Source organism: Pseudonaja textilis, chromosome 2 (genome assembly GCF_049901715.1).
Source record: "Pseudonaja textilis isolate UNSWEBS1 chromosome 2, rPseTex1.2, whole genome shotgun sequence".
Taxonomy (NCBI): domain Eukaryota; kingdom Metazoa; phylum Chordata; class Lepidosauria; order Squamata; family Elapidae; genus Pseudonaja; species Pseudonaja textilis.
The window spans coordinates 219,578,084-219,845,354 of record NC_141991.1 but is presented as its reverse complement, the minus strand read 5'-3'; the positions used below and the strand labels follow the sequence as shown (position 1 = coordinate 219,845,354).

Below are 267,271 nucleotides of genomic sequence, written 5' to 3'. Positions count from 1 at the left end.
AACGAGCGAGCGAGAGCACCCCCTTCCCAGCCTCCCCGCCCTTCTTCGGTACCAGCACCGGAGAAGAGCTCCACGCCGCCGGTTCATAAGCCCCAAAGTTAAAGTCTTAGGAAACTGTACCTTAGTCACTCAGACGCTCGGGTCCCGTTTTGTGAATGATGAAGGATTTTTGTTTTGGATGGAATTTGAAAATTAGACAGGAATGAGTGTTTTTCTTTGTTCTACCCAAACCTTGCGTTTGCCCTGGGCTGAGAAACGTCGATTGATAGAGACTACGGCGTTAATTAATACAGTGCTAATTTGAGTATGTGTACACACACACGCACACACACACACACGGGGGAGGAGATGGAACTCGGCACAGGGAGACGGTGGTGGGACAGTGACCTCTAGTGGCACAATCTGGCCATGCAGGCCGGACTGGTCTCCAAGATCGGAGAAGCGTTCGAGGCTTTTTTCCAGCAGTAAAGAAACTTGCAGACTCGGAAGGCTCGAGGAAACTACACAGCTCTAAAGAGTATCGAGCTTCGCCTTTTTACTTGTCACTTTTAAGGGATCTAGGCGAGAATCGAAGGCTCTGCCGTAGGGCAAACCGGCCCAGAACCCTTGGGACCCGCAGAGTCCAGCGACCTCAGAGAGAGCTGCCCTTGCCGACAGGACTCGTCGGTCCTGTTCCTTGGCCAGCGGCGGGCCCGATCGGTCACTTTTCTGGTCCAGACGGGCCAAGTTCGGCTCCTGCCAACAGGACCTTGGCTTGGACCTGGAGGGGCGCTCCTTCACCTTTCTGCTTAGATTAGAGACTCCCTAGCTGGGAGTTCTTTTTCTCAGCCTAAGTGAGGCTGGGCTTGTGTGAACTCCCGAGGAGGGACTTGATCTGCGCAAGGTTTTAAATTTTAAATTGCCCTTGAAATCGAGTGGATTCCTAAACGTTGAAGTTTCGGGTAGCCAGTGTAATATTTTAATTTAAACATATATGCAAGGATATAGTTTTAATGAAAGCTTGGGGCCCTCAAAATGGTATTTAATTCCCAGTTGTTTTAAAATGAGAACAATACAACACGAAATTGATCAGGCGCTGGGGTTTTTTTTTAGTATTTCCGATAGAAGTTCACGGAGTTTCCTTCGGACATCCGCCGGGTGTTCCTTTCTCCCGAGATGAAATCTCTGGGGAAGAAGGATTAGTCTCAGGTAGGAACTCTCATAGAGCTTCGTCTTGAAAAGAGCTGGATCCTGTCCTAAAAAAACAAAACAAAACCAGGGCTCTTTCCGTTCTTAGTAGACAGCATCTTACGACATAACTATGTGGACTGTTTCCATTTGGGTCAAACCAGGAGAGGTTGCAGCACTTTGAGGTCCCCTTTTAATCCAGCAATTTACTGACAGCCATTTTAACAGGGATGATTTGGATTGTCATAATCCGTTCTGGCAGATAGGAGATTGTTGACTCGGAGGAGAGCGAAATAAGTTTTGGAAGACCCATGTGGCGGTACAGGTTACTGTACCATTTATATTCCCCCACCACTACCATTCCTCGTGCATTACATGTTTATTTTTTACTTATATCTCCATCTACGTGCACACGTTCCTTGTGGAGTGCTTGGGCGTGCGTATAGAAAAATAATGTCCAGCCACTTGTAATGAAACGATTCTTTTACGAAAGACTTTTTCAGCCTAAAGTCGCTTATTCCTCCAAGCCCTGTCCAGTCCTGCCTTCTCTTCTCTACTCAAGGAAACTCCTCACCGGTCCTTTTTGGGTCAAGGGGAACCTAGTTTAGCCAAGTCAAAATAAAGATAAAGGGTAGGAAATGGGACGCAGAGAAAGAAGGGTCCTGATTAAAAGTAAGCAGGAAGAAACATTTCAATAGTTCAACACAATTTTATGTTTAGTGAAGAAATCCTCAGTGCCTACATTTCAAGATCTAATTTGCTGGACTTCAGATCAATGGCATCTTTAATGGACATCATCCACCAAGACATTCTACATCTAAAAATGAAGGATCTGAAATCTCTGGCAGTTTTCCAAACAATTCAAGTCAACGCCCAAAGATTCGAATTGCTTTCCCAAGTATTTCCAGCTTTAAGGATTAGATCAATTATATAACTATTTGTTCCTAAAGCATATCCACGCCCATGATTTCTTTACAAATAGCCACAACAGCAGCAGCCATAAATTCTGATATACTAAGGTCGTTCTTAATACAATAGTTCAATTCAGAAGTATTCGGTAGAAGCTCAGAAATTACACACAGTTGTCATACTATAACAGCATTGATATCGAAGTATCTACATTAGACTAACACTGGATTTAAAAAAAGAAAAAGTTGTGAGTGATATTGATCTGCTTGTTCCTTAATGGTTTGAAATAGCTGGTCACGGAAGAAGTCACGCTAAATTTGGCCAGGCTTACTTTTGAGCGGGTGTATCGTATAGTGGAGAAATAGAACGGTGCCTTTTCAGGAGCAATGCATCGCACCTGAACGCACAAAGTGTCTTTCTTCTAAAATATTTACAGACCTCTGGAAAGAAAAAGAGGGACGCGTAGGGTTATAGGGGGTAAAAATCGGCGTGTGTGGACTGCAAGAAAGTTTCTAGAAGAAAGAGCTAAAGCCTTTCGCAAATTAATGAGCGGCGCTAAAGGAGAGGCGGCCGTGGACCTAAATCCCTGGAAGGTGGGGGTAAAAGGCCAACGGAAGCCACTCGAGTCCAAACGCTGGGATCGATCGCCATCCCTTCACTGACCGCGCCTATGCCGGAGAACTAGGGCTTCCTTAGGCTTCCTGCATTCCCACGACACGGGAACGGCGAAGACTCGTCTCCTTGATCAAGGGAAGTGAAAGTGAGCCTGGCTGCTTTGGCTGGTCAAGTCCCTTTTGCCAAACCCCCATTTAGTAGTGAGCGGTGAGGTTGCATCAGGCGGCAGAGAGCCCGAAGACCCAGGTGCGGAAGCTCCCATCAGCAAAGGCAGGGAAAAACTAGGGCCCCAATGACATTTTCTGGGGAAAAGTGAAATCCCTCCAGAGGTTTCCACCTTCTGCCCTTCCCTGACCCACTCCAAGAAGACGAAATTGGGGGTGCTCTGCCCCAGCCTAACACCTCTCAGATGACTTCTTTTACCTGTAGAACAAGCAGTGTCCTTGGCAGGCATCAGGTTGACGGTGGGAAGGGTGTTTAGGACCATAATAGTGTACTGATTGAGTAGGGCAATTCTTTTTGGAGGGTTTTGGGTTTTATCAAGGCCCACTAAAGATTTCAAGAAAATATTCCCTGTCCCCCCCTCTCCCTCCCTCCCTCCCTCCTTTCTCTTAGAGAAGTAGAGATATTTAGCCATCCTATTGGTGACCAGCCAGATGAGTTTGTTGACCAGAGATGCAAAGTCAAAAGAGAAGTATGTAACTACACAGGTTCTCCAGAAACCACTGTGGTGTGTGGGGATTCATTTTTCTCATTCATCTGAAACGAAGAGCCAACAAACATAGTGGAACTAACTTTTCAGTGATGGAGATCGAACTTCTAAATAAAAACTCCAAACTTTGGAGTGGGAGAGGGGATTGAGTTTTGCTCTACTTGGTCTTGGGACCAATGGAAAGATGCTGGCAGTCCCAGCCTGTGCACATTTACTCAGAGGTAAGCTCACAAGGTTCACAAGTGTGACAGTTCAGTCAGTTTTAAAATCCAGGATCAGTTAGAGCAGGGGTTTCCAACCTTGGCAACTTTAAGCCTGGTGGACTTCAACTCCCACAATTCCCCAGCCAGCAAAGCCAGACTTAAGCCAGACTTAAAGTTGCCAAGAGTTAGAGACCCGAGTTAGACTTTGAGTTGGTCAATTCAAAGTGACAGGACACTGTGAAAATTTGCCAAATCCACAGAAACAAAGGCAGAGGGTGGAGGAATCAGAATGGCTTCTTAGCCATTGGTGTCCAAAAAAGTCAACATGGCAGCTGTGATGATACAGTCAAGCCTCCACTTTTTTAATGTGTTTGAATTCACCATTATGGCCACAATTTTGACTTAAAAAAAAATCATCCCTTGTACGCACTCCTGTTATTAACCAAAAATGGTCTTTTCATTGTATTCTTCAGGTGGAATGGGAAAACGAATGACAGGCATTTAAGTTTGCTGAGGTCAGCGACTTTTAGGTTGCACCATTTTTTCTCCCAAGGGCTGTTCAACTAAGATCTAAAGGATAGACATTTCCCCTTTTGACATAACTGAATGGTTTCTTAGAACTATCTCCAACCCTAGATTAAAATTCTCAGGTAGGTGGAACATAGAGGTAAAAATAAACCTCTGTGAAGGACCAGATTTTCAGTCTTGTTAAAATAATTGTTAAGAACAGACAACACACATTTTTCCTTGCAGGCACAAGTTGGAGTTGATTTGATCAAATTTCCACTTTATATTAATGCCATTTCTGACTTTCTCTTCAATAAAACAAGATATGGAGTTGCTTTTTTGTTTTGACTTCCAAAAAACAGAGTTGCAAAGTAATTCCAAAAATACAACAACAACCAAATGAAATAAAAATTCCAGCACTCTGAGAATAAAGTAGAAAAATTGAATCTTGTGTCAAGAGGAATAATATTTTTGGAAAAAAATGGCAAAGTAGATGTTGTCATAAGTTTTCATAATTATCATTTATAACCATTGAAACTGATAACTGCTGCCCAGAGAATACAAATACGTTACAATGGATGAGAACTTTATGATTATTATTATTTTTTACCATGGTTTATTTTATCATGGTTTATTTTATTGGTTTTTTTTTCCCACTCTGCTCTCTCAGTTTGCTTTTTATTATTTTCCAAAGCTGGTGCCTATGACATATATGGGACTTCACTTCCCAGAACAATATAACATTCTACATCCTGTACTGCAATTTAAATTAAACGAAATATAAAACAGAAACAGAAAAAGACATGCCCCCCACCCCCATATCAGACATCTGAATTTTCCACTAAGGCAGGTTAGATGTGACCAGTATAAATTAAGCAAATTTAGTATTTTGAAGAAAGGCATAGAATGTGTCCGGTCCCTACATTCCTGTTCTACATCCAGACAATATTCTCATAAGTCACTGTCTAATTATCTCAGTATGGTTTCTGGTATTATCTTTATGTGATCATCTATCAAGTTCATATATTAACTTAGCATTCATAAAATGCATACTTTTTAAAAACTAAAGCTGTGATTTCAGATAATATGCTTATTCTTTTATTCCAACAACACTTTCTTCAACAGAGTATAACTACGCCTATTTCTTAGTGAAAGAGACACTTGGTATAGTGGTTCAGGCATCAGGCTAGAAACCAGGAGACTGTGAGTTCTAGTCCAACCTTAGATCCAAAATCAGCTGGATTACCTTGGGCTAGTCTTTCAACCCTGTCTTCCTCACTCATCATAACTTCCAGGTGAGTATATTTCAATTCCCAGAATTCTCCATTAAAAAAAAAAACCTAAGTTTTTTTAAATAGAACATAACGATAAAAAGTAGCATAGTCAGAAAGATGGATAGATAGAAAGAAAGTATAGAGAGAAGGATAGAGGATAGGAGTGTGGGGGGGGGGAACAAAAGCATAAAAAGTAACTTCCAATTCCTTATACAAAATATGAAAATAAAGCTTAAATTCAAACATTCATTTGGGATATCAATAGTATCCATTTTTAAAACAGTTGATAGTTTTTACCCATCATTAACTCCATATGTCATAATTTATTTTTTCCCTATTTCTTTCAAAAAGTCCATAAAAGGCTTCCATTTAAAATTACATTTTGCCAATGTCTTTTCTCCAGTAAGAGTGTTTAGTAAAATGCATAGAATCTCCACCAAGGGTCTTAATGGCTGGAGAATTCTAAAGTTAAAAATCACAGAACTTCCCATTTGGAAGTTTCCAAGACTGAGAACTTCAATCATAACATTTTTTCTTAAATCTACTTTAAGCAATTCATGGTATTTCAGTTCAGTTAGAGAAAAATACTTCAATTTTATTGCAAATGTAGGCAATCTTTTTCAGTTGGGATTGCATTATATTTTATTTCCATTATTGTGCACAACAATGAAATCACAGTTGCTAAGTCTTTAGCTGATGTTAACCTTCATATGCATTGAGATCATGTATTATTGCTGTATACTGCCTTGTTAGGATCACACTTAAAAAACTGTATCCAGTTCTGGTTTCCATGATACAAAAAAGATGTTGAGACTCCAGAATGTGCAGAAAAGAGCAACAAATATGATTAGGGGCCTAGAGGCTAAAACATATGATGAATGGTTTCAGGAACTGGTTATGTCTAGTCTAACAAAGAGAAACACCAGGGGTGATGTGATAGTGGTCTTCCAGTATTTGAGAGCTTTCATAATGAAGATGGGGACAACCCAGTCTCCAGAGCACTTCAGGGCAAGACAAGAAGTATTGGTTGGAAACTCATCAAAGAACAATCCAACTTAGAACTAATAAGAAATTTCCTGATGATGAGAGCAATTGATCACTAGAATGGCTTGCCTTCAGAAGTTGTGGGTGCTCCATCACTGGTGGTTTTTGAGATTGGACAACCATTGGTCTAGAATAGGGTTCCTGCTTGGACAAGGGTAGGTTTAGAAGATCTCCAAAATCCCTTCCAACTCTGTTTTTCTATATTCTGTATTTTTCCTAAGATCCAAGAGTGTTGTAATGTATCAGTATATGTGTGGACTGAAGCAGTGTGGCTGTTTGTAATTGATAGTTGGAATTTTGGTGAATGCTCAGATTTTCTAAGTACCGTCCAAGGTATTCTGAACACCCAGTATGCTATACACCAAGACTGCCTCGGCTAGTTTATGCCATAATTTGTCAAGTTTGATTTTTAGATCTGACACAATTCCTTTTCTTCCAGTCTACTATCCCTCATTATGGATTGCCACACCAATTAGACACACTTCCTTTTTTAAAATCACATATCTGGTATATTATGTGCCAAGACTTTGCCAGTTTGTACTTGGAATTCCCACAATATTTATTATTCTGGTTAGTCTAATAGTTACCCAGATAGTTAGACTGGATAGGGCATTTTTATCCACCTATTATTATATTAATATATACATTCCATATCTATACTTATATAATTATGTATGTATGTATGTATATATATAATTCTTTATTGGCCAAGTGTGATTGGACACACAAGGAATTTATCAAGTTCTTCTCAAGGTTACCTTAATCATTGCAGGATGTAAGCTGTTCCAAGTAAGGCTGCTTTTTGCAATTAACTTGATAATTTTGTCAGTGTTGAGTGATGCTCCATAATTTTAAATCCCAAGAACCACTAATATGAATTTTGACTGAATTTTGGATTGTACCCAAGGTACCATAAGGTACCTATAGGTACGACCTTTGCTTTCTTTTGCCTCAGTTGTGTTACTTCTATTTATAGGATTTCGTATTCTGTGATTTTCTCTAGTTCCTCCTGCTGTCTGCAGGGACTGCTACATCCACTACTCAGACTTTTTCTGGCTTTCTTATCAACAATTGTTAAGTCCTGAGTGTTATGCAGAGTCTGTTTGAATTCTAAAATCCCAGAGCACTTTGGATTTTTCTTTTTTTTATCATTGTTTATTTGTGGATTCACAGATTCTTACTTGCAAATAGAATTTCTTGCAGATCTTCCAATGCAACATTTTTGCTATTTTGTGTTGTTTATAATTAGTCTGTACAATCTTCTTGCACAGGGGTGGGATTCAATTTTCTTAACAACCGGTACTGTGGGCATGGCCTAATTTGTGGGTGTGGCCTGGTGGTCATGTGATTGGCTGGGCGGGGCTTGGTGGTCACGTGACAGAAGTGTAACAAAAACAAATTCATTTATGTATTTATTTATGTTTTTAGTATCTGTTCTGTTTTTATGATTAATAAAAACAAAACCGATACGAAAAATTATTTAAAATAATTTTAATATTTCTTTAGTATCTGTTCTGTTTTTATGATTAATAAAAACAAAATAGATACTAAAAAAATAAATAAATATATAAAGAAATAAAAAAAAGCAACTTACCAAAAATTAGGCAGGCAAGTTGGCTGGCCAGCTAGGCTGGGGTCCTCAGTCAGGACTAGTCTTTGGAATTTGCTGTTGCGAGGATGGCTGGGCAGCCTGGAGTCGGCACTCAACTGGAGTTAGTGGCAGCGGCAGCAGCAGGAGGAGGTAGGTGACTGGCGGGGCTTGCTGCTTGCCTCCTCATTCACAATTGGTGGTGGAAGGCCAGGCAGCAACAATAGTGTGACACACCTCAGGTGCGAGAAGATGGCAGCCGAGTAAAGATGACGACTGGCCAAAGATGGTGGCTGGGCAAGGCAGGTAGTGAGGGCGGCCAGGCGGCTCAGGAGTCAGTACTTGACTGAGGCTAGCGGTAGTGATGGCAGGAGGAAGTAGGTGACCAGAGGGACTTGCTTGCCTCCTGACTCACCAATTGGTGGTGGAAGGCCAGGCAGCAACAACAGTGTGACAGACCTCAGGTGCGAGAAGATGGCAGCCAAGTAAAGATGACGACTGGCCAAAGATGGTGGCTGGGCAAGGCAGGTAGTGAGGGCGGCCAGGCAGCCCAGGAGTCAGTACTCGACTGAGGCTAGCGGTGGTGATGGCAGGAGGAAGTAGGTGACCAGAGGGGCTTGCTTGCCTCCTGACTCACCAATTGGTGATGGAAGGCCAGGCAGCAACTGTGCGGTATGCTGCGGGCAGAAGATGGTGGCTGGGTGAGGCAGGCAGCACTGGCAAAGTAGGCTTGGCAGTCCAGGAGTCATCTGTACTCAACCGGGGCTGGCGGTGTTAGCAGGTAGACCAGGGCTTGCATGGATATCTCACTTACCAATCCGTGTCTTCAGCAACGGTGGCTGGGGGAGGCCGGACGGCCTGGGAAGGCAGGCTGGGAGAGGCTGGGCAGGTGAGGCAGGGCAGGCGAGGGTGGCTGGTGGTGGCAGTGACTGGGGCTTGTAGACCCAGATCAGGCAGGGTGGCAGAAGGCAGGCAACAATGATTGGCTGGCTGGCTGTTTCTACTGCTGCTGCTGCAAGCCAGGGATGGCGGTGGGCAGTGGGAGAATGCCATCAGTGATTGTTAATAATGCACGTGATGTCATGTATGTGTGATAAGGACTGACTGGGCAGGGAACAAAGGAGCAGGCAGAGAAGGAAGGGCCAGACAAGGGCCTATTTTACCGGTTCTCTGAACTACCGGGAATTGTAACAACCAGTTCTACTGAACCAGTGTGAACCAGTAGAATCCCACCCCTGTTCTTGCAGCAGCTGACTAGGTGGTCCACTGTTTGTTCAGCTTCTTTGTAAAGATGGCATTTGCTGTCCTTTGCTGTCTTCTCAATTCTGATTTATATCATGTTTTGTTTTTTACATCTTGGTCTTGATAGCCAGAATTAGTCCCTCTGTCTACTTCTTCAATTTTCCTGCTCTTGATTATTGCCAGAAAAGCAGCTCCTTTTTGTTCAGGTGGAAAGAGCTTATTTTCACCCAGGTGCTGTTGGACTTCCTTAGTTCCCACACCTGTTGACAATTTAAAAGTTGTTGGTAAGCAGGTGATTGACTGTAGTTACCTATTTCTGTTCCTTTTATTGGATGTTTCATTATTAGGTAGCTTTTGTCAGCCAGATGTTAACTAATCTTCAATTTCAACTCCCTATAGTATGTTTTTAAAATGCTTGGCAATGAGTAAGTGTAGATTAGATATTTCAACAAAAATCTAAACAGTTTATCTTCATCTGGTATTGACCAATTCTTTGTCTTTCTTGCTCTTCCTTTCACCTTTTTGCTATTATTACAAGTTCTTTCTTTTTTATTCTTATTTAAGTCCTTTCTCTAAGCTGTATTTTTGTTGTATTTCTTTAGTTTGTCCCTTAGCTGCACCCAGAACTGTATTGTTTCTTTGTCAGGTATTGGCTGGTTCACTGAAGTCTTTTCATTGATGGATTCATATAAAAGTTTCTGATTGGATTGAAATTGGAAATTCTGCATATAGAGTGCAATTTGATCTACATATTTGTTGATCTTGTTGGCTATAGCTGTTATTTACAGCTTTATTCTTTCCAGTGCCTCCTTAATATTCATTGTTTACAGATGCTATTTCTTGATCAAGTATTCTTTGGTTTTCTTCTTCAGCTCTTTTTTTCCCTATCTGTTTTGATTGCTTGCGTCTGATCTTATTTTCATCTGATCTTGCTGATCTTATTTTCCATCCAGATTTTACATTTTGATAATGTAAATGATGGTACTGTTTAGATTTTTTTTCTTTATTAATTTAGCACACCATGTATTCTATTATAATTGCAGATATGCTGTATGTCAGTTGGTTTGTTTGTTGCAGTGAATTGATGCTTATGTTTGACATTATAGCATTAGCATCTTTTAATACTTGTGTTTCTTTGGCAGAAGCTTTAGTGCAAGCAACCTTATTCTGTTGTTTTTGTGCTAGATGCTCAGTTATTCTTTTTTCCCATTTCTTTTTTTAATCAGAGGGCTTGGTTCTTTCTGAGGAAAAAGCAGAGGAGAGGATACCTGGTTCAGAAATTAAAAACTTTAAATAGTTATTGCCCTTGGTTTGCTTTTACAGTCTAATTCTGGCAAAGTTCCATTTTCTTGGCCCGGAATAGACCTTTGCAGTTCTTCCAGGTCTGCTTCTGTGAATACTTTATTTTGTATTAATATTATTAGGCTAATCTCTGAAGGCCATAGGGCCGTGATGGCAAACCTATGGCATGCGTGCCGTAAATGGCATTCAGAACCATCTCTGCGAGCATGCGAGCCATCGCCCCAGCTCAGTTCCACTGCAAATGTGCGTGTGCCTCCTGCAAGCCAGCTGATTTTCAGGTATCTGCCGCACATGCGTGGGGGGCAGGGGGCATGTGCAGGGGGCAGGGGCAGCACCGGGAGTCACAAGTGCATTGCATTATGAGTGCAGGCATGTATGTGTGCGCATGCGATGACAAAAAGGTTGGCTATCACTGCCATAGGATATTGCAACGACACAGAGTTGGTAAGATGTTGGTCTTCTAAGCAGCCAAGAGTCACTGCACAGTGATATGTGAGGCATATACATTTAATAAATAAATGAAATATACTTTCTTTGGCTACTTTGGAATTTGTGATATATATGATAATTTTAACAATATAAAAAACTTACTATTTCTTGGAAAGCCCTTTCTGAACCCCACAATTTGAGCAACTACATTTCTTCATGCATCCTCTGAAATTCAGCAATAGCATTGTTGCTTGGAGTTATGGCTCTCTTTTTTTTACTGAAAATTTATTCATAGAGCATTTATTTTAGTTGGCCAACCTTTGTCATATGGATTCCTTTCTGTGACACAGATGCACTAATCCGTTAGCAAGAGATCTACTTGCTCATGGCAGAATATATGGACATGCTGTACTTCATATGATTCAGAGCTTTCGGCTTAGTGAGAATTAATTTTGGAGGATTGCAGGCCCGAGTCTTTCTACCCAGCTGTTCTTCTCAGAACCATAAGCGTCTGCGAAAATCCTTTACTGCTGAAATACAGAACTCCCTACTTACCAAGATATGCCTATACCGTAGATCTAGGCACAGATCCTGTAATGCTCAGACCAGAAGTGTGGATCCAGGGGCCATCCTGCCAATTTATTTTGAAAGTGTGAACCAAAATGCATGACACATTGTGGGTGTTCCTTTTGAAATACTTGGGGGTGGGTGGGTGGGATTTGTGACCCTCTAGAAATAAAAATCTGGATCTGTAATTACAGGCTCTGCTTGCTGGCATGTTGGGAGCTATATTTAGTAAGATCTGAAAGGCCAGGTGAAATCTTTGTTCATATTATAGACTGGCTGTGAACTGCAGGATCCAAATGTTTAAAACATACTGAATTGCAAATATTTCATCTTTATTCTTGAAGAACCATTTCATTTTATTGTACTCTGGTATGCTAGTATTTCAGCTTTTGTCAGGTTTGATCTTCATATTTTCACAAGGCTGATAGAAAAATGTTCTGACAATACTCCCCTTTTTCATATACTATCCAACGGGGGGCAAAATCACACACTATATATTTTCCACCTTAAGGCTATGACAACAAAAAGAATACAAAATCAGAAGAACTTCCAATGGTAAGAACACTTTCACAGTTGTCCAGCTAACTGGTGAGTTCCCTAACTGGCTGTGCTCACAACCATCCACTCTTTAATTTGGATTCCTAACTGAACAGAGAGTTGAATCTAATGCCTAAATGGGCACTTCCAACTTAATATTTCTATAAAAACTGATTTTCACATAGTTTAATACATTCAGAATGTATTGAACTATTTATGTAGGTCACATGGCTCCTAAAAGACTACATGACTTCTAAATCCTCTGGCTTGAGAGAGTTGAAGAATTTGTGGCATTTCAGATGTTGCTGAACTATAATTTGCAACAGCCCAGGCCAGCATGGCCAATGTGTAATGCTGACAGTTGAAATACATCAGCATCTTGGTGGGCCAATGGTTCCTCACCCAAGGATATAGGTGGCAGGAGAAAATCTAATCTGACTCTTTCAGAGAATCTGTCATGGAAACACGCTGATAATGATGCCCTAGTTAATAAAACACTCAGTCTAAAGACCAAGCTAACAAGAAATTTCTAATGGGTGGATTTTTTTCCCCACCAGTCTTTTTAAACCTGCAGTTTCTGAACCACAGATTCAAGAATTCCCAACTAACATGGCAAAAGAAATTCTGGAAATTGCCAGTCCCAATGTATTTGTAAGGTAGGAAGTAGGGAAATGTTACTGTTCAAGAAAGTATAAATGAAAGCATGTAACTGAGCTGCAGTGGGGTTCCTTTGAAAATGGAAATATACTGCTGCAGTCCACATAAGTTCTCCCAGAAAACATTAAGACTAATTGTGAGTTTCTGCTTGTATTATTTATTTGTTACTAAAGGTACCAATATGCAGATTCTGTTTTAATATAGTTAATTACTACAATAAAATATCTCATTTATTTACCTTGAGAGCTGGGTCAGGAACAATTGTGTTAATTCCATGAGAAGAAGCCCCTTCTTTACACACACACACACACACACACACACACACAGCCCTACCTCTTTATCTTCCCAGTAGTATAAAATATGGATTCAGTGGTCAGGCATCAAAATACATGCCCTGTTAACCATGACATCCATTTAACTTTTGATCATTGGAGGACTGCAAGTCTCAATTCCAGGGCTGTTATTACATAGAACCAAGCTCAGATGCCACATATTTAAAACCATGAAACAGTAATTCTGAGAAGGACCTAATTTCTCCAAGAGAGGCAGGGACATTGTACACTTAGAGGCAGATGGGACAAGCTATGGTGGGCTTTTGATGTCCTAGGCATGGATAACAGTGGGGTTTCAAGTAGTCGAATTGGGCAGAAATGACCTTTTGAACTGTTGGGAGCAGAGCCATTGGGAAGAAGAATTTCTCAGCTATTTGTCAAAGAAAAATTCCTGCTGAGTGATAGTAGCACAATGACACTAGTGCTGTTGCTGATAAATCTCAGTGGGAAGAGCTCCCTAATATGTCTTCTTTGAGATTTAATTGAAGCATAGGAAGAGAATTTGCAGACTGTGCAGACTTGATTGTACAACGATATTACATTCATCTGTTGGTCTCCTTACAAAGAAGGCTGCAATACAGTAATCCACCCTGAGGATTCCTCCTAAATTATCTTCTTAGGAAAGAAAGAAAAAACTAAAGCAAACTTCTTTCATTACATTCAATGCAAACTGATGGGTAAAAATGCTGTAAAATGTATCTTCCTGGCAGTAGAAGGGATAGGATTATCTAGAGATGAGGCAGTCAGTCCATGGGGAAAAGCCATGTGTTGAAGGGGAGCAGATGTCAATAGAGACAGCTTGTCTGGCTGTTTGGATGCCAAATGTGTGGCATGAATCACTGGGGCGAGCTTGTCAACCAGTCTGTGAAGTTCAGTTGCATCTGGTTTGACTGTTTGTTAGGGAGAGGTGACATTTTGCTGTCGGCTGTGTTTACTGAAGAAAAAAGAAATACTGCCAAGAATAGCGATTGAAGCCCAGCTTTGCTTCCCACTTCCTGTAAAAACTGGTTGCTAAGAAAAGATTCCTGTAAAATTGAAAATCCCATTTTTCTTTAGAGACAAGTGGGGAACGCAAGCATGACAAAAGAAACTAACATGATTCTGTTATGTAAGAGAATCATGTTTCTCTTTAAAGGAAGTGCCCGTTGCTAGCTGACAGAACAAGGCACAATACAATGTAATCAGGATAGAATGGCCTGAAAAGGTTTAATTTCACTGACACCCCTGAAAAGTAACTTGAATGCAAATGGTTAAAATTCATTGGGTTATTTTATATGCTGCTATAAATTTCCCTAATATGATGCCCTTCAGAGGTGTTGGACCATACCTTCTATTAAACTTCAAATGAATCAGTGTGAATCACCCTATGTGGATGAATGAATTCAAGATGAGTGAATTCAAGATGGAGACTGGAGTTTTTAAGATAGTGTGCTTTGCTTCAAGATTGTAATTCAAGATTTAGTGCTAATTCAAGCCAGTTCAAGATTGGAACTGAAGTAAGATTAATCTAGGCTTACAATGGGAAAACTTCAAAACACAAACAGCATAAGCTACTTGATTTTGGGGCAGAAGGGGATGAAAAGATCAGACATAGTAGAATTTTTATGGGATACATAGTTTCAAAGCTTAACAAAAATATCATTTTTAAAATATTCCTCCAGCCTTTCTTTTAAAGCTGAGAGAGTGAGCCTGAGAAAGGAAAAATGCACTAAGCCAGAGTATCCTGAGAGTGATCCAAAAAGTCAAGATGCCAGTTATAGCCATATGATTGAAGTCCTGCCTATTTGTAAAGTGCATCACATGTACACCAGACATTAAAAGTAGGCAGGGTTTTGGTCACCTGATCATGGCTGCCATCTTTTATTTATGTACTCGCTCAATACCCATGCTTCGCTATAAAACTATGTGGTTGGACTTGGTTTGTGGGGAGGAAAATAAAGGGGAAAAAATCTGCTTCTAGCTACCAGCATCCATTGGTATTCATCTGGCTAGTGCCCTGTCAGTATGTGAGAGAGTTGAGGGCTGTTTGGAAACTGAAACAGTATTTGCTGTGTGTGAGCAAGGAGGAGACAGCAAGGAACCTGGGCGTGGCTTAGCTCAACTGTACTAAAGCTGGTTGCTGCTGTGAAACTAAAACTGAAACTCCTCTCTGCTTGTGTTTTGCATTTGGACCAGATTTCTTTTCAGATGGGGAGGAGGAATAGAACTCCTTAGCATCAGAGTGTGTTAATAATAATATATGAAATACTAATGCCCTGATGGCCCAAATACGTGCCAAATTTCAAGTTTGTAGACTTTATGGTTCTTGAGATTTTATGATGATGCGTGAGTGATATTGCACTTTTATATATATATAAATAGATTATTACATTTATATGCCAAAATATTGACTATATCTTTCTGAAGATGCTTCTTCAGCAAGCCTAGCTAGCTGTCTAGCAAACTACTTCTGGAGATGTTGGCTGAACTTGTGTGCTAAAATTCACACCTACCTATCTATTTGAACAACACTTACATGTTTACTTTTGTTCTGGAGTACCATAGATGTGTCCTTCGGAGCTTTGAGTTTTCTGGAGCAGGGGTCTCCAATCTTGGCAACTTTAAGACTTGTGGACTTCAACTCCCAGAATTCTTGGAGTTGAAGTCCACAAGTCTTAAAGTTGCCAAGGTTGGAGAACCCTGATCTGGAGTACCATAAGGGCTGATATAGCAGCTTGGCAAGCTTGGCCTCTCATGAAAAAGACTTCTTCAACATTGGCTTTATGTTGCTTAATGTCACCCTGAATAAGTCAGGTTGGCAAAGTTTGGCTTCATAGGCTTGTAATCTGGAAGATTAAAAGCTGATTTGATCTTACAGGTTTTGTTGCCTCTGATACAGATTTTTTTCTGGGATGCAAGGAGTTGTTTCAAAGATTGGTCCCTTTTTGGAAAGACTGTATCACAATTCACTGTATGAAATTGTGGTTTGTTGGTTACACTCTATGTCAATTTATTAGCAAGGGTGAAGAAGCAATCGGAAAAATAGGCAGTTTGTGGAGAAAAATATTACATCAAACAAGTGCCATTCATAGACTTGTGCTCACTCCATTCTTAAAAGTAGCAACTGTTCACACCAGTACCTATCAGTGTAACCTTGGGACTCATTCATTCACTGTAATGTGAAAAGGATTCAATTTGCTCCAGTCATATAGAATGCAAAAGTAAGCTTCAACTCAGGAGTGATGACCTTACATCCCATATCTGGAGTGCTGGTAGACGAATTATGTGCCCAATTCTGTTGGCAGGACCAACATAGAACAAATGTAGTTGTCAAGACTGAACCACTTTGCTTCTGCCAAACCTTATCACTATTCAACTGGCCAATGAACTGGGGGGAGGGAAGTGTGGAATGGAGTGCTGAGAATTTGTGCATGAACCATGAGAGCCTGGAAATCATCAAGGTCATCACTGCAGGTGCTTGAGATGGAGGTAGACTGTTCCCTTAACAAAAAGACATCTCCTAATTAGACAATGTGATTACCCAGCGGTGGGGAGAAAGGGACGCCATTGTTTAATAGGAAAGCATTTTTGCGGGAAAACCAGAGCTGGTTTTGATTCTTCGGTACCAAAATGGTGCATCTAATAAAGTCTTACTTTGGGAATTTAAAGCTCTTGACAGTGTTTACTTATTTTGGGTTCACTAGTCAAACAGTTGACAGTAGTAGTCAAACAGTTGACAGTAGTAGTCAAGCAGCACAAGACTGAGCAAAGCTGAAAGTTGAGAATGTGAATGAACCCAAATTATATTAGGCCTGCCACCTTGAAAGAAATCTGATAAGCTGAGAATTCAGCAAAGTGAGACATCTCATTTTCTGTGTTTTCATATCAGTGTCAGACTGCCACATCATTCCATCCTGCCCACAACCGTCCAGACACATGGGCTGCAAGATTGTGTGATATATTAGAATCTGAAAGATATGGTAGTAGAAAATCCACAAAATCTCCCAAATGCTTTGGAGTCCTCCAGATGCAATTTCTCACTTTGAGGCAGGTCCCCATTTTGATGTGTGAATCTGCTTTCAAAAGGTAATTGATTAAAGTTTCTTAAAATAGAGTTACCAGTGCTGTATAAAGTACACAGCTGCAATTCTTAACCAGTCGGGTCAGAGATAATGGGAAATGCAATCCTTCTTGAGACCACAATACTGGAAAGAGGAAGTTGTATGTCTGTTAAAGTTGATTGTAATGTAAACTTTGAATAGTGCTGTGGTGGGTACAATTTGTCTTTTTTATTGTAGATACAAGAAGTAGGTATAGATTTACCTGATTGGGGAGAAGTCCTAGTTCGTCAAGCATGAAAGTATACTATAGCCAAAATACATTTGTCTAATTCTGGATAATAGATCGAGTGGATAACTAGTGGAATGGGTGAAAGCTGCATGTCTCTCATGTTTTCTTCACTGATGCTTCTATTAATCTGGTGAGCTGTAGACCATTATGACATTTATCTTAGTCGTTTTTAAAAACTGACTATAGTGATTCTGCTGCTGCTGCATATGTTAAAGCCAATATTGTTTCTTGTTACACATCTTTTCATTATTACTGCTTGCCTGATCAGCTCGTTGTCCACTTTCCTAGTAGAAAGTTCATATGGAGCTAACTCTTGATTCTTTTTCATTTCTTCTGTGCTGTATAAGATAGTGTTCTCTTCTCTTCCTGTTCACCATTTAAGGTTACATTGCAGGATTTTGATTTTGGATAAGCAGTTCTGTTTTATGTCAGAAGTGGCTGTCTATTTGTTTCAGTTCCTAAGATCCTAGAAAGTGATCACACACACACACACACACACACACGTTGTTCAAGGTTTTATGTATCAGAGATCTTTCTTTAGACATCTTCCAAAAGCTTGCAGAACTATGTGACAAATCCATCTACATTTCTTAAGTACTACCAGATCTAGAGTGCAAAAATCTAAATGATGCCAGATGGCAGTAAGCTTTCCTTGCACCCATCCAACACGTGTTGAGATTTTTGCTGCCCAAATCTGGAAGCTTTACTAATCTCATGTACTGTAGCAATTACATGGAAAAGTAAGTACTGGCTTCCAGGACAAGTAAGTACTGGAATCTGAAATGATGTTGAAAATTGCATTTGTATTTCACTTATATCTCAGCCCGTGACCCTTCCTGTTGTTAACTAAATGACACATATCAAATATCCTGTGGCATCTGGAACAAATCACACTAATGCCCAAATATGACAGGCATAGAGACACATCAACATATAAAAGCCACTGATGCAATTACGTGAGTCATGACATTTGTGTGAGGACATCCCACACAGCATCATTTTCGCCCCATATGCCTCTGTCAATGTTCACTTTAGGTTTTGGTTAAACAGTAGAAATCACACCTTGTGCCTATATTAATGACTGTCAAATTCCAAAAGGCCTGATCACCATTAGAAGGCAGCAAAAATAATTTTGTGACTCTTGCATCTAGTGGCTATATAGATTTTTGCAGCCCAGATGCCCCTAAGAAAGATTGGACATGTTCATGGTATTCAGGATATAAAGGCTATAAATATTGATGAGTATGAATCATAGACAATAAGCCATATTATATACTTACTGGAAGCAATGATGGAAGTGCCCTTCAATCTAGGTTTGTGAATTTCCAAATGCATTCAATGGCACCATCATGTCAATATTATACTGTCTGATCCTGTGGCCTAAATCAATCAAACTCTTCTTATAGTTTTATCTGGATAATCCTGAAACTTCAAGGGAATTATCGGATGAGAACTAAGGTTGATTTTTAATCATGGTGTTTTTTTTTTAAGGCAACAACTGGTAATTGTTTACTTTGACTATCATTATTTAATTCCATCACTGTTAATTTTCTGTTTTATTAGCCGTAATATTTTGGGCAATTTTTGTTTAAGGATTCTGTATACATTTAACAGCTTGGAAACTCAATAATGAAGGGCAAATGAAAACTATCTTTTTCTTTACCTATGCAATATGTGTGATATGATAATACTGTATCAGCCCATTAAAAGGGCAAAAGGTTAAGATTTCACTGCTATAAATATCTTTTTAACTATTGGTTGGTTCCTTTGCATAGGTGTATACTTCTTTAACTGAGCTTCTGAAAATCCCAGGGCATTTCTTTGCATCTTACAGCAGAATCCATTTTTTGATCCTTATTGTTCCCATCAATTGTGTTTGGATTTTTATTTCCTGATTAGATAACATAGCCTCAAAAATGGTAGTCAGGGGAAACTGGGAAGCCAAGAAATGAACAGCTACTGTGAAATGACAACCACCACCACTGCAGCAGCAACAGCATAAGGAATGGCCATTGAAGCCCAGCTGAGTTCAGTATGGAAAACAATGTCATGTCAGATGCAACCTAATGTGATGGTAGGATGCAAATCAAAGAGTTATGGCAGGGCCATGTGTTCCAACTATAAAGAACTAGCAGCAGCATTCAAGTATTAAAGAATTGGACAACTTCATAGATGAACAGCAAGGCTGAATACATAGAAGCAGCCGTATAAGCAGTTCATATGCTCAGAGCTATAGAGGCTGCTATAAATTTTCAAGAACATAATGTACTAAGAATAAAAGCATCTTTTTTAATGTCACACTGTTCATTCTGCAGCAGGCATTAGCCTCTTTCTCTAATAGAAAGCTTGTATGGGGGTGATGTGCCTTATTTATTTTAAAATGTAATGTGGGCTTCTAATGTTACACTGTCCTGTGATTATCACCTTTGGCAGGCTGGCAATTGTTTCCACATTTTAAGCTGTATTAAATCAATATAGACCTCACAAGAGATATAGCACCATTCTTGGCCTAAGCTGAACTTTGAGATAAGGGAATGTGCAAGCATAGATGCTGATGGTGGGTAAATGGGAAACTTGGGGTTTGTGCGTGTTTCTAAAGTAGTGTCTCTCCATTTGAGGAGAGAACAGGGCCCTTACAGCTGTAACTGGGATGGTGGAAGGAAAAACAGGGAATTCCTTATGAAGCACAATTATAATTATCCTCAAACATGGGAGACAATTTAGCTGTGTACCGTAAAAAATGGCCTGTAAATTTTTTTGCTACTGTTTACACATAAGGATATCAATTCTGGCTCTGTTTAGGTATCATTTCTACACCACCACCCCATCACATCAGTTTTCAGGTAGTTTGATAGAGAATAGAAACCATGATGTCTGTAAGGAAGGTCAACATGGTAGCCAGAGTCCACAATTGCAGCTCTACCCCATTTATATATGCATTATCACCTTTACATTCTTGACTACCCTATGGATGCTTTTAGAATACAATAGACCCATAGGGCTGGAAGGGACCTTGGATATCTTCTAGTCCAAACTCCTGTCCAAGACAGGAGATGTTATACCATCTTGGACAAATAGTGGTCCAAACTTTCCTTGAAAATCTCTAGCAATGGAGCACCCACAACTCCAGGAGCTAAGTTGTTTCATTGATTAATTGTTCTCACTGTCAAGAAATTTCTCCTTAGTTCCAAATTGGATCTCTCTTTGACATGTTTCAACCCACTGCTTCTTGTCATACCTCAGATGCTTTGAAGAATAGACCTCCTCTTCTCTTTGACAGCCTCTCAAGTAGCAGAAGACAGCTATTATGTTACCCCTAAACATTCTCTTCACACACCTAGTCTCCTTAGCTGTTAATAGTATGATTTGTTCATTATATACTAATTTACAATTAGTACATTCATTGCAAAATTCTGGTAGGATTCTATCTGCCTGACTCATTCTGGTTATTACATTTACATTGGTAGCACTTCCAGTTGTCTGTGTATTTGAAGAAAAAATGTGTTCATAAACTCCTTTGTTCTTTTAGATTCCTAAGTCATGGGCAGAGCATGGCAAAGTTAAATCCAGAAGTGATAGCTTACTCATTGTTACAATGCAATGTTGAATCTACCCTTTTATGCCATTAGATAGTACACATTAAGTCAAGACAGATAAACTCTTTTCAATTTGGCTTTATTCTTTTCCTTCTGAGTTTATTCCAGGAAGTCAGTGTAAGTGAAAACACCCCTTTAAGTAGAATCAAATGTTCTGAAAAACCAATCATTTATCCTCCTTAATAATGCTACAGAATGTGAAAATTCTCAGGCCTCAGACTGTTTCTGGTTTTATAGAAGTTTCTCAGCTTTTTGATGCATTTCTTTCCTTGACTGAATTTTTTTAGTGATTCATTCCTGTAGAACATTTAATGCAGAATGGGGGGGCTTTGAGGTCTATGAGAAACAGGAGGGGTGACATTGTACTTGAAAAGACTAATGTAATTCAGATAGAAATCAGGAGATGTATGTGACAGTTGTTGATGAGCAAATTTAAGGAGTCTTTCTTTCTTTCTTTCTTTCTTTCTTTCTTTCTTTCTTTCTTTCTTTCTTTCTTTCTTTCTTTCTTTCTTTCTTTCTTTCTTTCTTTCTTTCTGTTTCTTTCCTTCCTTCTTTTTTCCCCTCCCTCCCTCCCTCTCTTTCATTCAATTCTTTATATTTAAGACAGATTTAGCAAGGATAGTCTTTCAAGCAAAACACTGTCCTTGGTGAAAATAAGAGACAAAACCTTTCAGGTGTCAGTTGTGGCCTGCTGCAGAACTATATGCAGCTTATTTTTTGAGAAAGCCATTAAACTCAAAATTTGTATAGGAAGTTGCATTAGCACTTAAACAGACAACCATTTTTATATCCCTCTCAGTGAAGGCTGGTAGTGATAGGGAAAGCCATCTGCTGGGGTTGCAGTTCTGACCATAGGATTCTGTTAAGCATGGTATAACATAAAAACAGATTTCTGAATTTAAATGATACCTCAAATCATAAATTAACTTGAAGTCTAGGTCTGTAAAAAATAGTAAATTAAAACACAACAGCCTGGTTTGGGGTTCTGTGTGTCATAGAAATAGAGCCTGCGTGACTAACTTCTGATCAAGAAAGGAAACAATGTGTTGGTTGTCTTGTTAAGAGCCAAAGCATTTGGCTGCCTAAGGCAGATCAACAAATATAAAGCTGTCGTCTGTGAGCTGCAAAAATCTGGCAGCAAAGGATTTACAAGAGTCTTCTGTAGCTCTTTGCTGTCATGCAGTGGTTATATGGATTTCTGCATCTGAACTATGGGAAAAGTTGTAAAAAAGTAGCACTTTTCAAATTTGCTGCTTTTCAACAACAAGAGTATTTTATGTGGTTTGATTGGTTCATTATGATGAAAAATTAACACATTAAAAAAAGGGAGGAGGTTACTCTTCTCTGCCTAATATCAAAGTTGCAATTTTATACTTGTTTAGCAATTAAATTCCAGCAGTTTCTATGGAAGGTTTCAGCAGATCTGAACAGAAATAACTCTCCTATTATTTTCTAGTAAAAATGTTTAATATCACAGCATTTGAGATTATTAAATAAAAACCTATGTTTGCCTGACACACAAGAAAAAGGGGCAAAGTGTTGATTATGTAACTAGTTGCACCTACCATCTTACTTTTTAAGCCCTCTCCCTCCCTCTACAGATGATCTATTGCTTGTCCTGAGTTTAAAAAGTTCAGAATGGAGTTAACATCACAGAAGTCGATAAACCTGTTTAAGAATACACATTAATCCTGTTACACTAATGTGACATAGAACTGTAGATTGTAGTTGTTGCAGCTGTTTGCTCAATTACCATGTACATTGGGGATCCAGAGATTCTGTTTGCCGTTTGGTTATGATGCTTCATTATTTTTTATTTGATAAAGAGTATATTTCCTATATAGGTGTGGCAATGAATGCTGAGATCAATAGGTACTCCCAGATACTTACATTTTATAAATTATAATCTCACAATAAGATTATAATTATTTGGTAACATTGTAATGGTTCTGGCCACTAAGAATGTCTCAGGAATATGAAACAACTAGGTGGACAACTCGCCATGGCCTATTCACCACAGCCAACTCACTGTGGGACAATTCGCCATAGGACAATTCAATAAATACAAGTTAAATTAATTTCAGTGCAATCATGGCCAATAATAATAAAATAAAGTCAATCCAGAAATACAAGAATTACAATAATTTTGATGAAACAGGGTCACCTATAATAAAAGGAAATGGATGAAATGATTAATAGTGTTGAACTGTCCTGTGGCAAGATGTCCCACAGTGAGTTGGCTGCAGCGAGTTGTCCTAAACCCACAATTAGGACATTTGGCTGAAAATTGTCAGCCAGTAGAAACCAGTAGCTTTTACCATTGCTGTAACAGTCCCACTGAAGATGGTGACAATTCAAGCCAAATAAAATAGCTTGAATGAAATAATTGAGAAAATGTGTATTTAATGTAATTGACCAATTCATAATTTCAGTAACTAAAGAAATAAAACTGAGCAAAAAGAGCAACAAATTCTTGAACATCAGATCTTGGCTATATGTGGAAAAAGATCACAAAAGATATGGGAGGGAGAAGATATAAGGGAAAAAGGAAGTGGAAGAAGCTAAGAAAGGGTTGTACCATACAAGGATCTGGTGAGTTTTTAGGTGCTGAAATATTTGACTTCTTATTGTCTCACTAACTTCTGGGCTTGGCTTGGCTACTTAACAAAGAATAGATCTCCAGAAAAAAATGGTCCCCTGCTATTTGCTGCCAGCCAGTTTGTTGAGACACTACAGTATGAAATGGGATGTGTTTCAAAAATGCTCGTTTTAGCAAGTTAATTACACAGCAGCCCCAGAATTATCTGCATATTGCCAATAACTTCCTATGACTTTATAAAAGGGAAGCAAAATAAGAGGCTTATTGGCCACCTTGTTCAATCCCTTGCTTCATCCAGCAAAAATCAAGGATTTGAAATTCCTCAATAGTAAGTGACTCTGTAGTATTTACTTGCATAATGAAATCTCTCAATAACAGCTTCCAATCCATTTATAGACTCTGCTGAAAGTTCTGATTTTGATCTTTAAAATATTAAATAGCTAAAACCTGAGAATTCCAAGGATTGCTTTTCCTCAGATATACTAGATGCCGACATCACCTTTCCTATGTCAGATGCTGTTCAAAAGTCAATTTTGACAGACTGTTTTGAAGAAACAATACACCTACCTTGCTGCCAAAGATCTTAAAAAAAAAAAATCCCAAGACACTTACAGCTTTTTTAATATTTTAAACATTCTGTTTATACTTTTTGATGTAATTTCAGAAGCAGTTTTAATAGAACTTGATTGCAAGAGCAGTTTACCTGTTGACTTATTTTAATATTTAGATATTGTAATGTGCTGAAAATGTAATACATGGCAGGCTATTAATATTGGCATTAATATTACATATTCCAAATGAAAAATGTTGTTGCTACTACTTTTTTTGGGAAAGTAAATAGCAGATTATCTCTGATAAAGTATTCCATCCACCTGCAGATCAGTTTTCCTGTAGCTTCACCACTGCATACAGTAACTTAGCTCACCTTATTAAGAAGATACTAATGCTTGCATATTTTTGAAACAAATCAAATTTTGTATTTTAATATTTCTGTATTGCTATCACTTTTAAGATAGCATATTACCAGAATAGATACTGCTGCCCATTAAGATCCTGTCAGCAGTGAGTTAATATGACAATGGAAAAAAATACAGGAGAAGAGTTGCTGTTAGAATTACAACGTGTCTTCTTGTCTGTATATTTTAAACTCTTGATTTGATATGTCACGGATGTCTAACTGAGGCAAAGACTGTTTAATTTTTTAAACAAAAAAATGCACCACAGACACTGTATCACTAAGAAAGCCAGTAATTTTACTGATTTGGCTGCAAAATACAAATTATACCTTATGTCCAGCAGGAAGAACTTCTGATTTTTTTTGCCCATTAATTTATTTATTGTTCACTACAGACAGCTGATTAAATCTCTTGAGATACACAGGTGTGATTTTTAAATTTGTTATAATATCTTGTCATCTAGTGGCGACAAAGTCCAGCTTATGCCGCTGTGAGCCTCTAATATTTCTTGCAAAACGTTTTTATGTGCCCATCAGCAGGAGAATATCACTGATTTAATTAAAGCAACTTCCCAGGATTAAAATAAAATAAAGCAAATTATCTGAAGCAATCCAAGTCAAATATTTTTAGGTTAAGTGAGTTTCTTTTACCACTGAGCTGACATTTTTGAATAAAACTGAACTACGGGCCAGTTTGAGGTACAAGCAGGGACAGCAAAACTAAACATGATTATACCCATTGTGATGTAGAAAATTTGATACAAAGGGTGCAATTCTACACTTGGATTGCTCCACATCTTTGGTTAGAATATGTTCACAAAGCGCCTGTTAATAGTTTGGGAGTGAGGTCTTCTCAACCGACACCAGTGCTTCACCAGCCATTTGAGGGACACAGGGTATCAAGAAATGGAGGCCACAGATGTTAAGATGTCACTGCAGGTGGCATAAAATGGGAGCAGAGGAATATTCTGGGTTTAGGCAATAGCATTTATTGAGGTTTCAAGTGGCTTTTGGGGACATAAAGGCAAAGTATTTGCCTTCTAGAGACAGCAGGAAAGAAAGAAAACCAAACCAAACCAAACCACACTGTTGCATCTATGAGGAAGATGGGTAAAAGCTAAGACAAATCAAACAATACAAAAAGGGGTTCTTGACATTCTTGAAAATAGCATAGCAGTTGTTTTATTCTTGCATTTTAGCTTTGTTTGGGGAAAAAGCCCTCTGAGAAACAGCAAATATCACTGTATTATTTAAAATGTTAAATTCCACTCCTGGGAAAAATAGAAATCATTTGGTTACCAAAAAAAAAAAAAGAAGAAGAAGAAGAAAAATAATACCATTGATAAAGCACTAAAATGATTTTAAAAACTCCTTTTCTGAGAAAGTCATCAATGCATACAATATATAAATGTGTACTCTATTAGCTTTCCTCAACCTAGTGTTCTTCATATATGGATTACAAATCCCATCTTGCCCAGCTAAGATATGGCCAATCCCTATTTCCTTTTTGGATAGGAATTTTACTGTGACACTACATTAAAAAGGCACTAGATTTGGAAAGGGTGGTGTATATCATATACTGTGATCAGAAAACAGGCTTTATCCCTTCATTAATAAGCTATTTCCAAAATTAAGATCAGCTTAAGGGAAGAAGACATCCTTTTGGCTATTGCATGTTGCCTTTAATTTTGTTCTGCCCAGGTTGAAGAAAATCTCAATCCTTTTATGGGGCACTGCCCCCAAACTGCTTAAATACAAAAGAATCACACCGTAAGTCCTCCATTGTAGTTTTACCAAAAATTGTTAAGATATAGATAAAAAGAACAGTTAAGTATTGACTGCCAAAGCTTTTAGAAAGTAACATCACCATTAAACATTGTGCTTCTTTATTAATTAAATCCATTTACAATGTTCAGTTAACCCTAGGATTGTGCCTCTATATTTTAGTTTAACTCAATAGTGGAAAAAGGAAGAAATACTAATACCCATTCTTGCACAATTCAGTTCTGTGACTGTGTTTCAAGGTTGAAATTGCCTGGCTGAGCGGGACGAACTTATCTCCATGCACAGAACCCCACAATTCTATAGGCTCGAGAGTAATCTTACATGTAGATGTGCATGGCTGTCACTATCACCCACTTTGGCAAAGGATTTACAACCATACTGGTAAGCCAAATATTATTTCTTTCTTTTTCCTTTTTTTTAAATGGCCACATACACATTGCATATTTAATTTCTGTTGAAGATGAATGTTCTCAAGTGGTGGTAAATGTTAAAGTGAAGAAAATAATTTGGAACCCTGACTGAAGCTAGGATAATCAAACATTGGCCCCATTCTCACTTCCTTTGATGCATGTGTATATATTAAAGTCATTGGTGGAATTAATGCATTATCAAAGCGTTTTTTTTTCCTGTTATCTAGAACATACTTGCAAATGATATGGCTTCAGCATACTCCCAAGACTTTCTGGGCTGGTCAAGAAATGCTTAGGATAAGAAAAAACAACTGCTGAGCCAGCATGGAATCATAAGCGATGACACTACGGCTGTGGTATAGGTATCATTAGTATTGATTTTGTTAAAAGTGAACAAAGCCTTACATCTATATTTGGTTGGTATCCTTAATCAAACAGAATTTTTACAACTTGTATTCTTATATAGACCTCTATGTCTCCGTTAACATTTGCCAAAGTCAGCTGATTTGCTAATGCTTGTTCATGACTCTGGAAAGGTATCACAGATTAATCAGCAACTGGGATTAAGTGGTAAAAAGTGAATAGCCTTCTAGACTGCTACAGTATATATTAATACTGTATGAAAATGAGCAGTTCAGAGAACTGCATCATGAGCTGTGCTTTGACTCTAACATGCTAGAAATTACTCATATTTCTTCCATCTTACATTTCTACCCTGCCCTCCTGTCCTAAGAAAGAAAATAAGCTACATCTCTTGTAGCATTTACTCACTTGCTTGCTCAGCCCAGTAGGGTGGACCACCTCTACCTAATTTGCATGACAGATCTTAAAGCTCCAAGAAATATAAAACAATTATAAAGAATAAAATAAACTAAGTCATATACAAAGGGATTCTCCTACAGCACTAGGAATCCAGATATACCTTTCACACATTATTTAGTATGGGGGAGGGAAACCCTTTTCTTTCAAGAATCAGTCCCAGGATGTGTGAAGGAAGTATTTAAAGCAAATGACATAGCTTTCATGAATTTTTATGCCTGCTAAATTATAAATAATATGTGCTAATGTCAAAGATAAATTAGATATCCTGTTCAGGCATAATTTTATTTTGATATTCTTAATTAAAAATATGGGTAGGAATTATGGGTAATGTTCGCTTTCTCTAATAAGAGGAAAGTAGAACAGAATGGATGTTGTTCTATGGTGACCGAATTATTTAAGTTAAAAAAATTATAATAGTCAATTTTTATAGCAGGGCTGTTTGCTCAAAAAAAAAATAAAAAAATACAGCAGCCACTACATTTGAATGGAACTGTGAAATTTAGCTCTAGTTGCTCAACATGATGCATATGCTTCACGTTTTAACCATGACACCAACTAAATACAGATGTCAAAATAAGCCCAACACTTTTCAGTGATCCATACATTCAGCCATAAGTCATCAAGTGTTGCATAGCAAAATTCTGAGTAAACCTATATTCAGTCATCTGGAAACAAATCCTATTAACCTTACTGGATTTATTTTGCAGCATACCTGTACATGATGGTATTATAAGTAATGCACGTATAAATTCATTCTTGGACATAAACAACTCAACATTTATAGCCAGATTGAAGTTAGAATGGTGACCTTTTGCTGCTATTCCTGTCCTCAATTACTCTGTATGAAGGAGAACAAAAAATAAAGAATTACGTTGGAAGGACTAGCTAGGCCATCAAAGCCACTTTTCCATGATCACATTTGAACCTGAATCTGCCTGTAGTTCTGAGATAACCTACTGAATGTTGGGCATAAAATATGCAGTCCGGGTACCAAATTAGGGGTAATTGTTATGGATTTTTAAATTATGTTCACTTTGATACTACCCCAGATTTTGATTTTGTTTGAGATTGTGCAAGCTTTCTGAGTTACCTCTTACAGCCAAAAGGTTGCTAGTTTTATTGAATGTATAGAAACAAGACAAAGTTGAGCCACATTGTGATCTAAGGGGCAAAAAGCCTCAAGATATGCAAAACATAAATAAGGTAAGAAGAACACGTTCAAAAATATGATGGAACTATCCAAAATGCAAAATTGACTGCAGATATATTAGAATGATATGGAAAGGAAAATCCTAATTGTTTGCAGATTAGCCTCCAACAGCTGACTGATACTCTAAAATGTATTCTGATTTGAAGAAAAACTAAAAGGAAAAAATAGTTACTTAAATTGTGCAACTGCACAAATATAATTCCCCCACTATTAAGATAACAAAAACTTCTGCTATTACCATAATTATTATATATATTAGAAAGCTATACACAAGCATGTTAATTTCACAGATTTTTAAAAGATTCTTAATATTTTATATAATTAGAAATACACATTTCAAAAACAAAATTTCTGCAAAGAGAAAACAATTACCTTGGTTAGCAAAGCATGGAGTTCTTCATGGCTTAGGGTAGTGCTTTCTATACAAAAAAGATCCCCTTTGTTTCCTTCAGGGCTGTTTAAAATATTGGCAAAGCTATAAAGGGGGAAAACACATTTTGGCTTATGTAAACTACAAAAAGCCACAATGCTTTGCAAATTCTGTCTTACTTTTTAATATGAAAATAAGGAAAATGTAATTTACATATTTTTTAATATTTTTATTTAATAAATGATCCAGACCCAGAATTTTAAAAAATTAAATAGGTTAGCCCTCACACTAAAAAAAAAAAGAACTCCAAAACATTTTTTTTCACAAGTATGGTCCTCTTTTAAATGATTTTGATCCGTTTAACTGAGTGCCATACTATACAATATGCCTACACATTTGTGAGCATTTTCAGATATACTAAGCGACCTAAAATTTTCCTTCTTTTCTTTTTTTTCCCCCTTAATCACCCGATTTCTGGGTCTCCCAAAACATCTGTACAATTTCTATTTGTTGCATAACAGCCACTTTTTCTCTCAGTAATGATCTGCCCAGGATTGAGCAAATGCCTCCTCTTTTTTCTGTTTTTGGCTATTTACATGTAAATAACGTTGAACCTGCAACATGACACTATCTATTGTAACATACATTTTGCAAGGGAGCACAACAGTAAAAAGAAGTTAACCTTAAAACCTATTTTGTACAAGTGATCTGTTGTACAACTCAAGTGCGAAGCATCTCTTCAGCATTGCTGTTTATCTTTTAATATGGTATCACTGAGGCAATTTAAAAGTACTTTTACAAAACAGAGTACCTGACTTCCCCCCCCCCAACACACAGCACATATAATGCATATTGACCCCCCTCCCTCTTTCCCCTTAAGGTATAGCACACACACGCACTGCAAGGAAAAAAAAACCTCTAATAGCTAGTAAAGTTATCATGTTGCCCATCCTTCAGAGAGCCGCATGCGCTTCACGGAGGGACTTTCCCTTTCGTCCGGCGAAGGTCTGGTGAGTCCAATGGGAGAGTGGAATTCATTTCGGTGATCTTCCCTGTCGCTTCCATCGTAGGAACTACTACAGCTGCTCAAGCTGTCAACAGGAGATCTTCCCGCCTCGTGGCGCGTGTGCTGTGGATATCTCGATGGCGTGGTCGTACGGTCTCTAGGAGGAGAAACAGGTTCGGACTTGATGTTGAGGCTTTGAGTAGAAGGCAGGGAGAGATTTGTATTCTGAGATAAATGAGTGCTAGTGCAAGCTCTGTAAGAGGAAAGGAAACCCAGTTACAGACGGAGGAGGCAGAGCCCCCTGAAATGTACACTTATACAAAATATCAGCTAAGAGATGGAAAAACTTATCCCTGCACAAAGCCAAGGACCGTGTGTATGAAAGATTGTCTTTGCAGCTGTGGGACACATCTGAAAAGATGACTCTCCTAAGATGGTCCTTGCAGTTTGTTCTATGGATTGCTCAGAACTGCAGCCAGGATGATTTTGATCTCAAATGGAAATAGTGTCAGCCACACCCTGCTGTTTTTGAAACTATGACTGATTACTTAAAGTATGACTGCATGTGTGCATATACAGAAAAGTAATTTTAAAAAATGGTAGGTTGTAGGGCAGACTGATGTAGATTGCCTACAACTCAACTACAAGAGCAGTTGGGGTTGTTCTATTCAGCATCTTTTGGTTTTTCACATGGCCTTCAAGAAATCCGGGGTTCATTCTTCTGGATTCTGGTGAGTGTCCTGAGGTGTTAGGGCAACTCGTACTAAAAAGAGGTTTGAGCAAAGGTTCAGGAAGTTCCCTATGGAAGTCTATGTCACACTAAAGGTACATAGAAACTATCCTTCATTATTAGTATAAGCAAAGAGTTGATGCAAGATTGGATACAGAAGGTTCTGATTTATTCTAAAGCTATTATATTCGAAAAAGTCACCAAACCAAACCATGATTTTCAGTTAAACACCACCAAGTTATCTGTTTGCTTACTGCCTCCTGTATTTTTCCCCTTCTCTTTTGGCAATGAGGAAATTGGAATCAAGAGGGTATTTTTATTTTCAATATAATTATTTAAATCAGTGCTTCTCAGTCTTAGCAATGTTGAGATGTGGAGATTTCATCTCCCAAAATTCCCCAGCCACATGTGGATAAATCCTGAACCAATGTGTTCAAAATGTGCTAATAGCTATACTAATGGCAATGACATGAAATGTTCTCAGTATGACATTTCAACTTCATTACAGCCAAACATAAACTTATTACATATTTATGACAATGTTTGAAATTTCTATCATAAACTACTAAAATGTCTAAAATAGACTTGTTTTCTAGATCCAGAAGAATGGTGATGGGAAAGGAAAATGTTATGTACATAATTTCTATACTTTGCGAATACTTGTCGATTGTGCATGGAAGTTGTCTATCACTCAGAGCTGACATGGCAGATTGCATGTTCCTCCGAGGGATGAAAGGTTACGGCATGAAGGAGATATGTCACTTGAGCACTGGAGCTGCACATTTTTAAAGACTGGAAAGCCCACATGCTCAGTCCTAACCTTCTAAAATCTTTGTGGCTGATCACAAAATGAAGGACTATAGTCAACTCTTTTCTAAAGTCTGCAGAAATGCAAAACAATGCTAGATATCTATCCTTGGAATGATGTGGCAATGCTTTTATCATTAATTGTCACAATGTTTAATAATGAATGGCCATTGTTAGTCAACAAAGAGGAAGAGAAATGCTGCAATCCGTAATTGCTTTCATCTGCCCTGTATTCAGCTGATTTTGTCAAAATTGGTGCAGTTGTTTAATGGACAAGCATGTTGGCCCTACAGTTGCAGTTGTGTGAAAAGCAAGCCTAAGGGCAGAATTCTCTTGATTTTACATTCTTGGCTATACCTGAAATTAACACACTGTCTATTGTTGGGATCTGTTAACTATTAGAAATTAGTTCAGTTTGCTGTGTAATGAATATAATGACTATCTTTATTCACTGTGGAAAATAGAGGCACTAACTATCAATAAGTTAAGGTCTCATACATAGTTTTCTTGATTTCTAAAAAAGTAAAAATGCACACTCCTAAGATCCATCTTATATACTAAATTGGATAGAGCAGAATTAAAAGAAGTATTCTCTTTTCTTGCGGCTTAACAAACTGCTATTTAATTTCAGATTAAACCTGATTTACAAGATTTGCAGAAGGAATTGCCAAGTGAAATTTTCTTATTGTTTTCAGTTAGAGTTCCAACTTTTGACAAATGTAAAATAAATATTCATAGAATAATGTACATGTAAAATTAGGGCAGATTTTTTATGTCTGCACTAGAAATAGATGATAGTGTGTGCCAAATCTATGAAAGTTTGCTGTTGGTTTAGCATGTAATTATAAACCTCACTTTCTTTGTGAAACAGTCTGTTTATGTTATGGAATTCAACTGAAAACAATTTGTTCACTTTAAATGCTTAGGTGGAACATTTTCTATTTTGTAATGTATTTTTTTAAAATACTAAGATTAATACAAAAGAATATTATTATGGGAGATATATAATAAACCTTTCATGGTAATACAGTTTTCACTTTTTACATACAAAATAATTGGTATAATCCACTTCTTACTGAAGTGAATGGCAGCATGTTTAATTTAAATAGGACTGAGCTACTACTTTCAATGTATCCTGAAAGAAGGGCATCTCATTAAATAGGCACACAATAGCCTATTATTACAAATAGTCCTTGACTTATATTGTTCATTTAATAATATATTCAAAGTTATGATGGCTGTGGAAAAAAACGAGTTATGGTCCTTGGTCATGTGATCGCAATTGTGGTGCATGGCCACCTACCCACAATTATTACCAATTGAAATGTCCTGCAGTCTTGTGATCAAAATTTGCAACATTTTTTGACCTTTCCCTCCGGCAGAAAATACCTATTGGGGAAGTTGGTTTTGCTTAACAACCATGGTCATTCACTTAATGACTGATGTAAAAATTGTTCTAAAATCAGGTCTAATTCTCCTTCCAATTAGACTACTGTATGGTGGAAATTCCAATTGCGGTCATAAGTTGAGAAATATATGTAATGCACTCATGTCTTCAGTCACTGAAAAGATATTCAACCTTGACTATGTGCAATTCAGATCATAGGATAAGTGAACATTATGGCTTGCTAGTTTCCTTGTTCCACTGGATTTGTTTATATTTAATCTTTTATAAAGAGTTTCTGGCTTTTACAAAGCATAATATACATTAGTATAGAAATTTCCCTCCTGAATTTGCCACTAGAGGGCAGGAATGCATGCCTTTCACTGTGAAAATGAACATTAGGTTTGCTTGCTAGCAACCTTTTGAACATACAATTTATCATAGTATAAGGGAAATAAGTGAAATGTTTCTGCCTCTTCTAAAATGCATGATGCTCAGGCAAATGTGGATTATGTATGGGTCAAGTTGGTAGGTCAGTTGGTAATACTAAGTAGACAGGTTATGATACAATCAGCGAAGAGATTGGGGAAAATTTATGTTAATAGATTGGGGAAAACAGATGAGTTCCTAATGAATTGCTTATCTGATTTCAAGGTTCGATTTTTTGGCATGTAATTTCTAGATTCAGCTCAAGTAAGTGGTAGGGTAGCATTTATGTGAGGTTTTGATGGAAGTATGCCTTCTGTCAAATAATCTACAGGATTTTAGATATTCCAGTAAGCTGATATCACCTGGGATGTTAGCTATTAAAACATCTGCATGCGAAGTACAGGTAGTCCTCAACTTATAATTATAAGGGGGCTCTAAAATTTGTTATTAAGCAGTGCAATCATGTGACAGCATCCAATTTCATGACATTTTTTTGCTGCCAAGCGAATCACTGTGGTCATTAAGTGAGATATCACATGACCACAGCTTCTCCATTGACTTTGCTCATCGGAAGCTGGCTGGGAAGGTTGCAAATGGCAGCCATGTGACCAACAGTCCTAAATGCACAACAGTTGCCAAGCACGCAAATCATGATCAGGTGACCATGAGGCTTCTGCTACGATTGTTAGAGCAAGAACGGGTCATAAGTCACCTTTTTACAGTAGTGTTGTAACATCAGTTGATAAATGAATGGTGGTTATGTGAGGACTCCTTGTAGGGGATTTACTATAGTCCTTTTTTCACCCTTTACAACTCTCCATGTTAGGATGATATCCTAGTTGGCTTGTCTTTCATTTGGGACACCCCTCCAGATTGAGATAGTGGGACTCTATGGGAGGAATAGGGATTTCCCCTCCCTACCTCTTGCTGTTTTGAGGCAGGTCAAGAAAGAAAGAGGAAGAAGGAAGCCATTTTCAAGGGAGCAAATAGATTCTGACCACTGTGTCTTTGGGGCAGTGGAATTTGGGCTGGAAGTCAGCTGCTTGTAGCCTAATGTAACATAGCTGAATACATAACAGTCAAACTCAGAGAGCACCAAGACTTCACGGTTCCACTCTGAGCTTCGTATGTTCTTCTCTATTGGTGACATGAAAGCCAGTCGGGTGACACTGGACCAGTCATTAGCTTTCAGCCCAACTTATCCCACAGGATTGTTGTTGTGGAAAAAATAGAAGGGAAGTGGATCTGTTCGCCACCTTGAGTTATTTGTAAAAATAATAAAGTTGGGATACAAATAAATAAAATAAAACATGGCCTAGTACAGCTAATGTTGAAACTCTACTACTAAGAAAATTTAATCTCATAGCCTGCCTGCTGCCTGATTTTACTAAACTGCTCTCCTCCTCCATGTGAGCTAATGACAAAAAAAGCTGCATTGCAATCTGTCCATATGCATGATGTATCTATTACTGACATAACACAGGGCTGCCATTTATTATATGTTATACCTGCCTCTCATATCACTTTCTACTGACAACAGCAGAATGTTATCTACAGAGGGAGGGGCACAGGAGAGAACTAGATGGAGGCCACTCTTTTGGATTTCTTTTAGGACAAAGATAATTCAGTTATTCTGCCAAGACTATAACTTTGGTTCCTTTCAAGGTGCCTCATCTCCAGGATACTAGAAACCCTGAGCTCTCTTCTCCAAACACTGGACAGGCTGTTAACTTCTGTTCCTCCAACAGTGAGGGAAAAACTTTATAACAAAAAACAGGTTATTTGTGTGTGTGTGTGTGCGTGTGTGTGTGTGTGTGTGTGCGTGTGGAAGAGATATCACGGGTATTTTAAAAATAATACGATGGTTTGAATTCTGACTTACCCCAATTGACTGAGGGCAGATGGTGGCATGTTGTGTAGATGTTGCTGCTGCCAGCCAGTTACTGAACCCAAGTGGAGAGCACTGGCTGTGTTAAAGCCAGACAATGATGACAAGTCTGCACTACTCAGTGAATACTCTGAATGCAAGAATGAAAAAAAAACACAATTTCAAAATTAAAATGAAAGAGTTCAATAACTATGGACAAATTCTGTCATATTCCATTAATAAGGCATTTTAAATCTAATGCAGTTGTGGTATTAAGGCATTCCCTTCTCTTCCTCACTCACTGTGAGCACAATAGGCAGATACATGCATAAATACACAAGTGCATAAACTCAGCTTACTATCTTAAGCACACAATCGTGCCTACCGCCCCTGTCCTGTTGTCCCCAATTATTCATACCTGTTTTATGTATTTATACTTATGTTCATTCTTAAATCTATTATACTGTAAGCAATTGACAAATTAAATAAAAATAAGTAATACTAGGATATAAATGCTAAATATATGATTTTCTGTTTCCTGGTGAACTTTCAGCTTGTGAAGTTTTGTAGTATTTTTAGCACACATTTATCAACACCCAAAAATGCAGCCTACAGAGTCAGCTTACTTGCAAGGAAAGGGATACCTATGACTCTTCAGATACTGCTGGGCAGCAACTCCCAGTTATGTGGCCCTGCATGGTAATGGATGCGGAGCACTCTAGATTAGTACCTACTGGAGGACCACGGTTCCTCACCTTGATACTGAGTATGGGCCAAATATATGAGCTTTAAGGGAGATTACTGTAAAGTGCAATCAAAATTAGATTAGCCTAGAATTCTTGGAAATAGTAACCTTAGGCCCCGGGGTTAGTTAGTTATGTGTTCTCATGGACTGTGACCTTGAATACACATTCAAGCCTATAAGTACAAGTGAAAAAAGGTGCACAAATCAGTTTTTGCATTGTGTATCCTCCAGACCAGCCAGGCTTGTATTGAGTTTTAGAGCCCTAGTCAATGGAGGATGGACATACTTTGGGCTTCAACTTTTGGGGGGACCCTGAACCGGAAAATGCCCCCCCCTTCCAGATATGGATCAGGTGCAGCCATTCTTATTACACCTGCAGTCCCTGCCAGATAGTTCTGGAGTGATATGCCCAAATGCCACACAAGTGTGCAAAATAAGACACTATCGGACACTCTACTATGGAGTTTGCAGTTCAAGTAGACATGGAAACATTTCTGCTCTTTCAAAAAAGTATATGATGCAGGGTAAGTTATACCTACAACATGCCAGCAGGCATCAATTAATTATGAGAGTGGGAATGTCAAAGCACTTTTTGATAAGGGAAATTTAAGTGGCTCTTCAACTGTCAAGTGTGAATGAGTGATTCTTAAGCCACTTAAAAGCAATTCTTATGATGCACAACAAAAACGAGACAGGATTCTACATATTGTTTCATTTTATATTACCACAAGCATCACATTTGTAACTTGGGCTATCTTGTATGTGAGTATCTGCTTTTTTCTCATTTAATCTATAAGGCTCAGAATTACGTGAAAACTTACCGGTACCATATGTTGTTGAAATGGCTGATGGGTATCCTCCCATCCCTTGCCCTGGTAAAGTAGGAGTTGCCACGGAAACCACCGGAGTAGCCAATGACTGAGCAGACTGAGAGTTATTTATCCTTTGATTCTTTTAAATGAGTAAAATAAACATATTAATGGAAGGATGGAAAACATTTGAAACAAATTATATTTAGAGATTGGATTTGTTCCTATGGTACAAAATAGCATACAGATTTCACTACATTAATCATTTATCATGTCACTTTTATGAACTCTGCCAATCCCATGATTTATCATTTTTTCAAGCGACCAGTTGTCACCATAGTAACTCATTAAATCAGAATCTCCTAGGTTACCAAACATATAAGATTTTTCTCCTCCCCCCCCCCGACACATATACATTAGTAGCAGTCAGACTAGGAGGATAAAAATATTTAACATGTATTCATTTAGGTTTGAAAAAAAATGCCTGAAAATATAACTATTTAGTTCCAAGGATGTTTTTAAAAAGTGACTATGTAGGATGAGTTATGCCAGATGGTAGTAGAGGATTAACTCTTGAAAGCAACGTAATGATGTGCCCATGCATGTTCAATTTTTTCTATGGTTTCTGTTACAATTTGGGACAGATGCAGAAGCCTGCTTACATCCACAGACCTCCTTATGCTTAAAATAGGCAAGCTAGATGATGAATATGCAATACTGCATATTCTATATTCTCCAGCAGATGGTGCTATGGTCACTTCATTCTTAAAAATGCTGAAACTTATATGAAAGATACTATTAAATATACCTTTACCCTGTATTTTCTTACTGTGGGACTCTTAATGCGTACAAATCAAGATTAGAAATTTAAAGGCATAGGGCATTTGATGGAAACTTTTAAAAAGTTTGGGCATTCAAAGATGACATTACTAAAAAAACACTAAATTGTTAAAATTGTTGCTTTACAGCAGTTAAACACAAGACTTTTAAACAACTTTCAAGCCTTAGAAGATAGATGGGATAGACTTCTATTTGTTTTTGAAGAAAAGGTTCCATTATATTTCAGCTGCCAACCCAGTAGGGAAATGAATTGTTTCTGCATGTTTTCAATAACATTATTCCCACTTACCAAAAGCAGATCAACATCCTCAGACTGATAGCATGAGAGAGGAGGATGAATAATTAGAAAAAGCAAATATTCCAAAGTCTTCTGCTTCCAGTGCAAGAAGGCATAGTTTCACAACAATGGACAGTAGAATTGGCTATCAAGCTAGTTATGTATTCTAGTATAATCTCATTAAACATTATTTAAATCCCTATGTTTAGGACATAAAAGTCCTGGTTGGTTAACTTCTTCCTTTTCCCCTTAGAGATGAAGATTAATCTAAGGATATCACACACCCATGTTTTTGCTTTCCTAATAATGACTTCATCTGCAACTCATACTCAGTGACATCATTGTTGCAAAATATCTTGCCAATCAGATGACCTCTTGGAAAGTATTATTAGTTTAGATGTTCCTAGAAATAAAACATTTGATGGAATGTTTTCTGACCGTCAGCCACACAAGCAATTTAGCTTATCCTATTCCTTCAAGAAGAGATAGTTGCACTGATGGGTTTTATCCAAATGGAAACCACAAAGTGGATGTATAAATGCATCAGGCTGGTAGTTTTAACACAGAACTGTTTAAAATAGTTGTCAATTTGATTTAAATAGAACATTAGCTTGGCATTACCTAGTATTTCTTATCAGATTTGTTTTTGAAATAGTCCTACTTTTAAGGATTACATGGAAAATTAACCTCCTATATGCTTCCTTAGAACATAATGAAAGATACGGGTTTAATGCACAAAGATGCTGTAGCTGTTTAATGTGTGTGGACAGGGCATGATAAACATTACTAATGAAGAAAGGTTTTAATTAAAGTGCTGTTTATAATGGTAAGATGTAACTTTTAGGCTTCAGAGTTGCAGAAGTAAAGATGCACTTCTTCAGGTTATTAATTTGTGTTTCAATTAAAACGCAAAGTACTGTTTTCAAATGATGTCAAAGCATAGCTTCAAAAAGCTATATATGGTAATTAAAAAAACTATAAAATCACAGAGAACATCAATCTTTTAAAAATACAATTGAAAAAAACTGGCTATAGTGGTGGCAGTCACAAATCAAAATGGTATTAAAGTATCATCATTTGAACATAAATTCCAGATTCAGATTAGTGGATTATTTTGATTTTTGTCAAGATACAATTCTAGTAAAATTCATTTCTGTCTTATCTGTACCAAGCCTTTTTGAATTCAAAGAGATAAATCCTAATTAAGTTTACAAAGAATTGAAGCTTTGGTTTGTTCCCTGATTCAGAGTATTATAAATGGTTGCCTTTCTCCTACGAACAAGCTGAAATTTTATATAAAATGGGCAGCTCTTGAGAACATGAGGAGCAACCAGAAAAGTAATAACGTTACAAAATATTAAATACTGTGTTTGAAAATACTTAACAATATTTTTTATGAATTTAATTCATTTATTGCATATGATTTTAAGTTGCCTCTATCTATATGGCAGATATCACTTATATCAGATCCTCTCCGCCACATACTTCCAATAAAAATACGTAAAAAATTCTGGCCAAAATGTCCCTCCCTCCAAACCTTAATGGTTAAGGAAGTGTGCCTAGTACAGTCACAGCACAGAAACAGTGAAATACTGTGAAAGCTCATGCAGAAGTATAGATTTTCCTAGCAAGGGGCAAGACTGCACAGAGAAGCTAACTACTTCCTCTTTTGAAGAGCTCTAGAAATAGAAGGAATTGTGAATCCTCTCTTGCGACTTATACAGAAGCTACAGTGAGACACCAGGGTTTACTGCAATCATTCTGAGCGTGCAAAATAGTGCACTTTGCCTTGGTTCTTCTTCTGAACTCTGTCTGAACCCACTACAAACTCCATTAAGTACATTAAGGGCAACTCTTTCTCATTTTTTGCCTAAATGTTGAAGATGTGAATCTCACTTCCTTGAACTGTCACTATGGAAAAAAAGTATACCTACACAATTTTGAGGTTGATTAAAAGGGTAATAAAGACTGTGGAAGCCATTCCCTATCTGACAAATGGGCTAAAATAAATTAACCCTATTAAAAGCCTTTTCTTTTAAAATCATGACATTGTTGTTTTCAAGTAACTTCTTTAAATTTTTAAATAAATAAGTATAATATTAGACCTTTGTAGCAAGTTTTGGTTGAAGAAAGGATGAATCTGGGTAGAACTCTGATTGTTGCTAGTATTCATTCTGCCATGAATTTATCTGGAACACCACCCCCAAATCTCATCCCAGTGAATCTACCAGAGAATTGCTTTCAATTGCATTATTAAGATTATTGCCAAACTATCCTGCTAACTGTTTGAAAATAATTATAATTTAATAATCCTCAGCCACACCTAACAAGTGCTGTCAAACTATATTTGGATTGCAAATCCAGAATCCTCAGTCTTTGAAGCATGTTGGCTGGAAATACTTGGAAATGCAATGTCGACTTATGTCTGGAGAGTGACAATTGGCAAAAGCTGCTTGATAAATTTTTAGAGAGCTCATTAAATTGATTAACAAACCAATCTGTTTTTTCATCAGTGCAAACCTAATACATCAAACTATTCATTTTTGAACTTAAGTTGGCTGAAAACTTTTTCAGTTTAAGAACTAGAGCCTTGAATAATATTCTTATGCAAATAATTTCCTGTCATTAGGTTAATCTAAATCCTACTGGAACCTTTGGATCTATGAAGGAAAAGGAAGAAAATAATGTATTACCACAGATGGCATTGTGTTCTTGCTTCCTGGTGGGATCAGCACTCGGAGGTCTGGTTTACGATTATTCAATCCCAAATTCATGGGTGGAGGAGACTTTGCTTGCATATTCTTGTTCAAGTTGCCAGGTGAGACCAGCAGACCTGGAGAGTTTCGTGGGTTGCCATACCCATTCCCTGTTCATTTTGCAAAGAAAGACAAACAAATGCAGGTTTAACCATGGATTCAGGTAACAGATCATCAGAGTTGGAAGGGACCTTGTAGGTCATTTAGTCCAACCCCCCGCCCAAGCGGGAGACCCTACACCATTTCTGACAAATGGCAGTCCAATCTCTTCTCATAAATTATGGGCACTCCCATAACTTCTGAGGGCAAGCTGTTCCATTGGTTGATTGTTCTCATTATCAGAAAGTTTCTCCTTATTTCCAGGTTAAATCTCTCCTTGTTCCTAGGTATGTAGATTAACCCTGAAATATCTTCAGGAAATATTGTTCTTCTTTTCAACAAGGTCAATATATGTGTACCAATTGTTCTAAAGAATTACACCAGCATCCCCCAAGTTGGCTAAGATTTTTTGGGAGTTACAAACTCAACACATATGGAAGGTGCCTAGAAAAAGAAGGTAGTGTCTGATGAACCAGTGGGATGGAATCTTTTTTAAAAAAAACAATAAAAGTAGCAAGATAGAAGATAATTGGTTATGGTAGTTGCTTCAATAACCTGTCTTCATCATCCTAAGTGACATGTATTGCATGAATTGCAATATTTTAAAATCAACTTGCAAAGTTATTAACACACCATTACAGAAGTGTATGTTAATTTTTATTTGCTATTTTATCTTTGTTATGCTAGGATTTTATTTCTTTGTATTTTTTCCCCCAAATTTTGTTGGTCATTGTTTGAATAAACAGTATTTCATTTCATTTCATTATTTTATTTTGTTTCATTTCATTTCATGTGGTATGCATAGGTAAGCATCCTAGAGAATGTTTCACAGCTGATTAGTAGCAGGAGACAACAATTGTTTAGACTGAACACTGGAAATTTTGGAATTAAAAAGTATAAATTACATCTGGACCATCAGGCAATGGTGATCAGGCTATTCTTCTGTGAAACTTTAGACTAGGTAACATGTAGAACAACAGGTCTCTGCATGATTATTCATTTTCAAATTTGTATTTTGATAATCTTCTGACTAAGCTGTACAAGAGGAGAGGGCTGCCTTTTTATGGCTTGGAGCCACATACACACTTTACTATATTTTGCATGGCGAGCTCTGAAGAGGGTAGAATGATATGTAAACTGAGCACAACTGTATCATGCACATGGGCAGATAAAAAAAAACATTCTGGTTTTGCTGAATTGCGAGGACTATTGTGAGAGTTTCAGAACTAAAATTACAGGTAGTCCTTGACTTATAAACATTTGTTTACTGACTGTTTGAAATTACAACACACTGAAAAAAGTGACTTATAATCATTTTCAAACTTACAACTGTTGCAGCATTCCCATGGTGGTGACGTGATCAAAATTTGGACGCTTGGCAACTGGCATGTATCTATGATAGTCAGAGTGTCCTGGGATCATGGGATCACCTTTTGTGACCTTCTGACAAGCAAAGTCAAAGGGGATGTGTTCCTAACTTAACAAGTACAGTGATTCACTTAACTGTGGCAAGGAAGGTCATAAAATGGGATAAAGTTACTTAACTGTCTTGCTTAGCAACATAAATTTTGGGCTCAATTGTGATCATAAGTTGAGGACTAACTGTGTGCCTATTTTACATTAAAGCATTCATTCCTCCCATTTTCAGTCACTGTGGTAAGAGGAAAGCTGGAATCCAAAGAAAAAGTCTAAGGGTTGCACTCCTTTCTAGAGTCTCTTGTTGCCTATCGCTGCTTCATGGGAAGCATCCAAATAGGAACAAAAGCAATTGCAATTAAAATACAAAATTTTGTATAAGTTGCACACTACATTCTATGACAATAAAAAAAAAACCATAGTATTCTAACCAAATCAACTTTCAAATAGATTCCAATCCATTCCCCCTGCCTCCAGTTTACTCTTCTTCCTCCAATCCTTGGTCCATTTTCAGTATTCAATTTAATGGGTTGCCTTGGTTTCCTCACACCCAGGAACTTTTGTATACTTTCAAAACTTGGATTTTCTTTACCTGCCACTGTCTACCCCTAATTCTTAGATGGTGTAACTTTGGCTACATAGATATAAGGACTTGGAAAAGGAGCTGTGATTGTATTCCTTTTTATAAATACATCCTGATTTTTTTAAAAAAATCAAGCAATATTCTGAGTTAAGCCAGCACCATTTATTTTGTTTATGGTGAGGCACAATTTTCCCTTCATATACTATGTCTCAAAAAAAAAGATCTATTGTTCTTGTATCTCTCTATACACAACAGACAAAGTGAATTATGTGTCTCTCTGTATGTGAGTGAAGGATGTGCAGGAAAACCAAAGTATCTCAGTCCAAATCACCATTCAGCTATGCAGTTCACTCTCGGAATCTAACCTGTGCCACAAGTCTGCTGTGCAGATGAGTAAGAAACGGCACACTTAAAAAAGAACAGGATGATAATATAAACAATAAGACTCCTTGACTTTGCTCTTTTAATATTTTAGGCTCCTAACAGAAAATCTGGTGACCTTGAAAAAAATCTGAGCTACCTGAGGCAAGCAGTTGATTGGATTCTGTATGCTGGTTGTACAGTATTGAATATTTAACTGAATATTACCAAATGCTTGTTACACAGAAGAAAGAAACCAATGTCAGATGATATTGCTGGGGAGGTGGGGTGGGGGGGTGGGGAGGGAAATAGAACAAGAAAGAACAAAGCAAACCATGATAAAAGGGACTGCTTTATGGACAAATGCAATAGAATTCTGCTTAGCTTGACTCACTTTATTCCCCCACTTTAGGCTTTTTTGTTTTGAAACAAAAGAAAGTGCAGCAAGGCTATAATTTCCAGAAAAGAAAGAAGAAGGAGAAAACAAACCGGAGGAGGACTCAGAAGCTTCTGAAATGCTTCATCCTCAATCCCTTCCTCCCCTTTCGGAGCCTAATCCTGAATGCTGAGTTCAGCAGGAGTTGGTTCTGATTTTGAACACACCCCTTCATGTCATCTCTGCACTTGTAGCTTTACATCCTGACATACAGGCATCTTCACATCGTGCTAATTTGGTGCTTTCAGAAGCAGTGCTGCTTCCCATTTGAAACTGCAATAATCACAATGATAATGCTGGCACAGCACTGCAATTAACAGCCTTTCTCAGCACCAGGAGGAGGAGGAGGGGGAGGAGGAGGACAAGAGGAAGAGGAAGAGGATACAGGGGAGCAACTGAACTTATTCACTGGGGCAGTGGCTTTTCAACTCTCTTTATTTGAGAGAGTTTCATTCTCTTGCAATGTCAGTAACCAAAAAGGGCACCTGATATATTAACATTGCAATAACTCTGGCCACTGAAAATAGTTAACCTTTAGGGACATGGTTTAAACATGCCATATCAATAGTATTACTGAAAACAAAATAAATATAAAAAGGGGCACCACAGCATGAAATCAGCAACATGAGGAAATAAAATTACCTTCACTTGCTCACAGACTCAGTGGTATACACAAAACTTGTAAATAAATATAATGCATAGCACAATAGCATAGTTTTCTTTTTAACTTTATTATAAAGTTAAAAACAAACCTGTGCTATTGTACTTCTCATTATATTTGTGTACCAGTTATTAGAATCAGCTATTTAATTTTCTTAGGCTACAATAGGAAGCAATTCAATTCATCAGGACTTATTTCTGAATACTGTAAAAATAATGGAGATTACACTACTGTTAATGCTTTTAGAGTTGCACAGAGCATAATCTCTGTGTCCAGTGGCAGTAAACTGCAACAAGAATATTTAGCAATTTCTTAAAGATAAAGGAGGTTCAGGGCTCCCAGAGATTCTACACTTATATAACATATATTGTACATAATACATAAAGTATCATGTCCATTAACATTTGCAATGGATTTCTTGTTTTACTATAGGAAATTAAAAACTGTTTTATTATATCATATAATGTGCTTGTGAGGAAAGTAGGATATAAATCTAATCAATACGTTCAAAAATGACAATCAATTGTTCAGTATATTGTTCAGTACAGGATTCTTTTTACATGCATATAAATATGCTTGCAAATATAGTTTATTTGTATTAAAAATGCTTGTCCGTATAATTTAACAGTCTCACTTTGATGTGTTTCTTTTTAAGAAAAGGAAATAAAGGTATGATGGAGAGATACTTGTTTTCCCTTAAAATCCACCAATATATTAAATTAAAGCAGTTCATATAATACAACCTAACATTGGTAATGCCTTCCCATCATTTTTAGACTGTGCTACTTACAGATACCAGTCATGTAATTCTTTACATTATGTATTTATCCATGATCATAAAATATTTTGAAACGTCATGACATTTCCTGCATTTATATTTTTAGAGAATCAAATTATTTTAAAGAGCAATTGCAATCTTTTTTTTACCAGTGGATTTCTGCTGTTCTTGGCATATTATGCCAGCTGGCAATTTGGAGCCATATAATGACTGTTTCTCCTTCCAGCCACCAAATCGTTACGCTTTTGGCAGAGGATGGATCCTGGAATGTAAGACTGTAGACTCAAAACCAATGATATATAAACCCATCATTTGAAAATCCATGATGAATACATGCATGTGGCCTGTAGCAGAGGGGAGTCTGCATTTAATCTGGATGCTTAAACCGCATCCTCTGTTAAAGGCTCTGGCCTCAACTGAGGCACCTTAAAAGTTAAATGCCCTGAAAGTCTCTGTTAAGTTTGGAGGCAAAGGACAAACCCAGCAGCAACAAAATCAACTCAGCCCTTCTAATATAGAGATTAAATCTTTCTTTAGCCCTGTCCTTTAAAATTACACTTTGCCTGGACGATTATCAATTTAAATGCAACTGTGTGCACAATCCCACAAGCCACTAGAAAGAGGGAAAATTATATGCCATGTATGGATGGATTTCCTGATTATAAATTAGGAGAAAATAAAGACCAGATGAAATGGAGAACTAGTTTGTATTATATTTTATTTGATTAAAAGCCATGTATTTGTTGAAATGTAATACAGTCAATGTTATGGATATAACTTGCAATACATAATAACAATGCTGCTGCTAATGGAGAAGTAAAAGTTTGAGAAGGACGTATACTTCTCAGCCAAGAGGCTCTAAAAACACCAGCGATCATTGGGAATTTCTTTCCCCAGACCATTACAAGAACTTATTTTTTGTTTTATTGATTTTATTGAGTGAATGATGTTTTAAAAACAAGAAGCAAGTCTATTTCTTGCTAAGTGTTGTATTGGATCAAGTAGCCACTTTTTCATCCAATGTCCTAGGAGTCCTTTGTAGAAACCAATAACACTGATAAGGACAAATGAAATGGAATGCAGTCTAACACCTCCCCCCTCCCACTGAATCCTCCCTGCCTATCTTATTTATTTAAAAGGAGTTTTTGTTAAGTAAGGGAACAATATGTAGTCCTCCAGAGAAGCCCAACCTGACCTATTTCCTGAGCAAGAGGCACGAAGCTCTGATGTTGGAAGCCTAAGTAATAATGTACAAAAGATAAAGTAGGGCTATATTTATATAGAATACACACAGAGATGCATGAGCATGCATACACACACACACACACACACACACACCCCAAAAGACTCTCCATTTTTTATGGAAGAGAGTTCTTAAGGTTAAATCATTTAAAGGACATTTAAAAGTATATGGTATGTTTAGCCTTAAAAAGAGAATGCCATGGATAACAACCTTCCTCATAGGAATAGATGTTACCCCAAAAAGGTCTGGATTTATTCTCTACAGCAGTTGAGGGTAAGACAAGAACCAATGGATAGAAGCTTGACCCAGAGATACATACTTTAAATATGGACAAATTTTCTGATTGTAATAGCTATTTAGCAGTGGTGCAGTCTAAACATGCTTCATAGGTGCTCCATCATGGGAGGTTTTCAAGAAATGATTGGACAATCATTTGTTATGGATGGTATGAGAATTCCTGCATTGGCAGGCGCTTGGATTAGTTGACTAGTTGACCTCCAAACAGCCATACAAGGATGGTCTATATTAAAATATTTCCGCGTGGTACATTCATGTTCAGGATTCTGAAGAATCTAACTTGTCCTTTTCCCCTATCCCAGCTCCCTCTCTAGCTCCCTCTCTATCCATATTAAGTCATCATTCCAAAACAATGGGCTATTTGCAGTTTAAAAAATCATTTAGGTATTTTTTTTTCCTTCAAGACTGCTTTGTAAATCTTAGGATTCCCCAAAGCTCTAGAGAACTGTATATTCTGTTTGGGTAGTGCTGTTTTGTTTTGTATTTTAATTTAATTTATGACACTTCTAGATTTAACATAATAATGAACAGAAAGAGTGAGCCACTGTATCAAACCAACCAGAAGCATAAAAGGCAACTGCATGCATATCCTTGTGAATTCCTGGGAGAACAACTGGTATCAAATGTTTGATGCCTATTGTTTTTGCCACAATGTTCTTTTATTTAAAAAAAAACCCAGAATAAAATAGAACAATATTTCGAATTACAGAGTAAAACAGCAACTACAACCTAGGGCAATCCAGAAAACCATATAATTTCTTCATCTTTAATGCAATTTTCTGCTAAACTAACTGAAGCTTTCTACTATGTATTACATCTTTAAGTCTATTGCAGTACATTAACTTGGCTGAGTGGAAATTGCAGAGGAAGGCCCAAGTGGAAGCAAAAAGAAAAAATCTTTAAAAAGTCATTTCTGATCCCCACATTATTGCACTAATGGCCTTTCAGTACTGCATTTCTAGGAGCAGACTAAGCCAGGTATGGCATAAAATATATATTGACGGAGTAAAAATAATTTTGTGGGACTTGCATTCAATCACAACCTTTGCATTATTGAGCAATGCTTAAGGATGTATTTATCTATTTGCTGTTTGTATGCTAAGTTTTCTGCAGTCCTTTATGAGAAGAGGATCAGGAATGCATTAGATCCATTTTGCTAGGGAATTACCTCAGATCTCTATCTTCTATTTAACACAGAGTTTTGGTATTTTTTTATTCAAAGAGTCTGTTACTGTCCTGCTATAGTCTTCTATGAGCTTTGATGTTGGGACATCTTCAGTCATGGAACAACTGGCTAAACAAAACTTTGGAAAAAAATTATAGAGATGACAGAGCAATTTATCAGCTTTAAGTAAGATTCTCACTACATCATGTGAGGACATTTAAACTGCATAGCTAAAGCACAATCATCCTCAATTAACCTCATCTGTAACATTTGAAGAATAGATATGGTAAATTTGCCCTTGGAAACGGATACTAACTGGGCATCCTAAATTTATCATGGTTTTAGAGATGCAAGCAATGGCTCTCTGATTTAACTTTTCTGGCTTGTGGAAATGATGAACAGAACATTATAAAAAATGTGGCTGAAGATTTACCAAAATGTTTATTAAAATAGTTTGGCTTGTAACAAATGCTGGCCAGGCATGTAATCAGTCAGCTGACCTGAGTTGAGTCCACCCACCTCTCCACATGTTCTGCCGACTTTGATGTGGCACTCTATATTCAATTCATTTCACCATGTTTTGGTGGTTTTCTTTCCCAATGAAATGAGTGACACTGTTCTGGTTTTATAAAGATTAACATTCAGCAAATGAAAATGTTAGTCATTTGCTGAGTGCCAATCCTTGTATGTACGATCATTTAAATATACAGGAACATTACCCAAACAGCAATAGCACTTAGACTTATATACTCCTTCACAGTGCTTTACAGCCCTCTCTATGCAGTTTACAGAGGCAGCATATTGCTCGCAATAATCTAGGTCCTCATTTTACTGACTTTGGAAGTATGGAAGGCTGAATTAACCTTGAGCTGGTGAGAATAGAACTGCCGAACTGCTGGCAGTTGGTAGTCAACAAAATAAGCCTGCAATATTGCATTCTAACTACTGTGCCACCACAGCCCTACATCTGATTTCCAAATAGGTATGAAGGAACAAGGAACATATCTGATACTACTTTTAAGTATTAGATATAACAATTCACATATAGGCTATGTGAATTATACTGAACCTACTTTTTATTTGTCTATGTCACTAACCTATCTGTACAATGGACAGGGAAATGCTGGTGCGGTAACAGCATGGAACAGGACTTTGTAGAGACTGCTAATATTAGAAGCATTCAAAAGCAAATATATTCATATCTTAATTGTACAATCAGGATTCTGTCATTTTTAAGGTTTTTTATTCCTAGAATGGAGGCTACATGAAGTCAATATTAACTCTGTAATCCCTTCACATAGATTATGAAATTTATATTTGATAGTTTTTTAATGGTTTCTGAATTGGAGAAATATATTGCTGTGGTACAAGAAAACCTGTTATTTCCTATATCTTGAGCACAAATTGTATTGATTTATTTGTTCCACTCAGCAAAAAAGTTTTTTTTTAACCATATCTATCGTATTATCTTGCTTATCCTTGGCTCCTCATTTCCTCTTAACCAGTCAACTCAGTAATTAAATTTAACTAATTAAACAAGGTACTTAGACGTGTTAGATTCTGATGCATGGATTTGATTTTTGTTTAATGGTTATAGTTTTAAACATCTTGAGTATCAAGGTCAAGGGATTAAATGCTGGTATGCTTCTGTAAGGGATGCAGCTTTATTGCATGGTTAGGCTTTTCTGTTAAGTGTAAGCCAATCGAAACATAGTGCAGGTCATTTTTAATTTACAATAGTTCATTTAATGACTGTTCAAAGTTATAACTGAAAAAAGTGCCTTATGAACATTTTTCACATGACCACTGCAGCATCCCCATAATTTCTGTGCCAATGAATAAGATTAATTAATGTTAGTGAAATGTTAAAAAAAAGCTGACTGGAATAAAAAGAAACATTACAGTTTTGGGTGGACATTTACTTTGGCAAAGGAGGGAAATGAGCGGTATAAAATTATGAATTGTGTGAAGTTAAACTTACTTTTTTTCACCTGGCCCTCTACACGGGCACTTGCACTATAGAACTGAGTTTCCACACTGTCTTTTTCAATTGAATTGCCAACTTATTTCAAAAGTGGTTGTGGTACAGTTCAAACAATAAAACTTGTTTTGTAATTGGTAATGTTGTAACTTTGCAGAAATTCTAGCTTCACCCACCTTCAGTTGTTGTAGATTTTGCAGGTCACTTAAGAAAAACCTATTTAATTCTTCTAATCAGTTTCACTATCTCGGTAAAAAGCAGCCAAGCTTGATTTCTTTGCTTATTTAAGCAGTGTGAAGACTCAGCTCTTCCCTCACCTTGTTTTGCAACCTCTGGGACCAACAGAGCCATTATTCTAACCTCCTCCCACACAGAAGCTTCATAGTGCAATTTATAACTAGTTGCAGCTGCTAAGAAAATCATGCTACTATCACAGTTCTCAATGGGATTAAAAAAATAAGTTAAAAAAGAAAAGCTGGCCGGTCAACATTTTGTAAAATGATAAAATAAAAATGCACTCATAATTTATATAGAAAACATGGAGAGAGATTTTAGCTGTTTAATTTTTTTGCCTTATGTTAGGGAATGGGGCATTGAAGGAATCTTTTTTGCAATCTCAAATACTTTCAATGTTTTGAGGTTAATAGGCATCATCAGAAGAAGCTGAATAATGGGACACTATTGACAGATAAAGTTATCCTTCATAGCAGCCATACCATAGAGCAGATCACAACTGAGGTGGCTTCAAAGGAGATCAGGTCATAAAAGATAAAGCAAGCATGCATGCAGAAGAGACAGAAAGATAGAGTGTATTAGCAGCAGCTAAGGAATATGAATATCAGGCTCATAATGTGGTCATGATTTACTGTGAACTTCCACTTTCATCTAGCTGGTCATGGTAGAATCATTGTTGGACTAGATGTAAATTTCCCCTTATGTTGTTGCATTATGAAGAATAAATAACATTAGGATACACTGTTATTCCACACTGGATAAAAGTTCCAGATAGTTATTTTATAGAAATATGTAAACTATTCATTTATTTCAGTGGTGGCTTTATATCAATTGTTTCTCTAATATAAAGCCTTAGGGTTTTTCTTCCCTTTTAAAACAGAAAGCCAGCCTAAAATTAATCACCTAAATAAACCCTGATTAGATGTGGTCATAAAACTGCCAAATTTCTATCTTTTTAATCTGTAAGTTTTAACAAGCAGCAAGAAGAAGGTTACTTGCAAGACATATGGCATTTAGAAGCCAGGTAGCTATTTTTAAGGTAGCACATGTTTTAACTTTTAACTTATTTTTAAATGAATTGAATTGCATGCTCTTTGGAGATTTTAGAATAAAAGCTGGACTCCTCACTCCAAAGAGTGAAAAGTCATGGCTTGTTTTATATTCTGAAGCTAACACTTTGTTCTATTCCAAATCCAGAAGTTTCAACTATTTCTTTCAATACTGGAGGGTATGTTGAAATCCAGATGTTTGCTGATTTGCAATACTTCCTAATACTTTTTCCCAGAATAAAAGGACAAATTGTCACATGTAAAATGAACGCATAACCACAGTCACCTCAACAATAGCATAGGGAAAGAACTAATTGCAGCAACTGAAAAGTTCTTATTTGAGTGTGGGTTTCCTATAAGAAGGTACTTAATTGCTTGTTATTTAAGAAGGGAAAAGTCAATCATTCTTTTTTTTTTCCATCTTCCCCCAAAAATCACCTTGGAAAGACTATGACTCATTTAACAAAACAGATTCTCATTACTGGCTCTGTGATTTAGTCTTTCAATCCATCATTGTATAAAGATAAATATTGAGACATTATAAATTAGAGAGGATAAGACTGGGAACATTTTTTGTAGAAAAGAATGGCAAACAAAGTAGGAACCATGGAAAGAGGCACATTTTCCCAAAGCAGGAGTTAATCTTCCCAAAAGGTGTTATAAATCTTTACATATGCAGGCAATAAAAAAAAATATTCTGTTGTTTATCATGCTCACATGAGGGCTCAAATTAAATAATGCACTTAAAGAAAATGTAATTTACACCAAACATTTCAACAATCGACTTACTAAGGACCTATTTATAACTGCATGTATATATACATTTTGACATGGTTTTACTTATCTAGGTGTATCACTTTCACATATCAATTCAACAAACATGCAAATATATGTATCATTGGGGGTGGGTAGTTTGAGTAGATCTGTAGAAGTAGTTGGCTAGGCAACACCAAACTTTGTTTTGTATAATATGCTGGCTTTGGCACCATCCAATCCTAGCAGATTTCTTCTAAGCCTGAGGCTGAGTGGGTGTTGCATCTTCTTAAGATAATGTGTTTATATGATCCTCCATAATAAAAAGTAATGTTCCCAGACTTTGGACTATGTTTCTGTTACTTAATGGATTGCTTCACTATTTGCAACAACATATCTTGCTTCTGGTGTATCCACTAAACTTTATGAATACACAAGAACTTATTTTGTATTGTGTATTACATGTCCCTGGAGCTAAAGAAGTGTTAATTGGCAGCAAAAAGATGTTAAGTCACCTAAGGTGTTTTTTTAAGTGGAAATTTGTTTTGTTTGGCCATTGCCAATGTACAGAGATGTACATTCCATTGATATTTATGAGTTTGGGCTGCCTGTATTATTTTAGGATTTGTTCAAAGACTTACTACTGATTGCTTCATACTCTGGTTGTTTGGGATAGGCTTATTTGGGCATGCTGCCTTCTTTTTTCTTTGCAAATTTTTCCTTTGGCTGTATTATTTTGAAAGCATGCCCAGAATTCCTTTGACCAAGAGACCCATAAATTATAAATAGCTATTACCTACATTTCTATTTAGTTTGAAAAGCTAGAAGAATATGTATAATAAATTAACATGCAGTCCACATGTGACCAAAAGCAGCAGAACAAATGGTGTAATGTAAGCATGATATAATCTTGCAGAAAGACTCAAAGTTCAAGTTGGCCAAATTTGAAAATTATCGTCACAATGAACTGCACATTCCAAAAGACTTCAGGTCTTTCTATCCATTGACACATTCCAGATGATGTTGCAATGGAAGAACATTTCCTTACCTGGCAGCAGTGCTTATACAAGAGACATATATTTCACGTAGCAATGCTTGCTTTCATCAGAAGCTGTTATCCTTCCCTCCTTTTAAATTTGAATTCTAAACTCTGTAATCTTCACTTCTGTAACACCGGAAAACATGTTTTACAGTAACATATTTTTAACCCTGCCTTTAAGCCTAGCAACATGCCTTGTCTTTAGCCAAAACACGACTTTGTCCAATGGTGCCTTAATGCTGCTTGGCAGAAAAGGCCTTCCAAGAATCAAGACAAGTGACATTGTGAATGTTACCTGAAGTTCCCAGGAAACTGAACCTGGGATTCTCTGCATATAAAGTATTTAATTCTGCCACTGAACATAGATTTTCATAATTCTGTAGAAACAGAGTAGTGTACCACTGGCATGGGATATGATTACTGTGGGGTAATTTTTTTTTTTGCTTCTAGGAAAACCCAAACCCAAAACATGACAGCTGTAGTCAGGCTCTCCATTACATGTATTTTGCATATTTACTTGGTAACTTTAATTTTGAGATGGGTGGCAAAATAATTTTAAAAGGATGATTTGAAAACATCTATATCTATATATAAAATAATGTGTGTGTGTTTGTGTGTGTGTGTGTGTGTGTGTGTGTTCCAGCATAACTCTAGAATGCCTCAAACAATTTAATTTCATTCCCTGTAATTTAATTTCATTCCCTATAGTTACCTTGAGATAAAATGGGCAGCCTATAAATTTTATAAATAAATAATTTTGTGTAGTGGTTAAGACATTAGCTAGAAACTGGGAGACTGTGAGTTCTAATCCCACAAAGCCAGCTAGGGAATCTTGGCCAGTCACTCTGTCTCAGCCCTAGGAAGAAGGCAATGGCAAGCATCTTCTGAAATCTTGCCCCAAAATTTGAAGGGACTTGTCCAGAAGTCAAGACTAACTTGAAGGCAAACACACAAACATAATTGGGGAAAAATGGATTAAACCAGCAGTAATGAAGAAAATCCTGCAGTTAAACATTATACCAAACCTCTGTTTTTTTATACCAAAAGTTATACCAAAAGTTTTTTTTCTGAAACAATAAAAAATTGATCTAGAATGCCTCCTGACTAAAATATAGTAAAACATAGCTGGCCCAGGGTAGACAAATTGTAGCGGTCAACATTTATGCTATCACTTGATACAGGTATACACATATATCTACAACCAAATTGGAAATTGCAATCCTATTGAATAGGAAATTGCAATCCTATTCATTCTCATGTTGGCAGTTAGCCCCACATTAGTTATCAACATCATTTCCAGTGTTATCCTTCCCAAACTGCTTTACAAGCGCAATTCTCAGATGGAGAGAACACAACAGATCAAGTCTCCAAACAGGTATAAAATAGTTATTTGGAAATTTACAAGAAAGTTCAGGGCATTTATTTAAAAAAGCCACAAGAAGAAAAATGAATGAAATGCAAAGATAAATAATAGTCAGCACTCTGAAAATATTCATAAGATATTTTAATATTTTCTCTGACTTCCAATACTAATATCTGCTATGATCATGATTACAATCTGAATTCAAAACATACTGCAAACTTATTTGCTTTTTATTTTATTGCCTTATTTAAAATATATTTACTTTCAATGTTTGAGGTTTTTAAAAAAACAGGCCTGTATCTTCTACAGGTTAGATGCCTAATATATTTATCTGCGTGCAAGGATGAAGGATGTAACTGTAAGTCTGTTTGGCTCAAGGGCATATTGGCTTAAGGTCAAGAGTATCTTATTCTTTCCCTTCACACAAGCTTTTGGTTTAAAAGAAAGTTGCCAAACCCATGACTATATTTATAACTTAGCAACTCCACACTAAATAGGAAGTTCTCTTTCATTCTGTTGGCAACTCTGACTGTCACATGGCATAAGCAATCCAATTGGAGAGTACCTTTGAACAAATTTAGTCTAGCAAACCCAAGATAGCCTTGGTTTTAGTTAAAAATACCTCTTCTGGTATTTAATTGTGTGGGATAATAAAAAGTAGTCAGTATTCCCAAGTTCTATTTTTGCCTTGGGTAGACACTCAAAGATGGATGATTTTAGAATTATCATTCAAAATGATCCAAACTGGCCAATAAGAAATGTATGTATCTGACCTAAGAAGAAATCCTTCCTCTCTTATTCCCAACTTCTTGCTATACAGTAATCTGTTAAAGTAATGAATAAATTTATGGCTTCACAATTAGCAATTAAAAGTATGTTCACTTTATAATTACTACAGCAAATCTCCAAAATCTACAATTTCTGGTCCTTTGTTGCAAGCTGACTATTTTTAGATGCAACAGGAAAATGCAAGTGCATTAAAATTCTAATTCGACAAAGAATGTGTACCCTCACAACTTCAACAGCAGTATCATCGTATTAGTCTCGAACATGGCAACAGGAAAAGACACATGGGCCTCTGTTCCTCATGAAAATGTGTTAAACAAAGAACTTTTGATATTTAAGATGGAGAAAGACGATTCTCCAAAATAGAAGTACTGTTAAATTATGGCACTCTGGCAGACATCTCAACCTTATAATGACCTCTCATCTTGTTCTGCCCTACAGCAAAACTCTTATTACTCCACATTTAAGACAGAAGGAATGCACATCTGCAGTGAGGTCTAAACTCTAATTTGACACCAAAGGAACCAGAGTTCTGTACACAATTATATTTTTTATTTAACCAATACTCATCTACAGCAAATTTTTAAAAATCTTTTATTATACTTCCAAGCAATATGTTACAATATATATTTTCAAAAAGAAAGCAGTCACATTTTCAAACCATTTAATCCTATCAAGTTACCAAGTTTCTTTCTGGTAAAATGAGTGATATTTGTGGGGGCTTTGCATTTAAGAAGCACTCATTTCTCAGGCATTGAAATTTACACTGTTCTAAAACTTTGTGTGGGTGGGGAAATGGGAATAGCTTTGCTTTAAGAAGCCAGAAGAGGGCACTCATTAGCAGTCAATCAAATTCCATTCAAAATGGAAAAAAAAGTCAAGAATCTTGAACAGATATTCCCAAAATAAAACAGGCTTGGAATAACTAGAATTCTAGAATCAAGATAAGTAACATTTTCCAAGTTTTATAACAGTGGGAGACACTAATAAGGACGATTGTAAATTGCGGTAATGCACATGTTATGGCCACAGAAATAAACCCATTTTAAAGCAGCATGCTAAAGTCTATAAGATATAAAATATTTTACATTGTCAAGCCCAAAACAACAGTCGCAGTACTTAAGATTTTCCTTTCAAAAAGTCAAATATGGGAGCAATTATATCAGTAGACAGAGAAGATTTTCTTTCACTTGAATGAGAGTGTTAATCTTGGTAATAAACTAAAACATTTTTAAAAACATATTTTAGTCAGTGGTTATTGTGACAAATCACTACTGAGCTAAAATCCTTTTCCTTAGTAGGAAGGGAAGATAAGAAACATTTGGAACTGTTTGTATCATATGAAAAATGGCACTAAAACAAAAATTGGCAGTAGTATGTAATTTAGATCTACCTTTTTTTGTTTAGGCAGATGACTTAGGAAATTTTTTTTGTTAACTGTGCATGCTTTGTTCTCTAAGGTTATATTTTCCCAAAGAATCATTTATGTACATTAAATACTGTTTTTGTACCCTTGACTTAAGTCACCAGAAAGCCAAGATAGGATAAAAGTATAAAGTAGAACCATTATGCTCTTATATATAAAATGGAAAGAAAATGATCCACTTGTTAAAAATTTCTGAAGCATTTTCTGCTATAACACCCAAAACTTCTTCACATTGATATGCATGGTGTACTTCCTTATAAGAATCTGCATAACCACACATAAAAAGATTTCCCTTAAAATAGACTACTTAAATGTAAGGAAATTGGGAAATCTCAACATTGAGAAGGTGCTTGTGGATAGGATTTTCAAGGAATAACCTAATTCTGGTCTTAATAACACTATATAGAGTTATTTTAGGACTGGCCTCATGCTAACTCTCTGTTGTGGAGTCTGTAACCATTTTATTAAGGTACATAAAACATCCTTCTGTTTACCTGCACTGGTGCCTGCACCGGTTGTGAGGTCCCCACCCATCAGGCCACCTAGGAGAGGACAAATAAAATAGTCAAACTGAGTGAGGAGCTGAAGAAACCACAAAGGTCAAGCAGCAATTACAGTTTATTCCTCAAAGTAATGTGAGCCCTAGAGGAGTTTGCACCACAGAATTTTCATAAAGATCAGGCTGTTTGAGCCACCCTGACTCCCGTCTATGTACAAAACGATCTAATTCCTCCTTCAAAGCATAAGCATTATTTAGTAACTTCAGTGGCTAATAGCTCAGGACAATACTGAATGAATGTATAGTGAATAAACTATTATAATACATTGTCAACTAATGAAGTATTATAATAATTGTCCACTTCTGCGATGACATTATATACAGCCATTAATATTTCACAGACTTTTTTTCCATTCCATTTTCAAACTTCGTGACCCTCAAACGCAGGGGTGGGATACAACAGGGTTAACTACCGGTTCGGGATTTACAAGCTTCTCTGCAGGCTGCGAGCCGCACCCCTGTAAATCGTCATCAGCAGCTGCCTGCAGAGAAGCAGCCTTTGAAACAGCCCTCTTTTCCTGCTTTTCTAACTGCAGCTGTGCCTCATTCGGCAGCTGAAGTTGAAAAATCAGGAAATAAAGATCAGGTAAGAACCTGGGTAGGTGGGTGGGCAAAAACATCAGCAGGCATAGAACCGCTTCTTTGTCTGCTGCTCTTCAGAGCTACTGGTTCTACAGAGGTGGACAGAACTGGTAGAAACCCACCCCTGCTAAAACATGTTGGAAAGACTTGTCCCTTCCACCCTGATTGGAAATTCTGAGAATTGCAGACACATGGGTAAGTGGTTGGAGGAACAGTAGCTTAATTTCTGCTTAAAATGAATTTCTCGCCCCAGCCACTGTGTTAAGTGAACACAGCATTTGACCAGTGAAGTTATTTAGATTCTTTTGAATCTTGATGCCACGTGGGCAAGCTCTATAAAAGCCTTCTATGATTTGGCACCAAGCTACTGTCAGGACCATGTTCATCTATTAGAATCAGTTTGTCCTGTTCAATCTTTCTGGAGAAAGCACCAGGTGATTCCCTGCTTTGGGGAATTGAGGGGAGATGAAGTGCACGAATGCTGCCTTTTTGTATCGACACCAGCCTCTGAAGTCACCTCCCACTGGAACATAGATGGAGTTCCTCCAGAGGACATTTGGTACTGTTTTGGGGATTTTCTCGCTGTTAGGTTTCAGGGTTTATATAATGTTAATTGGACCACAAATGCTTTAATGATTTTTGCTTTCTGCAAAGCTGTCAAGAGTTCTGTGGGATTGAGGTGGGGTATAAATGCAACACATAAATAAATACAGCCTTGAGATGGAAATGTGTGTGTGTCTGAGTGTATAATGATAAAGCACATTATTTCAGAAGCTGCATTGGGCCCCTTGCCTCCAGATTCAAATGACCTATATTATCTCTTTAGTTCTGTTCCCAACTTCCTTCCCTAGCTTTTAATATTATTAAAGTAGGTTGTTTGCATTTTATGACTAGAGTAAAAACGTACAAGCTCACTTTCTAAGACAGTTTTAACTGAGATTTAACAAAAGAGAAAATGGATTAAGACCAGAAATCTGAAGATGTGGCCTGCTGGAAATTTTTCTGCTACTTTACTCCTGAACATATATGCTTTTCATCTGGGCTTGCATAATAGTGTCCAGGAGATTAAATCCATTAACTTTATATTTCAAATATAGTCTTCTTGTGTTACCTACTTCTGGTTTCTACAGTATTTGGAGCCTTTTAAAACTTATCTTATTTAGTTGTAAATACTAAGGCTGGATTACCTTTGGAAAGCCCAGCATTTTAGGGTAAGGGGCTATTATCACTTTAAAGGCAATGAGAGAGAAGAGTTGGAATCTTAAAAGAATTCTGCCAACATTACTCTGGATATGGATTGTGGGGTCAATCTTTCCACAACTGAAGAACCCATGGCAGGATACATCTTAGCCACCAATAAAATCCACATACATATACATTCAGAGAATAAACATATGCCGCACAAAGAAATCCTACTCTACAAAAGTGATCAAAAGATATGTGTCTACCAAGAACTTGGTGTTCCTATAAGTATACTAGGCTTGCTAAATTTTTGAAAAGGCTGGACAAGATTCTATGGTAGATTTGATTTTTTGTTTTTCAAAAAATGTGTGTCTTTCATATTGTCAAGTAGTCAGTAGACTTGAAGAACCCTGATATACTCTTGCTTTGCAAGTAACGATCTGTAGCTATAGAAATAGACTTGAAGAACCCTAACATACTCTTGCTTTGCAAGTAACAATCTGTAGCTATAGAAATATATTTGAAGCAAAGAGAGGGAACTCTTTGATGCAAAACTTACCTGTGTTACCTGCACTTGGTGGTCTATGTGTCACCCCAGGAGACATGCTATTCCGCTGTAAGGAAGGGTGGGCCAGAGGCAAAAGGTTGGGGTTACCCAACGAGCTAACTGGGTTGCTGTATACCAAGCTGTTGTGGTTGGACACTGGGATAGAAACTGGCATCTCAAAGTTAGGTGGTGGTACAGCCTATAGTAGCAATAATAAAAAAGGGAAACAAAAGACGAGAGTAATATAGAGGTACAAGATATTCATACAAGATACTATTCTGTATTTAAATCAAATGTTTTATAAATTGTGGTTAGAAAAAACAACAACATTATTACACTGTTTGATCTGGAACGAAGCCTAAGAAAAGCATCATGTGGAAACTACTTGACACAGTCTCTTCAGTACATGCTAACATGATAATATTGTGGAGAAAACAACTTCTTCTGTAAGCAGCTACGATGTTCCAATGATAGTAAGTTCAAAATAGCCTATCATAGGAACTTGTGATCACATGGCACTTCCATTCTTTGGTACATTCTGAAGAACCTGTTAGGCTTTTGGCTGATGAATGCACTTTTGCAAGTTGTAGTACAATACAGAAAATAGGCATTCACTGTAACTAGTTGCAGGTATAGCTTTTACTCTCTATACATATCCCCCATTTGTAATAAACACTACTTAGTTCTTGAGCAGTATACTTTCATGATCAGGATACTACTAAGCAGTGACTCTGAGTCTTATTCACCAGAAATGATTTTTGTTTTAGTTTTACGGATTGATTTTACTGTGATTTGCCTATTTTAAAGTATTATCTACTTTATATTGATCATTATTGATATTGTATATTATTATTATTGTTTCTGAGCTATACTTTTTCTGGGATTAGATGAATAAAAAAAGATATCTGTAATTATCATCACCACTATCAAATCAGACTCTGCTAGGCTTAACCATTTTATCTGAAAAATGGTTCAGGAAGCACAGTTGGTTCAAAATGAACTGATTAGAATAGGGGTATCAAACTCAATTTCATTGAGGGCCACATAAGGGTTGTCTTTGACCTCAGAGGGGGCTGTGGGGACATGGCCAAGGTGGGCATGGCCATCTTGATGTCACTCATCGAGACTCCATTCTATTTTTTGCTGTGACAGGCTCCTGCAACTCTCTGCCAGTGAAAAAAAGAGAGTTTGGGGAGGTCATGTATGGCCAAAAATGGCAGAGGGCTGCAGGAGGCCATCACAGCCAAAAATGGAGCCCGGGAGGGCTGTGCGCAGCCCTCCTGAGCTTCCTTTTCACTGGCAGAGGCACCATGGGCTAGTCCTTTATAGTTTCCAGGGCAGGCCCGTGGGCCAGATGTAACTACCCCACAGGCCAGATCTGGCCTCCAGGCCTTGGGTTGGAAAAACCCTGGACTAGAATATGCCTTTATTTGTTAGTACATGTATATTTTTTCCATTTCTTTTGGAATCTCAAGGCAGCTTACATTGAAAATGTCCTAGGTTAGTCCAACACACTAATGTTTACATTATCTTAGTTCTCCTATGGAAGCTGGGTAGTCACTACCTATATCAGTTACTGTATAATGGGTGCTAAGAGATAGGGTTTTTTTCAATGTTACATCCTAATTTTGGAACAGAGAGATAAGTCCTTATTCAGTGTTGAATCTTTTTTGAAAATTATAAAAAGCAAGCCAGATAACAAAAATGTCTATAGGAGTTTTATTCTAATTGGTACTTAGCTGAACTCTTGTACATTTGCAAAAAAAAAAACCCCGTTTCAATATTTTTGAATTTTAGGTTTTTTTATTAAAACTAATTATAGTATTTTATGAGTTTTAAAGTTTTGTAATCTCTGCAAAATAAAACACAAACTTGTAAAGACTATTCCATAGATATGAAAGTGAAAACAGTGCATACAAAAAGTCATAAACCTGTTAAAAACCATCTCTAAATCTGAAGGAAGGTTTGAGAAAGTTCAAGGGTCCTGCACATTCTTTGCTGTAGCTCTTTTTAGAACGTCTGAAGATAATTTAAATATATTAAGAATCATTGTGATGTAGCAAATGACTTTCCTTTAGCTCAAATTGGAAAACAAATTTTAAAAACACTTCTGCATTCTTGCTATATGTCTGCTTGAGGATGTTTTTCAACAGATATACTACAACAAAGGAAGAAGCATGAATTATGATGAAGGCTTAGTTTCTTAGGAAACATGTGCACCATATAATTTGAAATATCATACAATTATGTATCCAAGTATAGAAACACAATGAGTGAAATTCACTTTTTAAAGCTCAGAACCCAAATGTTGAGGTTATGCAACAGGAACTTTTGGGAACTTGTGAGCTAGGAATAGAATCTATTATGCAGGGAGTTTCAAGAACTCCTCTTTCCAACACAACTCTCTGGCACTCTTTGGGACGTCCTGAAGTAACACAAAATCTTAAAAAACTTTCAGCCATATCCTTCATCTAGAAAACTTTAGCATATGAAGGGGTACAAATCCAAGCAATCAAATGGTGGAGAAATGCCCATCCAGAGACTCAGAAATAAGGAGCTATGTGTGGTTAACAGCACACAATGCAACTTTCTGAAGTCCAACTACAGCTATACTTTGGGCTGGGTTCCAGGCTATCATAGAACCATAAGGTTGAAAGAGATTTTTAGATATTAATTTTCTAGCTAGTGGAAGTCTACTAAAACATCTCTGATAGATTACCATTAAACCTCTTTTTGAAGACTTCTAACAAAGGAGAAGTCACCAGGTGGTAGCCTGTTTCACTATAAAACTTTCCAGGTTTATATTTATATTATACTTTTCAGTATCAGCTGTTCATAATATTGCTTTCTGATTTCACCGTGATGCCTAGTTAATTTAATCTTGGATCCACCTAGCTACAATTGCAATAGGGATTGTGTGATTTTGAACAGAAAAGGCTAATGCCATTAGAAGGATTTTTTCCTTACAAGAATTAGGGTAAGTAGGGTTGGACTGTACTTCTAGGTAGATTTGTGTATACATAGAATGATGCCTTGTTGTTATTGCTATTGTTTTTTGAAGTAGACTCAGCAAGCTTACAAATAAATTGTATTTTGAAAAAAGCTAAAGTTTATGTCACATAAAATGTTGACAGCTGTTTCCACATGGATTTCTACTAAAGTGTCTGAAACAATTCAATTTCCAACTTGTTTCAAGGAAATTTTGAAGTAAATTGTTTTGGCAGAAAGCCTAAAAGTTTCAAGAGACATCTATAGGGCTATCTGCTCTCATTCTCTCTCTCCTTTAGGATCAGCATAGCATGTAATAGTTTCATAACTATTTAATCTACTGTGTATACAGGGAAATTATCAAACTACTTTTCTGAAATGCTAATAAATTTACTTATTAGTAATAAATGAGTTGCACAAGATATTGTGAATTATTCCTTACATTTTAAAACATTCTGCATTGAATGCTATGTGCCTTTGCAAGCTAAAATGACTAACACTGGAAGAATATAAATACTACTTCTGGATCTGGCAAGGTATCTCTACAGATTGGTTGCAAATAGCATATAGCAGATAATTTAATCCCAGAAAACTGTTATAGTACTATTATAGTAAATAACTGCAATTTGTTGTGCCATATCAGAATTGTGGCAATTCTGAATCCTACTTTTCATGTTAAACAAACATATAAACAAGCGGATATTAAAAAGTAAACAGTTTCCTGAAAGAGTTCCAGGCAGCTCTCTAGTAAATTTCATATTGAGAAGCTCATTTGCACCATTTTTGAGGCTAATTATATCAGTGGAAAACTCTTGTTTTAATAATGTTATGCTCTATAAAAACAGATATGGTCCTTTAGCCAATGTAGTACTTGAAGTAACTATCAGTTAATTGTACATATTCTTTCACCTCAGTAGTGTTTTTGAGATGTTCCAAATGGAATCTGTCCATTATTCCATTGTCTATTTTCTTCTCTGTCAAACTGCCAGAGAAAATAGCATATTCAATTTGCAGCAATCACAGAACCACATAAGAGATCAACTGTGAATTTTTAGAAAAATTATGTTTTTTAAAAAAATATTCAAATATTGATAATTTTGGGAAATACACTTCCAAAATATATTCAAATAATTTATTCCAAAATTGTATGCACTAGTGAACTTACTATCTAATTTTGACTTACTGTGATGTTGAAAATGCTTTTCGACAAAGTGACTTCTATACGTGCTTATAGTTTCTAGCACAAACAGAATTGCCATAAGATGTTTCTATTAAGACACATTTAAGTATGAAAGTGAGTGAGAACGAGTGAAAAAGAGTAAGAGTCTGCTAATAAATAAGAAAGCAAATGAAAGTAAATGTGGAAAGAAAATATATATTTCATGACATATAAGGTACTAAGCAAAATGCACAGTAACATTCTTAACAAATTTTAATTCCAAGAATTGGAAGTTAGAGTAGACAATCTTGAAAGCTGACTTTGGAATTTCCCAGGCCTTTTTTATTTTAGTCTTTATTAAGGTCTTTGAAGTTTTTCATTTTCTTTTTCCGAAGCTGTTTGCATTTATTCCACTTAAAAGTCAATAATAACTCTCCCATCTCCAGATACTCCATCTTTCTCAGTGTTAGCACAAACTCTCAAATTTCATGTTTCATGTGTTTCAAAAATACTGGCCAGGCATTAAAAGGGAGGCTGCCTCTGTGGAAACCTGGTCTTCCAAGCAGCCAAAATGGACCTAGACGGCAGTGCCCAGTAATTAGTGGGGAGAGGGCAGGTCCACAAAAGATTGGAGTGGCCAGTATGAGAAGGTCATATTTCCTCTTTAGCCATGTTATCAAGAAATTCAACAGTGAAACATACAAAATTCTGTCCAAGGCAAGGATTGAGTTTAGCAAGGAGGGAAAATGCTTCTACAAAACTGGAATAACTAAAGCCAAATCTAGGTGGTTTCAGTTATGGTCTGAAGACAGAGGCAACATTGTGAGGATTAGAGTTTCAAAATGGTTTCTGAGAATTTACATTCTATGTTTGGTAAAGCCTCGGCACTGCAATTATACATGATTTTTCTAGGGTATCGGAAATCTAAAGTTATTCCATTTTAAAAAGGACACATCCCTAGTTCTCTAGAGCAGAAAGGTAAATGTTACCCCTGTTCAGTCATGTCTAACTTTAGTGTTGCTTAGCCAAGGGAGTCAGTGTTATCCAAAGACATTTACTTGATCGTGTGGCCAGCATGACTATATGCTGAGATACACGGAATGCTGTAACCTTCCCCCCAAAGTGGTACCTATTATTCTACTCACATTTGAATGGTTTCAAACAGCAAACATACTGTAACCGCAAATGGCATTTGGGAATCTACCATAGCTGACCTAAGACTTCACTGTGTCATATGCTCCAACTGCCTTCAGAAATGTAATTAAGTGACAAGCCCTTGCAAGGCAGATTGCCCCCTAAATGGGCTTTTATGAGACATTATAATGGGGCAACAATTACTAAACCTTGTATTATTGTATGGCTCCTGGGCAGAAGAATGATTTACTGATTTATATGCCTGATATTTTGAAAAGGCACTCTTAAAAATATGTCTCCTTGAGAAGATGCTACTCACTTTCCAAGAGAAAAATTTCCAAGAGTTTTTCTTAGTAAAGCTGCTTAGTAAAGCTGGAAACTAGGTTTACGCATGAAGGTTCAATTAATTGATGTATTGCTAAAAGCCAATGTACAGGAATCTTCTCTAATGGTTAGGGTTAGGATTAGGCACCCTCTTTTTACCCCTCCCCCGGTTCTGGCAGTCCTTCTTCTACAACTGCTCTCCTAACCAATCAACTTGCATTTGTTTGTTTATATAGAAAGAAATAGGTATTTTCCAGAAAAGCACTGGGTGGCAGCCTCCCATTATTTTTATTCATTAAAGAAGACCTGGGAAGTTCTACGTGGGGTCCAAAAGAAATTATATTAGTACTAAAAATAGTGTAAACATAAGTTTAATTGCAGGCTTCCTAGTTATGAGACTGGGAGCCCAGCAAGAATCAAGAGAGATGGCTCTCAGCTCATTGGTGCCCAAGAGTGCTTTGTTGCTTATGCATGAATTCATGAACACTAACTTCTTTGGAAGGTTATTAAACAAAGAATGTAAGTTTTACAAATTTTATAATTTGTAGAAGTCAGCAATGTCCTATTTGAGTTTCCATAGACAAAAGGGCCTATGAAAGCGTTGGGTGTGCTCCAATGTTCCTCCAAAAGTTCATTTTGAATTGCAATTTGAAATGTAGCATCAGAGGAAAATGCATGGTGTGTCATCAGGTTAATCAGAATTAATGTAAATATAAATAAAAATTCAATTAAATGTTAAGTTTTCCTTTGGTCTACATTTTGGTATGGCTTATACCACATCATACAAACTTCAAATACATCTTTTAGCTTGAAAAGTTATACATCTCTGCTATGAATAATAAAATAAAACTATAAACTGTTTTTGGTGAGAAGAGATTGAAAATCCTTCTTATCCAGTGAAGTGTTTAGTCTAAGTCTAGTACAGATCCTTTACATTAGTTCGGTGGCCTCACAATTGTTTCAGTTCTGCATTTTAACATGCAGATAGGACAATATCAAATGTAGTTTCCTTCACTGGGCTTAATTCTTACATCTTTTTCATTAGATTTTAAAACTATTTTCCTCTCATGCTTTTATGTTAATGGAACATAGGCATTTATAAACACAAAAACTCCCACGCAGAGCTCTGTATCGGCATGCTGAATGTCTCATTTCTATCTCTTCTTACTATAACCTCTGCATGATTGTACTTTCTTTAACACAGGGAAAACATACATGCATACGGTCACACACAAACCATTTTTGCACATAACTGCTCTGCGTGTAACAAACAAAATTTCAGCTACTATTCTAAGAAGGAGAGGAAGGTAGTTATCTGCAATGACAATTTACCATGACCTTCAGAACAAGGGAGAGAAATTTCAGAGAGTAGGATGATCACATGTGCCAACATAATCCATTACCTAGTGTTTTTTCATTGATCAGTACTGATCAGTATTTAACAAATACCATGGAGTAAAAATGGACAGGTCTTTTTTGTATCTATCTGTCTATCTATCTATCAATCATATATAAATGTGTGTGTGTGTGTGTGTGTGTGTGTGTGTGTGTGCATGCATACATACATACATACAGTGATAATTAGACTTTATTTCTAGTCTGAAGCATTGCTAAGAATGCCAGCAATGTATTCTATATGCATAAAAGAAGTTTTGCAAGCCCTGTGTTCCTATCATTTCACTATTATCAATAATTAACAGCCAATTCAAGAAAGGTGAAAGGAAATTCTTCCTTGAAAGTTGTTTGCACCATTGACAGGATATGTTTCTGTATGATGCAATGCATTAATATAGATGGGTTAAAAACTAACACTGGAGAGCATCATAATAGCAGAACTTCTATAGTAATAACTACCCTTCTACCAAATGCTAGGTATAAGAAGTTCACAGCTGCGAACAGGCTTCCGGCTGGTTACTACAGGAAACAGGTTGCTAGGCTAGCCTTATCTCTTATAGGTCTTCCAACATTATTATAGGAGGAGCTCCATATGTTTTTCTTTCCATCTTTCATTACATCTGGTTCCTTAATACTGCAATTCCATTTGAGTAGAGGTCTGAGTTTCCTATCACAAGCCTAAGTGAAAGGATTTGAAAAGAAGCAAATCTAAAAGAGTAAGATTTAAGGATAGGAGATTTCATAAGGCCATTTAGTCAGTAAATCCTAATCGAGCAACAGTGTCAGGTTGAAGCTTAGCCAAAATAAAATCACACTGGAAACTTCAAAGCTCTCTTTTCAGCATATGGAATTAGGCAAGTGAGAAGACCATGAGTGGGAGAGGAAATATGAGTGTGCATGCATTCAATTAAAAATTGCATGCACATGTTAAGCATTTCAGAAAATACTGTAGTACTCTTAACATTGGTCCCATTTGAAGATTTTTTGGCTTCTTGATTAAGTATTAAATTCTCCAAAAGTTTGCTGAAATATGACTTTTGTTATAAAGGCCAGATCAGGTCTGTCAAGTGTTCTTTAACACACCTAAAAATACCATATACCACCTTATGAATGCTTTTTAAACAATCTAAGAAAAAAGGACAATAATTCTTAATAGCAAATGTCTCCCATCTGGAAAATAAATCTTGCACATAAATGCAGCTTTACCTATGTCAGGTATATTTTGTTGTTACTGTTTTGAGACCTAAAGGTGCTTTTTTCCCCCCAAAAGGCAACTGGTCTTTCTAGTTTTTTTCCTTTGAAAACATTTCACTTCTTATGCAAGAAGCTTCTTCAGTTATGAATTAAAGAACTGAAAAAGCTTTTTGGATAAAAAGCAAAATAATTTCAAAGAAAAAAATAACTCCAGAAAGTCAAGTTGCCTTTTGGAAAAAAGCACCTTTGGGACAACCATAACCTGGATGATTAAGAATCTCCATCTACATACTGTACTGTGTGGAGAGCAGTTTTATTTTGTAAATAGTCACATTCTGCAAAACAGCAGAAGAATGAACTAATTTCTCTGATCATTGCAGATAATAAGAGTTTTGTTTGAATTTAGAAAAAATATACCCATGACTATCTCTTGACAAACAATTATTTCTGTAATAGAAAGGTATCTTATTGCCTTAATTTCTATTAACTTTATTATTTAAAGTGACTGTAAATATGATCCACTTTTTCTTATGTAAAGAATGTATGCCTAAGAGCTTGCTCAAATTATTGAGCATTTCTGCTGAATGGTGTATTTTGACTAGATAATCCTCTTAAAGATTAAGATTCCTTGAGACTCCCACCAAAATTAAAATGCCATAACCATAGTTGCTATGGATTATTAAACTTATTCATAACAAAGATGAAAAAAAATCCAAATATCTTTTACATGGATGTTAAGTAGCTAGAGAAAGAGCAAAGTAATGGAGGATAAGTGGTCAAAGTGGTAATGTCTACCTCAGATGTGCATGCCATATGGCTTCAGTGCCTCATGTAGCCAGTCAAACAACCTTGTACAGCCTATCCAGATTTTTTTTTAAAAGTAATGAATTTACAGTACCACTGCCACCAACCCAAAAGAAACGTTGCCAAGCATCTCCAAGTTTTACTGCCAGCTCCTGTTCTTCTGCTTCTCTTTTAGCTGTGGAACAGCTGATTAGCACTGCAAATATTTACTATTACTAATCTGAAATAATAGTGATAATACAACATATGCCCAAAGTCTAAAAATCATTCCATTTTCAAACAGTGTGGATCAGACATGATTTAACTTCCAGGCCCAAATGCCTAGGAAACCATTTCAGAAACGATTTCAGGATTTATGCTCCCGGTCTTCAGGACAATGCTTCTCCATAGATGCTGCAACAGAAAAGGCACCATTTCTAGGTCCTACATGATGACATTTCCTAACAAAAGGGACCATGAATACGCCAATCCTGCTTCTATCAAAGTGAGCAGAAGCAATCAGATACAGACTGTCCTGAAATTACCGTGGGTCTCTACTATTGAGGGTTGTAATTGTGACAATCAACACCCGATACACACCCATGAAGGACCTATGAAGATTTCAGAGCACAGATTTCACATGGTCGTATCACAAAATATCCACAACTGCCTGTGCTGCTAAATTCTGAAACATTGCAGCTTCCAAATACTATTCAAGAGCATGTAAAACATATTACAGTATGGGTAGTGCCATGTATTTATGGCATTGCACATTTTAGATCATGGGATCACCATCTGTAACCTTTTCTGCCAGCTTCTGACAAGAAAAATCAATGCTGGTAGCCAGAATTATTTAATGACCACATGCTTCATTTGACAACTGTAGTGATTCACTTAACAACTGGGACAAAGGGGCATAAAACTGGGCAAAACTCACTTAACAATTGTCTTGCTCAGCAATGCAAATTTTGGGCTCAATGGTGGTCACAAGTCAACAACTGCCTGTAATGTAGTTGGGAAATAATGAAGGCATGACAAGGAAAACAGTGTAAATATCTACTTAGTCACAGTTGCTATTTGCTCTTTTAACAGGAACTGTGAGTCTAGGAAATCTCCCAACTGCACACCAGCTTGGTATATAGAGTGCTAACATTTTCGGAAATGAAGATTGAAAGTCTTTGAATTCAAGTGTGTCATAAAATCTACAGCCACATATTCACACATTAGGACTTCCATAGGATCAAAGTATAAGAAGTTTAATACAGCTCCTCTTACTGTGACAGCAACTTGAAGATTATGGTACACTATTTTTAGGAAATAGTACTTTATGTTTTTTTCTATCCTAAACTGATGCTATGGAATAATCTAGACCTCAAAACTAATTAAAATTTACATAACTTGATAAATAAAATTGGGGTTTTTTTTTAATAAAGTGATGAAGGGGAAATTCTTTATGTATTTCTTTTATTTTTCTTTACTATATTCATGTGTCAATTTCTTTTTTATTTTTATTTTGTCTTTTCTGTGCTTCCTATTTTTTTCTTTTTAGTCTTTTCTAGTTTATATGTTTTTTTCTGCTGTAATTGTAATCTTTAATAAAATTACTCTAAAATATGTGTAAAACTTGTATGGAAGATGGGTTTTAGACTTTTTATCAGTTATGTGAAAATGATGACTGTTAAAATAATAGTGTTTTTTTTTTTACTTTAAAGGATAATTACTAAATCCCTAAAACATCCCAGAGACAGTATTTACAATTACATTTATTGACATCCCAATTAGGGTGGGCAGCATTTTAAGTCTTGGAAACAACTGGATTATTATTAAATTCAATGAGACAAAAACCCCTCTACAATTATTTTTTATATAAATTCTGTTAGCATGGATCATCTTGATATCCAATTGTAATAGTGAAATGGAATAAAGAATAAGAGATTACTTTACCTAGACAATGGAAAGAGGTGTTAAGATCAATCCCAGAAATTTCAATAGATCTTAGGTTACATTTTATTTAATAATAATATGAACAGCAATATTTTAGACTTACTGAACTCCATTGTGTTTATTTAGAAAAAGCAGAATAAACCGTCATGTTGTTAAGAAAGATGCAGTCAATTAATGCTTCATTCAAACATATGTTTGTACAGTATTTTATAATTGTTTTGCTTTGGGAAAAAATCATTACGTGTAGTAACAAGAAGTCTAGTGTCATCACATGTTCATTTTTTTAAATAGAAACTAGATTCCTATTGCTTGGAAACTGACATTTGGACAAAGAAAGTTAAAAAAAACCCTGCAGTATTCTACAATTTCGGAAATAGTAACCAACAATGCTAAACTTAACAACTGCCTCGATCTCATCTTCTGCAATAGTTTGAATTCAATTTACAGAATACGAATTAAAGAACTCTTTTCCAACAGTAACCACAACATGACTGACTTTTGTCTCAACATATGTTCACACCAAAATCATCACAACAACAGAATTCCCAATTATAAGTTCAAAAAAGGAAACTATGATCTATAAACAATGATCTCTCATCCCCCATGATTGGCAATTTCTATTCACTGGATGCAATACTGTAGAAGACCATTACAACATATTTTTACTTGAAGTTAAAAGAGTCATCAAATTATATGTACCAATAACAACTCCCAAAACCAGAAAAAACCCATAACAATAAGGAAGCTTCAATCCAAAAAGAAATCACTTTGGTGGAAAAATAAATCTGATCACATTGCCAGCTTCAAAAGCCGATACAAAAATTTATGCCACCAGTAAAGACTGAATGCACTAATTATCACGTTAAACAAGAGGAAAACCTTCTACGCACCAATTCCACCTGCGCTTTCCACAATTTTGTAAACAACAAACTAAAAGAAGGTCCATCCCACCCTTGAAAGGACCTAATGGTAAAGACTGCAACAACGACACTATTAAAGCCAACCTCTTTAACACATTCTTTGGCTCAGTATTTGTAAACAGCAATGGATCATGCCCAGTATTTCCTAGTTGAACCACAGACAACTACAATGATCTAATACATATCAATTTTACAATAGACAATGTTGAAAAAGCACTATGCAATCTAAAACCATCTCTATCTATTGGACCGGATGGAATATGTGCCTGCTTCTTAAAAAAGCTATCCACTGCCATAGCCGAACCACTCAGCATAATCTTTGAAAAATCTTTCAGGACCAGCTTCTTATCAAAACTATGGTCACAAGCCACAGTCATCCCCATCTTCAAAAAGGGAAACCCCAGCCTAGTTGAAAATTACAGACCAATCTCTTTATGCTGCGTCACCTGTAAAGTCATGGAATCAATTATTAACCAATCCATCATCCTCCACTTAGAAACAAACAACCTACTCTCTAATAAACAATTTGATTTCAGGAAAAAACTATCCTGTAATCTGCAACTCTTACACTGCAAAAACATATGGACTACACAACTCAATCAGGGCAAAGCAATAGACGCAATCTACATAGACTTCTGTAAAGCCTTTGATTCTGTGGTACACGACAAACTTCTCCTAAAACTAAAATCTTATGGTATCTCTGGACACCTGCATAACTGGATAGAAGCATTCCTGTCAAACAGACAACAAATGGTCAAAATTGGGAGTGTCCTAACAAATTCTGTACCTGTCAACAGTGGTGCCCCCCAAGGCAGCGTTCTAGGACCAACTCTTTTCATACTCTACATAAATGACCTCTGTGATCATATTTAGAGCAACTGCGTTCTCTTTGCTGATGATGTAAAGTTATTCAACACCAGAGACAATACTGCTACCTTTCAAAAAGACCTCGACTATGTATCAGAATGGTCAAACAAATGGCAACTTCAAATCTCAACAAATAAATGCTCTGTCCTACATATTGGCAAAAAAATATATCAGAAAATAAAATACAGGCTGAATAGTCAAGACCTTGTTGATGATCCAAACTCTGTAAAGGACCTTGGAGTACTCATCTCTAATGATCTAAGTGCTAGAGCCCACTGTAACTACATAGCCAAAAAGGCGTTAAGATTTGTTAACTTAATCCTACATAGCTTTTTCTCTGGTAATATTACACTAATAACTAGAGCATACAAAACATTTGCTAGACCAATACTTGAATACAGCTCATCAGTCTGGAACCCACATTACGTATCTGATATTAACACAGTTGAGAAAGTCCAGAAATATTTCACAAGAAGAGTTCTCCACTTCTCTACTCGTTACAGAATACCTTATGTCACCAGACTTGAAATTCTAGACCTAGAAAACTTAGAACTATGCCGCCTTCGATCCGATATAAGTATACTATATAAAATCATACATTGAAATGTCCTACCTGTCAATGAATACTTCAGCTTCAACCATAACAACACAAGAGCAAACAATAGATACAAACTCAAGGTAAACTGCACCAAACTGGATTGCAGGAAATACGACTTCAGCAACAGAGTGGTCAATGTCTGGAATACTCTACCTGACTGTGGTTTCTTCCCCAAACCCCAAAAACCTTAGATTTTAACCTTAGACTGTCTACCATTGACCTCACCCCTTTCCTAAGAGGTCTGTAGGGGGCGTGCATAAGCGCACCAATGTGCCTACCCTCCCCATCCTATTGTTTCTTTTTATTTTTCTTATATGTATCCATGTATTCATAACTATCTTTTTAACCTATAACTATTATCTTGTAAGCAATTGACAAAAATAAATAAATAAAATAAAATAAAAATAAATAAAATGTAAGATCCCTGCTTCTCTATGGACTTCTGGGTTGATACTATTGCCAAGATATAAATGAATTAGTTATCAATATAGATTCATTTTGGATAATTGTAATAAAATATGAAATACATCTAACATTAATTGAAATGCTTATGTAAACATTTTATACTTTTATACTTTCCTAAATGTGTCTTGTATAGATCATTTTTTACTATTTTTTTGTTTCATTTTCTCTTTCTTTATAACTTTTCTGTTATAAGAGATGTAATGGGCTGTGAGAATAACCTTAAGATGAAGGAGGAAGCTAGACTGTGGTCTGATACGACAAAACTGAGGCCAACATAGATCTGGGGATGAAAGCATCTCAGAAATGACCATATCTAGTTCTCTGGACAATAAAGGCAGGGGAGGGGAGAAGCTTTCAGACCTGCAAGATTCTATTACTATGATCATACAATAAAGATATATTAGTATTCTTGGTTTTGGTTTCCTGGTCTGGACTCTTTTTTTAAGGATTGACTACTGTTTATTTTTCTTTGCTTTTTATGTTCATCTGATAATCTACAAATATAAAGATCAATTTATATTTATATAGATAAATGACAGTTATGGTAAATGATAATCAAGGTATGTCTCACTACTTGGTTCCCATTACTAGGTTTTACCATAACATGAAAAAGGGGTTTTCAGGTTTATAGGACTTCACACGACTTATTACAAGTGAATTTATCCTGGCTTTATCCTGAAAACCATTGTCACTTTATCAACATGATATGTTAAGGAACTTTGCAAGATTAAATGTCAATATTGTAATTAAATAACAAACTGTCTGACAGTTTCTAAAAGATTCCCATGTAGAGGAATACAAAATTTGAATGCATAAGTGTTTATGAGAAATATTTTTGATATATGTTTAAGTGCTAAAGGACTGTTTTTTTTTTAGTCTAGAATGGATGAAAACAAATCTCCACTTGAAAACATGTAATAATACTAATCATATTATGTACTTGTCATATTCACACCAATCCCCCCCTTTATGTCTATGCAAACAAAATAGCTACATGCAGAGTTATTTCTCTTAATTATCTGGCAAGGCATATGACTGTTAGAAATTTGGCTGTGGTTAAAACAAAATTTAGCGCTTGTTAAAGCATTAAGAGAAATGCTGGTGGAATCAAAGCACATTGTCTGATAAAGCTGTAAAGTTATCCTCAACACACATAAATGATTGAATGCTACCATTAGATTCTCATGCAGACTCCTTTCCTGCAACTAGCAAATAGCTATATAACCCTTCAGTGTGGTAACTGAATTAAGAACACAGTGAATTCCAGAAGTAGCAGGATTCACTATCTTGAATATATTACATTAAGAGATTTTTCATTTTATACTGTTGCTTCTTCTTCCTCCAGACCCACAAAAAATTGTGAGAATGTCAGCTTCTCCACAGCATGTTTTACCAATGTTCTCTAAATATACTGTGCTTGGTGTGGTAAACCAGAATTCTGTAAATTTACTATACATAACGTCCACTTTCAAAAACTTCCTTCTTTAGGTTTTGTCAAACACATGTCATGAAGGAACTTTCCACACTTCAAGAGTGAAAAAAAAAAGAATGAAAAAAGATAATTGTGTCCTATTTCCTCTCTGCAAGTTGTTTTTAATGGGTGCTGTCAAAATACGTCCCTCACTGAATATGCTTTTTTTGGAAGAAACCAGAACTGAAAGGGTTAGGGTGTGTTACTGCAGTGGTTATCAGCAGACAGCCATCTAACCTTTGGTACTTACAGGAATTTTATGGCTCTTGATCATATTATCAAACTCTTCATTAATTTTTTTATATTTTTCTTCAGTGCGTGGGGTGAGGGCATAAGAGGAGTCTGGATCAGGGCTTTCACAGCCTTTGTTTTCTTTCTTGTTCAATGCCTGCCAGGTTCAGAGAAATATCAGAAAGTAAAAAAAATGAAAGGAATTCAGAGTACTTACACATAATCTTTGCCTGCTGATCATTAGATCAATATCTTCATTAATTTTCCTGTACTTGTCCTCAGACTCAGGGCTGTGACCTACTGAATCATCTGCATCGGGATCTGGACTGTCACAGCCATTAAGTCCTTTCTTTCTCAACGTCTGAAATACATAATTTAGAAAGTTGAAGCCTTGAGAGAGGCTGCAAGAGCGATAGAGGGCCTTTACAGACTGGTTGAAGGCTGTCACATTATACATTAGGAAGAGACAGTGAATTGAGATGTTTAGGTCAATAAACGGCAGCTTTTTATTTTATTTTACCAAAGACAGTTCTTCTGAAACTAAAATTAGTAAATGAAGAGAGCATAGCTTCTCATAAAATATCTGTATTACCATCACAGCTTTTCTCTGGAATGGAAACATCAACAGTTTAAACACACACAAGGCAATGAATTCAATCAAAAAAAGAATAGAATAGAATGGCATACAGTATCAAGCCTACAATTGTTCTTATATTAATCTACAGATCAATCTGTCCTGATACAGCTATATAACAGCACTAAATGAAACAGTTAAAGCAGGGGTGGGATTTTACCATTTTTCACCTATTCGCTAGAACCGGTTGTTAACATTCTAAGCAGTTCAGAGAACTGGTTGTTAGAAGAGATTACTGGCCTAATCCTGTAAGGAAGGCAGAAAGGAAACATTCTGGTGTTGCTTACAGAAACTGCCTTTCTGTTAAACCTTATTACATTCTTGGCAGGACTAGACTTCCTGTCTCAGGAACTTCTCTGGAGTTTTTTCCCCCTCCTTTGCTGGTACTTTGCTTATGTGGAGTGATCATTTAAAGTTACAATGGCACTGAAAAAAGTGACTTATGACCATTTTTCACACTTACGACTGTTGCAGCATCCCCACAGTCATGAGAGACCAGACAAGGAGATGCATGCCATGTGATATTGAGTTGGCCACACCCAGTCAATAACATGACCACCAAGCCATGTCCACCACCTAAGCCACGCCCACAGAACCGGTTGTTAAAATTTTTGAATCCCACCCCTGATAATACCTAATATAACCAGTTATCTACAGTAGTATGATCTTCAACATTAATAAAATGCTTTGATCAAAATTTTTCCTTTGGCACAGAAACTTATAAAAAACAGAAGGGAAACTGAAATAAGTACTTATAAATCACTTTGGAGCAAAGAATCAGGTTAAATGTACAATTTTACCTTGCTTTCATCTTACTAGAAGTTTTATCAGGATTTTGAGACAGGCCTTGCTGTACATCAAGTTCTGAATTTTGGATTTGACATATTGAAAACTAATACATTTTTAGGAGCTTGTGGTATTTATTTTTTAGAAAATGATCAACTTTTTAAAAATTCTATAGAGAAATTACCAATCAAAGAACATGGCCATTGAGATTTCTGGAGTGCCAACAGTCTGCACAAAGAAGTCAGAGATTTGAAATATAAAGAGGAACAAATCTTTCTTTTTTATTTTTGCAGTGCATCTCAAATGTCTTTCTCTGTCATTGAAGGCCAGCCAGGTCTTATGCTCCTTGCTCCCATTAGGAAGATTTATGTCTTCAGTAACACAAGGAGGCAGGAATTTGTGCGGTATATTCCCAATCCAACCCTATTGCCACTCTTATTTGGCAGTGCAGAAAGTTCAGTAAAAATGCTTGGTAAAAATGCCAGCTCTTATTCTCATTTTAAAAATTAGGGAATAAATTAGAAAATATATCCATATAACTTTTTATTTTTACAATCTATAGCTGAAAACCCAGTAATAGGTGAAAAGGTTGAACAACTTTAGGGATGCTGACATTTATTTATTAGGAACAAGATGCTGACAAGATGGAAAAGGAACAGATGATGTTAAGGGCAATTCCCAAAGGATATGTAGGAGAAAGTCCCCCCCCCCCCAATAAAACATATGAAATGGCAATGGCAAAAAAAGTCTGTATGATAGAAACAAATTGTATGGGCATCACAACATTTATATGAGTTTGAGCACCAAATGCAGGACAAAAGCCACTTATCCATTTATTGGGGAAGACTATTGAACTTTTAAAAGTAGATCTTGAGAAAATGACAGAGCCAGAAAAAAAACTACAAGAAGTCTGATCACTGATGGCACTTGTACGTCTTAGAACATAAGAAGAACACAAGAATGCATGCAACTGGAATATGGAATGTGAGAAGCATGTACCAAGTAAAACATGAAACTGTCTAAGTACAGACAAAAAAAAACTATGACAGTTTGTGGAAGGTGTCAGATTGGAAAAAGATGTATTTCAGACAATCCAGTCTATACACCACTTAATTAAGTAAAATCCAGGTGGAAAGAATGGTAGATATACAACTCTTCTACAAATTTACTCAGGCTTCAGTGTCCTGAGGCCCTAGTAGAGATTAAGTTTAGTCATCTACGGTAGGCGTTTACCAAGAGCCCAGGAAGAGAGGAGAGAAAGGGGTGAATGAGTACACTTCAACTGATCTGAAAAACATGCAAGTTGGATTCTTGTTCCATGAGAGCTCAGCACTTCACAATCTGACATAAGGCTACATCACTAAGCATCAGCAATCTTACGTATTCTAGACATTCACACCTGTCAGCAACTCTGCACCTGTTGTCTACTCTGGCAAAAACCGAGTGACAGCAGCCAATCATAGCAGCTCCTGCTGCAACATGGCCATACATGGCTTTTCTCAATCATGTTTCTGTGCACTAAGGCTGCTAATCTCTGTGGATTTCAGCAGTCTGCTTTTTGTCCTTGTAATGGTGTCACAGTTTTCAGTTCTTCACTGAGTTAAGTGTTTAAGAATGACACATGCTGTTTCTTATACAAGTTTCCTTCTCACAATAGCCCACATATGCAAATGGATTTGAAACTTGTTTATACACAAGTCCAGATTAGTTCCTCAGTACCATTTAAAAAAAATGTTTTCTCATTTGAAGAAGAAAATCTTTTTGCTTTATAACAGCTTGTCAATTCAAGTTTCTGTAGATGGGCACCATGGACAAAATCTTATAGTAATATGATCATTGTAAAAATTAAAATAAAGACGAATTGTTATTCAGCCAGTATTTTAAGATTGGCTTAAATATTTTCCAAATATTATCCAAATATTAAATATTTTCTAAATATTATCCAAATATTTTTTTCAGGATAAATAAGGCTTCTCTGTTCAGATGTCAGTTTACACACCTCATTACTTAGTGAAGTTAAATTCAACCGTGTTCAGTTTTTGTCATTTTTTATATATATGGAAGTAGGCCATGGAATGAATATATCACTGTACAAGTGCCTGTGCTAAAAATCTTTTTTCCTTTATCCTCTATGTTGGATCTAACCTTTTGCATTTTCTTTATAAGAACAATATCAAGTGAAAAAATAATTTCTTCTAAGTTTTATTATTTGATCAGATCATTCCCTAATATCAATAAAACAATTTCACTAATGCAGTTATCTAATACCTTCTCCAATACCTATTTCATGCTTATCTGCATGTTTTTTGTTAAAAAAAACCCAAAATAAAACATTTCATATATTATTAACATTTACTTATTTAAAGTTAGTAAAATTCAGATAAAAGCACAACAATCTAACACGAATTTGTATCTGGTGATATGAAAGCTGTACCTTCAATGACTAACATGATTTCTCACAGATACATGGTCAAGACCTTAGTCAGAAACAGATGTCTTCACTTCCCACTTCTGAAGTTATACAAACCCCTAAGTGACTTAGCATCTCCATCTCAATCTTTGAGGGAGCAGGAAGGATTATATAAGATAAAATATCAGAAAAGGAAACTGGAGGACATCTGAGGAGCTGACAAAGCTGAATTTAAGGTTTAGAAGACATACACACCGCATGACTGCCTGATATGAATCTCCTGCATCAACTTTCCAATTTTTTCAACTATGCCATCACCATCCTATGTTAATATTGTTTCCTTCAAAGCTCAGCTAAATGCCTGCTCTCATTTAGCAGCCTGTGGAAATCCTCACTGGAGTAAGACTGATGTTCTGTCTATCAGTGTTGGTGTTACAAATAAGGTACTCTTGCTCCCAAAGCCTGGGATTAATCCTGATCAAAGCAGCAATAAATATTTTTCATTTACCATCAAATTTGGCTTAATTTTTAAAAGAAGAGTAAATACAATATCATCTAAACAATAGATGAAAAACACTAAAAACAGAACTTTAATCTTTTTTTCAATTTTAAAAATATGTTTGCCATACTATGAAAGGAAAATGTAGACATTGGGACTAGCTGCTGTGAGAAAGAGAAGACTACCAGGGACAAGTGAAGCTCAATACAGAACCGAACCCAAGGGCCTTTCAGTCCAGCATTTGTTTCCATTATGTACAAATGGGAAATAAACCATTATGTCAATTCCAGTGGTGTTACTCTAATAAGAATATTTATTTCAGTTATGCATAGTTTAAAAGCTGAAAGCAGGTGACTTTTTTTTCCCAAAGACAACACATCGTTTTTCCACATATATATCCATATATGACTTCTATGACTTTTAAGACATTTTCTAAGAAGTTATTCCATGTGCTACACACAGGGAAAATTATATTGCCCAGTGAAGGCCAGACTAACTCCGAAGAGACCACTATTGATTAAGGTGTCCTTTCCATTCATACATAAAGTCCTTGGAAAGGACAGAATTTGCTGAATTCTTCCTTTGTCCCATGTTTAATCTCCCAGAACTTGATTGCTCCAGACACTGTCTTAAGTTAAAAGGGCTACTGCAAAGTTCAATATTCCTAGCTGAGCCTTATTTTTAAATGAGGAAGTAGTAAATATGTGAAATTAACAAAAAAAGTATATCTGTCTCTTCTTACCTACTTTGGCCCTGATTACAGAGCCAATCTGGCTCCAAGATGAATGATGCCAGAATGATACACATGCTTGCAAACACATGAAGACATCCCTTCTATAAGAAACAACAGAAGTATACAAACCCTTGAAAAATTTAATATGTATAACCCTATGCCTTAAGCTTCACAAATAAAGACTCTAATCTTTACCATTAATTTTCTTTACTACTTTTATGTCCTATAGATGTAAAAATGTTAATTAAAGCACTCTAAAATTACAAAAAGAAACTGATAAATTATACTACACGGCTGCATCTAACAAATCATACCATGTTTTGGAGCTTTTTTGTTCTCTTAAAGTAGCCATCCCTAGGGTAGAAACATCAAAATTATCCTTTTAGCAATAACTATTTTTAGGGCAGGAAATGATGTGTGATGCAGCCAGCAGAAACTGAATGATAGAATATATAATTACTAGAGGCTAACTTTTTCCCCTGGACTTTAAAATCAGCATAGGCGTTCTTGTATAATAGGCCAAGAACTGTAAGCAACCAATCTTTTGGTTTGCATTTCATCTAAAAGGCTACACTTACAGAGGTGGCATGAAAGCAGAGGCTTTGCAATGATGACTCAACTGAAAACACACCATCAACATGCGAGCAATCCCATATTTGGCAACACATACCAAAGACACTTAATAAGCCTTCCCACAACAACTGGGTAACTAGATAATAGGATTTTTTCAGATTATATTTTCAGATTATATTTCAGTATTATTTTCAAGCAATGTTGCGACTGCTCTTTCTCAGTGCCTGTAGGCTGTAGGGATGTGAACGGGGAACAACAGGGTTCAACTGAACCCTGAAAAAATGGAATAGCTGTGGATGCAAAAGACCTCAGTTGTTTATCAGCTTTAGTTCTGGATGAGGTTTCACTACCCCAAACAAACCGCAAGTTGGAATTTATCCTGGATTCACAACTCCTACTCAAAGAGCAAGTGGTAGAAGTGGCTAGGAGGGCCTTTGTACAATTTCATATTGTGTGCCAGTTGCGCCCTGTCCTGGATTGTGACTCTTGCACATGGTCACTCATGCTCTAGTCATCTGTTGGTTGGATTACTGCAATAAGCTCTACATGGGACTACCCTTCAAGAGTATTCAAGAAGCTGCAGCTGGAGCAGAAGGCAGCAGAATGCACACTTCTGGGTCCTCTAGGGTGACACATATAATACCTCTGTTGTGTGAGATACCAGAGCTGCTTTATAGGAGAGATGGGTGACATAAACATTTAATACATACATACACACTGATACATACATAATGCATACATAACATAAAATACATACATTAAAAAATCAAATAAACTGACAATTATCAAGCAGGCTCTCTTTAGTGACATCATTATCTCACAGCCATCGTCCAATGGCCTTGAGGCAGAGACAGATAAAGCTCCCCCATCCCCTCCCCCCAGTTCTCCAAGTTGCCTGCTTCTGGTTTAAATTTTCTACTAAATTATAAATGGCATACAAGTAATAGATTAGGAAACATAACATGTTTGGGATGTGTACTCTTTGAAAATGATTTAGAAGTGTTTCAGAGTTTGCACAAGCAATTTCTTTCCTGCTATTGGTTGAAGTAGACAAGCCAGAAAAAAATATGAAACTGCTTTTGATTCTTAAATCACACTGTGGAAGTCTGGAGAAAGACAAGCTGTAGAGAAGTGTTGTGCCTGCAAAAGGTTGAAAAATTTGTTCTGGGGCGGACCAGTGTTATTGATATTTTCAAGCATGAAATATTTATTAAGGAGTCCCATCACAATTTTATTTGTTTATTATGTCACAAGCAATGTATATATTCTGAGACTAAACCTATCTAAACATTCCAAGTAAGTGATGGTAATTCTGCTACAATGGTACACCTAATGAGGGCTATATGCTTATTAAAAACAAACTATTCACAATTCATATTGACTTCATCAAAAGTCCAAGGAAGGAAAATAACTCAGAATCCAAATGACCCAAATGGAATTATAAGATTTCTGAATTATTTTCAAAATCACCAAAACAAAAAAAGGAAGTGGAAAATCACCAAATATATGTCCTGTCTTAACATATTCTTTTAACATATAACATAACATATAACATACAACACTTAACATATTCTTTTACTATATTGCCATAGTTCAGACTCAGCTCAAACCCAGAGTCACATGTTGTGAGATAGGCACTATATAGACATGAGAAATAAATAAACTCTCTGATTACACGCAAGTCTTGAAAACTTTGGATATGCTCCTCAAAGATCCAAATTGTTATGAGAAAAAGGGAATATTATTACACTCCTGACTTGAGACTATTTGTATTAACTACTAATTTTAATTAAGGGCACATATATATCACTATACATTTTACTAGGACATATATAAAAAAGTGTAAAAAAAAAAGTGGATATCACCATTATATTATTACATACATACACAACTTTTCCCAAAGTCTTACCATTTTTCAGAGGTTTATGGTAGTTTTATTTATCAGAATGGCATATTCAGTCCACTTTCCTTGTGCCCATGTTTTGGGTTTTACATGATTTCTACCTCTCCTCTTTTTACCCACATTATATCCTGTGTAGTATTTTCAGTTACAGTGACCACTGTAGCTAATGTAATTGTAATGGTTACAAGAAAGCCTTTTTTACTCTAATTGTGGCAAAGTTGTGTAATACTTTATTTTAAAAGATCAACACCATTCACCTTGTGGTAGCAATTAGATTTTCTGTAGCTGTTTCTCTGTGTGTACATATATAGCTACATTTTTGTCTCTATTTGTGAAGCTGAATTCTTTTCAAAGTAGAAGAAAAAATATCCAAAGAGTTAAAATCAGAGAAGCCAAGATTGAATAACAACAATGGGGAAAAAAATAAGCAGTCATTGCTATAGGCACAAAGGAAAAGGGAGCAGTTTTCTGGCCAAAGTTGCATAGGATTGGGTGTATCCCAATTTATATGGTGCTGCTCATACAGATCAAGGCTTCAGGGCACAATGCTATCAGATTTAGCACATTCCATCACAAGGAAAATAACTTTTCAGCAATAATGTCTTATAACAATGTCCTGTCACATTTTAAGAATAATGAAGACTCTAATTCTAATTCTAATAGGGTATATACCAACATTCTAATCTGGAGTAATACATGTTTTCTGAGAAAATATGGTTAAAAAACAGAAGTGAAAATGATTTGGAAGACTTCGTTGTCAGATAAACATTTCTGTTGTGAAACATAAACATGCGCTTAAAAATCTGAAGTGTTTTCACTTTTAATGTGTGTGTGTGTGTGTATGTACACACACACACACACACACACACACACACACACATATGGTATTCAGCTTTGTTCAGGTATTTTCCCATGTCATTATAGTTGTGCTTTTAAAGTTGTAGCAATGTTTCGGCAGAATCTCATCTGCCATCATCAGGCTTCTGTATGGTGTTCGTTTCGGCAGATGAGATTCTGCCGAAACGTTGCTACAACTTTAAAAGCACAACTATAATGACGTGGAAAAATACCCAAACAAAGCTGAAATATATATATGTATATATATAAGTACCTGCGAAAACTTAAGAAAACACACACACACACATATATAATATCTTGGTTATGAAAAAGATAAGAGTTTGGATCCTGATTTGTTCCCTATGTCTTTTAAAATAGAAGTGGCAATTTCCACCAACTCCTACTCCATTTTCACCCTCCTTTCTGCATTTTATAGAGCTTTAAAAGCCATTGAAAAACGTGCTTTGCAAAAATTGCAGGTCATTTATTTATCAATCAAATTTATATGGCTGCACATCTCACAAAAAGATCTGGGTAGCGCACAATGCAGATAAAACCACATGTCAAAAATATAAACATCACTTTAAAAAGTAAAAACAGACATAAGAACTCTAGGCAAAGAGACTGTGACAATAGCCACCTCAGCTACAGAGCCATGTAAGTGTTTCAAAGACAAGTAGTTTTTTAATGCTCAGAGGGGTGTCAAAGTGGCAATCCATGGGCTGGATGCATCACGCACAGCCATGCCCATCCAAGCTCCATGCATGGGGAAAATGTTGTGAAGCACCATGTGATGGCAACATGATGTGACAAGTTTGGCACCTTTGCTCTAGCAGATTGTGAAGTATCTCTCTAAAAGCCCTTAAATCAGGGGTGTCTTTAAGACTGGTGGATTTCAGCTCCCAGAGTTCCATGGTGGACTGGCTAGAAGTTGCAGTCCACAAGTCTTAAAGTTGTCAAGACTGAACACTTCTGTCTTCAAACAATCCTAATGTTTCATTTCCAAATTGTCCCTAATCTAAGAGAAATTTTTAGAAACAGAGGCAAAAAGGAAAAAGAATAATTCCATACCATGCATGAACACAGCAATTCTGTTCACGGAAGACAACCTAGCCAAGGTCTTGAGCAAATTATATATGTTATAGCACTGCTGGTTATCGAATCCTATAGGAATAGGGTTTCCATACCGCCTGCTGTCTCTCTCAGCTTTGATAAGCAATTGGTGAAAGACATTAACAGGATTTTGGCCAATTACACTGTAGTTATTCAACTGGGATAGCTGTGAAACAGTCAAGAACCAGGTTAATTGTCTTGTATTTGCAGTTATAGAAAAGAAGATCAGCAAGAGAAAAATGAACTAAATTAATTGAGAATAAAGGAAAATGAAGTGATTCCAAGCTGCTTAAAGGAGAAGGAAAACAATCCATATGAAATAAGTATGATACAAAGCTGTATACTTATGATGCAAAATGCTTAAATTAAAATGGGATAATTAATCACACAATGTGCTGTAACTGCATGTAAGGGCTTAAAACAAGAATACTTCAATAGTCCTATTTATATTGGATTTGATATACTAGATTGAGTTCATAAAGGTATTCATGCTTCAGCACACCCTGTTTAATAGGTAGCCTCTGCCAATGATGTCATGTACTCATAATATACATTCCTTGATGTCATCGGTCTCCTAGCATCATCTTTAGTTTTACAGTGGCTCTTATTCTCAAATCTCAGAAGAATAGTAACAGTAGACAGATGCAACTCAGAGTTCTCTTTAGAAATGTGCCAATGTTACTAAACAAAGGTCAGCTAAGGCAGTCTTTCTGTTGTTTTGTTGTTCTAAGATAATGGATCTCTAAAACACACCATAATTGTTTATTCCTTCACTTTCCATTGTTCCTTTATTGACTCAGGCAGTAATGCTTGAAATCTAATATAGTCAATATAATTGTGTGAAAAATTGAGCGTCCAGTTTATCCTTCAGAATCAGCAGTTAGCCAATTCAAGTGAAGGACACACCCCAACAGACTCAACTTCTAATACTTTTTAAGACTAAATTTGGGCTTTTCTTTTAAGGATACATAGGATGGTTCAGACTGCAGACTCACAATTATATCATGTGCTGAAAATCTGTATACAACTTGTAGCAGCTATTTCAGGAATTTACCTGTGGACAAATAAAGTAAACAAAGTGCACAGAGAACTCATTATAACTTGCCTAAATGTGGCTTTCCATCATAATGGAATACACTCGCAAAACCCTATAGTACATAATTTGAACAAATAGCTATGTCAGTTTAGGCACTTACTAAGTACAGAAGTGTAAAACTCCATAACTACCAATGGCAAGAAAAGGGCCAGGTAACTGACTCCACTGGACATTACTGTCAAGAAGATTCTTGATCATGGTTCAAATCCAACTGATAGAAGTCTTTATCTGGTCCTTTCCACTTTTCTCAACATACCACCCCAACCAGAAAAATTGTCATCTCCAGTCAGCAGCTGGCCCATGATAACAGTCTTCACCACCAAGCCAGCTTTAAATAACTTCTGACAGCCCATCTCAAAAAATATATCACAGCATAGGAAAAGTTTATAAAAATGATAATCAAAAGTCAAAACATGAAAATAAGACATATAATGGCTAAAATATAGAAGCATCTTCTGTAGAACTTTCTCATTTTAGATGGTAGGAAGAAAGGGTTTTTTCTCCCTCATATCCTATAGCAGGGGTCTTCAAACTTGACAGCTTTAAGACTTGTGGACTTCAACTCCCAGAATTCCTCTTCCAGCTATGTTAGCACAGGAATTCTGGGAGTTGAAGTCCACAAGTCTTAAACTTGCCAAGTTTGTAGACCCTTGTCCTATAGTATTAGAATTCAAGTGCTAGAATTCCATTGTTCACTAGAAGATTCTGAAAATGTAGCAATCCTCTAGAGATCTAGAGGATAAATAGCCGGCACTCAGTTTATGGGATTTAAATGGCTGATTCATGAACTTCTCATCTTTATACTGCATTAATATAATGCATGTACATGTATTATACTATATACATAGTATGTATATAGCATGTATTATGTACATAGTATGTATATAGCATGTATTATAGTATGATATACTATGTATATCAGATCAGGGAAAAAACACTGCAAAAACTCCTTTATAGCCTGCTTTTAGGCTAGGAATGGTGGTTAGTATACTGTATGAGGACAGAAAAGATACAAGTTCTCAATTATGAAAACTCATGGGGTTATCCCAGAATCACAAGTTTTGGAGACACCAATTAGGCTGCTGAGTCCAATCCTTTGCTCAGTGAATGGATCCAAATTGTAGTTTCCCTAGCAGATGAGATTCCAAATTCTGGTTAATCATATCAGATAAAAGACATCCCACCGGATCACTCTGTAATTCGTTCTCCTAGTAAACTGTTTTACTGTTAGGAAGATCTTCTTAACATTCAGTTGGAACTTGACTTATTATAACTTATATCCATTATTTCACATTCTGCGCTCTGGAATGATGTAGATCAGGTCTTGACCTACTTTTCTATGACAGAGTGCTATCATATCTTCTTTTTAGTTTTTTTTTGTTTCAAAGTAAACACTCCCAGTTTCTTTAACATTTTTTTCATAAGATTTTGTTGTATAGATCTTTGACCATCTTTAGTTACTATTTGATTTATATCATTCCTTTCATCTTTTCTAGTTTATCTGACTTCTTAAAAAGTGGTGACCATCACTGGGTACAATACTAAAGGTGGAGTCTGACTATGCAGAGTAGAGTGAAAACTTTCTCACTGTGATTAAGACCTTTTAGTTAAATTTAATTTAGCTTGCTTGTAACTACAACACTTTGCTGACTAATTGTCAGTTTGTGAAAAACTAGTGCTTCCATTTTCTCCTACACATATCACATATCTGAGGCACTATAATCCCCTAGAACTTGCACATCTGTTTTCTGATCCAAAAAGTATAATTGATTTTCCAATTGTCATAAGGAACCATCTTGTCCAAAATGATTCTGCCCATTATGTGTGATCACTGAGAGGAGGTCTGCCATATTGTGGAAGAAAGTGTCTGGAGATACACCAAGTTCCTAACTCATGACCCTGGCTCTTACATTTTCAAAATCTTAATAGGTAGTAGTGAAGGAGAATGGCCATCTTACTGTTGTTGATTAGTTTGTATGTTTCCTATATTTTGACATTGCTCAGCTGTCTTTATACCAGTCAAGTTGTTCAGTTGAGATGCAACACAATATATGAGAGAAACAAAAATTGATGTCTTTGCATGTTCCTCCCATCTGCAATTTCAACCTCACATTCCCAAAGATAACTTTCTAAATCATTTACCCATTTGCTTCAAGTCTCAGGGCATCTAACAAGCAGTGCCCAAATTTTCATCTTCTTTGAAAGAGTGTTTGGGAGATTTGTAAGGGAAAAGATTTCAGTTTCAGATTATGTGTACTTGGATAGGAAAATAAGCTTTGACAGCTTCATTTGGTTTTTTTCTGGCACTTCAGTAGAAAGATTTTGAGGTTATATAGTACATGGTAAGAACAGCAGCATTGGACACAATAATTCTAATTTGCTTACATTTCTCAAGAGAAAGGAAAGATAAAACTATGTGCTATATAAGATAGGTCACACAGATAATTTAAATACAGCAGTAAAGAGATCAACAACAATGAAATCAGACTGTTTAATTTTTCTACTTATCTCCTCATTATTATTTTTCTAATGAAAAATATAAATTAGAGTGAACAAAAATTCTGTACTTCCAACTGAAATGGACAAACTAGGTGGCAACCCTGAAGACACTAAACACTGACAGTAGGTGAATGGGTTTTTTCTCACTTATATTATGGCAGATGGAATTAATGTTCCTTGCATATTTAATGCCTTTTTTTCACATTAAAATTTTTAATTCAGCAGAAATGTCTGGAGAGATTTTGAATCTGCATGTAACTATAGTTTTCCTTTTCATATTACTGTTCTATATCCCTATTTAAATTGCTATTGAAATTCTTTTTCAGCTTTGAACAAGCTCTGGGCAGGCACATTCTCAGCTAGTTTTATTTTGGATTATTGGTTCAGGAAGTTGCAACTTCAGTCAACAACTGTCAAATCTTGTTATCTGCAGGGGGTCTGGCAGTTCAAGACTCTTGCTAATGAAGAAAATTAGGTGAAACTGTTTAGACTTAGCAACATTTGGAGCTATAAATGGAGATATCTGGAAATAAGGACACAGGGAAATTCTTTTTAAATCTATCATAAATCTCAGAAATCATTTTTATTTTATACAACCGAGGAAGAGATTCATTTAACTTTAATTGCACACTGTACTGTGTTCAAGATTACTTTAGTTTTTGTTCTATCACTGCAGTTAGAATATGAAATATTTTCCTTATTACTTAAAGAGATAATCAACTTTATTACATTTATTAACCTTCAACATTTAAGGTACAGAGTCAATTTTTTGTAACATATGATAAAAAATTTTCAAGATCCAATATACTCTATTAGTTTTGGGTGCTTAAGACAGTAACAGCAAATATCATTTTCATCTTCCTATCTTTAGCAACTTCTTAAATCCATGATGGTGAACCTATGGCACGTGTGCCGGAAGTGGCATGCCACACGAGCCATCGCCCCAGCTCAGTTCGACTGTGCATGCGGGCGCGCTTCCTGCTAGCCAGCTGATTTTCAGGTATCTGCCATGTACGGGTGGGGGTGGGGCACATGTGGGAGACATGTGCGCATGTGCAAGGGAGCAGGGGGAGTGTAGAGGGTCCCGCACACATGTGCAGGACGATGGGGATCATGTGGGGCGGTCCTGCACACATGCGCAGGGGGTTGCACATGCATTGCATTATGGGTGCAGGCACACGTGCAGATGCATGCGCACACTTTTGGCACTCGACAACAAAAAGGTTAGCCATCACTGTCTTAAATGATCCCTTCTCATCATTGTTCCTGTACTTGATGTTGAAAAAAAAGTTGATGCTAGAAAAACACAAACACTTTCTAAATTGCACTATTACTTTTGACCTTAGGGTAAGCCATAATCTTTACCTTTATAGCTCTAAATTCTCTTTCCTTTCCCTACTCCCCAGTACAAATACACAGTATGTATTGTTCATACATTTTCCTCATTCACTGATCCTTTGCCTTTCGCTGTGCTTTATTAGTCAACTAGCTAGTTCAGCAGTGGAAGACCTCAGCCCAGTGGGGTTCATTATCTCTCCATACCCAATTGCCCAATCTGGTGCGCTCCTTCCAGAAACATGCTATCTCTTTTCATTTATTCCATACAGAAGAAGTTAGGAAGGAAACATCATTTTCTCTTCTCCTGAAAGAAGGAAGGCCAAATGTAGGGCAATAAGGATCACAAGGTTAATTCCATCCTTGGTCTGATTCATTTCCTTCTTTATTTCTTCTCACACCCTTTGTTCTCATACTTGGTTAACTGCCGTCCTCAGCCTTCTGGACACTCTATGCTTTATTCTTCTGACAACCTTGGCTCATTTCCCATGGAGCTCTTCTTAATCACCTCCCTTTGTGATAATACTACTTAGCTTCTACTGTGTGGCAAATTTGTTCAATAAACTAATTCTTTTCTGTCAAGCTAAATTTAAATTTTGTAATGACTGAGTGCAAGTAATATATGAATGGCAAAAAAACTGAATGTATGTACTCCATAGAATGTTTATTACAGATGAGAAAATGGGTAGAGCAATTTTAAGTTGTGCAAATGCCATTAGAAAGCTGGTAGAAAGTATGGGGTCTGTGGCACAGGATAGGTGCTTATTAAAATAAGCAAAAATGGTGTGTATAAAAATGTGTTTCTGCCTGCTTTGTTATATAGGAAGAGTTAGATTAGGAGGAGCATAAAAATAAATTGAGTGCAAATTTAGTTGTATTTAAAATATATGCCGTAAAGCAAGGTGACATAAAATAAATAATAAAAAGATGCTGAATGAATGTGAATTAAAAACAAAGCTGAGTGACCAATATGTTAAACTATTTTTCTTATGTATCAAAGAATGAGAATCAAATTCCAATACAAACATATAAAGGAAAAATAAATAGGTTGAGAATGTGCTAATTAAATGGAAATGATGAGATCCTGAAAAAGAGAGAAATGAGAAGTTTAAAGAACAAAGTGCAATCCATAGGCCTAATATAAACTTGTGAGAATGATTTACAAGGTAGAAATGTACGAAGAAGCACAGAAAACCAATGTTGATATGGATTTACTTTAGCTATGCTTTCTTTTAGCTATATATGCTTTTATAGATTACTATTTTTTAAAATTCTTTTTCTACATAACACTGCAAAGCTTGAATAGGCAAGCCATTATGGGTATGTATATACACATGTAAAAATTTTGTTTTAATGTTGAATATGAAAAAAATATATTTTGATTTGCTAACCTTATAAAACTCCAACAAATTCCCACTTCAAATATTTATTGAATATTAAACTATTAATTGCCTATTGTACATAGGCAATTATAACAAACAACTGTTTATTACAAATTTTTATTACAATTCACTATTGGTGATACGATTATTAAGTAGCTAGGTTAACTATCCAAACTTGACAGTTTTACATATCAATATATTTGGCAATTTTCACTAACTTTATTTTGAGCATTAGGAAAACCATAACATTTACATTTACAGACTTCTGAAACACAGTGAAAATCAATCAATTATATATATTAAGCTCCTGAAAATGGGTGTAAATGACATGGCTGTACACAAAGGGAAAACATTTAATGAAAGTTAAGAGCAAGTTAGCTACACTATATTCAGCAATGTGAAGGAGGGTGAATACAAGAGTCTCTTAATAATAAAAATGAAAAATTTGGTCATAAAATATTTGTCTCCCCGATACAACTATAAGTAGATTACTACTAAGCCTGAAGGAGTTGCACAGGGCCAGGCATTCTATTTTTCCATGCAATATGTAAAGATACAATATGGGAATTCAGTCTTGGCAATTACTAATACACTATCGCACCCTGTTTACTGAATAAAGAGGTTGTTTGTGGTCTGCCTCTGTTATAAAAAGCATTTACTGGACAGCGGGACATGTTGAAAAGCACAGTAAGACAAAATTCCTTATAAGACGGAAAAAGCCTAGAAGAATTAATGTTGATAGATACAAGGCTTCTAATTCTTCTGGGATGATTTAAGTCCTCTCTCATCAATTATTGTCCTTTGTCTTTAGAGCCTTATCACCAGTAGAATTACAGGAACTGAGTATAACAATAAGCAGGACAAAATAACCTTCTGAACTTTCTGTGCAACCAGCTGTGTAAGATTGTTTTTAATTTTTAAAAAAGTTCTCAAAACTCTTCTGCCTAAATAAAAAGTAGTAATAAGATACATAAAGCTCATCCACAAGCAGGAATATAAATTTGCTGCTCAATCCATTTTTAACATCATCATTTATTGATTAATGTTCCTCATATACTCTCTGTTTCAATAAGGTCTTCTTAAAGAGCTTAGTTCTGATAACTACATGGCCAGGGCCGTGAAGTTTTCTTGGCAGCAATATGAAAGTGGTTTGCTATTGATCCGGCATTAACAAAACCAAAATAAATCAAAACTGTATTTCCAAAACAATGGCTTTCATGAACGAGAATATCCTCTGAAGTCCTGTGCCTTTTAAAAAAGATGCAATCACTAAGAAATTTTAGATGCTCTGCTATCAACCTTCTTAATGCTCCATTAAAATTGAAATAATGCATTTAAGCCCAGATTCCTCACCTTCACAATGTTGAATAATAAATGCAGAAAAAAATTCAAAGGCATTGTAAGAGTTAACTGGGATATTATAATATACCAGGCCACTGGTTTAAAAATTTAAGAAACATCATTTCCCAGTTTGGGTGACTCTTGAAAACAACCCCTAAACACAACTGCAATAATGAAGTATTAAATTAAATTTATGAAGAATTAAATGGTATCCTTAATGGACACTGTTAGAATATGCATTAAAAAAAAGAAATAATTTCAAACCCTGTGGCTGTAGAGAGCTGGGGAAAAGACTAGGAAAAGCCAGCTATTTTTGACAGCAAGTTAGCTGCTGTGAAACAAAACCTTGTCTTTCATAAAATGTTTACAACTACGAGAAAAAAAATATATCCTCCGGCTAAAATATTTATTGGCACCTAGGAGTCTGAAGAGAGCAACTGAGGCCTTTTTTTTTTTTTTTTTGCAGGACACTTTATCATCGGCTACACTCTCAAAGGGATCTCTGAATGAATAGAGCTGGATTACTCAGCCTTCAAGTCCACGCCCATTTCTCTCCATTTTCCTTGGCAAGATTGAGAGCCAAGTTATTTTTAGTGAAGTGGCTTTCTATTTTTAGGCAACTAGCAGTTAGAGACATTTGTTAGGGGGGAAAAATAAAAAAAAATCAAAATAAAAAGGAACACAAAAGGGGAAGGGAGGGGGGAGAATGAAGCTTCCTTTCTCATAATGTAAAGCAAGCTTTTCAACCTGTAACTCCAGGCAGTTCAGCTGCTTCCAATCTTGGAAAAATAAAAGAAAATCCAAAAGTTCAAGAATTTAAAAATAAACCAGGCCTCTGGCAAATAGACCAAAATACAACAAGCTGTTACTATGTGAAACAGTGACTTAAAAAAACACACACAAATGACTGGATTAAGAAGGGGGGGGGAGAGACAAAGTCAAAACAAAACATTAGAACTATTAGGTTATAAGAACATTACACAGACATGCAAGTTTTTGTTTTTCTCAGTTTTTAAGCCAACCCTTTTATATCTTAATGAAAGTGGCACAATATTGATTCAGATCCTTTTTTTTATTAAAAGAATTGTTTGTGAATCAGTTTTAAAGAATTTGCTCTCCTTTTCCCTGTTTATAATATTGGTGTCCTATGATTCTTACTAGTAAAACATTAGGCTGGGGTTAACAGGAATTGAAAGGCTAGGGAAATTAAAGGGCTTTGCCAGTTTCAGAACATTTTGAAGTTGATTAGAGACTGAATATAAACAGTGGAGCCATGTTCACTAAAAGATGCATTTGGCAATTTTATGATGCATCAGTAAAAACCCAATTTGAAAATAATGATACCACAGAAGAATATAGAAGAACAGAGCAGAACAGAATAGGAGTTGGAAGGGTCTTCTAATCAGAAGTCTTCTAATCCAACCCCCCGGCTACCATTAAAGACAAATGGTTGTCCAATCTCTTTTTGAAAGCCACCAGTGATGGAGCATCCACAACTTATGAAGGCAAATCTATTCCATTGGTTGATTGGCTGATTTGTGAGATTCCACTTCATATACTATGTTTAATTCTGAGCTCTGAAAAGTGGAGTTCATTTCTGTGGCAAAGGCCAAGAAGCTGGTCAGCTCCTCAGATAAGTAAATGTGAAGAGATTACCCATGTCTGGATGGTAACTCTTCAGAAGGAGACCACAGTCCAGCAGTTTTTCACTGGTTTGAATGCTGGGATATGATATGATTAGCAATCTTTCTTCTAATCATAGCAAAGCCTTTTCAAGGACACTAAACTCAAAAATGTCATTTTCTAATCCCTTTTAGAAATTTGCTCATTAACTACTTCTAGCAATTAGAGACCTTGGAAAGACAAGTCTGAAAATGCTGGATAAGTTTGCCTTTTAATTCCGAATGAAAGAAAACTTTAATTATAATCTTAAGAATGTAAATAACATAAAATAAACAGCTAAAAACTAAACATACTTTTGATCTAGGAAAGTTATAAATGGACTAAGGAACCAGATAAAATTGGAATATTAAACTTTTAGAATAGATAAGTAATTTCATGACTTCACAAACTGAACATTACACAGTCTAATAATTTTAGGACAAGGAAAGACATACCCCACTCATGATTAGTTACTACAATAATAATATTGAAAGAGACTTTTAAATAATGGAATCAGAAAACAATAGCCACAATATCAGCAAATGTCAGCAATAATGTCTACTTCTATGGATATGGAGTGAGTTGTGTTAGCATTTGTCAAGTATCTGAATAGGAGTTGCCAATATCCATTTTCTATCATCCCAGAGTATATAATTTGGAATATTGGGAAAAACTTTCTAACAGTAAAAAAAATAATTTGACAGTTACTAACTCAGATTTGTCAGCTCAGCAGAGCCTTGGACTTGATTGTCTAAATAACCCATCCCAATTCTATATTTCTGTGATTAAATGTAACATTCTTGCAAACTCAATGCAGAAATCAAATACTTCACAACTTTTCTACCATAGCATAATAACTTTCAACTCGACTTATTTAAACCTTTCATTAAATCAACTAGGAGCAAACTGGAGCATACTTTCTAATTATTAGGGCTGTACAAATTATTCAGAAGGGGGATTTGAGAAACAACCAAGTTCTGCTATGAACTCCCTATATACAGATTATATTTCTGCTAGATATGCCACTGAAGCAAAATGGCAGCATTGGCTTTTCAACAAAACACAGCATCTCAGCATTTTAAGCAGCAGATCTACACAGCCTTACTACTTACAAATAACAATTATTCTACAAATAAATTCCATGAAAATTAGGAATTAGACCCTTATTTGTATGTTGGTATTAAAACCAAGTGGAACAAATGCCTAATTCTAAACATGTTTCCTTGCAAGAAAACCCCATTGGTTGCAATGGAACTAACTTTTTATGCAAGGAAAGACTAGTTGCCAAACCCAATATTGGAAATGCTGAGTGTGAGGAGAAGATGAACACTACGAAGGAAAAGTTCCTAAGTCCATCCTTCATGGCCTAAGTTTGCCTTGAAAAATATCTCCTCTCAAAAGCCAGTTTCTCTTTATATTTGTACACTTCCAGATTTAAAGCCTGTTTCATGAAAGGTTTACATAGACAGCATCTATAGGAGAAAACTGATAGAAGTAGGTGTCTCAAAAGATCTGTTCCACTTTCCGCCTTCATGCATTCATCACACCACAGAATTTCATCATGAGATTTACCATTATGGAATTGGTAGGCATAGACTATACTTTAAGTATAGCCATTCAGTAAAAATATACATTAGGAATACATAAAGCATCAAGTTAAAATGCTTTATGTGTAGGAATTAAAAATCCAATGCAAAAACAGATAAACCAGGGAACAGCTGGTTTATTTTTTTTTTCAACAAAACTGTTGTTCTATTACTCCCTAAAATAATCCAAGCCATATTTACATATTTTGAGCTACTGGTATTCTTATTTTGGGGAAATATGAAGTTAAATTCTTCTTTCTCTCTGAAACTGCTTGAATGATTTTTTTTAAAAAAAGATGTTTTCAAACTTTGGATTGCTTTTTCATTTCCTGAATTTGCATTGCAAGATCACTGAACCTTGTAGCTCTAGACTCCCATGGTCATTTTCTCTAACTCTTGAATCTGTTGCTGCTTGTGATAATTGTAATTTCCTGCTGGCAATTACTGTCTTGAGAATCAAATTCACAGCCATTTGCAAAGACTTATAAATCTCCTTAATTTGGTAAAGCAAGCAATTTTTTTTATAATGCTTCTGATCTTTTTTAAAGAAACAGTAGGCTACCCTATTTCTTCAGCTTACCTATTAAGAAGAACATTAATATTGCTCAATCCAGAAGATATACTTGATTGCCAGAATGGATCCAATGATTTGCATTTTTAAAATTATAATTTATAGTTTTCTACTTGCTATTCCAAGTTAATAAATCCTATTGGCTATACATCCCACACAATTCTCACCATGCCTTAAAGAAGTAGGTAGGATGAGACAACCCAAAGTTATCTCCGGTGACTGTTGTAAAGGACATCTAATTTCAGAGGCAATCTGTCTCCGAATGCCAGTAGCTGGGGAAAATGTTAGGACAGAGCTATATTTCTTAATGCCAAGCAAATTCATAAACATCTTTCCTCTCTGATATCATTCAGTTTTTAGAAAGTCTTCAAAGGTGAAAAGGATTTCAGAGAAATTCTCATGGATGGAGGAGGCTAAGATAGACATGTGAATAGTCTGCCTTTCATTCCACTGATTTTCCAATACACTAGAGTTATTTTGGTTTCATGTATTTCAATCATATCCAAGAAAAACCAGTATCCTGGAGCTCCTCACCTCAACATTTTCAAGAATAGTATACTTATACTTAAGAAAGAATCCTGCCTTTGACAAATTTTGGTGGGATGTCTCCTTTCCACAAATAATCTCTTACAACAGGGCTGTCAAACTCCTTGCCCAAGGGCCGGATGTGTCATGTGCTGGCCACACCCATACCTGGTTTAGCAAAGGGGAAAATTTCTGATACATCACATGACACCATTGTGATGACGTGAGTTTGACACCCTCTGTCTTACAAGAGCATTATGTCAGTTGTAATATCACCTGTTTTGACTGTAGAATTCCATTTGTGTTATTGTGGGAATTGAGGTGCTCAGTTAGTTGGTCTTTAAGATTTGTTGCATTCATTTAAAATTGAAAATGATTCATCCTGACAATATCTCTGCTAAATCAGTTTCTGACATTATAGCATAGGAGGTTGCTTACTCCATTACATGTGAAATTAACGGTCATATTGATGGAGACATTCAAGCTCTGAACAGACCATGTCTCTATTGTTTAGATGTGAATAAGAAAGGATGGAAACAGGATATATGAGGACTTTGCCCTTAATTTCCCTCCAACTTTGCATTTTTATCATGTCTAAGACTCCTCAAAGTATATGAATAAAGGTTCATAGCTTGAAATAGTGAGAGGTGCTTATTTATATAGATAAGAGTCTTAATTGATATAAAAAGCTTTCAAAAACTAATTAACCTCTCAGTTGGTCATTAGTGCTGTGACCTTTAAAAATAATTGACAGATTTTCCCTCTTTCAATGCATTCAGAATTTCTCACCAGGTAACTAATGTTAGGTATGCTATAGAATCTACTACAAGAAAGATTTGATGCAATAATGTTCAGTAAGAAAATCAGAAAACTGAGACTCTGACATTTGTTTCAAACTTAAGGTATCACTTATGCTGCAATGATGTGTATGAACATAAACTCTCTGTACAATCCAAATAATATTTGTGCCTAATTGTCTCCAGGTTTTCAGGATATTCAAGTTGCCATGATTACTTAGTTTTAAGACTAAGATCCCATATAGATTTTACCAACAACTTCTCATTAGAACAATAAAATACTGTTAGAGATTTATAATAACACCTGGATAAAGAAAAGAAAAAAACCTTTACGACCATGACTATTTTTTTGTCATATACACAGGATCCCAAACATTGGTTTGGAACAGAGCTAAGCCATACTATTAAATGTACACATTGTCTAACAATATATGTCTCCCCATCATAATTTTATATGTGAAGAGTTTTTAATAATATAACAAACAAGACAGAAAGAAGCAGTGAGACATCTGTCAATACTGACTTCTCCATCTGTTGCTGCTGCTTCTCCTACTATCTGCAGCAAATGGTCTGATGTGATATTGACTCTGCAGGACCATGATCGCTCAGATGGCAGCAAATTTTGCAGAAATTAGTAAGATTTACTGTTAAGTAAATAGGTTTAGAAATGGGATGTTTCATCATTTATGAAAATATAAGCATGACATAGAAAGAATATGGAGTTATTCTCACACTTCATATCCATTTTAATTTATATTAGTTGCTTTCAAATTCTGCCTTCAGAGACACTGCCACAAAAATTTATTTAGATGCAATTCCTTTGTGTTTGTCAAGGAATAAAGTGTAACTATGCTGTAGAATGTGTCAAAATATATATTTATGAGATGCTAGCCTGGACTACAACTGAAGTCAATAACGGAGCTTCTCCATAGTCTTAAGACTGTGTGTAGTACTTCAGATTTATTCTCTGAAAGATATATGAACATAGCATTGTCTGCAACCTGTTAAAGTAGTGTGTGAAGGTAGGAAAAGGAATGGATGATTTGAGATGTTCTGAACATATGGAATGCTTATGCTAGTTTCAAAATATTGCACAACCCTATTTAGCATACTAACAAACTTTCCTTAAGTATATAAATGGGAAAAAATGGCAGTGCTGGACAAACTAACTTTCTTTCACTGAAATTTCTTGAGTATTACTCATGTTCTTATTGAAGAAACATGATTAATTTTGTTAATCCTCGGCTGAAGTTTGAAAACAAATGCTTTATCCTCAAATATCCTCTGATTTTAATTTTATATTCTTGTTGTAGCCTGTGCTTTTCTAGTTTAGATGCAAGATTGAAGTAAAAAATCTGGTATATAGGAAGGAAGAATGAACAAAATAACAGAGCATATAGTGGCATACCAAGAATATTGGCTTGACCTAATATTATTTCACTAATCCATATAGCAACTCTGAAAAATAGATCAGTAATTTTATTACCATGCCACATTGGTGGGAGGTATTTAATTGTGGGAGGTATTTAACATTTACATGGTTGGTTAGTAAAGGCCACCTAATAATCTTATGTCTAAATTTGTTTGACTAGGAACATTTTCCTAATGCTCCATACTCCTAGCCACTCAATTATATCAATTCTCAATTCAGCAGTGGTGTTACAAAAAAACAATGTTTAAAGTACCATTTTTCATTTTTTTAATGTTCTGCAATGCAATTTCATTAAGATCATTTAGATACCTGGCACTAATTTCAGTGGAAGTCAGCCTACAATCATAGAGAACTGTATAATTTTATTGTGTTCTTTTAATAGAGTTATAAAGAATCTGAATTTGAATCTGAATCGTCTCCGAAGGAAAGATCTAAGACCAAACAAAGATAAAAAAACCCTATTTTTAACTCTTGATTTGAGCCAAACACTGGTCATTGAATTAACATGCCATTTTTTAATCTCATTTTTGAAAATATAAACAAAAATTGTTCTACACAAGATCCAAATACTAACGTGCAATTAGGGTTTAAGTAACGTAGAGTTAAATATTTAACTGAGCAATTTGGAGAACACAGGAAAAGAAAAGGAAAACTCTCCAGAGGATCAGACTTATATTTATCAAAAAGCTGTATGATAAAATCAAGCAGAGTCAGATCTTTGAAGAATGAAATTAAGGGAAAGCTACTAAGGTTCAAAATTTAGAAAGAAGCAAAAATCGAAATAAAGTAGGCTAATCTAGCTATAAAACAGCAATCATGGTAAAAAGTAACAGGCCTGTGAGAACAAAAAAGGATGAAACATCTAAATAAAGCAGAGAAGTAAAAGACTGATATACCAGATTTAACAGAGGAGAATGATTGCCTGGAAGACAGGGGGAAGCATAAATTAAAAAAAAGAGTTAGTGAAAAAGCAAAATTAGACAAACTATAGGACTTTAAAAGTTTTGTGATATTCTATGTAACAATGAAGGGGGAATTGAGGAGGTGGGTAAAAAAAATTAAATTAAACAAAAACACCAACTAGATGTTAAGCTGTCGCAACATGTGTATTAAAACCATAGACAATAAGAACAGGAGAGCACAAATGATACCAGAATAAAACCTTATAACATTATCTTGGATTAAAATTATTTGATAGCTTCTCCCCAGATGCTAAGTATTCAATGAATCTCATAACAAATTCAGTTCATTTGTAATATTTCAAAAAGTGGTCAATTATTTTACATATTTGTTTAACAATGTTTTGATAACATATGCAGATTCCAAGTTTGCATTTTCATTCATGGAAGGGTTTGATTCTATGTTAGCAATTTTGGTAAGAACTATTGTTCTTAAATTGTTTAAAAGGACAAAAGGTTCAGTTTTAATAATAGTTTTTGTTTTATCATCCTCTGACCTAAATCTGCTATGCAGGACTGAAATAATTCAGCAACATAAGCAAGGTATCCTGAGGTAAGAAAACATAAGATTAACAAAAAAAAAGCAAGGGAACAGCAAGACTGTGATATCTCCCCTCCCCACAAAAAAATTAATTTTCTATTAGAAAACATCAAACAGGTGAATGCAAACAATTGAATCTAATTACTATACTACAGTTTACCTTCTAAGATTGATTGGTCTAATGTATCTTAGTCAAATTCAGTATACTTTCTTTAGGGTTGTTCTGCTGCTAAATTGCACATTAGAAACAAAATGTGCCAATAAGAATGAAGTTTTATAAATTCTGGCAAAATGTTAAGTTCCTTATGGCTATGGAGATTATCAATCATTAGCTTTTTGGATGAGAAATGAAATGTTTTTAAAGAAAAAAACCAAGAAAGTCCAGTTGCGTTTTGGAAAAGCACTTTTGAGTGAAATTCCACAGTTATTTTACTGAGTCTTTTCTTTCATCAATGGATTAAAAATTATATTTTGAGAAGAAATAAAAAATTATTATGTAGAATTCTATTCTTTCTCTGACTTATTGGTCAGAAAATGGACTGGGAGCTAATGGTATTTTTATTTTTAAAGGTAGATAATTTTTTTTTTAGCAACAGGCATAAGTTGGAGGTGCTTTATGGATGGATGGCCAAATAAATATGCTAAATAAATATGCTAAATAAATAAATATGCTAAATAAATAAATATGCTAAACAAACCAACCAACCAACCAACAAATAAATAGATCTTTGAACTGTAGACCCTATAGCAGTGGTGGCGAACCTTTTCGGCACCAAGTGCCCAAACTGGAACGCACGTACATGTGTGTGCATGTGCATGTTGGTGCACATGCCGGAGCGCTGGAAACCTGAAGGCCATCTTGCCGGTGTGCACATGCCTGGGTCTTTTGGGCCATTTTTCATGCTTTTCTCAGGCCGTTTTCAGGCCATTTATTGGGCCATAAACTGCCCAAATGGCCTGAAAAGACCCTGAAAAACGGCCCTGAAAACGGCCTGGTTTTTGGCAATTTTTAAGGCCATTTTCCGGTGCTCTGGCGCTCGTGAAGACCAGCTGGCCAGAAACCAGAACAGCAGCTGGTGACAGCGTGCGTGCCCACAGACAGTGCTCTGAGTGCCACCTATGGCATGCGTGCCATAGGTTTGCCATCACGGTCCTATACCTTAACATCTAGAGATTTAATTCTGAATTTTCCTGCATCTTTCTTATTCCTTGCCTTTTTTGGAGTATCAATTAAGAGTTCAGGAAAATTAAAAATCTGGGTCATTCATCTGTGCCATTATAATAACAACAACAAAATTGTTTTAATAAAAATTACGGATAACAACAGGCTTATTTGTTGGTACAATTGCTCTTGGAAGCAACAATTAAAATACATTTATTGTTGTTTCTGCCTAATCCCTACATGCATATGCCATAAATGTGGTTTGCTGTTGGATTTGCACAAAGGCATCCTACAAGGCCATTTTATGAAATACCAAATTATCAAATTAAAACTTTAGAAAAAGGAGACATTCATACCATCAATATGTACAGTATGTAATACAGTATGCAAGGCCAATTTCTGAATCCCATAAAAATTAAACTTATGGATATAAAATATTTATCTGTAAGAATGCAGAAGGTCAGTTAAATAATCAGAAGATGAAAGTGATCCATTTTCTGCTGTCCTGAAAAACAACTAAAAATAAAAGAATCATCCTTTACAAGAAAATACCGCATTCTTGATGGGAAGAATAGTCCCTTTATTTGATGATGCTAGTTGCCTTAAAAGGCTTATTCTTAAGTATAATTGACAGAACAATTCTAAAGGGCAATTGCGGTATCCTGACAAACCTGAACTTGCAATGTCAACTGGCAAGGCAGCAATGAAGGAATAATCTTCACTGTAATTCCTGTTGGTCCCTTTTCCTTAGAATAATCTCATCCTCAATGGGAGAGAGCAGGCTTAAGCCAGGTTGCACATACAGCATCTTTTTTTTCCTGGCTGTCGATATGGTAGAGAAACATCTTCCTTTTTGCCTGTTACTCCAAACTTGTTTGGACAATGTCAATCTTAAAGCTGAGTAGAGAAGCAGAAGGGGAAACTTAGCACCTGTCTACCATCAAAAATCATTTTTGGTCTTGGAGAGATAAATCTATAATGGTATAGCTCTTGATATATTATGCATGGAATTGCAACCCAGGTTTGCATAGGATTGGTAGTGCAGAGTTTTGTCTTTAAATACATCTTTTACTGATGTATTTAAATATTGAAAAGATGACAATTCTTTGTTCTGCACCAAGACATATATTCAGATACTTTCTGTGTACAAAGCTGCCTGCCTCTTCAGCTTTTGTTTTCTTGCTTCATTGTACTGGCAACAGTGATGCTAATTATCAAGTAAAACAATATAATTATACTGAAGATTTTTTTGGCTAATGTAAAGATTCTTTTTTCCCCTAAACACCCCCCACATACTGCAGAACTATTTCCTCTGACCCTGAAACACTGCTGAATCCGAAATGACCCCTGCACTCTATACTTCGTTCTGAATATAGAAAATCACATCCTTTCAAGTTAGTAAGCTATTTTAGTAGCTACCAAGCCATATGGTAAAGAACAATACAGCAAGCCTTTTGTATCTCTTTGGTGTGAATACTGTTTAACTGTTTAAATATTCTAAAATGATTGTCAATTTGCTCCTATAACTACTGCTTTTTTATTACAAAGACTCCAAAACTTTTGCTGACATAAATTAATAAGCAGCCCCAGCTAAACACACAGAATTGTGTATTATACATTTGTCACCAAGCACAGATGACATACATCTTTTCTCAGGAAGTACTTCTGTTTGTCCATGGCCGTTTACCAATATCTTTACTTCTCACACTTAATCATTTCTTTTCCTTAGAAACCAAAAAATCTATCAGCTTCAGACAAAAGCAAAATAATAATATATTATAAAGGACATCAGAGAAAAATAGTTGGAGTTATCACCAAGGCTACATTATACAATAATTGTGGGGGAATGTCCCATGGCTGCAAATAGAGCTTGCCTACAGGATTAACATTCACATAGCCTGCTGCTAATGACAAGTATCTAATGCCATGAGGAATCAAGAAGAGCAAACGAAAAATGGAAGAATTCCTGTATCAACAATTTTTGGAATAGACAAGACAAGATTATTAGTATTCAAAGAAATCTAGGGAAACTAATCTAGATTAAAGAGTGTAGGAATTTTTAGTAGCAAAATTTCCATTTGATAATCTTAAAGTGTGCTTTTTAAAAAAATTGGGATGGTGGATGTTGTTTATTAAAGTAAGGCATTTGCAGAAAGTGCTTTATGAAATATTCTATTACAATGAATAGTGGAACATATAAATCATTCTCAATTATCCTCCATGCATGGTGGCATGTTTTGTTCTTGTACCTGCACTTCTATTTTGAAATCTTTCAGCATAACTAATTTCAAAATTTCTAATCATATTTCACCTGATAGTAACATTTCTTTCTATTGCCATAAACACCTCTTCTGAGAGAGATTTCTTCAAAGTGGAAACAAAGAATAGAGATGGCAAAATCCTGAAGTTAAATAATGCATAATAGAAAATATCAAGTCACATGGGAATGTAAGTTTGGCAAGATAGGGGTCCTGTTAGGTCAAAGTGGTCTATCTCATCAAGAAAGATCATATTGTTTTATTAATATGCTGTTATCAATGAATTTCATTAATAGAATCTTATTAGTCAAGAACTGAAGAAAAGAAAGACTATTTTAATGGTCTGCTGCAATGTTAAGAATAGTTCCTAAGAATCCACAGGAAGGCCTATAACAGTAATTTATTTACATTTTTTTCAGTTGACTGAAAGTATAAATTTATTCAACTTTAGAAATCATTAATTTTTAGCAGTTACTTTTATTGCTTAAAACGTTGTTTCTAAATTTAATAGAAACTATAATATTTGTATTTGCACTGGGATTTTTGGAAGTTTGGAAGGACTTCACTTATTTTTTGCAGGATTATGTTATGCATTTCTGTGTTTGCACTGAAGTGCAGAATCAGAAATACAAGTAGCCACCAGACAGGCACTTAAACTCTGGCTCCACTGAAATCAGCAGCAAATTCTTTAAGATTGTTACAATAAAGTATGCATTTGTTTAAAAACCTTAAGAGTTCCTGAGACAGAGCAAGTCTATTTACATCTTTGTTTAAAACAGTCATAAGATTTCAAAGTAAATTGATGACTGCAAGCAAAAAAATTAGAAAACATTTGAAAATCAATGCTATTATTCTTTTCAAAACAACAAAACATACCGATTAATATATATTAAGGAACATGTATGACATTAATTTACCAAAAGCTTCCTTTATTTACATGGTTAGGCTCATAAATTATATTTCACTTGCTAAAGCATTACAAAACATATTGGAGAGTATATTTTTAAATATAAATCCATGGTTTTAAAAAATTGTGAGATTGTATTTGATGAAAGTATCTGAATTTTAAGAAAGGTTTTACAACTAATATAGTACGTTATAGGAAAAGAAACCCTCCTATTTCAATATAATACTTACCTCGACAATATCTGAATTCGTTCGACTCTCATGCGGTTCATTGTATTCTGTATACTTCAGCAACACCTTGTCCATATCAGTGCTGGCATACTGGAAAAGTTTATTGGTGCTGTTGAAGATTATGAGAGCAATTTCACAGTCGCATAGAACACTCAACTCATAAGCCTTCTTCATTAACCCAAATTTCCTCTTCGTAAAAGTCACCTAAAACAAACAATTAAGGCAGAAATCAGGTTTGATCCTTTCTCAATTGCTTTAATTCTTAGATTCTAACAAGTTCAGAAGTGGACTGCATAATATCAATGCTGAGTGTAAATATATATAATAAACAACTAACTGAAGAAAGGCTTGAATGACATTCATTAATCTGGGCCTCATCTTTACAGATTTAAGCCAGGACATTCTATATAATAATGCAATTCAAAATATGCAACACACAATGTCACCTTTAATGTTTTTCTTAAATCAACTATTTCATACATTATTAGTTTCTTACATTTTTTATTTTCATTTACTATAAACTAGTTTGTTACTTGCAAACCTATCAACATTTAAATTTGTAATTCATTGTTCTCTTTGGAGGACTTCATGAATGTTAGCCAGTTCTAACCAACTGTATATTAGGAGACCTGAAACAAAACTAGTCCTGCCTTATGTCAAATAACAGACTGTTTAAAAAGGACTGCTTTCTAAATAAAAAATATTAATTAACATTTTTTTCATCAGGTACTGATTATAAGACACAAATCTAACAGGTTTCTGATGTAATCAAATTAAACCTATAGTATAATGCTATGGCTAAGGAGCTAGTTACACGCTCTAAGGCTACTTAATTAGTTTTAGTTTCTATCAGTTCTTTAATGCTATCAATAAGAATATCTCTAAAACATAAAACACTCCAATATGTATTATTCATAAAGGTGTGTTTAATCTTCTCATAAGTCTAATGCATGCTAATGTAATGCAAACTGCTATAAAATATTATTTAACCATACCATGAAAAACGTGACATTAAATCCATTTCATGTTACCAACTAGTCCATCTCAAAAATGTATCTAGTTTCCTGTTCTTTGCAAATTTATATTCTACAATATAAAAAAACTACATTTGCATCTGATACATTATTTCTATTGATTTTTTACTATATAGAAGCAGAAGTCTAAAATAATTTTCAAATTATTACATTGTATTACATTGTATTCACATGGATATATACATGCAACTATCTCTACTATTCATTAAACATAATTTGCAGTCATAATATTTAATGTAACTATCAAATTTGCTGAACTGCATCACATTAGTATTGATCTACAAGCCAACAGATACATAAAAGATCTGACTACATATCTGAGTAATGCTAGTGGAGTAAATCAGCACAACTCTGTGGAATTCAAACTATTTCAATAGGATTTTTTGAAAAGAGTTTAGGTTCTAAACAATAATGCAATACTTAATTAGTTCTGTGCAGAGATTTCCTGAGCCATGTTAAGGTCCTATCTGGATGCCTGGAAGCAGTTAGATCTGGATAACTCTATCTATATCCAGTCCAATATTAACATCCTATTAGGTTGTTAATAAGATAACATCCTATTCCATGAGGAACACTGATAAAGATTGCTATACAAGTGCACAGAGCATTGAATGGACAAGCACTGAATCTGCTCAAAAAATTGAGAAGAAAATTATGGTGCCTTATCCACTAGGGTTACCACTATTCCATATTTGCTTATCTTGATTTGACATTCCAAAAACACTTGAGCTCATGAAACCAAACTCAACTTTGTCAAAGAAATTGATAAAATATAACCACGTAGGTCCAGTAGGCATGTTTATAGCCAATTTGAAACTGTTATTTCAAGATGGGGTTTGGTTTATAAAACATGAAAATATTTTTTCCAAGTAATATGAGTTTATGTGTGATTTGTTCTTTTTTTTTAAAAAAAGAGAAAAGGTCTAGATCCTAAAATATGGATTGGGCTGGATATATAAATCCCATATACTGTTTCTGCATTTGAAACTATTTTCAATGAAACTTGCAGACCACAGTACTTGGAAAAAGACCGTCTGTATATGGAATAGTTTCTGTTGAATAAAAACCTCAGAATTTAGCATATTAAACGTTCTCACCATCAACAGTACATTTTGGAACAGAAATATCTATAAGACCACTGTGTTTACAGTTAGGTATTTCTGAATATTGAAGCTGACCACATGAATGTGCTACATAGCACATACTAATTTTCATGAGATTTGTTGCAGACTTTTGCAAATGACTTCTTTTCATTAGGCTGTAATTTAAAACAATGACAGAATAACTAAAGCATTTATTTCTTTAAAAAAGATTAAAATGTAATCCTAATTGCTTGGAATATGATTCATTAGCATTTTCCCCAGGTGCATTATATGATGATCTTACCATTGTTCACCAAGATGTAAAACTGGTTTTATGCATCACTGTTTCTAAAGTGAAATAATTTTTACTATTCATTTAAAATATGCCACTCACAGTTAAAAATTTCAGACTTCTTTGCACTTAGCATAGTATCATCATAAATCATTAATCTCTTATACTTTTACAATAAGCTGTCATAGGAATGAATCTATTCTTTTCATGTTAGTGAAAGTTCAAGACTTAAGAAATTATTAAGAGCATCGTGAAAAGTATTTAATTTTTTTCTTTTTCATTATTCATGTGCTAAAACAAAGTATATTAGGTTTTTAATGTATGTGATTTATAAAAATAAAAAACAATATTATGTACTTTTAAATAATATATTGGTCTCTCTAGTCTGCTAAATTAATCATTCAACTAATTAATTAAAATCAGTCTCTTGTCTTGGTTCAAGTCACCTTGAATCTGAAGATATGTGATTTTGTCCTCATTAATAAAGTTTTAAATAATTGAATTTATCTGCAGGCATGAAACCTTGAAATATCTTCCTAACTCTCCAGTACCATTTTCTACCATATTTGCCTGAAATATTTAGTTCCACAAATACGTTTTAACAATAAAGACATTTATCTAATTCCATATAGACATATTAGTGCTTAAAGGAAATGCTGAAATGATAACCTTTCTCATTGCCCTTGATATCAGATGTCCTGGGACTGAATCCTCAGCATCAGAATTCATTCCATGAATAGTAAACAACAACTGCTATGATCTTTTGGCATTAGCTGTGTTAAACTAGAGTGGATGAGAGTTGCAGTCAAAAGACTTTAATGGCACTAAATCGCTTAACCCTGTTACAGAATAATGTTTCTGCAATGAATATTTTCTTTTTTTCTTTTTGGTGAACAGACTGTAGATGCCTATCAAAAACATACATAGCAAACAGCAAACAGTTCAGAGTCCATTATTTTCAGTGATTCCAAAATTTGGAACTGTGTTGCTTATGTGTAACCATCTTGCTCCATTATGACTGTTGCTGAGCATATTTACACACGCAAATACACACACACACACACACACACACACACACACACACACACACATGTATGTATCTGAATATTGCATTCAAAATTTTCAGTGTATTAGAAAGTTGCAATGTTATTTCCCAGTATCTAATAAAAATATCCGTGCCTTCTAAAATATCTGTCTAAATCATTTTCTCCAGTTAACCTTTTCAAATACTAATAACAATAATTTCAGATAATCTCAATCCAGCCATAAAAACCCTACTATCAATATGTGCCCTGACAATTGGTAAACCAGGTATCTAATTGAATTTATATGTTACTATGGTGGCTGATTACTTTATATCCTAGTTGCCATCAACTAGCGGAGCCGGGTCAAAAAATACTATTGGTTATTATACTTATTATATTCTATTTCAAGGGTTATAGGTGGACCTATTAAATAATGACACAATACAGGTTTAGTGCTAATCAACACATTGTTTTATATTTTTATCTGTATAAATTAACTTGTTTTAATTCATGGATTCAGGCAATTTTTTTGAAGACTTTCCATCAAACAACATCTGGCATTAAAATCAAAATTCTCCATTAGGTTGGGATGTTCTATGGTAGCAATGACATGTCACTGCAATAGGAATAAGGTAATGAGTAAACCAGCCCACACTCCAAGAGCAACAAAAATGCTAGGCAATCACCAGCTGAGTAATTGCACTGAGTTTCCATTTATCCAAGGCAGAAATATGTTCTATGTCAATGAAAAGTTAGAAAACTAAAACATCACAGTCCACCAATTAACACTGTCAAAACAAATTCTTGTGATGATCAATAATGACATTTATCATGATATTTATTTCCCACCATCTTTTAGTGGTTTTGCAATGTGAAAATGCCATAGCTAAACAACTAATTATATATGTATAAAAGAACCTGAATTATTAACAAATAAAATAAACTTTCATATTATAATTGCCTGTAATAACTCATGGTCACTTTCTCACCCTTACCCAGTTCCAACTTTCTTGCCTTGATGCTGTTGTATTAAATAGAATGGTGGAGATGACAATATACTTTCTCTGTGTCTGTTCTCATCTATAATGCTTGCCTGAAAATTTCCAAAAGTCTGGATGTTTAATATAGCTGTCTAGCAAACTACTAACTACTCCTGGTTTCATTGTGCTTCTTTTCTTTTTTTAACTCTCTCTTTAACAGTGTCGTATCAAAATGGATGTCCTATCAAAATGTCCTATCAAAATGGATGTGACATAAATTATGAGATAAATAAGCATTGGCTAACTTTTTAGTTAACTTTTTAGTTAATTCCTCACAGAAGACTAATTCATGCAACCTTATTCACTATCAATTTAATGACATGGAACTCTTTCAAAATAAACTCCTCGGAACTATCTTAGGTTTACTTAAAGGTGCTCCTGTTCCTTCTCTCTATGCAGAATCTGGTAGATACCTAATTAAAGCTGGAATAATTGCAAAACTTCTCTCATTACTTGATTTTGACTTGTAAAGCAGTGCCTGCTGGAGAAGTGAATTTTTCCACTCACTCTTATACCACTAGTTGCTTTACATTTTTATTCCATCACATGTGTATCTTTCATTTTTTTTCAAAATTATTTTAAATTCAAACAATCCATACAGTAATCTGTTATTCAAAAACAGGATGTTGGGGTTCTTAAATTTAAATTGTTTCAATTATTACAAAATAAAATTATCCTTTAGAATGCACTAAAAGTGAATGTGAACATTGGCTAACCCTTTAGTTAACTTTTTAGTTAATTCCTAAATCCTTCAGATTCCAGCAAATGGCATCAGTAACTGGAGTCAGTTTCCCAATATTCCATATAATATATGCCTATCCTTGCTCCAAGGAAATTATAGAAGATTTCACCATTGCATTGACCTACTTCCATTTCAGCATGTGGAAATATTCTGGAGCCTCTCTTGATAAGAAAATCATTTTTGTCTGATTCTTATAAAATTGAATATTTAATAAAGTTAGATAAGGAGGCATTGCTATAGAAATTAGTAAGATTTTCATCAGCTGCTGCTAAACAGAAAGAACATTTTATCAAAACTTTTAATGTTTTCTAATATTTTATGTGCTATAATAATATTGTTTTAATATTCTTACTTGTACTTATTTGCTGTAAGCCTGAAATCCAGGTTAATGGTTCTTCAAATTTGCTTTGCCATGCTTTATTGCCCCATGCATTTTGAGAGATAATTCTTAATTTGCTTTTGACACATCTGTCTGCAATTGTTTTTTTCTATATAAAGTAGTTTGAAATTATATTTTTATTGCCTTAACAAGAATGAGATAGGACCTCATTGAGCTTATTCATGCTTTGATTATGATTAGCAAGATTGATGTGTACTAAAACCCACACTCTAATAGGGCTTCCACTATTAAAACTCCTTGAGCATAATATGTATCTTCTCACTTATTGTATATGTACCTTCTCTTTCACCTCAGAGGAATGAATTAATTGGTGGAGAAAAAGACAAGAATCAGATGCCACCACCTGTTTGTTCAAATCTAGCCAATGCAGTACACAATCCATTGTTCAGCATGTCTACCATCTTTGAAGAGGCACTATAACTTTAGCTTTGGAACTATTGAGATGACAGATGACAGCCAATTTAATCTCTATATATGATATGTGTAACTTCCAAATTTCCAGCTCAGCCTGAAGCCACATTGGTAAAAATCAGTATATGCTAATGTGGGTTCAAATGTCATGAGAATGATTTGAGTGAAAATGAAATATTTTCACAAGGAGCAAGTCTTTCTAAAATATAAATACAGAGATACAAAATGATCCTTCTTGTGCAACTATTGAAAACTAACTAAAATGTTTATTTGTAATGAAGGAGACTTTACTGTTTTCTGATCTGATTCTCTGACATAAAACAGAACTTTGTAGAACATGACAAAATTGACTTCTTCCACCTAGAAGCCATCCCATCAATTTGTGGTACCAAAAAAGGAATGGCATTTAGCCATTGTTTATGTTTAACTAAAATTATAGCCGAAATTCTGTGCCACTCCTAGCTGTAAATGGCTCAGTGTAGGAGCAAAAATTACGGGTGGAAGGTAAAAGCCACAAATCCACTTACTACGTCATCCACTTTTGTGGTGATAAATTATGATACAGAACTATGTTGCTTTTATGTCTGTTGTCCCTCCTCTTCCCCCTTCTCAGGATATTTCTGTGTCTCTTTTAAAAATTTAGTAAGTTGGCAAAATAATTATGACCCTCCTATAATAACAGTGTTGGTATCCACCACAGACACAAAGAAAGAACAGACTTGCTGTGACCCTTTTATTTCACCATACAAACTGGAGCCATTATTTAATTTTCTTTATCCTGGTATTTTCTAGAAATCCTAATCAAAATTGTTCTCAATAATTATTTAATGTTAACATATCTAGAAAACCTCATATTGCTATAGTCTTCCATTATTCCACTGTCCATAGAAATGGAAATACAACAAATACAAATACACCATGTAGAAATAATAGACATGTTTAATGCTAATTATAGTTGACATTTTAAAAATTGTCATATTTTTGAAAATCTTCAATAAAACTGAGTTTGTTGCTCCCACTGAAGTTAATCAGATTTTTTTAGTCATAACCATCTGGATTCAAGATGTCTATCAAAAATAAAATATCCTCCCCAAACTATTTATAATTCTTATATTCTTTCCATTTTCCAGCCCAGAATTTTTAGGGCTTCTGCATATCTTTTCTAGAAAAGAATCTAGAGCAGGGAACCCCAACCCCTGGTCTATGGACTAGCACCAGACTGCAGCATGCCAGAAATTCTAGTCATGCAAACAAGCAATGTCCCACCATTGGATGAAGGCAGCACATGAAACCATACCCCCTGAGGTCCACAGAAAAACCTCTCTCTACATAACCAGTCCCTGGTGCCCAAGAGGTTGGGGGCCACTGATCTAAGTACAGTACTTAGGTACAATTAGCTTCCATGCAAAACTGTCAACAGTTTTCTTGTAGTAAAAATCTCCAAGCTAAATCTCCTTTTCTGTCTTCTCTTTACTATTTGTGTGTTTCAAATCATGTCTGAACAAAGGTTTTCTTACATCCAACTTTATGATTACTCAGTAGCAGTGATAAGCTGAAGATGCATCATTGGATGGTTTTCCCCTGACAAATCTTCTTTTGTATCATGAGCAGATAGGACCCACTGAATGAAAGAACCTTTAAAAAGAGCAGCTAAGGACACTCCATCACCTTCCTGCTATGTTTCTTATAATTCTTCAATATAATTTACAGGGACAAGACAGGACTGAAAGAAACTGAAAAGGGAACCATTGTCCTTGACAAAGCATGCTGATCCACAACTGGCTAAAAAGGGGGTGCAATACAGATGCTTTCAAGTTGTGGCTCTAATGTGAACTACCCCCATCCATTCTTAAGCAAGGGAAAAAAGTTTTGAAGTATTAAGATGATTGAATACCATGAACTTCAGAGGGATTGAACATACTTAAATCTAAATATGCTATTGAACTGGGTTGAGGATTGGGAAGCAGAATAAAAGAAAACATAGCTTTCTGGAGAATCATACCCCCCCCTTTTTTTTGCTACAACAATAGAAGTCTAGTAATGAAGAAGAGAGGTAATCAAACTGCAGTTTTACTGTAATACTTTTAATACCACAGATCTTGCACTTCAAATATAGGATTGTATATTTTGTAAGCAGATTTGCTTTAAGAATAGCAAACAAAAAAAACCTCAGTATATAAATTGGCATTGTAAATGACTTTATGACTTGTCAATATTTAGCATCCCCTTTCTTGAACACATTTGAAAACAATTTTATTCTTTTGCAAGTTGGATAGATGGGCTTCCTCAGAATGGCAGTTCTGTACTTTACTGCATGACAGGAATATCCTTGATCAGCTCTTGTTCTGTTTCACTCTCTGCACTGTATTCTGTTATCCCTTACGTAATCATTGTGGATATTTTTGAGAATCATATGAGAAAACTTTCTTACTGCAACAAACTATACCCTGCTGAATGTTAGACGATAGTGCAGAAGAATTTGTCTGATGCATTGTAAGAAACAATAAGACTATACTTTAGCCACAAAATGCCTAAGACACTTTGGCAAATATAAATACATGTTTGGGTTGAAAACATGTTTACTAGTTAAAACAAAGCTAAAATGTTCATGAGGTAAAGGTCAGAGAATATTTCATTCCCTACCGAGCAAATGGTCAGGAAGCACATTTGTCTCCATTTCCTGTCAAAACAGGAAGAGTGCAACTTCTTCCTCCACACAATGACTTTAGTTTTGCTTCCCACCTCCAGCTCTTATTCCCTGAGGGCCTTCCAAACGAATCCTTAAAAGACAGACATAACTGTTTCTTTGGCTTGCTTGTTCTAGTCTTTGACAACTCATTGACATGGTTTGCTGTTTACATTCCTATTTGTACTGAGAATGAAGAGCAATGTAATCTATATAAATAATTCATTCTAAAATTATGCTTCAATACAGTTTATCAGTCAAGGATTCCTGATCCATGGAGCCCCTGGATCCTGGTATCAATTAGCACCCCCCCTTTTTTTTCAACAAACAAAATTTCTATGCCTTAAGGAAAGCTTTTAGAATTTGGCTTCATTAGGCATTAATTAAGATGTGCAAATTTCTAACAATTAAAAGTCCAGGTTTTTTTTTCCTTAAGCATGTCTTAAATTTTCCATATATTTATCTTGAACTATCATTGTTGTTCGAATATAGGCATGAACAAAGAAATACTAGAATCATATATTTGAAAATATTTCCATCTCAACTGTGCAATGGAATGCTACTATTAAGATTTTTTTCCTAAAAATTATGTTTGAGGAAGAAAAAAACAAGTTACAATTCTCATCTTACTTATTTAACATATTTTTCAAGTATGAAGAGAAAAAGTATATTTTTATAAAATACGGAAATGTGTATATATTTTACTTTCATGAATTTGCATACGTAAGAATACAGACAGCATAATTTGTGACAGTAAACTGACAGTGGAAAAAAATGCAAAGCTTTCTGGCTCCTTGCATGTGTGTGTGAATGAGCAACTGAGCTGGTATAAGCGGCTTGATAATTTCATGTTGTTTAACTATTACTTTCAGAATCCTTCACTATTAGCATGCTGGGTGGGTCCCTAGAAGTTGTAGTCTAGCCACATCTGGAGAGACATATGCTGCATCTTGTTTTACAGTCTTCTATTTAACTTGCAAGATACTACACTTATGAAATTTTACAATTTTAATTTCTAATGATGTAAGTGTACATGTTTATTATTAAAACCAAAAGCATATATTTCAAATTTATTAAGGAGCTTGAATTTGTTTCCAATTATAACAATCAACCACTGCTAAGAGATAATCCTTTAATTTTAGATTGCTCATATATATAATTGAATATGTCCCTATTTTTGAAGGTACATTAACATGTTTTAAAAGTGGCATTGCCCAGATTTCTAGATTTTTTATTTAAAATAATGAAAATGTGTGCCTCATTTGGAACCATCTTTTCAATGTTGTTAAAAATATTTTGTTGATTGTATGAAGATAACCAAATACAGCAGCTAAAGTCAGTATAGTATATAGCATTCAGTCCTATACTAAATTTGCAAGAATTTTGCATTTTCTAAATACAATAAATAAAAGCCAGAGAATTGTTTTGGTTTTTGTAATTATAAACACCTTGTTTTCCTTTTAGTTTAATTTCAAAACCTCGTGTTTCACTATACTGAAGCAGAACTAGGGTTAACAGAAAAAGTGATGTTTCTGTTTTGAAATAATGCACATAATATTGGAAACAGATATCTGTAAATTGTGTGTGTGTAGGGGGGAAGGAAAATCACAGGAATTGTAGAATGAATTGGAATAACCTCTCCCAAATGGAGAGAGATTAAAGTTTTAGATAAGTAACTGAACATCATATTCATTCTGGGCTTTCAGATAATTTTTTTCCCCTCACTTAAAAAAAAAATTACAGCCTTTAGGCCAGAGAATATTACGATAAATAAATAAAATTCTGACTAAAAACAAAAGAGAAGGCTTGATCAGGAAGGATCATTCCAGTGAATCCATATTCACAAACTTAAGGGAAAAAAATCAGATTCTTTTTTAGTTCTAACATTATCTTGTTGTCTACAATGGGAGGGATTTCTTTTTTAAAGCAAAAACACAAGAAGAGCAACAAGTATGGTTCCTCCTCCATTTCCTGGATAAGCCTGACAGATGTTGGATTTGTTAGCCACTGAAATTAAAGCTAAAATGACCATGCAATTAATCAACTCATGAACTCAATTCTGTACAGTTGAGAAAGGAGAGAATCCAAGCAAAGACACATTGAGAGAGTCTTTTTGTTTTTAATCTTTCTCACTGTGGCCAATGGGATATGATTAATTAAGTCAGCCACAGGCCTGATATTGTTTTATCATTTAGGAAAGAGTGTGTCAGGAACCTACCGATTAACACTGTTTCTGGCTGTATTTCTCTTGTAGAATGCTGAGCAAGGGAATAAGAGAGAATTTTCTGCCCTGGCTCTAAAGATACCTCGAGAAGCAGACATCCTATATGACACCTCAGCAATGCTGCCAGTATCATAGGACATCCAAGCCTCAATAAAATTCATACAGCAAGCCTGTCATGATTCATTCAGGTTTTATTACTTCACTGGAGCTAAAATGAAACTGCAGTAACTTGTCTATATCTATCCCAGAGTTATTTGTTCTGTGCCATCAAAGCACTGTAATCATTCGGATCAATGCATGGGCCCATCCTTGCATTTTTTAATGTATTAAAATATAATTTGCTTAGGTTCCAAGAAGAATCAGCTGGCAAAAAGATTATATTATACCCCTCTTTACCCACCACTTCCTGTAGTTGCTAATCTCTTTCAATATTCTTCCCTTTCCAATCATATGCCTGATTTTTAGAATGTGGTTTTTGGGAGTGAGTGTTTTATTGTATTATGAGACATGCTTGGGGGAAACATTTTTTTAGATACAGCACCCTGTATATGGGTCAAAATATAGATAATATTTTTCTTTAGATGTATTCCACACACACTTGAATCTTAATGTTTAATTCTATGCCTTTCTACTGTCAGGTATCAGAGGTACTAGAATCAATTCATAAATCTTTGAATTAATCATCCACAATTCCATGTTCCAAGAAGTCCTAAACCATAACAAGTATGAATATATATATATATATATATATATATCTCCTCTCTCTTTTAACTTAGAGAAACATTTAAAAATCTGTTTTAATCTTATTTTACATGATTTTATTTATTTATTTATTTTGTCAAGCGATTATAAGATTACAGGTATAAGTATAGACATAGTTATGAGTACATGAAATGGATACATATAAGAAAAATAAAAATAAACAATAGGACGGGGAGGGTAGGCACATTGGTGCGCTTATGCACGCCCCCTACAGACCTCTTAGGAAAGGGGTGAGGTCAATGGTAGACAGTCTAAGGTTAAAATCTAAGGTTTTGGGGGTTTGGGGAAGAAACCACAGTCAGGTAGAGTATTCTAGACATTGACCACTCTGTTGCTGAAGTCATATTTCCTGCAATCAAGTTTGGTGCGGTTAATCTTGAGTTTGTATCTATTGTGTGCTCTTGTATTGTTATGGTTGAAGCTGAAGTATTCATTGACAGGTAGGACATTGCAATATATAATTTTATATACTATACTTAGATCAGACCGAAGGCGGCATACGTCTAGGTTTTCTAGGTCTAGAATTTCGAGTCTGGTGGCATAAGGTATTCTGCAATGAGTGGAGGAGTGGAGAACTCTTCTTGTAAAATATTTCTGGACTCTCTCAACTGTATTAATATCAGATACATAATGCCGGTTCCAGACTGATGAGCTGTATTCAGGTATCAGAATGTCATACCATTCAAGTATCAGAATATCAGAAAGTGATCAGAATGTCTGCTAACCATATCCTTACCATAAAGTGATAAAGATTAAAATATTTCACCTAATGTTGTTTTTCATTGTTTCATTGTACTATCATCACCACTATCACTTCTACCATTTCTATTTTAATAATACATTTTAATATATTGTGGTCTAAAAAAAACTGATAGTTCTGAAACACTAAAGAACTTATGCTTATGAAGCTAATACACAAAGGTGTCCCAAAGCTGCTGAAAATCTAGGTCCGGCAAGGTTATTATACTTCCTTTAAATTCAGCAAACATAGCATTATTTTAGCAGCATACTTTTTAAACTGGTATGCCACTAGCTTGGTAATTTTTAAAGAAAATTCTGGATTTATTTGGAAAATTAAAACAAAGATACAGAAGTTCTCTCAACATTTCTTATCCACAAAGAAAGGACTCATACAGCAGTCTTGAATTAAAAAAAAGACTCGAGATTTCAGCAAGAGTGATGCTGACCCTCTTTTCTTCACTTCATAATGCAGCAATATTGAGGGGGGAAAAGTAAATATAAATTTATATTAAGACTAAGCTGTGATTATATAATGGCAATTTATAGTTCCAAATGCTAAGTTTTATTTATCTATTGACAGCATTTATGTGTTGCCACACAGCTCATTATATCTATATCTGTACACACCAGAGAGATAGAGAGAGACTGGCAGGATTTTTGTTTTTTTAGTCTCCAAAAAAATTAATAATCTTTTCAGGAAGCTGGCAGTTGCTGCATGTCTTGCAACATTGGAGATGCAAGAATGAAACAATTTGAATTAAAAAAATCAGAAAGGGATCTTGTGGAATTTGGCCTTTTGGATGGAATTTTGGCCATTTTAAACGTGCGTTTTTTAAGAAGCACAGCCCCCCACCCAATCATATACAGACAATGTATGCCATCTAGTGGTATCATGGTCACTATAGCACCCATGGGTGCTACAGTGCCAAACTCTGGTCCAGGAATATAGACAGCCAGAGATATTCAGGTGGCAGAACAAAATTTTTAGGCTTGATATTTTGAGCATCCCAAAGAAAGAAGGAAGGCAGAATAAAGGTACAATACCTGGGGTGAATTCAGTGGCCGACTTTCAAAGCAGTAAAACGTTTTACATAAAATACTTTGTCTACCCTGCTTACTTTTTTTGTGTGCATTATTGTTGTGCATAAAAAGCATAAGGCAGTTATGGCAAAAAAAAATACAAGAGGCTTTTTTCTAACCAATAATTCACAACTGATATTACTCTTTTGTGCATGCACAATTACAGTTTTATAGTGTGCACACACAAACACACAATTCTTTTATTTATTTTATTACTTGCTATCACATACTGTTAGTGTAGGTTTTGTACATTACATGGACCTATTTTGTTAACTGAAATAATCAAAGCTCGTACATTTTTTCCAACAGAATATTGTAAATAAATCCTATAAACAGATTGCTATTCTCTCTATTCATCAGCACATTAATTCTCTGAAACACAGCAGAATAGAAACGAGTTCATTGTAGGTAAAAAAGCTGGCAAAAGAAAGATCAAGGTGAAAAAGAAAAAATGCTAAAAAAAATTAACCAGTGCATTCCTATGTACTGTATTTGGGCAGTGTTTCTAATTTTGTTCCCTTATCTAGTTTAACCTATTCCTCATCCTTCTTCTCGAGTCACATGATTAAAAGTTATTATTAAGAATTTCAGAAACTATGTTTTGCACTTTTCCCCTTAACTTACTTCTATTTTTGCATGACATTATTTCTTAAAAGAATGGCATATTATTTGCATGGCATTTGACCCTTAACAACAGGATTATGAAACCCACTGATTCTGTCATTTTAGTATATTAATTTCGTACATTTCTACTTTTGGTGATAATGATGGAAGAGCAGGCTTCTTAACTGTTGAAAGTAAATCTTACTGTATTTCATAATGTATTTAGTTGTACTAATGGTAATAATTAATGAATGCTATTATTTAACTCCATTTTATAATGGGAAACAATATTAAACAAGAAATTTTAAACACAGCATGAAGTTGGGGATTAATTCATTTTGATTTTTACACTTCTTCCTTGGAATTACTCTGCTTTTTTATAACAGCCTTTGCACTGGCTGCTATAACTAATAGATTTCAAAAGTTTATAAGCTATCTTTAGCATGACTAAAAAAATTTCAGCGAGCACATGATTCTTGAAATACCCTGAAAATCTTGAGATCTCAGATTCTATTTAAAAACTAGTCAAACCAAATTTAACATGCATAAGAAAGAAAAAGTATTAAAATATTGAATGGAAGATGTTAAATTATGGATGATAAAAATTGTAGATGTTTACAAATAGTCTGAAAGATTTTCATGCCTTGTGATGTTATGCACTTGTGCTTTGATATACTACAGCAGAAACAGCAAAATGCTCAATTAGTATTTTATCATGAAAAAAAAAATATATAAATGCACTGCAATTCATAATCCTTTTGTTACAGAAAGCGCTATCTCCTTTTCTAGATTGCAAGTAAGAGCCAAAAACGAAAGGAACAAATTCTAAATCTTTGTCTACCAATATCAATTTAATAATATTATAGATGCATTCAACCAAATTATGTTTCAGAAGAGAAAATTAAGCCATCCTATATTTCCCACAGAACTAATCCTAATTTTAAAACAATCATGTCCTATGTATATTTTCCTATGCAAATGAAAGTTACTGAAAACACAATGTTAGTTTGATCCCTTCCATACTCATTATTTTTAACTCAAGCAAGTCTCCAATACAAGTATATGAAAATCTTCATCTATTAAATAAAAAACTATGCAACTAAAGTATGCAACTAAAGAAAGTTATGTATTTAAAGAAAGTTCTCACAAAATCCCACTGAAATCAGAAGGAAAAAAAGTAGCCATGACTAACCTAAATTCTCCAATTTCATCAGGAATTGGGTTCTACACTATTCTAAAATTGTTAATATTGTGAAAGAGATACATAGTATATATAAGTTTAATATGCACTCTTACATCTTACAACAATGATAGGTGGGATCCAGATTTGCCTCTGTTAAAAGACAGCAGAAATTATCTACTGGAGAAACGAAGATTTCTACTGAGTCTGTTGAAAGCTCCAGCTCTGGTTTACGTACTATTCTGTATTTCCTTCTAGAAAATATATTCAGATGCATAGAGTTTCTAATAAAAACGTATAATTTAATCATATAATTTAACTTCTTCCAACTCTTGATTTAATCCATTCACTATTATAATAATTATGAATCAACATTTAATTTTATTTTCTAAGAAATAGCAAAACTAAGAGGACATAAAAAGTTGCCTGCTCATGAAACTTAAATGGAGTATTCACAGTAAGTCTAAGCATTTTCAAAAACCAATTCAACAACAGAATTTATCTCTATCAGTTGTGCCAAAAAGTATTGTGCAAGCATTTCAGCAAAGAATAAGACAAGAGAGATCATTTCCAATGAAATGATAGAAAAATAATTAATATAATTAAATATAATGGCCTTTAACTCTCCAGAACATTTTGCATAATTGAGCTAATGTTAACCTCTTTTAAATTTAACTGATTTAAAATGAAGTGACTTACATCTGAAATCGGCAAGACTTAGCTGTGGTCATTGATATTTATTAAATACAGCATTCTGATTTTTTGATAATATTTTAGTCAAACATTTCTTGACTAAATCCTACAGTATCCATATTTTGAATATACAGAAGTTTTTCAACAAAAGCAGAAAATACCTATTCTTAAAAATATACCATCTGAAAATATTGCCAAGTTTGCCTAAAAGATCTGATATATGAATAAACTTTATTTCCTTAAAAAATAAGTAGACTTTTAAATTTCCTCCACTTTTAAATTTATTTTGACATAATTTTAAAGAAAATGGTTAAAAGGATTATGGAAAAAATTACCAAGGTCTATATTCTTAAAGCTGCTAGCCTCTATTTTATTTTTAAATTAAATTCAAAACAATAAACAATAAATTCAAAATAATTTTGCCTCTGACAAAATTATTGCTTTTTGATTTTTCCCAGAACAATAAGTAATCTAGAAGGAAGACTTTGAATGAATCTATCAAGTATGATCACTGTTGCCTTTATTTGAAACTTGATTTTCTGCCATGAAGAGGTCAAGTTATGCTTGTAATGGCAGTGTTTTCAATTTTTTTCACAAGACTCACTTGAAAATCAGAACTATAATGTATTCATACATTGCATCATATTTATAAGAAGCATGCAACCGAACAGCAAGAGGGATACAGGCAAAAACCTGTTTGCTAATTATGGATACCGTGGTTGCATTGGAATCTAAGGACAGCACAGGGATCTCAAAGGAATAATATAAGATGAAGTCTTCTTACTGATCTAGCTATGAAAACAGGAGTAATAATACTTAGAAATCCTGTCTGTGGCTCAAATAGAAAGAAACCCATAAGCCTCTTCATCTGCATAATCAATTAAAATGAGCTAAATGGAACATGTTCCCATTTTCAAAATCTAATCTAAGGCCAAGATGTAGCATGCATCCATAACCTATCTGAAGATTCATGGAGTCACATCTGTTCTTCTGGTTGGCACATTTTAAACTTTTTTTTTGCATGCCTGGATATATGTGTTGACTTTTTAATGTTTGTTTCTTTGTTTTTATACATTCATAGAAAACAATTGCAGCTTTAATTTTAAACAACAATGATTTAATTTTTCCAGAAGTAATTTCTGTATAGGGTTACTGTATTGACATTTTATCTCGAGAACTCTCAGATTTTATAAAAGTAATTTTTAAATAAGAATAACAATTTGAGCAAGTCCTCAAAATGCCATCATGTTATGTTTTACATTACAAAACATATATTAAACAATATAACTACCCAATATGAGCCATTTCAAAAATGGTAAGAGTTATATGAATTATCTTGATCACTGGATTAATCCAAATTAAGATACTAAGCAGTTTTATGGATGATAAAATGAAATGTGTTTTACTTTAATAAATATTGAATTAGATATCAATTATTTCATGAGAAAAGGAATTCCCAGAATAATTGTTTTTACAAATATGTATGTATGTTAATAGTTCAATAGAATTTGAAAACTCTATACATGAAACACATATTAGGATCCATTATTATGTCCCATTGATGCAATGCAGGTGTGACAATTATAGCCTTTGTAAGATCTGATGATACTGGATTTTCAAATTTCAACTCACCTGCCTGTTACGTTCATCCATTATCCTCGTGATCTGAATCTTTTTTCTCCCCATAGTCCCCGTTTTTCTTCTTTCGTTCGTTCCTACACTTCTGTATTTTCTTTTTCTCTTTCCTTCCTCTTTCCTGTTTCCTCAAACCAAGACTCCTTCTTCAGCACTTACACAATTCAATTCACAGACCCCTGCATCCGTTCCTGCCAAGTATACAAAAGAAGTGAATAGTTAAGTTCCTCAGACAAAATCTCAATAGAACTTGATTAGTTGTGGTATTTTATCAAGTGGCCTGAATGCATTTAGCATGTAGAACTGCTAAATAAGCAATTACATTAGAAATGAAGTCAAGAATGGTTCGGCATTATCATTATTAATTACTGACAGATGGGTTGTCAAGGTTTTTCTTAAATACCTTTGGCACTCTAGTTCTACAGTCAATTATTTAGAACATTCATGCATACAAGACAAGATTGAAAGTGTAAATGTTGGAGAATCCTTTTAAGGCATCACTATAACAATTAAAGTAAATGCTCTCCTACATTTCATTGATGCACATTTTTCTGTTCTGTAATTCGTCAGAAATATGAAAAATTACCCGAATCAGAGAGTTAATGAAGCCTTCCATACCTATGCAAGCTAAGTAATCAAGCTAATTCACTTTTGAATGAAAACAGAAGATATAATAATGCTTCTTATTATGCAAATAGGCTGGACCATTATTTTATTAATGTTTTATTTGATATATGGGAAATGTCAACTGATTCTTAAATCTTTTAAAATTATCTTGCATTTAAAAAGATTTCAAAAGAAAAAAATATTCATCCTTCTATCATAGTTTAGTACATATATATTCCCTAAATATATTTGTATATATCTCCATCTACAGGAAATACAATATATAGAACAGTTGTTTGATACTGTATATTCCGTGTACCAAATTCTACACACTACAAATGAACAAACAAAAACCACATTGTAAAAAGTCATAATTGCACCAGAAATCCACAAACACATGGCAGCACTTTTATTCCTCCACAAAAATGCTAGAAGCGACAATATTAATCCAACCCACTGCAAAACATAAACTAAAAAGATATATTTGTGAATTTAAAACCAATGGAGTTTCACTATAGATAAAAATATAATGCAAATTACGTAAAAGCTAAAGACAGAAATCTCTCAGTTGCTTTTTGTAATCCTAAAAGTTGGCTGCAAATGTCATGAAAAGATTTTAACATAAATTGGAGAAACCAGCTTTTCCATATTCATATATGTCACAGTAAAATCCTATTCCTATTAGTCAGATTTTTTTTAGGTGAGTGAGCATGTAGCATTGCAGCCTTAATATTTTATACACAATTCTGGTATAACAAAATTATTTATTAATTAAAAGGATATAAGTGTGCAGACTAAGCTTTTTCTGGTTAATTCGACACTGGTTTTTCTCACAAGAAACCTGAACAATTATGTAAAAATAAAAAGCAATGATTTATCAATGTACTGTTTTCATGCAATAAAGCTGATTCTTATTTTGATATCCCCCTTTCTCCTCTTTTTCTCAGTGGAAAGATATTGGACTTTTTAAACAGAAATTGAAAGGAACATGTGTTACTTTCACAGAAATTCCACATTCTATACACTCTGAAGATGCAATTTTAAATATACTTTTCAGAGAATAAATCCCTTGGAATTCATTGGGCTTACTCATAGGTATAAGCGTGTACTGTTGTACTGCAAATCAGCATTATATTTAAAATGTTTTCATAATATAATTGCTGGCACTATTACTTTGTAGCATTAAAAACTGAAGAATTGATGTTTTCTTAACTATCCAAATCAGCCTATGTGTCAGTGAAACAGTTTCATTTGTACAGTTCTACAATTTTAACTGATGCAGCTTGATCTATTCATAATAACCCAGAAATAGAGTAGAATTCAAACAAGCTCTCTAAAACTGTATTGCATATCATATAAATTTGCACATGTCATAGTCCCTTAGAGTTATTGGCAGTTACGGTAGCGTGTTTATTCGTTTTTGACTGGACTTTTTCTTGGAAGCATCCCCTTAGCCTTTCTCTCCCTCCAGAACTCCCATCCATACCAAATAGTGATTCTTACCTCTGTTTTTTAAAAAGCCAGGTAATTTTCATGTACAAGATGAACCCAAAGAAGTTTAACAGGCTTTCTCCACCACATAGACAACCCATAGATTAATCCAGAGCAAATGCATATGGGACAATTTCCTTTCCTTTCATTCACTCACGTGGAGCCAGAGGCACTATTGGCTTACAGCCCTATGTCTGCCTAAGCTCTTATTCTGTTGAGGGTGGAAGGTCAGAGTGGGCAGATTAAAGAAGTGGTGACAGTTAGCCAGGATGAGAGTTGCTTTACACATCCAGAGTCTGAAGCCTGCATGAGAAAAACCATGGGCTGGGGGGTGGGTGGAGGAGGGAGGAATAGGGGGAGAACGGGAAATCACTGAATGCTGACACTCTTGTCTGCAAGAACTTGTGAGCAGAGCTGGGTAAAACAGCAGCATGGTTAGCCCCTCCCACACAACTATCAGTTCCACATTTCATATCTAGCTTTCAGAAAGAAAAAGAAAAATAGAAACAGTCCAGTGTCAGGAACGTTAAGTATTCAGCAACTATATAAAATATTCTAAAAATAGTATCACAAATACCTCTTGGAACCAGCAAACATAAACCTACTAGGGAGACTGACGGACCACCAAATTTGTATCACTTTAATTTAAAAGATGAATTTGAACCATTGTGCATGTTTGCAGCAACAATTTGTTGACAAGTTGGTGGTGGTGGTGGTGGTGGTGGTGGGAGGAAGAGAATAACCTTTGCAATTTAAAAAGGAAACATTCATCCCATTTATTATGTTGCTGCTTCTCAGATCCAGGAATGTGGAGGATCAAGAAGCTTAACAGTATGCTCACTGTTTCTATCTGTTCATACATATGTGCACATACGCAAGCACTTAGAAACATACACATGATTCAGAGATACAACAGTTCTATCAGTTATAAACAACAGAGCTTTCTGAAGAGCTTTTTGCTCAAAAGTGACTGTAGGATTTTAGGGTTTTTTTAGCTGAATTATACCCCCATCCGAAAGACAGCAGAAAAATATCTCTATAAATACGCTCATATGCATGCATGAACTAAAAATAGAAATTACCATTTATATATATATATATATAGGAAAGATTCAAACCCATGCAGCTAAATTATATGGTAAAGAAACTTGATAAATATATTGTGGGGGTAAATTTAAAAGCATAGTCAATTTATGAGCTATCTACCCTCTAATATTGCCAAATATCTAAAAGTATGTTGACTACCTGCTTCTGAAACTTCTACAAGATCAACTTTCAGTAATTAACGATTTAAAGTTGCCTTTGAAAACCTCCCATGCATTTCTCAAAAACAAAAACAAAAAAGGTTACAACAGCACAAGCTCTAGGCTGCCCTAAAGAATGTTCACCACACAAAACTAGCCATGAATTAAATTATTCCAGAAACCCTATCCAAATAGGTCAACATTAAAGAAATCTTTTAAAACGATGACAAAATTATATGTAAACAAATGCATTAAAAATGTTGATGCTACAGTCTTCAAAATTACTGCCTTCAGCATTTTCCCCCTTTTGGAAACCCAAACACTTACAACAAAAATCAGATTGTTTGCTAAAATGAGGAACTTCATTTTGGCGGGCTTCTGTTCGCTTTACAATTTGGCAAAAGCAGGGACAGCTGAGGGAAGAAGAATCTGAGTTCCAGTGGACAAATCCACACCCTGCAGTCTCTTCCTTGCCTGCTCTCTTACACATTCTGTCCATCTCCCACTCAGTATCACAGCAGCGTCTTGACAGAATGGCAGGAAACACGCACTGAGTGGTCAGGGAAGGAGATGATGTCAGCAACCACGAACAATAAAAGGTGTAAAGGTGCTTCCTTCCTTAAACTGTTCCAGAAGTGCAAAATGGGAACCAAAACTCTTCACTTCCTTCTCTGAACAGACATTTTTGAATCTGTTCTGCTGCAATACTTCAGACAGGGGATCCTTTGAATAAATCACCCAAGGAGCGAGAAGGAAAATCAAAATGGAGGAGTGTAAATGTTTAATTTATAAATAAGGAAGCAACTAGGAAAGAAAAGTCAATGTGTTTGGTGGGTGATGAAAGTTTTTTTTTTAAATATCAATCTGTATATTAAATTAGATATAGTCACTGCTGTTTCCCACCCCATGCCCTGTTTTGATTTAACTGCACATATCAACAGCTGCCTCTAACTTTGCATGGGTAGAGATTTAATTAAAAATGTTTTGTTTTAAAATATAAAAAGAGTCTTTTTTTCCTTCTGTTTTCTTTTAGACATGTAAACAACCACCACCACAACAAAACCCTACATGTGCATTGATGCCGGAAGATAATGTTTCATGCATATTAAAAGAGGAATTGCAATATGATGTAACAAACACGGGCAAGTTTAGCTAACATTCTTCAGGGGAAGCTTTACAGTACTGAGATTTTGCTTTGTGTGGCTATGAATTGCAGCAGGGAATCGTCCATTTCAACATGCAAAACTCTGGCTGTAAAACAAGATTGCGATAAGGATGCTGACCAAGGTTAATATAAGGATTTACATTGTAACATGCATCTACATTTCCTGTAAGAAGGAATTGGATAGCCCAAACCCAATTAAATAGGACATAATCTTTACTAAGTCTATAAATCAGCACCTTGTAAGATAAATCAGGCTGAGAGAGGCACAGAATTGCCAAAGCCGCAAGTTTCCCTGTTGATTTAGTCTTAAATGGAAACGACCCTAGTTCCATTCTCTAAACATGCCACATAGAGTAAGTGCTTTATGAACAAGTCTGGTGTGCTTCTGTTGGACAAAACACTGAGCCAATGAATGCACAGGCCAATGCATATAGCCATCACCGAATTAACTTTCCCTGGCATACTTCACATAAAGCTTAAACCTAAATACGGCTTTTTAAAAATACCTCTTCATACACTTTGGTTATAATATTCAGACAGAAAAGTGGAGGAACATGTAGTTGAAAAGACTGGAATTTACATCCTGTCACAATCTTAGAGATTTTGTTTTAATCAAATGATGTATTGAGTAGTGTATGTCACTGCAGAAAGTGTCTCAAATGCATAAAGTTACTTCAAAATTATGTTGGAAATGTAAACAAGAAGGAACTTTTATCATGCTTAGTAGACATATAAAAAAAGCAGAAAGTTTTCAATTCAAATGATACCAAATATTTAAAAGTTTAATATGCAATTGAAACCAGAGGCTTTCCTTTGGGCAATGATTTATAAACAATTAGGAAACAGACATGGAACTTTGTTTTTATATATGGTAACTACAGTGAGATTATTATATGCACAAGGTGGAAAGAGCCAACATTGCCTACAATGGAGGAATGAATGATAAACATGATGGATCTTGCAAAGTGGCCAAATTAACAACTTTATTAGAAAAAATGTATGGTTTTACTGGATGTATGGTTTTACCTTTCTAGACTTCTTGTGTGGCACAGAAAAAGATGAATTTATGACTTATGATTTTGATACTTCAAAAAAGATCTTAGAAAAAATGAAACTCATGATATAACCAGGGTAAGAGGTAAATTTATATTATGATATAAAGAAAATCAGAAGCTAGTTCTTTATATATATTTTTCTTTTTTGTTTCTTTCTTTATATTTTCTTTTCTGCATTTATGACTTTGTCCTCTTTTTTCCTATCTTTTCTTATTCTTTATATTAGTTTGTTAATTTTTAGCTTTTATAAAAAATATTTTTTAAAAAATAAAACCACTTCATTATACAGTTATACACTAGATGTCATTACCGCTGCACGACAACACAGACACAGCATGCTCACTATAAAGAGGGATCTAATTTGAGCAGAGAGTCATTACTAAGAAAGAGAAAGAGGCTCCGGATCTTTATAAGATTCCAACATCTGTCCCAAACATTTCAGTGCAAAACCTGAACACATCCTACATTTACATATTTCCATGATACAGCTAGACAGCCACGTTAAAATATGGGGAAAGGATTTCATTTCAAAATTCATTTCAAGATAACATTTGCTTATAACAGAAAGTTTGCCATGGATATTCTATAAGAGGTATAGCTAGGAACTGCATAATTTGATCAGCAATGAACAGAAGTCTAAAAACATTAAAACAATCTTTCTTACTGTAAATGGATGCCCCTTAGAAGTATTGGATAACAGTTCTTTTAATTTGGTCTCTTAATATCCAAAGCACTGGATGACTAATTAAATGACCATCAAATGTGTTCCTTAAAATTTGAGGTATGTTTAGATTTACTTTTATTATTATTTTTTTCCATTTCTGAATTAAAGACAACACTTTTCCATTCGATTATAACTACAAAGTCAAATCTTTACAGACGAAACATCAGTTATTTTTATTAAGGCCTTTTTGCTAATCATACCACAGTCTGTCTCTTTTACTCTGCTTTATTCTGTTCTATGCCGCTGAGTATCATTATATGATATATTGTCACAATTTACTCTTAATGTATCTCCCCAAATATACTATTGGGATGGAGTTTTGCTCTGAGCTTCTTTTTTTCTGTCAGCTTTTAATGATTTTAATGACACATCATTCAAAAATCATACTAGGTAAAAATGTTATAACCTCATAAGTGTTCAGCAGATTAAAAACAAATAAATATAGCATTTTATACGAAAGTGCCATAATCATGGTAAAGCGACAAACCTGGTAAAATAGGGAGGTTCTATTGCAAATCAGAGCCCAAACTTTTCTATTTCACAACAGGCATATTTCATAATTTAGTGCCCTGCCTCACAAGAAATCAACCTTTTTGTAACATGCTCAATTGCACTGATTTATTTACTTTCTAAACATTATAAGGAAAAGATTACCCTTTTACCTCATGATTCTAGTTCTTGTTCCATTTTTATTGGAAAAAGAACATATTTTAAAAATTTTCTGGAAAAACATGAGGGTTCAGAGGAACCTCACTATGAGAGGGATAAGGTTCTTAGAAGGCAAAAGCCACAGCACAAAAGAGGGATCTTTAGTTGGAACTCTTTTGCAGATGGGACTACTTAGCACAGACTCTCACGCTGGACCGAAAAGTTTTGGTAGAGATGGTTCCTCAGATAATCTGGCCACCAGTATTATGCTTTAAACTAAAACTTTCTTAGCTCATCATTTGAAAGTTGATATCCATGATCCCTCTGACAGTCCCACGTTTTAAACCTAGGCAGTAAAACCTGTCATTGATACTGCAAATTGAAAATAGCCAAGAGTTGACTCAACTTTTCTTTCAAGATTGTCATAAGTTTCTGCAAATTTAAGACCACTACTTAAGTTCATTTGCCATCTAATCCTTTTTTTAAAAAACAGAAGATTTTCAGCTAACCTGAGGGTTCATTTCACATAATCCCTTGAAGTCTTTGCAGTAGCTTTCAGAGGCAAAAGCCAGATCTACAAATTATCTAAAAAGCAAGAAATGCCACAGGAGGAAGCAAACAGCCCATGGCACATACTGCTTTAGGATTGACTTCCACTAATTAGCACATAGCCAAGGAATAACCACCCTGGATGAAATATTACAGTCAAGCACGCTTAGTAGGCCCGTAAGAAACAGCCACACTAACTACAATCCTAATTAAGACAAGTAGGGCAAACTGTCATACACATATGGCCAGTAAACCCCATTCTTTTGTTTCCTCGATATTATCTAGTTTGGTAATGAAATATTTACAAGAAATAAGCAAACACCAAGATCCCCCAATCTTTTCAATTCTGAACTCAATGCTCATTGAGACAAAGGTTTTTAACAAAGCAAATATTTGGTTATGAAAACTAAACACCAACTTAAAAATTTATGTGATGACAGTATTTATTTGTAAATTAAGTATATTTATAGTTTGTGTAATCATGAAATTCATTTTCCTAAAGAGATCCTTTCTATTTATACCATTGGCAGCATATGCAGTATCTAGATACCTACCATTTCTTTGCACACCAACTCAACCCCCCCACACATGGCTTGAGCATAGCGTCAATTATATTTAATTTTAATTCAATGCAAATACAAATTTTAATGAAATATAATTTATTTTTGTTCTATACCAATGTTGTTCAATCATTTTTCACTTGTATCTGACCTTGGTTTTTTCCTGTGGGACTCCCAGTCCAGATCTCATTATCGGGAACAAACATGGCACAATAACAGGTACGTTTTCTGGCATCAACAATAGTATTTGAAATATTATACACTTTGTTTTTCATCACACACTACGCTACTATTAGATATTTTTCATCAGTGGTGCCCATGAAATACTCTAGGTCCCCCAGAGATGCCTGATTGAAACCATTGTTGTAGACAAACTCAAACTTTTGGAAAATGGCTCTCAACACACCCTGAAATAACCCATTTATCGACAGAACCTGTATTCTCCAAAGCTGACCCAGGAAATGTTATCCATACTACAGCATTCAGCAACTGAATTTTAGTTTCCACTTCAATATTTGACAGAGATTTGAAAATAAAACCAAGTTATTAAAAAGCTGCCATGCTGCTGCCCTTATATCTAGTTAATCAGGACCATACTCAGATCAAATATCTGTTCAAGAAATCTCTATAATGAATGAAACTACACTGCATATGAGTTGGTATGCAAAGAAATGGTAGGTATCCAGATACTGCATAAGCTGCCAATGGTATAAACAAAAAGGATCTCTTTAGGAAAATGAATTTCATGATTACACAAAACTATAAATATACTTAATTTCCATATAAATACTGTCATCACTTAAATTTTTAAGTTGGTATTTAGTTTTCATAACCTTTAGTTCTCAAAACCTTTGTCCCAATGGAAGATATCCTTCCATTTTTCACTTCATAGATTACTGTCAATATTTTTCATTTTATTATTGTCAGACTGAGTACACTGGGGGGGGGGGGGATAACAAAATCAATTGGAAGATACATTAGCTAATCTTTCAGCGGTCTTCAATTACATTACATTTTCCCAGAAATTTTTTCTACCCTATTAGTATACACAGCAATCCCTGACAAAAATCGTTCTTAAAAGCAGTAAAGGGTGATAAAAAGGAAGTAAACTATTCTTGTGTAGGCAACTTGAACCTTTGACACAAAATCAGCGAAGAATACACATTAAAACACCAATAGATTAGCTTTGAAGTTTAAGTACAGGTACAATATTTTAAGTAGAATCTTTTAAGTTACAATGGATTGCTAAATTGATCTTTTTCCTACTTGTCTCTGTCCCAATCTTGTTTAATAGGAAAATAAAGTGTACTGAAGATGTTGATTCTCAGAAATGTGTAGTAAAGACAGTTGCTTACAAGCAAAAATTAATTAGGTAGAACAATCAAGAACACAAATTCAAATGCTATGTTTTAATATATTGTGGATTATCTATGTTTGATTCTTGCATATAAGCCAAACAAGAACCAGAAAGTTCTCCTGTATGGCAAGAATGATGTTCCATTATTATACACTCAGAAAAACATGCTATATGCCATCATGAATGGGAATATTTATTTATTGGAATCATAGACCATCCATTTCTCAAATGATTCTGGATAGCGTACATCTTAAAAGTAAAATAAAAGAAAAAAAATAGAGATGAACATTTGGAAAAAAAATAACCCAATGCACCAGGAAACAAACAAACAAAAAAAGAGAACAACCTAATAGGCTAATGTCCCTAATCCTTTTTTGTTGTGCATGCCTATCTACTCAGAAGTACATATTCTGAGGAAAGTACATATACAATTGCCACATAATATTAATTTTGTGCATAATTATTTTTTATTACAGGGGATTCACATGAAAACTGCTGCTGATGGATAGCACAGAAATTTATTAATAAAATTAAGTATTATGCAAATACATACATACACTGTATAAAAGCATTTGATACTAGTAATGCAACTCACAATAGATATCACTTTTAGAGTTCCTTCTTTTATCTTATAGAGGCTAATCAACCTAATTAAAGCTTTGTTCATTTGGAACCTTAAATGACAATTTGCTTAACTCCATCCCACTGTAGTACTTGCATAAAGAGAATTAAATCTGATATTCTGACAGCAATTATTAAATGATCCCGACTGGCCCCAATTAAGATGCACTACTCAATGGTCTTCAAATCCAATAAAATGATGAATCTTCTCATTTGTATATCTTTCTTTACTTCAGTCTATTTCTTTAATACCAATTAAGTTTATCTGGTAAGTGCAGTTGAACACTATTATGAAGATTCATGATAAGAGATATTCCCCTGCAAAACAGCCTTATTCATGTATCAGGTAAGTTTTCTTAAAATAAGTTTCATTAAGTTACAACATACATCATATGAAAGATGCTAAATACTGGGTGAGAAAAGGAGACCAATTAAAAAGTTCTTATTTATGATTTTTAAGATCCCTTCAGTACAATGACAATATATAAAACACCATGGAATGTACAAATCCTTAACTATATTAGAACTTTTATCTTTGTTTTTTTAAATGTCCTGTTCTTAATTTCTTAATTTTAACTGTTCTTAAACACTTAACTTGGAAAGCATAAAGTCTAGAAGTGTATGGCATCACATGTTAATACAAGTAGTGCTTACTTAATGGCTGCAATTGGATTGACAACCCCATTGGCAACATGGTCCTAAAGTAAAAATGATGTGATCATGCCTGACTTATCACACCCATTTTGGCTGTGATTCACCTGATTCACCTGCAGTCATTAAGCCCAACATCACTAGAGTATGATTTGCTATTTCTTACCAGCTCCCCCATTGATTTTTTTTTGCGGGAAACCAGATATAAAGATTGTACATAGTGATTGCGTGACCGTGGACATTGCAACTGTTATAAATGTGAACTGGTTGCCAAGTGCCTGAGTCACAATCACATGACTGTGAGAATGCTGCAGTGGCTGTATGGTTGAGGACTGGCTGTAAATTTCTTTTTTCAGTGCTGTTATAACTTCAAACATTGATGTAAGCAAGGACTACTTACATGTTTCTTTTGATCACCTGATAAACTTGGTAATTCTGCAAGATTTTCTTTTTGTTAAGTACTACTGAAAGAAAAATGGTGCAAAAATGGTGTAGTTTGACAGTGAAACCCATTATCTTTGGAAGGACTAGATTCCACTTTGCTGAATGAGTGCAAGCAGAAGCTGCATGGCACTCCATTGAGCATGCTTTAATTTGGATTTATTCTCTGAGTAGAGGATTGGATTTAATGGCCTAAATTACCCCTTTCATTCTGTGATTCTGAGGAATGAGAACTACGTGAGCAACAAATCCTCAGAGGAGTGGAGAAAACATAATAAAGTGTATCCTAAAATTCTATTTTAAAAATGTTTTCACACATATCCAGTATGAAGCTTTCAAGTAACATTTCTACAACTTGTTTGTAATGCAGGTGTCTTAGGATTTAGGACTCAAATTTATGATATGTATAAGGATATAAATGAATGAATAAATGATGAACAAATGAATTTCTCCTCCAATTTAAAGTATCTTATGGGTAGATTTGGCTGTTTAAAATTTAAATTGTGACATCGGTCTAGGAATTTACCCTAAGCTTTTCCTTTAGTATAAGTATAAACTTATATAAGTATAAGTATAAACTGCATCGATTTAACCCCAGTCATTTTCTTTGTACCAAAATACATTACTGAGGTAAATTTATTTCAATGTAAGTGATATTTTCTTTCTGTTCATTCTACATTATAAAAACATACATTATCTTTTAAAAAGATATTGTTACAATAGATATGTTTTGATCAAGGCAATAAGCAAACTTGAATATGGTTCTTAGATTACACCCAAATAATAAACAGAACATAATTTAGGCATATCTTTTACTGGATTACTGTATGTAGCTCTACAGTTGCATAGCACATGTAGTTGTATCAATATATTTTCTTCAATGCATGAATGGGAACTCAACAATCCCATTGTATTGAATAATTTTTCTTAAAGCATCAAGGAGGAATTTTCCACACCTAATTTTCTACTTTTAGTTCCTATTAGTCTCAGGCATATTGGAAAGAGAAAAAAAAAACCCTTCTACTTGTGTTGTATTTCTTATGGGATCACCATAAGCTTCTGACTTCCCTCATTTTATACACTTGTAATTGTATATTTTTTCATCTTTTACAAAGGTGCATTTATTTTCATCATAAATATACAGTTCCATAAAGTGTTTTTAATTACTTTTAAAAAATTGCTTAGATAAAGGAAATCACCTTGGAACACTTAAAATGCTAGCTTAGTTTTAAGTGCATTTCACTGGAAATGTGAGCTTTATGAATTTTATTTTCTTCTTGTGAGGTAGATTAATATACTTTTACATCATTTTATTCCACAAACAGTTTTATAATACATCCAGAACTTTGATTATTGGATAGATGAAAATATAACAAATAAAAATATTATTTAGAAGATATGATCTGCCTGGACCAAAAGTTCTACTAACCTCTAGAGCAAGGGTGTCCAACCTTGTGAACTTTAAGACTTGGGGCCTTCAACTTCCAGAGTTCTAAATTGGGAATTCTGAGAATTGAAGTCCACAAGTCTTAAAGTTCCTAAGGTTGGACACCCCTGCTCTAGTGCAATCAGTGTGCTGCTTTCAGCTTGGCAAGTCATGAATTGTTCTGGCTTAGTCTAATATAGTCTTTCTGATTAATTCCAATGATCAAAAAGTATAATAATTTTAGAACATGCTTTGCTTATGAATGATAAAGTTGAACTGGGCTTCCCCAAGCAGAAATATTAATTCTACATATACATCTATGTGGAAAATCACTAGGGATATCAGACCAGCAGAAATGCTACCATTAGTCAGCACTAAAAAGACATGCAGATGTTTTTAGTGGTTTGAATAGAAACCATACATTCTTGCTTCCAACATGTTTACAACAAATGTCTTCGAAGTAAGTCATAATTTTTTCATCCAAAAAAATGCGTTAATACATGGGTGTATTAATTTATTTTTATTTCTATGCACAGTCTGCCACCTTTTTAATATGTCTTTAGTATATGTGAATTTATAAACTGTAATATAAGGCACAGTTGAGAAAAATATTCTACATTTATAAATCATATTTTCTTCTTCACTGTTCTCCAAAGCTCTTTCTTTTAAAAAACAAAACAAAAACCAAAGCTGTCTGTTTTTCCAATCTCTTCCTTCTCCCCAAAAACTCAAACAGAATTTTTTTCATGTAGACTGCTAAGAGTGCAATCTATTTTTAGCTACCTATTTTTGATGTTATAGCAAAACTTGAATACTAAGGATAAAAATAAAACATACTAGTGTGTCTATGTGAGAAAAGAATCCATGTGAAAATTCTATTTATGCCCTCATGAGATAGTTAGATGTAATTTAGACAAACAGGTCAATAAATTAAAATGCAAAAGATGCCCATTAAAGAAGAGATGTTTATTAAAATACTTGCTATACATCTCCAGCCTGAGCCTTTATTTATATCTCATGTCAATAGATGGTATTCATTTCATGAAATGAACCCCATATATGTTTTCCCTTTCCTATTTTGTCACTTACATATCTGTTCAATCACAGCAGTATCCCCAAAAATGCTCATACCAGTTGTACTTATAATAAATATTTCTATGGGAGTAAATATTCTCAATAGCTAAGTAGTAAAAAGTAAGATCAGAAAGTAAACAAGGTTGCCCATGTGATTAAGGCTACATTCCTATGCACACTTATAAATAGGAGTAATATGCTCAGGCATACTTTGGACAAAACATGTACAAAACTTCAAAGTTATTGCTTGATCCAAGTTAACCTTAAGAAACTTATTTGAGAATATCACTCTTTGCTTTATTTGTGCTACAACTAGAATGTTGCTTTTACTTTTGACTGAAAACTACACAGAGTTGGTTATAAGATGGTTGGTTTGTTACATATCAAACATATATAAATGTTTCAAATAAAAAAAATAAACTTCACTTTAAAGTAATCTAGGTTACTGATAAAAAAAGAATAAACTAGTACACAGGCTAAAGCAGCAATTTGGAAATAAGGGTACATTCATATGATCAAGAAACAACACTGGTTGTATGGAAATCTGAATAGTTGTATGCAAGAATGGAAAGTATTATAACATTTATTTATTCAATATGGGATCCAATTGCATGATTGCTGCCACCATGTTGACTATTTTGACTCAAATCTCATGGACATCATTGTCTCACATCTAAAAAAACTGGAAGTTATCAAGTTAGCAAAGGCTGCAGTATAAGATCAACTATAAAATTTACTGCAACTTCAATTTCATCATTAAAAAAATCCTACCAGGCCAAAACAATATATTTGGGTTGGTATATCACTCCTTCCTTAACCCAAAATTGCAATTCATGTATGTTTTATGATGGTTTACAAACAGTAATGGTTATGTTGACACTTTTAATTCAAACGTTTTAAAGAGACTGAAATAGCTGTTTTTATTACAACCTCAGCAAAAATTTAAAATGGTAAAAATTCAGTCTAGCTGATACTTGTCCAAATGTTGCAGCCCGTCTCCAATTAATGTCAGCAGCACATAACCTAGTGTGAAGTAGCTTCAGTTCTGAAATGAACTGAGAAATGTAAAGCAAAACTGACCTTGTTGCCAAGAAACCTAGTTTCTTCCCCTTGAGATTTTTTGCAAAGATACAGAAAAATTCATTTAATAATGTTATTCAATTTTACATTGAGTCCCATAACAAATATCCCTAAAGAATTATTTAGCTACCTTCCTATTACTTAGTGTGCTAAACAGATCCTTTATAGAGATGTGTTTACAAATTTGCTCTTTCGTCTTTCTATTTAAATATTTATTTTAGAACTACCAGTTAGAAAAGGCAAAAACATGTAGTTTTAAAAAATCTGGGATGAGATATCATTTCACTATTGAAGAGTGGTATGCAATTTGAATGTCTTCCTGGACTTACAGATCCTGCCTGTTGAACAGATGGCAGCTGTGGCCAAAAAGGCCTCGCTCAGCTTCATTTGGGCTTTCAAGGTCAGGAAGCCCTTATTTTGATTAAGCTGTGTCATTTATCAGGACCCCAGAAGTGTGCCGTATCTATTGTGGTGTCTGCCCTTTGGAATGGGATTCTCCCAGTGATCTGGTTGACTTCCACCCTAATGTCACTCTAGAAGGCCTTAAAACCTAGTTCTTCTTGCAGGCTTTAGGCTAGTAGCCCCTTGTTGGGTAAATTAGATATTTGTTGTTGCTTAGCTTGTCATCTCATTTATTATTATTTTTAAATTGCATTTTCCTGTTGCTTTCTAATGCCACGAGTAAGAGAAAGTTGAAGTGGGATGGCATCTTAGATAAATAAGTAAAATTAAGGTGCAAATCTAAACAACCATGTTATCAGTTCTGTCTATCCAGTTGAACTGTATCTTACTGTACTTCTTTGAACAGCCATCACTGGTGTCACATAGAAAACTGCTTAAGATAACAAGATCTTCAAAAGCAATTGCTCATTTATGATTTTCTATTTTGTCCCAAGAATCAGTTGGAAATAGGAGAGATAGAAGGAAATGAGAGAACTAAATTGCTAAAAATATTCTAACCACTGCCCCAAACAACCATTAACTTCAGAAATATTAATCTAAATATTGTAATTTCAGCAATATTTGTGACCTTTCCATATATGTTTTCTTTTACCAGTACATATAGTGTTCTTTTCATATTCATTAAGGAGACTTCAAAATTACCATTTATGATAGTGGAATTTAACTCCAAATCCTATGCATGGATATACAGAAATAAGTCCCATTGAAAGAAATAAAATCCATTACATAAACTTCAGATATAAAATATTAAGATCTAACTATATATTTATTTAAAAATGGCTTTACAGATAATTTTTTATTAAATTAATGTTTATGTTATACATAGGATTAAAAAGAACACAAGCTCAAAATTGCCAAAATTAATCTGTACATTCCAGTAGCTAATTACACCATAAACTGGCCTTTCATCTATATATGACATTACTGAGAAACTAAATGCTTTTTTCTATGTAGCTTCCCACACACAACCCATGTCAACTGTGGAAGAAGACTTGAGGAAATGATTATATTTATTTATCATATTAAGCCTTGTAAGAAGAAAAAATGAGAAAGAAAAATAAAATCCACTACAGAAGTCCATTCACATGGAATTGGATTTAGCCATTTACTGAAGTTTAGGCAAGAGCATATGGGGCAGATGACAGTTAAGTTTAATTTCTTATTGTTTAAGTGATTTCCTAAAAGCAAAAAATTCACATGGCCAGAGGATAACAGGCTTGGTTAAATAAGTTCATAGTAAGGAGAGAAAATGAAAATAAAGACAAAGCGTTAAGCATCTTCCAGCAATTTTTGCCTTGCATGCATGTTCATAAATACCATTTATACATATTACAGCCTTCAAACTTCTAATCTCTCTGACACACACATGTACATGCTTATATCATTAAATCTGTGATAAATGTGCAAATGAAGTGAGGAATTACAGACAAATCTCTTAGGCATTATTACAACTTGTTTATCAAAATATTGCTCTGTTGTAGTGTTTCAAGTCCTACACATGCAAGGCATGATGGCTCAGTAGTTAAAAAAATGGGCTTGTCGGTTGGTAGGCCAAAAGTCCAAGTTTAAGACCCGAGTGTCGTGCATCTTCACCCAGCTCCTGCACACCTAGCCATTTAAAAGCATTCAAATGCAAGTAGATAAATAGGTACAACTTAAGTGGGGAAGAAAGAGTGTTCCATGATGTCATTCTAACTGCATGACCACAGAAAAGTCTTCGGACAGTGCTGGCTCATGGCCTTGAAATGGAGATGAGTGCTGCCCCCTAACAACTAGTAGAGTAAAATCAACAGGGACTCCTACCTATGCAAAGTTTATAGTGTATTTAGACATATATATATATATATATATATATATATATATATATATATATATATATATATATATATATATATAAATATAAATATATATATATATATATATATATATATATATATATATATATATAAATACATATATGGATATATATATATGGATCTTTGGTTGTTCAGGTTTTCTCCGGCATAAGATTCGAAGTATCTAGGCAACGTTTGATGAAGTCTCATTCATCATCTTCAGGCTTCTGTCTTCGGCTCTTGCTTCTCAGAGCCAAAGACAGAAGCCTGAAGATGATGAATGAGACTTCATCAAGCTGCTCATTTCGAATCTCGCGAGAAAACCCGAACAACCAAAGATCCACATACAAATACCGAGAACCTCAGAAAATAAATATATATATATATATATATATATATATATATATATATATATATATATATATATGGATCTTTGGTTGTTCGGGTTTTCTCCGTAAGATTCGAAGTATCTAGGCAACGTTTCGATGAAGTCTCATTCATCATCTTCAGGCTTCTGTCTCCGGCTCTGTGCTTTTCAGAGTAATGTGAGATTGCAGCTGCTTTCTCTGATTATTCAGCCATAGAGATAGAAAACGCCCACACAGCATGAACAAACGAGATGACACCTCCCGCCTTCCAGCCATTTGGAAACCCGCCTCATGAACAGACAGTACCTAACATGAAGAAGGACACCGGACCCACACCCATGAGAGCCACACAAGATGCCACCACCACACTTCCATGTAGAAAACAGACTCCCACCCATTCAGAAAATGAGAAGCGACCATGGACCAGAAGCTGCACTGCAGCTGCATCACTACCCACTTCAAACCCCTCTGAGCCATACATGAAGCAAACCGACACCCACTATGAAGATGCAGCAGGACCACGAACTAGAAGCCAAACAGCAAGATCACAACTCTCCAGCTCAAATCCCCAGCAACTAAGACTAACCTGAGCACAACCAAGCCCCCACCTGAACAGAACACGCCTCCAACCAATCAGAACACGGCTAACCCCCAACCAATCAGAACACAGCCAAACCCCTACCAATGAGAACACCCCCACCCAATCAGAACACAGCCAAGCCCCCACCCAATCAAGTCCCACCCCACTGGCAGTTAAAAGGAGGAGAAGCAGCTGCAATCTCCATTACTCTGAGAAGCACAGAGCCGGAGACAGAAGCCTGAAGATGATGAATGAGACTTCATCGAACGTTGCCTAGATACTTCAAATCTACGCGGGAGAAAACCCGAACAACCAAAGATCACATACAAATACCATGAGAACCTCAGAAAACAAATATATATATATATATATATATATATATATGTTTTCTGAGGTTTCGTGATGTATGTGATCTCATATATATATATATATATCAGAGAGAGAGAGAGAGAGAGTGTGGGGGAGGGAGGGAGGGAGAGAGAGAGAGAGAGAGAGAGAGAGAGAGAGAGAGAGAGAGAGAGAGAGAGAGAGAGAGAGAAATCAGTTTGACAAGTTCATTCTACAGATATCTCCATGCAGAGTTTTGTCAGTGTCAATTACAATAGTAGGTATCTTGCTTAATGATGTGAGATTTAGTTAGACTGTGTTAATGAAAAAAGGACTTTCTGACATGATCCAATTGGCCAGGATAGGATAGGTATTGGAGGCTACATTTCAGCTCTAATGTGAAGATGTTTTTTTAAAACTTCATTTTCAGAATATCATTTTTTTCTTAGGAACAATAAGTAAGTATACTTACATATTTTAGCAAAACAGACACACAATCTTATCCAAATACAAAATAAGAAATGCTTTAAAGTGGTGTATTCTGGTATTCAGGAGATGATTCTCAGTTTGAATTATTTCATGGAATTAGTTAGCAAATTTCAGAAATTTCCAACTGTGGTACTACTTGCAAAACTGTAATTGGAAGTTACAAATGGATTTATATGGCTGTTCATTATAGGAAAACATAGTGACTCTTCCATATTTCTACCAACTCCAATCTGAGAGCACTTTATATGATCCAATAAATGCACATAAGAACATGGGATTAGTCCATTTACACCGGTTCAAATATCCATGTGAGTGATTTAGCTTGTAACACAAAGATTACAAATAGTAAATGTTTTGTTCACACCATGAGTAATTTTTTCTCTTAGAAATGTTGAGACAGTAAAATTTTATTTTCTGGTCTGAAATAATCAATGGTGGAATTCAGCCAGTTCTCACTGGTTCGAGTGAACTGGTTGTTAAATTACCCACTCCTTTGCTATCAATGTGGATCCTGAGTGCTATGCTGCAATGGAGAAATGGGCAACGGAATGCGAGAGGAGAAGTCCACTTTTCCTCTTTCCTCTCCCTGCTCCTCCTCCTCTCCTCGTGCTGGCCACTCCATTGCCCATTGCATTGCAGTGCCCTGGATCTACTTTGATAGCAGGGGGGGAGGGTATAATATAACAACTGGCTCGCCCAGAGTCAGGTTGGCCGTCATGGGAGGATTGTCCTACATGTGCAGTGGAGCTGGAGGACAGGGATAGGCCATGTCTTCCACATCAGCCAACCTGACCCTTGGCTAACCAATTGTTAAATTATTTGAATCCACCACTGGAAATCATCTTAAGAAGTTACTCCTGAAAATGATAATTGCTACATAGCAAGGAATAAATCTATCAAACAGAAACTTAAGAAAAAGCACCCCCCCTCTACATAGCTACTTTCAGAATTATTAACAGGATAAAGTGATAATAGTTTTGCCAATGTTTCAAGTCAGTGTAAGGTACCTCTAAACAAGGAGTCCCCAACCATTGGTCTGTAGACTGGCATTCCAGCAATCAGTCATTGCAAACGAAGCCCTGTCCTCAGGATGCAAGCAGCATGCAAAACCACACCCCGTCCAGTCCACAGAAAAACCTTTCTCCATGGAACTGGTCCCTGGTGCCCGAAAGGTTGGGGGTCACTGCACTAAACTGTTTATCCGGATACTAAAATAAATAATTATTTAAAGCACTACTAAACGATCACTAGCAATTTATGAGACTGAGTTACCAGTCTTTAGTTTGAATTTATCCTCTAGTATGACTTGATTTCCACAGGCAAGTGAACAATACTTGTGCAAACTCAATATGATTTTCCAGACTAAGTGATATCTTGTATTTTGAAATATTCCACAGATGACTGTGTCAGCATAACAATAGCCAAACTAGCAGCAGATTGGCAACCTTCCTAACAGTTTATGACAGTTCCAGCTTCCAGTATGATGTATGAACTCTGAGTAACCAGTTTAATCAAAAGGATTTAATTGGGTAGCTGCAAATGTTGACTGAAAAGATAAGTGTTTTAAAAATGGAAAATGAATGAAGAAAGTTGTTCTTTTTGCAGACGTAAATTGAGTCTATCGAGTTATTTTAGAACTACCAATTATGCAAGAAAGAATTTAGTTTCTTATTGCCTTTTTCACCATCATCACCACCACCATCATCATCATGAAACACATTTTTCTTCAACGAATCAGAATGGCATCAATTATTCTTCTCTGCTCCTTTTATTCTTACAAGTCTCCTGCAAGATAGACTAGCCAATGGTCAAACTATTAGTATTGTTTTTAAGGCAGAGTTCAAGGTTTGAGCTGACATCTAATATTCACACCAGCTGGGTTTATGAATGCAGGCAATTTCATTACCATAGCCACTTCTACACATGGATACTTGTTTTAATTTGCTTCCATTCTCTCTGTTAGACAGATTTAGACTGTTTTGCTAGTATTGTTTTCATTTACATTGTTTTTATATTATATACCATCCAGTGTTAAAATGCAACCAGGCAGCCTTATAATTTTAAAATTTGTATATTTGCAAGACTTCTTCTAGTGACGCTTTTATTGAACAATCACCCTGACCCAGAATTTTTACATGAGGTAAATATTTTGTTTGAATCATTATTCTTCATCTAAAATATAGTCATGATTTTTTTGTTGTTTCTACTACTTTTCTTTCCATAAAAATTAGCAAAATAGAATAGCCATTTACTGGTAATGCCAAAAGCTTCTGCCTGGAAGAACCAGGATACTTTTATCTGAGATACTAGAATGCATTTCCAGGCATAATAGCCAATATGGTTCTAGACAGAGTAAAATGTTGACTTAAAAGAATACAATTACCATGCTTACCTTCAAAATGACTGGGAGAAATTTACTGCAAATCACATGTAAGTGAATAGCAAAATATTAGTCTAAGCCCTGTAGCCATGGTTTTTTTTTACTCTTCCAGACTGTATCTGAGTAAATGAGAGACCTTTATCTGTCCTATCTCTTACAAATAGAAACTGTTTCTAACTTCGAATGTTTTTCTTAATGTTCCGATTCTTATTTTAATTGAAATACTATTTTAAAATGTTTTACATATCTTTCATATTGTTTTTAAGTTGTTGTTTTGTCAGTTTTTGTTTTGAAAAGGATTACCTTAACATATTTTATTCTATGGCATATCTATGTAACCTGTTATGCCATAATAGATGACTAAGACATTTACATAAAACAGACACTAAAATAGGCAAAGAAAGTAAAACAAGACTCTGTAATCAGTTTACACTGTTTCTGACCACTTCAAGGGCAAATCCACTTCCAAGGCAGAGATTCAAACAACTGTTAACAATTGCTGACATCTTGATTATTTAATGTTGCTGCCAGTGATAACATTTCTGTTTTATTGACCCGATCCTAAAAAAAATCACCTTTCAAAACCTTGTGAGATATTAAGCAACTAGAATTTAAAACAACATCTTGCATTTTTAGTATCCAAGAACTGACAAGATGTTTAGGTCAGATGAATAAACACTTAAACATTACTAACTTGCTCTTTGAGGGAGATGGTGGTTTAGAAATATGAAAATAAATAAATAAAAATAAAGATACTTATCATTGTTCAATATAATGATTTTTCTCTATCAGAAATTTGATTATTTACCAACATATTCTTTATGAAGAACATAGCCAAAGAAAGCTTTGTAACATAAAAAGAGACTGATAGAAGTATAACTTGCATTTATGCCAGGTATTATAAAGCAAATATTGAAATAATACTGCATCTTTGGCACCAGTATTGATATCTCATTTCATGCCAGTTTCTATTGGGACGAAGGACTATGTTCTCATATTTATTGTTTTTGAATATATTAAGGACAGTAAAGAATACTGTTAATATATTCCTTTACTTATATTAAATTGTTTAGCAAGATGTTTCCAGCCACAAAGTCACTGAGTTACTATCAACCTTTCCATTATTGCAACAGACAGCACATGTGGCTATACGAACAAATAATTGCATTGTTTCTAAGACTCACAATGCCCACATTGTGGTATAAAAAAACCAGCATGGTGGTTAAGGTGTTGGATTGGCAACAGGGAGCAGTTTACCTTAGGCATGGAAACTCACTCCTGCCAACCTACCTAGCAGGTATAGTTGTGCTGCTGTGTATGCTTCCTTGAGTTCCTGAACAAAGTGCAGATAGAAATCTAAAAAATAATAAAATGCCATTACCTTGAGATACAATGGATGGCCTATACATTTTATAATACATGTTTACCTAAATTCATAGAATTGACCAAGCATTATGTATATACCATGTTTCCTGTAAATGAGACCCAAACCAGAAAATAAGCCCTAGCATGATTTTTCTGCTCGTAATATAAGCCCTATGCCAGAATAAGCCCCAGTTAAGATCGTCAGCTAGATGGATTCATTTAGTACCATATTTCCCAAAAATAAAATGTTAATAAGATATTAATCAAGATATTAATCGTCTTGAAAATGAACATACATGGACAAGCCACATAGCTGCTGATGAAACTAAACCCAATGTGTGTCTTTCAATCTTAAAACCTTGATAGTTTGAGACCAGATTCCTTGAAAAACCATTTCTTTATATACTTTATCATCCAAGGTGGATTTTTTTTATTAGATTTTTATCCGGCCTTCATTACTTTTATAAGGAACGTAAGGTGGAAAACATATCTAATATTCCTTCCTCCTCCTATTTTCTCCCCAACAGCAACCCTGTAAGGTGGGTTGGCCTGAGAAAAAGTAACCAAAGTTATGCAGCCAGTTTTTCATGCCTAAACTGAGACAAGAACTGGTCTCTATGCCAGCAAATTAACCACTACACCAAACTGGTTCCAAATTCCAAATATCCTCATAAACTAGAGAAACTTGTGCCATATAGAGAAATTATCTTGCAGTTTTTTCCACCAGTTTCCCATTCAATCTGATGAGACTTTGCTAAAGAATTTTTCCCCAAAGGACAAAAAAATATCCAGAAAACTCTCACAGTGTTCTTAAGCATATTTACTTAAGAATGTAATGCTTTTTCTTCTGGCGGTCAGCAGCCCCTTTAATGTCTATCCTTCAATTAAATGCCAAGGGACAATATCATAAAGAAATGCTTATTGGACTTTTTGCACTGTTACTGTACTGTTACTGTAAGAAGAGACCAGCCTTTGGCAAATTGCTGGAAAACCTCCCATCCAATTTTTCTTCCCCCAAATCTGGCAAAGGATTCTAAAAACTGTGCCCATTTCTAATTCCAGTAGATGACTACTTAATAGATCTTGTAGCAAGAGCAGTCACTTGTGAAATTATCTCTCCTTGGAGAGGTTTACCTGATACCTACTTCGTAACTGTTTCTGGTGGCAGAAGTTCATCTTTTGAAAATTTCCCTAGTTTGTAAGAACCCAACTATAGACTCAGCAGGTATGGCTTTTAAACATTATTCTCTCTCTCTCTTTCTCTCTCTCTCTCTCTCTCCCCTCCCTCCCTCCCTCTCTGTGTATGTGTGTGTGTCAGTGGTGGAATTCAATTTTTTTTTACTACTGGTTCTGTGGGCATGGATTGGTGTACATGAAAGGGGAAGGATACACATCTCCAGTCAGATGTGGTATTTATTTGCTGGTTCTCCAAACTACTCAAAATTTCTGCTACTGGTTCTCCAGAACTGGTCAGAACCTGCTGGATACCACCTCTGGTGTGTGTGTGTGTGTGTGTGTTTGTATGTGAAAAGCAAAACACACATATTTTTTTTTAACTTTGGACATGAACTATAGAATTGGTAAATGATAAATGCTGGAATCTCATTATTCAAAGCACAATATCACAGAGCATTGTATCTTGAATTTTTTTTTTGTGTGCAGTTCCATGGAATTACTATACCATATTATTTAAAAAACAGTTTTATAAACAGTCCTGCATATCTAAAATAAACTGAAGGCTTCACTTCTAATATCAATAAAAGGTATACAAGTAACAGGAGACCACACATTCTAACAATGCCTTTACCAATAAACCTATGTTTTAAACATCTTCTTAAGAGTATTCTTTGAATAAATATATTGCAAACGGCTGAAATTCATTTTCAGGCACAGTTGCTGATTATGACCACCATAGGCTGAGATGATGGTGATAAATCCTCTTAATTGGATTAGAGGATTAAAGCTTGATTCTGATTTTTGCACTCATGCACATGTACTTTAGTGTGACTCTAGCTCAGACTTCAAGGCAATAACATATGGACTGTGCTGCCAAGCACTTGGAGAAATATGATGTGCATAAGGTGTATATTATTGTTGCCTCCTTTTCATATGTGGCATCAAAGCAAACAGCTGAAATAGGACAAGATGCCTTTGTATTAAATGACTAAAATAGGATTAGAGCCAGGTTTAAAACTTCCCTGAACTGCAGCACTCACTATATGGCTCTGGGTCTGTCTTTCTGCATATAATCTACTTTATAGAACACTGGAAAATTTGTGGTAGGAGAGAACTGTGTGTTCTTCACTGCCCAATTTTAAAAGAAAAGCTATGAAATATAAAAATAATAATATTAACCTGAAATTAAAATGTATTGTTATTGCTGTGTGCATTTCCATTTATTTGGAATGCTATAAAGTATTGAATAATTGAGAAAGTGAAATACCAAAAAGGAAGCATGTGTTCTTCATTGATTATACAGATGCCTTGGATTGGGTCATTCATGTCAAAGCTGTGGGATGTGTTTAGAAAATTATGAATCCCAGAACATCTCATTGTCCTCAGGACAAAACTTATATACAAGTCAGGAATTCACAGAAAAAACTTGGTGAAACAGACTGGCTCCCATTTGGCAAATGTGTGAGGTAAGGCTGCATATTTATCCTTTATTTATTCAATCTACTTTTTCATGTATGTTAAGGTAAACTGAATTAAAAGAAGATGAGCATGGTTTTAAAACTGGAGACAGAAACACCAGTAACTTGTGCTATGTTGATGACAAATGGTTTCTTGGAAAGTGCTTTATAATGTTCTCTTTCGAATCTTTATAAAGACCCACTGGATGCAAGAAATATATGCAAACTAACATGATTGTGACTGTGAATTCTAGCCTCATGGTAGCTCATCTGGTGAATGATCTACCACAATTTTCCATCTTTCTGGCTAAAATTATGGAGGATGAAGTCATCTAGATCTGGCTGGAGAAGATTGATTCATTTAAGCTGATACTGCTGAATGAAATGTTGAGAGAAAACAAGGTGGCAGGGTGAAAATTTGTGTCCTAAGTGATGATGTTACAAAACAGTCTGAGGTTTCAGTATTTTGCAGACATTTGGATTCAATGCAATTGTGGACTACCAAATACATTTACAGTCATTAAACCTATATACACAGCTAAGAAAGATAATATTCACATACACAAATCAGAAGAGTATATATATTTATTGATATGATTGCATAGATGATATATTATCCCAGCAAAGAAAAGTATTTCAGGAGTCCATAAAAGAGAAACCCTTTAAATTAAAAATGCACCGTGTTTTGTCTGGATGCTTAGTAAGAGGACTTGGAATGATTTATCAAGAAATGTATACTTATCTGATATAACCACTGCCTGATTTAATATCAATCTTAAAAACATTACAGTACATGGGAATCTATAACTTGACCTTCAGCTTTAATAAATAGAATGAAAAAGTATGTTCATTGTCCAGTCAGTATATCTTGACCCCAAACATTTTTAACGCCACACATACTGGTAACAAATTGAAAATACTTTCACATACAGACATATAAAATATATATTTACATTACATTCTCTGGATTATTCAGTTTTTTTCCATGACAAAATTTAAATTTATGTCATTCACAACAAGCATCCTTGGAGTTATACAACAGAGGCTTATTCAGGTTATTCTAATTTTACAGTATAGTAATTATTGCAAGACAAGTTATTGCCAATTTTTTTCGCAATATGACTTCCATTAAGGCATGGAGGAAGAGAGATGAAACTCTACCAATTTGGATGATCTGTATAATGAGAAAAACTTTTTCAGCATTGTACTTCTATAGCTTTTCAGTTACATCTCATGTCAAAATCTCTCACAATCAATGGGTATCTTAATTGGTTAGGTATGTAGCTACTGTACCAACACAACTGGGTTGTAAGTTTCTTTTTTAACTCTAGGTAAGAAAAACAGAGTATTCTGCTTTGCTGAAGTTCTTGGGTTTATGACAACAGATATGCCCCAACTTTCTTTAAATCAGAAAATGCTGAGAAAAACAGAATGTTCGGTAAGAAAATTAACATCGCTTTTAAAAAATAAAAACAAGAAATACAAATATACGTACATGAGACAGAACTACGGTAAGACATCTGAACTAATGAATGATCCACATTAGTCTGGTACCAATCTGGTATGTGTGTAGTTGTACCAGGTAGTCCTTGATTTACAGCCATTTGTTTAGTATCATTTAAAGTAACAGCAGCATTGAAAATAGTACAACTTACAACTGGTCCTCGCACTTACAACTGTTCAGCATCCCCACAGTCACGTAATCAAACTTTTTGGCATTTGGCAACTGGCATGTATTTATGATGGTTGCAGCATCCCAGGATCATGTGACCAGCATTTGCAATCTTCCCAGCCAGTTTCTGACAAGCAAAGGCAATGGGAGAAGCTGGCTTGATTTAACAATCTCATGATTCACTTAATTGCAGTGATCTGTTCAACAATTGTGGAAGAAAAGGTCATCAAATCAGGTATAATTCACTCAACAACTGCCTTGCTTAACAACAGAAATTCTAGCTCCAATTGTGATTGTAAGTCAAGGACTACCTGTATGTAACAGATTGTGAAGTCATTTGCTGTAGTGAAATATTTTTTAAAAGCAGTTGGTGAAAGAATCTTTTAATTGCACAAATGCTTGATCACGTGTTATTTCACATACAATGAAAAGAATCATAAAGGGAACATGGTGTGCCTGAATAAAGTTACCTGCCAAAATAGTGTTATATTGAACATAATATAACCCAGATACATGCTGTTGAAGGCCACTGCCCTGCCTTAAAATCAAACCGGTGCTTCTAAGCAGGGTAAAACTAATGATTTTATGTTGAACAGCACTTGTTCAAGTCTGTGAGCATTTTCAACAGCCTGAAAATGACAGGGAAGCCCTTTGAGAGGGAATTAAAATAATCTTTTTCTAATTCTAAAAAAGCTGTGGATAGCACTGTAAGGTCACCACAGGACAAATAAGGACATCATTTGCAAAAGCCTTCGTCTATACCCCACCAGATATATTGGGGTAACATAACCACTAACTGGACTGGTTAGGACTTCTAGAGCACAAATTCCCAATAACTCTGGAATGCATGAAGCTCAGAAATTGAACCCTGAAGCACTTTAAAACATTTTCAGTCCTCAGACTTATTCATGTTAACAAAGATATCAAAGGCAAAGGGTTCTTATTTTGTTTCTCTTAACATTCATTTATCAACTGATGAAGGCCTTGTTCTCCCCAAAGGCAATCTGTATCTTTGAATTGTGTCTTTATAGGCTGTAGATGGAAAGGAGTAATACAAATGGAAAGCATAAGTTTCCAAGCTAATGCAGGCTGAGCAAAATCTCTGAAGCTTCTTTGAATAAATATACAGTACATGACTTTTTAAAATATGCATTTATTTAAAGAAAGAAATTATAAGAAGAAACCCAGAAAGAAAAACTGGCAGGGCAAGCTACTGTGTATAGAAGTAGGATCAAATGCCACATTTGCTTGCACTGATGTTACATAGTTGGCAGTGGTGGGATTCAATTTTTTTTACTACCAGTTCTGTGGGCGTGGCTTGGTGGGCATGATGTGACTTGGTGGGTATGGCTTGGTGGGTGTGGCAGGGAAGGATACTGTAAAATCTCCATTCCCACCCCACTCCTGAGGGAAGGTTACTGCAAAATCCCATTCCCTCCCTACCCCACTAATCTGCTTTCCAGCTCCGTTCTCCTGTGCAGAGCAACAAAAGAAGACCCAGCTGATCAGCTGGGACTCGGGAGGCAGAGAAGAGATGGGGGCAGGGCCAGTCAGAGGTGGTATTTGCTGGTTCTCCAAACCAGGGGTCACCAACCTTTTGGACTTCAGGGACCACCAAACTCATAATTTTAGATCCCAGGGACCACTAACTGGTTCTGTGGGTGTGGCCTAATTTGTGGGTGTGGTTTGGCGGTCATGTGACTGGCTGGGCATGGCTTCTATGTAAATATTATAAATATTTATATAATATTGAATTTTTTATTTAAAAAAGAGCAACTTTTACCCAAAATCAGGCAAAGCAGGCAGGCAGATTGAGTTGCTCACAGAATCACAGATTCATTCAGAAATCTATCTATCTACCATTGGCTAGCTCAGTCTGTCACATAAAATTTGCTTGCAAGCAAACTCACAAAGTTAACTCACAACACACCATGTATGTAAATATTGATTTTTTTATTAAAAAAGCAACTTTTATCCAAAATCAGGCAAAGCAGGCAGATTGAGTTGCTCACAGAATCATTCAGTGATCTATCTATCTGCCATCGGCTAGCTCAGTCTCTCAAATTTGCTTGCCGTGAGTCTCATTGAATTTGCTTGCAAGTCCTAAGGGAGGTTCAGCTGTGCTTAGCTAGAAAGCAAGAAATCCAACCATTTCCTGCTTCCTAGCTAATCTAAATCTCCTGGCACAGCAGAACAGATGATGGTCGGAAAAAGGAAAAATAGCAACTTAGCAGACAAGTTTGCTAGGTAAGGAGTGAGTGGGCAGGGATGGTCCCTGCGGGCCATGTGGGCTGAGCAGCCTTGTGTTTCTGTGCAGCCTGGATTAATTGCTTTGGGGGGGGTGATCTGGGGGTGAGATTTTTCTGTGGCCCACCAAAATTTTCTCACGGCCCACCGGTTGGTGACCGCTACTCCAAACTACTCAAAATTTCTGCTACCGATTCTCCAGTACTGGTCAGAACCTGCTGAACATCACCTCTGCTACTTGGGTATTCAAACATCTGCAAGCAAGCAATCGGGCTCAGAAAGGATGAGGATTCCACAGAAAGAAATTATAGAAAGGACTATATAGTAAACAGGTCAATGTCCTTAGTTACCAGTTGACCACAAACCACCCACATTAAGAGTCACACATATTAGGGAAATCAGTAGATGTACAGTAAATATTCTTTAGAGCTCTTTCCCAGACTTGATAATTTTAAGATGTATTAAGTTCAACTCCCAGAATTCCCTAGCTAGCCTGAATTTAAGATGTTTTGACTTCAATTTCCAGGACTCCCTAGACAGTTCTACCATTCTACCACTTGAAGTCCACACATTTTAAAATTGCCAAGTTTGGGAAAGACTGCTTTAGAGTATTGAGATAAATATAACCCTTTATTAATGTCAACATATCGAAGACACAATTAATGTAACTGTACTGTACTGTAAAAACGTGGCAACCCTGATCTTGAATGCCTAATTTAGAATTGTTTGTCTTAGCCAACTTGATGGCAAGACTTATACCTGCCATGCTAATTTTGGCACGTCTGTCAAGCTTCAAATAGAACTGCTATTAATTTCCTCCTTGACGTAATAAAATGTTATTATGTAACAATTTGTGCACAAAGATGATTAGGATGGTAAGGTATACTATTCACACCTCTTAGAGATGTGTTAGATTTAATTTCTTGACAAAGAATTAGATTTCTATATGCATTTTTAAATTTCTCTAGGTAAATGTAGCTGATCCAAAAATTACTGATAACTCTGATTATGAACCAGTTAGTATATAAATTGCCAAAAGTTTACTCTTACACACACACACACACACACACACACACACACACAAAATTAAATAACAAATAGCCCCAGTACAAAGGAATTCATATTCTGACTAAGCTATGAACTGTAGCCTTTTCTCCAGTTACAGCTCTCTTCTATAAAAGGGAAAGCTTCATTATTTCATCATTCCAAATTAACACAACAAGAAAACAAATGGCTCCAAAGTTATGTTGATTTATCTACTTCTGCTCTACTTCTTCAGAGTATTCTGATCATACCAATAAATATTAGTCATCCCTGTCAAAACCTATTTTAATCCTATATACTATCATGACCAATATCAAGGGAAGTAATTTTGTTTTTGTCATGTGCCATGATCGGAAAAATAATCTGGAGAGCCTATATATGCCAACATTGATTGAACTAAAAGAAGAATTAACCACTCTCTTCTTAACATGGCTTTCTTTCCTTCTTTTTTCTCACACAGTAGGTTTCAGGAAAAGAATAGATCAGTGCTCTCAATTATTTGCTTGCAAAGATATTCTAAAATGGCACTGAGGACATGATTCAAAATTTCCTTTTTTCTTCTAAAAAGAAATTGGGACAAAATACTGGATTAATTAATTCTTTTTGGATCTTCTACATCTGCTCATTTAGGTTGCTTCACTGGACAAAAAATAGCCAACAGATGGGACAAAGTATTATATCACTAAATTTCATGGAAAATCTTGATGATATTTCACAGAGAAAGAACTGTAGCAATTCCTTTCTTATTTGATTTCAGTCTTTTTATCTATTGTTGTTTTTTAAAATGATAAAAATGGAGAAATAAAACACAAAGATAAAAAATACATACATTGTCAAAGATAAAAGACACAGATATAGTTTTAAAAAGAAAAAAATACAACAAAGAAAAAAAGAAAAAAGTATAACATATCATTGTAGCAGTTAGTTACAATTCTATATATAAATTTATCTAAAGAAATTATTATTCAAGTACATATCTATTTCTGACACATCATCTTAACAATATATTTTGGCACAGCAACATTGATACCTGATATATTAGAACAACTTATTAAATCCTGTAAAACTAAAAAAAATCTACTCTAATTTCTACAGATAGTTGTTACCAATAAATAAATGCAAATCCTAATGAATGAATGAAATAAAAAATTAGAGAGTCTTTTGTTGTTTAGATCATGGGTGTCAAACTCTCAGTGTGACATTGCTGTCATGTGATGTTTCTGAGGAACTGGGGTGGGCGTGACCTGTACATGACATATCCAGCTCAAGGGCATCAGTTTGACACCTCTGGTCTAGATAATGGGAGAATGTTTTAGCTTCTATAATAAGAGTGCCAATGGATCTCATATTACAACTTATAAAACAAAAATAGTATTTAGAATTTATTGGACTATGATACATTTGTAGAGAAAACAGTTGTCAAAAACAGTGTTTTGCTGGAGGTGCAATAAGGACAATGCTTCTTTAGAACATGTTTTTACAATATCTTACACTTACTAAATTTAGGGGAGAAATACTGGATTATGTAAACATATTGTGCAACAAAAGCTAAAAAAAATTAGGCAATAATATTTTTTTGAACTACATAGTACTTGAAATTTCACAAGTGGACAATGTAAATGTCCTTATGCATCATTAAAAAGATAAAGACTATTTCAATCAATGGATCAAGGTTTTGATTGCACTTGCCACCTATGAGGAGAGTGCCTATTGATATAGACTTAGTTTGGACAAATATAATGAAATATTTATCTAATATGCAATTATTATTTAATGATAGTTATTTGATTATGTGATCTTTAATATGTCTAGTAAGTTCTGAGAATCTTGGAGTCTTATGTTAGCTTGTAATAAGTACTTTCTCTTTTTTAAATTCATCATTACCTGTTCTCTCTTGCACACAGATACACACGCACACACATTCATACAATATTTTTTCTTATTTTAATTTATTGAAATGCAGCTGAGAAAGCTTTGAATTTGCTTTTAACTGAGCTGGTGAGAAAATTATTTAACCATTTCATTTCTAGTTTATGTTTTGCCTTACATGGGTAAGGGTGAGAATATAGCAGCATAGTTGAGATAATATTCAGAGAATAGCACTGAACCCTCTGACACACACACACACACACACACACACACACACACACTCGGACAGTAAACAAATTCAAAAAGAGTCTCAATTTTGTAATTTTGTCATTTAAAGAATCAGGAAAACTATTCACATTGCAGGCTTATATGTTAATTTTTGATAAGCGGATAAATATTTCATAAGAAATTATTTCTTACAATATACGCATTGCTCAAAATGAATAATGAAGTGAAAAATTCCCAAATGTAATATTGCCATATTGGTGGGGCCAGATTTGTTCCTTTCTGCAAAAAAACCTGCTTTTACCTGAGTTTGGCCTACTTTCCGGTGTAGCCTATTGTACAAGAAACCAGAAGAGTCAGGAAAGGATTCTAATGATTGGCCAAAAGGATGGGCATGGCAGGAAATGGGTAGACCCTTTCAAGAAAAAGCAAAGAGTAAGCAAGAAACTGGCCAATGCTGAAAGAAGGTGGCAAGTGGCCTCAGTTGAGCATATGCCTGAGGTATTCATCTGGACCAAGAGGCATCAGTGTCAGTGGAACCCAGTCCACCAAGGAAAGGAAATATATGTTTTCTGGCAAGCAAAGTGTTCAGGAAAAGCAGCCGTAGCTTCAAGAAAATGGACATCCCGAAAACAAAAGGCATAATAGACTGATATAAGAAAGTATACCAGAATATCAGATTGGGGGACTTTTTCACCCCAGAATTTGAGCCTAGTCTCAACTAGGACGTCAATCAATGGTGCTTAATACAGGAAAATTACATGACAATTGCAGCCCTAGATTTACCCTGTATGCCACTCTAGGCTGGATCTTTCTGTACAGAATTGTGTAATAGAATTTTCCTAAAAGTTTAATATCCTTTAGCATTTAGTTTCAGCATGGAAAGAAAAATGCCACCTAAAAAAGAAAGCACCAAATTACGTATAAAGAGATGCTGTAAAATGATAATTGTGTATCCATTAACTGAACTGTACCCATAATTTATAAATTCTTACATGAATCTACTTGACAAAGGGAACTTGAAAAGCAAAAGGAGAAAGTTTTAGTGGTTGAAGTCTATAAAATGTAAAAGAAATTATGAGATTATCCACAAGAGAGAAAACGAGGTTCTTTTCTGGGAACTGAAATATAACAATATATGTAATTCAAATGAATCAGAAGGGCAATATAATGATTTCATGGAAGAAGCAAATTAGTACTGTGAAAACTTCTGGTTTGCCTTATGTAATAGCACCACTGAACATTTTTCCTAGATTATTCTGAATACTATTCCAAATTAGTAATTAAAAGAAAACCTTTTTATTTAGGAAAGATCTACTTATATCTATACTGATGACAGTTTTAATTATCTGATATGTTCTTTTAAGAAAATATTGAGAAAGTGATTTTTTAGAAAACAAAAAAATTAAGTAGGTTTGCATAATTTGCAAGTTATACAGCCTAGTTTTGCAATCTGGGATATAGTAACTTGATCCACTTTTAGTATTTTCAAATTAAAAGTTAATATTCCTGCTGAGAGTAAGAATAGATACATAAATTTAGAATTCTACTAGAAGAGTAAAGAACTATCAGTATATATTCAAAGAATATTTTATAAATATCAAAGAAGTATAGACTACCTGATTTTTTTTTCCAAGTTAGGACCACTCTTGGCTTTTGAATGACATATTTGGCCATTTAATCTAAAAACAAGTAGGTCGTAAAGAAAGACATGGCTATGTTCAGTTAAATGTATTGTTATGACTATTTCCTCTTTAACTCTTTTTCTGTCATATTAAAAATTATAAGTCAATAGGCACATTTCAGAAAAATGAAATATCCAAAGATTATGGGAACTGCCTACAAATTCTTGGGCTGACTAAACTACTGTTCTCTGTAGCCTGTGTTTTAAATATTAACCAAACAATTATATATTGATATTCTGCCAGATGAAGAACAAGCAGGACTCAACATATGCACAAAAGATAGAGGCAGCAGCAGCATTTTTTATCCTACTACCAAGCCAGTCTAAAATTTTACTTGGCAGAAAGAGGTTTATTTCTTATTAACTATAATGGGAGGCAAATATGAAAACAGTGAATTTCAATGATATATCAAATCAAGATGAAAACATATAGGAGCTGGCTATTACCTACATAAAATTTGGTACAGCATTGGTTTTACACCTCTCTAGGACTACACCATGTACATTTAAGGGAAGGGGCATGACTGTGACAAAGTATTATTCATTACAAAAAATTCATTACAAAATAAACAATAACATTTGCACAGATGGTTTAAAGGATAAAGGTGAACTACCATATTGCTAAAACCTTTCTCCCGAGAAACTTATTCATTTTGTCACTTTAGAAATAAAAATTCAATAACTACTACAATTCCACTCAAACAATAAATTACCTAACAACAAAGTTTAGCAGAGATCTCTTTCGCAGCTTTTTTTTTTTAGTACAGTGATGTATCCTGGTTAGTAAATAAAAAAAATATAGATCCTCAAGAATTAAATCCTGAACAATGCTTATGAGCTTGAGTCCTAAGGTTTGCACAAATATCAGGTCAATAAATGCAAAGCAAAACCATATGGAATCAGGTGGCCCATTTTGAAATAAACATGCATCTACCATTTGAAAATATGTCATTAGTTCTTTTTGGGGAATACCATAGACAGAATGTGTGCAGATGTAGGCAATAAAAAAATGTAAAGATATGTGCTTTTCCTGAATCGGTTAAATCAGAGTCTTAAGATATGAGTGTACTGGACTACTCTTAAAATTCTAACTTTTCATTACAAGTATGCTAAGTCTTTCAGTAGGCTACAGTCCATGAATAATACATATTTTGGGACAGCTTCACAAAACAAGCTGTCTGTACCCAACTAAGGCCATGACCAAGCCAGCAGAGAGAAAAATCAACATTTCACTGTTAAAGAGGGTGGTCTCCCTCAATCAGAAACAGAGACTCTGGCAAGGCATTGCAAAGTATTTTGAGTGCAAAATGCCCACATTTGTTCTTTCTTGGCTGTACTGAGAGGATTCTATTTTTCCTTTAATGCCATTTCTTTACATTTTCATGGTATAACCAAAGGGAAGAACGTGCTTTTATTAAAAAAAATCAAGCATAAAAAACAATATTCATCTAAATTAAAACTCTGGAAGAAAAATAGTGATATTTAAAACTTGAGTTTGTGCATATAGGCACACACATCTATGTAATACTTTGTTTTCATAAAATATACAACTACATTTAGGAAGAGGTTGGACTCAATCATATTATTGACATTGTAGTAGGAGCAGTTTGCATGGCAGGAGACAATAACTTTCAGATTGGTTTTGTGATTATTAGATATACTGTGCCTATTTAAAGCTCATCTTCTCCAGTTCCATAAGGAATTGTGTTGAAAAGAAATATTCTATTCAAGAATATGAAAGAACAGTTATTTTGAAAAGTTATGAGGCAGGAAGAAATTGAAAGCATTTAAAACAAAATGAATTTAATTTATGGTTACGATTTAAAATAATCCCATATCCAACATGATACATAAAAGAATGTCCCCAAATTATTGAAATACGTTCTGCAATTGGATAACTATTGATAAACTAGGGAACTGTGCTCATATTTGCTCTCTGTGTCTGAGAATATCTGTTACAAAACTCATTGTTGATACCAAGAATTTTAGAACAATTTCTCTGTATTCAAAGAGAGAGAGACATTTTTTTCTGTTCTACCAATGACACAAAACCTTACATTCTAATTAGCATACTTAGTCTAATGGTGAAAAAAAATGAAAAATCAATACATTTTTAACAGCAATATGTAGAAAGCAATATGCTTTTCTGGTGCGATTTGGTGGCCGCTGAACAAGTGAGAGAAGGACAAAAAAAATAAATACTCCAGCACTATTATCCATCACCTACATTAGCAGAAGTGCATGTGTGTGAACTTGTTGCTGCTGTATCTTTATTTCATTTATTGTTTAATTGGGTTTTACTCAGAAAAGAGGGAAAGGAAACCTGACATGCCACAAAAAAGGAAATTTGAATAGGAGAAAAATAGAAAATATGAAAACAAAACTCAACACAACTTGGCCTTGATTGCATTAAGTATAAATTGAAATAGGAGTTTTGATTCAACATTCTGATAGAATATCCTTACCACACTAAAAAAAACCTTCCCAAGACTGTTTTTTCCTAACCTTGCTTATATCAAAGGGTTGACATTTATATAGATACATATTTACTGCATATTAGTAAGGGTCTGCAAAACTTTTAAAAGATACTTTTCTTGGACAAAGTTTCAAATGAAGCACCCTCTCAAAGATACTTCACAAAGCAATATGGTACAGATACCTCACTTGTAAGATCACATTGTTGCTTTGTTTCATTTCAAAGTTTGTTCCAATGTTTTCAGACAGAATTGCCAATATAGGAGATGAAGGCTTAAATGTGCCCACCTGCTGATCAATGGGCAAGAGAAGTCATCCAGAAAGACTGTTTCTGTCATACAATTTGCCTACCATTAGACGTAAGATCAGTACATCTCTAGAAACAAAACTCATGGGCTAAGAGTAGAAGCTTCACAGCATGACAGCATAAAACTTTACTGCAGACAAGAAAGAATATATTTATATACAAGTTCTTCCTCTGTGTGTGTGTGTGTGTGTGTGTGTGAGAGAGAGAGAGAGAGAGAGAGAGAGAGAGACAGAGACAGAGACAGAGACAGAGACAGAGACAGAGACAGAGACAGAGACTGAGGAAGGGAGGGATGGGGAGAGAAAGAAAGAGGGAGAGGGAGGCAGGGAGAGGAGGAGAGAGAGAGAAAGACCTAGTTTAAACCTTAAGCCCTTTTCTCTTGCCCTTTCATGTGAATGGACTTCTGGTCATTATTTTAGATAAGCACATACTAATTGTTTAGACATTCATTTTCTTCTAGTTACAAAGTTCCTGTCTTACCAGAAGCATTTACGCCTTAGAAAGGATTGAAAGGTCTTTGACAAATCTACTTCACAGGATTAGGGTCCAAAATACCCCAAAACTAGAATGTACTAAAGAAAGCCAGATTGAAGACTATTTAATACAAGCTGCAGAGTTTCCAGGCTTTGTGGACTTCAGCAAAGCCTTCACACTTTTCTTATGCCATCCAGCCTAGAATCACTTTAATTAAGTAGAGAGGAAGCTAAGAGTTGCTCCTCCTAAACCACTGTTCAAATATGATTCAAGCCCACCAAATTGTTTTTCCAAGATGAATCATTATAGCAAAGCAAATCATGTTGAAGCAACATTGTGTCATGTCACGTCACACTGATATCAGTAGCCCTGTGAAATAAAAGTTTCTGGGAAAGTAGAAAAAGCTATGCATATCAAAAGGGAAACAGCAGAAACAAAGGAAATATTAGAAAGAACCAACACAGAGGCTTCTACTAAGAAGCAAAACTCACTGAATTTTCAGCTTCCCAGCTCAGGAGCTTTCAGAGCAAATGGGAATAATGGAAATTGTAACCATAACAGGTTTACTGAATACCATGCAATGAAAATCTGGAAAACTTCAAATACCAATCCTGAACCTATTTACTTGAATAAAAGTCCCTTTGAATTCAACTGAATTGTTTGTAAGTACGCTTAGGAGAAAGCTCTAAATGCTAGTCATCTTATCTGGTGCACAAAGAGTGAAAAATCCTTTGGTTGAGCTTAATCATTTCAGACTTTTGATAAATGACTGCCTTGTTATTTGCACACTCAGTCTCTCTCTCTCTCTCTCTCTCTCTCTCTCCCTCTCTCTCCCTCCCTCTCTCTCACACACATAGTATTTACCATAGAAAATGGATTAATTCTTCTTCCCCAGTTGTACATGCATATCAATCATATTATATAGAACATACTGTATGAGTAGAATATTTAATGATGACCTACCCACCTTCCTTCTGTAGCTTATTTAAGTTTTATGCAGTGATTCCAGAGGATGCTAAATAATATAAAGAGGATTTTTTAAAATGATACCTTTATGAACCAATGAGAACTTGCTCAAAATTTATTTCTAAGTGAGTAGGCAAGAACTCTAGTGTGCATTTAATTGCACCTGGGAAAGAAGTTGTTGAATCCTACTGGATTTATTAGCTAGTTAATATGGATGATAAGGCAAGTAAAGTTTATCTATATTGTTCTACCAAAAAAAAATTAAACTGAAAAGACTAATTTATAAGCATATGAATTTCGATTTAGAACATAAATAAGCAACATATATTTAAAAGAAATGGCTTATAAATATCCAATATTACCAAGGAGGTGCAAGCATTTTTTAAAAACACATCAGTAGCTGCAACTTTTATCTGCATATTTCCATTTCCTCAATTAAGAAAGAAATTATTTTTTTCTGAACAACTGAAAGAAGACATCATCTTTATTATGGTAGATGCCAATATTTTACTGGCTCTTTTTTCTGATTTTCAAGGATCAGTGCTCAAAACATAAAGGCAATACCAAGATCTAATCATAAGTCTTTGCTTTTCTGAACATCCTCTTGTATCTCAGCACGGGGTTTCCTTTATTTTTATATTTATCTATTGTTTTCCATCATTAGCACTGTAGACTAAATAGAGACTTTTAAATATCTCCTGTATACAGCTGCTTAATTTCAGTTGAATTTATACTTTATGTATTATAAACTGCTGTATATGGAGCTTTGGACATTATTGTTCTTATCTTTCCAATGCGAAAGATAAAATTTTGAATATTTTTTCCAAATGTCCTGTTTTCCTTTGATTAGTTAACTACTACAGAGAAACACAGTATTGGAATGGGGAATTTAGGTCACTGAGTCCCATTCTACAAATTGAAGCATTGCTGAGAGATAACTATCTATTCTCAGCATAAATATATCCAAAAAAATACCACCATTCTTCTGAATAACTGATTGTCAAAATGCTTATTGTACTAACATTTCAGATAACTTACATCTGTTGTTCTGTATACTGCTGTGATAGAAAATGGACCACAATCACTTTCTTTCAGATACTTGAGAAGAACTTTCATATACCCAAAGGTGTTTTTTCAAAGGCAAATGGGCTTTGTTTTTCCTTGGGACAACCATGACCTGGATGACTGAGAATTCCATGGAGAATACTCTCATATCCCTCTTCAGGTTTTTCTCATGCTCAAAGGTACCCACTTCTTTCCATTTTTCTTCACCTTACTTTCTAGCTTATGAGGATCTTTGCTTCTAATCTATTCTGAGGTGTTCCTAGTTTAATACAAACTTTAAAATCAGAAGTGAAGATTGTTGCCCATAATCATATACCTTTTTCTTTGATCTAATCAACTCACAACCTGGTCAGCATTTATTCTCCTACCATCAGGAAGAAGATATAGAAGCATAGGCAGCCGCATAAACAAGCTGAAGAATTCTTTTTATCCATGGGCTGTCAGACTCCTGAATGGAAAATAACCTTACAACAACATAGTATGAGTGACTTGCAGGACAATAAGTTCACATGGTGCAATTGGATTGTTTGTTTCTTAGTAGAATCTTCACTGGGTTAGAGATTTTTTGTTTTCACTGTGAGTTGTATTGTGTTGGGGGGAGTGCATGCAAGGGAGGCTCAGCCAATCTCATTGTACACATGTTATACTCTTGACAATAAAGGTTTGAACTGAATTGAATTGTAATTACTCTATTACCTGAACTACTATCATTCCTGCAAAGCAAAAGCACACATACACATAAACCTGGCTATAAAGCCTCACTTTATCTAGTCAATTCAATCAAATTTCAACCATATGATTAAAAAAGGTATTTTTATTATGGATCTTTCTGTGATGTGCTGTTGTCACTTGTTTCCCCTACATTATTTTTAATTTCTATCATATTGTATGAAGTCTTCCAGAGTGAATGTGTGTATAAACATATTCAGACTGGTGCAAATACATTACTTCAAAATATTTAGAATTGCTTCATATTCCTCTTTCTAGATGTATCAGTTTAGCAATTGGCAAATTTAGGAAATAAAGTTATTTTACGGGATGCTATTGTCACCAATATTGCAGTCAATGAAGATACAACTATTATATTGACTAGTATTTCAATATAATATGCACACATACCTTTTAAATGTCTTGAATATTTTTGAAGAAGTACATAATAATTGTCCTGATAAAGGAATAATTCAATCTTTAAATTAATGACAGCCAACCCTAAAGTAGAATGGTATTTTTGAAAAAAAAAACTCTCTAAATATAGAGATAAAATTATTTAAATATATTTAATTTATGTATATGTATATAGCAACTACTTTAAATTCAGTCAAGTCACTAAGCTCATTAAAACAGTCTTTGATTTTGGGAATTAATGGAGCTTTCCTCTGTTGAAGAATTACTTTTTTAGTTATCGAAAACACCCAAAGAAATCAACTCCTATGAAAAAGGGGCAATTCACAAGTCATAAGTTTTATCATTAAGCATACAGTAAGCAAAATAGAATTCTGATTGACATTAAATTGTAACACAAAATCTGTTGTTCGGTATGCATGCATTGAACTTTTACATTTGATGTTCAATTTTTTTTTTTTAAAAAAAAGATCATGAGTTGTCCTAACAGTTCATTTTTAGACCCAGGGACAGACTGCATGCATGCATACAAGTACACACACACACACACACACACACACACACACACACACACACACACACACAAAGAAATTTTAATGGAAGCATAACAGTTGTAATTTCTATTTTGAGGGTGAAGGTTCGTTCTCTTGTGCGTTGGTTTCCAAACATTTCGTTACCAGGTTAGGTACCATCTTTAGCAGAGTTTAGGGGATGTCAGTGTCAGTGTTCTTCTGTTTATAAAGGATTCACTGACACTGACATCTTTATTTTTATTTGATTTATTTGATTTGTCAATCACTTACAAGATAATAGTTATAAGAATAAACATGAGTATGAATACAGGAAATAGGTACAAATAAATGGGGACAATAAGACAGGGATGGTAGGTATGATTGTGCACTTATGCAGGCCCCTTACAGACCTCTTAGGAAAGGGGTGAGATCAATAGTGGATAGTTTAAGGGTAAAGGAGTGGGGGTTTGAGGATGTAACAACAGAGTCAGGTAGTGCATTCCAGGCATTGACCACTCAGTTGCTGAAGTTATACTTTCTGCAATCAAGTTTGGAGTGGTTTACATTGAGTTTGTATCTGTTGTGTGCTCTTGTATCTTTGCAGTTGAAGCTGAAATAGTCACTGACTGGTAGGACATTGTTGCAGATAATTTTGTGGATGACGCTTAAGTCCAACCATAGGCGGTGTAGTTCTAGGTTGTCCAAGCCCAACATTTCAAGCACTTCAAGTGGTGTATGGTATTCTGTTGCAAGCAGAGGAGTGTAGTACTCTTCTTGTGAAATACTTCTGGACTTGCTCAATTATATTAATGTCCAATATATATTGCGGATTCCAGACAGATGAGCTGTATTCAAGTATTGGTCTAGCAAAGGTTTTGTATGCCCTAGTTAGCGATTCAGCATTACTGGAGGAGAAGCTTCATAAGATTAGATTTACAACTCTTAAAGCCTTTTTTGGCAATGCTGTTGCAGTGAGCTCTGGTGCTTAGGTCATTTGATATGAGAACTCCAAGGTCCTTGACAGAGTGAGGGTCAACGAGGTCATATCCACCTAGCTTGTATTTGGCGTACTTTTTTTTACCAGTGTGTAGGACAGAGCATTTGTTGGTCGAGATTTGGAGTTGCCAATTGTTTGACTATTCAGACACATAATCAAGATTGCTCTTTAGGACAGTAGCATTGTCGGTGGTGTTGAATAGTTTTATATCATCAGCTAAGAGGACACAGTTGCTTATAAGGTGATCTCAAAGGTCATTTATGTAGAGTATAAAGACTGTGGGTCCTAGAAGGCTGCCTTGGGGGACACCACTGTTAACTGATGCAGGGTCTGATAGGGCACTTCCTATTTTTATTATTTGTTGCCTGTTTAATAGGAATGCAGTAATCTACTTATGAAGGGATCCCTAAACTTCCTAAACTCCGCTGAAGATGTTACCTAGCCTAGTAATGAAATGTTTGGAAACCAATCCACAAGCTCGGAGGAATGAACCTTCACCTCCATCCACCTGAGCTACAGATATTCACCACTATTGCAAATTTCTACTTTGCTGTTGTTGCCTTCAAATACAGGCCCAGAACTTGCATATCATGTGTGCTTTAATCAAGCTATCTAGATAAGAGCGTAAGCTCCATTTCTAAATATTGTCAGGTTGGAGTTTCTGTCAAAAAGAAAAAAAACTGTGTGTGTGTGTGTGTGTGTGTGTGTGTGTGAGAGAGAGAGAGAGAGAGAGAGAGAGAGAGAGACAGAAACAGAGACAGAGACAGAGAGACAGAGAGAGAAGTCAGCACTTCTTCCCTTCCTTCTTCCATCTTCCTATCTCTTCCTGTTTTTCAGGTGAAGAACACTACACAAAGAGGGTCCAACAGTATACAATATATAGCTACACCACTGCCACTTCACTGTCATTAAACAAATTCAAAAACTTCATAACAATAACAATTAAAACATCTGGGGAGCACAGTGGAAAATAGAAGGTCTTTTTTGTCAGGGAATGTTTGCTGCAAAATGGACAAATTTCAAGAGCTTACTTGTTGTGTAATACTGAAAAAAAAAACCCAAAATAGAAAAAAAAAGTCAGCAAATGTTTGTCTATAGGTTTGCATCTATATGTGTACTCTCCCCCCCTTGCCCTGGTGCGTGTGTACGGGAGAGAGAGTGGGAGTGCCCAAAGAGAATGAATTGTGAATCGTAAAAATAATTCAAATTAAGCACCAGTAAAAAGAGGTCCTAAGGCTTCCACCTAGGTATAGAGCTTTTGAATTCATGTCTCCCAATACATCCTACCTCACAAGAATGTTCTTCTGATGAAATTATACCCTAATGTACACTACCTGTCAAAGGATTTATTGATTAAATCTGCTAGTTATGTTGCAAAAGAGATGTTCAAACTGAAGAAACTCTGAAGAACAAAAACATAAAAAGACCACATACTTTTAAAGAAGCTTAAAAGAAGAAAACAGAACTACTAATACCAATGGCTATAATAATTTGATATTTGCAGTGTTTCAGATAAGTTGTCACCTGTTTGGGGAATGCCGAAGATAAAAGCAGTACCTTAAAATGAGTCAAGAATCAAGCAATTATAGACCATATTAAATGTGTCAAAGAGACACCTGTTGGGAATTAGAACCCAATGCTAGGAATTATAATCAAACACTTCAGGAGACCACTGGGTTGGGTAAGGTGGATCTACTTCTTCATGCGGCGTTCTGCCCCAGCTTCTAAGAATTACCCAGGGTGGCCCCAGAGACAGCACATTTCTGTTATCTAGTTTGGCGGTCATAAAGGCATGCATTACGAAAGCAAGATGTGTTTTCTCTAGATAAGCTAAAAAAGGAGGAACGTACTTATTAAATCTGTACTGCCTTTTAAAAAGGGTCCCCAAAGCTTTGGCCAAAAAAAGAGAGCTTCTGTTAAGAGATAATTTTGTGGATTCTCAGTAAGACTCAATTTAACTGTTAGTGGTATGCAGTCTACTTGCCAATGAAATTATATGTGGATTGAAGTTTTAATTCCATATTGTCACTGAAGGAGGAATAGACTATAGGATTTTATCTACCCTCCCATTATCCCTGGCAATATGGCAATTAAACAGCAGCTCAAAAAATTCTATGAAACTACAAGCTCCCTAATATCTTTTAAACACATAGGGCTGAGTCCATTATTAATTAGATTGTCTTCATCTCAATCTCTTGCAGAAGTATCATAGACCACAGTACGATCTTCAGTATTCCAGAACTATTTTGGTTCATCAGAGCCATTTGACAAAGGGACAACAATGATTTTGATGCATAGGACTGTAATAAAGAGGACATTTAGAAATCAGGAGGGCATGGCAGAGCTATGAAGAAAAAGAGACTTCTTTTCATATCATATTTCTTTTTGCAATACCACCATAATGGCTAAATAATAGCACAAAGGATGGTTCCATTATGATGAGGACTATTCAATGTTTGTATATTATTGCAAGTTTATGTTTTCTGCTAGCATTTTGCAATAGTCTTTTAGTCAGAGGTAGAGGAATCATGAAGCTGTGAAAGTGCCAGATAATTCTAGGGAAGACATCGATTTTCAATTGTCATTAGATATACTTTTTACAAGTTGACAGGTTTTTCATAAGCATTTGATTCTTTTTTAAAAATAAGGAACGTTTAAATTGTTGTAAAGTCTATATCATTTTGTTTTATATTTTAATGGCTTTAGACAACATTGAACTTTACCATATCCTACTTTAAGATCTCTTGGAGATACAGAATGGTATAAAATGGACTAAATAAGATGATCACGGATCCATCAATACTATTATCAAGATAAGCCAAAGAATGATGAATGACATATAACAATTCAGTCAGAGTTATTTGCTTATACATAATAGGCAGAATCTTGCCAGACTAAGCTGTTAGTATCCTCAGTCTAATACAGGGGTCTCCAACCTTAGCAACTTTAAGACTTGTGGACTTCAATTCCCAGAATTCCTCAGCCAGCAAAGCTGGCTGGGGAATTCTGGGAATTGAAGTCCACAAGTCTTAAAGTAGCCAAGGTTGGAGACCTCTGGTCTAATAGGGAATGGCTATCCTTACTCTCTACCCTTTTCTCTTATGCAGTTCTGAGTGGACTGGAATATGTTCCCTCCTTTCTGGGAAACTAATGCTTCACAGTAGTCCATCATACCAGCTCCCACTCCATGGGCATCATCTCCCATAAATATTTAGCGTTAAATGAGGAGCAGGCTAGGGGTGCTATTGTTTACAAAAAGATGTTCTGCACAACTTGTTTGTTACAGCATATATTCTGTAAAAAAAATTATTTACAGAAGATGCACTTTCCTTCAGAACCTTTTCCCTTCCCTGAGACTTATTTAACATCTTAAGCCAGCAATGGGAAGTGCCATTAAAATATCAGTATTGTAATTCTTGTATGCATAGTGGAAAATTGAGAGTTGATTCAGTGATTTAAAAAGTTTATAGAAAAAAAGTGTCTACACAAAACTTTAATCTGACCACTAATCTAATAATCTCAAAGGTCCTTGATTCAAATGTTTTTATGCTATATTTTGAAGTGTATAATCAGAAGTCTATTCTCCCCTTGATTTTATGCTACACAATTTTAAGAAAAGGTTTTTTATGCAGAACAGCTGAATGTTCTAACATCTTGTTCAAAAACTTTACCCTATTTAGTGACAAGAGAGCAGATTGTGTGCATCTGAAGATGAAACAGGTGATAACAAAGAAAGACACATGGACCGTTTGGCTCAGTTATCATAAAAGAATTAAAAATAGAGCAGGTTAGCATTTTAATTATATTCAGTAGCACATTATATAAACAATAGTTTAGTCGACAGTATATTCACACAGAGGTCTCTCATATATAATTTCTCTATTTTTTAAGGGAAAAAAATATTTACTAGAAAATTAGTTTTAAGCCCTTCTGCCATGTTTCACTGAAAGATCATCAACAATAAAAATGAAGGTCATGGAGTATCACTATTTAAAGGACAGACTGATCTATATTTTCGCTTCTGTACATAACAAAGCACCTTTTGGAGACTGAATCTGAAACTTTGCAGTCCTACTAAATAAAAGTAATTCAACAGTTTTACGTTAAAGTGCTTGCAAATATTTTTCCCCTTAGGTTACAAATAAAACCAAAGTCAAAGTTTTGCAGTGTGGTAGCTTGCCTGTAACAGCTGCAGTGAAAGGAGAATGTTACAACTGGTGATTAAGATCCATTTCTCACTAATCATAACCTTGCAACAAGGTTACTGAATGGGAGTAGAGGAAGGACAGATGGGAATAATTCACTCAGCACATGGGTTTTTATAAGGAAGGAAGATTAGAATTCCCTTTTAAAAATTTTATTTCATTTGAAAGGATGGGGTGTTTTTTTCAGAGAGTAACTTTGTGAATTCAGGATTAGAATTGAAATGTCTCAAGCTGAATAATAATAATTTATTATTTGCCATTCCTTTTGCTTATTGGCTGAAATTGTCTATAGACAAAGGAAAGTAGAAATTATCATCAAAAGATATCACAGAAGACTTTACTAAGTGGACAAAGAAGCAATGAGGTGCCCACAATCAGTGTTTCGATGCTAGCTATTCCTCTTTGCCTATATAAATATACTGTATTCCATACAGTAGCCAAAATGAAAGCATTATCACAACGATAGAACTTCTGGATTTATTTTGGTTTTGGTTTTTTTCAAGATATTGCTGGTTAGGTCAATTGATTAATTACCAGTTTTTAGTCTTTCAATACAAATTATTCAAGGAAATTATTCAATTTCCAAGAATCAGATTCTATTATGTGATTTATGAAAACATTATACACACAGGACACACACACACACACACACACACACACACACACATTACTATAACACAATGGTCTAAGTTCCAAAATTACAATTAGGCTCCTGAAAGGCTTCTATTAACATAAACAGAAAAAAGGAACTATGAGTATTCCCTAAAATGAAGAATCTGGCCCCAGTGACACATAACACAAAAAAAATCAATTTTCTTAGCCACAATTGTCTTTTTTCACACAAGTAGGTAAAATGAATCAAGAAACACCGGCTTGTTTTGATACATGAACTGATCTTACAAAGTTTTTTTTTTTTTTTTGCTGAGAACTTGTGTGGAGGAAGGAATAAAATGAGTAAGTTAAACTAGCATAATACACCATTCACAGTAAATAAGAACAAAGCAAAAAAAAAATATGGCTTATAAAGGCAAATAAATGATAAACAGAACAAATTCACTACCCTGTTAATTTCTATTTAGTTGCCCTAATACAAAAGGGGAAAAAAGCTAAAGCAGAAAAAGTTCCTTCTTTAGTATGATTTTTTCTGAATCCTACCATTCAATCCTAAACTGCTTTATGTGCTGCTTTAGGAATATGATGAAGTATCCATCTGAAAAAAATTATAGTAGTGTATATTGGCCAAATCTTTCTCTGGAAACCACCTGGATTTCTTCCCAAGTACAAAAGAGTACTCTTCTTTGTCTGTTGCTGTGATCTGTATTTTCCACATCCACTTTAATTCTTAACATCTTCATTTGTACATTGCTAAAAAAAAAAAAAAAGACATTCATCCCACAAAGTTGCATCCTGCATTTGGTATTCCATACGCCTGTATCTCATTACATTCTATTACCTAGCAACTCCAGGAGATAAAGTTATAGGCATTTTGGGCTATGTGGCCAGCAAGAAGCCCTGCTTTATCTCACTGACACTGCATATCCTTATGATCCTGCTTCAGAACAGGAGAGAGTGACAGAGAGATAACAAAAGCAACAGCAACAGGATAGGGATTTGCTAAGTTAAATCTACTTGAAATGCCTGCCACAGGCAACCACCCAAGATGCACTTTCAGCCCCATGTGAATGAAGACTGGTAAAAAGTAGTGATTCTTCTCCACAACACTGAATTTAAGCAGCCTTTCTATTGCTCTAGCTCTGAAAATGAAAATTTCAAGAAGAACTTCAGCAAATATGCCAATTTTACCTTTAAAAAATTAACTACTGTAAATTTACTGTTTACTTAGATGTTAGCCCCACTAAAAGTACTGTCACATATTTCTGTGAAAATATATATAGGATGGCACTAAGAATGAGACGAAGCTATAACCACAGTAATGTTGACGAAAAATGAAACAACAGTGAAGACCTATTTATATAAACTCATTTTAAAAGTCCACAAGTTCTACAGTCATATGGAGGATAGATTATATATTTGGTCACATACAGTGTAAATACTGCAGCACATATAAAAAATTGTTTCTTATTCTACTGAGCATAGAAACAATTGTGTTTTTATTTAAAAAATAAATAAAAGGTAATCAACCTTTCCTCCTTTATAAGAGATTCAAAGTTTAAAAAGGGTTAAGGTATAAGCATCTGACAAGAATGAAAATATCCTCAAAATTCTAATGAAGTTTGATTCTCAATTCTAAAAATCATATACAAATTCACCAATTCAATCAACACATAAATACTAATTGTCTCAGAAATGGAACAAGAAGATTTAGTTATTTAGTCACAATTGTTCTTCACTGAGCATATTAAAATCTAGCACACATTAAATAAAAAAGGGTCTAAGGCTTTATTTATTTTTTTGTTTTCAAGCATGTAATATTCAAGCCACTTTTAGGATTTCATTCCAAGTAAATGTGAATAAATAAATGCTGGAACACTAATTTTTATTTTACGGTGCCATTCCTCTGTAGGCAATGGCTGCTGTGTGGCTTACAATTGACAATAGATATACAGTTGTTAAAACTGCAATGATTTACTATTCACCTTCAGGTCAATATTAGAAATTGCTATGTGTCTGTTGCTTGTCTAGCTGACTAGTGCCCCAAATAATTCTACCAGAATTCTTATAGGTCTCCATTCCTTAGCCTCAGATGGCAGTAACTTCCTACTATTAGTTTACTTTCTCTACAGTTGAAGTTTGCACAATGCATACAGTAGGAATAATCATCCTGAGGCTCTATGTGCCCCACCTCCCCAGTTCTCTGTTTGGGACCTGGCAGTCATCACTAGCCATGGCTTCTGAAAGTATACAGCATAGCTTCACATTATTATTTTTTTTGAGATATGAAATACATGACCATTTTATTTTCCAAAGTAAAATATCGCTGTTAAAAAAGAAAACCCCCAAGTTCCCCATTAAATGCGTGGAATGGCCCCATATGCTTTTTAGCCTCCCTTCCCCTTTTAAGGTTGTCCATCCCTAAGTTAAAGAGTTCACTCTTATTTCCATAAACCAAACACTCCATATTCCATTGGACAACAGGTCTAAGTACTACATAATGTACAACAGTCATTTCCAGCCATTGTTTTTTACAAAACCGAAAATATCAAAATAATGGTTTAGTGAAACAAGAACAAAAATAGGAGCAATGTTCATTCTTTTAATCTCACGTCAACAACACAATCAGCAATGTCCACTCTGCTGTCTTGGAAAAATAACTAATATCTTATTTTTTCATTTAACATTTAGCAGAACTTCTGCTTTTTTCTAAATTTTCTTATTCCACAAATATGCTTCTTCAATCTTATCATTGCAAACTAAGCTAAGCATCCTTTGCTATTAGCTGCAGGATTCCACTGTCACCCATTTCACATTTTTCATTTTGATATCATATGATGAGAATAATGGCAACAGTTATGATAATAATTATAGTTAGTGTGATCCTATCTACCTATTCCTTTAAAATCTTATTGTGCGCAAGTGCAGTAACTCCAAGTGTAAGATGATAGCATTTTTTAAATATCGACAAAGCTGATGTTGAAAGATATATTTAGTAATGGGCACAGCTGCCTAGCCCTTTAGCTGGCTCAGTAATTTTGCACTGTTGTTGTTGATTATAGCAGGAATCCAAAAAGATTAAAAAGACCTCCAAAGGATACAACTTCCTAAATTACCATATAGATCCCTTTCATAAGTATTACAGTACAATGGATCCAGTGGATTTATGAATACAAGCTGATACCAACTTTTTGAACACCCATAGTGCCGGCAACACTAAAACCTAAATATCACTACTTCAGATGCTCATGAATTAATAGGAAGTGCAGTAAATGTGGATATATTTGAGTGTGTCAAGAGGCCTGTGTGGAAAAGTATCATGCCCCAAACTAAAAATAAGGCTTTTCTTTTTTAAAAAAAATCATGAATAAACAATGCATTTAATCTCAGAAGATACTAACTTGGTCATAAGCTAAATTATTCTATGATTCAATGTTATGTGCTGAAGTCTCTATCTCATAACTTACATCTTATCTTTTTCATCCTGACACAGCCCGTGAGGATAAAACAAGTGTTTGTTTTTCCTTAACTACATTTAAACCCCAACAATAATTAATCTTATAGCTATAATTTAAGAATTAAGGCAACATTCATCAACCATAGTTTAGGTCAAAACAAACTTTTTTCTCTAAGCCACAGATAAACCTAACCATAGTTTGTCATGTTTATAACGATAAACTGAAACTGGCTAAAAGCACAGGGAACAATTCTATTTTTCCGCTTTACTGATGGACTAAAGGAGGAGAGATGGCTGTGACTGAAAACATACTACATGTCACTCTTGGAACATACAAAAGGAGTAGCTGTCTGCCTTGGTTAGCATTCTATTGGCATCTGTTATTCCATATGCAAATGATACCATTTGGGATACTTACTACATTTCCTGTGAACATTAAAAAAACTTCAATGCTTTAAAAAACATCAACCACTCTCATTTAGAAAGCCTGGTTGATGTAGTGCCTGGTTGAGATATCAAATTGTGCCTTAGTCATGAAAACTGCCTGAGTGACAACCCAATTCCCCTTTCAGCCCCACCTTGTTATTATGGGGGAAAAGAAGGTTAGAGAATTATGTATATTAGCTGGAGCTGTTAAAAAATAAAGGTGTAATTGCTATCTCTAGCAAATTAACAATATTTTAAAAAAATTATAAACACACAGACAACTAAAGGAAAACAGTAAACTAAAAGCCAAATAAAACATATAAACTTATGAAAAAAGTGGGATACAAATATAATAATTCAATAAATGATTATTATATACAGTATTGTTTGTCAGTGGTAAAGGCGTTTCTTAAAGTGAGCCATTTTAAAGTGACTTAAGAACGCATTTGTTAAAGTAATCCATTTTAAAATGGCAGAAATAAAGTCCAAAATTGAAAGTCTAAAAGCTACAAACTGTGAAGCATGTAGATTGCCATTCAGAATAATGAAAAATACAGATTAAAGTTATTTAAACTAGTATCCACTACAAATTAAAAGATTGCAACACTGTTGCTGGTTTTGTAACTGAAAATTCCTATCTTAAGAAAAATACACAAATAGGAACATAATCCTGGTTTACATATTACAAATCATCATGTGTAAGACTTAATCAGATTTAAGTAAAAATATGGGCTCAGTTTAGGTATACATTCACTGAAGCTTTCCTAGTTGCGTATTTCATTGCATGTTAAATTGTCCAGTTTCCACCTAATGATTAGTGCCTCCCAGTAAAGCGCTGCATTAAATGATCCTCAATTACTGTACTTTTACTTTTAATAACAGTATTCACAGTCTGGTATCACTAGGTTATAAAATGCCTTTTAAAGAAAACATTTCCTTTTTTCATATATTAATAAAATACTCTTTCAGATTCATTAATTACTAAATATGATATCAGGTTATAATACTTTGTTAATTTTCATATTATTATGATATATACCCACACATAATTCATTTTAGATAAAGTTTCATGTTTTGTCAGTGGCAAGAATACTTATTCTGAGAATTTAAACATGAAAGTTGACAGAAACTGATTAACCATACTAAATTTTCTCTCACTGGTCTCCTGGACTTTTTTTTTTTAAAAAAATATGAATATATAATTTGCATAAAAGGGCAACATTATGGTGACAAAGTATTTGCCATGAGCCACCTGAAAGCTATTTGAAAAAAGGAAGGAATATAAATAGAACAAGCAATAAACAGTAAATAGAACATATAGATGTAAAGTATATAGGAAACACAGATATGCATACACACATATATGAGATAGTATGTAGAATATAGAGTAAATCAAAGAGAAGAGCAATTAAGTTAGGATTACTTCAGTGTCAAAGTTTTTTGCTACAATAAAAAAAACTTTCACAATACCAAACAAGTTAATCTGGGTGTTTAACAAGGGACAGCTAGATCCTTCCTTTCATCAACTCTGCCATCTATCTTTCTTTTATTTTCTTTTTATGTTTTACTGAGTTTACTGTAATCTCTTGTATGATCATCGTGAGATGTCCATAGCTGTTGAGATTTGGGTAGCATACAAATTTAATAAATTATTGTACTTTAGTCCTACCAAGTAGTTGACTTATTTTATAGTGACTGATTTTATAATAGCGTTTTATAACAACAATAGTTATTTTGTTCTAAATTTTCTGATTGCCTCCAGAAAGCCAATCTTTCTGATTTTCTACTTTCTACTGCCTATCATTACAATACAATTAACAGTACAGAAATCCATAATGGGTATACATACCACCTAAAACTTCACTGTATATACACTGTAGAACAAAATCACACTTTTAATCACTGACATAATCTGCTTTGCAATTACTACTAACATTCCACTCAGACTACCAAAATGAAGAAAGCATTTATTAAAAACTATATTCTTTATCTGTTAAAAGATAAACCTATATTTTTTAATTGTGAAAACTGTTTCTTTACATTTTATGGGTAAGCAATTAGTTCTCTCAGTTCTTTGCGATAAGTATTCTAACTCCTACTCTCACCCCCGTACATTTTAATAGGTATTGATTATTTAAAAGCTAACACTGCAGTTTAATCCAGGCATGAGTTGCATGCTACAAGTGACAATCATTCTACCTTGTTTATGGATTCAACTACAAATAACACTTGGTTGAGTTTGCATCTCTGATATAAACATATTAAAAGCCAGATTAAAAAATATACTCTAGATAGATTCCAAGGCTAATATATAAATTTAACATTGCAAATGTAAAGGCTCAAAAGTGACAGATCAAATTCATTAAATTAGTTTCTCTTTAGTTAATGCAGTGCAACCATTTCACACACAATTTTTCTTCTAGTCAACTTTTGGATCTGCTGAAACTTTCTATTTCTAGATGTTCTCATAGTTAGATCTGAACCCATTACCAACTGCCTTCCTGTTCTTAGATAAAGATGTAAAACAGGTCTTTAAAATAGTATTTTTTTTTTGAAAAAGGAAATCAGCTACCTTGGAAAAATAAAAGTTTACAGTCAAAGAACAAAGAAGGATGATACATATTTTTCTTGCTTGCTTCATTTTTCCATTTCAAATTACTAAAGATCTGAATATATTTATAACCCGTTGATTTCAACTTTATTGTATAGTGTGTGGGTGAATAAGTATATATACATATATAACCTAATATAGAAAAAAAAACCCATGAAGGACATTTTAAACAGAGAATTATAAACAGGACGATTAAGCTTTCCTGATTTTTCTTTCTGCTCTTAATTTATCCTTCTGCAGGCATTTTGATTCATTTTTAAAATTTAAAAACAGAAGATCCAAAAGTTGACTAGAAGAAAAATTGTGCTTGAAATAAATAGGGAGTGTTGAAAGCATTGGAAAAAATCATTTTAAGTCCGTCAAGTTCACTATCCATTTTTGTGGAATAGCTACATAACAAAGAATTTTTAAGATCATACACCTAAGCACCACTGTATTCTTCATTTACCCAATATAATTCTAACATTGCTTAGGCAATGCAGAAGACTGACATGTCCAGAATGCAGTGTGACTACTAAGAAAATACCATACTGCCTTGCTGCTATTGGTGTCCAGGCAATTAAGAAACTATTCAGCAATTTACCACCACTACCCCCAATTTATACTATAACTGTATCCTTGGAGCTGCAGGAAATATTTGGTATGTAGCTGTTCCCTTTGAAGCTTATAATAAAGTATCTTCACCTACCAGGCAAGACATTGGCCATATAGAACAGGAAGCATTAGATGCTTCCTGTTTGGGATGGTACCTTAGCTGGCCAACAAAAACTTCCTGTCTCTACTGTGTTTCAATGCAACCTTGTATCCAATTTCTAGGTTTATCCTTCCACTCATTGGATTTTACATATCATTTCGTGAATCTTTCAGATAGCTGCCAATGACTCAGCCTTGACCATATGACTGGATTCACATGGTCTGTTAAGGCAGAGCAAATGAAGTACAATTGGGTTACATAACATATTATGCCTAAACCCATATTATGGTTTAGTATGATATGATATAACTATATGCGCTATGTAGACTAAGATAACATTGAATCTGTACTGTCTTCCTCAACAACTATAGAAGGATAGGAGTAACTATAATGGATCAAATAATCAAAATGTCCCAACAACAACACAGTGTCTATATTATTCTGGGCTTCAAAGTGACATGAAAGAACGTGTACAGTACTTAAAATTGTGTGGAACATTGAGAGATGTTATTATTCATTAAATGGGTCTGACAGATATGAAAATCTGGCCTGATTTATGGGTATAGGAAAATGGCGAGATATATAAACAACGATAACTCTTATTTCTAATAATAAGCAGTTCATTATACCTGCAAATTTACTAAACATGCATTATATACTAGGCTGGCCCTTGGCAAACCAATGAAATGCCATGTTGAATATTTTAAAATATCTATAATATCTGGAGTTTATTTAGTGTTCTATTTGTTTTAATTTCAGCTATAGAACTCTATGATTAAAAGACATTGCATATTTTTCCTGAAATGCACAATCGTCTCCCCTCTAAAAAAATAACAAGCTTTAAATGATTTCTATGTGCACATGTTTAATGCAAATACCTAAATCCATGTCTTTCTTTAATGAAAAGTTCATAGCTTTACGAGTTGCCTTCCATTTTCCAAGAAAAGGAAAAGTATGTCAGGTCATAGGAACATGCTCAGCACATTTGTTCTTTGCTTTCAGGATTGGAGGAGGAAGGATTGTAATATATTCTGAAATATTTCCATCATGAATACACTCAAGTAACTATTAAGGAAATGCAACAAAGCCATACTAGGAAACTCATGGACACAGCCCATCAATGTGAGCTATATTCTGCTAGTATGATAAATGACTTTGAAAGATTTTCTCTGAAATCTACTCATCTGTGCTTTTCTTCCAACTCTTACTAGAAAAACCATAACATTTCTGGTAGCAGCAGTGAACATAATGTCTTGATTATACTTTTATTATTATATATACCATCTCTGTGTCATGTGCCTATCTAATTTTTAATTTAATCTAGTTTTAAAGATCTATTCTGTATATTCTGCATATTTTTAGAAATTTTAATCCAACTGTAGTTTGACTGAATACATTGTCAGAGTTGTATACAATAACTCTCTTTAAACCCCATGGGCTTTAATGAAAACAACATCAGTTTATATAAAATTGTACCCAAATTTTCTGTGGCATTCAAACAATAAGTGGCAAGTATGTTTTCTCAGGAATAGCTTAATTTATTAGATTCCTATGCTAAAGCTTAATTTAATAGTGACGGTTATAAACAAGTTACATTTTCATTCCAAAGGGATATTTTAGAACTGTATCTTACTAATGTAAGCTTAGCAGATAATTATATGGCAGAATTTTAGATTAAAGACCACTTGATACTTTTGTTCCAAAAATAAATTTCAGTACAGGTTATTAAGAACTGTAAACAAAGCATTGTATGTTGTGGTTTTAGAGTATATGAGCAAGCCTGTGGCTATGAATTCTAAAAGAAATGTCTAATATTTATCCAACTTATAGCTGAATAATTTTACAAATTCTAAATAAATGAAAAAATAGTTTTATTATCATCCAGATTTACAATTCAGGCCATAAATCAGTTTGATGCAGTGGCCAAGGCATCAGATTAGGAACTAGGAGACCATGAGTTCTAGTTCTATTTTAGGCACAAAGCCAATGACCTTGAGCCAATCACTTTCTCTCAGCCCTAGGAAGGAGGCAATGGCAAACTACTTTTGAAAACCTTGCCAAGAAAACTTCAGGGACCTGTTCAGGCACTCTCAAGAATTAAACACAATTGAACATAAGAAGAAAACAAATACATGCTAGTTCTCAGTATCCTGAAAAGACATGGTGCATTTATTAAAACATTAATATGCTACATTTAGGTTAAATGTGCATTTAGGCTATTGACTGATATCTATAAAGTTCTCTAAAGGTTAACATTGATAAGTTGTTATTCCACTCCTACATAACTAATTTATAACTTTTGTTCAGCAAACCATTGGAGGATATAAAAATTGAAAACTAAAATATTGTCGCTCAGTGGCTCCTTTGTATTGAAAACAATGACTACCAAAAGGTTTATGTATTGAAGATATAATGTCTTCTATATGAGTAAAACATTACATATCAATACTATTTTTTAAATTGTATATTTTTACATGTATTGAAAACTTAAGCCAATTTTAAGAATGTTATAGCAAGATTTCATGTTTCATTCTTGATTATTTATAGCAAACCTTTTTAATTATATTTAATTTTTAGCAGCAACCATATATTTTTATTTAACCTATATAATATTTGATAAACTCCATATATAGCATATCAATGGTAATAAATTTTTACTTTCACAAGACTTTCCTTTTATATTTCTATGAAATGCTTGCAATATGTAAATTAGACTGTTACAGGCTTGTTTATTTTTATCACGCTCAATCTCAGAAGGTAATTTTTTTCAGCATTATTTCTCACACTTATGCATCCAATCTAGTTATATCATAATGCTTTGATTTATGTTGACTGACAGCTAATCTAACCTATCATTTCAAAATGAATTCTGCTAGATTTGGGGGAGTTTACTTTTAAATAAACATACATAGGAATCTAACACTAATGTATTTCTCTGTAGACTGACCGGCATCTCAACTCTCTATATAATTAGATTATACCCTGATGAGTTCAATGGGACTTATTTCCTGGCAATGTGTTTAGGACCACAATGCATAAATACAAATCACCTTATAGACCGCAATCTAAACTGTGAATCTTGTAAATATGAAATTGGAGGGAGTAGTGAATGAACACAAAGTATCACAATTATGAAACATTTGTAATTAAACAAGTATAATTAATTTTGAATTTTTTGCAATTTAAAATACTTAAAATTAATAGAAAATGTTACTACATACAGTATTAGTTTTAGAAATCTATATCACAGGCAATCAGTAACAACATGTGTGTTTGTGGCTAACTCACTGATGCTACAATAGGCAAAACTACTGTGCTTTTTAAAAGCAGTATTTTGTTTTTAAAAAATGAGAAATATTGGACAATTAATAGCAAAAAGCAACTCAAAGCTTTCAAATGTTGCAATAAAAATGCCAATTAACTTCCCAAACATAGTATACAAACACAACTGGATACTCTATCAGAAACAGTTTGTCAAAAGGTCCTGGGAATGAAACAGATTGAAAGCAATACATTTTCTGATAAATTAACAACTAAATTGAATAATTGTAATTCTTAAGTAATGTATTTAGCAGCAATGCCAATAATTTCAGTAGAAATTTTCTAAAAATGTTTGGATGTGCAAAGCTTCTGTCTTGCATTATGTTGTATATACGTAAAAAAAAAAACCTATACTTTTAGAACAATCTTACTGTACTGGGGCATGTGCCAGTTCTCCAGGTACTGTGATATCATAAAATAGAACTTTCCAAGGTTTTATAATCATTGCACAGTATTTTAAAACATTGTAATTACATATGCTGCATTCTGAATGACTACATCTTACCTAAAACACATATTCTGACCGAAAACCTGAGCTTCCCATACTTCCTATAGTATCCTAACAATGATTAAGTGAAGTATGATACTCCTTATCTAATAAATAACCAATTGAAAATGAAGTGTGCCTTGCCACACAGCAGCAATCAGCTTTTATCTCTGTCCAATCAAGTTGACATCTGAACTGCCTAATCCTCCTTTTGTAAGACACATAAGACTTCGTTGTCACTGTTGGTTTTGTGAATTGTCTATATAATCTGCTCTGATTTCCTAAATATGACAGATCCTAACAAACAGACCTGCTTTGCTGCACTGCAGTCAGTGCAACAGTTGAGATTAAGGTACAGATGAAGATACTAGGATTTAATCACACCTATCTACAACTACCATACTGCCTAACACCTCTCAGAAGATTAATTTAAACCAGTTCAGAATCATAAACCAATCATTATACTCTTAAAATAAAGAAAGGTGCTTGGAAATGTACACACTTTACTTACAAGTTCTTCACTCTGTTAATGTACTCTATAGTTCATAGGCCTTCTTTATATACGTTATAAATGAAAAATTATAGCAACAGCCATTTAACATATAATTTAATATGGGTTTTAACACTATTGCACGGGGTGTGTATCTTTGCTAAATTTAATCTTTATGTCTCCATTTTGCCAAACACATAACATGAACATTTATGAGATGGAAGTAGGTAAAGAATATACATCAGACAGATACTTGGGATAAATGCACATTTTCAGTAGAAATGATGAGTGAACTGTTTTTGTTTTCATTAATAGGACTTATTTACACTCCATGCATAAAAATTTCAGAATTTAAACTTTCCCAATCTATTTTTTAAAAAAGTGACTAAGTGGCATAATTGAAAAGTTGGTCTGTGTCCAACAAGTTTAACTCTTAACATTTTTAATGTGAGTATTCTTTCTGGTATTTAATATGGAAACATGAGGCTCTGAAAACAATAAAAAATAAATAAATAATCTTGGGATAGTCAGGGAAGGAAGTAAACATGCCATTGCCTAGTTTGTTAAACACTTACAAATGACTGATCCATATTTTCTTACTTTGAAGGCAATATTGCTTACAAAATATTTAAAATCTAGCCTTATGCTAAAAAATGTATTTATCAGCGTTCTATAGATCTTAGTATCTATGTGATTTAAACTGTTTTATTTTTCATCAGTATCATAAAGAGAACATATAAGAGTTAAGCAAGTTTGCAGTTCAGATATGCTAACTGTTTAAAGTTTATTTTTATTTATTCACCAAATAATTCTGTATTTTAAAATGTGAGACAAAAATAGTTTTATTCCCTTCTTCAGTATGTATCCCTAATTAAAGTATAGAGATAGTTGTTTGTATATTTGCATAATATTAATGAAGTCTGTTATCTTGGTATTAGAAGATGACAAAAAGTATATTTTAATTATTAGTACTAGTAGTACATCATTGTTCACAACTGTATTGCAAATTAATATCTTTCAATGATTATATTATTATATATGTAAATTATTCTATAAAGGACCATTCAGACATGTAACTTTAAATAACAGTCTCATAATAGGTCATGTAGTTTTTGAGCCATTTTAGTGTGTCCTAATAGGGTATTACTCAGCTCTGAATCTAGAATATTCCACTATTACATTTCTAATTTATATGCAGTTATATATCACCTGTTACACAGATGTGACTTTAATAATTTAACATACTTTAAAAGAAAATCTAAGGGAGTATAATCAGCTGGCAGTCTACACTGTTCAAAGCACTGTTCGTAACAACCCCAAAGATACTTGTTTCTGATAATGATCTTCATTTCATAAACCTTCACTCATTTATATGACTATCATGCAAGGAGTTCTCAGAAACTTAACTCATGAAATGGCTTGCATGTTTCAAAACAAAACTATTTGAACATAGAAGAGTAATTTATTCTGTATAAGAAGTAAAACAAAGTAAAACATATTATCTGTAGTAATACTGACAGGACTTATCAAATACTGAAGATTTTAGTCAGCGTTCCTAATAGCATTAAATAATCTTTGTCACATTAAAATGAATGCAATAGCCATTTAAGAATCGAAATTGTATTAATACTTTCTAAATACGTTTATTTTATTGCCAATAACTTCTGACAGTATAAAAACAGAGTACTTTTATTATATGGATACTGAGCTACAGCTCATCAAAGCTTTGTAATGAATATCCATTAATCTTAAATGATGCTCCCAGGATATTTAATACAATGCTGAATGTGTGTTAAAATCTTAAATTGAAAAAAAAAATCAAATCAGACTGGTTATACCTGAACATTGCTCTTTAAAACAGAATTATTAGTTCACAGGTACTCTGCCTCTGCTATGCCTTATAGCTTAGTATTATTATATTTCTTGTAAGTATCTATGTTATGCAATTCCTACTGAATACAATTTAAAGTAATATAGACTTCAAAGATACAGCTAGGATAATTGGCCCTTAGAACATATTTATATGTTGTACTAAAACTATATAGGAACTGATACCATTTAAAGCCAATTGCTTTTATAATTCACCAAAAGACATTTCTTCTCAAGCCAAGAATCTTTAGTCCACCTCTGAAATACTGGCAGATTGCCCTTGTGCTGCTTACTTATCCAACAGTAGCAGATATAAAGTACATGCCATAAGTATCTTATTTAAAGTCCAATCTGTGCTACTTAAAGATGAGACTGCACAACATTTGCAAGTAATATCAATATTAAAGCACAAAGTTCTATTATTCTAAAATATTTTAATTAACAGAATTATTAAAAGCAATTTCTCATATTAATTGCCAAGTCTGTTAGGAAGCCACTAGATCCTATGAAGAAACTATAACCACTTTATATATTTACAATGAAAGAGTATTCTCTATAGATTTCCCTTGTTCTTTCATACTTATCTTCAGCCTGAAGTTTTAATTAATAGAAAAAAAAAATCAGGCTGCCAAAATGCAATGCAACCTCTCTCAACTTACAGCTAAAGTTAGAAAGACTGCCAAAGTGGAACATCGCTTGCTTTTCCATTCAAATGTTCCCATTTCCTCCATTTCATAAGAAAGCTTATAAAGGCAAAGTGAATTGGGAGAGATGCTATGATGAAAACCAAAGCATGAAAACAAAGTGATGTACTGCACACATATTGAAGTTTAAAAGGGCAATTGCTCTTATGCCAGGTTATTTCTTCACTGCACTGTTTGATAATTCATGGGGCAACTACTCCAAGGTCATAAGCATTTGGTGAAATGTTAAAAGACAAACAACCCTAGCTCACTTCACAATACCAAAATACACCAATGACGTGAACTAACTTCATGAAACTTCAAACACTCAAGCAGATGGAGGGGAAGAGAGGAAGAAACCCTCAGCAACTTACCTAGGTGACTTAAGATTGCCCCTTTTCCTCAAAGCCATCTAGTGCTGGGTGACTCTACTATCCCCCAGGACATCTGACTTTACTGACCTACATGTCAGAATGCCTATCATTAGACATCCAGCAGTGTCAACACAGCCTGACTTCTAAATGGAATTGCACGTGTACTTACATCGCAAACGTTTGGATGATCAGGCGAGTCCTTGACCGAATCTTTTTTCCTCTTCTTGAGAAACAAGAGAGAGAAAGAGAAGTGATTGAACAGAGTAAGGAGGGGGAGGAAGAGGAGGAGGAGAAGGAACGAGGAAAAAAACCGCTTTTAATTCTTCCAGTCTTGTAAGATGTTCCCCACCTGGTCCAACACGCAGCCTCCTTTAACCACACATGCACCCGGGCGCGCGCACGCCCGCGCGCGCATACACACACAACCTTGAAAAGCAATCCAATGAACCGCCAGGAGCTCTGTGGTGGCGCTGGTGGCGGCGGTGGCGACGGTGGTGGTGGTGGTGGTGTGTGTGTCCCTAAGCGTGCAGCAGGCGCAAGTGCCCGGGCTGCTGGTCGGATTAAAAGTAAGCGGACTCGTCCTGAGAGCGTCCAGGAAGGAAGTGACAGGAGGCGAATGGGGAAAGCACAGCTCACGGGCTTTGTAACATCACGGATCGCAGGAAGGAGGGGGGGGGGAGAAGAGAAGAGAGGCTGGGAAGGGAGGATTCAAAATCTCCACGCCCGGCGAGGCTTCTCTTCCTTCTGCCTTCCCTCCTCCTCCTCCTCCTCCTCCTCTTTTTTTTTCCTCCCTCTCTTTCTCTCTCTCTCTCTCCCCCACAATCCCAAACGAAGGACTCTCTCTTGCCGAGCTGGAGAAATAATCAGTTTCACTCTTGAAAAAGGGGCGGGATCACATCCCGAACGCCTTTGAATAAAACAAACAGAGCGCAGAGAGCGACCAGCTCAGAGCAGAGCAGAGGCGGTGGCAAAGACCTCGCTCTCTCTCTCACTCTTCCCCCCCATCCTCCCTCTTTCCGCCTTCCGTGCCCCTCGCTCGTCTCAACGAGATTGATAAATTACTCCACTACCCAACTTTAATTATGTATATGGTATGCAGAATAAATCACCCAACATCAGGCACCTCAATCAAGCACTTTTTAAATGATAATTGCATCTGGGCTGAATCAATCTTGCCATGCCTGACATTTTGCTAATTTTAGTTTTTTACCACCGGGGGTGGGCGGGTGGGGGGTGGGGGGAGAGCGAAGGGAGGGCTGGTTAGCGGTTTAGGAGAGTTGGCGAAACGACATATGCCATGGAGCAACCCTAATGACAATCCTCTATTATTACACGCACTCGGAGCGGTCGCGGCAATAAGGCAGAGAATCACATCCTTCTCTCTCTCTCTCTCTCTCTCCCTGCCCCCCCCCCTTCTCCCCGCTCCATGGGAGAGACGATAGGCTCCTTCTTGTAAAACTTGGGCTGGGGGGAGAGGGCGAGGTTGCTGCCGGAACCAGGCTAAGTAGGTCTTCTTGACCAGAAACCCGAGGCGAGGAGTGCGGGGGGTTGCTTAAGAGAAAAAGAGCGCCCGCGTTCCTCCAGCGGCGATGTTGTTCTTTTTTTCCGAGAGGCTCTTCGGATGCTCAGGCCGAGAAGGGCATTATTTTGGGCAACTCGTTTTGCGCGAACCCCCATTGTTTCTTTCCGCTTCGGCTCAGTGTATGTAGCGAAATCTCCGAACCGACACGAAAGCGGCGCTGCGAGAGCAAAGCGGCGCGGTCCGTTTGGGACGGCCTGCCAGCCAACTCCTCCGGTAGAAGCGGACTGTGCGGGTCGGGGGAGGAGGTGGGGTGGGGTGAAGTGGAGTGGGGAATGGGGACCTTCCCGTTCTCGGCGGGGAAACGGAGGAGAAAGCCGTGCGAGGTGAAGGGAGTCCGCCGTGGAGGCTGGGTCAGCGCTATCAAACCAACTTTCGAGGCACTTTTTGGAAACATCCCCCCCTCCCCGGAATCTGGCGGGTATGAGATGCAAGGCAAGCAGCGAGTGCGACTCCCCCTCCCTTTTTTCTTCTTCTTTTGAATCAGGCCCCTTGACATTTCCTTTCTCCTCCCTTTTTTTGCCTCCCTCTCTTTTCTGCACCTTTCTTTTAGACTCGGGGCTCTGCAAACCGGCTCCTTTTCCTTCTGCTTCGGTTTCCGTCTCGGAGCGCGAGGCTGTCAACCTTCACCCCCGAGGCTAAACTTTTGAAGGCGAGGATGGAGAGCAGAAAGTCAGATAAACGCAACCGCCCGACTCGGCAAGGACGCAGCAGCGCTCGAGCTAAAATAGCCTTTCTTTTTCCCGGCTGATTCTTGACTTTTAAGCGCTCTTTCGCGCGGATATGCTTTTGCTCGTATCCTCTGTATAAACGCTTTGCTTCCAGAAAGTCTGCCGCGCCAACTCACCGCTTCAGCATCACGCGGGACTAGTCCAAAAAGCGAGAGTAGCCTTCGCTTCGTCACCGCAGGCTGCAATCCTACACGCGCCTTTCCTTGGAAGTAGTCTAAAGCCCCCTGGAGATTGGCATTAAGTGACCTTCCAGAAAATGGATGGTCCTTGAGCCCTATCCATTCAACTTCACAAGTTTAGTTCTGTTTTTTGGGTTGTTTTTGGTTTTGTGAACATTTGCGGCTTGCCATTTATACACCCATGGGAAAAGGTGGGGGATCAATTCATAAAAGCTTATTGTTAATAAAAAGACAATAATTTTAAGGATGATGCCATCCGCTGCAAACGGATGTTCTTCTATTGTTATCACCCAGAGCAACCATGTTACTGTATCCTCAAACTTTGCCCTTCTTCACAACTTTGGGCAAAATGTAAATCACCAACATGGGAGTCAAGCAACATAGGGGTCTAGTGAACAAAACCCCAATTACTTTGCACAGTATCTCGGATCATTTTCTTCTTTATTCTCACTCTTTTGTGTGTGGCTTAACCTTTGTCCTGAAGAGCAATTTTAGAGAATTTGGATGTGTTTTCACTGTGTTTTGAGGCATTTCAGTCAGCCCTACAATCTTTCCGTTGCTGAAATTAAGATATTGACCTAATATGGATGGATTCTAGACTGGCCAACATGACTACTTTGACTTTTATTATAATCCTACTTTCTCTTTTGGTCCCTTTTCTTCAGATATCAATGCACCCTTTTGCACACTTCTTTTTCAACTTCAGGGAGAAATAAAGCACTTGTAATTAAATATTCCAGGGCCAGGGTATAGCAATTCCATTTTTAAAAAAATGCACAATTTCTGAGTGGCAAGGTGGGAAATGTTTAAAAAGGAGAATGGAAGCAAGGCTATTCTTCATCCGTTAAGTGTGGGGATGCTCATATAAGTGCAAAAATGATTCTGTGCTATTAAAACACTGGAAATGTCTCAACCCAGCTGCAGAAAGCTCTGACATTTCATTTGTGTTGAAGCCAAGTAAAGCATATTCATTTTCCTGATGCATTTCATGAGCTAATGAAATTTTCTACCAATTGCAGTAAGCTCCCACTGGTCATAGTGAAATTGCAAAGCACAGGACACGGTGGTTCCTCCAGAATTAAGATGGGGTTACTTTGCCCATTTATAAATTGAATAAAATTAATACTGTTTCATTATTTTGGGGGGATGACTGGCTTATGGAAGACAGAAGTTTTTATGATATTGGAATGATTCACTATCTTACAAGGTAAACTTACCCGATAAACTTCATTAGTACTAAGTTCTTCACCAGGAAGTACTTACATAAATATAATACATCCAAGTACAATTGAAGTATATTCTGTACTACATTCTGTAAGTCAGATTTCTAAAGCTTTATATAGTCCCAGCACATAGATGGCACTATAGATAATATAAGGTAGAATTAAAGTAAGCCTTTAGAGCACGGGTGTCAATCTTGATCCTGTCCTGTGACATATCGTGTTTTTTGCCTTTGCAGAGCTGGGTGGGTGTGGCCTACGCGTGATGCATCTGGCCTGCAGACCACCAGTTTGACAGGCCTGCTTTAGAGAAACCAGTGGATAAGTGGAAATCTACGAAGAGCAATCCTTCGTTTTTATTATTATGATTTCAAGAACTTTTTTCTGCAACCTTTTTGAAAATCCCCAACCCATACTGTCTTTTTGTGTTATGAAGCATGGGGGTCCACAGGATAGAATCCTAAAAGTCAACCTAGCAGTGGCAATTGTGCAACCAATGCTGTCATTTTGACTTTTTGACATTTCTGCTATCAAGGAGCTTTGTTAAATCATTATGCAGACCTTTGGTGGGGGTCTTATGTTCAGATCCAGTGCACTGATCTACAATTCAGATGGAATGGGGAATGGGTGATGCCTCAGTTATTCTGTCTTATTAAAAAGAGTGTGACTGTTGAAGTGGTTAGAAAATAGGAGAGCTAGTCCTGCCTTAGGCATTAAACCAAGGGGTGACTGTGGGTCAGTCTTGTTCTTTCAGCCCAAGGCTAGAGGTAATCAAAAAATATTGCCATAAAAACTACTTGGATTTGTCCATATGTCACCATGAATCAAGGTTGAATTTAATGTACCAAAGAAAAAAGTGATATCCTAAGTATGCTTCAATATAAATATTTATATGTTTTAAACATTGTTCATTTGTTTTTCCTTTATATATTTATTTGTATTTTTATTCTTTCCTTTATTTTCCATTTTGAAAAATTAAAATGGATATAGGCAGATCTGTGACCTTCCGGAATTGAAGTGACGGAAATGAAAAAGTACAGAATCATTTATATTATTTAAATGCAAAAAGTTTTGTGTCCTTTTGACAGTAGTATGCTTCAGAAAACAAAATCAGAGCAGAACAATACATTTAAGAAGATATTTATATATTTTATTCATTATGGGTGAACTTGCCATTCTATTATTTCCACACTCGGAAGACAGTTCCTGCTGGCAAAGATATAACACATCAAAAAAGATCCTAACATTATTTCTATAATTAATTGGCATTTTCAGAAGCTTTTACTGAAAATTTGTATTTTAAGTTTATTTACACATTAGGAGCACTGAAACAGTGATTAAAACAATGGAAAAATCTAGTAGCATCTGAAACCATAGGATCAAATGACTGGTCTAAGAATAATTGCTGTGCACTCCTATTTGTACAAGTGCTGTAATTTACATCAATCGAAAAGATATCACTTAATGAATCCCAATAAGATGGGATACATTGCCTTTTGAAAAGTATTATGTTTTACATGAACTAGGTTTGATCTGAAATGACTGTATACATATAGAAACAGTAATATATGCCTCACACATGGAATATTGTAAGAGCTGATCAATGCATGCATGCTTATAAACATGCATTTCCTCAGCCATGGAAAATTTAATAGAGCATGCCTAGATATTTGCAATCAGAATGAAGCTCCACTGTTTTTAGCAGAGCTTATTTCTGTATTGGTTTTCATTTTAACTATGCTCTTAAATCTCTTTGGTTTTGATTCATAGATCTTAAAATCTCCTAAACTTTGTTGTTTATACCTATTATTGTCTCCCATCAACCTGATAATAGATCTTAAAACAGATGAGTCTGGTTTTACTAGAGAATGCATATTGTAACAAAACAGAGAAATTTCTTTTGAAGTAAATTGTTCAGAAATTACAGAAAAGGAAGGAAATATATTTTTCCTTTTCTAGAGCACAAACTATCCATTTGCAGTAAGGATGCCTTCAGAGAAATAATTTATTAAAACAGAAAAATAGAGACATGATCCATGAGTCTACTTTAAATGGCATTAATGTACTTTTCAATTAATAAGCCACATTGGTCTTATTTTGGTGCTCTATCAGCCTTTTTTGATATAGGCCAAGTCAGAAAACAGACTCCACAAGGACTACTGGAACTTTATTATTCTAGGATATAATAACAGAATTTTGAAAGTCTGATTAGAGTATATATCAGTGGTGGTATTCGACTGGTTTCGCCCAGTTCTGGCAAGCTGGTAGGAGCAATGAGCAGCGGAAACCGAACCAGTTCTCTGCCACTCTGTGTTGGGCCCACCCGCTTGCCCGGACTCCCAGACTCACTTTTATCTGCAGAATTTGAAGCACAGCTGCTTTGCGCAGCACAAAATAGTGCTGCACGGCAGCTGCTGAAGCAACCAGGATCGTGAAGGCTTGCAGGAGGTGAGGTAGAATGCCTCTGCACCTGCGCAAAGGCTTCTGTGCCTGCGCAAAGTGTGCATTTGGTGTGTGCGTGCGTGCAAAGTGTGCGCACGCACGCAAAGTGTGCCCACCAAGCCACGCCCACTGAACCAGTGGCAAAAATATTTGAAACCCACCACTGTTATATACCTCTATTCTCACACCAAAGAAAATCAAGGCAGGAAAATCTTGAATTTCCTTCTTATTCTTTCCTCCCTTTCAGGACTAAGTTTCTATTTATAGTATGTAATGAGTGTTGCATTCCTTCTTCAAGATCGTCTCCATACTCCACTCCATGATGCCACAATTTTAGTAGTATATAATGTTAGATCATGTAGCATATATATTGTAGACCTTGTAGAGATTATGTAGATATACATGATCTCTACAAGGTGGGCTAAAATAAATAGAATTTAGGAGCTGGCTTTCATATGCTGCACTGCTCAATTCTTGTTTATATAATGAGGATGTGATTGTTGAAGATTTATACAATTCCAAAATGCCCCCCAAAAGACTTCTAATTAGGATTATTTCAAATCAAGGTGTTTAAAAGTAGTACTGTACAGCAATACTAAATTCTATACTATACTACATTCTAGCCAATGTCTTTCTTTGTACAAAAATTGCAAAAAAATGGTGAAACTAAAAACAAACTTCTCAGGACAGAGAAAAAGTTAGTGTGGCTTTGATTTATAGCCTCAAATAAGAAAATGACGGCATCAAAATAAATGCAAATTCTATGGATTCATATATCATATGCGATACACACACACACATACACGCCAATACAAATTTCTTGGTAAAAGTTTGGAAGTGTTTACTACAGTCTTCATCCAGGATATATTTTTTTTAATTTCCTGTACTGATATTAAATTACAGCCTTTGAATTTCCTAACATTTCTCATTCAAATGCTAATAAATCCTCAATTTGCTTAGCTTCTGATCCAAATCAGGTCAACTAGGTGCATCTTAGTATTCATTATTAGAATGATTCTTTAAATAGTCATGATTTCATATTAAGACTATACTCAGCAGTTAAAAGCAATATTTTTTGGTCAAAGAAAAGATCTTCAAGGCAATGAGCAAGGTGTGCTACTGTTTTGTTTTGGATTAGTTTTTTTTTTTTAAAAAAACTTGCAATTCCTTATAGACAAACTGTAGAAGCCAAATACTATAGTTTCTTTAATTCTCAAAACTCAGTAGAGAACGTTTTAGTGAACCCATAAAAATAGCTCTTATAACACCTGTGGAATCTTCCTGTGTCATTTAGAATTCGGTATAATTTACATTGAAATGCTACCTCCAGACCATATTTTTAAAACATGTGTTACAAACAGCCAATAATTGGCAGCAAATCCCTTCTGGATTCTTTCCAAAAGGTAAGATTAAAGGTTCCTGTTAGGCACAGGCCTGCTGGCAACAGGAAACAGAAATTTTGCACTGTTTCCCAGCCTTCCACCTGAAACTTACATCTGACTTTTTAAAAAAAAGCACAACAGGAGGTGTAATTATTGGAATAATCAAACCTTCTATAACCTTACTGAAGGGCTGAGGTGTAGCCAAGTGTCTGTTTCCCTTACGAATATGATTATTTCATGATGAGTTCAGTTAACATCCTCTTTCAGTAATTACCCAAGTTCTTTCTCATTTTAGAATGATAGTCAAATGTTTAATTCTTTAACAGTAATGAGCCTGCCAATTTACACTGTAAAAATGACATTTAAATTACAGAGAGCCAAGGTTATGTTGAAAATAACCCCACAGTTTATACATCCTAACCCTGGGTGCTGTGGTTTCCATTTTCTATCCAGGGCCCAGCCCTACCCTACTACTCTTCTTACTCTACTTCAGTGTTGCTCAACCTTCACAACTTTAAGACATGTGGACCTCAACTCCAGTGTTGGCTGGATAATTCTGGAAATTGAAGTTCACACATCTTAAAAGTTGTCAAGGTTCGTAAACACTGATTTTATTTTATCCCACTTTAAAAAGTGGTTTACTGAAACACTTCTCATATCTGCCTGCTTTTAAGCATGATCCAAAGCTTTTGATACAGCTTTTATACTGAGCTTTATAACTCAGTCTTTCTCCCCCTCTCTCTTTCTCTCGCTCACCTGCACACACAGAATTAATTGGGGTAGGTGTCAGAGTAACCTATTCTAAAAAAAATCAAGGCTAGAGATTAATCTACTCCTCAAGATCAATAATACTTTATTTGTTCTCACACTTATTCAGAACATTATTTCAATCCGTATTACTTTTATAATTTCATATAACATACAAATTCCCAGAATCTCATTATAATAGGATATAGATTCCAGAAGGGTAATTTAAATATTTCACAGTCCACAGGGGAGAAAGAAAATGTATGTAATTTCTTGGAAATGAATTAATTGTAAAATATATTTTCAAAGCTAGGTGCTGAAAAGTGACACCTGAATATAAATTGCATGGCACAGTTAAAATGGTATAATGTACAATAAGTTGTGATTATAGAAAGTCTTTGTCATTAGTCTACCTTTTAGTACATACTACGGCAGGGTTTTTCCTACGCTTTAACTTTAAAAAATGTACACAAAGAACTAATAAACATAGCTTTCCTGAAATATTGAATGATGTAAATGAAAAAAGAATATCGCACTTACCACGTCCACTCTCTTTATTTTGAAAGTCATTTGCTTTGCTTAATCTGTTCCATGGTAGTTACTTCACAGTTTACAACTCTTAGTCGGCACCTTGAATGTTTAAAAGCACAACAGTAAGAGATTATTAAAATACAGGTCTCTTATTAGTGAAGCAATTTGTATGAAAACCTTTGAAAATAACTCCTTTTATGCTTTAGGCAAATAGCTGCTATCACTTAGAAACTACGTATTAGGAACAACTAAAGATCAACTATTTTTTAGTAAATTCCATTTGAATTCTGTCTTTGAAATGCTGAAGTATAATAATAGTGAAATTACACCAGGTCTAGAATACCATACTGAAATAAATGCAAATATAAGATACGCTTGATACTTGGTATAATTTTTAACAGTTTTAGCTTTCTCAATAAATGTATATGCTTATTTTCTGATTTATTCATCATGCTGAATAAATTAAACTCAAATTATTAGGGCACTATTGCAGATTGTATATTTAATGGAAAAATGTTGAAAAGATGGCTTCATGTGAGCATAGTATCTTACTACAATTATTATTATCTGCCCAAATTTTTACTTCTGTACTAATATGTATGTATATGTATACTGAGTGTATTTGCAACATACAAATTTCTTGTATGTCCAACCACACTTGGCCAATAAAGAATTCTATTCTATTCTGAAATGAAATGTGCATTACACAATATTCTGTGCATTATCAGGATAAAATAAATCCTGTGTGGTCAGTCTTAACAGGAGATACTAATATATTAATATAAAATTAATCCTGATCCACTGTGAGATCTGTGAGATTGATGAATTTCTGTAAAAAATAGTGAGTTAAAAACAGCAACAGGCAAATGAAAGGTGATGCTTTCTCTCTTCACTTCTATATATTGATTAATTATTTACAAGGCATCAGGTTGGTATCGACTCTTGCGATCACATAGATGAATGTCATCCATGACAATCTGTATCTATCTGGTCCTTCACATTTTCCAGTAGTTCATCCATTCTCACCATAACTTTCTTTCTGGTCTTCCTCTTCTCTTTCCCAACTTTCCCAAAATCAGAGCTTTCTCTTTGCATGTGTCTGAAGCAGAATAACTTGAGCCTAGTTATTTATTTATTTCCTTCCTTCTTTCCTTCCTTTCTTCCTCCTTCTCTCCCTCCTTCTGGTTTCAGTGAGAACTCTGGATTGACCCGTTTGTTGTTTGTTTGGCTGTCAATGGTATTCCCAGAAGTCTTATCTAACCTCCAAGTTCAAAAGTGTCAATACTTATTTTTATCCAAATTCTTCAAAGTCTATTACTGTACTTATATATAGGATGTTACTTTTTAATACCTTGCTAGATCATAAACCTGTACATTTTGCAATACGCTCTACTAGATCAGTTTAGAATTCTATTTCTTCATGGGCTTCATGGGTCTATTGCTGTAGATTCTGTGTCTTGTAGAACTATAGAATTGGCTCAACTGAAAATGTAGACAGCTAATGATAAAAGTAACAATAGCAAAAGCACTTCAACTTATATATCACTTCATAGTACCTTACAGCACTCTCTAAGCAATTTATAGAGTCAACATATGGTCCCCAACAATCTGGGTCCTCATTTTAACAACCTCAGAAGGATGGAAGGCTGAGTCAATCTTATGCTGATCACAATCAAACTCTTGGCAATGAGCGGAGTCTGTATTCTATAATGCATTCTAACCACTGCACTAATACGGCTCTAGTATAATAGTAGTAAGGTACCATAATTGCTAAAGCTATCTTTTCAATATCTTTCCATTAAATGAATAATTCTCTCCCTCACTTGCAAATTTATATAGCCTGTACCTAATATTGAAAAAATGAGCAGTATTTCTAATGAATAGCTAGTGGTAACTAATAACAGTTCCAAATCACTCCTTGTTGTCCAAAGGCTGGAAGAAGCACTTTTTAACAGTTTAAGTATCAGCAATATATATATATATATAAAGATTTTATTATAAAACTTTTGTGTAGTTCATATCTTATAACTACAATATATAATGACTAAGAAACTGATATTATTTAATGACTATTACTTCCTCTCATATTAACTGGTTTTCATATGGCACACCTAAACATTTGTAAATAAACTGTCTAATACGAACAGCATAGTAAGTCTGTTATTCTCTTTCTAAAGGAACTGGGGGAAATTGAAAGAACGTGAACAACTCAACATCTGCAATGTATAGATTTTATTCATGCTTTTTCTAAGTTTCTAACAATTCAAATTCATGCATTGATTTATAAATTCTACTATGTCCTATGTTTTACACACCGGTAAATATGCCTATCTTGCACTCTGACTTTTATTTTACTATTTCAGATATCTTCATCCTCCATCTGTGAGACCATTTTAAAGGCTTTCAAATTAACAAATTCCTCCTACATTTGATACATCTCTACAGGCACAACATATGTACAGGCATTTTCATAGAATGATTAGTCTCTCAAATGTTTGGCTATGCAGAGTTTTCTGAGTTTATTTTGACAGACCAAGATTGTTTAGTTTTCTCTTTAATAGGCATTGTTCTTGACACACATTAACCAAGTTTCAAGGTTTGTTTAATTAAGGCAAATAAATAAATAAATAAGGGTATGTTTTAAAGCAGGCCTGTCAAACTGGTGGCCTGCGGGCCAGATGCGTCATGCACAGGCAACACCCATCCCAGCTCCACAAAGGCAAAAAAGTCACGATCCATCACAATATGTCATACGACATAATTGAGTTTGACCCCTGTGCTTTAACGGGAAAAAGCAGAATTCTGAAGTGTAGAAATCTAGAGGAATTCATAATTGGGTGGCTGTGTTGGGAGATACTGTTATTTAGAATGAATCAGGGACAGTTTTTAAGGTTGTTGCAATCCTGTGCACATTTTCCTTACAATTTTTTTTTCATTGAACATTATGGAATTTCCTCAGAGTAAATATAAATAGGATTAGATTGTCTAAATGGAAAGGGTAAGAAAAAAAAAAGTTTTGTGTATTTAAGAAAGTGAGCACTCATAAACATCAAATATATAAAACACAGTAAGTTCTGAGTCTGTCAAAAGGGCCCAGAAAATAAATTTGCCTTTCAGATACTGAGGAAAAAGTACACCCCTTGTTCCTGGAAAAGCATGTTATGTTGTATATAAGTGCACCTGCTTGGATCAATTTATAAATAGATCAGCTTCTGCTAGGCAGAAGGGCTTATTAGGACTGCGATTCCCCAAATTCCTCATCTACCATGACTGTTTGGGATTCTGGGAGCTGCGGTCCCAATTGGTGGGCATCAGGTAGGGGAAGATTGAGTTAATGGAATTACACGCTACACCTCAACCACCCATATATTATCAGGAAGAGCATACTGCCTCCAATGAAGTCAACTTGCCGGCCATCTAAGCCCGTCACTATTGACACTTTGAGGCTAGACTTTTCGCAGCGCTGCCAGGAAGCGCCAGGGGCCGTGAAGCGGAGAACATCCGCCTGCGCGCTCTGCCACTTAGCTACGCCCCCTCCCTGAAAACTCCCAGGCAAATGTTAATAATAGCAGAGCAGACAGAAATTTGAGAGGCGAGATATTTTCCCAGTATGGAAAGATTTGGGGGGGGGGGAAACTTCCGTTCCTGACATTCTAACGGGGGGTACTAGGTTAAAAAACATAGGAACCTTGCCAGAAAAGAAGCAAGGGAAACGGCGATGGTAACCCTGCGCATTTCACTTTACCAGTTTGCAGTAATGAGATACGATTTCCCTGACCGCCCCCACCCACCCCGCCTCCCCAGTAATCCCGATTTAGAAGCTGTCCATTTAAAACCAGAACATCGACAGGTACCGCAAAGAAGGAGAGGGGTGGGATGGGGTGGGGAGAAAGAGATGTTCCGCGTGCTGCTTTGCTTCAAAGCAATCATCAAAGGAGAGCCGAGAAAGTTCTGTACCTTCTGGAATTTGGACACGGTCCACCGGCTTAACTCAAAAAGAATCTCGCCGGACTCCCTAAAGACCGGTGTGTTTCATTATCTCATAAGCTTCCTGTGGATGACAGCCCACTTCCCGAACTAGCCGCTCTACCCGCCCACAAAGCGAAGCACTCAAGGGAAGCCGACCTATGCAGGACCCTCGGCTTTTAAAGCGATCTCGCTCCCGCCGCCGTCCCCGAGCCAAACAAGGGTCGCCCCGTCGGTGTTCGGGCCACTCGCAAGAAGGGCCCTCAAAAAAATGCCGCCGCCGCCGCCGCGATTCAAAGGGCGGCTTTGCTTGAGTCGGACAGTCGGCCAGGTCAGCCCCCAAAGCTTCGAGTTTTCTCCGCTGTGACCCAAGCCACGCGCTCGGCAGGCGGCGGGCCCGATTTGCTCCGCCCCTTTTTGGATCCTTACTGCACTCAGGAGAGGCTCGGTTGAAAGGGTGAATTTGGGGAAGCGGGTGGGGGCTGGGGGGATCGTTCACGCCGCTTCGGACGAAGTCGCGCACTTTGGAATGGCGGCGCTCCGGAGGTAAAAAGGCTTCGCTCAAATCTCAGCCAGCCAGGCGAGCTTTTGAGTCTGCCGCCGCCGGCTCTCTCTCTCTCTTTCAGACTTCCCACGGCGTCAGGTCGGATCTTTCGCCTTTCGGCTCCCAGAGCAACGGAAGCTCTTAGGCAGGACGAAATAAGCAGGATTTGTGGGATATAAAAGCAGCGCAAGAATTTACAGATTATCTGCTTGGCCGTGGCCGTTGGTGTGGAGTCATTCAGTTAGACAGGGGCTTTGGGCAGCTATTGGTGCCCTTTCCTAATCGTCCATATGTTTCAGGCATGCCTTTAAACACAAGGCCTGTTTTTTTTTTAAAGTATTTCCATTCTGTACACAGAAGATACAATTCCTGTGTTTGTAGCAAAGGAAATGTCACAAATCAAATCTCTCTCTCTCTCCCTCCCTCTCCCCCTCTCCCCTTGGAAAGTGGATTTTCAACGAGATCTGAATTATTACATGAGAGCAACTTTAAACAATCTTCCCCTCTTCTTTAAAAGGAGTTATTGGAAGATAATTCTTCTTCAGGAGGCTCTTCCCAAATTGCAGGTCCCCTAAGCCTCTTTTCTGCTCTTACTGGTCTAACTTAACAATTGGGGATTTGGCAGAAAAGTATCTTGAGGCTCACAAAGCTTGCTTGGCATGTCATCAGATTGCCACGTAGCGGCAGGTCTGTATGTGCAATTAGGAGAACCAGTGTTTTCAGGGCAATGGCAAGGACGAAGCCAATGAAGAAAGCTACATTTGGCGGCCTTATGTTCTTTCCAGTAGTTAAGAAAGAAAGCAAAACGATTTCCAAAACATCTTTGTGCATAATCTCCAGTGGTGTGATGGGTGACAGAGAAATTAAATAAACAAATAGCTAAATAAATAAATATTGCTACAATGTAAATGTCAGTAATATAGCCAGTGCCAAAGGCTTATTCTTCAATGCATTCAGGTCTAAAAGGCTCATTTTGAGAGAACCTGTTCTTGTTACTTTTTATTTATATCCTGCCATTATCCAGCTCAAGATGGCATGTAAAAGGCTCTCTCCTCCCCACCACACACACACACACACAACAACCCAGTGAGATAAATTGGGCTGAAAGCAAATGATTGGTCCAAAGTCACCGCATCAGCTTCAATTTCTAAGAGAGGTCTAGAACTTCCAGTTTCTAGACCAGCATCTTAACCACTACACAATCTCTTGACAGGCACATAACCTAGCAATAACACTTAGATGTATATACAAATTTATAGTGCTTTATAGCCCTCTCTAAGTGGTTTACAGAGTCTGCATATTGCCCCCAACAATCGGAATCTTCATTTTACCAACCTTGGAAGGATGGAAGGCTGAGTCAACCTTGAGCCAGTCAGAATCAAACTCCTGGCAGTCGTCAGAATTAGCCTGCAACACTACATTCCAACCACTGTGCCACCACAGCTCTGTATAATACATATATTATGTTTTCTGAAATATGGGTCACACTTCTGAAACACAATGGAGAATGATCTGTCAAATGTTCTGTCCAAGCACCACCTGTTTTAATATTTTAAAATCACAGTGTTATATAACAGGTTGCCCTTACATCAAGATAGATATAAAGACAGATATAAAGATAGATAGATAGATGATAGATAGATAGATAGACAGATCTGTTAACTATTTTTATGTTTTAGATTTTTCTGCCAACTTGACAGACTCTTTTTTATTCTAAAAACCATAATTAAACCATGATGTGTAGACCTAGTGAAAAATATGTATGCAACCATCAATGCTAGCCTCTAATCTGAAAAGACTTCTCTTTAACGTGCACATATATTAGAAGAAAATGCAGTTCATACTTTCTCAGACATTATGTATCCTCATAATGTAGAGCAGGGAGAGAGGCAATGGACCCAGAATGAAAATTAGACTGGAGCTTTACTGAATAATAACCTTGCAACAGTTTGGCATTAAAAGGGTAATAGCTTTAATATTGCAGTGCCTCATAATATGCTTGATAATCAGTGCCCAGCCTTTGTGATAACTAAAACTGTAAAATATAAGTCATCAGACGATGCAATAACATCCTTTGCCTTCTGGTGCAGCTATTACCAATTACTGGAATAATTATGTAGCTCAAACTCCTTATTTTGGGAGGAGAGAGCTGCCATGTATTCCCATCTCCCTAAATCCTCTAACCAGGAACCCTGTCTGAGAACAAAGCACCACTGTAATAGCTTATATAAAGAATAAACTTACAAGAATGACTACTAGAAAATATTTTCAGGCCACTGCAGACAAATATAAGATCTAGCAAAAATTTCTTCCTGTCTTGGTTTTGTTCTTAGTGAAGGGGGAGGGCACACTATGGTATATAAGGAAATGGCAATGGGAGGCAACAGTCAGATTGAAAGAATTTTCTAAATGGCTGCACTTTTTCTTTAAAAGACCAAGTTGAACTGGAAAGGAGGAGTTATTCCTCACATGTCACTAGCTGTGCTGTGATATGCCAGGAAAGAAAGATTGCTCTTTCCTGTTCTATAGACAACAGGGTCTGCTTGCAAGTTCAATCTGAACCTCTTCCAGGATTAAATCCTTGAAGATGTAAAGTAGATGTTAAAACATAATTAGTTACACTGGTTACTCATAATACGATCCTTCCTTCCTTCCTTCCTTCCTTCCTTCCTTCCTTCCTTCCTTCCTTCCTTCCTTCCTTCCTTCCTTCCTTCCTTCCTTCCTTCCCTCCTTCCTTCCTGCCTGCCTGCCTGCCTGCCTGCCTGCCTGCCTGCCTGCCTGCCTGCCTTCTTACAATAAAAATAACAAAAATAGAAATTTTAAAAAATACTACAGTAGGGAAACATCACTTGAAATGTTTTCCAGAAAAGCTCAATTTTTAAGAACTTTTTGAAAGCCATCAAGAGGGTAAGCTAGATCTCTGAGAAGAGATCATTTCATAGTATCAGTGTTGCCATTGAACAGCAATACATTTTGGCACTGGTTCTGTTTAACTCTGCTAGAAGACACTGAAGCAGTTTGGAGAAGACACTCAGGCAGGCACCAAACCTATATGCAATACATTATACTGTAGGTTAAACTAAAGCCAGGACCTTAAATTGTACCTAGATCTGAATCAATAACCAGTACAGGGCCCACAATATCAATCTTACGCTGGATGTCAGTAAACACAAGGGTCTCTGTATTTTGGACTAGTTATAATCTGCATAAACTTTAAAGGTGGCTACATTTAAACTACATTGCAGTAATTTATCTGAGTGATGAGAACATGAAGTGTATATATCACCAGGCAAACCTGGACCGGGCAGGGGCCCTTCTAGCCCTTGCTTCCATTTGGTGTTCATGTAGGAGCTGGAAGTTCAGAAGGATCCAAAATCAGGAACTTGGTTCTTAAAATGTAGTGTTTGCATGTCCTGAGATAAACCTGGTCTTGATGGAAAACACTGATATACAAATAGCAACTGTCTTGCTTAAGTTCAACTTCATTTTTCTCCCATCCAGGCCCTTATAATTTCCAAGCCCCAGAATGGATCATTAACAGAATCTCCCGTATTGCTCAGTGTGTGATTGAATATGAGGTATACATCGATGATGCCACCCTATTCTGTCAGTTGATCTCCAGTGACTTAAATGTTAAAGTGCAAGGGAGAAAGGACCAACTCCTGTAGTGTCCCAGTTGCTTTAGGCCAACCTCTCACCCCCATCAAAACAGACTGGAACTGTCCATTAAGAAAAGAGCAAACCAAGTCCTAATCCCAATATCTATAGGTGGTCTAATAAGATACTGTGGTTCATGGTATCAAAAGCTGACTATTTTGAAATTGTGGCAGTATATAAATTCAACACATCAAGAAGCTCCTAATCTCTTCCCAAGTGAAATTCATTTGTGCTGGTTATCACATTTAAAGCCCCACATGGCATGGAACCAGATTACTTGTGGAACCTCCTTGATGAGAGTATCTGCCCATTGCACTAAGCCAGATATAGTGGCAGGTTCCATGTCCCTTCCTTTAAATATTACCATCCAGTGGGACCGAGGAAGTGTACTTTTCCTGTCAGCAGCAGCTGTCCTATGGGACACCTTTTTCCCCAAGATCCAGCAGGCCTCCAGCAGGCCTTAACCTTCCAAAAGGCCATCTCTTATCCCATGGTTGAGGCTACAACCTGAAGATGGTTTTGTTGCTTGCATTGGGCAAGGGTGGAGGTGTCAAATTTCAGTATTTATTGTTTTTATTATTATTATTTATTTGTAATGTTGTCATAAGCACTCCACGTTTTGTTTCATATGATGAGGTAGTGATATAAATTTTTAAAAATGAAATAATAAATCAATCTGGGAAGTAAGACAGCATGTATAGAAAAAGTCGACATGTTGTCTTTGGCTTACAACAGTTCATTTAGTGACTGGTCAAAGTTACAACTGCAGTGAAAAAAGTGACTTATGACTCTTTTCACACTTATGACTTGCTGCAGTATCCCCATGGTCACATGATCAAAGTTCAGATACTTGGTAACTAATTCCCATTTATGACAGTTGCAATGTTCTGGGGTCATATGATCACCTTTTGCAACCTTCTGCCAAACAAAATCAATGGGGAAGCCAGATTCACTTAACAACCATGTCATTCTTAACAGCTGCAGAGATTCACTTAACAACAATGGCAAAAAGATCGTAAAAGGGGGCAGAAATTCACTTAACAACTGTCTTGTTAACAATAGAAATTTTGGGCTCAATTGAGTTCGTAAATACAGGACTACCTGTACTTTAGCTCTGAGTCCCATATTGTATACTCTACATTTTTCTTTTCATTCTTGGCGGCCTTTCAATATTAAACTGAGGGCACGAGATGGCTCTCTTCTTGTCATATGATTAAGTACACAGCTGTCACATTCAAACGAGTGGAATTTGAAAGGAGTCTGGCATAGAGACAGCATGTATAAGTCCAGCCTACCTTTTTCATGAGGTGCTGTTTTATGGCAGAGTGCTGCTATGGCTAGTACACAGCCCTGTTCAAGGGCTTGCTAAACCCACTGATTAATCCAACCAAGCAGACAGCTGTCTTTTAAAGCAGTATAAATTGCAAAACCAAATGTTGGTACTGTTCCCTAGTTTTGCAAGCAATAAAACTTTCACTATCGAAATAAGTCACTCATTGGAGACCTTCAGTAACAATGAAGGGCCCGGAAGAAGGAGAACCAACTGTAGATAGATACTGGAAGAAAATTGCAGCAATGCAACAGGTTAAGCTACATGTTCAAACAGTTGTGATACATTAGAATGTAAATGCCCCAAATTCCTACCAGTTATGTAGGAAAAGGACTTTCAGTATTCTATGGGCAGAAAAATTGTAGAGGCAGCAGGAAAATGTGTGCTAGCTCATATATAAAAGGGTGGGAGGGAATTGGGGACTTTTCTGTCAAGCAGGGTAAAACAAGCCTGCATTTGCTGACTTGCCAGGAATAGAATCATACTTCAGCTGTGCTACTGTGAGTCCAAATGCTAAGCCAGTAAGGAACCCAGACATAATGCCTTCCTTTAACCTTGTATTTCCCACGACAGCATTTTAATGCCTAAATTTAAATATGTGACATGGTAAATTAGAAATCATTAAAAAAATACAAAGAAAAAAGCACCCCACCATACCATCCACAACATAAAGGCCACATATCAGAATGGTATTTTAATATACAATTTCATTAGCTTAGACTTTAACCGCATTTGGTTAGTCGTGCAGTATTTTTAATTATTATTATTTGTATTATTTTTCATGTAATCATCAGGACTGGGGTTCAACTTTGATATTACTTGTGAGTGGATCAGTGGATAGCACAATCTTGTATCATTCAGGAGGTAATTTAATGGGATTTACTTCTCAATAAGATTTGCTCTGTAATGTCTTGCTTGCTTGAATACAAATAAACCGAAACCTGCATTCTTCACAAGTTGTACAACTGTCAGTTGTTTTTCAGGACTATGAGGAGTCAAGCAAATTAACAACCAATAATTATATTAGAAATATAATAGATAAAAATAGCAATTTCACTGTAGCTCTATGCATCTCAGAATTACTCAGAAGTAATTTCCATTGTACTGAATGGTACTTATTTCCAGACTGGAGTATTCAGGATTGGAGCCCTTGTATCCCAAATAAATATTGCCTTTTCATAAATAGAAATAACCACAGCATGTACATATGGTTCCTTATGTAAATAATTGGTTTAATCATTAAATAAACTCAGAAAATGCTTTGAATGTGATTCACAGGCACAGGATTGAAATAAATAGGAGGTGTTGACTCCAGTGAGATGTGGTTTCCCTCTCCTTGTCTGACATTCTCCATCACTTTTATTTTGCTTTCTGCATTTCCCACTATCTGCAGATTCTCCCTTTACTTCTTTTGGGTAAGCAAGAGACAGAGGGCATCAGTTTGAGTCCTGTGTATTTTTTTCCTAAGCTCTATTCATTAGGGAAAATAGTTCCAGAAGAATGGTTAAGATAATGTTAGTGATATGCTACAGAATAGTTTGGTTTTAAGCTTCATTATTTTATCTGGACAAATGTTTGTATATTTTCAGATGACTTGGGACATTTTCAAAGTTTCCTGTGCTGCAGAATCATAAAAAAATGTCCATGGCTGAAATTTAAAAAGTATACATAATCCGTTACCATGCTTAGAATAAAATAAAACTATGCCCCATGGTTATTATTAAAATTATGTGATTGAATGAGGATGAGAGAGTTAAACTTGTACATTTTGTAGAACTAATCATTGACATAATAAAAATATTCTTATAATATGGATTTCCCCCCCCCCCTCCAATGATTAGCTGTTTTAAATGACACATGATGTAGGAAAACTGCCATTTTCTTCATTTTAAAAACTTGTATGGAACTGATTCTGGAGCATACAGGGAATTTGTACCTTTTTAAAAAGAGTACAAGAAAAGGAAAGTTAAGAAAAGGAAAGCAAGAAGGAAAAATATTGGTTCAAGTGTAAACCATTTTAATAATTCTTTATGGACTTATTAATTTCCTAGACAGTCTCTTCAAATAATCTTCTAAAATATGAGTAATTGTGGATTCTTTTTGCATAGACTATTACTTTTATTGTTGTAAACTAAATGAGCAAGAGCAGCAAAGTTACAGATGTATTGCATATTTATTTATAATTTTTCTCTAAAGTCTGATCCTTTTTGTATATAAATGAGATTTTGAAAATAATTTGTTGCAGAAAACAGAATTAAGCAAGAGAGAGCAATTGTGCATAGTCTTCTCTTAGCAATTTTAGAAAGTGTAACTTCATTTAATTAAGTAAAGCTATTCTGCTTTTTGCACAGAATAGGAAAAAGGAAGGAAAGGAAGAATTCATTGTTTCAAAATCATATGACATCTTCTTGCCTTACTATGTTTAGAACAAAGAATTGCATATGTGTATATCCAGTCAATTTCAAATGCAGTTAAGGGCCATACGTACATGCTCTCTAGAATACCCAACCCTGGACAATTGTTACCATTTAGGGTTAAAGAAAAACATGTAGTGGAAAACTCAACTAAATTACCATTTATCATGTATCTTAAAACTATAGAAACGGATGATAAAAATTCTACAGTCATATCTGGAAAGCTCAAAGAACTATTTTTATATATAAAAAAGTTACCATGTGTATTTTTTTAATATTAAAATTGGTCTGCTTTAAGAAATAGCCGAATGAATATTCCATTGAGATTAATAGGACAGGCACAAGATATCTTTGCCCCAAAGAATTCCTATTCTGTAACGTCTTGTATTTACTCACTGTAGGATAATGAGCAGTGTGTTACAAAGAAATAAATATGCTTACTGCCAGAGTTTTAACTGCAGACTATATTGCCTTATGGAATGGGACCTGAATATGTCCTCTGAGAAAATTTGCCATTATTAAGGTTCTACAATTCCACATGCATTCAGATAAAATTTAAGTTCCATTTTCTGCTAAACATGTTATTTAAGGAAGGACTTAAAAGGTCATAGTATAATGCTAATATTATCTTATTAATTAAGATGAATTTAAATATTGATATTTTAAAATTTAGATTGTGTTTATCTAGAATATGTTTTTAAAAATTAATCTGCTAATATTTTGTTGTCATATTCTTAGAGTTTTATGTAATATGGTAATGTGTAAAGTTAACAATTAAGTTTAATATTAAAAGTAAAAAAAAATCTGGTAGTATGTTTTTGATGGTCTTGCTTATTTATTACGTAAAAAGTATTTGGTTTTTCAGGAGTAACAAAATATTTTTTTTGGTAAGAGAAGAGAAAATTTCTATAAAAATTTAATAAAGATGCATCATATTAGCAGCTGTTTGGGTTCTTATATTCCATAAAAACTAAAACTTTTTGAAAAAACTACTTAAAGCTTAATATCTTAGTGACCATATTATAAAATTGTTTGATGGTATCTGGATTTCTTTTCTCTTAATCCATCTTTTACTTTCTTTACAACTTTACAGAAATGTTTTTCAGAATAGGGGATTTTTTTCCAGACAATATATTTATCCCAGTTTAGTAACGAACATGGTACATACATTAAGGAGTTTTACAGAGCATTACAGTCATCTGCAATATGTTCGTTGGCTTTTATTCTGAAAGAAATATGTAAGCAATTGCAATAAACCCATAAAGCTTTAGTTTCTTTGAATGTCCAACTTTATAAATTACATTATCCTTTTCTCCAACATAATTTGTACCATTGTTTAAAATTAGCAACCGTTATACTTCACAAATTTTAAAATATTATTACAAATGTCCTTGGCATTCTTCTGGAGCAGCTGCATGGTTTTAACAGATATCAAGACAAATCAGCTGTTCTCTATGTTTCACTTAAATGAGAAAAAGAAGTCAGAATGATGGCAAGAAAGATACCAATTTTTTTTGCATGAAATAGGAACCATGGAAATCCATTGGATTGGCTTCCAAAAGTGAATTAAATCTGAGAAGTTAAGAGTTGAGTCCTTGTCTTTTGAAAGCAATATCTTGCATAGGAAAACATGGAAATATATTCTGTATGAAATGTCTTTAAAATAGTTGAACAATACTTCTTTAAAGAGTTGTCTGATACATGAACAATAATTCTGAATTTCTTAAGTGAATAATTTAATGTGCCAAATTAATGTCATAATTTATCTATCTGTTGTTCTGTGCTCTTTAAACTTGTGTGCCAGACAGTATGTCAGTATGGAATCTGGTTGTGAAAAGCAATTTCATATGTTCATTTTGTATATAATATTAGTCTTGGACTAAAAAAAATCAAAACTTGATTACTTGTTTACAGAAATGCTTTCCATTTGTTTGACAGTTTGCAAGAACTGCTCTGAAGCATAGTTAAAAGCACAAGCTTGTGAAAATAGACATTCCTCATAAAAAAAAATTCTGCTCCTCCCCAAATATGTCTTAGCATTTGATCTTTTTTCCCACGTCTTTGCTGTAATTAAAATAAGATTGCCTTTTAAAATGTTATCCTTTGCAAACTGCTTGGTGGTGTTAAGACATAAACAGTTGTGCACATTGAATTCTCTTTGCAACTAATATGAAAGTACTATTATATTCCCACTTTTCTCCCCATAATCCAGCTTCTGCCTCTAATAAAAATCAGTGAAATTTGTACCTGACTGCCTTTCATATTCTCTTTAAGGTAAGTTAACTCCAGGGGCTGTATTCAAAAGATAATTTCTATAGCATTTTACAGGTTGGACAAATTTAATGTAGGTATAAAACATGGCTGATGAAATGTAATTTATCTCTTTCACTATTCATTTCAAAATTAAAAGCCATGTATTGTTCAGAGGTGAGGGATGCATTTTTCTTTCTTTTTTCCCCCAACTGAATTATTCTGCATGAGTGTGTATAAATGTCCTCAGCCATTTTGTCTTCACTGGCCCATTTGATCTTTAAAGTTGATCTTACTCATCAAAAAAGGAACAGGCACTGAATTTCCCTGGGCAAGTTTGCCTTGTCAGAGTAATTATTGGAAAACAGCACATTTCTCAACCCTCTCCATTGGAACAAAACATTTGTAGAAACTCACCCATTTCTGGTTACAGGCATGGTTTTATAAGGGAATTGTCAGGCTGACGGCAAATAGGCATTAATATTATCAATTTATCTAGTAAAAAGAAATTATGAAAACTCACCAGTGCCCTTCTTCTCCAGGAAGATGTCTCCGTCAGCACCTGCTGAGGGCTTTGTTGATTAAACTGACAGGTAAAAAATTCCTGTAGAATAAAGCCAGACCAGCTGGCTTTGAAGAGAAACCCCCCAGGTTGGGTCCTGTTTGCCTCACTCACCCTCTGCACCAAAGGCAGGAGCTTTTTCCCCCTTGCTGTTGACCTGTAAGATGCGTGATTTCCATGCACAAGTGTCTGGCAGGCTTAGGCCCACCTGCTCTTGTCACTCTGGAGTAAATTTAGCTGTAAAAGGTATCGCTGTCAACCAGACCTTTGTGAATTCTGGCAAAAGAACACAGAATTACTCTGTCCACAAAGCATGCTGTACATTCAGTTGGGAAATATCAAATCAATAGCAGTACCCCAAAATCACTCCTTTGGCAGATATAAAATAAAAAAGTTCTTATTTACATTAGTGTAAATATCTCATTTCCAAGCCTTAAAACAAGGCCATAGTTTGTATTTTTAACCGCAGTTAGAATACAACTATCATCAGGCCTGGGAACCCCAGATATATATGGAGCTGATCAAGTGGCTGGTTTGATTGTGTTTGTTGCCCTGTGGGAAATGGGGGTGGGTTGGGTTCAGGGGTTTTATACTGTGGATTTTTAATGTTGTAAGCTGCCTGGAGTCACCATGTGTGAGCTGGGTAGCCATATTAATTTGTTTAATAAAATAACTACACTTTTAAAAATAGAAAATGTGTTGATATCTTTTATTTTAAACTACTTAAGTACAAAAGTGGATGGCTTTCCTTTATATTCTTGTCGGCTTAATTCAAAGAGACATTATAAACTTAACACTTCTCAAAGAGAATTTAGTCATGGTGTTTTCCGAATGACCAAATATGTCTATGGAAAGGTTGCATGCCCAAACTAGGCATTTAAGCCATGAAGCATTTTAAAAAAAATCTGAGAACTAGACCATTATCATATTGGCTAATTTCCAAGGAAGCATTTATTCCTTCAAAACTCATTTTGAATTATATGAATCTTCTGAATTCTATCTCCCCTGTTTGATATTGTTATTTATTTTCCCTGTGGTGGGATTCAAATTTTTTTACTGCCGGTTCTGTGGACATGGCTTGGTGGGCGTGGCTTGGTGGGCGTGGCTTGGTGGCATGGCTTGGTAGGTGGGCAGGGGAAGGATACTGTAAATCTCCATTCCTTCCACACCCCACTAACCTGCTTTCCAGCTCCGTTCTCCTGTGCAGGCAACCAAAGAAGACCCAGCCGATCAGCTGGGACTTGGGAGGCAGAGAATAGATGGGAGGCAGAGAATAGATGTGGACGGGGCCAGCCAGAGGTGGAATTTGACAGTTCTCCGAACTACTCAAAATTTCCACTACCAGTTCTCCAGAACTGGTCAGGACCTGCTGAATACATCCTGCTGAATACATCCCTACGCTTCTCCTCTTTGAGACCCTCCCCCAATCTTATGAGAACTTAACACTGGAAAGGAAACTGTTATCTCTTTTTTTTCTGAATATCTTGTCACAATCTTTGAAAGGTCATGTCAGGGGTAAAGTGCCAGCCAACTGAGTTGCTTCTTGAATAAGCAAGTCCTGTTCAGCCTGGATTTGGCAGGGAATTGCACAAAGTGGATCATGTCACAGCCCAATTGTTTTGTGTTAAAGAGGTATGGGAGAGAAAGAATGAAGGCTGTTAAACAAAAAAAGTGTCTGGGTCACAGGCTTTTTGTCAAATAAACAAGCTTCCTATTTATTTACTACATATAAACAGCTACTCACCAAACTCTATTTCTCTGCAGGGTACCACTTTGAAATGAAAACAGGGACCTGATTGGCATCATTTGGTATCCATAGAAACATGGTAAGTACCTTTCCCTGAGTGAATGTCTCTTATTTGAGATTTAAAGGCTGAGTACTGGGTAAGTGAGTGTTTTCATTTAATAATTATATGGGAGAAACTTTTTAGAAGCTTGCTAAGGGGAAACAGGTTCCTGATTGTTGCGTGCGCTGTAACAAAGCCCTTATGTTTGCATCATATTTTTTTAAAAATAATGTGTTTTGGGTTCAAACCTTCCATCATTTCTTTTCCCCCTATAAATACAACCACCCTTCTAAAGTCCTAATGAATAGGAATTCAAAACTTTGAAGCTCCATTAGTACTGGAAAGTACTAATCATTGTTCTTTGTTTTATTAGTACTTAGAGCAGAGTTTTCATTCTTGTACATTCGATTCTGCCTCCTTTCCATTAGCTAAATAAAATGGACCATTAGGAAGGTTGGGGGGAAGAGTACTCTTTATTTGTAGTCTTATCCCAGCAACATGAAATCATTGAAAGGAAAGAGAAGACAGGATTGCCTACACTATGTTTGAAATTAAAATTTAAACATCAGAAGCCGACGGCTTTTCTTTTTTCCCTTGTACCTCCCACCTTCTTTTCCCCACTCCTTTTCCTTCCCTTAATTTCCTATTTCTATTTTTCTTTGTATTTTATATATTAAATAAATAAATAAAGATATAAAGGAAAAAAGAAGAAACATCAGAAAGTATGCATATATATGTAGTCTTCAGTTATTAATGCAAATTTTTAGGAAATTACTTAGACATTAGATGTTATCTGTTCGAGATAGAGCAGACTATGAAATCAAAGTCATATAGACCAATGACTGTTACTATAACTTTGATAAGTTTTGCACATCTGAATGTGTCTCTTTGTTTCTTCCCTTTTTTTGTGTGTGAACTAGCAGGGCCTGTCTGAAACATTTATGTAGTTCTGCCCTGTATTCAGATTTGTTCTATCTTCCCACAGCCTTCTCAACAGCTCTTCATCCTGTCTCTCAAGGCAATTCCATCACAACCTCAGCCTTACAAGTTTAAATAATAAAAATTAAGCAATTGCCAGTGTTTTTTTTTACCAGTGATCTTGGTTTTTCTAAATATTTATTAGTGACTTTGGAAAGCAAATATCAGTCGATCAACTTATGAACCTTTGTATCAATAGGCTATAAGCTAATGGCTATGGGAGAACCATGTATTTGTGTGTCAGAAGTTCGTTGTTATCCAGTGCTGTCCAATAGATTAAGGATGCTTTTAAAAAGGGAACCCTTTTTACTCTTTGCAAATGTGGAGCATTTAGTACATACATACGGTGGTGGGATCCGACCGGTGTAACTACCGGTTTGGTGATTTATGATTTGCTGCTCGTGCATGTGAATCGGGTACGCAGCAGTTGAAAATGCACTTTCTGCCTGCTTTTTCAACCACAGCTGTGCTGCGCAAAGCAGCTGAGGTTGAAAAAGCAGGAAATAAAGGTTAGGTTCTACAGAGTTGGACAGAACTGGTAGAATCCCACCCCTGGATACATATCACTCAAGTGTTGTCCTTTTTGGGGGCGGGGTCAAAACAGAGTAGCTTTCACAGGTACTGGGGAACATATTTGGCCTCTAACTGAGCTGAAATCCTGGATGAAATTGAATCAACATGGCTACCCACAAAGACTTGTCGGCTACAGATACCATTCTGAACATTATCAGCAGGAATTATGCAGTGCTCTCTTGTGTTGAATTCTCTGCATTTGCAAGGAGAAAAAGAAGACTGGGAAATCTGCCTAAAACTCATTATTTAGTAAGAAAATAAAGAGAGAAAACTATTTTATGTCTTTGAATCAATTGCAAGTTTTTAAAATTAAGAATAATATTCTTTTGTGACATTATTTTATATTCTTAATATAGTCATCATGATTATAGTCAGGAAATGAAAAAATAGATGATACATTTTAACTATTAACAGTAAAATATCCTAGTTATTGCAATAACAACATCCAGTGACATATTTTAACTATCATAAGGGAGGAAAAAAGTAATATTTAACAATATGAGGTCTTGCAATACCATATGCAAGATGTTGAACTATTTCTTAAGAGTTTCAGGTGAACTGACAATTATCAATCTGTCATATTTGAATATGAAACATTTACTGAAAATTACACTCATTTTGCAATGAATCCCACTGACAATAACTTAAATACTCATGAATTACAGCCTTGGTTAGGTAAACAGCATTTTCTCAACCTGTGCTAGGATTCACATTCACATTTACATTCACATTTCATTTTATATAACCATTACAAGGACATATTTCTCTATAGAAGGATCCAGTGGAGGTAACTGAAATCCAACTGGTTTAGAGTTCTGGTTTCCCTATTTTTATCGCTCTGCATATTATTTTCATTTACTTTCTTTATTGTTTTTATTTGCTAACTTTTCTCAGCAACCCATCCCTGCTGAGTGCAGATGGCATGAATGATCTCACAGATTCTCTGCTCAATAAGCCAGAATGGTATTGCAGACATTCTATATTAAACTTCTCTTACTTCAGTAAAAATGCTGCTTTACCACATGCCTGCTTCATATTTTCCTGCATTCTCTAGTCTCTTCCTCTTTCTGTTTTACAATTCTCAAAAGTTTTATTTAAGAATTCTAACTGAAGGATCTTGTCAACATTTACTTGATATGCTACTGGATCTTTTAGGGTTGCAAATAATCAGAGTGCTTATGTGAGATATTTGTAGTGGTCTAATGTGCAGAAACATACTAATGAGGGAGGACATTTTAGGATATACATGCTATGCACTTCAAATGCTTGCTTTGTTTAACATGGGGTTGGTAAAAAATATGTATCACCACCAGTACACAACTATTGCTAACTCAACAGAAAGGTATGAGCTATTATCCACTTAAACACAACCCATCACATGTGTCTATCTGGTACCTATGTCAAGAAACGAGAACACAATGTAAATATAAACATTTTTAAAAGAGAGACCTACAAATTGTTTTCCTGCTAAGATGATAAATGTTACCCATTTTTTTCATTGCCTAATGTTTGTATCCAGCATGATAGTTGATAGAGGAATGTGAAGATGTAGAATTTCCTAGAGGCTATTGCAGATGACCTTTGCAAAACTATGTCTGTATCTCTTTCTGCCTTTTCATTATTTTAAACAGTGTAAAAGAACAATGGAGAAGAGCAAGGGGAAAATAATCTTCCTTTTTTCCTTTCAGTGCTTTGCATTTCTATTATTGCTCTTATCCCTGTCTAAATTGAGGATAAGGAAAGAAAAAGGAGTAAGTAGAAACTTTTCAATAGCTATGCTACTGGTAGAATAAGGGACAATATTTTTCGAATTCTTTGGATTAGCTACAGTTTGGTTTCTTAGTTTTCAGGTCTTACTTTTTTTCTTCCAGTTAAAAAATTCTGAGTCAGTCCAGCTTCAAAAAATTCACACATTTACAAAAAGCCTGCCAGTTGTTACAATCTTACAGTAACTGTAAACCTATTCTTTGAAACTGTAAACCTATTCTTTGAAATAGATTTGATATACACATTGTCCTTATGTAGACAATGTGTATATAAAATCTATGCACTGAAATAAAAATATCAGCAAAATTAGATGCCTGTGAAAGTAGCAAATGTAAATCAAACAATTTAACCAAAGAACTTGGTGAATATGAAGTATTCTCGGTGGCTGAGTGACTTTTGTAGTAGAGAATGGAATGGAGTATTTTGAAGAAGGATGTTCTGAAGAGCCCTCTATCCAAAAAACTCTAGGCTGTAATGTGATGTGGTTCTGTTTGTTATGGTAATATATTTATTATACTTCCTAAGAAAATTTAGGCAGTGTAATTGCTGTTATGCTCTTACACAGGGCCATAGATATTCAATATAGTAACATCCAAAGGAGAAAAGAGTATACAGTAAAAAGAGACAGAATACAATAAAGAAAACAGATAAGTAGCTAACAGAAAGAGATCACACAAAACATATATTCAATGAACAACAATCTTAAATAGGAAAATCTTCATTTATACAGAAGGTTTTTGTTTCTGTTTCTTTTGAGGGGGCATGATTAAATATGTTGAATGTACAAACAAATGTATATGTTTTTTCTACTGAAATGTATATGTTTCTTCTCCCCCCCCCCATATTTATAACAATATCAAGATTGATTAATTTCAACAAAGAATGATGATGTAAGAAATGTAGATATACAGTAGTAAGCCAGCTCTGATTTGGCAAAAACATTGAGTTGTTAGGTAATACTTTGTACCAGTGGTGGGATTCAACTTTTTACTACCAGTTCTGTGGGCATGGCTTGGTGGGCATAGCAGGGGAAGGATACTGTAAAATCTCCAATCAAAGGGGGTATTTGCCGGTTTTCCAAACTACTCAAAATTTCCGCTGCCGGTTCTCCAGAAATGGTCAGAACCTGCTGAATACCACTTCTGCTTTGTACTTTTTGTAGGCTAAATGTGATTTGTTTCCTAATTATGAAACAAATTGATTTTCTTAAGGCAATTTTGTGGTTTTTGCAAAGAAAGTGAATGGCCTTAGTATGTGAATATGCAGGTCTGCAAGTTTAGCTTAGACATCTCTGGCCAATTTTCAAATGTCTCTTTCTCAAGGAAACACAAGATTATTTGAAATCAGTCAAGATAAGCCATTTATATATCTTTGTTTAAACTGAATCCTTAAACTGATGCTCTATTGTACTGCATAAACCATGGCTTCTTATGTTAAAAGCAAAAATAAGTTTTTAGAGTGGATTATTTTGTGCCCCAGAAATTCCTAGATTTAATAAATATAACACTGCTACAATGGGAAATGGAAACCTAATGTTCAGCGAAGATTATTGTAAATGGCCATTAAATGTAGATTGAAAGCCAGAAGAGTTTGAGGTGAAGAAAAAAATAAGTGAGGAACAGAATACAGTGCCTCTAGGAAGCAAATAGCTAATTGTTCGAAGATACATGCATAAAAAAGATATATCGCATTACAATATTTAGTACACTTTTTCTTGTACTATATTAGAACAGTTATTCGGAAATTCATACTGAAAGGGAATGTAAGGTAACAAACATACCTTCCAATCACAGATAGATGTAGTCAATGTCTGAGCATTATATCAATAAACAAAGCAAGAAGGGAAGGATATCATTATTAACACTTTGAGAAGACTGATTTATTCCCTTTTCAGCTACATAGCCCAGGAAATTGCTATCGTTCACAACCATTTTGAGACATATTTTGGAGGAAGATCTTTTAGGCTTTGTCTACAAAATCTCTTAACTGCACCATTACCATTTAATTCAGAGAAACATAACAATTCCCGTTGAACCTAAACCATGTCTATTCTAATTGCTAAAGTGAAATGAAATGAGCATTTATTTGCTATACACTCACTCACATCCATTTACTACAATTCAAGGTGATTTTAGTTATTGAGAAAGTTATTCAGTCACAGGTCCAAACTGTAAAAGTGTAATTTAGGAACTTTAGGTCCAATAGTTATTTAAAAAAAATAAATACATAATTACTAACAATAACTAGTATGAATATACTAGTTCATATGTTTAATCAGTTAAGAGAGGTGTATAGGTAGGATCTTCTCTGAATGATAATTTGATTTTATTCCAGAATGACAGCTCCTTTTCTATTAGGAAGAACTAGAAGCTTTTGGTTTTGGGATAAGGAAGATATTTTAGTAGAATGAACCCTATTCTTGAGTGATGCACCTTTATTTATTTATTAGATTTTTATCTCTCTTTTGTTACTTAAGATCCTCTTATATTGAGAATACTGCTCTGAAAGAGGTATAATTTGAATAGTAGGTGAACCAGCCACATAGAGGTGGTTCTATGAAGAATGCAATCTCCATGTTTGTATCTAATACAAACATGGAGATTGTGTTCCATTTAGATAAAGTGCTAGGTATGGTAGGGCAATAGATGGAGTTCATGGTTCACACTGATACCAACAACATTAGGAAACCGGAATCTCTGGAAAATGTGATTTAAATTGCTAAGAAAGAGATGGAAATCCAGGATGCCAAAGACATATTTTGATTCCTGCTCTTTAGATCAACAGTGCTACGGGATCTCAGAGATCTCAATATGTGAAAGAGATAGTGATTGACACAGATTAAAAATGTGTTGAGAAATATAGGATCCACTTGGTTCATAATATGCTATAGGGCATGGCTGTCAAAGTCCCAGCCCATGGGCCTGATACGTCACACGCTGGCCATGCCCGGTTTAGCGGAGGGAAAAATGTAACGATGTGAGTTTGACACCCAGTTATAGGGTATAGGCCAATGTTTAGAACAAGTTAATGGATGCTCATGTCACTCTGAAAACAAAAAGAATACAAAAACACCTAAAAGAGAATCATGCCAACAGTATTTGAAAAAGAACATGTTGCATTGGGGTTTTTTTGTGCCAATGTTAGACATTTCCAAACCATGATAGGGAAATTAAACACTTGATATAACATTAAAGGGTGCAATGGAGAAAAAACATTGGGATACAGTCATTCTTAGCAGCAAACTTGAAAGAAAGGCAATGGGTAAGGTAATAATCTTTATATCAAGGAAGGAGGCCAACAATGCTAAATGTATAAACTGTAACTAGTAGAACTTAATCCATTTCAGTTTGTGCCTCCTCCTTAAGTACTGGCTTAAGACCCTAGGGGCACTCATTTCAATAATTTTTCTTGGGTTTCCACTCATAGCTTGCCCATAGAAGCAGGTGGCAGGGGCAGATGGTGGCATCTGCATCATGATGCCATTACAAAAAGAATGTGACTTTATGTGGTCATATCAGACATGATGCAAATGACACAATCAAATCTTTTGTGTTCTGGAAGTAATGACATTTTGATGATATAATGGCTTGTAATGGACATTTGTGCTCCTATCTTATAGTTTTTGACATCTGCTTGGTAAAAAGAACTTGGAAGCTTCCTTATAATTTTGTGCATGTTATGGGTCCTAATAAAAACTATTGTCAAATCATTGATTCTGGAATTATTGACACAAGACAACTCTTAATAATCACTTCAACCATTGTGAGCATTATGGAGCACTCCTTTACATTATGTTTCAGTGTTATTTTCTGCTTTGTTCAGATTTGACTTTAGTATCTCCTTGCCTGTTTATACTGTTCAGCTTGCCAAGAGTTATATTATAAAACTGAATATTTTTGGTTAAAGAACTAGGTGTAAAACAAAAATGATTAATTAGCAACTTTTAACAAAGTTTTTTTAAATTGAAGCCAAAAATTGGTTTACAGTACTGGCAAAATATATGACTGTATAGCTCCCTCAATATTAAATATAGGAAATCTGAAAGACTAATTTGGAGTAAGTAGTTGCATGAGTAAAAAAGAAATTCCTTTCTTGTTCTCAGTAGTATATCCATATGTTACATTTTATCCATTAAAACAAATTCCTAAATTCAAAACCTAATTTGAAGGCTCTCCAAAATTCAAGGATGGTAATAATTAAGAACTAGTTGCAACTTCCAGTTGTGTGCATCATTAAGGAAAAAGACACAATTGCTTGCAATGAGAGTTCCCAAGAGTAGGTCTGTGATCATGGGAAAACTGTCTTACTCTCTCATGATCAAAAGAGAGGAAGGCCACTTCTAACAGTTTGCCTTTTCTCTTTGTCCCTTCATCTGAGACCAATGGAAAATGGGAGAAGAGCTGGGATGCTATTGTATGGACCACTTTGAATCTCCCCGAACCAATTTACAAGAGGCCATTACATATGGCGCAGGTAGGCGTGTTGTCCTGAATCGTTTTTCATAGTGGGTAGTGAAGGTAGAATTTAGAGTGACCGTACATCTGCCATTCCCCAAGCTCTGCTGGCAAAAATGGGAACCACTTTATTCAGTTGTGTGGGCATATCCTTCCCTTCCCTTGCTCTACTTGTCTCAGTGCCCCTTGCCTGCTGCCATGCTAGTATTTTGCTGCTATCTGCTCCTGGCTAAGTCAGCAACTGTACATTCCTGCCTCCTTCTTTGCACAACCTGAAATGACAAAAGTAGGCAATAGAGAAAGCTTAAGATTGGGATGATGAATAGCAGCAGAGATTGAGGAAAGTGAAAGAATATTCTGTTCTGGCACAGAGGAGAGAATACAGAGGAAGCATGTCATCAAGACTGCCATTAGTCTAGTAAGGTCTGCCAACACTAAGCATACGATCCAGGCGAAATCCTTAATTCCTATTTGTTAGGGCAGGAGGGAGTAAGAAACATGTTGCTCTGCTCCTGAACCACTTGTGAATGGCTAGGCTGTTGTAGGGGGACTCTGCTCCTGGTGATTTTTTTCTTTTGCCATTCCATTTGTTACCTGCCATGCCTAGGGTGGTGGAAAAAGGGAAAAAGCCAAGGGAGGGTGTGTGAGAATGAGAACAGGTATGTTGATAAAGGTGATCCAGTTGGCATGGTATAATAAGACTTTCAAAAAGACTCTTGAGCAAGCTTTGTTGTAGATTAAGAGCAGAGGGGTATTCAGCAGGTTCTGACCAGTTCTGGAGAACCGGTAGTGGATATTTTGTGTAGTTCGGAGAACCAGCAAATACTACTTCTGACTGGCCCCACGTCCATCTATTCTCTGCCTTCCAAGTTCCAGCTGATCGGCTGGGTGTTCTTTTGTTGTCCTGCACAGAAGAATGGAGCTGGAAAGCAGGTTAGTGTGGTGGGGAGGGAGTGGGATTTTTCTGTATCCTTCTCCAAGGAGTGGGGAGGGAATGGAGATTTTCCAGTATCTTTTCCCTGGAGTGGGGCGGGAATGGAAATTTTGCAATATGCTTTCCCTGCCATGCCCACCACGCCACACCTACCAAGCCATGGCACTCTCACCAAGCCATGCCCACAGAACCAGTAGTAAAAATTTTTTGAATCCCACCACTGATTAAGAAGATGAGCTCTCTTGTCGATAGATAACTGGCTATCTAACTGGCTAAAACAAGACAAGAGGATACAATCTCTGCTTTGTCTGTGTAACTAAAACAGAGGCAATGGTTATAATATATGAAAGCATGGAAGACAGAAATAAAAGAAAATAGTATTTTAAAAATAAAAGCATTTCTTTCTCTCTTTTTGTCTGGCAATGGAAGTATGCCTCTTTAAAGGATATTCTTTAAAAAAAAATCTAAAGAAGAATTTACATTTTAAATCCAATATACAGTATTGCTTTTAGATTCATTTTTATTTATTGATTCAGATTCTGTGGATATTCTACTTTAAATATATAGTTTAAACATATTACTTTACAGGGATCATCTGTTATATTAAGGTAATATATACTGTGGGAGGAGAGTTTGTCCTAAGCAAATGGTACACTGAGATCCCTGATCCCTTAAACCATCCCCAGTGAAAAGATATGCATGGGCACATACTAAACAAACATGTAAATTTAGTTCCATATGATGATGTATTTACTTTACTTTCTCCATTTATCCATGGAGTTCAATGGGGGACAATGGGGGACATATTCAATGGGGGGCATATGAAATTTGGATTCAATAAAATTAAGGCTGCCACAGCCACCATACTTCTTTTGTGAAGATTTTTCTCTATTGAATGCCATAAAATCTTACCAGCAGTGGTAGATTTACAGCAAATAGTTTTTGCAAATATAAATATGGCTTCTAGAATGAATTATTTTCCTTCGTCATTGACAGAATTCCTCAGTAAGGATATGGCCAAAGATCATTCCCATTCTAAACTTAGATAATTGTATAAAACATTAGGATTGCTTTGACACTCCTAAATAATATAAGTTTGAACTGGTTGCATAGAAACTCTAACTTGCATGTCCTGATGTCCTTTAGTGGCATGGCTGCTTGTCATAGCCATTTTGTCATAGTGATTTAATGATAAATAGATAGATTTTTTTGATGATCTAAGCTACCACTTTCCTTCTTCCATTCATGATCTACTCTAATTAGTGGTTTAGAGTCTATCACACTACTCAGTCTCTGTGCTATAATATTTTGTGATGTGACTCAATGAATTTTTCACACACTCCACATTTTTCCGTGGACAACTACATTCTTCTCTTTGATTTAGTTCATGCTGGTAATTGACCTTCAATAGCAAATTGAACCATGCATGTATGTACAATCTCTCTCCAGCATAATTATGAGAAATCAACACTGAGCACATTCGTTCACTAACAGCATAACATTACCCCAAATGCATGGCAAATTCTCCATACAGAAATTCCATTAAAGAATCTTCTAAGGTCTCAATATGCACTGTGGAGCAAAGAAGAGAGAAGGGAAGAACGCTAAGAGGTTTCTGCCTATTTTCAAAGTGTAATCAAAATTTCCATATGTCCATAGTCTATAACCCAAGAGTTGGTAATGTTTTTTCATCTACAATTTTTATTTATTTTTCCCAGCTTCTGGAGCTTTGTAGCATCTGAGGTATTAGCAGACCTAACTGATCAAATATAAGTCTTGTTTTCAATCTTTGGAAGTGGGAAGAGCTAAAGTAAAATAATAACATAACAGTAACAAGCTTGTTTTGCATTGTTTTAAAAATGTGCTGTGAAATTTTGGCAGGTTGTTGGAAGTTGGCAGTGTTATCTTGGGAAATCCTGGGTCTTTAATAAAAGAGGCTGGAAAGTTGCATATGGTTCGCAAACCATTGCTTGCTCACACAGACCATCAGCCACAAGGATTATTCTAGGATAACTTGTGAAACCTTCCCAGTTCAGGATCCAACTGAGCATTCAATTTCTTCAAGGAACATCTGGATCCAATCAGCTGTGGCTGTTTAGTTAAGCAAAATATTGTGCTTTTCCTCTTTATGGTACCTCAGGTTCAATACAGCATAACTTCTTGCAGTATTTTGGTTATATAGGATTCCCAAGATTGCAAATCAATGGTGACTGTTAAAAGAACTGGATTCTCAATAGTCTTGCAGTAGAACTTCCATGTGGTGAAGACTTCACAGAGTTTCAACAGAGATGCCTTTTTAGAAAGTTTCTGCTCTGCTCATACATCAGCATTTCTTCAGGTGATAGATCAATCAGTCAATCAAAATTTATCTACAGTCCATGATCAAACACAGGTGATAAAACAATTTAATCCAGGGGTGGTCTTCAAAATTTTTAGCAAAGAGTTCTCTGCCTGGTTGCTGGGTGGGTGTGGCCATGGTGGGTGTAGCCTAGTCGACCTCCTGCACCACAGTGGTGGTGGTGGGGGGCGGTTTGCCCTCCCTGGGCTTCAGAGGCTTTCCTTAAGCCCCCAGGAGGGCAAAAATGGCCTCCCTGGGCTCCAGAGGCTCTCTGGAAGCTGGAAACAGGCCCATTTCTGGCCTCCCCAAATTTCTAGGAGGCCCGTTTTCCCCCTCCCTGAGTCTCCACATGCACCTTGCACTTACCTGCATCCAAAACAGGCCACATGGGGACTCCTGGGAAGGGAGGGGTGGGTGGGGTCAGACAAGATTGGGATTTGGGGGTTCTCTGAACTGCACAGAATCTTAGCTAGGGGCTCTTCCGAACCCCTGCGAACCCCCAGCAGCCCACCCCTGATTTAATCATAAAGGTAATATGGCCTGGTATTTGTATTTACGTGACTCTGCATTTGCAAAGAACAGTTAGTTTTTGATTTGTTGTTTAATACATTGTGATTTTCTGATTCACAAGGAAGCCTCTTTAGGCATGTCGCTTTCACTAGCCTATGAGGAAATGGCAACATGCAGTTCCATCATCACCAAGTAAAATGGGGAGTATTTTAACCATTTCCACTTATTTTACAATTAGTGTGGTAACCGGTATAATTGTATAATTATGATTTTATAATTCCATTCATAGTATGGAAATCAGATTCAAGTCCCAATTTGACCATGGAGTTTGCTGGGTAACCAATCACACTCTCTCATTCCAACCTACCGTATAGAGTGAAATAGAAAAACTAGGAAGATTGAGTGTAATCTGTACTGTTTGTACAGAGATGTGATCTACCTTGAAGAAAATGTGAGATATAAATGTTGTTATTGTTGTTATTTTCAGACCACATACATCATTTGCGCTGGTAGGGTTCAAGCTTGACATCCTGGAGTATTACTGATAGAGAACAATGGAACTAGCTTTACTATTTGTGTAGCACATTTCAGTTAATAAGTGAGTGACAGTACTGATTTAATACTCTTTGCAACAATTTTTTACAGTAGGTCTGCACGCTTCAAAATAGAACAACCCATTAGACTGTTATTTTAGATATATGATTTTTTTACACGTTACTACCTTATCTGTTGCAATGCATGAAGCACTGCAGCTGAGTAACAGGTACCAATTCAATTAATGTTGTTCTTTTTACATATCTTAAGGAAAGAAAATGCAAGGTGACAAATATAAAAATGCTTCCTGGAATTATTTTTTGGACACTCACAAAAAGGAACAGGATGGTGACAGAATCCAGGGATACACTGCCTCTGGCCATGAAGATTTCATTTCGTTATAACAATGCTTGACAGACCTATCAAGCAATAATATAGGATAGCAACACTGGGAATTGATTTGTTTGTAATATAGGAAAAACAGAACTTCCACCTGGATGGAATCTGATTTAAATTTAAGCTTCTGAAAATTTTTCCCAATGTTTTTCTTATTTTTTCCAAAACTTATGACCTTAGATTAGTCCCTCCTCCCCACATTTCCACAATGCATTTATTTTGTTCCTGCTGACTCATTCTGCCAGCTGTAAGACACTTACTATTTTCCCCTTCTCTCACCCAATATGTAACACATACATACACAAATCTGGAAATAGGTTTGTGACTGCAAAACCTGCTGCAAATGTACAAGTTACATGACTGCAAATATTGAATGATAGTGAATGTCATTTCAATGCCCTTTTTAAAAATTAGATTTCAAAATTGTACAGATTTGAGATCAATAGGGCTGTTATAGCCAACACCTGACAAGATTTTCATTTACTACAAAAGAGTAGAGCTATGATTTTAAATTAATTTAATTTTCTTAAAATGGATGTTTACTTTTGGAGCCAAGTTTTGCAGAAGCAGATGGATTCTTTGGCATCTTCAGCAGCCATAGAACAGCATTTGGACATTGCTTCAAATTCATTGGCCATCCTAAACAAAAGCAGAAGTTTGTATGATTGAAATGTTCCTTTTATTCTCAATCTTGGCCACCAAAGCTGGAGTAGGCAAAACTCTAAAATCCCATTTCTTTCTGGAGTGTTCCATTACTTCACCACTGAATTTTCCAATGATGCCCACTTATGTTGAAAGCAATAATCATATATCTATCCTGTTTGTTCTGTATGTATCAAAAGGATCCTTACTTATCCTTCAAATAGTTTTTAGGGGAACTTTATTTTTGGTATTCCATCATGATTTTAATTCTCTATAGCAAGAGTGGGTGCTTGCAAACTGTCTGTAGCCTCTCAGTCTCCTTCTGAAACTCCTGAGTGAATGAGGTTAAACGTACTGACTTGCTTTTTGAATTTGAAGGAGGATATTAAGGGACAAAGAAAAATGAATATTATTCCTTCAGAAACTTGAATAAAGCTTATTCAATCCCCCAAAGCTGACTGATTTTATTGGAGTGGAGGCTGTTCTGTATTAACATACTTCAAATACTAACTTCTGATTGGTCCACACAAACTGTATTGTGATTGGTCCACTGAGCGGCAGTGATTGGTCCGCTACGAATCAACCGCAATTGGCCAAGCCAATCGCAGGAGATTCAAGGACCCGTCATTAGCCGGCCAGCCACGAGCAATCCCTATATAAAGGACTGCCATGGCTCCAAGATTTTGTACAGATCTTAACATAAAATAAAGAGTTTGAAGTACACTGGTCTCGCGTCTCTTTTGTACCCAATCTAACACTGGCGACAAAGGTGGGATCGTGAGACAAAGAGACCAACAAGGCATGTGGCAAACCAATGCTGAACTCCCGACGAGATGGCCGGCAGCAACTCGCCACCTGCACCCTTCGACCAAGCAGTCGAGGACTGGGAATCATACATTGATCGATTCCTCATGTTCCTCGAGAGCAGCAACTTGAAAGATGCCAACGACCAGAAGAAGAGGGCCGTGTTCCTGACACACTGTGGGCCCGCAATGTTCAAAATGGCCAAAGCACTCGCCAAACCCCGAGATGTGAAGGAGATGGACTGGACCGACCTAGATCAGCTGCTACAGAACCACTACGCTCCCGCTGTGCCCAACCTCATCCGGCGGCACAAATTCTACCAGAGGGACCAGAAGGAGGGCAAAAGCCTCAGCGATTTCGTGGCCACCCTCAGAGACCTCGGGGGAATGTGCAAGTTCACTGACATTGACGAGGCTCTGCGCGACCGTGTGGTCCTCGGACTATGGGACCCCATCCCCCAGAGCTGACTGATGGTGCGAAAAGATGTCTCCGTAACCGAGGCCATCACTGAAGCAACCGTGGCTAAGGCAACAAAACACTCAGTGGCAAAGATGCAGCAGATGAATGCAACAGACCGCCCAACAACCACAGAGACAATGCCAACCCTGGAAAAGTGACCAGAGGGCAGCCACAAAGACACAACTACACACCACGGGGATATCGACTCACTCTCCGAAACCGAGGACGAAGAAGAGGAGATCCACAGACTGCAGGTGGAAGAAGACCAAAGGGAATGGAGAGGTCGTAAGTCGGGGTTCCAGTGTGCCGGGTGTGGAGGTGACCATCCCCATTCGGAGTGCTGGTTCCTAAACGCTATTTGCCGGCACTGTGACAAATGGGGACACATCACCAAAGTATGCCGGAACAAAAGGAATCACAGCCCCCGGCGACGAGATGGCACCCCCCCCCCCAGAACCAGAGACCACCATACAGAGAGCCGGTGGAGCCGAGATGGAAGAAACAAGTGGTTCAGCGAAGCCCGGCGCAAAGAGGAGACTCACCATACGGTCATCATCGGGCACTCGAACACAACCGATGCCCGGAAGATGACCGTGGAGGTGAGCATCGAGGGCCAGCCATGCGGGATGGAGGTAGATTCCGGATCCTACCTCTCCATGGTCTCCTGGCATAACATCAAGTGTCTGGTGCCCACCATCCACAGACGCGAATTGGAGAGCCTGAAGCTGACCCTGAAAGATTATCAGGGAAACTGCATTCCCGTGGACGGGATTGGACATTTTAAAGTGGCATTCAAGGGGCATACAGTGGTGCTTCTGCTCATCATTGTGGACAAAGACCACCCGAGCCTGCTGGGACTGGAGTGGTTCGCGCCATTGGGGATCGAGGTGACTGGCATCAACCACTTTGCCGATGCAGACTGGGAGGAGACTCTCGTGAGGGATTTCCAGGAGGTCTTCAACGGCGACCTAGGCAAGTACCGGGGGTCCCCAATAACTTTCAACCTGAACCCGAACATTGCCCCAATCCGCCTTAAGCCATGGCGAGTGCCCTTCTCACTCAATCCCAAAATTGATGAGCAACTAGACAAGCTCATCGCATAAGGGGTCCCAGAGCCGATAGACCACGCCTGGTGGGGAACCCCAATAATCACCCCAATCAAGCCGGACGGGTCTGTGAGGATCTGTGGTGACTACAAGGCCACCCTCAACCATGCGCTGCAGCCGAGTGCCTACCCCGTCCCGGTGGTACAGCACCTCCTACACTCACGGGGGGGGGGGAAGTCTTCGTGAAACTCGATCTGGCACAGGCATACCAGCAGCTGCCAGTCGACGGTGAAACTGCTGAGGCGCAAACCATCATGACCCACCAGGGGGCTTTCCTATGCAAAAGACTCCAATTTGGAGTCAGCATGGCACCAGGGGTATTCCAGAGTCTGATGGAAAGACTATTACAAGGAATAAAAGGGGTGGTGCCCTATTTCCACGATGTGCTAGTATCCACTAAAAATAAAAAACAATTGGAAAGCCGGCTAAGGGAGGTCCTACAGAAATTTAAAGACACCGGGCTAAACGTTAAAAAAGAAAAATGTCAACTTTGCACAGAGAAAGTAGGATTCCTAGGGTACCTACTAGACAGAAACAGAATACACCCCACGGAAAAAAAGGGTTAGGGCCATCAAAGAAGCCCCTAAACCTCGGAATAAAACAGAACTACAGGCTTTTCTTGGACTTATTAATTTTTACAATGTTTTCCTGCCCCAGAAGGTGACCACAGTGGAACCCCTACATAGGCTGTTGGACAAAACAGCCACCTGGTCCTGGGGTAAGTGAGAAGAAAACGCCTTCCAGAAAATAAAGGACCTACTATCATCAGACGCAATCCTCATGCAATACAGTGAAACCCTACCATTGACCGTGACCTGCGACGCGTCACCCTTTGGTATGGGAGCCATCCTAAGCCACACTCAGCCACACTAAGCCAATCGCCTTCTTCTCAAGGACATTGTCCAAGCCCAAAAGGAATTACAGCCAGCTGGACAAGGAGGCGCTAGCAGTAATCACCGGCGTGAAGCTGTTCCACGAATACCTATATGGTAGGACTTTTTCAATTATAACTGACCATAAACCACTACTAGGGATACTGGCAGTGAACAAGGCCACCCCGAACATATTGTCACCTAGGATGACAAGGTGGTCCGAGTTCCTTGCCGCCTACAGCTCCAGCTGACACACCAACCCAGAAAAAACATCACGCATGCAGACGCACTGAGCCATTCCTCCCTGCCCGACCTGGAAGACGACCCAGCACCCACAACCTCGATGCTACACATAGAAACATTACTCAATCCACCCCTGACTGCGCCAGACATTGCCAAAGAGACTAATAAAGACAAGCGGCTGGCGCGGGTCTTGAATTGTGTGGAAAAAGGGTGGCCGGAAACTGATGGTGGTGAGCAGTTTAAAGCTTTCCAGAACTGGCAGACTGAACTGTTCACACAGAAAGGGTGCATACTTTGGGGGGATAGGGTGGTAATCCCTGAAACACTACAAAAGAGGGTGCTGGCTATGTTGCACGAGGGGCACCCGGGCATAGTCAAGATGAAAGTCCTGGCCAGGAGTTATGCCTGGTGGCCAGGGATGGACAAACAGATTGAAATTTGGGTGGCCTCATGCAGAAAATGCCAGGAAGCCAGACCAACCCCCCCCCGCACCAATTCTGGAATGGGAGACTCCCAGAGGGCCATGGTCCAGGGTCCACATAGACTTCGCCGGACCCACAAAGGGATACACATTCCTAATTACGGTCGACGCTTACTCCAACTGGCTGGAAGTTAGCATCATGAAATCCACCACCACGGAGGCCGTCATCAAAGAACTAACCAAACTATTTTCCACCCATGGAACATAGGACTGAACCAAGAGGGGAGGGGTGTTCTGTATTAACATACTTCAAATGCTAACTTCTGATTGGTCCAAACAAACTGTATTGTGATTGGTCCACTGAGCGGCAGTGATTGGTCCGCTACGAATCAACCGCAATTGGCCGAGCCGATCGCGGGAGATTCAAGGACCCGTCATTAGCCGGCAAGCCTCGAGCAATCCCTATATAAAGGACTGCCGCGGCTCCAAGATTTTGTACAGATCGTAACATAAAATAAAGAGCTTGAAGTACACTGGTTTCAGGTCTCTTTTGTACCCAATCTAACAGAGGCAATGAGGCAAAATGGGTTGTTTTAGCTAGGAGTTTTCCTAGCTTCCTGAACCAGGTAGGATGATTTTTGACCCATGACTTCTAGCAATTCAGTTCTCACAGACTAAAGAGAAGAGAAAGTGAGGGAGAGTGAGTATATTCTTCAGATAGTTGAAAAAATATTCCATCTGGTGGGGAATGTCAAGATCAGTACGAAGTATAGAACATGGAGTGATGGATTTCAGGGATGTAGTTTCCAGCAGAATAACAGCAGTTCAACAGCATAACAAAATATCCAAATGTCCCAAAGGTGAGTCAAATATGTGGTGAGCTCCCATTCACTAGATACCCAAGCAGAGACTAGGTATCTATAAAGGAGAATATTTATAGTTCAGGGATGAAAGGAGGGGTCCTTGGTGCTCTCTGAGCCTGGTTGTTTTCTTGTAAACTGTGCATTGATGATGTTACCTCATTTGGGTAATGAAACGTCTACAAGAAAACAACCAAATCAGAGAGCACGAAGGACCCCTAAGAGACTAGATAGACATCTGTTTAATTTGGATTACTGCATTAGGATTCAATATAATAGCCTAATTGGTGCCTTTTAACTCTATGCATCTAAATTTGCTACATCTCATCAAATACTACACACATTATGGAAGGGCATGAATGCCGGAGAACAACTACCCGGTAAACACTTCCATGCTTCCAAGATTTCTTGCAATCACATTTAAAAATAACAAAAACTTATAGATCTGGGAAATGATCAGATTTTGACCTTCTACTTTTATATTATTTGTAGGGCTATTTATGGGTTTTGTGATATATTTCTTTCCACAATTTCCTGTCCAATAACATTATTAAATCCTTTAATAATCAGTTGACTTATGTTTTTAAAATTCTGTTAGCCATCTTAAATATTTTATAGGTTGTAAAGGCAGGTATAAATCAAATGATATTCCTGCCTCCTTACCAGTGTGTGTGGTTGTGGGGGTGTGGGTGTCTGGGGAAATCAAAAGTCATTAAACAGTTGGAAACAAACTTCTAACTCCTTTTTTATATGTAAGAAATGTATGGGGCTTTGTTCAGCTGGTTAGAGCTGTCCTATTTACATTTGACTATCCTTCATATAGGCCTGCTCCTTTTGCTAAGCAATGATTTGGTTAATTCTGATAAATAAGCTACTATTGTCTGGTTTGACATACTATGTTTGAATGATAAACCTTGTTATTACAGCCACTATATCTGAATTCGTATTTTGAGTAAAGTTACAAAGAGGAAAAATGTTATTGCTTAGGGCAGTAACCAGATGCAAGTGATCTAGAGAAAAGAAGAAATGTTGGCCCCTATAAGATCAACAGCCAGACATCTAAAATTTGGTAGTGTATTGATTAATGCAGTTTTGAGACATTAGGACAGAGGTCTCCAAACTTGGCAACTTTAAGACTTGAAGATTTCAGCTCCCAGAATCCTCCAGCCAGCATAGCCAAGTTTGGGGACCCCTGCATTAGGAAGTTACAAAAAAAAAAAGGGGGGGGAGTATACACCATACAGTCACAAAATTACAAAAAGGGAGGGGGTATACACCATTCTTTCCTGCTCCTCCTCTGCTGTAAAATGTTAAGCCTAGGTCTGATCTAAGCCACAATACACAAATAATATTAATTGGTTATTACTTTTGGAAATTCTTTACATTTCTCCCCTTTTTTGCTTCCATGGTTGGTGGTGTGTGTGTGTGTGTGTGTGTGTGTGAAGGTTTTTTTTTTACAGGAGTTCAGCAAAAGGGAAAAGCAAACACGCAAGGGAGGTTTTTCACTTTTAAGCCCTTGCATTGGATTAGACAGAAGGGAGTGTTTTACAAAGCCTGTAGCTAGAAAGATAAGTTTTAAATTGATATTGATCTTACATTTCACCCCTCCATGCTTGCAGTAACATCAAAAAAGAAAGAAAAGGAATGAGGGCAGAGATTGTATTAAACAAATATTATAGTTTAGTTCTCAAGCATACTAAAACTATTGAACTATATTCTGCTCATCTACCCACCCTCCCATATATATAAACAGAAAAATAATTTTTGCCACTCCAAGTGAAAATAGAATAGGTGGTTGCCATGGTGAATTTCTAGCATGTGCTGTACCAGGCCGCTTCCTTGATCCCCACTCTTTGCACACCCCTCAGAGGAAGAGTGGAAATCTCTGAGGATGCATTTTGGTATTTTTAGTTGAGCTTAAAGCCAAATGACCCCCTTTTATAATGTCAAATGGCCTAACTTGGTCTAAAGTTACTGAGGGACAGTTTCATGCAAAAAGGGTTGTTTATAATATATCATAGGATTCATGCTCATACTTCAATTGCATTGTAAATGGAGGGCCTTATAGGTCTGTTTTTAAACATGCTGTATCCACAAATTCAAGTCCAGCATTTTTCTATGTTCCAAGTGCTGCAAGGGTAACTTTTTAATACATAACATAGCAATAAGTAAGTGTACCTAGTAGCCCTATAGTAAATATGGTTTTATTCATTTTTTTCAGTCCTTGCACTAGTTGTTAATTCCTTTCTTCTCCCCATTTACCATTTCTCCTCCCATTGCTGTTTATTTAATAACATGTTCACCATTGCCATAATAACCAAGCATCCCCAATGTTTACTGTGAGACACATTTGGGTTATGTAAGAAATCACCTTGAAAGAGAATAAATCAGGTCTTTGCTCTGTGAAATTTGTCCTTTCCATCAGGTGGGTGGAACAAAGGAGAGCAAGCAAGAAAGATGGGAGAAGGAAAAGAAAATGAACCATACATATTTTTAAAGGGCCTAGTGAGAAGAGAAGCCTGGGCAAATAATAACACAAGGTTTTTGGCCATCCCCTAGCTTTATGTATTCTTTAGAATCTTTTCATAAAATGGACCTTCCATTTTATGAGAGCAAATGCAGAGCCTCTAATATAAACTCCCAAAGGTAGCACACCAGAGGTGGTATTCAGCAGGTTCTGATCAGTTCTGGAGAACCGGTAGCGGAAATTTTGAGTAGTTTGCAAATATCACTTCTGACTGGAGATTTTATAATATCCTTTCCTTGCCATGCCCACCAAGCCACACCCACAGAACCGTTAGTAAAAAAATGTGAATCCCACCACTGTAGCACACATTTTAAAAAGAACAAAATACCCTCAGTGAAAGATCTTGGTGCACTGCAAATATAAAATGCAACTTCACCTTTGCCTGTGCATCAGTTCTCCATTTAACACTCTTGAATTCATTACTATACTTCAGTCATATTAGTTCATCCCCATTCCCACATTCCCCAACACAAATAACCTAATCTAAACTGTGGAGATTAAGTTCCAAAAGGCAGGCTTAGATCATAAGGAGCCCATCTTTTCTTTTTATTTTCCTCTAGCAGAGCAGTTTTAAGATGTTGCTGCTTTGGTTTTGGTGTGTATAATCATACTACTTTATCTTTAGTTCTGTAAATGAGAGAAGACACAAGGACTACAAAACAAGCATTTCCTCAAACTGTTTGATTCAAAGTGGCAGTGGGAAAAAAGCAGAATATCAGCAGAGCCTGGAATGCTGTGAAAGCTCCAAGGAAAATCATTCCTAAGAGCATTCCTTGCCTCTAGCCTTGATAGTGGGAACCACCAATGTACAGAATGTCCTAATAAATGCAGGGTGAAAAGCGGCTCCCACATTTGGGACTTATAAAAAAAACTGTAGAAAAAAAGAGGAATGTAACAGGAATGTAAAAGAATCTTATCTAAAATTCAAAGGAGTAAGATCTTATTTTGGACTTTTCTTGGACCTAAAAAGAGTATTTATTCCCTAAGAGTGGCCCTGGCTTGTTTTCTTTTCTTTTTTTTTGTATTCCTGCAAACACAAGAAAATTCTTTTTGGTCAGTTTCTAAACATAGTGAGGTAATTTTTCTCAGGAAAAATTACGAAGGCAGACAGTCCCTTTGCCACTGGGAAGGAACAGATGTCTGGGGTGTTTTAAAACCCAAGCAAAGCAGAAGATCTAAGGCCTGGTTATCTCTGCTGACCTCTTTAAATTCCAAGAATCCCATCTTCCTCAAAAAGGGAATGAACAGTATTAACCCAGCAACAATTGACCTTGAAATCTATATGAACATCCTTTTCAAGGTTAAACCCCCCCAAACATATATGAAAAGTTCTAACAGCTCACTTTATAATATGCACAGGGATACCTAGGGATGTTCTCGAAAGTGGATAATGTGTGAAAGCTAGGCCAGCTGTTGTTCTTAACCCCTGTGCTTAAGCACCTTCTACTTAGCCCCACAGCTGGAGAATTCCTTCCTTCTCAAACTCCCCACTGTCACTTTGTTCTTGCTCCTTTCCTCACTTGTGGTTGGCACTGTCATCTCAACTCCTGCATCTTTCCAACATTAGCCAGCAGTCACATTAGCTGCCAGTACCATTACAGTATAGGCATTACTTCCCTTGTTCTGTTCAACCCAGGAAAGAATGCATGTTGATGCATGTTCAGCACACCCAATATCTACGATGTAATGGAAAAGGAGCCGGAAACAGTGATGGATGCACCCTTATAGATGAACTAGTTACAATCATTGTATTGGGTAGCTGAAGAAAACAGCCTTTGGCATTTAGAGGCATTTCACCTTTGAAATGAGAAAGCTCCTCAATGCAAAAATAGAGGCTTCAGAGAAGAGTTTTACCCACAGAAAAGGTTAAAATTCCATCTGTCTTTGCCTGTTCTTTTCCAATAATTATCACCATGCTAATGAGACTTGCATTTGTAAAGCAAGACAATGCCACTTATAAGCAAAGAGTGACTGCTCCCCTGAGATGATGAACAATCTCATATGCTGTCAGAGCACAGCAATACAATTTTCTTTAAAAGTTCAATCAGTGTTTGGAGTTAACAATGGAAGAATCAGGACTTAGATAGAGGTTGCTTTCATTGCAGATATAAAACGTCATAATGATGACCAGCTATTACAAAATATAGCCTGCAATACGTATAAAACAATCCAGGATATAACTCTTATGTCTCTTCATTTTGTATTTAAATAATAATGCACTTCATGTTGCTTGTTTGATCTTGGATCTATAGATCACCTGTTAAGATGGCAACATTTGTTCATAGAATCAATATGGAGTTGAACTTGAATATGAGGCACCTAAATGTTGAACTATTTTTGGCCTTAGAATTTCTGTGTGTAAAAAAAGATGTGATAACGTTGTGATAACAATTTTCAGCAAATATGGATGGGCATACAGGAGCACAAACCCTTCAGAAACCCAGACCTCTAGCACTGTTCAAGTTTCTCCATTTACAAAATTGCTTTGGAAGTTCTTATTTCTTTTCTTTATTGCATATCAGCCATTAGAATAGATGGAATTCCTTTGGAATAAGCATCAGGAACTTTAACTTTAACTTCAGCTGGTGCTTTTTTCTTCCCCTCCTTCATTTGAAGCGCTTTGCTAGATTGGCATGATCCCGTAGTAGTGTCACAGCCTGTAGTCATTTAATGCCTCTTCTCGTGGGGTCAGGATTCCACGCCCAAGTGCATTTAGCAGGTCAGTACAGTAATTTTAAATGTCTTTCTTTCAATCTTTTGCCATCTTCAATTATACCTTTCCACCCTACTATTTGTGTAATTTTCTTCTGTCTGAAGTCTCTTTACTGTTGTTCTCTATTGCACAGCATGACAAATTACCCATCAAGCTATATCTTTTCAGCCCAGAAATGTGCAGCAACACGGCGTTGTGGCATTATCACATGTTGTGCACTTTATTTCCTTGCAGTTCATTCAAGTGTGCCACATTATTTTCCTGCTTCCTTTTTGTCATCGCCCAGATTAACCATTTTATCTGCGGTAAACTTTGGAAACAATTATAAACTCATTACATAGTAAGCCAAGAGCAGAAATACCTAAGCAAATGTGTGCAATTTATGCCTTTCTTTAACTTTGTTGGCCAAAAATAAAATTAAAAAATGGACCCAAATCCTTTGACTGTGCTGAAGAGGTTTGAATGCTGATTATACAGCTGAGTAACCTTGGCAATGGACAAGAATTATTTTTTTGCCCCTGCCCACTAAACAAATTAACTGAAAGATACCAACTCATGTCTGACAGAGAACACAAACCTCTCATTCTCCAGGCCAGAGGTGTAGTCTACATTTAATTCTTTGTATGTCTTTTGCTTTAACAACAGTTATGTGTCAAGAATTCTGCTGTTTAACTAAATGATCTCAGAAATGTACCTGGCAAGAGACCAGAGGTGGGGGAAGGGAGAGGATGGAATTAGCTTAATTACTGATAGCGTTTGCAGAAATAGTGGCTTACAGCAGAACTCTACATATATATACTACTTAGGAGAAAATCCTTTTGAGTCAAGCGAAGGAACTCCCATAGGATGACACAACTTTTTCCTGGCTGACTTATACTTTAAATGACTATGCATTGCTCTGATTATATTGCATATCATTTAATTCATACAGTGTCTGTGTTCTAACTAAAGTTGATTTTGATGAGACTGAAAGGATTATTTCAGAGATTAAGGTTCCTGTTGCTACTAATCAAGATGTGTTTGAAGGCTATTCTGTTTCATTCCTTATTTTAATTTGAATTTTTTAAGGCTAAATGAAGTAACCTAGCATTCAGGCAATCCAGCCAGATATAACCAACTTTAGTGCATGTAAAAGGAGCCAAAACATGGAGAAGGTCAAAAGGAATTGCTCGCAGATTATTAGAGCTGTTCCGTGTTTTGGAATCAAAGACCACCAGGTATTTTGAAGCTCTCAGGAACAAAAACCATAGTAATCTGCAATGTTGCCACCAAATGTATCTTTTTCTGAGATTGCAAGATAGTTTAGATGACAGTCATGCAATCCTGGAAAACGGCATGGCTGTTTTAAGGATTTGCAGAAAAGTGCTACATTTATATTACTGCACACTTTGACATATCTTCTGCCTCTTAATTTGAAACACTACAAGCAGTACAAATTATTCTTCCCAGATCACAAGCTATTAGCACTAGGCCCAGGATAGAACTTGAAAATAAAAGCATAACACAATATGGTAACATCAATTCTGTGTTTTTCATCTATATAAACATCCAAGCATGGACTTTTCATTCTTAGTCTTTAATACAATAGATAATGGCTCTGTTTTAGGCACAGTATTCTTCAACATCTTCATCAATGATTTGAATGGCAGAGGGATAGATGGGGAACTCATCAAATTTGCAGATAACTCCAAGCTAGCAGGAATAGCCAACACTCCAGAAGATAAGGTTAAGATGCAGAAGGATCTTGAAAGATGTGAACATTGGACACTATCTAACAAAATGAAATTCAATGGTAAAAAAGTAAAATTCTACATTTAGGCAAGAAAAATAAATTGCACAGGTAAGTTTAGGCAAGAAAAATAAAATGCACAGGTACAGTATATGTGGTACCTTGCTCAACAGTAGTAACTGTGAGAGGGATCTTGGAGTCCTAGTGGACAACCATTTAAATATGAACCAGCAGTATGCAGCAGCTTCCAAAAAAGCCAACACAGTTCTAGTCTGCATAAATAGAGGGATCACATGAAGTGTTAATACCACTTTATAATGCCTTGGTAAGGCCATACTTGGAATACTGCGTTCAGTTTTGGTTGCCACGATGTAAATAAGACGTGGAGACTCTAGAAAGAGTTCAGAGAAGAGCAACAAAGATGATTAGGGGACTGGAAGCTAAAACATATGAAGAACGGTTGCAGGAACTGGATATGTCTAGTTTGATGAAAAGAAGGTCTAGGGGTGACATGATAGCAATGTTCCAATATCTCAGGGCTGCCTTCTTAAAAGAGGGAGTCAAGTTATTCTCCAAGGCACCTGAGGGTAGGACAAGAAGCAATGGGTGGAAACTAATCAAAGAAAAAAAGCAACTTAGTTGCTTTCTTAGTTCTTAGGAGAAATTTCCTGACAGAACAATTAATCAATGGAACAACTTGCCTCCGGAAGTTGTGAATGCTCCAACACTGGAAGTCTTTAAGAAGAGATTGGATAACCATTTGTTTGAAGTGGTGTAGGGTTTCCTATCTAAGCAGGGAGTTGGACTAGAAGATCTCCAAGGTCCCTTCCAATTCTATTCTATTCTATTCTATTCTATTCTATTCTATTCTATTCTATTCTATTCTATTCTATTCTATTCTATTCTATTGGTAATTTTTCCATATGTTTTGGATTTTCTCCTCTTTCAGACAAACACCAAGCTTCTTTATAGCTTATATTCTCTATTCATTATATTCTTTATAACTTTATAAGACAAACTCTCCAGATTTTCTTTATCTTAAATGACTGCTCTTTTATGGGGGGGGGGGGTGATGATAATTTTTCTGATTTTCAGTTATCATTGGACATATACTTCATATTAACCTCCAGGGAAAGATTGAAGGTAAATGGGGTCTAGGCAGAAGAAGAACATCATGGCTTCAAAATCTAAGGGACTGGTTTGGACAAAATTCTGCAGCACATTTTTGTGTGCTGTTGATAAAAATAGGATTGCCAATATGATTGCCAATGTCCGATGATGGATATGACACAACAAGATGATGATTGGACATATAATTTGACTTCTGTTTCCTTATGGAATACAGTTCAATTTTAAACCCATTATGGACAATAAAAATTTCTCTGAAGAAAGGTTATTTAATAAAATTGTATTTGTCTATGGGGCTTAGCTGGATATATAGGAGTCCTCGATTTACAACCAATTGCTTAACAACCATTCAAAGTTCTGATGGACCTACCTGGGGTACTTACAATCTGGATTGAAAGTTCTGATATTCACTTCCCCCTATGCAGTCATGGGACTTCATTTCAGGTACTTGGCAATCAGGACTCATTTATGGTTGCTTGCAGTGTCATGAATGCATTTTACAACAGTGTTGCTGAAAATTGGCATTTACTTGGTACTGGTTTTTGGCAAAATGCAAACCACTGCAGCATTAATAACTGCAGCATTAATAACTGCAGCATTAATAACTGCAGCATTTGTTTAATAACAGAATTCACTTAAGACTTCTGCAAAAACTTTATGACCATCACATGTTATGGCCATAATGGGCAGGCTCCACTACAGTCATAACTTGACCAATAAAAAAATTGGATGGAATCACTAAATGAAGAACATTAGATTTATTGAGTAATTAGGATGACTACTAACAAAAATAGCTTATACTGTACCTGGATGGCAGTCATCCTCAGCATACAATATGCTACCTGCTTACTACAATGAACTATCCTTGAATTTTGGTTCTCATGAGAGTCAAAAATTCAAAATATCAGGAGGACTTAATACTTAAATCCTGACATCGATAATAAGACAGCATCTTATTATAGACAGACATCTACAGAAGGATAGCATCTTTCTTTCTTTCTTTCTTTCTTTCTTTCTTTCTTTCTTTCTTTCTTTCTTTCTTTCTTTCTTTCTTTCTTTCTTTCTTCCTTCCTTCCTTCCTTCCTTCCTTCCTTCCTTCCTTCCTTCCTTCCTTCCTTCCTTCCTTTCCTTTCCTTTCCTTTCCTTTCCTTTCCTTTCGTTTTATTTTCAAAATGTTCCTGTACTGATTTGTAGCATAGAATAGAATAGAATTCTTTATTGGCCAAGCGTGATTGGATACACAAAGAATTTATCTTGGTGCATATGTTCTCAATGTACATAAAAGATACATTCATCAAGAGTTAAGAATCATAAGGTACAACGCTTAATAATAGTCATAGGGTACAAGAAGAATAGAATAGAATAGAATAGAATAGAATAGAATAGAATAGAATAGAATAGAATAGAATAGAATAGAATAGAATAGAATACTTTATTGGCCAAGTGTGATTGGACACACAAGGAATTTGTCTTGGTGTAAATACTCTCAGGATACAGAAAAGAAAAGATACATTTGTTAAGAATCAAGAATCATAACGTACAACACTTAATGATAGTCAAAGGGTACAATCAGCAATCAAATCATACTAGGAAACAGCCAACATAAATCATAAGGATACAAGCAGCAAAGTTACAGTCCTACAATCACAAGTGGGAGGGGATGGGTGATAAGGAGTGATGAGAAGATTAACAGTAAGTAGTTAATGGTAGTGCAGACTTTGTAATAGTTGAATAGTGTTGAGGGAATTATTTGTTTAGCAGGGTGGTGGCTTTCCAGAAAAAAACTGTTCTTGTGTCTAGTTGTTCTGGTATGCAGTGCTCTATAGCATCATTTTGAGGGAAGGAATTGAAACAGTTTGTGTCCAGGATGCGAGGGGTCTGTAAATATGTTCACAGCCCTCTTTTTGACTCGTGCAGTATAAAGGTCTTTGATTGAAGGCAAGTTGGTAGTAATTATTTTTTCTGCAGTCCTAATTATCCTCTGAAGTCTGTATCTGTCCTGTTGGGTTGCAGAACAAAACCAGACAGTTATAGAGGTACAGATGACAGACTCAATGATTCCTCTGTAGAACTGAATCAGCAGCTCCTTGGGTAGTTTGAGCTTTCTGAGTTGGCACAGAAAGAACATTCTTTGTTGTGCTTTTTTTGATGGTGTTTTTGATGTTAGGTGTCCATTTTAGGTCTTGTGATATGAAAGAGCCTAGAAATTTGAAGGTCTCTACTGTTGATACAGTGTTGTCTAGTATTGTAAGAGGTGGTAGTATGGGAGGGTTTCTCCTGAAGTCCATAAGCTTCCATAAGAAAGAGCTTCAGGTTGAGATCTATCATCTTTTTTCTTTTCTTTTCTTTTTTCTTTCTTTCTCTTTATTTTCAGAAAGTTCTTGTAGTGATTTGTATTAAAGCAATCACATTAGGTGTAGGGAGAAAATGGAAAAACAATAGGCATCATTCAGAAAAAACTGAAGAGTTTTCCACCATCATCTTAAAAAGAAACGGTTGGCTCAGAGGTGGTATTCAGCAGGTTCTGACCAGTTCTGGAGAACCAGTAGCAGAAATTTTGAGTAGTTTGGAGAACCGGCCAATACCATCTCTGATTGGTCTCACCCCCATCTATTCTCTGCTTCCCAAGTTCTAGATGATTAGCTGGGTCTTCTTTTGTTGCTCTGCACAGGAGAATGGAGTTGGGAAGTAGGTTAGTGGGGTGGGGAGAGAATGGGATTTTGTAGTAACCTTCCCCTGTCATGCCCACCAAGCAAACACCACTCCCACCAAGCCACGCCCACAGAACCAGAAGTAAAAATTTTTGAATCCCACCACTGGGTTGGCTGTCATAACATACTTAGAGTGTGGTGGATCACAGAGGCATATTTGTGAATCAATCACGTTTGAAAACCCAACGTTGCCATAGATTATTAAAAGTACTATTGCCAATGCAAAGTAAGTGATTAGGCCTCATGATCAATAAGTGCAGTTAGTATAGCATGGATGATGTAACCTAGTTAGGGTAATGAAATGTCTACAAGAAAACAAGCAAGCTCAGAGAGCACTAAGGACCCTTCATTTCAACCCTGAGCTACAAATATTCTCCTTTATTGGCATTTAATGTATTCTAATTTCCCTACAGGCATTTTGGGTGACTTACTAAAAAGAATAACAAGGTTTGCATAGTTTTTGTGTGCTATGTGGCTCCAAAGAAAAGGATTGGATGAGGTTCAAAGCAACTAAGGCTTGAAATTACTCCAGCTGAGAATCTGTGTTGTTGGTGTGTTCATATTGAAATCTATTCAAATCATTTATTTTTTCCAACTGTCAATCGGATAAAACAGGTAGCAAACTATGTACCTTCAGCACCTTTTGTACATTGCTATGTTTGCTAAGGAAAGCTACAGCTGAGAAATACAATAAATCAAACTTTACCACACAGATCACATTGTAAAAGGCTCCAAAAAAACCTAGAAAACATTGACAGTTGTTTCAACAAATGGTAACTTGACTGTTGCACTGTCAGAGTTGATGTCCTTGTGCAAATGTAAAAGAGCAAAGTGATTAAGGCATGCTTGTCCTTGCTAGATTTCAGCCAAGTTTTCCATTTCTCTCAATAGCACAGAAAGATTGCTCAGCTGTTATAGAACATGGAAGAATAGCAAGTAATTTCTGCAACTTTAAAATAAATAAAACACATCCTTCAGCCTTGGTACATGCCTTTAAGAAATGACCAAGCTCTGGACAAGGTAAATGCTATTCATGTTATACCAGTCCATGTGGAAGAACAAAATGTTTCTTCTGAAGAAGAAAACCAGTATTTATTGTGTGAACTATTCTCATTTTAACAACAAATTTTGTGGCTATTTACATTCCTAATACACCTGTGTTGTACTAGCCACATATTAGTAGTTCTTCAGAAGTCAAACAATTTTAGAGTCAATAGTTCCCATTGAAATACTTTTGCTGCTTTAATGGATAAAGTATTAGGGCTGTTTCCACAGACTGCATACTATTGATAGTACTGAAGTGTGTGATACTTCAGTATACTGAAGTGAATGCCTAATCTAATTGCTGTTGTTCAATCTGAAAGCTGTACACTGCATTCTTTAGAACAGTTGCTTCGTGCTTGTCAAATTTCTCAGCAGAGCATTTTCCATTTGGAAAGTCCATCAGCCACCAGGTCTGATACATAGTTTCCAATGATTTAAGCATGCGTTGTACTTCTTGAATCTCAAATATTTTCTAAGAATACAATAGAGTATATTCTGATAGTCTTTGGAATGGAAAGCAGCTTAGATTCATTGTTAAATACAAATCGTTAACATTATATCATTGTGGCTGGATCTCTTTATTTTACAGTTACTCCTATTGCATTGAAGAATTTGAAAGATCTTTAGAGTGTAAAACACTTCACTGATATCAAAATCTAACAACACATTATAATTTATTGATCAAGATTTGATATTGCATAATTATCAGTTCAAACATGCACAAAATGAATAATTAAAAGAATCCCTCACAAAGAATTGTTTTTCCTGATTGTATTTTCATTAGCTGACCTAAATCTGTTTTTTTTCCCCTTCGTTTAACAAGCACCTTTAGATTATGCACTAAAAATACAAGCATTTGAAGTTCAAACTTTAAGACCAAAATTACTGCCTTTCAGTTCTTTTATTATTCTTTCAGGCAGTTAAAAATATAGGTCAAGGCCACAGTGCATAATTTAGAAAGTTAAAAAAATGCTGCTAATGAAAAGAAATGGAAGTAAATATAATTACAATAACCTGTAATGCATTGTCTCCTTTCTGTTGTCAATTAAACAGGTAAAGGAGGTGATGCCCTGCCTGCCCCGCCCATCCCACAAACTCCTCCTCCTCTGTCAGAGGTGTTATATTCTCAGACAAAAAAAAACAGATCTAGAGTATTCTCAACAAAGCAGAGCTGTAATAATTGGAAAACATGTTGTGTTTTATTGAAGAATCTTATGTAGGTTCAGCCATACAAATGCAGGTCTTTTCATTACCAGAGGAATGGGATTCTAAAACTATGAATACGAAAGGAATGTAGAAGTGGGAATGAGCCAGGAATTTTAAAAAACCATAGGAAAAACTAAGGATTGCTAATAGCTTATTAATATTTATCAATATATTGTTTAACTGAACATTTCAGATATTTTCTAAAGAATCTGAATCAATGGATCTAATATGCTCACACCCAATACCTTTCCATATTAGGTACATAGATATGTGTAGATATCCCCAAATTCAGGAGAGATCTGTATGTTATGTACACATCTGTGAAAAGATATAAAATATCTCTATTAATCTCTACTTTTCAACACATAAGCTGAATGTACCTGTGCATTCAGCTGATTTGGACAAGGTGTTTGAAAGAATAAGAAAACTGATCAAACACGGGAACTGTAATAACTGTAAACAGAATGAGAGTCTTAGCAAAAAAAAGGGGGGGATGTTTGTGCCACCTTAGAAACCCCCACCTTGTCCTTCTTTAAAGTTACTAATTCAAAATGACAAAGCATAGACAGTGTAAAACAACATAAAGTTGGAAAAGAAAGCATAGGAATCTTAACTTAAAGCATAAAACTGGAAACCATTCCAAGAAAGTCTTTGGATGGTTGCCTTGTGTATTAAATTTCTACAGTAGACAAAAAAAATCTCAAACCTTCTTAATTTAACATCTGTACTGGCTTTCATTTTCAAATGTTCAAGGGCAAAATGTAATGAAGAGACATAATACTGATAAGAATTCCAACAAAGGAACACTAGAAATGGTAGCATTTAATTTTTTAAAAATATTTTCACTTGGAGGAAAGTCTGGGAAGACAAAACATTCTGAGGTGTTCTCTCTGCATTTGCCTTCACTTATCTTCCAGGCAACCCACATTCTTCAGCCAGGCTCACCAGACAAAAGAAAAATGCAATTGTGCATCTGTGCTGTCTTTTGACTGCTGGTGCTTTCAGGAATACTGTACGGGCTTGCTCCTTTTTCATACCATTGATAAAAAAAAATGCAGGCATTTTATCTAGGGCATGAACAAGCAACATTGTAGTGCTAGAGAAGCTGTGCTATTAAAGTTTATTTTGGGAAGGAGAGGGGGAAGGGCTACTATGATAGTGACAGATAATGTGAAGTGGATGGTGCCATATCATGTACAAAGGCAGGATTGGAATGTTTTTTTCTGCATTCTTCATTCAAGAAGCGGAACTACAGGTAGTTCTCAATTTACAAAGGCAACTGGGAATTTCCATTGCCAAGTGATGTGCTCCTAGAGCATGACTGCATCGCTTAGTGTCAGTAATCTCCACAGTCCAGATTGCTGCTGTTAACTAAATACTACCGTCATTAGGTGAAGCAAGTTCTGGCCATCAACCAAGTGAGTGAGGGAGCTGGCACGACATTGCAAGTCCCAGACAGTTTTCAGCCAGGTTGACAGACTGCTGCCAAGTGGGAGAGGATGTAAGAGTGTGAAGGAAGACTGGTAAGGGTAGGGAGGGCATGTGGAGGAGAATAAGGGGAATGCAACGAGGCTCAGTGAAAATGTGCGAGGGAAGTGAGGATGCAAAAGAGGCAGGGTAAACTTTTGGGAGGATTTGCGAGGATGCAAAGAAGAGATGATAAGGCTTGGAAAGGGTGCATGAAGGTATATGACAGCATGAGAGAGAGGTGGCAAGGTTTGAGGTGAAAGCATGGGGTGTGAGGAAGACATGGTAAGGCTTGTAGATATTGCATGGGATGTGTGAGGTAGGTACTATAAGGATTGGCGAGTGGGTGTGAGTGGCCAGTGTAGTGGATGCATAGGACACTGGAGGAGAATGCATGGGTAGGTGAGACTTACCCCAATGACTTGTGACCTTTCCTACCAGCTTCCCTGTTTATTTTCTTGGGAAGTTGGCAGGGAAGTTTGCAAATGGCGACCATGTAATGGCAGGCAGCTGCAACTTATTGTAAGTGCAAGCTGTTGCAAGCACCCAGTTCATGATCACGTGATCACAGGGGTGCTGGCATGGCCAGAACTCTGTAACAATCATAAATGTTCAACTCTTTAATTTATCATAAGTATCGTTTATTCAGCACTGTTGTAACTTAAAATAAACACTGAATAAATGGTCGTAAGTAAAGGTCTACTTGTATTTGTCCCCCCAGCTTTATTTTAGACTTAAACTGTAAATATTTTGTGTGTGTCTCAAAACCCAGAATTGGCAATGCAATTGAAGGTAGTTTTAAAAAATTTTCCCCCCCAAAAAGGGTGGGGGAAATTTGGGTTCCCATGTAAATGGGAGTCCACAAATAGCTTAACCCTGATTTTGGTAAATAGCATAGCGTAGCATAGCATAGCATAGCATAGCATAGCATAGCATAGCATAGCATAGAATTCTTTATTGGCTAAGTGTGATTGGACACACAAGGAATTTATCTTGGTGCAAATGCTCTCAGTGTACATAAAAGAACAGATACATTTGTTAAGAATCAAGAATCATAATGTACAACTCTTAATGATAGTCATAGGGTACAATCAGCAATCAAATCATACTAGGAAACAGCCAACATAAATCATAAGGATACAAGCAACAAAGTTACAGTCCTAGAGTCAAGAGTCAAGAATCATCAGGTACAACACTTAATAATAGTCATGGGGTACAATAAGCGAACAAATAATATTAGGAACAGTCCATATAAATTGTAAGGATACAAGTGACAAAGTTACAGTCCTACAGTCACAAGTGGGAGGGGATGACTGATCAGGAGTGATGAGAAAATTAATAGTAATAGTAGTGCAGACTTTGTAAATAGTTGGACAGCGTTGAGGGAATTATTTGTTTAGCAAGTGATGGCATTTGGGAAAAAACTGTTCTTGTGTGTAGTTGTTCTGGTGTGCAGTGCTCTATAGCGTCGTTTTGAGGATAGGAGTTGAAACAGTTTATGTCCGGGATGTGAGGAGTCTGTAAATATTTTCACAGCCCTCTTTTTGATTCGTGCAGTATACAGGTCCTTAATGGAAGGGAGGTTGGTAGCAATTGTTTTTTTCATCAATTCCTGAACTAAAGCTGAGTTCAAATCTCCTTTTGAAATGAAAGTAGTAATGTGGATCATTATATTGAAAGTTTTCAGGAGCATCAGAAATTCTCCAAAACATTTTTTAAGAGCACAACTTACTCTTATTACCACTATTGATTAAATTTACTGAGCACGGTGGGAGTTAGAGAGATTACAGACCACTGGAGACATAAGTGTATGAGGGATATTCATACTCTTAGCCACCTGATAATTGAATAAATGTAAGATTTGTAAGATAATTTCTCCAAATTTCTCTCTTTAGAAAAAATTTCACTTTAACAATGAGAACTAGTAGGGGGAAAAGGCAGGGGAAACTTTTCAGGCCTACCGGAAGTCCTTTGGTAATGATGGCAATTGGGACCAGCATTTCCATTTCTAAGTGATGCAGTCGTAAATCATGATGTCATGTGATTGCACTGTTTATCAAAGGAAATTCTGACAGTCCTAGCTATTGTAACTTGAGTACTGTGCAAGATATTAGGTGAGGACTTTATGTGATTGTTATTTCTGATTTCTTGCCAGCTTCTCCACTGCCTTTGCTGTGGGAAGTTGGCAGGGAATGTCAGAAATTGCAATTGTTTGACCATAGGAATACTGCAATGGTTGTAACTCCAAAGACTAAACATAACTATCATTTGTTCAGTGTCATTATAGTTTTAGAACAGTTGCTAAACGTGAACATGACTTGCTTTCAACGGTACTTCAAAATACCAACTTCTCATTACAAAAAGTTAATCATGTTTTTTCTAGTGCAGTCTTCTAAAAAGCCCATGACTGGATTATGAGGACATTTTTACTCTGTAGCAGTTGATAAAGACATAATTCTCATGGAAGTAGCATACAGCAATAATGAGTAATAGCTGTTGATAAAGTTGCTGAATAGTTTCACTAGCCAGCATAGTCACAAACATAATGCAAAAGGCATGTTTCTGATCAATGAATCTGAAGCTGCAGCTTCTTATCTTGTAAGGAAGATTATTGTTTCTCCAATGCTGATCCTGCCAGTACATTTGGCCTAGCAAAACCCACAGGAAAAAACAAAACAAAAATGCTTATCTTTTATATATCCTCCATATCAGTCACTGAAAGGGCATTTTTGCTAATTGTCATCATTAGAAAGAATCCTGACTGTAGTTCAAAAATTTTAGGTCAAGATTCCCAATCACTTTTATCTTAATTTGGATCCATTTGGAACAGTGAGTACATGATGTGGCTGATTCTGCAAAAGGTTCAGAAAAGCCACAACTTGCTGTTATAGAAGACATAAAAAGTAACAAATCACCAGAATACAATTTGCTACTTACCATCAGAGGTGGTATTCAGCAGGTTCTGACCTGTTCTGGAGAACTGGTAGTGGAAATTTTGAATAGTTCGGAGAACCGGTAAATACCACTCCTGACTGGAGATTTTACAGTATCCTTCCCCTGCCATGCCCACCAGGCCACACCCACAAAAACGGTAGTAAATTTTTTTAAAATCCCACCACTGCCACCAAGCCACGCCCACAGAACCGGTAGTAAAAAAATTGAAATCCCACCAATGCTTACCATATCTATTTATTCTAAACAAGTATGTACCAGAACATGCACCAGATCAGGGCTGTCATACTCCCAGCCTGTAGCTGGATGAGTCACATGGTCATTCCTACACCCAGTTTAGTGAAGAGGAAAAAAGTCCCACTATGGTACTTGATGCCACTGTGATGACATGAGTTTGACACCCCTGTACTAGATAGTCAATTTCTCAACTGAAACTGTCTCACATGTAGTTGTGATATAAAATTGGGATCATATACCTTGGTTGTTTTAGGTGAGACAGGTTTTGGCTACAGAATTTATAGGTGCTCCTTGATGAACAACCACTTGTTTAGCAACTATTCCAATGCATGATGGTACTGAACAAGTGATATTTACAACAGGTTCTCAGAATTGTGGCTCCTGTAGTGTCCATGAGGTCACATATCACTATTTATGGCCTTCATTGCAAGCTTCCAACTAGCAAAGTCAAGGGGAAAGCCAAAATAGGAAGTATAGGGTAATCACATGGCAGCTCACGCTTAATGATTGGGAGGGATTCACTTAATGATGGCAACTGAAAGTACACAGCTGCCATTGCTAAGGGACAGAGTAGCATGTTACTGTTACACACTTTACAACTGTGTCCCTTAGCAATGGAATTCCTCTTCTAATTGCTGTCATTAACTGAGAAATACTTTTGAAAGAGCATAAAAAGCATTAGATGGGGGCCATTATTTAGAAGAGTTTTTCAAACTTTTATAAGCTACATAACTTTTTTTAAAAAAAATTGGCTGTGTAAGAGTGGACTGTTCCCCTCCCTCCCCACCCTTAGTCTTTCATAAAATACCATCAAATTCTCATGGAGCCCTAGTGTTCAGAAGACACTGTGTATAAAAAGCTCAATTTAGAAGTTCCTTATATTGTAGAAATCCCAATTCGTGCCTGCAGCTTGTAAAACTCAAGGGATTTTCCACTGAAGTTCTGGCACATCTGCCACAGCCCAAATGTGCATTGCATCAAGGGAGTTGTCTCCCTCTTGAAGTAATTGCAAATAACTTTGCTTTCCCAGGAGTTGTATTGTATGTGTCAGTATATTTGAGCAATATAAAGTTACATTGAAAAGACATATGAGTGTTAATGTGTCTACTCTGATAAATTTCACTTTTAGGCAAACTTCTTCAGATAATATCTGAAATACAATGAGATTTCAGGTAAACAAACTGAATATGAAGAGTTGGGGATACTGGCAGCTTAGAGAACATTCTTGGCTTCACTGGGCCAACATGATATTTTAATAATTCTTGTTTTTTCTCTCTTAACCTGTCACTGAATTGACTTTCAAAGGTAAACATGAGGAATTCAGCCATACAGAGTGCTGCTTGCCAGAGCAAGTGGTCATTTGTTCCAGGTTCCCATGACCGCATAGCTGCTTGGGTTTTTCTCCAAAAAATACACTGATTTTAAACATGAGATTTTGGTGGAACAAGAGGGAGGGAATAAATAAGACTTGTTTGTTATACCAAAATGTCTTTTCACAGATAATAACACTTAATAATAATCAAATGCAAGTAATAATCTCATGCAAATAATTTTGTGCAAGAAGATTTGACAAACTGATTATAAACAATGACATAACACAGTTACCAAAATTATTCACTGGAACAGCTATAAAATTAAAATCTACCAGTAGTGAAAAATTGGAGGAACATACATGCAAGTAGTTGAAAAAGTAGTAAAAAAATGAGCAGGTTAAAATATTGTGGGATTTCCCAATATAGACCAATAAAGGTTTGGCTCACAATACATCAGATATAATTATGATTGAAAATAAGAAAATGTGGTAATTGATGTAGAAATTACATAGGTTGTCTTTACAATGATTTCTAAAAAAATCAGCCTAATCATTTAATGCATGTTCACTCAGAAATGCAGTAATTTCTAAAAATTAGTTGTAACTTGGTCCCAAATAATAATACATGGAACTGAAGCACAAGCACTGCAAACTAGTACATATTCTTCACAAGTAGCAGGAACTATTATTTGAGAGAGTGGAATCCATAATATATCTTGCTTTTGCATTTAGTACAATAACAGTTCCAATCAATTGAGCTAACTTTGCATTCTCATTGTACTAATAGCCAGCAGAAATGTTATCTAAGAACTGTAATTATTGGACTGATGACATTGATATCTTACCTTTTCTCCAAGTAACAAAAGACAGTATTTTTGATTCTTATTCCTCAATTTTGCCTCATAGCAATTCTGTGAATTACATTAAATTAGGTTGTAAATATATGACCCAAACAGCTTCATACTAGAGTTTTGAGCTAAGCTGTTACTGATTCCTCTGCCAATATTCTAATTATTACAACATACAGCAATTGCAGCATGATTTAGATTGGTACTGTATTTCTGTAGGAGAGAGTACTTTGTCCCATGTCATTTCCCTAATCTCTTCAACCTATTTGATGTCTTATTAGAGAAATCTGTCTATTGCTGTCTATTAATTTCTGTATCAGACCAACCATCTTCAAGAGGAATAGGTTATTAAGAGAATAGCACATCACAGAACTAATTTGAATCCCCCAAGTGATTTTCAAGAAATAAGGAGGTAAATATTAAAAAGTGGTAGTACCACAATTCTCTCCCAACTCTAGTGGAGTGGTTAACACTAATACTTCTACAATTCTGTTTGCTCTGGAATTCCAAATCAACCTTATTCTTTTCCCAATGATCTAATATGTACTATGCAGACATGGAAGTCATCCAGCAGAGTACAAATAATACACTATTGCAATGTAGCTTTTCAGCAAGAGATTAACATTTACAGTAGGCTTGAGAACTGCATACAGATGTATTACTGTGTTGTGCCAGCTTGGAATTTGTACAACATAGAAGCATATCTATATTTTGGTCATAGCGTCAGTGATGATATTTGCAATAACTATGATAATTTTGTACAATGCAGCATTGACCATTTTGATTGATATAAAGAATATTTCCATCATCCACACCAGTGCTTCCCAAACTCTTTTCTTTCATTACTTAAAACTGTTTATCAGAAAATCTTCTCAAATTTCAGGGATTTATTATAAGTCCTTTCCTTCAGCACCATTGTAACTTTGAATGGTCACTGAATGAATAGTCTTAACTCAAGGATAATATTATATTGTGTATTATAAAAACAATATCACTGAATGATCTTTATGTCATTTCAACAAATTACCATTGGTAATTTCATTGATTTTTATCTGAAAGGAATACTTTTGGAAAGTTTTGAATATATTCTAGTCTAGTACACATGACAATCTTTAAGTCAAGTTAAATATCCCTGTTGTGATGGATAATAGCTTTTTGTGTTGTTACTCAAAAAAAACCAAAAAACCAACAACAACCACACTTTAACCCAATTTCGGGTACTTTGCCCAGATTTGAGAAACATGGATCGACATAATCACTAAGAGCCTAATACACCACATTACAACTTAAGGCCTCATGATTTTTTTAAGTCCCAAATGTCCATATAACATTTGGAAGTTGTTCAGACAGACACCTCCTTATTTCAGTCAACCACAAGAAGGAAGAGATACAGCGGAAGCAGACTTGCAACATTGTATTTTTATAGCCAATCTCGATAAAAGTGGTTCTAACCTTCCTGGGGAGTTGATTTCATGGTCTGATAGAGGCATTTGCAGTCAGCTTGAAGTACACTAGGGATGCATCTTCCCCTTTGCTGTTCAATACTTCAGAAGATGCCATATGGAAAAGTCTTCAAAAATAGGCATCAAATAGAATTGGAGAGGGAGATCACCAAAACCATGTAGATGGATGACATTTAATTTTGGTCAGGGATGAAACAGAAGCTGCTGATATCCTCTGTGACATCAGAGATGCAACCTAGCCATTTGGACTGATCTTCAGCAAGTACTGACCATCAATGGCTCACAAGTATTCATATAACTAAATGAAGCATAACAAGAACAAGTATGAGAAGCCAAATACAGGGGAAAAAAGCTGCCTCAGCAGTTAAAGTAAAACATTACTACCACTGCTTTCAGTTCACCCAACTAGTGCTTTTATTATGGAAATCTAACTTCACCATGTACACCAAAATGCATTTTTTCAGTCACTGATGCCATCTTGCTATAAATAATGGACATTCCTATAATTAGAGATCTCAAATCTGGAAATCTTCTAATACGTGGTTTGCAGAGGTGATATTCAGCTGGTTCTGACTAGTTCTGGAGAACCGGTAGTAGAAATTTTGAGTAGTTCAGAGAATTGGCAAATAACACCTCTGACTGGAGATTTTACAGCATCCTTCCCCTGTCATGCCCACAGAACTGGTAGTAAAAAAAAAATTGAATTCCACCACTGGTGGTTTGCATAGGATCCTTGGCACGAATCTGGTGAACCATGTGAGAAATGAAATCACCAGTCAACCATGTTATAATCACCTGAGATGGTTTGGGCTATGTGCAGAACAGATCCACTTCACTACTTTACAACTACTCTAGTGAGCATGCTTCCATGATGGAAAGTTCAGTGCAGAGTAGTAAAGAAAACCTGGAAAAGGTACACTGAATTTGATTTAGACCAATTATAAAATTACCTGCACAGTCAAGAAAAAGTCTAAGCAGTAGACAAAATACTTTGAGCATCATTGCATCAACACCTGCCTTGTAGCAACCGCAGCATTGTATTGGTTGTGAACCAATTGTATGTTATGGAGTTTACATTCAAATGGAATGACAGGACTGTGCTTCAGTTAGGTGAAAAATATTATCTATTTATCCTGTGAAAAGCAAATAATTTAGGAATCCCTAAAGTTCTGTTCAACTACCTTGCTTACTATATAAGTTTTCCTTTCAAAAGTGAAAATATATAAACATTTTTAACTGTTTCTCCAACTGTACATATAGGATTTTCCTTTTTTTGTAATTTATTCCTTCTAGAATAATGCATTTTCATTAATCATTTTCATCAACATGTTCATTGTGTTTGCCTCTACCAAATACACATCTTTTGGGGGATGATATACTTTTTTTGGTGTAACTGTTTTTCATTTGGCAAAACACCCGATGATGTTTAAGAAGGTACAGCCACCAGCTTATAGTTGGTGTAATGCTTACACAACTTTACATTTTGTGTAAAGGTTGGAGAAACCTAGAATACTCATATTCATTATAAAAAACCCACTATGGACATTTTAAATCTTCTTCAAGGAATTCCAATTCAAGCATTTCTATAATGAGATTGTCTTTGCAACTCCGTTTAAGGCAGAATGGAAGATATAAAAAATAAATAAAATAACATAAAGATCTGAATACTCTGAAAGCTGGCATGCATCTCAATCCACTTCTCTCACCAGCAATAAGAATTTTTCAATTTACTTTAACAAGACCTCAGTTCTCATTCTGTGGTATACGTTACTGTTTTTCTTAGCCTCCTTCTGGAAATCTTTGTAGCTCCTCCTATTCATCCATAGTAACTATGGAGGGAGATAGCTACTTTAGGCTCTGAACTAAGTATGCTGCTAGTTTAGAGCCACCGAATTACAAACAGCTGTTGACAGTTTTACCTCTTCTATTGCAAGACACCAGAAGTCCTCGGTTATAGGAGACGGAACGTTCCAATCATTAGAAAGTTGCCCTAGTGTAAACCCACTCAGACTGGCAGATCTGGTGATCATAACAAGCCAGGCCCAGGAATAAAAGTAAAAGACTGCCTTTATTCAGAGCAACTGCATGCATTTTGGAAATTTCCACCCCACTTCCTCATGAAGTGTTACTTTGAACAAAACATTGAACACTGTTTCAGACAGCAAGATCTGTCATGGCAAGTCAAGTAAAAATGTGACAGTAAATTAAGAAGTAGTACAACAGAGTATTGCTCGGGGAATTTTTTCCCATGTTGCGAGCCATCCATTTGTTCCTCTGAGATCAGTGTTATATAAATGTTTAAGAGCAGAGTGTCAGTATGATTTGGGTACTACCTTGTTTTTATTTGGAGAGTTTTAGCCACAATAAGTTGGTACTTTTGAATAAGGGTTTGGCTACATGTTTTGAGAATAGAATGGAAATGAAAGTTATCTTCTTAGTAACAGAGGGGGAGTTCTCTACTATAATAACAAGGAAGGAAGTGTTTTAACAATTAATACAGTGTATTAATATCTCATTAATACACTAAACATTTTCTTATCTCAGATAATTGTTTTATAATCACTTGTATCTTTTAAAATATTGGTCCATTTATCTCTACTTTTGTTTATCCAGTAGGTGCAATAGGCTTATGTATTTAGGGAAATCATGTAAATATGGCTACTTAGAAGCATATATAATTGGAAATCAAGGGATGAGAACATTCAGTCAAAAAACATTTATTTTGTATTTGTGCAATTTATCTACTGCCTCCATCCTTATGGAATCTAGATGGCTTACAGCTATAAAATATCAATAAAATTAAAATGGAAAACTGAAGTAGCAAAATTATAAGAATATCAAATTGTAAGAAAAAAATACAGATACAGAAGCATACACATAGACACACACATAGACACACACATACCTGCACGCCTGGGGCTCTACAATCAGTACCAAGAGGTCCTGAAAAGGCCAAAATGTTTACTTTCTTTAGCTTTTCTTGCCAAAAAAAAAGTCAATCCTAGGATGTTTTAACACAGCAGTAGGATCAAGAGAACAACATGTTTGTGCTACTTTGTAATGTCTTGGTAAGACCGCACTTGGAATTGTGTGCCCAGTTTTGTTCAAAAAGATGTTGAGGTTCTAGAAAGAGTGCAGAGAAGAGCAACAAAGATGATCAGGGGACTGGAGGCTAAAACATATGAAGAACAATTGCAGGAATTTGGCATGGGGGATAACATGATAGAAGCGTTCCAGTATCTAAGGAATTGCCATAAAGAAGAGGGAGTCAACCTATTCTCCAAAACACATGAAGGGAGGACAAGAAGTAATGGAGGGAAACTAATTTAGGAGCAAACCAATCTAGAACTAAGGACAAATTTCCTGAGAGTTAGAACAATTAATCAGTGGAACAACTTGCCACCAGAAGTTGTAAGTGCTCCAACACTGGAGGTTTTTAAGAACAGATTGGAAAACCATTTGAAATAGTATAAAACAGTGGTGTCAAACTAAAGTCCCATGGGTTGGATATGGCCCATGGGGTGCTTAGATCTGGCCCTCAGGGCTGGCTTGGGAACAGCAAAGGATTGGCCTGCAGTACCTCTGCCAGCAAAAATAGACCTTGGGGGACGGCCCCCAAGATTTGTTTTCACTGGCAGAGGGCTGCAGGAGGCCATTGTGACTGAAAATGGTGTGCAGGGGGGCATGTGTGCCTTTCAGGTTCTGATTTCACTGGCAGAGGGCTATCAAAACAAATTAAAAACAAAACAAAAGGAGAAACGTTTCCCCTTTTGCATTTGAGCATGCAAGAAGGGATAGGAAAGGAGTAAAAGAAAGAAAAAGAAAAACAAGGAAAGATGGGAAGAGAACAAGGAAGGAAAAATAAGGAAAGAGGGGAAGGAAGAAGAAAGGAGAACAAAGAGGGAAGGAAAAAGAACGAAGGAAGGCAGGAGATTATAATGAGAGTTAGTGAGGTCTCAGTGAAGTCCTGTCTTAGCACTTGGCCACCACAAGTGGCCCTGACCTGAATCCCGTATCATGCCCACCATGGCCATGCCCCCCAGACCTCCAAGGTCAAACACAACCCTGATGTGTTTGACACCCCTGGTATAAAGCTTCCTTCCTGAGCAGGGAGTTAGATTAGAAAGTCCCTGCCAACTCTGTTATACTGTTATTCTGAAAGGTCACCAGTATTGGGCCCATCCCTGCTTTTGGGGGCAAGAGGTGCTGCAGAGAGGAGCTACCATTGAGAATGCCCAATGTCAGGGTTGTTCCTGCCAAACTTACCTGGGGGCCCTTCATATGATAAAGATGCAGCAGGAAAAAATTGGCATTAGATTAAGAAGTTATATCATATGAAGTGCTCAAGAAAAAAAAATTACTTAGGGGCAGGAATGTCTAACTTTCCCGTGAATACTCCCATTAATCATATCCATCAGCAAACAGTAGTAAAAATCCCAGCAAAATGCATCCCCAAGGCATCTAGGGGACACTTTTAGGATTCAAGTCAGTCACAGAAAGAGATAAAGATGGTAATAGGAACAGGGAGTGCATGGAATTTTATTTGCACAAACTTTATTGTGCAGTATTTGCAAGTTAAAGTTGTTATCAAGGCAAATTTTTGTGGCCAGCATTTGGACTACTTTGCAACACAATTTGATTCAGATAATGTAATGGATGATTTTGTAGTGTTTATCAAAGGTTAGCTAAAGCCTTTGCTCAGGCTGAAAAAGTATTTTTGTCCATGTATTTTAGACTCTGCAAATCCTACTGCATCTAATCTCAGAGTCATTAGGCTAAACAGTTTTGCTTTTTATGTGTGTATGTGTGTACTTTTGGTGTATGCGTATGTGCTTTTGGATCAGTGTTGACTCCTAAAAATTGGCTAGAAAAGTCCTTTCAATTTGAGACAAAGTGATTGACACAAGGTTATTAGTTGGCTTTGTATCTAAAGTGGAACTAGAATTTACAGTCTCCCAATGTCTAGTTTGTTGCTTTAACCATAGGCCAAACTGGCTTTCCAGGCTAAACCTACCCAGTTCCTTCATCTTTCTTCCTAGAATTTTACATCTAAGCACCTCAGCTGTGTTATAAGAGTTGGTTTATCCTTTACTTCTATCTAACAAAGGGATGTAGTGTAGTACTACCAGTCTCAGGAGATATTGCGGATGATAGAAAAGACTGGGGAGAGGAATGGAGAACAAAAGAAAATGGAGAACTGTGAGAGAGCTATGGCTAAAACTGTTATGTAATAAATAGTTTTGAATTACAACTTTCTCTGGAGTCTGTGTTAAGAATCTTTTAAGAAAAAATGTAACAGCTGGCATTATCTGATTCCAAATAGCTAAGAATAAACTGATCTTGTCATAGACACACAAACATATATTCTCTGGCTAATATTTATATAGACCAATTTGCAAACATATCTTGATTCAATAGCCTGTGGCCTTTCTAGAAAAATACTATGGTGCCAATATATAGGAAAATTGGATGGGAAGGGAATTGGGTTATATGTTGATTTGGTAGACATGATCAGTCATTCTTCCCTTTGAAGTTATTCTGTTCCCTTTTCTTAATCTCCACATAATTATCTGGGAGTTTCAAGTTGTACGTGCTGATACTGTCCCCACAGGACTGAAAACTTTGCAAAAAGCAGTGTCCCTGAACATTTCATAGAGAGACTTTTGCGGCCATAGATTCTAATTAGATTTTTAGATGAATATGTGAGTGATAGGTCAAGGCAAGGAATGCTAGTACCACCATTTTTGAAAGACTCCTTAAGACTAGTTTGTTAAGCTAGAAATGTGTTAGTTTCTTTCCTTCTTCCAAAGATTTTAAAGCTGGCAGTCTGACTGAAGGCAATTCTTAACAAGATCAGCAACCTATAATCAGGTCAGTGGCTATTTATAGGTTCACAGTGTCCAATCCTTTCCCAACTCTAATTCCTAATGTAGCATTCATGTTTCTCTCTTTACAGTTTGTATACCAGTGGAAAACTGGATGAAAGTACACAGAGGACTCTTTTGTAGGACATAAGCCCATGATCTGGAGATTTGGCAGATTTGTTGCTGACCAGGAAGAGAAGTTACTGCAAACTGTTGTCTACCAGTTCCTAAAAATCTCACCAATCTACTTGCTTAGGTGTTCATATTACTGACTCCCGATCAGAATAGAAATGAGAGAAGGAAGAAAGTTAGCTACCATTCTCCACATTGTGGCTGTATCAGTTAGACAGCAATTATTTAAAACCATTTTGTTAAAATTGGGATTGCTTCAATTTGTAAGTTGTCTGTTAAAATGAAAAGGATATAAATGCAAAAGCACAAAAAGACTATATAAGCAGTTCCAAGAGCTTTTTATTATTGATTGATTATGTGCCATCAAATCAGTATCAATCTGCCAGGGACTTACATCTGGTGCGTCCCAGGAGGTGGGCCTTGTAGTCTGTGATGCCTGCTGTACAGAACATTCTCTCCAAATACCCAAGGTCAGTTTAGTTCCATTCCCACTATTGTTTCAGAAATTCTTAAGACCTGGTTATGTTAGCAAGCTTGGAGGACCAAAAGAATGAGATGGCTTCACTGTGATTGATAGTTTTGCTCTCTTTCTCTGTGGTCTGTATATTTTAAACTTTTAATAATAATTTCCATTTTATGATTTTTAAAATATTTTTATAATTATTGTTTTATGTATTTGCAGTTTTAATTGTTGTACTCTACTCAGAATTACTTTTTCTGAGATGGGTAGCTATATAAATGTGATAGATAGATAGATAGATAGATAGATAGATAGATAGATAGATAGATAGATAGATAGATAGATAGATAGATAGATAGATAGATAAGAGAGAGGGTGGTGGTGATGGAGGTGGCCCCATCAGATTCTGATTTGGAGAAGGAGTTGGAACTGGGACCATCCCACGAGGATGGCACAACTCTGCTGGAATGTTTGGAGAGCCCAAGGACTGAGGATGATGCTGTCCCAGGCCCCTTAGGCTTTGGGAGAGATGGTCAACTGAACAGAGAGCTGCCTGTTCTCACAGACATGGGGAGGATAGGCCTTGACTTATGTTTCTGTCTATTCCTTGCCTTGTGCCTTTGCCTCATGGATTTGCCTTTTGCCTCATGGACTTGTCTTGCCTGTGGACCTTGACTCTGGACCTTGCCCCATGAGCGTACATCTTCTCTTTGACTTCCTTTCTGCCTTTGAGAATTTGTTTTGTGGCTTATTGACTTTTATTTGTGAGTGGCTGCCTTCAGGAATGTCTGGGGCGGAGCCTTACCAGTCTTGTAGGACCATTTGTTGTGGAATTTAACAAAGCAATAAAGTACTCTATTAAAGCCTGCCTCTGCCTAGGAGATCTGGGTAACAACAGATAGGTCTCTTAGTGACAGCATAGATAATTTCCCTCCATGATAATCTTTCCCTATCTACTCTTTCAGGTCTTCCAACAATATACTCTAACTTGCCATTGGTTATCCCCTTTCCTTCCATCTTTCCAGCATCAGAACCTTTTTCAGAGACCTAGAGTAGGTGCATAATATGTCCAAAGTAGAATAATTTGAGCCTGGTCATCTGTGCCTATATTGAGAACTGCATCTTGATTTGTTCAATCATCTATTTGATTGTTTTTTTAGTTGTCCATGATATTTTCAGCAGTCTTCTTCAAAAAAAGTTCAAAAAAGTCAATGCCTTTCTCATCCTACTTCCTCAAAGTCAATTTTTTGCTTCCATAGATATCACAGAGAATACCACTGCTGGCACTACTTGTAGCATTTCAAGGGATCAATGGCATCAACCAAACCAATATTTCTCAGACAACATGCTGGTTGTGACTTCTTGGAGTTCAAGTCCATATATCTTAAAGTTCTCAAGCTTGAAAAACACTATCCAGTCTATATTTGCAATAAATGCATTGAGGTCAGTGGGCTGGACATGATGGTCGGTTTCAAAGAAATGAATCTATTAGTTAAATGTTCTTTCTTACCAACTCTGGTTTTATCCATACTCCCAGTTTTTATTTACAAGAGGCTTAACTCTGGTTTTCTATTTTGGCAAACTCATTTAATGCTTACTGAAATAAAACACTTGTTTCCTGCACTGGGCACCTTAAATTATTTTACTCAATTCAAGTTATAGTACAATATCATTCTAGGAAATTAGTGCCTACATTTTTCTTTTAAAAAGCAGATATAAGATCTAATACTTATTCTGAATGGTGTAATGGCTATTTTCAGTAGCACCCATGTTTTTCCATAGTATCTACTTTGGATTGACCTACCCATAGCAGTGACCTTACAAACTAATAATCATAATAAACTATGTTCAATTCTTTGATTGTAGTAGTAATAGCATTTTCTGGCTTCAGAAAACTTCATAACAGAAATGAGTATTAAGTCAAACATTTATTCGGCTTTGCTTTGCTGCAGGCTATAGGAATGTAAACTTGGTCTTTTCAATGATTTCAGCTCATGAATAAAAAGCTGCAGTAATTTTTTTTTTTTCTGACCTAGTACAAGAGCTATATTTGGCCAAAAAATGCCATGGCTCTCCTTAGTTAGTTGGCATATTTCTGTATCAACAAAACAATTGTCTCTTTTATTTGCAGCAAGGGAAAAATAGGTTTGTATAACTCAATCCACTTTTTTCCTTCTGATGTATCTCTGTGTGACCAGTTAATGAGCTACACGGTTCTAAACTTTCATTTTCAGCCAATTCATTTTTTATCTTTCTCAGAAATTGTGGTCTGGACATAGCAAAGTCCTAGGAATGGGTGGAGTTTGTTTCTTCCACACATAGGTTAGCCACATGGGTACGTGCTGCTTCTCCACACAGCATAAATGTTCTCTGTAATAACCATGTAGCAAGCATCAGCTTCACAAAAATAGGTCTCATGTTAATTTATGTTGTGTTTACAGAATTCTTTTTCAGAGTGTACTCCTGGCACAGACACTTATTTAAACAACTTTTGTTTCTAACTATTTGCACCAGAGACATCAGTAAAATCCAGCAGTCAGAACAATTGTATGTTTGAGCACTGAATTCTTAAAAAACTTAATATGCAAGGAGATCATAGTAGATAGTTCTTCCCTTCAGTTATATCACCTGGGTAGTAGAGCTGAAAGGCAGAATGCACGTTCAATTCACATGCTCTGTTCACAATAAAGATAATTTCTAAAATGATCATGGAACTATTAGAAGTGAGACCACCTGGATATAATCTGGAGTGATATTTAGAATCTGGAATTAGACTGGTTTTATACAACGTATCATATTCATCATATGAACAATAGAAAAATTACCCCAAAAGGTCATTTACTTTTAAAAGACAAAACTAGATCAAAGATTATTTAGAACACAAATCCTTATAATATAATTTTTTTGCTAGACTAGGTCAAAGACCTATTGTTCAACATTCTTTGTCACCAAATGGCTAACCAAGTGCATCCAGAAAGCTCACATAAGGAATATAAAAGGGATAACAATAAGGTTAAATCTTTCCATTTGGAGATTTAAACTAATAGAAACTCAAAGACAAGATATATGGAGATGAATAAAAGAAAAGTGCAAGAGAATGCCAATTATTTAAAAATTAGCTATAAGGAAGTATTGCAACAATGCTTCTTCAAGAATACAGTTATTCCGATAAGAAAAATAAAAATCAATATAAAATTATGGTAGAACAAACATTAAACATCTCTGCCACATTGAAAACGAACATAATCATGGCGATAAAAAGATAAAACATACAAATCATGAAAGCCAAGAAATTGTTTGGACCTATGGGAAGAGTTTTTAAGTATCACTGGAGCACATATATTTCTTAGGAACTAGGTCAGACTTCCTCAGGTTGCTGAGAATTGTAGTAATTTCATGTTATTTATAGTAGAATAGTTATATACATTACATAACTGTCAATAAGGATTTAGCAAAATTCTCCATCAAATTCTAGAGTTCATGTGGGATAAAAGGGCAAGACATTTTACAGATTGATGACCCATTAAATGACCAAATTGGGGGGTTTGTATAAAGGCCTGCAAATGTCAATAGTTCAAAACTCAACTGCATGGCTTTAGTAAAGCCGACAAGTATTCTTAGAACGTCAACTAATATATTGACTATAACTTCAAAAGCAAAGGCAAAATTTTGTACTGTTGTCCAGGAGACACTTTTAGTTTCCCACAAATATTCTGCCCAGCAACTTCTACAGATAAAGCTTTTTATGTGATTTACATCGTCCTCTCCCCAGCTGCTTCTTTCAGGGAGGAAGTAAGACCGCAGCTATTTCCTAAACCACATAAAACTGTGATTCAGCAACCTGCAAGTCTCTTTAACAGCATTTTTTGGGGTGGGTGGGTGTGCTATGTGCTCATGATATCTCTGCTCAGTCAGAAGTAGAAATGAAATGGACTGTCAAAATGAGGGGGGGGGGGAGTAAATTGGGACCTTTACTACTAAAGCTATTCTGTGGTCAGAAATCAGTAGTGAAACAGACAGGTCTGAGATGATTTCAGATTATTCAGAACAGTGAAAATTCAAAGTAGTTATGAAGAACACTAAAAAAAATATTGGATAAATATGCAAAGAGATTCTGGAGAAACATATGTAATCTCTTTTAGCTTGTGAAACTACAGTGCTGGTTGGATCAATTTTAAACTACATCTAGAGAGCAGTTTTCTTGAATGGGCAGTGCAGGTTTTTTTTGTTTAACTCCACTAGTGCCCAGTCTTTTGTTTTTTTTGGAAGGGAGAAATAAATTCACCCTTTCTCTTTCATCTGAATGGAAGAGCCTTACAGGTGGCAGCATGTTGCTACTGCATTTTGTGTTCTTTGGATTAGAATTTAAACTTATGAGAAGATGGAATGCTCTCAGTATACCAGAACACTTGGACATAAAAGCACATAAAATGATTTGATTGATGACAGCAACTGACTTTTCCAATACTATACAATTAGGCAGATATATACCAGACATTTCATTCAGGTATTCAGGAAAATTTAGAGACATTTTGAAAATGGAGTTGGCTAACAGATGAAATATTCCTATCCTAATATTAATTTGCCATTGATTGATTCATTATTGTTCTTTGTATTCTCCCCACCCTTCATTTTTAAAATCAAGACAGTGTCAGATGTGATACAATGTATAGGACTTGTGGTAAAGCATTTTGTAGATGTTCTTTTGTTTTCTTAGTGGTTTTTCTTTAATCATTCGTCTTCATAGTTTTTTTTTCTCCTCCTGTTACCATTTCCTCCCACCACATGCAGGCAACTGCTGTGGCCAACATGTGTTGAGTCTTCAGGAAACATCTGTATGATGGAATTTGATTGCCAGAACTGCAAGCTGATGAGTACAGGTGGAAAAACCCCATAGAGAAATAGGTACTTCTATAAATTTTCTTCATAAAATTAGATATTGATACTGAAATCTATAATTTCACTTACCCTTACTATAAATCAATAAAACTGTTGCTGTGAATCATGTTTTCTTGGAGGAACAAAACCCTTATCTGCTAATAATTCACACACACACACACACACACACACACACACACACACGTGTTCCATGGATTCATTTCTGCTTCCTTCTGGCCTGAAAATATGACTGGCTGTGCAACAGGTTGTGTGTATGTGTATAGATATAGATATATATGAATTATTAGCAGATATGGATTTTTTATTTCTCCAAGAAAACATGAAATTGTTATAGTTTTCTGTTGCTGCTTTCCTTTTCCTCTTATGTTTTTTGTTTCTTGTTATAATCTGTATATATGACATGGAATAACATATGCATACATTATTTGCAAACATATGCATTCTGGAAGTGCATAATTAAAGACCTGAGCCTATCACAGAAAGTCAGCATGTTGACTACCTTGTAAAACTGATAGGAAGTTGAGCATATCCTTTTTTTTTTGCTTTTCTTTTCCCTATGTTATCTGGTGTATAGGTTAACTCCCCAAAGACTTGTGTCTTTTGCCCAAATGAGCCACAAAATAAAACACTTGTGAAAACGCCATGCTTAAATATAAGATAGAAAAGAAAGATACACACAGGTTTCACTTTATTTCTTGTTTCTTTTGGCGCCATATGAGACACTTCATTGTTAAAATCTATTTTATGTTTGCCTCTCAAAGCCAATAATAATTTCTCAGAATGGGCTGAAGTTAGATTAAGATTTAATAGACTACTTTGTGATGTACAATAGATTGGTAATTACCCAAGGGACTGCCCCTCCACCTACAATCTTGCTTAGGTTTCCAAAGAAAGGATTTTCTACTTTAAAAAAAGCATCCAATTCCACCCCTGTACATTGGTTGCAGAATACTGAATGCCCACTGCATTCCATTGAATGCACTCTGCAGGGGATGAATTAGCTTCCCTGTCCTGCTCTTTTTCCTTTAGGATGCATGCAAAGATGCATTGTTTAGTCAGGACTTTAGTAATCTGTCATTACATTTTTACATGTTAATTTCTTGGGTTTTTTTTATAGGTATGTTGCCTGAAATTATAAGCTGCCTTAAAATTCCCTATTAAGTAACCCAGATCAGGAGATCAACACCATTAAAAAGGCTAAATGTCAACCCTGAAGCTGACTGACTGAAGTCATTTTGCTGCTTCAGTGGAGCCGAGGGATAGGGAGGAGGGAAAAAGAGATAGCTGGGGTTTTGTAGCCGAAACAAAATACTTTCTCTTGGGAACCAAGGATATTCTCATAACTGGTCAGAGAGAGGAGGAGTGATGTTACCCAGCAACCAGACGGCACCTCGATTGGACCATGTGACTGATTGTTTGGGGAAAGGTAAAAACTTTTACTTTTAATTAGGTGAAAACTGCAGAAACTTTGAGTCAGATTTCACCTGTTCTGGGCCAACATGATATAACCAATAAAGCTATTCTTTGAGGAAATCTACCTGCCTTGGCATTTTGCTTTCTATGGGTCTATTACTTGGAACCCTGACATTAAAACTACCCTTCTACAAAATAACCCAAAAGAACCCAAACTGCAAAATCAGATAAGTATAGCCAAACACAAACTGAATTTAATTGATCAAGAGAAAATGACTATGAATTTGAACTTAACCAGACAAACCTATTTTGAACATGCCAACAAGCCAGGTATATGGCTATCTTATAAATTTTAAAAAAAGAAAGAGAAGAGATTGATGTACCAGTTAATAGATAGCAAGGGAGATACATAACAGGAAATAGAACAGAAAAAAGAAATCATTCACAAATACTTTGAAGATTTATATAAAAGTGAGGATGTCAGTGAAGATAGAATAAGGAATTATCTAGATGAAATAAAGGATAAGGCAATTGGGGAAGAAATGGCTGAACTATTAAATAAAGACATTACTGAATTGGAATTGAAATCAGCAATAGAGATCCAGAAAAATAATAAAACCCCGGGCCCAGATGGGATCCCAGGGGAGCTGTACAAGGCAATAGCAGATCAAATCGGACCACTTATGGTGAAAGTCTTTAATGATGTTTTACTGGCAGCCAGGATGCCGGACTCATGGAGGGGGGCGTTGATCTCGCTGATCCCAAAGGAGGATATAGATCCCAGATATATAAATAACTACAGGCCGATTTCACTTTTAAATACTGATTACAAAATATTCACACTTATTATAGCAAACAGATTAAAAAGGATCTTAAACTTGTATATACATGAAGACCAAAACAGATTTCTCCCAACTAGGCAAATAAAGAACAATTTAAGAATAGTATTAGACCTACTAGAATTTTACGAAGCCCACCCCGAGAAACAAGTAGCACTTATGTTCCTAGATGCAGAGAAGGCTTTCGACAATCTAAATTGGCAATTTTTAATTCAAAAAATTTATAATTTGAATTTGGGCACCAAATTTGAAAATATGACAACTATATATGATACACAACAAGCTAATATAATAGTGAATGGGGAATGCACTCGCCCAATAAAGATAGAAAAAGGAGTGAGACAGGGTTGCCCACTATCTCCCCTGCTCTTCATATTAGCATTAAAGACATTATTAACACGAATTAGGCAGAACTCAGATATAAAGGGATTAACAGTTAAGAAAGAGGAATATAAATTGAAAGCATTTGCGGATGATATGATTTTCTTCATTGAAGAACCAAAAGATAGGGAACCAAAATTGATGAGTGAATTAGAGAAATTCGGAGCAGTAGCTGGACTTAAAATAAATTAAAAAAAAACCAAATTAATGACCAAAAACCTAACAGAAAAACAGAAAATAGAACTAGAAGAAATAATGCATATACAAGTGAAAAGAAAGTGAAATATTTAGGAATTTGGCTAACCCCACACTGTAAGACACTTAAAGAAAACAATTATGATAAACTGATATACCAGATAAAGAAAGATTTAGAATCGTGGGGGAAACTTCAAATTTCACTACTAGGCCGAATTGCTACTATTAAAATGAACATTCTCCCCAAATTCTTGTACCTATTCCAAACGATCCCAATCAAATTACATAATTTTTTTTTTGAAGAACTCAATAGAATAACTTTGAAATTTATTTGGCAAGGGAAATACCCAGAATAAACGTAAAAGAATGCAAGATATGAAGAGCAGGGGAGGCCTAGCATTTCCAAATTGGGAGTTATATCACATGGCCACCTCGTTAGTTTGGCTGAGGGATTGGGTGAACTTAACCAACAAAAGAATATTATTTTTAGAAGGCCATGATTTACAAAGGGGGTGGCATGCTTTCTTATGGGATGTAGGGAAAATCAATCAAAAATACTTTCATAGACACTTAATCAGAGACGCACTATTAACAATTTGGAGGAAAATATGGAAAAAACATTACACAAAAATACCAGTATGGATTTCAACAATGGAGGCAATGATTCACCCAAACAATTTGGAAATTACCAAAATGATTAAATACAAAGATTTACTGGACCCACAAGGAAATTTGAAACCAAGGCAGGAACTTCAGGATCAAGGACAAAAAATTGATCAATGGGTTTATCTTCAGATTCAAAGCAGATACAAACAAGACAAAAAAGAATTTGGAATCAACAATAAATTGCAACAATTAGATAAAATTTTATTAGGATCAAATAAAAAAAAATAACAAAATTTTATAATTACTTATTAGAAACAGAACTAGAAGAAGAAATTGTAAAAGGAAATATGATTGCTTGGAGTAAGAACGTAGGGCGCAGCATCACATTAGCAGAATGGGAGAAAGTTTGGGGCAGAAACAATAAGATTACCAAATCGGCAGCATACAAGGAAAATCTTTATAAAATGTTTTATAGATGGCATCTCCCCCCTTCGAGGTTAGGAAGGTGCACCCCAACATGAGTCCGCATTGCTGGAAGTGTAGGAAAAAAGAAGGAACCTTTTTCCATATGTGGTGGTCTTGTGCAGAAACCCAAAAGTATTGGAAGAAAATTAAAACTTGGTTGGAAGAAATCACCAAAGAGCAGATCGAATACAAACCGGAGTCCTTCCTACTAGAGATTTTTGATAAGCAAATTTCCAAAAAAGCTAAATACATAACAATACACATTTTAACAGCGGCCAGATTAGCCTTCACTCAACACTGGAAACAACATCAAACTCCATCAGAAGAAATGATTATTGAAAAAAATCTCAAAATGCGCAGAAATGGATAAGTTGACTTTGGCGCTAAAAAATAAAGACACTTCACTATACTACCATAGCTGGAATTGTTGGTATAATTGGATTGACCAAAGATAAATTATATATCATAAGGCATAAAAGAAAAGTATCAACCCATAATAACGAGGTAGCGATATAAGTAAAAAACAGGTGTGGTTATATGACACAAGTTAAGGTTATGAAAACAAAAGAAGATCTTGCAAACTTTAAAATAAGAATATTTTTAACCTTGTAACCTCCTCCTTTCTTTCTTCCCCTTTTCTTTTTCTTTCCTTTCTCAAAATTCTTTCCCTCTCTGCCTCCCCTCTTTTCTTTCTTTTTCTTTCTTTTGCTTATTTGTGTATGTATTGTGACTGGTTTTAATTGTAAAAATTAATAAACTATATTAAAAAAAACTACTTTTATTGAGATAGATTATAGCAATAGTAATAGCACTAAGACTTATATACCACTTCATAGCGTTTTATAGCACTCTCTGAATGGTTACAAATGTCAACATATTGCCCCCAACAATCTAGATCCTACTTTTTACTAACCTTGGAAGGATGGAAGGCTGAGTCAACTCTGAGCTGTTCAGGATTGAACTTCTGGCTGTGGGCAGAGTTAGCCTGCATTACTGCACTCTAACCACCATGTTACTATGACTTATACTGTAGTGAGGACTACATCTTCACTTAACAATTGTTCAGTGCCTGATCAGTTACTAAGACACTAAAAACATGTAAAGTCAATGGGAAAAATGGCAGAAAGTCACAAGTTGTGCTCACCTTAAGTGATGTTTAATGATGCACAGTGATTCACCTAGCAATTGCAGTCAGAATTGATGAAGTTGATGACTGGGTATGGTCATATGATGTTTATAACCATGCTGCTTAGCAACAATTGTTGATCTCAGTTTCAGACTATAAGTTAAGACTACCTGTAATAATAGAAACCTGCAAGTTTGATTATGCTGTAATTTCTCCTTCTAAGTAGTTCATTGAATTAAGACACAATCTACCACTTCCAAATGTTATCTCATAGTTCTGGACTTTAAAAATGTTTCAGCCTCTTCGTGTACATAATAGTTTCTGCATATCTCTGATAAGCTCATCTTCCTTACTCTACATAATAATCTGCTGAAGTGAACTTAAGGTAAGACACTAAACTTAGTTTCTGATGACCATGTGTATGCAGGTTTATTGCCACCCTAAATAGTTTGTCATTGCTTGCAAAATCAGCTTTTAAATCAAGTAAATAAAAAAAAGCATTATGCTAGTTCTGTATTTGAATTTCTGATCTAGTTATTTAGTATTGCCAGGACTGAGGTTCTCTTGCCTCATTTCACATTGCCTCATTTCACCTTTCTTCCTGGATTCTTCCTAGAGGGTGTTGCATTAATTAATTAATTAATTAATTAATTAATTAATTTAATTTCTATAAGCACCCAACTCAGTCAAGTGACTCAGGCAGCTTACAATTTTAAAATGATAAAACAAGACAATTTAAAAGACATTAAAACAATAAAAATATCCTCAGAACAAAACAGACAGAAAAATAGCAGCCATCCTAAGAAACCCCAAAGATAAAATTGACCTGGAAAACCAAGGCATATATGAAATCCCTTGTGCATCATGTCCTGCCATGTACATCGGACAGACCAATAAAAGAATAAGTACCCGCCTGGATGAACACAAAAATGCAGTAAAAAAGCTGGAACACACTTCCTCACTAGTCCAACACGTGAAAGCAACAGGTCATAGCATCGATTTCAATGGCACCAAAACCCTAGCTACTATAGAAAACCCCAGCCACAGAATTATCAGAGAGATTGAAAAAAGACCTGAATGCATGAATAGAGGAGATGATTCCACCAGATTGTCAATTATTTGGAAGCCCGCACCCACAAACAAAAAAATCTCCACACTACAAGCCAGGCAAACACCTGGGCACAAACAAATCCCCCCTGATACCTCCAGCTCAAACACACCCCAACCAGGCACCCAGATGAAACCTAACTTCCTAATAAATGATAGCCGTCCATTTACCCAGAGCCAAGCCGCACTAAAAGCCTCCAATACAGGAACACAATGTTGCCAGCCAATCAAGACACAAAAAAAGCCACAAAACAGACAGAAGATATCAGAAACACCAATCAAGCAGAACACAGCAAACTCCAAGACCAATAAACACAGACCAAGACTCCCAACCAATCAGGATGAAGAAAAGAAACCATTCTGGCACAACAGTAGCCTACCCCCAAATTTAAAACAGAAATGGCTGTGAAAGTCTGAGTCACCATTGGGTTTTTTGTAAATTAGGACGTCCAGGAAGGGAAGTTGGTTGTTGGTTTCTGTTTCCATGGTGAATTGTATTTTGGGGTATAGGTTGTTAAGATGTGTGAGGAAGTTGTCCAGTTTTTCTTTCCTGTGTGGCCAAATTACGAAAGTGTCATCTACATATCTGAGCCAGAGTTTGGGTTTGTGTTCGGATTTGTCTGGCGCATTGGTTTCAAAGTGTTCCATGTATAGGTTAGCAATGATGGGTGAGAGGGTTGATCCCATGGGTGCTCCTTCTATCAGTTTGTATCTTTGTCCATTGTGTTGGTTAGGCACAATGGTTAGGCAGTGGTTGGTCAGATCTAGGATGTGTTTGGGGGGGTTGTATTTGTTTTGGATGGCTGTCAAGGCTTCTTTGATGGGTACTTGGGTGAAGAGGGATATGACATCAAAGCTCACGAGGTCGCTGGGTTGTACGTTTTGTTTCTTTATTATTTCTATGAAGTGGAAGGAGTTTTGTACGAGTGAGGTGATGGATTCTGTGTAGGGCTGGAGTTGTTTGGCGAGAAATTTGGCAAGATTCTGTAGAGGTGAGCCTATGGAGCTGACTATGGGTCTGAGTGGTATTCCTTCTTTGTGTATCTTGGGAAGGCCATAGAGCTTAGGGCATCTGGATGATTTTTCTCTGGGGATGATTCTCTGCTGGATCTCTTCACTGACGGGAGACGCTTTTATTTTGGATTTCGTGGTTTTTTTCTAAGTAGGTGGTGGGGTCAGTATTCAGTATTCAGAGGTTTGTAAGTGGGGTCTTGGAGTAGGTTGGATAGTTTGGAGTGGCTGATGTATTCATTATTACTGTAGTGTTGCCTTTGTGTAATAGAAAAAAGATCACTACAAAACAAACGACCCAGAAGATTACAGCACAAGATCCAGGATATCTCCACAACAAAACTCACAACCCAGCCCATTATACCAACATCAACTCCATCAACCAATCAAGAGGCAGCAGCGCAGCCAACCAGCCCCCACCACTAGTATTTATAGAGAGACGGCAGCTCCGATCACACACTGCTTACACTGGCACGAAGCAGAAAGCACCAGCCTGAGGATGGCGAGTGGGACCTCGCCGAAACATTGCCAAGATACTCTTAATCTTACACGGGAAAAGACCCAAACACACCTAGACCTACATACCTGTACCCGTGAAAATCTACGAATATATATATATATATTTTCTTAAGTTTTCGCAGGTACTTACATGTATGGTATTCAGCTTTGTTCGGGTATTTTCCCACGTCATTATAGTTGTGCTTTTAAAGTTGCAGCAACATTTCAGCAGAATCTCATCTGCCATCATCAGGCTTCTGTATTGTGTTTGTCTGACGAACACAATACAGAAGCCTGATGATGGCAGATGAGATTCTGCCGAAATGTTGCTACAACTTTAAAAGCATAACTATAATGATGTGGGAAAATTCCCGAACAAAGCTGAATACCACACACACACACACACACACACACACATTGGTTTTGCTATGTTTTTCTTTTTACATTTTCAAGGGGAAGTACAAAGCAGAGTCTGAATGATGA

At 36.0% G+C, this 267,271-nt stretch overlaps 1 protein-coding gene and 1 long non-coding RNA gene across 17 annotated transcripts; one reads left to right on the top strand and one right to left on the bottom strand.

The window, feature by feature from the left end:
• Positions 1-24,841: 24,841 nt before the first annotated feature.
• On the bottom strand, positions 24,842-206,938 carry MEF2C (myocyte enhancer factor 2C). Of its 16 annotated transcripts, XM_087927078.1 has the most exons (12): positions 206,739-206,938; positions 192,064-192,153; positions 122,222-122,415; positions 104,595-104,798; positions 75,041-75,184; positions 74,843-74,980; positions 59,363-59,549; positions 56,975-57,022; positions 40,749-40,921; positions 36,951-37,080; positions 35,400-35,535; positions 28,263-30,420 (listed from the first exon to the last, which is right to left on the bottom strand). In XM_087927078.1, exons 3-12 carry the CDS (start codon positions 122,273-122,275, stop codon positions 30,099-30,101), a joined length of 1,536 nt encoding a protein of 511 aa, XP_087783204.1. In that variant the 5' UTR covers positions 122,276-122,415; positions 192,064-192,153; positions 206,739-206,938; the 3' UTR covers positions 28,263-30,098. The 16 variants fall into 16 exon arrangements, with proteins under 16 accessions (XP_026574719.1, XP_026574728.1, XP_087783197.1 ...); XM_026718934.2 differs by lacking the exon at positions 74,843-74,980 and having other exon boundaries at positions 24,842-30,324; XM_026718943.2 differs by lacking the exon at positions 75,041-75,184 and having other exon boundaries at positions 24,842-30,324.
• Positions 184,786-185,985, top strand: LOC148127373 (uncharacterized). The gene is made up of 2 exons (XR_015742266.1): positions 184,786-184,944; positions 185,376-185,985. It is a non-coding gene; the product is annotated as an uncharacterized LOC148127373 (long non-coding RNA).
• Positions 206,939-267,271: the final 60,333 nt, after the last annotated feature.

What these genes read in the sequence shown, in the direction of transcription:
- MEF2C (XM_087927078.1), bottom strand. Translation starts at nt 122,275, where the DNA reads ATGGGGAGAAAAAAGATTCAGATCACGAGGATAATGGATGAACGTAAC. An exon ending in TGGATGAACGTAACAGGCAG is followed by an intron (nt 104,799 to 122,221) that starts GTGAGTTGAAAT and finishes TGTTTGTTTTAG; the next exon opens with GTGACTTTTACGAAGAGGAA. An exon ending in CGAATTCAGATATTGTCGAG is followed by an intron (nt 75,185 to 104,594) that starts GTAAGTATTATA and finishes TATGTATTTCAG; the next exon opens with ACGTTGAGAAAGAAAGGACT.